Source organism: Vanellus vanellus (assembly GCF_965231255.1).
Source record: "Vanellus vanellus genome assembly, chromosome: 5".
In the NCBI taxonomy this organism is placed as follows: domain Eukaryota; kingdom Metazoa; phylum Chordata; class Aves; order Charadriiformes; family Charadriidae; genus Vanellus; species Vanellus vanellus.
The window spans coordinates 35,453,216-35,741,573 of NC_138910.1; the positions used below are offsets into that span (position 1 = coordinate 35,453,216).

Here is a 288,358-nt window from a genome sequence, read left to right on the forward strand (position 1 = left end):
CAAACTGATTTCATGTTCCAGGTCTGATCCTGAGCCCCCATCAGGCTGTAATGATGCTTGCCCACTCGTTCCCTTTTTTCTCTGTCAGGAAGCAATCAGCCCACACAAAGCGGGGACCCTGACAGGCCACTGCTGCAAAAAGCAGTGTCATTACCCGAACAAAACAAAACCAAACGGGACTACAGCCATCAGTACCAATGTGGCAAGAGGCAGGATTTAAATTCATCCTGTTCTGCTGCTCAACAGACCCTACAGATCACTGGCCTTTGACTGATGCCCGGAAGGCACAAGTTCATTGGAAACACCATGTGCTGGTTCACCAGGTAAACTGAGGCAGAGTCGGCAGCTCAACTACTACAGTGTCCTTTTCACTCAAGACAAGATTTCCCGACATCAGCCTGTATGCAAAAATGTTTATATGATCCAAAGGAAATCTTTGCTTTCCCTCCAGACCCCCTAATGTTTTTAGTCTCTGGATGCTACAGGGGAGTGCACCCAGCATTTCCTATCTGCTGGCTGTCCCCTGGCTGCAAGGGACACCTGCACCCTCCTGCCCAGCTGTGACAGTTCACAGATGTTGCTCCGTCACCATCAATGCGCTGAAGAAAACAGCATGCAGAAGACAGCATGATGTTGCAGCCCACAATTTCTTCCTGCAAGAAAATGGACTTGAGAAACCTGACAAATCAATCGCAGGCAGGAACATTAATAGGTATCGCAACAGCAGTAAAAGCAGTCTTAAAGAACTAAAACACTTCCTCTGTCTCTACACCTTTCCTTTTGCTTTGGCCAATGCTCTGAATTCCTTTTCCTCCCACAGTCCTACTGAACAAATCAGTGTTTTCAAACTGAAACGGTTTATAATCTGGGGGTTTTGAATTAACTAATGTTTCTCAGATCTTAGCTACCAAGCCAGAACTATTATTTGAAAGCCTTGTGCAACTTTTCTTTAATTTCTGTAGGCATTGAACATTATGCATGCATACCAGATTCCTTGAGTAGTTAACGACAAACAGCTCAGGTAAATTACAAAAGTAAAATGCAGCATTACAGGGTATATTTGTACTAGGACTGCAGGAATGTTTGCGTTCAACATCAGCTAAATGGGAATGGCTCTTTAGCAACACCAGATTACGACAGAGTTGTATGCCAGTGACTGCAATTTAGATGACGGAAGATTTGCCCAGCAGAATTCCATAGGAGGAACGAATGCTCCACTGGTTTCTGCTACCAGATGCCATGCATCTAGCTAAAGATTGGTCAATTCTCAAGAAAGAAACAGAACACTTAAAGTATTGCTGAACAAACAGCTGTAACCACGTGAAGCAACATCATGTTTACGTAGTTTAACAACGGAGGCTTAACTGCAGTTTAGAAAAACTGACTGTAATAATTAGACTTCATTAGGACATGTACAAAATGTTCGCTGGGACATGATCTCCTATTGGCATAAAGAGTGGCTGAAGCTTTCTTCATTAACAGGACTCACGGCCTTTATAAATGCAGAGCGGAGAGGCTTGATTGTTGCTGCTGGAGGTTTTTCACATTTCACGGAATCACAGAATCACGGAGTTTCAGAGTTGGAAGGGACCTCTAGAGATCATCTAGTCCAACTCCCCTGCTAAAGCAGGATTGCCCAGAGCACATTACTCAGCACTGCATCCAGGCGGGTCTTGAAAATCTCCAGAGAAGGGGACTCCACAACCTCCCTGGGCAGCCTGTGCCAGTGCTCTGTCACCCTCACCGTAAAGAAGTGTTTCCGTGTATTTGAACGGAACTTCCTGTGTTCTAACTTGTGCCCATTCCCCCTCGTCCTGTCACTGGGAACCATTGAAAAGAGCCTGGCTCTGTCCTCCTTCAACCCACCCTTTAGATACTTGTACGCCATAATAAGGTCTCCCCTCAGCCTTCTCTTCTCCAGGCTAAAGAGTCCCAGCTCTCTCAGCCTTTCCTCATAAGGGAGATGCTCCAAGCCCTTAATCATCTTAGCTGCCCTTCGCTGGACTCGTTCCATCAGTTCCCTGTCCCTCTTGAACTGGGGAGCCCAAAACTGGACACAGTATTCCAGTTGTGGCCTCACCAGTGCAGAGTAGAGGGGGAGAATGGCCTCCTTCGACCTACTGGCCACACTCTTACCTATGCAGCCCAGGATTCCATTGGCCTTTTTGGCAACAAGGGCACATTGCTGGGCCATGGATAATTTACTGTCTACCACTACCCCCAGATCCTTCTCCTCAGAGCTACTTCCCAGCAGGTCCACCCCTAACCTGTACTGGTGCCTAGCATTCTTCCTCCCCAGGTGTAGGACCTTGCACTTGCTTTTGTTGAACCTCATTAGGTTCTTCTCTGCCCAGCTCTCCAGCCTGTCCAGGTCATGCTGGATGGCAGCACGGCCCTCTGGGGCATCAGCCACCCCACCCAGTTTGGTATCAACAGCAAACTTGCTGAGGATACGCTCTGTCCCCTCATCCAGGTCATTAATGAATATATTGAACAAAATTGGACCCAGTATTGACCCCTGGGACACCACTGGTTACAGGCCTCCAACTAGACTCTGTGCTGCTGATCACAACCCTCTGAGTTCTATCACACAGGCTGTATTTGTTTGGGGTATTGTCAGCATTTTTTGGTGGGTTTTTTATTTTTACATCAGCTTGGTCACAATCTGCGCTAAACAAGAATTAGTTGTAATCAATCCCCCCAAAGTGAAAGAGATGCCTCTCTCGTGCCACTGTTCATATCCTTTGTCATGAGACCATGCACCACACTCGTATCACGTAAAAGGTGCACAGTACCTCACCACAAAACCAAAATAACCTGAGCCATGTAGGCAGAAGATACGGTTTTGCACTCCTTCTCTTCCCTAATAAAAGACTAATTCATGTGCCTGGGGGAAGGAATGAGGGGCTGTGTTTGCATTTCTCTAAGGCTACTTTCCGTTACTTTTGCATTCTAGTTTGAATAACATTAGCATGCACATTACCTGCTGTAAGAGACCGTGGGGTATATCTATTCTACTATTTCTACTTTAAATTCCCAGCAGTACAGGTTTTCAAATTACTTCTAATAATTATTTTGCAACCACAACAAAATAATTGCCACCAGTAATAGCACTCAGGGGTTGATCTATTTCCTAAGCCAACTTGCAGCCTCACTTTAACTCATCTGGGTCAGTCATACTAGTCATGCTAGGTTTTGGGAAAAACATTTGGTCCTCCAAAATTGGTAAGGCACTCTTCTTTACCACCTGCTAAAATACAGTCTTAAAATAATCAAAAGATACTTGGTGCTCCATTTTTACCCTGCAAAAGTTCCTTTGCATTTTGGATTATATTGACAGCTCTCAAAGATTATAGGTGAGGAGCAGCCTTTTCCATAAACAGTTATTCCGGAGTTATTCTGCTGTTTGTTTGGGGGGGGGGGGGGGGGGGTGTTAATTTTTTTTTTTTTAATTACTCCTGTTTGACAGGGAGAATACCTTGGACATTTTCAACACATAATGCATATGGAAATAGGTCTTCCCTAACAAGGCTGTTTGCAGTCCAAAATTCTGGTTAAATTCCCACTGACTTCAGCAGAAACAGGATCCATGGCCGTTTCTTACATTCAGGTTTTTCTTAGTCATTGTCTAACCACAGAGTTTTATAATCATTCCAGGTCCACATCTACAGAAAGGGATGAAATATTCAGGAATAAAGGGAGTCTCTTTTTGCATATACCTTGCTAAGATCCTCTTGAATCTTTTTCAAAATAAGGAGCAAAATGTGACTGCAGAACCAAAAGTCAGCAAAGGTCCTGCCTTCTTCCCCTAAACCAAAGACTAGTTTTCAGATTGACAGTGTTCTTCGAACAAGATGATTTTTTTTTTGAAGTTGTCAGTACAGAGCACGAACACAAAGAAAGCACCCTCATTCTTTAAAAAAAAAAAAAAAAAAAATCCACGAAATCTAGCTTTTACTACTGGATCACTGAACTCCACTAAGTAGAGAGTGCCCTTTTAAACTGATTATCTCCATCTTTCAAGCTGCCGCTTAAAGTTTTCTGCCAATTTTCTGGGATTCTACCCAATCCAAAGGTTATGTTTGCATAGCTGTTGCAGAACAGGGGCATGAAACCCAAGGCAGCACTTATTTGTTTGTGGAGATCTTCTTTCTTTGTTGTATGTGACAAACCAGTAGCTTGCTACCACACCAGAACTTGTGTTCAAAAGATCCTCCGATAGCGCATCCTCACAAAAATACTACTTAGAAACAACCAGCCCTCACAAAGTCAAAACATTTCTTTCAACTGAGGTTTCACTCCTTTGGGAACAATCCAGCAATCAATTGTAATCTAGACCTTTCATTCATACTTCTATTATAATAGTTTTTACTTTCCCCTCCACACAAGTGTGCGGGCAGAGCAAGTCTTGCATTCCTCCAGTCAGCACACAAGCCAAGCCACACATCCCTAATGCAGGCAAAAGAAATTTGCTCATGGTGGGGCAACTGGAGTAAATACCAATCTGCATCATGTCAGTAAGGTGGGTATTAAGAGATGTCTTAATAGTAGAGGGTTAAAATACCAGAGCACACGCTAATCTTCTCCTCAAATACTTGGGTGCGTTGCCTGTTAAGCAGTCAGTGATAAGCCTTGAAGATATGCAGAATATGAAACAACAGAACAGGTAACGCCACAGCTTCGCTCAGCTGCCAACAGCAGAAGGAAAAGCAGCCACAGAAAGTCATCACAGCAGTCACTGAACCACTTAAAACTGGGCACAGACAAACACAAAGCTAATCAGGACCTTCAGGAAATCCAGATCCCTGAAGAGGCGTTGGTGCCCCTATCTACCCACCACCAAACTACCCACAATAACTGAGCATACACGTAACTCCTAGAGCAGCTGAGAGACACTGTCGCACTCACAGTTACCCACAGAACAAGGTCCAGATTTCCAGGTACCCATATTCTTCTCCAAACAGTAGAAGTCTGGGTAAAGCTAAAATTTGCATGGCTGAAAGCACTGTGTATTTCCACACCATTCACTGTCCTTTTCCATTTAAAACAAAAGGAAAAGAAGTCACCTGAACACCACCCCAGAGATCTTATTCTTGCCCGTTGCAATTTCTCCCTCCTGGAAACCTCACCCGATGGGCTCCTTGTAATATTTGTAAATAATATTTGGAATGGTTTTAACCTAGTATTTTATAAAAATAAGACAAATCATGCTAGCTGTACACGTCTTGGTCTATGTATCTACTCTCTCATACATGCCTAATGTTGAATCTCATTCAAAGGACAGAGGAGTAAAGGACAACAGAATAGCTATTTTTCCACATGCTTGTAAAAGCAGGCAGGAGAGGAGATCTGAGCACAAGCGTCTCATCAGAGACATAAGCTGCAAGGAGAACAAACACCTTATTAAGTACCACAGAGCCACTGTAGAAGAACGGCCTCGCAAAATTCCCTAGCCGCAGAAAAGTTTCAAATGGAAATTATTGCTGCTTTGCAAGTCAATCCATCGAAAGAGAAAAACCTGCGGGAAGTCAGACTCAATTAGTCCCATTTCTCCCAGGACTAGCTGCCAAGGTAACAGAACAGTGCAAGGTTTCACCCTACAATTTGCCATCACTGTCTATTCTGCACATCAATTTCTCTTCAGCAAAACACTGCTATTTTTAATGAAAAGCAGGAGGTAGAGGGGGGGAAGGGGAGAAAATAAAAACATTTTGATGCTAGTGTTTCAGGAAGAGGAAGCAGTAGTTGCCCAAATCCAAGTTAAAAAGCATCTATTTAAAGGCAGAGGAGGCTAAGATAAATTCTGTGTACTGTTAGACATGTTTGCTTGTCTCAAGTGTTGAACAATATCCAATTTTGTCATTTTCACTCTTTCACTCAGTTTCAATAGGACACTTGAAATCACAAAATAAAAGTCAGTAATTTTTAAATCAAGGTATCTCCAGCTATTCCTGTGTATCTCTTGATCAGAGATCTCTCAGACAATGGGAGAAGTTCAAGAAGCTGTATTTCAACACTGAGTAATCGCTCTTGTCTAGATGTCCATGAAGTTAGAAGCCAGCAGACAGCGTTGTTATTAACATTTAGCATGACAAACAAAGGCATTGTCAAATGAAATGTAGCATTTTGCAAATTTAGAGGGACACCTTCCTAAAATATCAATAGAAAGCACCTCCTTTCAGCAGAAAGAAAACAGCCGGTCTCACGGATACCCACAGGTACTGAGTTTTCCCTCGCTTTCTTTCAGCAAGAACTATCAACTGGCAGTTTTGGGAAGCAGAAAGATCTATTCACGCGGGATACATGGAAGCTTCCCCTGTGGCAGAAATCTGTTATAATGTCTGAGGAGTTCCAGCTCTACCCTTGTTTGCCAAAAGATTTTCCAGAGTTTCTCCCAGAGTGAACTTTGTTTTAACACAGCGTTGCACTCTTTGATCACTGAAGGTAATCTCCAGAGCCCTTTTAACTCCCGCAGCCTGACAGTCTGTGAACTGAACAATGGCAAGAGCAGCTATATCTGTTCTGCACGTTTGAGACCAGTGCCAAAACCACTGTATCATACAACCATGACTGCTATACTGCACTACTCCAGAGTGTCATTTTTCATCCTTCTAATGTTTCATGAGAGCTAGTTCCTACAGCAGGCCTAATTTCTAGCCCAAATTTATTCATGGTTACTTAATATCCACTTTTTGCTTGGGCTAATACTATAGGGTGGGGTTTGGTTTTGGTTTTTTTTTTTTTGGTTGTTGTTTTAAATTTAAATGTGTTTTCTTCCCCCCAGAAAAATATTTAGAGAGGATCTTCTCATGGTCCTCATTCTGAATAGAGCATAGCCAGGATCATTAAGTTTCTTCTCAGCAGCTTCTCCATCCCCCAACCAGCCTTTTTCTGCTCCCACTCCTATTCGAGTCCATCTTTGCTGAGCAGGGTTAACCAAGGCTGTAAAGAGGATGCCTGGTACGTTGTGGCAATGATATTTCCTCTCCACATTTAGGAATATTCCTTCCAAGAGAGGGGGATTCAGTTTCACCATCTTCACTACTCTGTTTCCTTCTCAGAAGTTTCACCTGGAATCAGCGCTTCCCTGGCTTCCCCTGCATAACTAAGCTTGACTTCTCCATCAGCCACAGACCTACTCTCACAGGTAAAAAACAGGAAGGGTCTCCAGACACTTAGTAACCAACTGGTAACTGGTTTAGCTGTAAGGTTTAACTTGTTTAGCTCATAGGTTTAACTACTCCCCAAAATTACCTGCCTCTCTACCCCTATCATCTTCCTTCTCACCTCTCTCCAAGCCTCTCTTGATGAGAAGGGATTGCAGCTGGTATTCCTGTCGCAAGTTAGACATCACAGGTACTCCATCTTTCATATCTGAGCACAAACCTCACTAGAAAAAGCTTTTTTACTCCGCCCTCGAACAAGAAGCTCTAGCAAAGCTACTTGGTGGATGGTTAACTGGTCCCCGGAGTCCCAGAAAAACTGGCACCTCTTCATCTCTCAGCCAGCGTCACCAGTGGCTCTGTTAAGCTGCTTATTTGCTTCCACAGAGAAACAATGCAGAAGATTAATACCAACTTCACTCCCTTCAACAGGTCTCCTAAAAGCAGAACTAACTCATTACAGCGCCATCCAAAGACTCCTTACGCAATAAGGGCTTTAAGGATACCTCTTTGATCTAAAAAGACACCATTAACTTTCCTACAAATTGTTTTAACACAAAGGCATTAAAATACAGAGAGTAGGTGCCACTTCCTTTGCTTGTGCTTTACCAAGACATAGAATTCAACATTCAGTAGTTTCCTTGTTTCATTTCTGAGGTGGAGGTTTTTCAAAGGTCAGTGGAAAAGTTAAAGCACAGTATCAGGACATTACATATGCTCTACTGTGCACAAAAAATGGTTACCTTAAGGTCAAGCCTTTACAAAGATATTCAAACACCAGTGTGCTTTTGCAGACACAAGGAAGAACAGACTCCACAACGAAAATGCATATAAAAGAGTAGAAACATTTCAGGATGTGACTGCTCTGTACCTGGTTTTATTTCCATTTTAAGAAGTCCTGCAGTTTAAGTTATTCTTATTTCTATTTCAAAGTACCCCAGTAGCATTTTAGAGCACAAAAACTATGAAAATTATGGAAAGTTACAGAAAAAGGAGCAGAGAGAGAAAAGCAAGAGAGCTCACATACAGAGCATATTTGTGGGCCCAGGAAACTTGTACCAATTCTGACCAGGCTGTGGTCACAAACTTTTAAAAACTGCTTTCTGCTGACAGTAGGGAAATATGAGTCTCTCCTTGTTGCCTGTATTTAGAAAATAAAAAAATCTACAGCAAGCAATTCTGATAGCACAGTACCCACCAACCCTCCTGTTACTCAGCACCTATTCCTCATTATTACATCCTCTTTTTCTCCTTCCTATACGCTCTTTCTTTCTTCCTGCCATCTTTGTTTTTCATGGTCTTCTTTCTCAACAGCGTAAGGATTTCTGCCAATATAAGACCCTCACAAGGGCTGCTGCCTCTACAAGACAGGGAGAACAAGGGAAAGTTTATGAACATAACAAAGCAGTTCAGAAGCAGCACTGCACTAAGTCAGGGACAAAGCAATTACCTAAAGCCCGAGATACACCCACCCCCCACCCCTGCAAAGGAGAAAATCTTTGTGACAGTAAATGCTTCTCACCCTCACTCCTTAGGACTCTGGATATTTGGATTCCTTATCTTGGGCCCCTGGCTTGTTTGCTGAAACGTTAAGTCTGGCTGCTTAGGCTAGAGGCTACCTCTTGATTGCTTTCATCCCAAAGGCTCAAGCATTAGTGTGTGCGTACATGAGCGTGCACATGTTTTCCACTGGAGCAAAAGGATGCTGCTCTTGCCTCTGGCATCCATTATTCCTACTATACTGCCTGCACCAAGTGATTCCCCAGCCAGTTCGCATCTGAGAAGGGACTTCATGAGTTGTCTTCATCTCTGAAACCCTATTTTGAAACTTCAGTCTCTCTCATTGAAACACTTTCATCGCCAGAGTGACTTTGCTAGCGGAATTAAGAAATGGACACATTTTTACTTGTTGATAACATATAGGAAATTTCCCAGTAACAAGGAGTTAGAAGAGACAAGAAAATTAAGTGTCTGCGTGGTTTTCTCCAAAAGCTATGCCACTAGCTCTTCACATGCAAAAAGACAATTTGGATGGTTCTAGCCCTGCGGCTGCATGATACATTAGTCTAAAACCTTGAGTCTGGAGGCAACTCCAAAGACTCTACAGTTACTTAAACAAAAGTAAGCAAAAGGTGAGATAAACTGCTTGGTTCTACAAGTTTCTTCAAACACAGAGCAAAGGATCCAAAATGGCAAGAATTACTGAAAATGGCCATGCATACCACAAAAGCACACTCCAGCTCTATTGAGAGAAGAACCAGTCACAGGCCAGGCTTGTCCCTGAGGGTCTAGTCACACATTTCACAGTTACCCACCTCCCAGATACAGGGTACGATTACCACAAGCATGATATGCCAGTGGCTTCAGGAGGATGGGGGACAGGCACCAGAGGTAAGTAAAGAAGTAGAGGCCACTTGGTTAGAGAAAAAACAGCTTGGCAGGAAAACAAAGGCAAAAATGATGAAGAAGTGTGGAAAAGAGTTATTGTCCCTACTGAGGTATGGAAGCTGGGAAGCCCAGAGAGAGTTACAGAAAGACTTCCTTTATTTGCTCGGTGAGCAGAGGTACTTCTATTCAAAGGGAGAAACACGTACTATACTACTTCCGTGCCTTTTTATATATGTGAAAGCACAGGGAAAGGTTTTGAGGACTTCACCTTTCTCTTCCCCCATCACTCTCCCCCAAGATGAGGCTTAAATCCAACAGCAAAAAAAAAAGAGGAGATCCTGGTCTCCACACTCGGTTCAGACACCATAATCTGGAGTCATAAAAACCAAAAGACCAGTTTTCACAATCTGCAAGCAGAGCACAATTGTAAAGGGTGAATGTTTTGAAACTAATGCTTAAACCCACCAGGAAAGACTGACAAAAAGACCCCAGCTGCAGTTCCAGTAGTCTCTTTAATAGCTACTTCACAGCATATGACAAAGAGTTTGCAACCCTTTCCATCAGCACACCTTTACTTTAACTTTTTTTTTTTTTTTTTCATTCTAGGAACTGCAAAACAAATTCTTTACTGTTTCTTTACAACAAAGCATGCCTTGATGTTAGTTTATACATCAGAAATCAAGCTCTGGTTTCCTTCTTTTTGGAGGATACAAATGGAGAGGTTACATAAGGGTGTAATAGGAGCTGTTACTTCCTTTCCCAGTTGAAGAGAAAAAGCTGTGGATCAGGTTTCAGACTTAAGGGCTGGTCATCACTATTGCAGCCTCCCTAAATTTTTTGCCAGTAGTCCCCCAACAAACATGAGAAGCTACTTTGATACCTTTTATTTCAAAGTAAGAAGGCTCTGAGAATTTAAAAGACTAAGTACATAGCTATTGGGGGGGGGGGGAAATCCTTTATTTTTCCCTTTCATGAAACTCAGGAAATTCCCTAAGCTTGACGCATTCAATCACTCAAGTCACCGTTTTCCATTTCAGTTTGTTCTTCATTAGCACAATAAAAAGGATGAATGAAATATAAGTTAAGATTTATAGGATGATCTGGCGCGTGAGCTGCACTAAATAAGCTTAGCACATCGACAGCATGCTTAACTTTGGTGGGTATGTTAGCATTTGTCCCAGCCCTGACCATGTAGGGCAAGCAAAAGGAGGAAACACAGTGTCCAGATTGGCCTGCATGAGCACTAAGCTGTTCTCCAAGCCATCCCACTTGTGCTTTCTTCACCTTCCTCTCCGATTCCCAAGCCACTACTATTACTGCTGCTGAAGGAAGATGAGATCAGACTCCAACACGAGGAATTTCTGTTCCCACAGAGCTCAGAGAAACCGGATGATCTCAGAGGATCATGTGAAGAAAGTCCATGACACTTCCATGAGGCAGAGTATCTTCAGTACATTGCCAGCAGTTTCTTAAGAGTGCACAGTGGGAAAAATTAATGGCTTTGCTTATGTTTCCAATTTCTCTCTCCCACTTCCTCCTTTCATTTGCCAAACTTTTATTTTCCCTTCCCCCAGAAGCACTAGTAGGCTTGCAATGTACGTTTGCCCTTTTAAAGGGAATTATACATCAAGCCTTGCACATTTGAAAGGGCTAATGCACATAGCTAAATTAAACTACTGTCCCCTGGCATCGTCTGCTCAAAGAGTTCCTCCCCCCAGATGTGATTTAACAAGGTCTCTTACAAAAAAAAAAAGGAAAGAAAAAAAGGTAAGTTTCTGTGATCTAAGATGCTTTCATGAGTTCCTTCACCTTCACCTTGTGGAGTACTCAATCTGTTTGCGGTACCCATATGGGGCCAGAAGCTTTTAAGACGTCCATCAAATATGCCACCAAACACACACAGGCATTTTCAGAAACATCTTCTTTCCTAAGGACAGGGGGAACTTGTGGTAACCTAATATGCCAGTAATTGCTACGTAATGGTAAACACCGACATGAGCAGTTACCACTGTATGTTACTCTGGGAGTAATGAGAACGCTACAGCTATTACACCTTCACACAGAATCAAGCCAGAGGCAGCATGTTGCATTAAGCACTAAATTACAGACATTCTTAAAGTTAGGCCTGGGACAACTGGAAATAAAAACACATGAAGACAAGAATGTCGTTACCTTTAATATGTTTAAAAGCGGCCAAGCACTAAACTCTACTTTAACAGATGGGTCGCACTATTTCTGTTCCCTAACACTGCGCGCTTTTGGGGAAAGCCTTGTTTTTGACACAGGGCTTGACAAAGTGATGATTCATCCAGGGAAGGATGGGCAGCTTGTTGCCAGCCTTAATTCACAATTAACAATAGGACAGACGGATATGGAAAACTCATGATTCAACATAAAAATTGCAGAGTCAGCCATTTTACCTGACCTTTACATTTTCCAGTGCTAATTTCTAATATCTGGATCTATTTGAAACAGTTTCTCCAACATACATTTTAAGAGTAGTTAGCTTTTATTTCATTACTGTTACATTTGTCCTTTAGGACAGGTGTCCCGATTAAATACACAGTGACTGCCTTAATCACAACGTCTGAAATTGCAAAGGTTTAAATTAATCGAAAAAGCAAATAGCGTGCATGTGTACGGATGCACGAGCACATAGGTACCGCAGGCGAGACAAGCGGGCGCTACACCTACACACTTTGTGACGGTACCACCAGCCCCGCTCCCTGCAGGCCCTGCTAGGATGGCCATTGTTTTGCGCGGGGGGGAATCTGGCCCCTCCGAGGAACAAAGGGATGCCCTTCCCAAAACACAGCGGCAGCAGATGTCCTACACAGAATCCCGACTGCCTCGGCCTCTGTAGGCTCAGACAGACGGTCCTTAGTTGGGAGGCTACACCAAGTCATCCCCTCGGGCAAGCTCTTTGGGACAACGACCCTGCCCTGGAAAGCCCTTCCTCAAGTCTCTTCTCCAAAAGTTACCGACGGCAGAATTCATCATCCTGCTCCAAGTTACCGACACTCTTCCCACGGTCCTCCCCTCTCCCCATACCCGAGCCCGCTCTTTTGAATTAAGCGAAGCCACGCACACACGGGAATTATTTTAGACAAGAAGAAACAGATGCCACCGTCTCTTTCCAAAAAAAGCACGACCGTCCCTGCGTGTGTGCACACCAGCATTCATGCCTAAATTTAAGCTGCCTAAAGCCCACAACCATCCACCAGATGCTAACGAATGCCACAAAGCCCGTAAATCGTCCCAAAGCCGCAGTTTTGCCCCGGGTAAAGGACGCCCGGGAGGCGCCGGGGTTGTCGTGCTCGGTCCCCGGCACCGCCGCCCGTTCCTCGCAAAGGACCCGGCGCCGAGCCCCCCCTTTACACCGACCCTCTACAGCACCGGCCCCGACCCCATCATCGCCGCGGGGGGCCGCGGCGGGTCCCGTCCTGTCCCGTCGGGCTGCCCGTGCCCGGAGCCCCGCCGGGGCACAGGGCTCCGCTCCCCGCCGCCCCGGGTCCCGCACAACAAAGGGGTCCCCGGTACCGGCCGTGCGGGCAGGGGGAGAGTGGGGGGGGGGGGATCCCGGGAGCAGCCGTACCTCTGCCGCCGAAGGGCGCTGCCCCGCCGTCCCGCGGCAGCCCGACGCCTCCCGCCCCGAGCCGACGGCGGACGCTGCCCTGCCGAAACCGCGGCGGAGCGGAGCGGAGCGGGGCTCAGCCCCAGCCCCGGCCCCGGCCCCAGCCCCTCCCCGCCCGCGAGGGGCGGAGGCGCCGCCGCCCGCCGGCCCCCGGCAGAGCCCGCCCGCCCGCCCCGGCCTCGCAGCGCCGCCCGGCGGGCGCCGCTCCCCGCGACGGGGGCTGCCCGGCCCGGCCCGGTCTGCCCCCGGGCTCCGCCGCCGCGGTCTGGCTCCACTGCATCCACCTCACCCCACCCCGCCCCGTGCTACGGGAGGTCCCCCGGCGACCCCCCAAGGGATGAGCAACGGCCGGTGCTGCAAGCCGGAGTCCTCCTCACCTGGTCTCCCCTGGGTTCTGCAAAGGGGGTGAGTGCGTGGGGGGGTGGGGTGTGTTTCACCATCCTGTTTGCTGTGACTTGTATGCGTCAAACCTGTAAAGCATCTACAGTTCTCCAGTTATACCCTGTATAGTTCACCGTTACCCTTCAAAAACTAACCAGAAACTGACCTCTTTTGAGCATGAAACCCAACATCCCCGACTAGATTTCTGCAATAATGTTTTCAGCACCTCCTCAAAACACACCAGCATTTTAAATGTAAGCACCTGAAAGTATTTACAGCAGGCTTTGACATAAGGTATCTTATCTGCCCAATCCTGCCCCTAGTAAGTGCATGAGCCACCAACAACGTAGGGCGACCACCCCATTGTGTGAAAAGAAAAAGAAAAAACCCTAAGGGCTCTGTTAATAGTGTGCCTGGGCCATTCCCTGGCCTGAAACTAGGTCTGAGGGAAAATAAGCAGACATTTCTCCCCACCCCCATAAAAACTCCCCAATGCACAGACGAGACAGGGGAGGATTTAGGTCTATATATTACACTTACACACTTCCTGGCAAAATACCCTGCTTGAAAAGTTTCACTACATGTGCTTTTTCCTAAAAAAGCAATTATCACATTATCTTTTTGGTTTTTTTTTTCATGACTGCAAGTAGACTTTTGCCGAGCTGGGTTAGTTTTTAAACAGCAATAGGCTTCAATTCAACAACAAGCTAACCCTCCGTTTCACAGATAACAGTGAAGAGGACTTGAACTGCAGACACACAACCAAAACTCTTCCGTATGTGGAAGAAATCCATCTTACATCTCCAGCTTCAATATGATCAGAACCAAGAAATAAAGATGCAAAATGCGTTTTAAAAGCCTTTCTCATTAAAACATTTCGGTTACTTCAAAGTCACTACTATATTTTCAGCTACAGATGCTATTCCTTGGTAGTCCTGTGTGTAGAAAGAGATTGTATTCTCACGCAGTCTTCCAAATCTGTAACTATATAAATGCTAGAGACAGCTTTCGGGTGAATTTGAGGAACCAGAGCCCTGCAGCCCTACTAATTCATAGACTAATCACTATTTTATTATCTGTAGATTTTCTGAGCAGATGCTCAGCTCCTAAGATTTGTTTTGCCCTTAAGTTTTTCTATCTGTAAAAATAATGACTGCTGTCACCAGAAGTGGTCAAAACTCTTTCAACAAAATATTTTTCCCACTGAAAAATTGAAGGCTCAGTCAAAACTCGGTTCTATGGAAACAGTGACAGTTCTGATGCAGGTATTGCCAGGAAGATAATTAAGGTTTGGGGTGGTCTGAAAGAGACACAGGCAAGAACCATTCCCGAGCAGCACCATGACTCCATCTTTTCGCCCGGTTCTCCAGGTGCTTTGCTCATGACTCAGCTTGCTGTTCTGGGATGCAGTTATTGCATTCTTTCCCAATTAATGAAGAAAAAAAAAAAAAAAGAAAAAGTAATTTCCTTTTACTCCAAATCTAAATGGAAACTAAATTCAAGTTTTTGTAAGGAAAGCAGTTACCATCCAGCCAACACTATTTATCGACAACGCACCCAGAACAGTAAGTAACATCACAAGACAACAACTACAAACATTTCACAGAGAAAGTATCTATTTCAACTTTACACATTAAAATTATTGCAAGTCATTACATTGGCATGAAAATACAAAATTTTCTACCTCAGAGGTTAAAATTCTCCATTTCACCCAAAGAGAAGCATCAACACAGGAAAAAAAAAACAGTGTAGCTTTCCTGCCATGGTCCTACCACTGTGCTTCAAAAGGGTTAACGGTGGCTACTTCTCAGACGCCCTCTTCATGCCCATTTCATGCTTAGATTCCTGTAAATAAGAATGTCCATCTGTAACAGGTGGTGATATTTGGTAGCATTTATAACACAGATAATATTAAGCATCCTCGCAACGCTGCTGTGTCCTGTGGGAAATGTACCAAAACTATCCAGTTTTCCCCTCGTCTTCCAGCACTCCATTCCCGATCTGTGTGAAAGAAGATATCTCATTACCCATCCTTATTCTGAGGCAATTTTCTATTCTCACTTTTTATGTGTTAGCATGCTATCGCTATATCTTAAACTCTTTGCTTTGCCCTGGCTTAATAAGAAACATTGGTCCTAAAATGTGTGTTGTTTCCCTAAAGCAAGTTAGTGCAATACGAAGGGTATCAACTCGATCTAGAATTACTTTTTTCCTCTTTACTACATCTACTGGACTACCATAATTACCACTGACACAATCTGTAGTAAATGAAAAAAATCTAAAATAAACTAAAAGACATGCATGGTCACAGATGATCAGGCAGATACCAAGAATTCTTTTCTTTAAGAAACGGCTCATTTCTTAAAGCCAAATGGTATATCCTGGCCCATAAAAGAGATCAGGGATAATCAGTATTCAACACACATTCAGGTCTCTTTTGAACATTAGATATAACCTAGAGGATATTTAAGGGGAATTTCCAACTACTGAATCATTAAATATGCTCTTTAGCATGCACACATGATTCTAAAAGGGCACAGGCAGAGGCTTCATTTGGCATCAGCCTGCAGCAATTTCAAAGAGAAAACGGGAATGTGGCTGCATCCCTGTTTTGCAGGTCCTGAATCACAGACTCACCAGAAGCTGTGGCAGACATCCATGTACATCAGAGCAGTTTAGGAGCTGCTTATTTACAGATGACCCTGTTCTTTTTTTTTTTTTTTTTCCTTTTCTTTTTTTGGATGTTTCCACAGGGTGGATGATAGTTTCTTGATTACAGCCTTAAGGCTTACAGCTTCATAGGCCAAGCAAGTCAGATACAAAACCAAGTGTAAAACCAGCTGTTGCTAAGATTGCAAGGGCAAAACTGGAGATTCAGGGACCCATTTTGACTGACAAAGCATGAATCAAACACACAACAGTCCTGAAATTTGCCTATGACAATCCCTGGCAATTTGAAGAGCACTAGTTAATGGCTAGAAGCACTTCCTAGCCAACCTTGCCGAGAAGAGAAGGCAAAGAATAGCTGAACCAGCCACTTCAGAGAACAAAACCAGAACTACTGTGAACCATAATTTGTACCGCCTGTCAGGATTTGCAGCAAGGCAGGATAGTAATCTAGCCTGAGTTGCGTTCACGGCTCTAGGGTGAGGTTTGTTCACTAGAAATACAGAAATATCCGACATAATTAGATAAAATTGGATGGGAGGTAGAAGTGTTCTCAAATGCATTTCGTTGCTTAGACCATACATTTAAATACCATAATTAACAAATCAGTACTTAAGACAGATGTTATTATTTATAACTTAAAATTAGCTGTTTTTTTTTTTTAAAAAAAAAGAAGAGAAAAACCAATCCTTGCTTTTCTTAATCTTTCTTTCAGACACTAAGGATAGTTACTGATTGACGTGATTTATTATTTCATATTTGTTTGGATATACAATTCACATATATGGAGAGATTAACTATGTGAGATCAAATTATTCCTACTCATAAATGAGGAAGTTCAGTCAGCAAGGATAACTCAACCAAAACCAAACACAGTAATTCCTTGACAGAGCTGAAAACACAATTCAGATGTCCACATTGCTAATCTCGTGCTTAGCCACAAGACCAAGCTTAGCCATTTTTCCTATACACAGTGAGAAAATTCTGCACACTCATAAAATGTTGCAGGTATACTGCTGTTCTAAACCAGTGGGACTGAGTGCATAGCAGAAGTTTTGGGAATATACCCTACAGTAGTTATAATACTTTTCCACTTCAAGCAAAAAAACCCCAGTACTCATAAGACAACAACAGGAAATCTTGCTCTAAGACCGAGCACAGGGATTTAACAATAACAGTCTCTGGCTTCTTTGTCATGGAAAATGGCCACAGGTTTGAGCTCTGTCTGCACACAAGCGTATGATTCAACAAACAAGCTGCCAGTGGTCCAGAGAATTCCTGTTTTGCGGCTGGAAAACCAGAAAGCAAAGACCGTACATGAATGCAGCTCATCCTTCACCCACTTGTGGCAAATTAAATTGCATGCAAGTTAGAACAAACGAGCAGTGGCTCTGTACAGCCACATACTGGAATGCTCCTCAGGTGCTTTGGAAAGCATCAGTACTGAGACAGCTCATGTGCCTTCTCCAACTGTGGATCTTATACAGGATTTGTATTCCCATCTGTCAAAACACTGTCAAGTCTTCATTTTGCCATAATGTCTCTTCATTTTGCCAAATAGGGACTTTCCCTTTTTGTCCAAAGGCAGCAATATGCCTTCAATTAGCATGGTATTTTTCTCCTCTGCAGCAAAGACCTGCATAAGACAGCCCGAGGGTCTAGACTTAGAATTCAAGAGAAGACGTCACCCCAGGGGAGATTTCACCCTGTGTGTTGGCATTAATCACAGGCCAGGACCTGAGAGACAGCATTCTTTTTTTTTTTTTTTTTCTGGCTAATTCAGGCTTGAAATCAGTTTGGTACCTGACACAAGCTACCAAAGTCCCCAAACCAAACTTACGTTTCATGCTAACAGTCTTGTGATAGCCAAGAAACCCCCAGTATGGAGGTGTCTCAGCCTCCACCTCATGCTACCACACACCATGCTCTACCTAGCAGCTGAGTGCTCCCTAGAGACATCAACATATTCGGGGCTGTCAAAAGGCACATCTGGAAAAGTTCCCCCTGTCAATACTAACACTGGTGAGATCTTTAAATTAGCATGACCAAGTTACAATGGGGACATGTTAGAAGTTTTGTGTCCACAGTTCTTTCCTTTGAAAACACATTTAAAAACTGACTGGGTATAAATCTGGGATCAGCTGGTTCAATTTAATGGAATTTCCCCAGAAATGGATTTAGGTGTCCTCTTCAGCAGCCAGCAGGGAGGAAGGATGGAAAATAACTCCCAGAGAATTCAACACTGGCAGACTCTGCAGCTCTGTCATCGTACAAGGGCACATCCCCAGTCTCAGCCAGTGGCCTCAGCAGCTGGAGCCAGTTGCCACCAGGCAGAATGAACGTCCATTAGGTTCATCTGTTCTGAAGGGCTGAGCACCTCCCTGTTACATGCTTGGGTGATTATTTTCTGGTTTCTCTTGGTAAGTACCTGGGATGCAGTGCACAGAAAAATGGACCAGGGAGGCAGGTACTACACTGCCTGATAGATAGCTGCTGGATCAGCACACTGAGGCATGAAACCAGGAGTCCCCAAACAAGTTTTCTTCTCTTCCTGTTTTTTAAACAAACCATAGACAACTTTCCCTGCTAACGTGCCTTAGTAACTCCCAGTATGGATTCCTCAGTCAAATTACCCAAACGTCACTGCTTTTCAGTTCAAGAGTAAGTACATCCATTAAAATTAAGAAAAAAACACAGGGAAAAAAAAAAAAAAAGAAAATTAAAAACTTAAGAAAGCTATGAGAACCTTATGAACTGTTACCCCGTAATTCAGCAAACGTGGAATGTATTTCAAGAGCTTAAGGAAGAATTTGCTCAGAGGTAACACTTGCAATTTCAGACTTCCTAAATAATATTCCCACACACACTCAAAGGATGGTATTGTTGATGTTACAGAACAGGAGGAAGTCCCATTTTTCCTATTATAACAAATTAATCTTTCCTCCCTCTGAAAAAGAAACTTTTTGGAGATATGGCTGCATGTATCCCTTCACAAACACCCCCTCAAGAAAATCATAAAAAGCATAATTAAGGGAGGGAAAGGTCCTCAGTTATCAAGGACTCTGCTTAGAAGGAAAACCTCTATTTTTATTAAAGATATTGGACTACGACTATTCTTGCAAACAAAATTACCCAACACAAAAGGGTATATTCAAACATTTTCAGAATAAAACCAACTATATTACAATAATAAATCCCACATGTCACATATTGAGGCTTAACAAGTTGCTGCAGACTGGGAATGACCATTCCTGTGTTGCAGTACGAAAAGACGTGAAATTTCTACAATATATTTATCAAGACTTCTAATGAGATTTATGCTTTATTTTTTTTTTCCAATATTTAAAACTGGTCTGCAATTTACACTAGAATTTGAAAAATGACAGCCTACTTCTTACAAAAGTAACTGACAGAAGATGTTGTTAGAAAAGGAGTTGCACTTAAGTCAACAGAAGTTTAAAAGAGAATGACCTGGGTTTTTAACAGGAGACTGAAATCTTAGCAAAGACCTTAAAAAATGTCTCATCACAAATACTAATACTAAACAGTGTACATGTAGTCACATATGAAGTAGTTATTTTTCGTATATTTCTTTAATTATGTATGATTCTCTCATCTTTGTGATTTCATTAAAGAGGAGTTTAAACGGGAACTGACTATGTAAGTTTTAGGCTGTGGACTCAAAACCTTTTTGGCTCCAAGCAAAAGTACAGACAGATGGACAATTCATCCAAGCTCTTTGCTGGCTATCCACCAGTCTACAAATGGTAGCAACAATGAAAGCAGTATAAATAATAAAGAGAAGTGCATGGAAAAATCTATGGTTAAAGAACTTAGAAATAAGATATTTCTGGAAGTTCCCTCTTAATAATTTTGTAAGCCTGAGAGCCTTCCACTTCCCCAGCTAGCTAAAGAAAAGAGATCAACTCATCTAGGGCACATAAGGACAATTTTTTTTTCCAACTTAATTGCAATAAAAGCCTGTGGAAGGTAACCCAACTGGGATGGATGTGACCGTGCGTGCCAGACAGACATTGCCAGCACCAGAGTTCTTCCTATGTTCCCCAAATGTTAACTACTCACTGGAGATTATGCACGTTTTATATGCAGGGAAATAGAAATTTCTTTGTTCTCCAGATTCATTTCAACATAGTGAACTCTTTAGGAGTGCAAATTTTTGCCAACAAGAAGCAAATTAATAACATATGTGTATAGTGTGTTTCTGCTTCCGTCATAGGTGAATGCATAAGAGATGCTATTTGCAACCTTCTTGAAGCAAGGAACTTCAATCCAGTCCCAGCTACCCCAACGCGAGCCAACTGCAATTCTACTGTAAGAAGCGAGGCAACAGTGATGTAACTTAGGTCTCAGCCAAACTTTTAACTCTGTCCAAATAGAAACAGAGCAAACACATCAATGCAACTTCCCTCTGCGTTGCCCTATTAACTCCTCATCAGTGCAGTTACTCAAGCTATTCCACTACCTGTTTAAACCCAATAATACACTTTATTAGATGTCACCAGATTAATCACTAGTCTGTCAAAATGTAACTTACACGAACACTTCCAGCATTCACTGATTGTGTATGATTTAGCTATTCTCAGTGATTATTATTCTGTGTAATATATAGATTTTCATTTTTATACAAACAAAATGTACACATTATAATCAAATTCTATATATTTATGGTGTTTGGTCCTATGTGTGTGTTGTCCTATAATATGTATTTCAAACCATTTGATTTCATAGATCTCATCAATAGATGGTCACAGTATGTCTTTTCTTCAAAATATCCACTTTGTTATTTCATATTCACTCATTAAGAAACACTCTTATTGTGCAAGTAATAAACCATCCTTACCTCCAATACTGGTTTAACTAAAAAAGGCCCTGCTACTTTTTGAAGGACTGCAGCCAGTGAAGTACATAAATCATGTTCCTGTTTAAGTACTATTCCTAAATGCGTGCTTATTTGAAGCAGAAGAGCTGGGCTGAACCAGGCTTTGAACACTGAAGATACACTCTGTAAAATCTGTAATAACTGCTTAACAAAGATCACTATTTGTGTTCCTCAAACAGAAGCAGAAGCTTGGGGCTGACCATCCCTCGAGACCTGGGTATTGTGCCCACTTCCAACATGGGGTACAAAAAAAAAGAGAGAAGGACATAAATTAAAACCCTGTGCCAAGCCATTCTGAGGGTATTACCCAGCAGACCACAAGTCTGAAGTTCACATTTCACGTGCATAAAGAGATATTTCCAACTGACACTTACTAAACAAGCAGACTGGCTACTTGCTTTAGGCGGCCCTGAACAAATATTAATTGAAACCATCTGTAGGACACGTTATCTCTGAAGTAACTAAAGATGTTCAGTTGACTTTGGACTAAATTACCCAACAGCTTCCACACAGAAAAAGCACACTCATGAAAGAAAGTGATTTACTGTTTTAATATAACACACAACTAGAAAGGGCTCAGACATGACCCTGTGGTTTCTATGATTATTCTCTTTAGGAAAACACAACTGCAAGAGAGAAAATAGCTAGAAAGCTGCTGTTTCATCTGTATAACTTGTCTGTGAGCTCTGAAGCACCTGTTTAAGGGATGAATTACTGTTCTTGCCTTAAAAAATTAATGAGAGAGGGGGTCCTGAGAGAAAGAGATCAAAAAGGAAACTTTCCTCCAGCACATGACCCATCCCAGGAGCCAGTGATAGTCAGAGGCATTATACTTAATAGACCACAAGGATTGTTCCTGCCATACATCTTATAAATACTGGGAAACAGATGAGGTGTCTGCCCCTCTTCTCCATCTCATTTGCTTCTTACACCTATACAAAAAGAATGAGAAGAGTCCAGATTGGCCGAAGTTTCTCGCTGTACCGCCTCTTATATCTAGCAGTTACCTCAGCAGGGACAATGCCGGAAAAACTATCAATAGGATGCACGACGAGGGTTACTGTACCGTAGCTTACGGGGAACCATTCTGTGTAATGGTTTAACATCATACTAAGCATGCTGTCAAAGTCAACGTTGTGTCATCAAGGCCACAAAACTGAGCAGGCTGTTGAAACACAGGACAACAAGCAATGTAAAAAGGCAAGGGAGAGGCAGATACTGAGAATACGTATGTTATTCAAGCCCTTGAAAAGAACACTCATGGCGAGGGATTTTCCGTGATCCGATGAAAGGACAGATAATACACGTTTGCAAGAATTAGGACTGGTAACTTTATCAAGATAGCATACCAGAAAAGATGGAAAACTCTCCAAAAGGCTGGATTCTTTATTGCAAACAAAGCCAGTAGACTTCAAGTAAAACTACGTAGGCTATAATGAATGTTTTTGACTGTAGGGAGAAAAATTAATGGCTTAAGTCCAGAAACTGTCTCTGCCTACATCCAGAACTAGGTCTGTAGGAGATCCTTATTCAGCATGTTTCCTACAGAAGGCATTAATTTACATCTTCTTTTTTAAGGAATAGATAACTTTCTCCATGTGAGAAATTTCAGCAGACACAGGCTCAGAGGAATGAATGAGCTCTGCAGAGACCACTGCACATTTCAAACACACATTCACCAAATGTTGCCACTTTGAGATTTCAAAGCTCGTGAGGAAAATGCATTGTTTTGGGGGTTTTTCTCAGAGCAGAAACTAGGATAACAACCCTGATTGGTCTGCAGTTGCTCACCTCCTGACAGTGCAGTTTGAGGGGCGTGAGGCCTTAATCAAGCTCAGATGTAAGGAAGGATTTCCTTTAAAGGCTATCAATGTTAATGAACAACTCGGTCTTGTCTAAACATCCAGACTGTGATATGGGCAAATATCTGAGTTTATCATGTCCTCAGCCTTTTGAACAGCCAGATTTTATTTGCTAAGCATGGGTCATGCCAAAAGGAATAAGCTTATCCTGAGTGGCGGTGGTTGGACTTGAAGTCTGGACTTTAGATAGCAAAACGTTCAGGATTGATGCAATTTTGCCTCAGCCACCTATGCCGAGTTTTGGGCTGCCCTTGTAAACCCAGGGACTAAAGGAAACTGTCCTGGAGCCATACTGGAAAACAGGAAGGCACATTCTCACTCTAAAAGGCTTTACTTTGTGTTTGTGCATCTAAAAGCTAAAAAGAGATGCTGAATCTTCGTGCCAAAGGTAATAATACAAACACAACTGCATGTACTAGCGTTAGCTACGGCTTTGCTATTCCTTGCGCATGTTAGGAGCGGAGGATTCCAAATTAAAAGCCATACTGAAAGCCAGAAACTAAATATCACATCAGTTTTAAAAACAAACCCTTCAGAAAACTAGTCTCTTCACCTCATTTATGAAGTGAACTTATATAGGTTCATTTTATCCTTTGATTAGTTTTTTATTGTTTTTTGATTATGCCAGTAGTCTGCAATATTGTTGCAAAATCCATACAGGTGTTTAATTTAAAATAAAAAGGCTTTTGTGCAATTTTTTTAATCATGAAACCGTTTCTACTAATATTAGATTTTTATGAACCCTTTTGAACTTACACTTTTTGTATATAGTGGTTCTGATCATACACTAAAATATCTCCTGTGAAATTAGAATAGCTCTGCACAATTATTAATCTACTAAAATAAGGCTTTTCAAATGCTTACTCACTGATCCGTTCTGGGTACTGTTGCACAACAGCTTCTCATGAATTTATTAATCATGGACATATCACTGTTGAAACATTCAATATGTTACATTGGGGCTTCCCACTCCTTCCCTCAGGGTAGACTCCTTTCTTATTGCTCTGGCTCAGTCAGCATCTGTATTATTGACTTTTTCAGTAATCCTGCAGTTTTATCTTTGAAGTTTTTGAAGGAAAAAGTTGCAACAGAAAGATGTGCGTAGAAAGGTGTATGAAATACCAATTAATGCGTTCAGCCCCCTGCAGAACCAAGTTCTATCCTCTGCAAGCAAGATTCAGCTAATTAAGCAGCAAGTGCATTCTTACTTGCCAGCAATATTCATTTAGTCCTCTACATCCTTTCCAATTGGAGCGCAACAAGAGTTGCAGATACTTCTGCAGCCTCTTACCCTTCTCACTTTTTCAGCCCTCGCTGCAACTAAACTTTTAGGAAATTTAGTGAAATTCATATTCATCAAATAAACTCTTTTCTGAAAATCATGGTGGAGCTTTGCAGGTATCAGGTGCTTGATGCTGCAGCTGCATTAACACTTCCTCAGGAAAGTCTGGTTTTGTTCCAAAGCTCTAAGCTCTTATCTGCCACCACTCCAAATACAACACATCATGAAGCTCAGATTCAAAGTTATTTACTTTGATGTGATGGAAATGTCATTGTCAACATAATCATCCCTTGTCCACTTACGTGGGTATTTTAAAACAGACACCTATTTCAGGGAATTTTGTTTAGAATAATTTTATCTCTGTACTTAAGGAAAAGCATATAGCAAGACAAACTTCCTGAAGCCCAAGCACAGAGTAGGATTGTGCCACTGCTTCCCACATGGTTAAATTCACCACCACGCTGATCTCTAACACGAGAACACCCAATTATGACTTAAATAGCAATTTTTTCCTTTAGGAGACACACAGCTTGTCTGTCCTCATTATCAGAACACTACGACGCAGCTCAGGAAACTGCTCCCCTCAGCTTATATTTTCCTAAAGGATCCACAGAAACGTAAGCTGAATAAGAGAAAGGAAAAGAGAAACAGTCTGCCCCTAGATGCCAGCGGACCTTTTAAACTTAGGGGAATACCTACCAGCTACAGCAGCTGCAACCCATGGATAAGACCCCCAGAACCACCTCTGCTATGGCCAATGGCATAGTGATGGCAGAACAGAGTTTAACAAAGACCACTGCATGAGCTGAAGTCATGCTTTGGTCTTCACTGCAGGCATTCCCTTAGAGTTGGTGGCTTACGGCATAACCACTCATTTAATTTGATATTAAGCAATTTTTAATTTTAACTAGGGGGACCATGCATACCTATAATCTTGCCTTAAAAAAAAAGAAGCTAATCACTCATCTTAGACATCACATTTTTTCAATTGGCACTTAAAGACTAAACAAAAAAGAGAAATCCTGCTCATCTGCTTGTGCCCTTCCATTATCTGCATTAAGAAATCTTGAGAAGTATCTCCTTTCCCCACGCCTCCCTGTCCTTGTTAACCAGTTAACTATAGCCGATTTCAAACAAAACCGCAATCTATGGTAACTCATTTGCACAAGGGATGTGTTAAATATTGTTTTATTCTCCTCCTTCAGTGTACTCTTCCTAAAAAAAAGAAAGCAGTACATATTCCAGCTCCCTAGGATGCCAAACATAGACTTCTCCTGAGCAAACAGAATAAGTTATTCAGCATAATAACTATAAAGACGAGAATAAGATTACAAGAAAACATCCTCTTCAGCTGTAAACACTAGCTGCAAGGCTTAATGTTCACCACCATAACATTTTTGTGCTGGGCCTATTCTGATCCCTTCTCTTCTCATTGCTAAAGCAAAGCAGATTTTTTTTTCCATTATTATGGAACTCCTATGTACCATTTTTGCAGAGAGGAAGAGACATGAGTTGATAAATGAGTCTGAAAGCCAATCAAAACTAACACTGGATCATATGTCTCTTGTGTTAAGGTTTGACACACACCCCTCAAAAAAAAAAGAAAAAAAAATCAGAAGTTAATAGCCTGGGGAGTTTCTGCTTTGGCAGAACTAGAGTATGGCAGTAGCCAAACACATTGCTACTGGCATTCAATCTTGGAAATTTTAAGCCAGCAAAATCATAGCTTGCTTCAGTATAATTAAAACAGATGCTCAAAGGGGGGACTGTAAGGCTAAGTGAAGCAATTATACAAAATGTGTTTTAATAATAAAAATGTTTTGAGCAATCAGGAGAGGGGGAAAATGGTATTTCTATGCTTTGAAACTAAATAAGGAAAGCTGAAAAAAAAAAGTATGCCTAGTACTAATTAGATGAGAATTCTCCCCCATGCCCTAAAACAGTCAATTTGGACTAGAGCTATGTATTAAATCTTGTATTCTATATGTCTTAATTTTGCAAGCTAAGCATCTTTTGCAAACGTACAAAGAATTTACAAAGAATTGTAAGCCATCAACAAAGGTCTGCCTAAATGCATGTATTGCCATTTTCTCTAGAACACTGTTAGATGTTTGGATGTCATTGCTCAGATGGGCAAACTTAAATCTACGTGAAAAATGTCCATAGTGTTATCCACTATATGTGCTTCACTGTGGCTGCTTTATCTTGATTGTGGTGGTAAAAAAAGCCATTAACCAATTTAATGATTGGTTAAGGATAGCTCATGTCTAAAACCATTAGGGTCATTCTCAGCTATTCTTGTCAAGCTCCATACGGTCTCTATGGGAAACAATAATAACTTTATAAGAAAACATGAGTTTCTGTCCAACTTGTTCAGTTTCTAATGCAGTTTGGACATGTCTGTTCATTCTGCTATTTTGAAGTCACTCTCCTAATTTTTTAACGACTTTATAAAGCTTTGAACAGAGCTATTGTCTCCTGGATAGAACACTATGTCTGATTTCTTTATTAAATACTCCTTATGACTCCCTCCAGCAGTACAGAGGACCTTCAAGGAACAGAATGAAACTCAGCCTGACTAAGGTCCATTGAATGAAGTAAAGGGGTCTCATTAAAAAGGGAGAAGTTGGGCTCCCTAGCATTTAAAGAAAAAAAGTGAGCTGCAAGCCATATGCACTGATTCTATTTTCTTCATGGACGGCAGTGATCCATATGGTGACATTTTACCTATGAATTCTGTATTTGTTAGCAATATTAATTAATAGTGTCATGGTTTGGGCCGGACTGGCCATTGAAATGAACGACAGATGCTCTCCCCCACTTCTAGTCTTGTGTTCCAAATTGGTGCATACTGTTGTCCTCGAAATGGATTTGTGGCAGGGAAGTTACAAGAATCCCTGACTTCCAAGACTTTGGCATTGGTAATTTTGTGGCAGAATGAGGGTAATTCAGACCACAGCATTTTTAGAATCACACTATGTAAGTCCCTGTGGATAAGATAGAGGTATGGCATACAAGATACAGGACAAAAGAAACCCTTTTTATTAAGCCTACAACATGGTTCCTGCACTCCTCAAGATCAATGGTAAAAGAAGCTTCCTACAGCCTCTCCTTAGAGAAATCTGAGGGGGATCATAAATCAGGTTAATATGTTAAGGTTGTTAAAGGAATGAATAGAAGTATTAACTTATTTCAGATACAGAATATTCTAAATTGCTTCACTGAAACACTTCCAGTTGCTGCAGACTGAGCCCTGCTCTGCTAGTCACAGAACCCAGAGGCATCAAAAACTGCTCATGGGCAAGACCGTCCTCTGCTGTACAACTCCAGACATTTTTTACATCACTGTTTCAGTGTACTGAGCAGTCTGGTTTCTAGATGTTACACAGAATAACCGTTCCACATGCTAAGAGATTTCCTACATGTCACAGGCAGATCTAATTTGTCTTCTTACCGTAACTTTGAATAAACATATGATTATTTTATTGTGATGTTTTCTGTTGAATGTATTTATAGGAAAATATCACTTATTTTATCACTAATTGGGAATGAATGTGAATCTAGCAAGTATCTTATATGCATTGTAAAATGACGTTTTTGAGTGGCTTCAGTTTTTCAGAAGGGTAGAAGACACATTAGTCCAGAAGGCAAAGTATTGGTCTTGTGATCAGATTTAAGATATCAGTTCTCTATTTGCCAAAATTATTTTCATTAGCCTCATCATGCATCTTATACAGTATAACAATACAATATAGAAAATAAAAACAGCATTCATTCATGAGGTAATTTTTCACATGCATAGAAAAACTATACTTGGCAATATAGAGTAGCACTACCCAGTCTGGAAATCTGGTAGTCAGGCTACCTCTAGTGATCTCATGGTTCTGCTATGATTCATGAATATAGAAATCCATTAAAATGCTTTCATTAATCCCTGATGCTTTTACTGTATGCAAAAGGCATGCAGCTTAAATACCGAATTATACAATAGGCTTTAACCTTCTGCCATGACTCCCTCCTGAGTCTCATTGGCTTAGGTAGGGAAACGAAGGATGAATTTGAACTATGTCAATGAAAAATTTCAAGACAAGTTAGGGCAAAATGTTTTGCAAGACATGACTGTCATGGCTGTCACATTTGAGTGAATAAAAGATATTCTGAAGGCCACGGTTCATCACCTTTTTATATGAATGGGAAAGCATTCAGCTTTACCTTGCTGAAAATAGGCTGTGCAACCCCCATACAAACTGGCACAGACAGGAGCTGAGGAACAAAAATAAAAAGAAGTATGTTAGGGGAGGGCAACAGTTTCTTTTATTAAAATCAAGCAATTTGTCTGTATTTCCCCCCCAACAGTTATGGATGCTCATTTATGTGCAATGTTACATGATTGCTTTTGTTGTTGTTGCTCTGAAAACAGTAACCTTGTAAATATTAGGTTCTATTCCATGTGTTTTCATTAAGCTAGCAGTTAACAAAAACAGAAAAGAAAAAGAAAAAAAAATCACACAAGCAGACAACAGAGGTACACAGTAGCTCATCAGCTCTATATTCCCGCTGAAAAGCAGCGATCGCTGTCCTGCATAGCTGCTTCTAGAGCTGTTGGAACTGGGTCCACTCACAGGAATCAAGAGAAACAATAAAATGTGGCCTTTTAAACATGAAACACTTGTGTGAACTTAAGGATATGGTTTTCCACCTCCTACATTCTTTTGGCTGCCTCCTTCCAAGTGGCAGTAATCAGGCAACTGCAAATACAGGTAAACTATAGAGCCGGCCCCAGCTGGTGGCCAACGGCCGCCATTTCCAGGCTGTTGGAAACATTTAGTTGCTTCTAGCTCTCTGCCACCTCAAAATTATTCACTCTTACCTGATGAAGTGCTTCGTGGGCTTACCCAAAGGTCTCAAAAATACCCAGGAGCCGCTGGGGGGGAACAGTTGTCCATCAACATGAGCACGTAGGAAATCTGCCGAACTGTGATAGCTGGGGTGGCTGCTGTGGGCTCACCAGGGCTGGGCCATGCCACCACCGACAAAGAGCCACGCAGCCCGGTTAGACACCTCGTCCTTTCTGCAGCTCTGCCGCCACAGAGAGACAACTCCCGCAGCTGCTGTTGTGACAAACCCTCACAGAGAGGGGTCACGCGAGGCTTTCACCTCAGCAGAAACCATGGAGGCCGGCATCAGCGCCGGGTCTCAGCTGCTGGGCCCTCAGCCCCGCACAAGCAACATTTCTGCCCCAAGCTGTTAGCTGAGGTAAACACCTCTGCTTTGTCTCCACTGTGATCCCAAATAACTGGGTTCAGTTAGCTACGGGGTTTCACAGGGAAGTATCTCCACCAAAAAGTACTCCTTGCTTCCCTGGCAAACACATTGCCTCGGATGCCCAACCCCACCATCTTGATCAAGTAATTTAGTTACTGACACCTAGAAAACAATTGGCATGTCAACCTTTCAAAGTTCACCACAGTAACTTTAAATTAATCAGATCAAGGGGAAAAAAGGCATGCTTGCAAGATTCTTTCAAACCCAGATTGGCACCTGCCATCTTGTTCTCTCCAGCACTGCCAAAAGTTTTTCCAAGCCCTACTGAACCTTTAAAGCAGCACAATCACAACAGCAAGTCCTGTAGCATTCAGCGACAAATGTTTTCCAGAACAAAAGCAACACACACCTATAAGTTTAAAAACCAAACAAGAAAATAATTTTTCAGGTCTTCTTTTGTAATATAAAATCAAAACGTTTATATTTTTCTTGTTTTCTTTCTTTTTTTTTTTTGGATAAGTTTTAAATTTACTGCTATGCTGGAAATACATTGAGGGGGATTCATTCTTCTTGTTCAGATTTGAAAGATTAAATCTTCAATTATTAAATTGTATCCACAGCCATTGACTTGCTGTGCAGTCTATTTTTGAAAGTATGTGAAAGATTAGTGTAACCAGAATACCTGGAATAAGAACATTTAGCAAAACTCTGCCATGTAGAAATCTGAAATTAGCATTTGAGATGAAAACTGTGGAAATCTGTGATATCAATTTACAGTTAATCCCAGGCTTGCTCTCAGGGGAGGCTCAGGTCAGTTTTAATGGCCTTTAACAGCTGCACACGCACAACCCTTTCCTCCTCAAACCACCACGCAAAACACAAATGTTGTTTCCATCTATGGGGATGATCCAAATTCTTACTAAAAAGATTTGATGCCTGCTTTGCATTCAAAATTACATGTTAATTTGCAAAAGGAAGCATATCACAAGTTTGTCTTTAACAGAAAAATGAGTGGGGTGGGAGGGGGCTATTTCAAGCTGGGAGTGATGCATTTCTCTAGAGCCACCAGTGGGTCCCTTTGAGGTCCTGCTAAAATCCTGGTGCCCGTATTCCAGTGGATTTGAACTCTGCAGACTACTCAGCAGAATAGAAGGAAGAACCATAAACCTCTCCAAATCATCACTCTCCGCTTCAGGAAGCTCCTCCAGGAACTTCAAGAACTTCCTCCAGAAACCATACATAGGCAGGGTAGTAAAACAAGGGCCCTTCACACAGGTCACTGTCTCCTCTGAGGGTCTCTTCTAAACGTCTCAACATGCTTATAAAATTCAGTGATTTCTGTGAGAAGACTCTCAGCATGCACTTTTCAGTATCTCTTTCCTCAAAAAATTCTGCATGGCTAAGCCCACTTGGGCCCACCTCTTGCCTCATTGTGCAAGAGCCCACATTTTCAGCATCTGTTCCTAGCTAAAAAGTCTAGTAGAGGTTGCCCTCAGTGAATGATGTCTGATGATGTCTTTTAGAATCTCATTCTGAAAATTACACCCCAGGTAAGGCTTTACTGTTGTAGCTTGACCTACTAGCTCCAGGCTACAAGGACCTGACATAATATTCTAAAACCAAACACAAGTTACCTCATTGTAAAAACTCCTTTAACCTAAATAACGTACTACCTCAAAACTCACTCCACAGACCTGACTAAGCTGAGACATGAAGAGACATGAAATAAAACAAGTGCTAATAAAATTATATGACCCCTTGAGAATAAGCTTTATTTCAGTGGGAATTTCTACATCATGTAAGCCGAGGCATGGGAGAATTCACGCACACCAGCAGCCAGCTGAGATGGCCCATGATGATTGATCAGTTTTGAAGCAAGTATTACAACACTAGCAGGCAGCAGCAAAGCATCAGCACAGCAAGAGTTAAGAGCATGTGCTGTGCTTCACTGGTGGGAATAGTTTGGGAAGCAGAAATAGTAGGAGTAGGATCCTTTACAATGACTTCAGTTTTTATTAACATATTTTTACAGGATATCCCAGTTAAGCCAGACAGCTTGTTTACAATAGGGCCCTGTCCAAGGACAGCTTAAAACTATTATACAGAACATACAGAAGGACAATACAGTCCCAGTACAAGCTACCAGCAGGCAGTAAATCATGTCAAAGCCTCATGTTACACCTGATTAACTCCTTGGCTCCAGTACCACAACCTATTCCAAGAATGCTTGCTTCAGTGTAGTTAAGAGTTGTCAGAGAATTTATGTCATCTGATGGCAAGTTACATAAAATAGTGCCCCAGTGTATCATTTAAGAAGCATTACTTGGGTTGAGCTACAAGAGTGTGTGCTTCACACCTGCAGTATCCTCTGGTGCTATGTATTCCTTAAAAATGGACTCCATTTAGATGTCTCATTTACTAGGAGAAATCATATCACCTCTGTCCCAACAGGTTTACAACTCTATCTGAATTACGCTTCATCAAACACATCCAAAATTTTGTCACTCATGAGTCAGTCCATCCTCAACATGGCCACTGCAATTAAATTAAATTTCCCACAAAATTATTCTTGATTCTGCAAAATGGCTTAAAACCAGATATCCTTGTAAAATCAAAAAACTTACATTTTTCACTAAACATATGAGCCTGCGAGTACATCAAACAGTGAAATGTTTATACCACCTGAACACAAAGGAAACCTTGTTTCTGTGGAGCTCAACATCAACCCAGGCCACTAAAGAGGCAAATTTCAGAAGCATCCTAAGGTCCATAGATTGCATGCCTGTCACACACACAAGACACTATGAAAACCAAGCAATAATCCTTATGAAGTCTGTGTTTATCCAGCTGTCAATCAGCAAGCCGTATGGCATTAACTGCGATGCCATGCATCTTGATCAAGAGTTAGAAAGTCCTGCAAGCCAGCAAAAGCGTTTAATTGTAAAAGACATTAGTTCTGATTCTGTATGTGCAGCTTTTTCCAGAGCTGTGCAAGAACTTAGCAGAAATCTGGAGGTCCATTTTAGCAGAAACACCTTCTACATACACACACGAGCAAATCCAACATTTCTACGGGGTTCTTCACACTTGGCCAGCAGAAGGCTTATTTATATTCTTTTACAAGACAAACTGATCACCACCTCTTTTTAAAGAACAGTCTCGTAATTACTATCTCTTTCCTTAGTCAAGGCAAGTGGTACTTCAGCTTTACCCTTGATTTCATAAACTGGTGAGCTGGTTTGTACTTCAAGTCTCTGCAGGGACCACGAACCCAGTAAAGAGGACAATTCCTTGCACTGAGCATGTTGCAACATACATGGTGAGCTGAGCACTTGAATTCTTCCTCTGGCTTATTAACTGAGGCAATTTCTTATTTTAACAATTATATTGCAGAACACAGCAAAACATTTCCTTCTAAAATTGAACAAGGAGCTTAATTAAAATAAGAACAAGTCTTCTAAAAATAACAGCAGAGCAGCAGAGCATACATCTCCGGACTGCAAACCTATTTATCATTTTTTCTGCTCAGTCATAACAGCATTTCCACAGCTATCAGAAGAAGAACTCTTAACAAACAGAAAGCCTGATATTCAATCACTTCTCCCTGGCAGAAGATGACAAAAAGTCTTTCTGGTTTTAATATGGAGTAAAACCCAAACTAAATACTAAGGCAATGGCAAAACAGATAAGCAAAATCTTTTAGAAATCCAAATATGGAAATGCAGATCATCCACAAGCTGTAGTGGCATTTAAGGCAGAAGAGAGCACCTGAATGGTACCACTGTGGTGGCCTTTAGGCACAAGCACCTGTGGAATTGAGAGGCAAGAAAGAAACCAGCACACGTTCCTTAGCAAGGTGTGAAGTGAGACATGAGCACCAAGCACCGGAGAACAGCAATTTGAAATGGAACAGCATACAACAGCATCAGTGGGGGGAGCTTTCAGGTAAGCGGTTAACGCTGGGAATAAACGTTTGTGGATGGGTTAGCTGAGGCCAGCTTTTCAGAGGACTTCTCTCTCTGAACCCTGAGCGGCACAGGGCTTATCTCACAGACGGCACAGCTTCAAGGGACAGTAATTCTGGCAGGACCATCTTTAAGGCCGCCACGTTTTTGGATTTAAAGCTCGCAGCTGCTTAGCTGGGGAAGGAAGAAGAGTGGGTGGAAGGGAAGCAGCCCAGCTATCCCTGCACTCAGTAGCTGTGAGAGTCAGCAAGGCTGAACACAAGTGCTCACAGGGTTCAGCAAATTGTTCTCCATGTGATGTGACCAAAGATGCACTGCCATGACAGGAGCCACTGGGCACAGCATACCAGTTCAGATGCAACGTACAGGATCTTCTCTGGGGCTGGAAGTCATGCTGACTGCTCAGCAGAAAGAGAAGTCACCCTGCAGAGGGACAGCTAGGTCTGGGAGGGTGGTCACCGATTGCCACTGCCATTTAGCTGCCATTTGCAGAGGCCTTGCGGAGTGTCTTGAGCCGCTTTGATCCTTGCAGATTTGAGCTGGACATTTTAATCAGCTCTGGTTTGGAAAATACAAAATTAGTAAATTTGCTTTTACCCAGCTTGTTAATCTCCAGGCGGTTTTATTTAATGGCAAGAAAAATCGGAGGTTCAGTCTCAACTAAAGTTTCAGTGAGTTCAGCACTTCAAAGTTCAAGGTGTAACTGAAAATCTGTGACTAAAGCTAGTTGTGTTTGCTGCCTTGCTCAATTACCCGCAAATGCATAAGTGGAAGCAGTGGTATCTGCCTAAACAGACCCGGTGACTAAGTGCAGATATTACTTATACGTGATTTTCTTTCCCCGGTCTTGCAAGTCTTCACCCAGAGCATCAAATACCAGAGCCATGATGTGTTAACACCACCTTTCCTGTTGAGCTGTGCTCTACCATTCCACACCAGGTTTCCAAGAAGTTGTGCGCCTCTGGCAATTCAGCCTGCTAGAGGCTCTCGTAAGGCAAAAAATGAACGGAAACTGCTGTATTCCTTTCAAAGAGATCCATGCAATTTTGAAGTTGATTTTCAAAAATATCCTCAATATTCCCAGGGGAATTAAACTAACAATGTGGATTGCTGCCTGAAATCATTATTCAGATAGCTCAGGGCATTTCGTGTTGTGACGAAAGCAAAGAAACAAGAAAAAGAGATTAGCAGGCTTCACAGAAATAACATGGTTTAGTAAATCCAGCACTTCTCCTTCTGCAACAGAAAGTTTGACATCACCTAGATTTATAAATATATTACTCCACATACTGGTTTTCCCAATTTGGTAGTCCCTGATGATTAAGTTCAATATTATACAGGAAACATGACTATAGAAGAGGGCGAGCTACTACTCTCATTTAGACAAACCTGCAGATTTGCGATGTTATCATTATTTCACTGCACAGCTTTGTAAGAAGTGATTTTACTGCAAATAAGACGACCTTGTCACAAAGAGGCATGGTACATTCAAGTGCAGTACTGAAAGACAATTAAAGTTTTGCTTTACCAGTGTATCAGGCTAGATCAACTCTTGCTGAGGAGTAACACAGACATAGGAAATGGACTTCAGGATGTCTCAAAGGCAGAGAGTTAGGAGCTGAACTGTCTAAATACATAGCAAGCCTCAAAATCCTGACAAGCTTTCTCTTATTTAACTTCAACACATTTTAAGGGGAACTCAGGCGCAATTTGTAAGTAAGCATAGTTTGATGAAGCCCTGAAAAATAAGCCTTTGCTTTTTAAAATATTTTATTTAAATTAAATATTCATGCTGTTAAACAATATAGTGGCAAGTTTTAACATGTGCTCTGAAATGGTATTTTACTACCTTCAAATAACCAGCAGGATGAGATATCAGAGACATCAGTCCTGACCGTGTTATACTTCCATTGAAACTACACCTACAGTATTTCAGCATTACAACAATTTGCACTTGCATCATCTTTTCCCTTATTAAAAAAAAACAACACAACTTGACTAGTGTTTCTACAAGCAATTATTGCTTAATTAAAATGATATATCCAAACAGATTTATGCTACACCCTGTTTTGTCATGAAAGTACTTAATTCGAGGCGATGAGACTATGTGGGTGTCTGCTCATGATTCTGAATTCCTGTTTAAATGTATGTTCCAAAGATACTTTCCATGTAGTCAAGGTCAATGGGGAGGAAGCAGGAAAAACTAAATTGTTAAAAGTTCACAGAAGGATTAAGAAAGTCATGTAGAATAAAAGAGTTTGTTTCAATGCTAATCTCAGCAGGATTCAAATCCACATTTTTTGTACGTTTTAGTTTTTTAAGGCTTGAAATCTTGGAAACCATGAGACACAATCACAGAGTAGAAACTATAGTGTGAACACTAAAACAATAATATAAGTAATCTGGAAAGTTTTCCCCTATTTAATAAAATGCCTGTAAACATTTCTAGTACTAAACCTGCCAAATTGCATTTAATAGTCACTTGGTGTGATCTCACCATTATTTCCTTGGTTTGTTACATATCATACCCCTACACATAGAATCATAGAATCATAGAATCATAGAATCAGTGAGGTTGGAAGGGACCTTTAAGATCATCAAGTCCAACCATTAACCTACCCTGATAAAAACACCACCACTCCTAAACCATGTCCCTAAGCATCTCATCTACCCTTTTCTTAAACACCTCCAGGGATGGTGAATCCACCACCTCTCTGGGCAGCTTATTCCAATGTTTAATAACCCTTTCAGTGAAAAAATGCTTCCTAACATCTAATCTAAACCTGCCCTGACATAACTTGAACCCATTTCCTCTTGTCCTATCACTTGTCGCCAGGGAGAAGAGGTCAGCTCCCATCTCTCTAAAACCTCCTTTCAGGTAGTTGTAGAGGGCGATAAGGTCTCCCCTCAGCCTCCTCTTCTCCAGGCTAAACAACCCCAGATCCCTCAGTCGTTCCTCATAAGGTTTGTCCTCCAGACCCTTCACCAGCTTTGTAGCCCTTCTCTGGACACGCTCCAACACCTCAATGTCCTTCTTGTAGTGAGGGGCCCAAAACTGAACACAGTACTCGAGGTGAGGCCTCACCAGTGCCGAGTACAGGGGGATGATTACACATGAATTTCAACAGAAACACTGACTGGGATCCATGGGTCATGGTACCCCAATACCAAGTTGCACAGCCCCCAAAATAAGAGTAACAACAAAACAAAGAAGCAAAGAACAAGTTGACAGATAATGACTAAGGTGACCTTTAACATGACCCATACTATACTTGAAAATCCTTATATATCTATATCATGATGACTTTAATAACACCTTCTGCTTAAAAAAAAAGTTCAATAAGTCAGTTCTAATTATACCACAAGCCCCATTAACACAAATAACGGCTGTGCCATCACAATAGCATTCTTGTGCAAAAAGAACAACTTTACAAGCAGGACAACATGCTTGCCAGACGGATATAGCATTTTACAGATGGGGAAACAGAGGCACTGAAAGCCAGACATGTTACCCTAGGGGGCTTTGCCTCAAAGTTTGTCAGAGAGGCAGCTGAGCAACATGACCACTGCTTCCAATGCTGATCATTACTCTGGTGTCACCTTTTATTCCACCTTCTACATTTCTACTGCTCATTCAACTGCACACCTGTTTATCTTTAAATAATAAGCACTTTGGGTGACAGATGCGTGTAACATTTAGCAAAATTAAGTCAGGGCCTCTAATCACCATCACTACACACACAGAGTGGTAACCTTCCTAAGCCTGGCTATAAGCTGGATGGGAAGGAATGATTGCAAGAGGGAACTTTTATTGTGATAATGCTCATTCCATATTAATCTGATACTTCTATTTTGCATAAATAATGCACAACCTCACCACTCTGAAGCATCTGTGTGGTCATCATCATGCTTTACTTTCCTCCAGGGCAAACGTGCATATCTATTAGAGATTAAGATATAAACACTAAAAAAGAAGGAACATAAAGGAACCATAATTAGAAAAAAATCTCATTGAAGACAATACCAAAATAGTAAAGCAGATACCAGAACAAATGAAACATTTTACTACAGTGAAGAAACGCCTGCTGCTGTGATCTGGCAGATACTGCGACATACACAAATCTGAATGTTGATGGAAGACCAAACGGGCTTTACAATTTGAATCTGAACTTTGCTCCGGGACTTCTTGAAGTGCCTTTTCCAACGAGCACTCTCTTTAGCCTATTTTCCATATTCAGAAATAATATGATCCAGGGAACTACAGGCCTGTCAGTCTGACCTCAGTGCTGGGGGAGGTTATAGAACAGATCATCCTGAGTGCCATCACACGGCACATACAGGACAACCAGGCAATCAGGCACAGGCAGCATGGGTTTATGAAAGGCAGGTCCTGCTTGACTAACCTGATCTCCTTCTATGACAAGGTGACCTGCTTAGTGGATGAGGGAAAGGCTGTGGATGTTGTCTACCTGGACTATGGTAAGGCTTTTGACACAGTTTCTCATGGCATTCTCTTGGAGAAAATGGCTGTTCATGGCTTGGATGGGCATAGGCTTCACTGGGTGAAAAACAGACTAGATGGCCGGGCCCAAAGAGTTGTGGTGAATGGAGTTAAATCCAGTTGGCGGCCGGTCACAAGTGGTTTTCCCCAGGGCTCAGTATTGGGGCCAGTTCTGTTTAATATCTTTATCGGTGATCTGGACGAGGGGATCAAGTGCACCCTCAGTAAGTTTGAAGATGACACCAAGTTGGGCAGGAGTGTTGATCTGCTTGAGGGTAGGAGGGCTCTACAGAGGGATCTTGATGGGCTGAAGCCAACGGTATGAGGTTCAGCAAGGCCAAGTGCCGGGTCCTGCACTTGGGTCACGACAACCCCATGCAGCACTACGGGCTTGGGGAAGAGTGGTTGGAAAGCTGCCGGGCGGAAAGGACCTGGGGGTACTGGTAGACAACCAGCTGAATATGAGCCAGCAGTGTGCCCAGGTGGCTGAGGCCAACAGCATCCTGGCATGTATTAGAAATAGTGTGGTGAGCAGGACTAGGGAAGCATTCGTCCCCCTGTACTCAGCACTGGTGAGGCTGCACCTTGAGTACTGCGTTCAGTTTTGGACCCCTCACTACAAGAAAGACATCGAGGTGCTGGAACGTGTTGAGAGAGTGGCAACGAAGCTGGTGAAGGGTCTAGAGCACAAGTCTTATGAGGAGTGGATGAGGAAACTGGGGTTGTTTAGCCTGGAGAAAAGGAGGCTGAGGGGAGACCTTATCCTTCTCTACAACTACCTGAATAGAGGTTGTAGAGAAGTGGGGGTTGGTCTCTTTTCCCAAGTAATAGGCAATAGGACAAGAGGAAATGGCCTCAAATTGTGCCAGGGGAGGTTTATATTGGATATTAGGAAAAGTTTCTTCACCAAAAGGCTTATCAAACATTGGAACAGGCTGCCCAGGGAAGTGGTTGAGTTGCCATCCCTGGGCAATGTAGACAGTCTCTTTGAACCATAACGATTCTATGATTTACAACTCATGGAAGAAAATACCGATTGCATGTTTTAATGGATAACAGCTCCTTGGCTAGTCTGAATGTCAGTGTGAGACATAACTTGCTTTCCAATATACTGGAATTAAACACACCTCATAACACCTGTTACTTTGGCTTAGCTTCAAGAGGTTTGCCACATCCCACCCAGCCAGCAGACTAATAAGTCAAGTCAATATTTAGGCCAGTAAAGGTAGCTATGGGAGCAAGATCTGGTCTGCAAACAAACTATATCAGTCGGATCCAGAGGAGGGCCACAAAGACGATCAGGGGGCTGGAGAACCTCTCCTGTGAAGACAGGCTGAGAGAGTTGGGGTTGTTCAGCCTGGAGAAGAGAAGACTTTGGGGACACCTTATGGCAGCCTTTCAGTATCTGAAGTGGGCCTACAGGAAAGATAGGGAGGGACTCTTTATCAGGGAATGAAGTGATAGGACAGGGGGTAATGGTTTTAAACTGAAAGAGGGTAGCTTTAGATTAGATATTAGGAAGACATTCTTTACTGTGAGGGTGGTGAGATAGCAGAAGAGGTTGTCCAGAGAAGCTGCGGATGCCCCATCCCTGGAAGTGTTCAAGGCCAGGATGGATGGGGCTTTGAGCAACCTGGTCTAGTGGGAGGTGTCCCTGCCCATGGCGGGGGGTGTCAGAACTAGATGATCTTTAAGGTCCCTTCCAACCCAAGCCATTCTATGATACTATATCCTACCAGTATTGTCTTTCTGTAACATGAGGTAGAGCCTAATGTTATGTACGGTCTTCCTCAAAAGGATCTTTTTGAATATCAATGCAGTCCTTTTAGTCCTAATTTCGGTAATTTCATCAGGATATCTCTTTATAGTCTTCTCGCTAATTACTCACTACCTAGCACAACATTAGTTTTTGGTAAAGAAAGGCACTTGGAAAACAGTCTTCGCCTTGGTGAACTCAGGCAATATAACCATATTGCTTGAAAACAAATGCATTCAGGCAACTCAAATGTGGCCACCTATGAGTCACCACACAACTCCTACATCAGCACACAACCTCCTGTCTTTTGAGAACCTCATTAAACCTATCAACACTTGTATTTCCTCAGACTGATGAAACAGGAAAGGCTTCGAGACAGCAGTAGGCCTTGCTATCCCCTAGCTATAGTCTGCTGCATTTTGGAATCCCCTTCATAGTTGTTTCCCCTCTTAATGCTAATGGATATGGCACAAAGACCACAGATTCCTGCATTTATTCAGAATTATGATCCTCTAAGAAAAAAATATGCAGCTCACAAAGCAATGTAAAGATACTTATTCTCAGCAGAACTGCAAAACAATAAATCTTCAAATAAGAAAAATAGTCTGATTTTAAAAAAAGACCTACTTTAATTACTGTGTGGTTTGCTCAGTTTTCTTCTGAAGACGCCTAACATATGGTATGATTTACACAACACTGGTAGTGAGCTCAAGACAAGATTCAAATCTAGCTGCAGAAGTATGCAAAATTTAACACCACGCATCAAGATCGTTCTTCTCATCAACTGAGTATGGCCTTTTAAGTTTGCATATATAGCTAATTCCTATTGCTAAATATTCCTTTAATACTAAGAAATGTATTTTTATATTTTCACATGTATGGCTTGTAGGCAAAGCTGATGACATAGGAGCTGCCAAGGGGCGGAGATCACTTACTTCCTCAGACAGGGCAGTCCTCTCCTTCCAGATGTGCACTTACACTCCTGGCTCCAACAATCTCAAGGAAAAAAAAAAAAAAAAAAGAAGTTTGTGTACAAGGAAATGGCACTTTACAAGATGTAGCCTTCAAATTACACAGCGTACAGACTCCAGCTGTACCTGCCTCCCTTAAGTGTTTTGGGGCAGGTCCCTTCCAAGGTGTCCCCTGGGCTCAGCCCCCCCCCAGGCTGTACCAGTCATCAAGCCATTGCACAGCTGCCTCTCCCAGCAAAGGGGAGGCACACAAGCAGGTTGGGCGAAACCCCCCAGCTGTCCATTTTCTTTCTAGGGCTTCAAGGAAAGATTGCAAACCAGGCCATATACTAGGAAATACTACAATCTTTAACAATATCCCACCTTTTAGCAGTGCTCAGTGCCCTGCACCCCCCAGCTCTGTGACTGCTGTGCATTCAGATACAGCATTATGTTATTTCCTTCCCAGTAAAAGCACTTTAAAAACCAAGAACATATGGTTTGTAAAACAAAGTTAAAAAAAAAACAAAATACCACAAGAGATATTAGCATCATTTTAACTGAGAACCTCTTGCTCAGTTCTCATGAGTTCAGAGAACTCAGTGGTTTCTTTTTTGACAAAAGATAATGTTAGCGGTGTGGGTTATCTGCACCGCCGCAGCTATTGGGGCAGCACTTCTTGGTCTCTGGGTCACAAGTAGGTCATAAACCTTCAAGCAGCAGTTTGCAAAACAACCTATACACAAAGTAAGATTTTTTAGTAAGATATGCTTACATTCCTAGGTATTGAAAGAACTAAACAAAACCAGCACTGGAAAAATTATAATTGTTCAAAAGCTTTGCCTCATTTTTCTGAGTGTAATTGATAACTACTGTGGCAGCAATCCACAATGGCTTTGTGATTCATTTTTTCCCCCAAAGAAGTTAGGCAATGCTCAGATTTTTTTCCAATAAGTTTAGGAGGCCATATGAATAAAAAAACCTTGAAAAACACTGATCTAGATAGCCTCACGATAAATCTAAGAGTCGCAGATTCTCACCAGGCAGATGCTGGTGATCCTAAACTAGAGGAGAGAAGAGGAAAACTGGGATCAGAAATTTCCACCCATGTTGGTTTTAGGATCAATGATACAAACTGTACAAAGAGGAACTCTTTATTCTGTCTTCAAAGTATTGAAAATACATATAATTAAATATTAGAAATGATAAATGAATCAAAGAACACTAGAAAAAAAAAGTTATTTATGGCTTGTATTTTAAAAGAGTACCTTCATAGCACCTTCCGTTTTTGTATTTTGGCAACATTTATATTACTAGACAATTAGCACAAAAGAGAAAAAGCCCTTGTTTAACTCTTGTTCACCAGCGTGAGTCTAACACAAGACTACTTGCTAGGATGCTCCCCCAGCACACAAAAGTCTGACAAGGACAGAGTCAGAAACACCCAAGTAGTTCTTTACTGCGACCCATCCACCCAGCTTGGCCAAGTGCACAGAACAGCAACAACACAGCAGTTTGTTGTCTAACACAAGGCAGCATACCAAAGCAAACCTTAGCCTCATTTTTAATTAAAGACAAGATGCTAAATGCATTTAAAATGAAATCTGGGTGGCATTTAGGAGCCAAGCCGAGGAACACAATCCTCAGAAATGCTGCCCAGTCTTTTACACACCTAGAATTTGTGGGTGTCTGAGTGATGCCACTGAAGTCGTGCCTCCCATACCCAGGTTTGTTCAACAGCTTACTGCCCACTTCAGCCCTAACCCAGTTCTAACTCAGAACTCTCCAATTTGGCAAGAGCCTCAGCGCGCTCTAACCCAGAGCACAAGCTCAAACAACACATGACATGCACCGGTCTCAGGGAGGAATTCCTGCTGCAAACATTGCCCTCCCCTTCAAAACCATGCCCTGTTTTTCAAATAAATCAGTAAGTCAGTGTTTAAGGCATTCACCAGGACTCAAAGACAATAAGTCCATAACAGGCATGGGATCGCTATCCTCCTTGTGATATCCAACAATACAATTATGGTCAACCGTACAACTGCTTTGGATTTGTTGATATCTTATGGCCTAGCTGAGGAAAAAAGCTGACATTATTTCTGAAGATATGTGCTTTGTTATACAAATAATATAAAAAGATAAGGAGTTTCAGAGAACAACATAAATCAAGAAGTTCCTTTGGTACCATCAGAGTTAAAACCTGTAACTTTAATATACAATATTTAAAGTATTATCAAGCAGAGATAATCAAACTTCGGTTTAATTGCTCCCTTTGTGAAAAGACTTTATTAAATTAATTAACCAAGTTATCTTCTCAGAGCACAACCCATTACTAATTCTAAAATTATTGATCTTTTCATTTGGAAGTCATTGTTCGGCATCAAACTGGGTTTTGCAATTAGCATATACTAGCAAGCTTAATAAAACTCAAGGACTCCTCTAAGGACTTAAGAGACTGCAAAATGAAAATATTCCTAAGTATGCTCAGAAATTACCATTATGCATAGTCATCTTGATCCCAGGTAAAGAAGGCAGTAGGAATTTAAGTAACTATTGACAGCACAAATCCCAAGTGAGCTTACTACGAAAAAATTTTCTTTTTCTCTTGTCCAGCCGACATTCACTTACATACTAATCAAGTTGCATCACCAAGAATCTCCATTCTGCCCTCCAAGCTGTACCTCGCAGGACCATATATACAAAACCACAGCATTCCCCAAATCACACTGATTTTGTATTCCTTTCTCACACTCTACTTTGGAAACCACTCATCACAAAGTCCTCAGCTTCTGTGCAAACATAAAGTGATCATTACCAATTGACAGGGAAACTGTTGTATAAAATAAGAAAAAAACTTCCTGAGCGCCCACAGATTACACATAGTGAAAAAATCTATTAAAATATCACTACTAGCATTCCTAACAACTTACATAACTAGAAACAAAAAAGGATACCTGACTCTAAAGTAAACTTAAATTCGCATGATGTCATTTACGAAGTGGAAGGATTAAAGCAATCAAATATATCAAGCAATGAAAATTGCTGAAAAACTAGTTACCAGAGGAGAAATACAAGGCAAAGCAGATTTACAATGATATTCCACATATGCAATTTTTCATTATCATAGGATGTTTCATTTACACTACAAGGTAATTAATACAAGGCCCCCAGAGTTCCTCTCTTCCTTGCTCTTCTAAACTGCTTTCTTTATCCTCACTTCTTTCCAAGCTTCCTCCATTTCTCCACACGTCCCTTCCATAAACAATTACAGATTGGCATCCAGGTGGAATTGAGGCCTTTCAGATAGCTTCTTCCTACCTTAATTTTGTCAGTGTCTAAGTTTGCATGGTGACTGTAGGACCCCAAGTGGCATAGGCCTTAACTTCTACAAGAGAGATGCACAGGATTCTTTTTCCTTAGAGGGGTAGCTCCTTCCCAGAAAACACTCACCAGAATATCCAAATCTTTCCTCTTGAGAGCCAATACCTACAAGCTTTCTCAGGACATGCATTAAATCACCCAGTGCAAAATCGCAAATATGATATCAAGAGGTAAAATGGTAAATAAGGCATGCATCAAAACAACATACCTGTTGTTCAAAGATAACAATAAAAGAAGAGAACTCCTGATGTCTCAGCTTGACAGAAGAACTTCTCACTTTGATCCTTCTTTTAACCAGTGCAGAAGATCTTCTCCCCAGCAGTAGGGATGGGCATGCACCCCCCCAGTCAAGGCTGAAGAGGTCTGGACACAGGCACAAGCCGCAGCGAAAAGCCTCAGGAGAGGAGTCCCCTACCGACAGGGCACTCGTTCTGACCTGCTCCTGCATTGCTGAGTGGTCACTCTACCTGCACCTGCCAAAAAAACAAAGCTAGAGACTGCGGTATCAAAAGGCTATACTGGCACGAAAGCAGAGACCTGAGCCCAATTCAGTGGGAGAAAACATTTTTTATAATTCCTGATTTCTCATTTTTCTGTATATGGCAAGTTAATTACTTTTTTTTCTAGCTGATATAATCTTAAATTTGGGTGAGATATGTATCTTTACTTTGTATGGATGTATACATCTGCACATATGGTTCATTCCCCGCTGGAAGGAGAGAAACAGTAAGTTTTTCAGCAATCGAGAACAACCAAACAGCCAAATAACCCCACCTTTTCTAAGCATAACAATCATTCTTTTAGCTACACACAAACACAGAGCTAAGAGTTCTTTCCAGTATTCATAAACAGCTTGTTACAACATGTAACTTCAGAACAACATTGCCATTCCTGTCTTTTTCTCCGAAATAGAGGACAGTAAGGGATGTGACCTGCACACACAACTGCTGATTTATGCTGTGCTGACTAGGAGGAACTACACTGTCAGCAAGACAATTTCTCATGATTACAGTGTTTACTAGTCTCCCTGAGACCAGAAGTCCATGTTCTGAATGTAAGAAGAAAAGCTATGAACAGTTCAGATACAAGACATAATGCATGTATAGCATGTACAAGCTAAATGTCTCCTTTACGGAAAAGATAGATGACACATACTCTAATTAAAGGTTAGTCAAGGAGTATAATGACTAGAGGCCAAACATAAGAGATGGTAATCTTGATTACAGGGAGGTCAGACAGCTTAAAGTAATAAATTGGCTCAGTGTTCCTAGAAACAACTTTGTGAACTTTTGATGAGAAGATTACCATGTCCTGAATTCCTTCTCCATCACATGAGACTTTTTCTTCCTTTTCAATAGCCCATGCAATTTAGACACTTGCTTCTTATTCTCCTGCTTTGACCAGTGCTGAAACACTGGTGAAGTGGAATGAAGTGTTACAGAGTGAAGATTAACCTTGACCTGCCAAACTCAACAGTGGCTTGAACCTTTCCAGGCCTGTGCCTGCCTGTACTTTCCAGGGCTGCAACCCTGACCATACTACTGTGACTCAGTGCAGCTGAAGAAACTCCTTCTCCTCCATGGGCGGCTCTGGGCTCTTTACTTCTTCGCCCCCAACTTCGCAAGCATCGTTTCAGCCTGTCCTGCCTTGCCAGTGTGCCTCACCAAACTCCTCCCACCAAGTGTGAGCCACAACTCCTTGCCGCCCATGCAGCTGCCTCCTTCACACCCTCCTCATGTGTTAGCGCAGCAGTAATCACTGCATGCCTCAAGCCATCTCCTCCAGGATCCTATATCATGTAGCTCTCCTCCAGAGCTTCCCTGAACTGACCTAGACTATCTCTTTCTTCTCATTTCAGTTCTGTTCCACAGCAGCTTCCCTCATGTCTCCAAGCATCATCACATCCTTTATAGTGTGCTAGCACACCCCACTGACCCTTCTTCCAAGAGCATAGAGCTAAGCCATCCTTCAGCCTCAGAAGGGAACCTGTTAACCCTCACCACCCTGACAGCATACTCTGCTGCTCCACACTCTCCTCTCTCCCACCTGTACTCCTCAAACAGCTTCCCCCACTCAGGCTGCTTTATCTTCCCATGCACACCTCAGGCCTTTTTGTGATCAGCTATACCTCAGCCCATTTGACTATCCAACTCTAATGCCCTAGGACCACAAACCTCTTTATTCCCCTCCTCCATATAAAGTGCACTTCCCTTCCGCAGTCTCCAGTGAGCTTCTGTAAAGCCCCAGGATTCCCCCTGATTTACTGTAATTCCTCAACCGACCCCACTCATTTTCCTGCACGCCTTGCTGTGAGGATCACACCCCTGTTCTACTGCCTCCACAGCTCATATCCAGCATCCTGCACCCCCAACAGCTGGTTCCACAGCTGCTCTCCATCCCAGCAATTGACCTGCCTTCACTGCCATACCTGCCAGAAAGTGGGGGGAGGAAGGAGGGAAAAAGGGAATAGCAACCATCTTCCCAGAAACTGATCTCTGAACCTCAGATGCAGAATGACCTCTTACTACCCTAGGTTCTGGGAATGACACCTAACTGAGCTTTTGGCTCATGGCCTCTTGAAGCAAGCCTGAATAGATATTTGCATCAGATAGTATCATCTTAATAGCAACCACTCCACCATATAGCTTCCTTTCTAGGTTAAGTGGAGAAACAGCAAGCAAAAAGGGGATTGGAAACATGTTACTGTCTTATTTTATTGGGATGGTATGAACTACCTGTTTTCTTATCATTACAGATAGCAGTTATGTAAGGATGCTCAGAGAATAAGTACTTAATCTAAAAAGAAAAAGAAATAGTTATCAATATTTATTTGAAGGCTAAAGAAAAAAGTACAGTGCAATAGTTCCCCCTACTGACAGCACAAAATCAAATTACTAATCAATGTTATTTCCTGGGTGGTCCTCAAATTACTAATTCAATATCCCAATGTGGTACCTACACAAGCTTACCTGTACACGGTAAACCATGTGAAAGTCAGCTGCCTTAGAAAACAATGAATATTCGCCAAATGGTAGGGAACAAAATTTAACAAAACTCCCGTTGATCCCTAAGATTATTTATACAAAATGACAGTATGCAGTCCTATGGAAAGATTATAAAATGTGTGTGAGCATATGTATTCTGAATGAAACACCAGGATATCCATCAGCAAAAACAGAAATGTAAGTGAAGTGCAGCTTCATATGCTTGTTGAAATCTGAAGGACAGATGGTAGGTCTGAGCAGAGGCTTGCCAAACTCTGAACGCATTTGGGGACTGACCTCTTCGGACACAGATCAAGTCTGACATTCAGCCTGGTCCCTAGTTCCCCAAAAAAGGCAGTGAAAATATTGTCATTCTGCTCTCATGTCAGCTCTTTTGAGCCAGTGGCAGCCGAGTTAAATCAGAACCAAGAACAGTCAGCCTCTTACAGAACTCAAAATGCAATTTGGGACTAGATGTACGTCTGGTCATGAACAGCAACAGAAGCATTCCTCCAGCCTCATACACCTGGCTTTCGTTTCTGGGTTGTAAAGCTAACATGATTTTGCACTCTGGTCATTTAGCAAGAAAATAAAAGGCTGAAGAAAATCCTCTAGTACATTATACCCTCATCTCACTTGGGAAAGGTAATGATCAAATATGCAATTATATGATGTAAAAGAATAACATAAATAAATAGTCTACTGAAATATGTACTGCACTATGCAATTCTATAAATCAGGATTTTGCAGACTTCTGTTATGATCCTGGCTCTCTACACAAATTCACCTGAAAAATTTCTAAATGCTATTAAAGATAATGCAGAATCTCATCTCAAGCACGTGTACAGTGAATATGATGTCTATCCAGCCGATATTCAGACACAGGTCAACTGTGGACACCTGATCTTCTAGAAGTTGCCTAAGTGTCAAAGCTTCTTACCTCACTTTCCGTTTTACCTCTGCTCTATCTGGAAAATATAACTACACGTCAATAGGGACACACACACCTCCCTCTTAACTGCATCTCCAGCACCCGGCTTTTTCACTTGAACAAGGTTTCATGCTCCTCCCAGCACACAGAGAGTGTAATGCCCTTTGGTTGGCTCCCTGGCAGGTTCTGTGAGCATGCCTCTTACTCCAGTTTTGCACAGTCTGGTGTAGAAAGGCCTTGCTCGTGACTGGGATTCCTGGTAAGACAAAATACGACAAACAAAACAATAGTCACTCAAAAGGATCCTCTTTAGGGCAGATTGCAGCTGCTTTGCGTCACATCAGAGCCACGATCCTACCACTCAAGCTCTGTGCTGAGGTAAAATGGATTCGAAACAGTCATAATGTAGCATTTTCCACTCACTTTGGTTTAACAGTGTTGCACCTGCTATTGCAGAGATCCTCACTCCACTAATATACCTCTTTAGGGAAAAATATTTGGAGCATGTCGCTGTTGCCATAACCCTTGCTTGTAAGAATGCTGTTTACAGACACGATGTTAACTCCTTAGGACGGGGATGAAATCTTTTATCTTGGAGAGAAGCTCCTGCATCCCAGGTACTACCTGAAATGAGGAGTGCTGTGGGAAGCCACCACACGTATCGTTTTCACGTTCTATTGCCAAACTCCCGGAAGGGCTGTTCTTTGCCTTTTAACTGGTGTGGGGAAGCTGGTGGCTCCATGCCCCTCAGTGGAGCAGCAGAAGCCTGGCTGCCTGGGGGGCGCGATGGCCCGCAGCGCGGCCGGCCCCAGCCCTCTGCCCAGGTTCGGGCCCCACAGTACGAACTGGAAAGATTTTAATGTTTTTTAAGTCTTCCTGAAGACAAATAAACTCCTCCCTCCTTTGAACTTTTCCTAGGTGATTGCCATGACTTCTGCTTCTCTCATACCTGCGCCCCGCAAACTTCACACAACTGGACTGAGACAGCAGGGGGGTCCGATGTTGTTGGTTTTTTTTTTTTTTTTGGAGGGGGGTAGGAGGGTGTTAAGCACTGGGCGCAAACCCGCATCCCTCGGAGGTCGGCTGACGCACAGGAAGGCGGCCGGCAGCAGGGCCGGGGCTGGGGGCGGGGGCGGCATAAAGCGCGGGGCGGCGGCGGCGGGGAGCGGGCAGGAGGCAGCCGCCGGGCAGGAGGGAGCCGCCGCCGGCAGCAGGGCGCCGCCGGGACCCGCTGGCGCAGGCAAGTGGGGCGCCCCGGGGGAGGGGAAGCGGGGGGACAGAGGGCTCTCGCAGGGGACAGGCGCTGACAGAAAGCGAAGCTGTTCCCAGCCGGAGGGACGGGAGAAAGTTCACGTCGAGTGTAGAGGGTGCCCTTAGATGGAGGCTCACAGAGAAAACCAGTAGCGTTTCAGCCAGCACTTGGCCACATGAAAAAAAGCGGGGCGTCGAGCAGCTGCGCTATCAATACCGCAATTGACTGCATCGCAATGCCGGCTGCGACGTGTCACCCCTTTCTGCCAGCTGCCTTCAGGGGCGATCCAGAACAAACTACAACTGTCTGAGCTTTTTAACTTGTCGTGCGACTCCTTTCGTGCAAAGGGGAAACGGATGCCGGGACGGATAGTACCGAGCGTGTTACCAAAAAATGCCATTTACAAACTGTACCCATGTGCCTTGCAAGCGTTTATGCATGTGAGCATCCCTGCGTGTTATGTGCAGCCCCTAAGGGGGTTGCAGCCTGGACAAAATCTTGCTTTTTTTTTTTTTTTCTTTAGACAATAATAATATTAAGTCTTCTTACTAATCTTTTTAGGATATCATAATCACCAGAATTCACCAGAAACTGAAATTAGAAGTCCCACTGAAAGTGAACAGGCTTAAACATCTTAATTTTTTTTATTTTCTGAGTGAGTTATTAATGCATCATCCTGTGGTTCATTGTATGTATCTCAAGAAATAAGGTCTGTGATTCTTTCTAACTTTCGGTATAGCAACAAAGACAGTGAAACACTACTATGCATTACTTCTCATCAATTTAAAGAAACAAAGTAAATGTTCAGGCAATATTTTTTCCTCTCTGAATGGAAGGAACGAAGAGGAGGGAAATGTCACTGGGCACATTTCCACTGACGTTACACAGTGTCCTTCATACCACACACACAATCATCCCATCCAGCCATTGTTAAGGAGAAACTAAAACCTGTCACTTTTACTTTTGCATGAGTAAGTACTCAGGACTCCGTTACACCTTGAGATTCTTCATCATTTTTTTTTTCCCCTCTGACTTAAGAAAACGCAAAATGAAAGGCCACAGCATTAAAAATATGATGTATTCTGTACTTCAAACTGTTGACATTCTGAAACTATGATTCAGAATTGGAAATAGAAAAGCTGTTTATAAAATGGTTAACTTTCTATAAAAACGTCATTTTTTTTCTATAAAAACATCCATTTCTATAAAAATGTCAATTCTTTTTTTCAGGAATTTTTTTTATTAAAAATGTGTTAGTCCATGACTGGATACTGTGTAGTTTGTTAACACGAACAAACATCCCAATGAAAGTGAAGACAACCTCTAGTATGGGATCAGGGTGTGGGCAGAGCCCACCTGAGGACCAAGATCCCAGGGCATAGGCCCTGGGGCATCCCTCTTTCCTAATCAGCAGAGATGGCCCGTTCTCAGCCTTACCACTGACTTTTTATCTGCATGCTACACATCGAATTACAGTCTGTCGCAGCCTGCCCTGAGGCAATGTTTTATCTTTAGACTTTCCTGCACTAAAATAATCCCAATGAAAATGGTGTTTTCACCAGTGGGATTAATGATGATGTGGTGCAACACTAGAGTGCAGGTGTCAGAAAGGTAATGTTCTCCTAAGTGGAGAGACAGAGTCGCTGAGGCATCTTATGTGGAGAGCCTGGCTCACTCCAAACAATCTCTTCAGTCCATGAAGAAGAGCAGGTATTCGGAGACAATTCAGCCAACCCAAAATCTGGAACCACTAAGCTTCTAACGCCAGTATCCCAGTAAACAGCCAAAACTTCACTTGGAAAGTTGTTTCAGTAAGAATTTCAGAGCCTGTCATTGAGTGATCCTACTCTTCCTTGTCTTTTAGTTTTCATATGACTTTATGCTTTCCAAGTTTTTTTTCTTTTTGTAACATCAAATCTCAGAATTCTATGGCAATTAAAAATGGAAAGGATGTACTAGATAAATAATTCAGGTTGTAAAACAAGCAGTACTCTCCAAACAGAAGAGATGAGACTCTAGGAACAGCACAATAACATACAACCATCAGTGGCTTTAGGTAAAAATGGAGTGGTATGAATTCACCAAGAGCAGCAAATTCATTGCTGTTTACTATTCTTTCATAAGAATAGTTTCACCTGGATTTGCAGAGTACAATCCTAAGATACTTCTCTTGAAAAAGAGGCCATGTAAATCTCCCTGATTTGGGGATTGGACTAGATGATCTCCAGAGGTCTCTTCCAACCCTGACCATTCTGTGATAAGCATTATACAGTACCCCAAAACATTTGCATTAAGGAAGGAAATTGGCAGAGGTGCTCATTCAAGTGGAAGAGCTAAGACTTTCACTTTTCTCCCCTTTAACTGACTTCAGCCAAGTACCATCTGTTTTGAAAGACAGAGAATAAGCAGGAATATTAAAGTGTATAACAAAAAAGAACTACAATGAAAATTAGGGGCTTATACACTCTGGGTTATTAATTCATATCCACCTTTCAATAGCAAATATGTTTAATCTTTTCTTTTGCAGTATGTCCCAATGGAGTCAAGTTCAACAACTGGAAATAAAGTTTTTGGAGCAGGTAGACCAGTTCTATGACGATAACTTCCCCATGGAAATCCGCCATCTACTAGCACAATGGATAGAAAGCCAAGATTGGTAGGATTAAATTTATTCCTTCTCGTATGATTTCAGTCATGAGCAACTCTTTCATTATCTGGCAGATTTTAGGGTGCTCATTTGTGAACTGTGCAGGCACCTGCACTCTAAGAGTAGTATTCCACTAGTTATGGATTTAGCCTGTTGAACTGTCAAAGTTTAAATTTAGGGAATGCCTGAAGATGAGGTTTCATTTGAACTTATTCCTAAACAAAATCCGATACAAATGCTCTAGCAAACTAATGGTATTACACATTTTCCATAGGGAAAAAAAAAGGCAAGTTAGTTTTCAATGGAAATGTTATACATTTACCTCTTGCAACATAAAATTAGTCACTTGTCCAAAACTGCAGTTAAAGCCGGATATATAATTTTGGGGAACAAGCCAGCTATTTTGCAGGAACTGTTCTTTAGAAGATGAATTTATGCACAAATTTGGATTGAATTCACTGGATAGTTATCCTAAGAAAATTCAGTACTAAATGCAAAAAAAAAAGTTTATATTAGTCATACCAGGAAAAGACATCTCAATTTTTCAAGCTAAATCCACAAGACTGTTGAAGGACTACTGGAAAAAAAAAAAAATCTGCTAAGGAATATAATTTTTCCTTACAGTTTATAGCTCAGTGTTTATGGGGCTGTAGGAACACGGGAAACGTTAAAATCTCCTTTTCACCAGATTTAGCAGGCATATCTCAAACAGGCATCTGCTATTTGGAGGGCATGGAGAGAATATCCCAAGGACAAGGGTGCCATGCCATCCAAAGTCTATCTTCCTCTATTTTGCTCGCTAATGGTATTGCGCTTCATGTACCAAGCTGTTCCATGAACAGCAGAACCAGCAAAGCCTGGTTTTGTGTGTGTTTGTGTCTTTTGTCCCCTATATACCCTTCACCAGTAGCTTCAGAGTCTTCCTGTATCCCCAAATAGTTTGGCCGGGCGAAGGCTCATCTGGTGCCTGGTGTGAAGATATATATCTGCTGACTGGCCATCTGGCTGTTGCCTCCTGGAGCAAGTTATTACTGCCATTTTCCTCAGTGGAGGCACTAATTTGGATTCCTCTGCTTTACCAACCTGCCAGTTTTCTGTGAAATTTGTAAGAACATACTATCTTTTGGCCTTCGAGCCCACTGTCAACGTTGTCTGAAACTGGGCAGCAAATTCAGAAATTATATCTGTGTGACTGACAGAGTGAGAGGGACAGTATGTGTAAGCCTCGTTCCCTCTGGAAAGTGGGCTAAAAATATTTAAATATTCACTGGGCCAGAGACTAGAAAACCCTGGTTGTCTCCCTTCTGGCTGACTCCATAGCCTGTGCTAAGAACATCCTCACCCTGTCTTTATAGCTGCATATCTACGTGAATATATATAAAAGGGTTGTAAAATCCATTATTCATAGACCTCTAACTGTATGCAAGTCACCATATATTTAAAGCCTTTTTTTGCTGCCTGGATTTCTGAATGGGCTATAATCTTCTGTGCAGATAGATTGACGCTTCTTACGACATTTTAAACATGCGTGCTTCTCATTCATCGATTCTTTAGGGAGGCTGCATCCAACAACGAAGCAATGGCAACAATCCTTTTACAGAATTTGCTAATACAAGTGGATGAACAGCTGGACCGGGTTTCACAGGAGAAGAATCTTCTCTTGATACACAACCTGAAAAGAATCAGGAAGCTGCTGCAGGTGGGTCGTTACTTCAGATAGCAAATTACGTATTCTTACGGGTTTCTAAAGGTAGTGCCCAACCTCTATTGAACGCAGTTTGTTCCTGTGCACAGCTCAGAGCTGTCCTGATTGCTATAGACTCCAGGTACAGGAAGACCAAGCCTTCAACAAGAGAATTCAAAATAGTAATTCCACTGTCTGTTACTTTGTGGAACAGTAATTTACATTTTAATGCGCACTGCTCAGATACAAGTGCTGTGACTTCTTAGCTCTGTGTATACCTGTGTTTCACCGAGCTCTTAAAAAATATGACTGTATAGTGCTTATGGATGTTCATATTTGTTACAAATATAATTACCACCTTTCAGACACACGGAATAAAAATGCGGTTTTGGGGCTTAAGGCAGCACTCTGAAAAAGGAACCCCTGTAAATCGTTAGCATGTTTGCTATTTTATGCTTAGCTGGGATTATTTGTTATGAGTGTCTTAAAGGATTTTCCGTTAGGCTTCTGCAAAATGATGTTTATTTTGATTGGCTGAATGTTTCTCTAATGATTGTTTATCTAAGGCAAGGATTCTCAGAGTTCCGCTTCATTAGTCACCTACTTCCTGACATCTATCTATCTTCTGCATAAAACAGATAGGCATCTGAGTTTAATGAAAGTTTGGGGTTTTTTCTCTTCTTTGATGGTGTTTTCCATAAGTACTTAAATGACAATTATATTGCTTGCAAAACATTTTCTTTATTTGATATATAAATATACTCATCTGGAAAATCTTAGCATGACCTTGCCAAATATTTTGTTGTCTTTATGGCTGTGTGTCTTTCTCTTCTTTATCCCTAATAGTGGCCTCTTAAAAAAGTGACAATATTTTCATCGCTACCACTTTTTCTTCCGGTATTATGCAAGCAGTCTCATGTAACTTAAAAACAAAAAAAATTGCGTTTTGTTTCTTTTCTAGTTTGTGTAGCAACACTGTCCAATAATTTCAATACTGCTCAAACGCCAGATTTACTTAACTGCTTTTGGAGTTAACTGCAGAAAGGTTAATACTGTTATTTCTCTCAGAGGCTTGGCACCCTTTATGACAATAAGGCTGAGACACAGCTGTGTTACCTTCGTAAAGGTATTCTCACACAGCAGCATGTACCTGGAAAGAGCATCTCAGGGCACTGAAACAAGCAGTTGCATTGGTGTATTCCTGGCTTAAAAGATTGTGCGTTTATGATTATACCATCACAGTGGGCATATGCAGAAGGAACTGGTATATATTTACATACAGGCGCTGCAAAACTGAAGTCTGTCACTGTTCCTTCTTCCCTTCGCACCATTTCTTTTATTCTAAAATTTCTAACGAGACTTGAAGTGGCAGCTCTGTGTGCTCTGTGAAATTTGGCGTACCAAGACAAGTAATCAGGCCTTGGGCACACACACACGAGTTTACAGTGTGAACACGGCCAGAATGAAAGCCATTTCCTTTAAGTCCTGGAGTGTTTGGAAGTTATATTAGGATGCGCTTCCCGAAGAACGCAAAGCAAAGGAGGCTTATTCCAGAAAAGCAAGAGAAGGGGAGTCTTAAGGGATTCCTGATTAAGTGGTTTCTCAAGGTAGCAAGGATCTGAGTCATGATTCCAGAACAAGCCAAAACACTCATGCGTCCTCATTACAGCCGTACAGCTAGGTTACGGTCACCATATACTATTTACAGCAGCAGCAGAGCCAGCACCAGAGCCGGTCTTTTCCTTCTCTAGATAAAGCAGCAGTAAAGGTCCATGCGGAGTAGCCTAACCCATCATTTCACTTGATTGCTGCCTCTGCAAAGAAATGCTGCACAAGCTGCGACGTGCACCAACTTAAAAAGGATCTCAGTCTTGAGCTTTGCAATAAAATGTTTCCAGCTGAGCAAAAAACCACAACAGCTCTTTCCACCACTAAAAATGTTGGCCTTTCTCCACTATATCAAGACAGCAGATAACCTGTATTTAGATAAAAAGCTACTTGTTCAGTTTCAAAATACACATGTGAACTACCAGATACTGACCAGCACTTTCACTATTACAGCTTTTCTTGATTTCTTCTGACCTTTAGCACCCACAGTCTATTCTGATATCCAAAATAATTTCTATAGGCTGGAGTAGGACCACATTCTTGCAAGGGTGTTTTTTTATTATTATTTTGGATAAGGCAAATAACTTAAACCATGTCTGAAGAAATCTGTGACACAGGTATTTTGGATTTTTGTGTAAAACATTGTTACAACTCTAATTTTTAGAACATAGATGATTAATGCATTTTCAGCCAAAGTATGCTCTGCATGTTCTATAGAGCTGCACAGGCAGTCTCCTGAACTTCAGCTATTAAATTTATTTCTTTATTGGTTAGGTAAGTACCTCAGGGAAAAAGTGCTATAGTGGTTGTAATCAGCTGACATCCTATCCTTGTTATTAACTGCCAAGTATTATTAATGGACTGTGAACTGTATGTGATGGTGATGCATAGTATGGACAGTATCTGCTGTAATGTCCTTAAATTTGAATATGCGAATTTTGTAATTATGGGTCTAATTTTTTTAATGTATCACTGACTGAATTTTATATGAGAAGTTTGGCATTCAGTTTTTGGCTCACCACCCACAGCTGGATGCACTTGCAGACACCTAACTCTTGCAATCTGAGCTAGTTTGTGACAGTTTTGTGAGACACCACCAGGAAAGGGTAATTAATGTACACAGTACAGTGCCATGGTCCCTTTTGTCCCAACAGACCACCTAGGGATGGGGAGACTGGAAGGGTACGCTGTAAAACTAGCAAGGTTTTTTTCACCGACTTTGATGGAGGAAAGCCTGGGTTCCTAAATAGGCGAGGAAGCTGCATTTGTAAACATCCTTTCATTTCTAGTGACTCTGCGAACAGTGCTGGTGTGATTTTTCTCTGAAGGTTAGTTACCACAAGCCCACCTTTATCTCCGCTTTGGTCTCTAGCACAAATACTTTGAAATTTCACAGTTCACTCCTCTTCCTTCCCCTCTATACTATACACGCAGATGTACAGACACATGTGCAGCCTGCACACACACACACAAAGCTGGTCAACCTCAATACGTGATCCCAGTGCAATGTTTGCTCATTATTTTGAGCCAAACTGTGTTACAACATTAAGTAATACTCATCCAACTAGATAAGGCTGGAAACCAGCATTTATCACTAAATATACAGAGCAGTATGTTCAGCTATGGTATAGTTTCCCAAATACTATGACAATAGCAATAATAAAATAATTAAAATCAGAGAACACACAAAAGCCATTCAAAAGCAATCTCTAGTTCTTGACATAAGGCGAAATGAGGGACTAATGTTTAATTAGAAATACAACTAGATTGTTAATGAAGAGCTGCTTTAGAAGAGGAAGCAATGCACACTTTACCAATGGCTTGTGCAGCTGTTTGCTAGACAGCAAAGGACTTGTTAGGATCAAGATTCCTGGTGCTGTTACTGAATCTAGAGAGAATTACACGTATGAGTTACCAGCACCACACCCAAGCACACCTTATCTGAAAGATCTCCCTGGGATTCATTTTTTGTTATAAAATGGAGAAAATGTTCTATTCTGAGCTTCACCTGAAATATCGTTACATAAACTTCCAATACCTAAAGGGGGCCTACAGGAGAGCTGGGGAAGGACCTTTTACTAGGGCATGTAGTGGTAGGATGAGGGCGAATGGCTTCAAACTGGAAGAGGGCAGGTTTAGATTAAACATTAGGAAGAAATTTTTCACTTTAAGGGTGGTAAGGCACTGGAACAAGTTGTCCGGAGAAGTTGTTGAGGCCCCATCCCTGGAGGTGTTCAAGGCCAGGCTGGACGTGGCCTTGGGCAACCTGGTCTAGTAAGAGGTGTCCCTACCTATGGCAGGGGGGTTGGAACTCGATGATCTTCAAGGTCCTTTCCAACCTAAACCATTCTATGATTCTATGAAACGTCTTAGTTGCTCCATGAAAATAACGATGGAAGTAGTGGAATAAGCGCGAACTTGCCTGCCTCATACTTGCAACACAAAGCTTTGGGCAATCTTAGGCATTGTGAAGGGCAAAGAGTAGAAGTCTTAGCAGGAAAATGGGTTTGCCCAGCATCTTTGTTTTAGGTGACAGGGACCATCCCTAGTCTCTCACCATTAGAGAAATAACTATGGAACGTGGCATTTCTGCTCAGACTGCTGACATTTCCAAAATTATCTTGAGGCAAAAAGAAACACTGACCAGGAAACGCGTGATTTGACAGTTATAAGCATTTGGAAAAGTGCTGAGAAACTTAGCTAAGCAGCTGAGGTTACTGCTAGCTCTCAGTAATTTGCTTCTCTATCTATTTCTTGCTTTCATTGAAACACCACTTCTTGACATTAATCTGGTATAAATGCACATATTATATTAAAATCAGGGTCAGCATTTTAGGTTAAAATCCTTCATATTTACTACTTACATTATTATTACTTCTCTAGTCAGTAAATTGGATTCATTTTTATAGCAGAACAGCCTTTTGTTGCTTTGCTCTTCGGTGGGAGACAGTACAGCACAGTCACAGCACAGTCACTTGCTATCCATCTTCCTATGGAACTCCTGCTCCACCCAGCAGTGGTTCTGGGAAGGGATAAGGAGAGAAAGTGTTTGGAGGCAGTGAAGGAAAGAGGGGGAGAAACTACATCTATGGTTCTTTCTCCTGCTTAAAACCTAGATGGAGAAAAGCGAAGCAGATTAGTCAAAAGGAGATGGTTTGTGCTGTTGCCATGACAACAAAACATAAAGGGCAGATGTTAAGCTCAGAAGAGCTGCCTAGCACTTCTAGGAACTAAACTGCAGATGCCAACAGTCTACACGACCTTAGCCCATGAGCAATTACATCTTAGTTTTCAGAAGGAATGTTTTTAAATGAAAGCATACCTGTCCCCGGAGTAAGCTCCTGTGCAATACCTGTGTAGGTTTAGTACACAAAGATGACTGGTGAAATATAGAGACGCTCCTGTAAGACAGGCACTGTCTGTGTCCCTGACTCACATTCCAAAATCTTTGGTTAAGGGAGAGCAGCCGGGCTGCAGTGCACCAGGGGAGCCAAGGCAGGGGAGGCTTGGAGTAGCCTGGCAATCACAGGTGGCCACCATACCCCAGTGTCCCACCACTCCATTTAGGAACAGTGCTGGCAGGCTGTGGGTTTTTGAGTAATCCAGTGATGTTCATCTCGGGGACATTCTTCCCTCCCACTCCAAGCTGGAAGTTTGGAGCACTCAGCAGGTACCCGCTAGACGAGGTGTAGCTCCGTGGGATGCAGCCTGGCCCATGCGTGGACTCAGGTGAGCTCCCAGGATCTGAAGAGCTGCTGTCTGTGCTGTGTGACAACTGCATCAGGAAAAAGCAGAAATTCCTGGAATGGTCCTACTCATAATCGGAGCTCTCATTTATGCTCTAGTCTCAAGATAACTTTTGAAAGCAATCCCTTCTCATTAGTGGCAACATGCGTCTGTGTCACATCACTGTTTACAGTATGCAGGGGAAAATCTGATTACATAAATCTTCCATTATAAAAGAGAAATAAGAGATTTCAGGAATAATAAGAAGGGCTGCTCTGCTCGTTTACCATTGAAGCCTGAGTTAATGAGTATACTGTGTGCTCTGGGGAACAATTTGCTGTAAATTATGTATATTCATGATATTCATTTAATACTCACAGCAGGTTCTCAGGTATTGGTGAACGTTACCCACTCACCAGCCCTGCTAGAGCCTAAGATGAGGGGAGAGAGGGCAACAGGGATTCTGCCAAACGAGCAGGTCTGCGTGCATGCCACTAACACCTTGGGGTGTGCTTACAAAGGGAGAGGGTCGGGCAGAATCACCAGATTTGCTGATTCACACCAAGCAGCTATATCAAAGCGAGCTTTGGGAAGCACTATAGTCATGCTGTGGAGGTGAGAAATAATACTTCAGTTATATTTCTTTCTCCTCCACAGCCTTACTTTTTTATGGAAAGATCTGGAATAGCACCTGAAAGTATCTTCTGTCATCTTAATCAACATATATTAACATTATGACACTTCTTTCCCTATAAAATTCACCCTGTTTTTAAGTAGTACAAACAAATAGCATCTTACTTTACACAATGCTACTTAAAACAGTATCACAGTAGTGCATTCCTGATTCTGTTTCGGGATCTTGGTTATACTGCCCAGCTTGTTTCCATCTGTGATGAGAACAGAACATCTTTGTACTTCTCCAGGTAGAACTAAAATGAACATATACAGGTTTTTTTAGGTGAGATGACTTTTTATGCCAGTCACTGTAACAGAAAGGTACATGCATGAGGCATCCTATGATTATTTATTTCAGTACATCAAAGCAAATGGACAAAATAGTATTAGATCTGAAATAGGATGTTCCAGTCAGTAGTTAACAAACAATTCTAATAAACACTGAGCTGAGAAACAGTTGTGAAGAATGGAAACATAGCCATTGATGTTTAAGTTGCAGTTTCCTGTTAAAGCTTACAACAGGGTGAGAATGGAACAAACTAGAGAAAGTTTCTAATAGACCACAGAAGATCCATTTCAAAGTGTTATTTACATGTATTTAGCGCTCATGTAACCTGCCAGATCAACAAAGCAACAAATTATAGTAGGAAATGTGTTTTGAAACAGTGTGTCCTGCTGTCTAATACAACTGAGACTGATTTTTCATATTAGCATCTTGCCCCAGTGAGCTTTCCAGTTCAACCAGTAAAGCTTTTTACAAAAAATGTTGGCGTAGAAATGGGAAACCCCACACAGAAGTCTGTACGCTAAAGCAGCTAGCTCTCTGCTGTTAGCCATCGCAGGCTGGCGACTGCACGTCAGCGAATAGAGATTTTTTAAAAATTATCGATACAAGACCGAAAAAAGGTTACTTATTAGAAGTCAGACATTTTTTAGTTCCTAGTCATTACTTAAAGAACGCAACTCTAACAGTTTATAAATGTTTCAGTTTGGTTTTGTAGAATGAATAACTTACAAACAGAAGTAGAAATACAAGCAAACACACCAAACAACCTCTTGTGGCCTTTGTTCATTCTGGAGTATTAAGGGCCCAGTTGCAGTCAAACATGTGCCCAAGAGATTGGTCAGTAATACTCAGGTCTTTGTGTCCAGAAGATGGAGGGGGAGAGTCCCCCTCTCTGCTGTTTTACCCTTTTTCATAGGGAACGCTGTACTTTTATTTATTCTGAAATAAATCTCATTTGGAGAAGGATTTGAATAAGAAGCATCACTACATTATTCATCCCCCCTGGCAGCACATGATGATCTACAGACATATGTTTTCTGTAGCTGTATCTCACCCTACCTGCTTAGAAACCTGCAGTTTCTATAGACCGTTCCTTGACTGGTTTTAGTGTCTGCTGGGAGGGACTCAGCAGTGGAATTTGGGGACAAACTGGGGGATGGAAAAAAAGATCTCTGTCTTCACTGTTCATTCACTGTGCTTTTACAGCTTTGTCTATTGCAATTTGGTCACAGGTGTCCTAAAAAAAAAAGTACAATCTTTTGGAAGTTATGCATTATACGATACGAGAAAAGCAGAACTACAGCACAAGACCTATGTATTAGGACTTCCCACACATCATAGGAGTTGTCTAAAACAATAAGGTTGCCTTTATGTTCTTCTCATGTGTTTTGAGAGGGGGAAGGGGAAATCTAAAAATAAAATCTAACAAGAACAGTCTAAATAGATAGTGTCACCGGTACTTCCTCTTAAAGACCTAGATAAAACAGAGCCACCTTTCTAGTAGATAAAGATTTTTTAGTAAGAATCCGACCTTTTTAAATACAGGCTTTCCAAAACTTCCCAAGCACTTTGCCTATATTGGGGGAACACAAGGATCTACGCTTTCTATGTATTCTAGTACTGTCTTCATCTTCCTGGATGCATAAACAAAGGTAGAAAACAAATCAAGGCAAAGTGTTGTTTGTCATATTTGAAGGTGAAAACGGGAAATAAGTCTGTATGATTATGCCTTCCCACCCACACATTTCTTTGAGATACACAACTATACCAAAGTGTGGGGTTTTTTTCCTTCAAAAATAAAATAATAGACAAAAGGGATTTTTCCTCCCTGTTTTTTAATTACATGAAAGATGAGGTATCTGCTTGTCTAGAAAGATGCTGAGTATCAGGCTTAGTGAAATAAGTATATCACAAGTGAGCAACAGGGAAGGAAATGTACTTTTGCTTGACTTTGTAATCCTGTTTCCTATCTCTCCGTGTTCCACCTCCCTTCCATCAGCTTCTTTAAGTATTCATTCAACTTCAACAAATACATCAACAGTCATCCTAGTTAATGGTTCCATGCCTCCAAGTAATGCTCTTATTGTATACAATTAAAAGGCTTAAGCATGGTTTTTCTAGCAGGAAAAAAAAGAAAAAATATAGCTGATGCTTTTTGATAGTTTAATTTTTAAATAAAAAAGAAAAAGAAAGAAAAAGAGAAAAGCGGGGAAAAAACAATCGAATTCTGAAGCACTTCTTCAGAATTAGAAAGTACTAAAACCTACTCAAGTCCTTTTTTAGGTCACCTTGAAGACCAGGAGATAACCAGGTAAACCCCTGACTGACTTTCTAAAGGTTGCACAGCACATCCTTCTACATTACAAGTGGAGACCAACAGTCACTAATACCTAATCCTCTGCTTTAATCACTGAAAACAGCATCAGGATACTCAAGTAATGCATATATAGTATTCATTTATAGATGTGTGCAGTATATAGAGACCTTTGACCTTTCAAAGAAAGCTGGCCAATATTACTGTGATTGGGAGTAATCCACTTTGTGATGGAGCTGCCCATAGGGAAATAAGCTAAATTTTGGAAAATTAAAAAAATGGGAAGAAGAGTAAGAGGAGGAGTCTCTGGTCTAGATTTCTTCATTCATCTCAGGAAAATCAGTAAATTTCAGGTACTAAAACTGACGGTTGGTGTTCTGTTTAAAAGCACAAGTATTTTAAAGTGTCATAATATGTATTTTAAAGTTTCTCCATGATCTTACAACTTACAGAATCAAATTTTGCATTTCCCCAGCCACCATTTCATACATCTTAACATATACCAAATAGCTCAAGCTGTTTTAAAATTTGGCTAAAGGGTCTAAACGCTCCACACAATAATGTATAATTTTTTTTTTTTTTTTTCAGAAATGCCTCTTTGTTTTCCTTTGTGATCTAGTAAGATACTATCACAACAGATGTCTCTGGAGTAGAGAGAGTGCATGCTGGGCAGTGGTAGGAAGGTTTTCTCCTGAGGAAATGTCATCAGCATTCAAAAAAATTTTCACTTGTTCAGAATGAAAGTTTAATTTCCCCTGTTTACTTAAATTTAGCATCATGCTGGTAGTTATTGACAAGAAGCCAGTCCAAGTAAGATCATTTGTTGTTTGTTGTAAATCATGATATAGAAGACCTCATCAAAATGGAAGAAAGGAGAGAGAAAATTTCTAAGAACGACAGTATTACAGTAATATTAGCAGATAAGACTAATGTTTCCATTTGAAACTTCAGATGAAAAGTGAATCCTCAGTTTCTCTTTGCTGGTATTTATCAAAAGACAATTATAAGTTTTCTGTAGCAATATCTAAACTTACTAATACAATTTTGTATAACTACAGAATCCACACACCTCCTCCTTTCCTGGCTGCCAATGCTCATTACACACTAAGTTAGGATTCCCCCATCTCCAGCCTTTTTTTTGGTTAAATTTCCTTTATTTTCCAACTTATACTACTCTTCCAATGATAGGAAATGGTTTTCGATTAGTCATTCAGAAGCTAAGGTCATCTCGAGCAAATTCTGCCCTCAACCGAAGACAAAATGGAAGTGCAGAACAGCAAGAGTTGGCAGTAAACAGATAATAAGGGAATACTGAGTGGCGTGTTCTGAAGTGTAATTAACTCTGAGAAGTGTAAAACATGGGGAGAAAAAAAATCCATGTTATTATTTTGACGGAGTCAAACACATTGCTCATTGTGACTTTTAGTAATTATTGTTACTTAATAAGTTCCAACTATTGAGATATTTAATATTACAACTTGTTTACTATTTATCAATTTATTATTGCTGAGTTGCAATCCATCTACTAGGTAACTGCAGCAGAGGCTCTCGATATAGGATATATTGTACAAATATAGCTGCTTGAGAGAGAGAGAGCTCAAGACCGACAGAAGGGGATGCCCGCTCAGGCTGCGGCACACAGCTCAGCTCCGTGCCAGCTGCCCGGCGCTCACAACATCTGTCTGTCGCAAAGGCAAGGCCCGTTCCGAGCCTGACATCGCAAGCGTTCCGACTCCAGATCCACCATGATTCCAGCTTTTGCCTGAGGAGCTGCTGCTCCAGGAGGGCCGGTGGCAGTTCTCTGTCTACCTGCTTGGTGTCTCCTCAAAGGGAATCAAGTTGAACAAACACCAGACAGGCACAAGTACGGAATCACTACAGGCACATCTTATTACTTGAGCTTTATGAATTAGAGAAGAAAGAAAGAAGAAAAAAAGTGAATTTCCATTTCATCTCTTGATTCAGGTGGTTTTCTCTTAATGAAACAAAGACAAAGAGAGAGAGAGAAAGAGTTTTAAAAAGTTTTGCATATGAATAGTATCTAGAAATGTTAGGAAAGTCCCTAATACCTGGCAATTTTTGTGGGGGATTTTAAAACATCCCACTGTCAGAAGGTTTTTTTTTTTTTAAGTCCCTCTTCTACACAAATGCATTTTCCAGCTCCAGGAGAGGATTTCTTTTTATTTCTTCTTGACTTTGTTTAATAGCTTTTGTTTGACTCCTCCTTGTCACAGGGCAAAGGCAACGGCGACCATCAGCCCTCAGAGTACTCAAATGCTGTTGGGCAGTGGTAAGCCGGGACTAAGCACCCCTCACGCTTTGGAGCTTCAGCCAGCAGACTGCAGATACCAACGTGTGGTAGGGTTCTCATATACTGACCATCTACGTGGAAAGTGGGACCCTGTTTTACTAGCAAAAAAAAAAAATACAACAGCAACAAGCAGAAATTAACAGACATTAACTGGGAAATTAATACGCCCATCAGTGGATTTACACCAGTCAGATTTCTCACTACAGCTTTCATCCCAAGCCTTATTAAAAACAAGACTTTTTTTTCCCTCTAATCAAGGCGCAGATAGATGAGACGGACTTAGCGATACAACAGACTGCAGCTGAAACCAGGCGGGCTTGTTGTCCCCTTGCCCAGCCAACCTCTCCTGACCTCACTTGTGCTAGTCCTTAACAACAAATTCATCCTGTGCTGAGCAGTTGCAGCCCACTGAGGAGCAGGAAGCCCGTTCAGCAAAAAAACCCAAGTGGTTTCCATCCCAGTTAGCAATCTGGATTGGCTCACTAAGGAGTTAGACAGGCACTGGACTGGCACGAGACCAGGGCTTGCGCTGCACAGCCATGAGCATCGCCGTTCTTTGCAGCAATTAATTTGCTCTGGCTGTTGCTGTTGGGCCCTACCGTTACCTTATTTCTTCATGAAGTTCCACTTCATCTTTTGCAGGAAGATCATAGCCATTTCCCACGTTCCCGTATTCCCTTCCCAAAGTTACATCCTGATGCTACTCAGAGACAGGTTGGGAATATGCTCGATAAAGGGGACTACGGCTATATTCCTGGACCTGAAGTTCAGGTCTGTGCTGAAGGAAGTCTGCAGCGAGAACATGGTTACTACCCTAATAGCCAAGGGCATCAGAAGCTGGCAGGGAGAGACAAGTCACGGCAGATCTTTTGCCCTATCATTTGACTCAGAAATCAGCAGCATACCCTTAATCGCAAATCCCTCCTCACTGCCCAGCAAGGAGCAGGCAGGGCGGGAGCGCTCAGTGTTTCACCTGAGACATCAGATGTCCTGGGGTAGAATTACTCTCCACTTCTTTTTTTCCAGAGAAACTCCTAAAATCACAGTGTAGTTCATAACTCCCATTCCTCAGGGTAATCTGTATCAACAGATAATTGCTGGAGTAAAGCACCACCCTGAACTGCTTTTTAAAGAGATCAAAGGAGGTACGGCACTGGAACTACTTTGGGTGTGCACTGGTTGCACTGTGGGGCATGTACTTTATTTATCCTGAGAAGACTTCAGAAACCCTAGAAACGTTAGAAAGCTTAGTTTCGTTGCCAACAATGCCATGGCAGTCAAAGCTTCTCTAGAAAGGAAAACATTTTGTACATCAGTAATTTAGTTTTAAGAGTCCTGTGTCTTTCACCTTAGTCTCTACCTGGAACCAGAGTATAACGAACAGCACGGTATTTAATACCGAGCAGCTCAAATCAAGTGTCCATTATTAAAATTGCCATTTTAAATATAATGTTTCTTTACCTTGGAATTGAAGTAAAAACATATTATGAAAACGAATCTTTCAGATTACTTAAATTTCACGCAACAGCACCCAGGAGATGGTTCAGTTTTGTCTGTCTGGTAAAAAGTGTTACAAATATATGTTCACTGTCATAGTAATAGTTGGAATATAGAAGCAGGTGTGTTCACATTTCTATCACGTGTTCACACCTTTGGTTCTAATACAACAATTGGTATGAGATATCAAAGGAAAATGCAGCATCACTTTAAGTATGTATAAACTTATTGTGCCACATTCAGAGAAAGCAAGAATAAATGAAGTTCTGAGTGGCCACAAAATATGATGAGAATAAAAACTAATCAGGAAGAGGGGAAAATAGAACAAGTACAAAAGTAGAAACCATACAGAAGAAGAAATGAACTGGATAAATTATAATGAATGGATGAAAACTGTATGAGCACTGAATAAAGGGCATCTGAATGAACGATACATCAATACCAAATAAAAGGCGTGAATGATATTGAGAAACACTGAACAAATACATCACCATGAAAGACGCTGCTTGACAGTACTCAATCATTCCAATTCGATAAATACACCACAAACCAATATTTGTTTAAATTGTGCCTGGTCCTCAGACACACACCAGCAATTCTGCGCCTTACTTATGGTGGTGTAAAAATAGAGACATTTTTTTGTTCTTTGGCTTGGGACAAGAATTGCATCTTTCATCTTGGGCACGTTATTTGTTGAAGGAGAAAACTTGTCCATAGACATTAAAATTTAAGTCGTCTACTTTTTGCTGAGGAGGCTTTTCTGCTTGCATCGTTACCGTATTGATATGCTTACAATTTTTTGTTGGCAGAAGTGCTACATGTTAACAGCAACACCCTATTGAAAATGGAAGACGTGATAAAATCATGCACAGAATAGGCTGACAGGAAAGCCCTTTCAAAACAGCTGTGTTAGCAGTGGAGCAATGTGATCTTCAAATGATGTACAATCGCGGAGTTGTATCTTTATAATCTCTGTACAACATCGTTAAGAATATTTTATGACAATGGCCCTAACTGATGCTGCACTGCGAGGCTGAACCAGCACTAACAAAGGTCGAGAACAGTAGGGCAGTCTTTTCCACCTACACCAAACTGTAGCTCATAGGCACTGAAACACATTGTTTGCGATTTCCAGAGGGACACCCCGAATTCCGAAATTTTAAAAGCCCTATTTACTTGTGCTTGCAGGGCAAATATCACGGCAATCCCATGCATATAGCAGTAATCATCTCAAACTGTTTAAGAGAAGAAAGAAGAATATTGGCTGCAGCTAGCATGCCTGTACAGGTAATGAATTACATTTCATTAATCTGCTCCATGTTAATCTGCTCACGTGCTTTTTGGACCAAATCCTGTCCTTTCATTCCACTAGAGTGATTTGGGTGCACTAGGGGTTGCCAAATGTTGCCCTTTAAACTCATGTTTATACTTCACTAATGGCTGTACTGCTACAAACATTGCTGTGAGTGACTTCTGTGTCACAGCTAATCTTCAAAGACTTAATCTGTGGGAAAGGCTTTAAAGAGATTATTCTTTGCAAAACAGATGTGTATATTTTAAATTATGCAATACATTAAGTCATATTAATTATGCAATGCAAAAGACATTCTATCTGATACGTTACAAGGCATTGATAGATTTTATGTTTGAAAAAACTTTAAAATTACATATAAAACCTATTTTGGGGAAATTGTTACATGGTTAAAACCCGGATAGAATTTTTAAGTCAAATGCGTTCTTTTTAGTCACCTGTGGATATAATATGTTTCAGTTTCTTTAATTTACTAGATGTTTATAGTTGGCAGTATACCCACACCCTTTCGCCTTTTGGATTTCAAAGTTAAGCCAGCATGTTTTTCAAACCTGTGCAACTAAACTGAACAGATTTGTCCGTTTACACCAGGCTCCAGCTGGTTGAAGACCAGCTTCTGAATTCCCCCTCTATGCTAGACCTTGCGGTACAGTTACTATCACTCGTTATTATTACTCATCCACCCATTATCTGTTCAATGTGTTGCAGGGGCCACTGGAAAAGTCTCTGCAGAACTCTGTGGTTTCAGAACGACAACGAAATGTAGAACACAAAGTGTCAGCCATCAAGAACAGCGCTCAGGTACGGTTTTGGTCCTGTTTGCTGTTTATGCAGCCGTGATTTTCATACAGACATACCTGAACTACCTTTAAGCTGGGTAGTGCAAATACTTTTGCTAACAAGCTGTGCCAACCATTTTCCATTATTCTGAGGACCTCAGCCCAGACTAACTATTCAGGACATACCTGGACGCTCAGGTTTTTACAGCTGCTCTGGGTTCAGCGTGAGAGCTACCGATTTTAAAGCTATCACACTCATCCCTATGTGAGTTGCAGGCAGACCACCAGAGTACAGTAAGAACATACCTACGGTCTTCTAAACAGATGTGAGGTTGAGTAAATGTATTTCCGCAACTTCACCTCTTTTAGTTGGGTCAGCAGTAGAGAGCCTTCGTGACCTCTGGGTCACATACCAAGATCTTTGTAAAGCTGAAGGCTCAGTGACATAATGACATGTTTTGGAGACATCAGGGGAGAAGAACATTGGGAGCTGGTGGTAACAATTCTTCAGGAGCTTCCCATACCATTGGCAGGGCAGAGCTGGGTTGAGCCAAACCTATAGCTATGTCCCATAGAGACCTTGAAAGCTCAGTCAGAGAATACATGCCTGTTCAGTTCAAGGCAGGATAAGGATTCAGATTACCTACAGCCTTTTTACTATCCAAGCCCCACTTTCAGCTTTGCAGCAGTCTCTATGTAAAAGTTACATTTGAAATACCTGTCCATACGCTGTCCAAGAGCAACACTTGAGGTATACTGGAAAGATGTCCTAGTAGCATTCTCTCATCAATGTCTCCCTACGTGGGGAAGAAGGGTTAGAGAGAGACCCTTAAAAGGATAAAGTTAGCTTTAGAAGAATGTGATGCTAGATCTTTATCTATGTATAAAGTTATAAGATAAGAGTTGCAGAGCAGAAGCAGACAAAGCTGCAACTCAGCAGCCTACCATGCTGCTCCTGCTTCGGGTGCAGGGAAGCGTAGCCATCCCTGAAAGACCAGTGAAAATGAGAACAATTTTGAGATACAAGGGGTTTTTTTAGCAGGTAATGAAGTTGAACACAGAAATCAGCCAGCTCCTTGTGTAGGTAATTTCATACCTTACACATATAATTTAAAAGTTTAGCCTCCAAAATAAAGAGGAAACTAAAATGGCTAATTCTGTGCGTCCTAATTTAGCAAGCAAGTTTTTGTATTTGCACAGACACAGACACTGTGCACATCCCAGGAAACTAAAAAGGATTGTTTATGAGTAGTTGGCAGAATCAAGGCTTCCTATACACAGCACAGAAACAGACTGTCAAAGTGAAACAGATGATTTCCTACAGTTACACTTTCCTTCTTGTGATGTGTCTTTTTTTGAATTATCATTGTTTGGTTACTAGAAAACACCTTCTAAACTTTTTGCAGTATATATGAAAACAAATCCTTGCAAAAAGCCAAAGCAGCAAAAATATTTCATTTCTTTACCCAAATTCTTAAGTAATTCTCTAAATAAAGTCTCTGAGCTCTGCTCCTCTCTCTGGATCCACCCTTCTTGGCTTTGCACACCCCATTCCAATTTCCATTGAAGTCAATGCAAAATTACCCATTCGCACTGCTTTCAAGTTCCAAGAAGAGAGTTATATTATTGGCATAATAATTTCAATTTCGCTCAGGCTAAATGTAAGCATTCCTAATTTCCACTATGTCATTGAACTAGTAAACAAGAAGTGGTTAAGCTGTATCAATGGTGGGAGAGCGGATAATAGTTGGCTTTCTGAACAAGTGAAATAAATCTGTAGTTATAAATGTACACGTGTAATTCTATTTAGTTAGTAAACCAGAGTTCCCAGAACTGCTTAGGGATATTCAAGTGATCAGGAAAGGAAATACTACATTATGCATTTTTCCATTACAAAACAAATTCCTTTTTATGTCACTCTAAACACCCAAATCTCCTTTCATCTCCTTTTCCCTGGGAAAGATGACTGACCAAGATGTCAAATACTTGGAAGACTTGCAAGAAGAATTTGACTTCAGGTATAAAACAATACAAAGCTTAGGTAAGAGTTTTTATATTTTCTAGATTCTCTAGGAAATGGCTGATTCTGCAGCTACACCCCAGTATCAGGGGGTTTTGTGCGTTACCCAGATAATATATGTAAACACAAAAAATGGATTTTTAGTTTATGTAAAATGATAGTCTTGGAACATAATGACTCTGTGGGGGTTAAGAGGGTAAACAGGACCTCGTTGAGCAAGTATAGTTATTTTCTATAGATAATCTGCATAATAGCATGAAAAGTAGTAATTTTAAAGAACCTGTTTTTCAATTTCCTCACCTTTGACATGGCCCTTCCTTGGCAGGCTGTGGAAGAGCCTCTTATTCCCCCAGACTAGAGTTGTGCAAAACTGATTTTTCAGCCTCTAACTTGGCTTTCTGTTCTTTTTTTGACCACAGTGGTGATAACTACCTGGTAAGCACTCTGAATGCATGTTTGACCAGCCTATGGTGGTTGAGATCTGCACACGGCAACAGTCCTTGCATGATATTTTTTCAGAAAAGAAACAGGTCCCCTTGTGTCTGCTCGGATATCTTCATATTATCTCCCTTTGAACATACGAAGATGTTGGGCTTGAAACGTCCCAGTTCTTACACACATCAATCCTGTATGTTTAAGGCTGGATGTGGCCAGGCAGAGATGAAGTTGCCATGGTTTAATGTATTGTTAGTCATCAGGCCAGTCATAATTATTGACCATGCAGATGACTGAAGCCTGCCCCACTTGCAAAATAAAACATGCTTACATAAATTACTTTCAGGGTTTAAAATTTCACCGTGTCAACAAATGCTCTGCACCAGCACAGCCCGCTTGCAGTGCCGTACGCTGTGCTGCGCTGACAGTCAGTTGCTTCTCTGACCCTATTCAAGCATCTACCCTAACGCAATGGGAAGATGTCAATCCAGAGCTTAGCAGAGACACAGTGGGCACCAATTTCTTTTTTGAAGGTGGTATGAAAGATGCAAGAAGAGCAAAAGGTGGGGGAAAGTGAGGGTGGGGGAAAGAGCTGCACGTGAAAGAGCGTGGGGCAAGCTTGGGGAAGCTTGAAACTAATGCATGCTCCAGAGAAGGAAAAAAGTTACGGAGAGGGGGAAATACCCAGTGATCGGTACTCCTGGCTGCCAAAATCCCCACGGCGATGAACACACTATCTCCGTTTCAAATGCCTGACCTCCATTCTCTCAGTCAGACGCGTGATTCGCATCAAGTCCAAAGAGCTTTAGTCTAACTGCTGACACCAGGAGCGTAGTGCACAGATCAACCATTGATCCAAACCAGATGTACATAATACACATGAGTATGCACACAAATAAGAAATTTATAGATTTCTAGGTATCATCCATGTTTTCTACTTTTTCCGGTTTCACATACACATCTAAAGAGTGGATTCATAAAACCTTATCTTAAACTTGTACTAAAGTTAGTCTGTTCAAATGAAATGCACTATTACATAATGTACAGATATCTGCAGTTCATTTTTTCACTAGTTCATGCTGCAGTCTGGTCGTGGTTTTTTCCCTTCCTCCCCGTATAAACACGCACACGCACCCACGCACACATTTATACTGATTCTTTTTTTTCATTCCCCTGCAGAGCAGAGCGACAAAAACAGCGCCCTCATTAAACAGGAAATGTTGGCATTGCAGGCGATGCTCAATACTTTAGATTACAAGAGAAAGGTTAGTGACATGTTTTGTCATTTGTGGTTCGTTTGCTTTCTCCCCTTATTCCCACATCGAACACTCAAATGTGTATGCGTGGCTTTTTAAATTCTCCTCTCAGAAGAACAGACAAATAACAGGAGTTACACATTGACAAAAGGGTTTGGGTGGGTGCAGGTGATTTTGACAAGCATTTTGACAAGAAATTGGCAATTAAGTAACAGCTCAATCAAGGATATGGCTCTGCACACCTTAGAATCATAGAACAGTTTAGATCGGAAGGGACCTTAAAGAACATCGAGTTCCAACCCCCCTGCCATGGGAAGGGACACCTCCCACTAGACCAGGTTGCTCAAAGCCCCATCCAACCTGGCCTTAAACACCTCCAGGGATGGGGCCTCCACAACTTCTCTGGGAAACGTGTTCCAGTGCCTCGCCACCCTCACAGTGAAAAATTTCTTCCTAATATCTAATCTAGATCTACCCTCTTCCAGTTTGAAGCCATTATCCCTTGTCCTATCACTACATGCCCTTGTAAAAAGTCAGAAGGCGGGTGAGGGCATCACTTCACAGGACCTTTTAGGTACTGTGCTAAACAGATAACTTAGATGGCAATATATACCTTTTAAAGTAAGCAAAAAGTATTCAAAGTCAATGTAATCGAATCACTGCAAGAAAATTCACAGAACAAAAAAAAAACAAAGCAAAACAACAACCCATCAATGGCACCTTGCTCTGTTCAGTGACCAAGACTTGCGAATACGACAAATATTCCCTGACCACTTCTTTGATGGCACAGAACACAGTACATGTAGGCATTAGTTTTGAGTCCATGTGCTTTTTACAGCTAAAAGTGAGCAAGCAAAAAAACCAGAGCACTGAGTATGATACAAAACAAAACTTGTAAATGTCAACTTCTTAGAGGCTTTATGCCCACAAAAAAATGCAACAATCCTCCTTCCCACCCCCAAACCCAAAAGTTTTACTGAGGAAGAGCTCATAGAGATTCAGGATTAATTTCAAGCACAATGGGTGAAGAATCCAGTCACCTCTGAATTAAAGAGACTACAGCTAAGGGGCTAAACTCGGTTACTTTCAAAGTAATTGAAAGAAAAGTAATCAGCACTTTTATGGTAATTGCTGAATTTTGTGGCTGTTCCCTGTGGTCAGTTTGTGACACCTTTCCTATTTTACAGGAAGTACTCAGTAAAATAGGGCGTGTGATTCATGAAATCGATATGCTTATGAGCAACATGCTGACTGAAGAGCTGCTGGACTGGAAGAGACGGCAGCAGATTGCCTGCATTGGGGGTCCTCTCCATGGTGGGCTTGATCAGCTCCAGAACTGGTAAACTTGCCCTTGAGCTTGTGTTTCCACTGAAAACCACAGGAAGTCTGCTGCACATGAAACAATCTTTCCTTTAGATCAGTTACCTTGCAACAGCAGCAAATTCATTAGCAGCTAAGCAAGCAAATAGAAAAAATACAGTTTGGTTTGGTGTACAACATTTGCTGTTCAGAATTAATAACGTTACAGTGAACTGCTGAGCCTGAGCCGTGGCAGTCGATCATTTTTTGGTCTGACAGTTGTTCCACATACATGATACATACCCTCTTGGGAGTTTTGCTTGAGTAAGAACCGTGCTGACTGAGTTTCTCACTGAGGACAGGGGGAGTTTCGTCTAGGCAGGAGCTGTGTAGACACTTTATGCTTTTGACTCACTGGGTACATCACCCCTCCAGACTTCAAACTATACAGGAACTGAATGGCAGTAGTCTCTGAGCAGTCTCTGTGGTGGTAACTTTAAAGGTGATTGCAAATTTAAAAAAAAAAAAAAAAAAAAAAAAGAGCATTATATTTAAAAAGCTAAGGCAGCCAGAGAATGTCAATGTCCTGCTCATTTCTCTCCCATCAAACTTGTCTTCTGGAGAAGGTGGAGTAAGAAGAAAAAAGGAAGGAGCTTTTTAGTTTTGAAGAAACAATTTTGCCTTTTTTTCTGTGGTTTTTCCACTTAAGTATTTTTTTTTCCAGTAAAGATGCTAAAAATAGCTAAAGGATGTGATTTTATACACATGTACCCTTTTAAACTGTTAGCAAATGTGTTTGGATTTGATTTTCCTTATTGTTTTTACATTTCTGAGAAATTCACTTCCTCAGTCTTCGTAACTTTTTCATTTTATATAAATATTATCCTTTTAAAAAGTACATTTTGCAAAACCGCTAAACTGTAGGGAAGAAATAAAATTGGCACAAGTGCCCTGCGTGTAAAACGTCAGAACTGTGCATATATTTCTTCTAAATTATCATAGACAGCGTTGAATTGCTGCTGATGAGGCCTGTTGCGAAAATATTTCTCTTTGAAAATAAAGTAGGATGTTTTGCCTGATATACTTATATACTCCTGTAAGCAAAAGATGAATGGACACGAGTTTGGATAAAGCTAGAAACCACCAATTGGTACCAATTCTGATTTCCCTAAGCAAGAACTACAGTAGCCATTACGTTCTGAGCAGCCGTTTACATGAAAGACTGCAAACTAATCTTTTGTCTTGCTGTATAGTTTTACGCTGTTGGCAGAGAGTCTTTTTCAAGTTAGAAGGCAACTAGAAAAACTGGATGAACTGTTGACCAGGCTGACTTACGATGGGGACCCTATCCCAGTGCAAAGACCTCAGCTGCTGGAAAAAGTCAACTTTCTGCTCTACAATCTTTTCCGGAAGTGCGTAAGCCACTGTCAATGCATATAACATTATCTGAACTGACACAAATTTACTGGCAACAATGAGACAATATTGTTAAGAAGAAAAACAAAGAAATTTTAAAAAGGTTGAGTCTCTGAAGATCTTAAAGACCAAGTTTCCAATATTAAAAGCACGTCCAGCTGTCACCAAAATTCCTAGAAGCTGAAGGTGCCATTCACCTTCTTGTGTGTAGTAGTTAAGGGTTTGTGGTCAAGTTCTGACTCTAGGAGAACACACAAAATCCACTTATTGCAGTAGGAGTCACGTACATACTGCTGAGAAAAGGTTATGGTTTGGGCATTTTGTTTGTTTATTTGTTTTGGTTTTTTAAGTAAAGCGGCAGGTGCTAATTTCTTCCTTGTCTTTCCTCTTCCAACCAAGATATTCTATTAATATATAAAATATTGTCATCATTCCTCTTGCCTTTCGTACTGGCTATACAAGAAATGTACCACAAGTGACTATCTGAAAGCAAAACATGGTCAATTGTGGTTTTTTGTAAAAAATGAAGAGATAAAATGATTGTTTAATTTCACTGGAGCCAGGCTCAGTGTATTTTCATACTCTGTTTTATGTTTCTGATAAGTGTCTTGGTCTTCCAGGCTTTTATCAGCCTGATATTTTAGGATTATGGAATTTGTTTTGGTTTGATTTTTAATGTATTCCAAATATCTGTTTCTTATGGGAACAATTCAACTGTAAGTTAGAGCAATGGATCATTCTGAGAACTGAGAGTTGGAATACATACCTCCCACTTCAGCACCTGTACAGAAATAAGTCTCTAAGAGATACCAGCACTTTTTTTTGCCCCCCTAATACAGCTGTTTGTTTATGCATATTCCTGACAATCTATTTGTTTTGCTTCTTTTCACACAGTTCATTCGTGGTTGAGAGGCAGCCCTGCATGCCAACACATCCCCAGAGGCCAATGGTTCTCAAAACGTTAATACAGTTCACTGTTAAATTAAGGTAAGGAAAGGAAATCCGATATAAACTCCTTCATTTGCGTACTGCGTTTTATCCTGGGAGAATCTAAACAGCAAAGCAGACCAACTTGTGTTAGAGATCCTTTTGTCTCCAGGGACACTTTCTGGAATGGGGATAGAAAGGCCACAGAATGTGTCACTCACAATAAGCAGCAATAATACTCAGAGCCACTTTGGCACACAGGAAAGAGAAATGGCTGCGTTTTGGGGGGCTCTGGTGAATCAATGACAAGGCATTTCTCTCCCACTAGCTCCCTGCCTGACTTTGTGAAAAGAGCAAAGATTGGAGAGGAACTCTCATCTCAGTTCCATCTCACAGCAAAAAGAATGCATGGAGGGTTGGGGTGTGTGAAAAGGGTACATGAAGGAAAGCACACATACCTCTATGGTCCAGTCACAGTTTATGGAAATCCATCTCTTAATTATTACTTCTTTGTTGTCTCTCTAGCCATTCCTCAAACACATACAAAGTTTTCCACATACTTGCAGGGCAGGTGGGACACCTGCCACTGGAACAGCCCAACTCCTTCTGAGTATACACCCCTCTAAATCATGATACAATCCCAGATGCCTAATCTGTTTTCAGATTATAATCGTTTCAAATAATTTACCACGGAGCTACTGGTTTCTAATGTTTTCAGATGAGAAATTTATTCTGTTAATAGTCACTTCTACATTTTCTTTTTTGAAGGTTGCTAATTAAATTGCCAGAGCTGAACTACCAGATCAGAGTGAAAGCCACTATTGACAAGTAAGAAACTTTAAAGTGAAGGTATTCTCTCTCCTCCTACAGAGACAACACAGGTTTTTCAATTGCTACCCTCTCTGATTAAGAAGTTGCACTAAAAAGGAAAAGAGAAAACAAAACAAAACAGTTAAAATATTAGGGTAATGCTTTTCTTTTTTTAACGTGGAAGATTTATTTGTCTTTTTAAAAAAGACCTGCTATGTATAATTGATATTTTCAAATTGGAGGCAAGAAGTCCATTTGAAGTTTTTTTCGAGACTTGGATAAAATTCATCAGTCTGAAATAGTAGCATCAGACAAAAACTTTAAGTCAAAGTGTATTGCATTTATGGGACAGTTAGCTTTGAAATACCACTTATCTCTGCTTACATTAATAGGCCCGGTACCTTTAATGTGTTCAAGTAGTACATGAAGCTTGTGCTTGAAAAGCTAGTGCTGTAACTATGGCATCTTACAGAGTTTTAACCCTACCTTAAATGAATTCTGCTACATAAACGCCTCCTTTCTAAGGTGTTTGGTTCTCCTTTGTGTTTCCATTATTTCTTAGACCGGTCCCAAATGAACAGGATCCCCTGCTTCTTCGGTTGATTATAATTTCCCAAGCAAAAATCATCTCAGAGCCTATCTATACTAAGTTTGTGAAAACAGCGTTAATGCCGCTTGGGGTATTTCTATCTGAGTTGATACTTCTTCTCTCCGCAAGGTGTATTATTATGAGCAATACCTAGTAATGTAGAGCAAGCTTAGTTACAGAGAGGTCAGGGCACCCCAGCATGATAAAACATGGGGCAGAAGACTTGCTGTCAAGGTACGATATCAAAATCAGCAAAGGTGATCCAGGTCCTCACCGCCCACCATCCCCAGCCACAGGCACCAGCTGCCTCCCTTCTTCCAGCTCTTGTGCTTCTGCAGGCCCCTAAAAAACACCTTGACCACACGGACGTAGATGTTGGCCCAAAAGAAGGAAGGAAAACACTCGGTGAGGAAGGAGCAGGAGAGAAGCCAGGACTGTTTCTCTCAAAAGCTGTGTACTCTCTGATTTGCTGCGGTGCGCATGTTTTCCCAGTACACCATGAGCTATCTACACAGGCTTGCCACTTCTTGCATTGTCCCAGAACACAGCCATGCTAGCAATTAGATATTTGAATACCCACATATTGTTCTAATGACAGGAAAACAGCTAGGTAAAATATATGGCTTGCATCTGGCCAGATGCAAAAGCCTAACTGGCCAGGACAAATCTCAGTTCTTTAGTTTAAAAATGGCAGTTGTATTGGCAATACGAATTAACTTTGACAAGGCAAAAACTCTACTGTCTTAAGATATGTTTCTCAGTACAGGTTATGGCTTACACATTTACTGACACACAATGTTTCCTCCCCCCCCGCCCCCTCTTCTATTTTAGGAATGTTTCAACTGTAAGGTAAGCAAATAAAATATCGTATTTCTTAAATTATCCAATACAGCATTATTTGAGTACGTAAGTGTGATGTCCTCCATAGTAATCGTAGATTCGTTCTGTGTGGAACACACGTGAAAGCAATGAACATGGATGAATCCGCAAATGGAAGCCTGTCAGTAGAATTTCGACATTTGGTAAGTTTGCCTTTTTCCTGTCATGTACCTCCAGTAAAGAAATAAATGATTCTTCAAAAAATATGCAGGGAGAACTGTATTACTGTCAAGTCTACACTCATTTTCTTTTTCGTTATACAGAAAGTTTACTCCAAGAACCAGTTTATCCCATTCCATACTTTATCCATTCTGTAAAATAAGACTATATATTTTCACAGAAATAACGCAGCAAATCCTAATTAATGCCAGAAAAGACTAATCATGGTGAATTACACAGCTTCTCAGAAACTGAGTTTTGTTAAAAAGACCAAACAAACAAACAAACAAACAAAAAAAAACCAAAACAAAACCACACCACCATTGTGTCTAGGGGAAATACATGATTGAATGCTTCAGATCTGGTTGAAATTAATGCCTGCGATAACTGTCTTTTGAGAGACTATAGTAACTTCTCTGCTATCCCAGTGAGTCACGCTTTCTGACTAGACTCCCTCACCTGTGGTATTTTTTTTGGCTTAACCACAGATGCAGTGCATCAGTGCTGGTTTGCAAAAGGAAATGGAGATTGACACTCTTTAGTGCTTTTTTGTATTATATACTTCACAGGCACCCTAATTAATGCTTTGTTACAGTAACTTGGTTTCTTCAAAGATTCTTTAAAAATATCAAAAGACTATTGACTGAATAGACTTTTCAAGGCATAGTGTCAGAGCCTTCATTTCAGTGTATTGGTAAATAAAACCTTATACTAAGAACATCATGGTTACAAATTATGTTCTTTATACGTACTTCTGTCTATAGTTTCTTTGGCATATAAATATTGTTTTGCTTTATACAGCAACCCAAAGAAATGAAATCAAGTGCTGGAAGCAAAGGAAATGAGGTTTGTGCATTTATTTTACATGTTATTTTTGATTACTCTCACAAGTATTTCAGATTGGATTTTACTTAAATCAAGGAGCAACCATAATTTGTTAGATTTTGAAATATATATTATCCTTATATTAAGTATAGGACCCAATTATCCTATGATAGTATAATGAGAACTTTTCAGAACTACTCATAGAAGTTTTAATTACATGCCTTAAATTTGTATATTAAAAAAGTTACAACAGAAGGTAGGAAGAAATAATCTGAATGTATGCAATTCCTCTTTAAGGCTGCCTTTTTGGTCATTTACATTTTGTAAAATAAATAAGCTTTTTGAGGTTTTTGTTGAAACAATTTTTCCTATAGGAACAGCTCTTTAAATATATATTCTGTTGGCCAAGTTTACAGCGGAGGTAAGGGTATAATTACATTTGCATCAAAGAAGTTTGCTTGCCTCAACCAGGACCAAAAGTGTGCTTAGTTTACCAATACTCATCCGAATCCGGTCGTAGGTTCCCCTCTTGTGGTGACACTGGACTATGACATGGTAGCCCTAACAAACCAGCAGGTACTTCACAGTCCCAGATTTCAGAGACGTGCACATACCGCCTGGCACGTAAAGTGAAAAGGTACTGCAAGTGCTTGCTTCCTAGCAGAGGAGCTTAAAATCCATACATTCTTGCTTTGCAGAGAATAGAAATCAGAAGTATTAACATCGGCGCTAATCCACACCTAGAACACCATGCCTCTAGGTTCACCTGTATTGAAAGGCGCTCCTTCCATTCTTGTGTTACCTTCCAGCACCCCTCATCATAGGATGGTTTATGTTGGAAGGGACCTTAAAGATCATCTGGTTCCAACCCCCCTGCCATGGGCAGGGACACCTCCCACTAGACCAGGTTTCTCAAAGCCCCATCCAGCCTGGCCTTGAACACCTCCAGGGGTGGGGCATCCACAACTTCTCCAGACAACCTCTTCCAGTTTCTCACCACGCTCACAGTAAAGAATTTCTTCCTGATCTCTAGTCTAAATCTGCCTTGTTTCAGTTTAAAACTGTTACCCCTCATCCTATTGCTCCACTCCCTGATAAAGAGTCCCTCCCCAGCTTTGCTGTAGGCCCCCTTTAGGTACTGGAACTCTGCTATAAGGTCTCCCTGGAGTCTTCTCTTCTCCAGGCTGAACAATCCCAACTCTCTCAACCTGTCTTCACAGGAGAGGTGCTCCAGCCCTCTCATCATCTTCATGGCCCTCTTTCAGACTTGCTCCAACAGGTCCATGTCTGTCTTATGTTGGAGCCCCAGAGCTGGATGCAGTACTCCAGGTGGGGTCTCATGCGAGCGGACATCCAGACCACCAGTGCTTCTTCCCCTGCCCAACTCCTCACCATCTGCACAGCTATACCCTACATCCTTCTCAGCTCTGGCTTCCTACAAACTGTGACTCCCCCGAGTGTCCTGGTGTTCTCAGACAAAATCAGAGTCACAGGCAAGAAAGTTACTGCCTTCATTCATTCACCTTCTGCATCACTGGCAGGAGGGGAGAGGAGAACTGCCCCAGCAGGGGAGAAGGCAGGATGTCCTAATCCAGCAACTGGAGGCAGTAGGCAGGGAGGGGAAAGCCACAAGTACACACAAACTCTAGGGTGGGCATGGACCATCACCGTTAATTTAGCATTGCTATTTAACAACAAAAATCTACAGATAAATCTCTGGCTGAAGCAAGAGTCAGAAGCTTGCAGCCAATGATAGAGCCTCTGCCAACGCTACCAGAACAATTAGTGTCTCCCAAGGTAACTGAAGTCATAAGATGCTTCTATGAATGCCACCTACTTACCTAGGAAGTGAAATAGCCTATACTGGTTTAAGGTATCTCTGTACCAGTGTAACTTTTTTGCACAGTAGAAGCCTTGAAGGTAAAGTTGTATTGGCAAGTTTAAAAATAAATAAATAAATAAATAAATAAAAATAAAAATCACTGGTATCACAGCCCAAATAGATGTAGTTATAAAAGCACAAAAGTTCTTGCAAGTAGTCTCTAAGTACAAAGCAAAGGTGTGATCAGCATGGAGAATTTTAACCAAAAACCTAAAGCAGAATGTGCTTGTGCACACTTCACACGGAGTTTCTGAACGGAATAACTTGCAACCTGATTAGCAAGACTGAAACTCAAGGCTCGCCTCCCGGTTGCTTTGCTACTCACAAAGTCATTTGCATCAAGACAAGCAAATGCAAAAATAGAGCTGGAAAAATGTTGGTGCTCTACTTTTGGCAGCATTTTACTCCCACTATCACACATTGTGCCTTTAGAACTATATAAAACATAGGGCTGTGGAGAATTAGGACAGCTGAACTGTGACATAGTTCACTGCTAACCGATTTCCTCAAACAGAGCTCTCCTTGGTCAAATCACAGTCTGCGAAGTGATTATTAGCATGAACAAGTTTGGTTTGTTTTTTGGTTTTTTTTTTTTTTTTTTTTTTATTAACAGCAACTGTAATTATTTAAAAACTTGGTTTGTTATAGGATGTTCAGTAAGCTGAGAGTGTAGTTGTTAAGTATGTTAAGTACGACTTACCTCATAAAAACAAAAAAGTGGAAGTTCTCTGTATTTGAGATTTTTCTTTTCATGTAGATATGCCTTTTTGCCTAGATGATTTTTCCTTGGGAAAATGTTAAGTTTTTGCAAAATCATAATGGGGGTAGGGGGGTGGGAGAAGAGGATTTTCACTAACCATTTTCAACTTTGTGTCAGCAATACAGGTTGAGCTGGATTCATTCTACCTGTATTAAAATATTTGAGCTCTGAGTTCATTTGATGGATGTGTATTTCATATAAAAGCCTAAGCTGGATTTTCCCTTTGCAAGGCAGATTTATTATTGAGATGCCCGAGGATCTCCTGTGGTCTCAACCCCTCATTTATAGAGTATTTTTTCTTGCAGTGGCCTGTACGTGTCCTGGAGGAGGTGCTCCATGGGACAGATAAGGCCACGAGGCAATTTCCCAAGGAATCATTTTATTTTACATTGACTGAAAGCAGAGTATTTCAGTAAATGGAAGCATTTTGATTTGGGAATTTTTATTTTGCTTCTTTTTTTAAAAAGCCTCATAAAATAAATATGTGACGGGGAGGGGAAAAACAACAACAACAAACCAGGAAAAGGACAAACAGATTTTTATACTTTGACTTCTGGGGATGGAAATGTATTTCAAAAGATCTGTTTCCCAAGGGGCAGAGATTTGGATCTTTACAGAGCTATGCTGCTTTGTAATCAAAACAAAATGCTTGTACTACAAACTTTAATCAACTATGACAATCAGATTTTCTTTTTTTTTTTTTCCCATCCAAGAAAAGCCTGTTTTTTTTAATACCAGATTCAGTTTGGATTAACGATTTAGGCCTCTACTCCTTCAACTAGTACCATCTAAGTATACTTACAACAAACCCGTGTTCCTGGATGAGGGTCTACTTGTCATTAAAGCTGTTGTTTCTAGTTTGTCTCTCCTTGAAGTTTAACATCTCTGTTTAAGTTGGAATTGCCAATCAGTAAAGAAATTTTAGGAAAAGTAAAGTTGGAGACAATCTTTATCAGACAAAAAAACTATCCTGTTAACTTTCTGCGTGCAAATCTGTGTTTAAAAGCAAAAATTAAAAGTTTAAAAGTACCACTTTAACAATGTCAAGGGGTTTTTTTAGATTCATCAGAAAAAAAAAACAACAGACTTCTGGACTAATTTCATGTCAAAGTTGAACAAATTATTCCCTTCACTTTCCTTCTTTTCTTGTTATACTTATATATTTGATATGTGTTTTCTTTCCAAGTTGTGTAATCTCAGCAGTTGGATCACTAAAACAGTGTTAAATGCCAACTGTGCATTCACAGTTTTATAACCTACTTACTCCCTCAGGGCCCTCACATGGTGACTGAGGAACTGCACTCCATCAGCTTTGAAACACAGGTCTGCCTGTATGGATTGACTATAAATTTGGAAGTGAGTATTCCAGCCAGATTTTCTGGGGCAAGAATAAAAAGCATTTTCCAGCAGTTTATAGAACCACCACCACGTTGGGCCAGACCACCGGTCCGTCTATCCTAGATGCTCTCTTCAGCAGTAACCATAAACAGACGCAAGATTTCCAGAACTTCTGGACAGAAGCGTACGCTTGGGGAAGGAAGAAGGGGCTGAAAAAACAGAGTATAACACAGCGCTAACACTTTCCTCGGGAGCATTTACGTACCACATTCATTCTTTCCACCAGACCAGCTCTTTGCCTGTGGTGATGATTTCCAACGTGAGCCAACTACCCAATGCGTGGGCTTCTATTATTTGGTACAATCTGTCAACCAACGATCCTCAGGTAGGTCTTCAGTACACAGGTACTGACTTTCTGCATTTTCACATTTCTATTATTTGGTTACCAAATGTATTAATTAGAAAAAGGCTGCGTTCCCCTCTTAAGCTAGCCTTATTTTCTTCACATATGCTGTTATCAACATCATACTTCAATGTTTTTCACTTTATCTTGTGTTCCCTGCCCAGATCTAAAACCATATGCATGCTCAGCGTTCCTTTTTGTAGGCTAAATTAGTAGTTCTTAAACTAAGGAAACACGATAGCCCTTCTCTGCAACTTTTCTAGTTTTAACTTGTCTTTTTTGGATGCAGTTGACCAAAACTGTACATGGTGCAAAATAATTCTTTTAGTACAATTCAAAACCGTCAAAGTAGGCGTATAGGTGAGGCCGTAACATACTTAAGTGCTGCTTTCCCTCATGCATTTTATAGGAGCTAGTGCTTTCTATGGAGAAGACTGTAACTGTCAAGTAGCACCTTCTAGTGGCTCTGTGAGCAAAAGCAGAATCATTCTTTCTCAGGTTCCAGCTGGCTCAGCACGTATTTTAGATTCAGTCACTGTTACTGTATTTGCAGGCTGTAGAATAGTGCTGTCAATAGCTTGTGGTCGGGGATCACGTAGATGTTCAGAGGAGAGAAAGGGTAAGATAGTTTACCATGGAGCGCGCCTAAGAATGGCAGCAGGCCAGCTGACCAGCAGCCTGGGCTTCGTTATCACTCTGTGACATTCCAGAGAGCCTTCTGCACAGTCTGCAGTGTGTTCATTACTAGTACAGTCCAGAAACCAGACGAAAAACTAAGAGGAGCCAAACGATTCAACAACATACGGCTATAAGAGTGTGTAAAGGTTTGGGATTTCCACGCACCACACATTATAGTGAGAGTATCTACATTCACTGGATACACCTCAAGCATATTTTCGCTGTCTTAACATACGATACTATGAGAAGCATAGCAAGGTATTTTATCATCCAAGATGCACACACAGACTCTTGCTCCTTCTAGGAGTCCTCCCCTCTTCCCTCCCCTTACAACTCTGCCCAGGTACCCAAGTGGCCTTGCCAGATGGCTGCAGGTGGGAGGGCCAGCACTCATTTACCCCAATGTATCCCCCATACACACCTCATTTTTAACACTTCTGGATTCTGCTGGAGTACTTGCAGCCTTCTTTTACAGCCAGTAGTGTATTTCATGGTTGCTAACTGTCTAAACAAAGCACTAATTCTGTTGCAGAATTTGTCTTTCTTCAACAATCCCCCCGCTGCCACTTTAAGTCAGCTCTTAGAAGTACTGAGCTGGCAATTTTCATCGTATGTCGGTCGGGGACTCAATTCTGAGCAGCTCAACATGCTGGCAGAGAAACTTATGGGTAAGACTGTAGAAATATACAGACTTTATTTGCTTTTGGGCTCTTGTATTTGATAGTCTCAGGTAATGACTTTAAGCATGACCTCCACTTCCAGAGCTGACCTCAAAAATGCCACAATGACATGTTTTTCTTTAAAAAAAAGCACACGTCAGCTTATTCTTACCACAAAGCGATTCAACTTCTGAACTTCCAGGCTGCTAAACTGAAGAAAGAGGGCATCAGAGTCACAATGAACCGTGATGTTTTTTTGTTTCCTTAGCAAGTAATTATCTCATGCATCTGCAATCAAAAGGAAGTCTTTTTGCTTGCTTTAGGGGTTTGGTTTGGGTTTTGTTTCGGGTTTTGTTTCAAGTATCTGTCCTTGTGGGTCGGTTTAGTTCTGGGACCCATCCTTCATGGTGACAGCGTAGCAAAGAGGCGCTGTAACTTCAACAAGATGAACACACGGATCGCACTGTCCCCGAGAAGTGAGAGGTCTTAGGGAAAGCCGGCAGAAGAAAAGAAAGCCTTATCTGTTTCTGGGGAAGAAACAGTTATAAAACATATTGCGAGCTGAAAGAAACTCCGAGCTGAGGGTGTAACGATACCTCTACTGTCGGGCAAGAACAAAAGCATTTGTCAAAGGCTGGGGGGAATTTTTACTTTTATTGCTTTCAAAGCTGGGAAGCGAAGACTGGTTCCCCTGGATAACAGTCACTTTTCTGATGGTTTATTGGAGATTTCTTGCTTAGTGGAGTTAAGAGGTGCCACTGTAAATAAGCAAGAATCATAAGAAAGAAAAAATAAATTGTCTTAAAATATGTATGCTCAAGATTGAGGGAAGGCCAAGAGAAGTAACACTCGGGTTAAAAACTGAAAGTGAGCATACAGTGCTGCAGAAAGTCCCAGACTACTTTAGGCAAATATTCTTGAAACTACCATTATCAGCTGCTTCAAAAGGATACAGAAAAACTGATCTACAGCCACTTAGCATGCTCCTCTTGATCCCTCTCCAAGTCTGGATGTACTGTACTCCCCCCCAACTATACAGATATCAAGCTATATCCATTTCAAAACTTCAGAAAAATAGGCTCACCATGTTTTGTTTTGCTTTGTTTTCTCTCAGGACAACAAGTCAGTTACAATGATTATCAACTATCCTGGGCAAAGTTCTGCAAGGTATGGTTCCAGAAGTAAAACTAGACCCTTGGTTCTCTTCACACCCACACGCGTGCCTAACTCTGTCTCTCTGATGCTACTGATAAGATTCCCACTTGACATATGTGGGATTTGTAGCCCAGCACAATCACATTCACTGTAAAAATTTAAATAGGACAATAATATTTCCAGAATTTCAAAGTTTCGGCTAAGAGATCTACTTAGTTACATTGCTACAGAGATCAGAAACTGTCATTATAGTGTGCCCTATATATTTCTCTAAACGATCAATAGGTTGTGGTATCAAAGCATACAATACATTTTTCATAAAGCATACAGTAAATTTTTTCATATGCTCAGTTGCGACCTAAATTATTTCAAGTTGGTCAACATATTCAGTAACTTTGATGAGGAACGGAAAAGTTATTGAGAAGGAAGGTTAAACCCATTTTATTCATATTAACTACATTATTTAAACACGTATAGAACCTTGGAAGGAAATTCAACTTTCTCATCATCATTTTTCTTAAAATGTAATTTCATAACCAAGAAGAAACAGTAAATGTGAAAATGTGAAAACTTGAAAAGTGAGGCGCTTCCTGTGCATACCTTAAAAATCAATTGGTGTTATGTCAGGCTGAAAGAGAAACATTACTCAAAACAACAGTTCAAATTTGTCATTCTCACTTGAACAAACTAGATTATTCTTAAGAAACTGACATAGCTGTGTCATATGGATATTGGGTAAAAACACAATTCTCTTCTTGTGTGTGTTGTTTTTGTTTGTGTTTTGTGTTGTGTTTTGGGTGGTTTTTTTTTAACCATTAGGAACATTTGCCTGGAAAGTCTTTTACCTTTTGGGTTTGGCTTGAAGCCATCCTGGACTTGATTAAAAAACACATTCTTCCTCTTTGGATTGATGGGTGAGCAATAAGGAAGTACCTGTACATTGATCTCTCTCTGCTTTGTCTTTTTTCTTTACTAATCTCAGTTTTAGCTATACAGAAGAAAATGTGCAAAGAGTTTAATACTTCTGTCTCTCTCTTCCCATTTATAATTTTTAGAAATTTTTGCCAAAAGAGAACACCATTAAATCTCTTAGAAATGCAGGTTTAGATGTGTTTATCAGTTCTGGCAGTCTACAGTCAAGTATTGTGATAAATTTCATCATGCTTCATAGTACTTTGAGCACAATGCCATACTCCACATGTAACTCACATGAAGCTTTTTTCATAATTTCAAGACCTTATAAAGCTTTTGTAACCAGGCTTTGAACACCTATATATAAAGTTTGGCCAGATGCATTGCACAGATTGAAGTCTGAATTTTTTTCCAAAAGCAAACCCATGATTTCCTGTTACACTTCAGGTACATAATGGGATTTGTAAGCAAAGAGAAGGAACGAATTTTGCTCAAAGACAAGACACCAGGAACATTTTTATTAAGATTTAGTGAAAGCAATCTGGGTGGAATTACCTTTACTTGGGTGGATCAATTAGAAAATGGTAAGTGTAATTTCAAAATAATAACATAAACCTCAAACTCTGCAATACACCTGTAACACACAGTTTCTTTGGTTTCAAAGTAAAATTCATGTGTATCATGTCTTAGTATGGTTTTGGGCAAGAAACAAGTATTGTATTTACCAAAACACAAATCAAAACTCTGAAAGTCTACCTCGCAGTTCTTTATATTAACTATAAGAGGTCATGAGGAGGTGTACCTGCTTACTGCAGGCTTTAAATTTGTTTCAACGTGTGCAGAAAGTATAACTTGAAAGATACTAACTCTGGTATGAACAGATAAAACCCACACCAGTGGAAACTACAAAAAGGCCACAAATATGTTCCAACTGCAGATGCTGATCTACGAGTTACCAGCAGCTACGGTGCCTTTGTATTTTTACAGGAGACGTAACGTTTCATTCGGTGGAACCCTATAACAAAGGTCGCTTATCTGCACTGCCTTTTGCCGATATACTGCGTGATTACAAAGTTATTATGGCAGACAACGTTCCTGAAAACCCCCTGAAGTATCTGTATCCAGACATTCCCAAAGATAAGGCCTTTGGCAAACACTACAGCTGTCAGCCAAACGAAGGTTGGGTTCCATTTCTCTATTTACCCTTTCTGCAAAGCAGCTGCAAAGTCAAGAGGCAATTTGAGGAATGGGGGAGGAGGATGAAGGGAACAGATTAAAATGCCTCCTTTAATCGGCATCTTCAAGAGAACTGTTTTAATGCGTGTCTATCACTTAGACAGCTTCATTTTGTAAATATACCCCTAGTCTTAGAGGTTACCTTATAGGCAATGACAACAATATCTAAAAGAAGCCAAGAAATAGAAAGGGTAAACAGAATTAAAAAAAAAAAAAGGGGGGGGGAAGGGGATTTTTTCCCTGACAGATGCGTTACAAAATTCAGTGCTCGAGTGTTCAGAGATGAAACTGAAAAGTCATCCTGCTTATTGGCTTCATAATTGTGTTACACTGTAGCATGCTGTCTCTTTAATTTCAAGGAAATTGTGTATTTTTCAAACAGCTTTATTCCAGCGGTATAACCCCTGGCAGCTGCACTGGAAAAATATGAAAAGGCTAGACAAGAATGGCTCCAAATATGTTCAGGCCCATGCTCGTTCTTGTCCAAGTTAGAAGTCAGGCCATTTTTAGATCAAACTCGCTCTCTTCTCAAAAAAAGCCCTCAAAGCCTTGATTTTGTTAAGAGATAATACACACTCTTCTGGGCTTTCAGTATAAAAGGTTACTATTCCATTTGAATTCAAATTCCTACACTACTGAAAAATATTTGGAGGCTACAAATGTTTTTCCTCTTCATTTTAATTCAGTGGACTTTTGCCTAATGCACCAATCCTCTAAAAATATCTATGTATGTGCTTAATTTCATGCAAAAGACATTGCTGAAGCTGTATCTGTAGAGATAGAGCTCTAGACAAGCATTTGCAGAACTGAAATCTAGAGGCTCAGAAGTACCAAACTTGTAGAGTTACAGTATATTTGTTTTTGAAGCTCTAACGAGATCTCTTTCATCAGTTGCTGCATTATATTCTGAGATAGCAATTCATATCAAGGGAGCACAGTCAATTAAGTGACTAAGATCTGAACTCAAAGACTAATCTCAGGAACTCCTCTCATTTTTATGGCTGCTTATTTAAACGTAAACAGGGACATTTCTTTTTTAACATATTATGGCCTGCAGCACTTAGAGCAGATAATCAATTTCAAATAAATAATAAAATTACTAGGCAATATTTAATTTCTCTAATATTGATTTTTAGTCTCAAAGCCCTCAGATGGAGGAGGCAAAGGTTATGTTCCTTCTGTATTTATCCCAGTCTCCAAAATGTAAGTATCCTTAACAGATGTATTAAACTTCAAATGTTATTTTTATTAAATCTACATACTGTTTCAAAGTTTTTCCCTGCCTCCCTTCCCCTGTTCAAATAGTTTGGGATAGCAACACATCACATGTTTTTATTTGGCCAAGGACTGCTAAAGACGAGAAAGGGAAGTAAAGAACTTTACTTCTACAGTGATTTTCCCATCCAAGTGGCAAAACATTTGTAAAAATTGAATGCAGACTTTACAGTACTCTGATCTACTTATCTTTCACTGTCTCCTTTTACTCTCCAGCAGCTGATATTACGGCGTCAGGTTTATCCCCTCTTCCCTTGGTCCCACCTCCTGCATTTTTAAACGTATACCAGGTTGTTGGCATGTTCTTCCCACCTCCTGCATTTTTAAATGTATACCGGGTTGTTGGCATGTTCTTCCAGGGCCACCAGCAAGCACGAGTACAGGCTTAACTAACTTAGTAAGCACTCACCATACTCCAGTGCTACGCATCAAGTTAGAGGAATTTAAGTTGCTTTTAAGATCATTTTTGTGTTTTTTGTTTTTGTTTTTGTTTTTTTTTTAAGCTTAAATGATTCTACAGATCCACATTCTCCATCAGATCTTCTTCCAATGTCTCCAAGCGTTTATGCTGTGCTGAGAGAACACCTGAGTCCCACAGTGATCGAAACTGCTGTATGTTGCAAACTTTTCCATTCATGTTAATACTAAGCAAATGGGACAAGTACAACACAGATGTTGGTTATAAAAAGGCTGCTTTGAAAAAATTAGAGCTCTTTCATCACTTGCTGTATTACATTCTGAAACGATGGTGCAGACATTTCCTATTCTAAATGGGACAGGATGCTGCAAGCATACTTGGAAGCACCACGTTATATGAAATTGTCTGGCACGCTGGCCAATGAACCATGAATGACATAATTCAAAGACCCCAGACCTGTTGCACAAACGAAGCCTTTACACTGACAAATACATCATGATTACACTAAGTCTGTAGATAGCACAAAGGCCTTAACTTGCTCAGGGAAGCTGCACAAGGAATGTAAAAATTTCTTATTCAGCAAACTTGCACAACTTTTCAGTGCTATACATTTCTACATGAGATACCAAAGTGAGAAATTAAAAGTCGACTAAAACCTTCAATGATTTATGATCTTAAAATGGTTATCTATATAAAAGCCTGTCAACTCCCCTTCAAATACCTCTCTGTAAACACTCCTCCTCATCCCAAACCAGAATAAAACTAAACTAGAATCCTGACTGTCAATGACTGGAAGCACAGTTAAATTATATTGTTCTTTAACATACACCAAGCTGAAGATCTGTACATAAGCAAAATATCTTTTTTGCTTCTTCACCCTTTTCTCTGATAGTGCTCATTACAAACTAGTTCTTCAGCTAAAATCAAAGGAATAGCCCAAATGGAAGTTTGGCATTAAAACCTACCACACCCAATCCGAGACATGTCCCCACTCATTTGTTGTTTGATTAATATGTATAAAAACATTTCTGACCTTTTCAACTGCGTTTGTGAACTACACATGCATTTGCATTTCCCAAAGTTTCAGCAGTGAAAAAAATAGTTGGCTTCACTTTTGTTTATCATTGGGCTCCAAATGTTTTTGGTTTCTTTTCGCATGCACAGTAATTCTCAAACCACCTCTATCCAGAGCTTCCAAACCAGCTGTGACCATTGTGATATTTGGGGGTCATAACCATACAAAAAGAATGTGTTTGGTGATGAACTGGGAGAGTGAACTACAATCATGTTATGGTTTTTAAGGGTACTAGAGAAGTGATTCAGTGCTGCTAGATATAGGTGGATTTCTGGAGGCTCTTGCTAGAAGTGTTTTCAAGTTCTGCTAGAAATTGGGGGTGAAAATAGTTTGGGAAGATTTTTAAGGAATTTCTTCCTTCCTTTTTTCCATTCTATTTACCTTGCTAAATGGAAATGAGGAAAATACAGAGCTTTTTTTTTCTTTATTGTCCCAAATTCACACAACAATCTACCCTAGTGAACAGCTGGCTAAGTTTAGAAAGCAGACAATCTGCATTATTAAAGCAACACGCTTTTTCTCCACGAGACACCAATAAAAAAGCATTGCACGAGATGCAGAGAACAAGAGTGAAATCTGCAGCAGGATAAAATACTCTACAACTAGGTAACTCAGTCTTGGCAAGACATACTTTCTGCAGTCTTGCTGAATTCCCTTCTATTTCCCCCCTCTCCAGATTCCTCTACCCATCAGGAAAACAAGACTCCAGTAAGAACCCTGCTATACATATCCATAGGCTGCAAGAACCACAAGAGTTCATATCAAAATATATTATCATTTTCATTGCAACTGTTTCACACACAATGTTTTCTAATGAGCATTCCTATATTTTGTAAAGAACTATTAACAGGATCCTCAGATTCTTACCAGTTTGTGTTACATTGTTAAAACGACACTGCAGTTACCTTGAGCCAGAGGTTTCAGCTGCAGTTATTTCGGAATGAACAGCAGTAACTGCCGTAAGACTAATCTTTTCCTTATTTTCCTCCTTTTCCTCTAGCTGAGTTCTCCTTACTCAACTGACTGAAGCTCGCGTACTGGACAAATTAGTAAGCGTGTGAACACTGGATGGGTTAAGGATGCCGTAAACGTTTTGTTCATCATCTTTGTAAATCAGCATTTCCTGGAAACCATTATGATGTTATTCTTGGGCCTCTTTCTGTTATCAATACCATGTAAATGAGGATTCTCCTCCCTAGGAATTACAAACAGCCTCCTGCAAGTCAGAATTGCTGCCCCCACTGATAAAAGGCAAAATCCTTTCTAGCTTGGAGGTTGTTTGACTTCAGTGGGGTCTAGCAGGGATGAATTTTACTTGCAGAATTAACGTCCATAGAATTTTTGTAAACAGGAGACCATAAGAACGAAATGCTTTGCTTCTGAAAACAGCATATAAAGATAACTAAAGACATTAATGTATTTGGGAAAATTAGGATTTATTATGTTAAACAGTTTCTGTTTAATCATCATCATCAATACCATTGGTTTAGCTTCTATTTCAAAGTGAAGATTTTCATCCCTCTGAGTTCAAATGTGCCACAGGTGTCCAGGGTTTGCTTGTTTTCCAAACATGAACTACCTTCAGCGTAGATTTTTATCTGCCACCACAGCAGAAGTTGTGGAAGGAAAGGCAGCAAAGGCTGGGAAGAAAAGGGAATTCCAGAAAGGAAATGGACACAAAATTTGTGGTGTCAAAAAGGCTGTCTCCATTTAGGCACCAGAAGAGCGGGTTAGTAAAACTTCCCCATCACACAAAATAGTTGCAGAAGTAAATGTATTTGTGCGTGAAACACTTGGATACTACAGTGAGTATTATCAGAAAGCCTACAAAGAAGAAATCCTGATCTGACAGCGTTTGGATACTATCTGGTAAATGCTGACTGGGAAGCACAGTTTTAAAAAAATAGTTACTGAAGAGCTGCAGCATTTGTTGACCACTGGGCAATTTGTGCTACATGACAGAATATTACATGCCTGTCAGAGACTCATTTAATAAGCAGAATAACTAGTTTTTGTATAAATCATAAATTGCCTTATAAAAATACTTTTTTTTTCTTTCAGGCACTGTTTAGTGCTGGGTTTGGGTTGCTTGGTTTTGTTGTTGGCTTTTTTTTTTCTCTATCCCTAAAATCCCTGTTAACAGGCAAATAAACAGGCAATTCCAAGGCCACTGTATTTCATGTATGCAGACTCATTCAAGATTTAATTCTTGTCTGCAGAATACGTGGTTAAAACATGCAAAGTTCTTGAAATATATACAAACACTTGAACATTTGCAACTTACAGTCTTCTTGCGTAGATACAAATGAGACATCTGAGATGAAAACACAACTTCCTTGAATTAGTAGGACCTGGATTTTACTTTCATTTCTCCTTTTTTACTCACGTCTCTCACCCATACTATTGACGTTAGTTGAAAGCAAGTGAATGGAAACAGAGTAATGAGATTTTTGTGATACATGGGAGTAGATTTTAAATGAATGAACACAACTCTGTTCATTAATCTGAGTGATTTAAAGCAAGCTGCAGATAAGAAGTCATTTTCTCTCGGAAAGCATCATGTATAAATAATTTTCCTAAACAACAAGAGCAATCGTGTATATAGTTTGGTAACATCTGTAATTTATACGACCGGCATGAATAAAAACAGATTTTGGCTTAAAGTTGGATACTTGGACTTCTGTGGAATTTTTTCAAGATACACAAAAAGAAGGCAAGACTGTATTTTATTGTATCTCAAGTCTGAACTGCAAGCAGTAATGCAGAATTCTAAAGCGGCAAACATCACATCAGCTACTGCATGCCTTTTCAATCTAACCTGTTCTCACAATCTTAATGCAAACAAGATGGGGGGTACCCTATACTTTTGACCATCTAAACCTCATGAAAAGTACCATAAAAAAGGTCCAGACGTGGCATGTGAAACAATCTTCTGTCTCCTTCCTGCCTGCTCTCCGTGCAATGCAACTCTTAAAGACTCTGAAGCCTTGGCTTCAACACAACATATTTTCTGTTACTGAATAGCATTGTGGATCAGGTTTTGGCATTACAGTTTCTACTATTGTTTTCAAACAGATTTTGCAAGGTTTAACATTTAATTGAAAGGCATATGACTTTAAATCAGTTTACTGTTTTAAAGGAACACTGGAGTCTTTTTCTGTAAGATAAAAATATGCAGCCCAAGCCTCCTTCCATGAAAAAAAGTGAGAATTTTGACCTTATGCCACTATGAGTAAGAACAGGGTTCTCTAGTAAAATTATAAGGGCAGGTGGAGAAGAGAAAACCACACTGAAAGGGATGCCTCAAATACTGCCAGCAGCAGCAAAACACCTGCTTTTAAGTACTTTACTAACTGTGTTTGTGCTTTCACTGTGTTTTGCAGCAGCAAAGTCAAAAATAACAGGAAAAAAAAATCACAATTGTTATGTGCTTTGTGTCTTGCACATTGCTGTAATGATTCTAACTAAAAAAGGCGGAAACTGTCAGTTATCTTCTACTATAGCTTTTATTTATAGCCACGTTTATATTCACTGCTCGGTAGCATTTCATGCTACAAAGTTTACCAAACAGACCTTCTATGCACTTGTTTCTTCCATGGACTAAGAATCGTCTCCTCCATCTAAGGAGAGGGGGGAATAAAAAGGATACTAAAGAGGATCCAAGTATCCTCGAGACCTGCACCAATGACTGGACTTCAATTCTTCCGGTCTTTGTTGACACTTCATACATGAGAGAAGAACAAACAAGACTATGCGTGTCCAAGTAGCAGTAACAGCATCCTAGCAAATAAGACTATGGAACGATGACACAAAGGAAAAGGAAACCTCTTTATCAAAAGATACTCAGTGGGAAGAAAATTCTCAACAGACAAAACGCCAGGAACAATTAAAATACTCAGCTGCCTGCAGTTTATAAGCATTCTTAAAGTTTCTGTAACTTTGATGGAAGAAGAACTGGGCAACAGTTCACTAACAACTGCAACTGTGTTTGTACAACCCCCTATGACACGTGCATGCTTTTCTCCCACACATGCAACGCTGACAGCTGAGAGCACAGCCATTTTCAGACTTCTATTCACCTGCCATTGCTCTCCAGACCCAGCCTGTCCCTACGCCGGCCGAGTATTTCACCAACAGGAGTTGAAAACCGAGAGATTTTCTTACTGCAACGATGAAAAGCAGGCTGCTTTCTATGGCTTACAGTTGAGAACTACTTTTAACCCTCATAAATCGCGACGATGAGGAAAAGAAGCCGCCGCTGCCGAGGCAGGGAGAGCCGGGCCAGGCGGGGCGGTTAGCGCCGCCATGCCAGAGGGACCGAGTGACAGCGTGACAGCTACCGCCCGGAGCCCCCAAGCAGGCCCAGTCGCCGCTGCGGCCGACTGCTCCGCTGACAGACAGGGTACCCTGCAGCGGCTGTCGCCGGGCGTGCAGCCAGCCTGGGGGGAAGGTGAGGCGGGGCCAGGCCGCGGCAGCTTTCACTTTCGCCTTCCCCTCAGTCGGTCCTTTCTGGTTCTCCGCCGCCTTTCCCCGAAGTCACGTGGCGCGGCTGTTCCCGGCCCGGCGCTCCCCCTCCCGCCGCCGCGCCTGCGCATTACGGGCCGCCCAGGCCGCGGAGGGCTTCCTGAGGGAGCCGCAGCCGCTGCGAGGCGCGTCGCTGGAAAAGGCTCACCAGAGCCTCACCCGAGAGGTGAGGGCGGCTGGCTTCGAAGCCAAAGCTATCGCTTCCCTCAGGCTAGCCCCACGCTGGCTAGCTTGCCGTCCGGAGGTCGCCCCTCGGCTTTTACGCTTCAGTGTCTTTCCTCCTGGGGCAGCGGGAGTCGCCTCCTAACGGTCTTCATTCCTGACAGGGTCACACACACACCCCCCCCCCCGCCCCCTTCCCTGCGGGGACACCAGAACGGCACCACCGGCCTCCCGGGCAGCGGCAGCCCATCCTTCTCCTTCACCTGTTACACCAGCTCACACATCCTACTTCTCAAAACAGTTTTTAAGCACCTTCCCGACAGCCGCACACCCTCTCACAGTCTTCTCGCACTGCCCGGCTGCTTGGGAAAGCCCCAAGCCGGCAGAGAGCAAGGCCCGTCCGCGGGGATGGCGCTCGCCCTATTTCTGCTTCGCCTGTTGTTGGGTAGCCTCGTCTTAACAGGTGCAACCTCTCTCGACCTTATACGTGCGGTGCTTCTGCCTGCAAGCCCGGCGCAGTGATGAGGGGCCGGTCGGGCACCGGGGGTGGCCGGCGGCGGAGGGGGGAAAGCTCCACGCCGGGAACACCCGGCCTTCCCCTTCGCCGATGAAAGGAAAGGGCTATGGGCGGAGCAGCCCGGCGCCGCCGTGCGCCCATTGGCCCGAGGCCGCGGAAGCTGGGCTCTGATTGGCCCTGCGGCCAGCCCTCCCTCACCCCCGGCTCCTCGGCGCTGCGGGTATTTCTCGGCGGCGGCGGCGGTTGCGGCGCGGAATCGGAGCGTAGCCTCGACTCACGCGTAAGTGCGGGCGGCGCGGGGGCTAACGGTCGCCAACGGCCGCGGCGAGAAAGGGGGCTGGGACGGGGAGGGGAAACATGGGGGAGCGCTGTCCGAGCCGCGGTGGCGGGACGGGACGGGACGGGACGGTTGTTCCCCGCCCTTTGCTCCCGGGCTGCCGTTGGGCGGCCGCCACCCGGGAAGCCGGGAATAACAGGACGAATGGAGTTGTTAGGAGGCGGCGGGGTTGAATGTCGGAGCTTAGCCGTGGAAGGCAGCCTCGGGCGCGGGTGTTACCCGCGGGTGTTACCGAGGCGCACAGGCCCGTAGATAAAGCCCCTTTTCGCCAGAGGTGGCTGTAGGCTGCGGTCCTGGTGCCCGTACCCAGGGGACAGCAGAACAGCAAATGGGGCTTTCCATCCTGGACCACCTCAGCTTGTCAGTTTGTCAATGACAGACATGAACCCTGTATTGGTCTTTCTAGCAACTTCTCAGCAACAAGGTGCTGACTTTCCACTTTTTCGGTGTTCCCCGTTTGCTATCCCCAAGGATCGCGTTTTCCGCGTTATTGTAGCTGTTTGGATGGGTTTCTGCCACCGCTCCTAAGTCCTTTCTCAGTCTGGTTGCTGTAAGACACAGGAGGATTGGAGTACGTCTTAATTTAAACACTAGGGGAAAAAAAAATACCCAGACCAACTTCTTGCATTAAGACAAGTTATTCCAACTATCCTCACCAATGTCATGTTTAACTGTTTGCCTTGGTGCCTCTGCAGCACGCTGACATGCTGTGTTACCTGTAATCTGAATCCCATGCACATCAAAATCCTCAAAGCCTCTCACTTTAAACATAATAGCACGTTTAACTTGCACTCACTTCTTCCGCATAGGATATGCCACTCAGTAGCTGAGGGAACTGGCATACAAACACCAAGTGCCAAGAACAAGATAGTCCTTCACCCCAATGCTGTCCTGTTCCTTGGATAGGTCCTATCACCCTTTCTTAAAAGCTGCAGATATGAGTGGACTTGAATCTTACCATCTGTGTTCTCAGCCTGGACTGTTCCTTAGACATATCTTTACATCCCGTTTCCACTAGAAGACTAACCTGCAGCCCACTGACAAGACAAAGACAGGTCTGCAGCCAGACACCGTCTGTCAGAACATACAGCCACTCTGTCATAGAAATGTTATTGTACAACATGGCTTCTCACAGTCATATTAGTTCATTTTAAGTAACCTGTGTCTGCTGCAGACATTATTTAATTTAGCCCAAAAATTTGATCATGGGAACCAAAGCACATAGTAGAAAAAACAGCTCTCCAATACTTCTCCACTTAAAGCAACTTGAGATCTAGTCTACTTTCAGAGCACCTGAAGTGAGCCCCTAGAGGTTTCTTTGATTTTCTACCTCTTGGTAATGGTGAGTATATCTGCACCAACAAAAGGTGAAACTCCATACACAGGATCTCAATCCCACAGAGTACAGGTATCAAACACACAGGTCCTCGTTCCTGTATTCCTACTAAGCAAGAGAGCAGTAACACTATTAGTACCCTAAATGCTGTGAAAAGGGATTCAAAGGGAAAAAAATGCAAGTTTTCATAGTAAAGGGTGATTTAGCTTTGAGTTATTTTTCATGAAGTAGTGCACTGTCTTAATTTGCAATTTTTGAAATTTTTCTTTTCAAAATCTTTAATTATTAGCTTTCTAAAAGTGTTACAGCTGAAAAGAAAATGGTTTTGTTCACTGGAAACACTTTTCCTTCCTACTCCGCCAATTTTGCCATTGTTCATGAAAACTTCAAATGAGTTGCTTTTCACCAGTTCAGTCCAAATACTGCTTAAACATTTACACTGATTTATTTTCCCCCTTCTTCTCAGGATGACTCAGTGGTATCAGCTACAGCAACTTGATTCCAAGTTTTTGGAACAAGTTCACCAGCTATACGATGACAGCTTTCCTATGGAAATCAGGCAGTACCTGGCACAGTGGCTGGAAAACCAAGATTGGTAAGCATAGAAATAGGCCTTCAGGTTGCGTGATAAGCAAGTGTTCTCATACGTGCAGTTACAGGCAGCAGCAGGAGGGAAGCAAGCTGCTAGGTGAACCTTTGCTGGTAGGATGCTTCAGTAGCAGTGTGAGTGCTATAGCCTGTGTTCCTGCCCTTCAGGGCTTTCTAGAGGGGCCTAATACCTAAAGTAACAAGTGTACCATCTCATATTTCCCTTGATTGGTCTGTAACAAAAGCAGCTGTTTTAAGGTCAATCATTTACTACCTTGGCAGCTCAGTCTCTCACTGTTCACAGACTTTGAACTTTTGCAAAGATTTCTGTGGAGCATCTTTTTAGGAGAGTAATACAACATGCACATGCATCAGGTTCACTTTTAGTTTCTTGATGTGCATGGAATGAGTAAATGAAGTTGCACAAAACATGGCAAGAATAATAGAGAAAAGCAACATTTCTGTATCAAGGAAAGTAAAGTCAAAGTTCAGAGAATGAAACTGGCTTATGTTTGAAGGTAATTCTTACTGTTGCATATACTACAGCTGGAGTTGGGGATTAAAACTAAAGTACTACTTTATGAATTTCTTCAATGCTGTATTGAAAGTGTATTTAACACAAGCATGCCTTAAATTATTCTAGGGAACATGCAGCCAACAACGTATCTTTTGCTACGGTGTTATTCCATGACCTGCTGTCACAGCTCGATGATCAATTTAGTAGATTCTTGATAGAAAACAACTTTTTGCTGCAACACAACATAAGGAAAAGCAAACGCAACCTTCAGGTATGCTTGGGGTATATGCCTATACATTTGCTTGAATTGCTTCAGTAGTGCAACTGGATGCCTCTAAGCAGACTACCCTGCTATGAGAGATTTTTCCACAGAGAATGTGTGAGAATCACGATTTAAAAGTCAGAATTCAAGTGTGGCTCTATTTTTGTTTTAAATGGCTACAGTTAGAAAGTTAAAGTTTTGTTACCAGCACAGTTAGAGTTTCTGAGAACTCTAGGAAAAAAAGAAAGTTGCTGTTGGTAAGGTGTTTTCTGCATGTATTTGAAGTGCTTTCTCGAACGTAGTTTCGCTTACCCCACCCCTTCCCCAGCTGGTTTCCTCAGTGTCAGAATAAGCAGAAAAGACACAGGGGAAGAAATCCTTCCCATGTAACTGCAGAACTACAGTTAACAGCAAAGGACTTGCCATTAGACAGCAGTCCTGTGCATTGTATTCTACTGACAAAGAAAAGGGCTAAAGCAATTGGTAGCGAGTGGCAGTGCAGAACATGTGCTTAGTGGACTCAATGACTTTCATTAGTCAGTTCTCCCCTTCTCCCTGTAGGGCTCTATGCCAGAGGATCTTCCATAGAGTCACCTTCTCCACAGCCTGTTGTCCACACACCTAGCTTCAAGTCAGCAACTAGGGGAGTGTTTTCCGTAGAGAGGAGAACATGACTGGGCTGTACTTACCCGACAGTAACTATAGATCAGCAATGAAAGATCAGTCAAGAAGGCTGGCACAGCTCAGTGACCCCCAGGGCAGCACCATCCTGGGTGGAGCAGGGTAGTACTCCTTCCAGAGCCCGTTTCAACTTTGTATGCGTGTGAAACAATAACACTGCATTTGTATCCAGCCTTGACTGTGTGTTCATAAGAGCCAGCTAACATATCTACTTTACATCACTAAGCAAGAGCTGTACCTGTCAAACTACAACAACCACCCTTCAAGACCAGCAGCTATACTTCAAAGGTGTGGGAAGGTGACTCTTGAGACAAGATGAGCTCTCCCTAGGACTGTAGGGTAGTATCTCGCTTCCCCCAGTAATGTCTCTGACCTTTTCCTGTTGCTCTGTGCTGAATCCCCTCTCTTTATACACTAATGAACTAAAATAGAAACTCATTCTTGGACATGGTTACAGCTGTCACCGCTCCCTGTAGTCTTGGAGTATGTTATGACCAATGTGTGCCCCGAGGTTCACACACAGTTGCCCACTAGTCTTTTTGCCAATTGGTTTACTGAAGGACAAGAAATTATGGGTATGAACTTTAACAATAGACTGTCTCTAATGCCAGGATAACTTCCAAGAAGACCCAATACACATGGCAATGATCATCTACAACTGTCTGAAAGAAGAGAGAAAAATACTGAACAGTGCCCAGTTGTCAAATCAGGTAACAGTCTTGGAATCTCCTCCAGTTGTATTTACCCTTTACTGTTATTTGGGACAGAGTGAGTGGAAGAAGAATGAAAGAGGAAACAGGCTGTCCTCTCTCTGTCCCACAAAATGTTTCTTAAAGACAGAAGAGCGAACACTGATATGTACCAGCTGGACGATGTGGCTTGCTTGTGCTGTATGAAGCATTTGGAGGGGAAATGGCCAGGAAATAATTTTTATTCCTTGAGTGATGTAAAAGCTACGCTTTTTTTTTTTTTAATGCTTCTGTAATACAGCCTGATGTGCTCATCAGATTTTTATTACAATTTAATAATTAGTGCTTGCCTTATTTCTCCAGCAAGACTTAAGCTTTTTTTCTTCTGCATTTTACTCCTGAATTTACTCTGTATTAAGCAGCTGAACATTGGTGCTTCTCTGGACTGCGTCTCTGGGAAAATGATGCATCATTCTCCTTCCCAGTTATTTCTGGTTTTGTTTCTTTAATGAAGCCTATTTCTTTCCTTTGGATCATAGGTAAAGCTGGATTCTTCTCCTTCCTCATCTGTTCCCTAACTTCATTTTTTTGTTTTTTTCTTTTGCAAGGAGAACTCTTTTGCAATAAAAAAAATTCTGCAGTTGGGAAAGGCATGCAAACTATATAGCTAGATGTAATCTACTTATGTAGCAATAAAGCGATGACTGACCAGGCATGGGTTCTGATACTTAAATACTTCCCTTTAGGGCAAGTTTTTGAGTGTGTGTTGGTAGAGTGGGAAGAGCACTCAGGCATAGGCTTTCAACGAGTGGCCTAATGCAACTGTGTCCAAAAAAGCTCTTCTAAAAATGTGACTCTGGCAGAGCCCTTGTAGCTGCAGTACAGCTGTTCAGTTTATGTTCTGGCACATGATATAAAGCACTCGCAACTGCCTTTCCAGCATGCAATATATTTGGGTCATGCATCACCACACACACACCCACCCCCCCCAGGCATTTTTAATCCTCCCTTGTTTCTTGTAGATTCACCTGAACTTGATTTTATATTATAAAACCTTAGTATGATTTCTCAGAGCAAGCCATGCTTCATCAGGCTGTTTGTCAACAAAAGCCATTAACTTACATTAATGAAAAAAGTATTTGCTGTCATGGGTCACTGGTTTAACTTCTGTTGTTGTTCTGCTTGCTTCCTTCAGATGGAAGTGGGGAGCATACAGAACACTATGATTGGAATGCTGGACAAACAGAAGGAGCTTGATGCAAAAGTTAAGGCTGTGAAAAACAGTGTTATAGTAAGTATAGCATAACTATTTAAAGTAGCATTTGTTGATTCGCAGATGTTGAAAACCTTTCAGTACGTAAGACTTTCTAAAATGACAAACAAAAATAAGGTAAGGGTTTGGTTTTCAAGTCTATAAACACTGATTGTCTGAAAACGGGAAGTAATTATTTGTCAGTAGCACCATAAGAAAGACTGGGAATTGACTGGTTTAGCAAGATCATATTTCTTGTGCCTAAATTTTAGCAACAAAAACATTTTACCCATCCGAAATACTAGCAACCAAGGAAAAATTCTTAAGAAATCATGTACTGACTGATTAGTTGTTAACTAGAAGGTAGATTTTAATTTAGCATATAGATGTTTATTATCTTAACAAATACTGTTATGACAGAAAGCTTTTCTCCAAGCAATACCTAAAAATGTGAAAGTTCATTTAAAATGCTGTGTGCCGTTTCAGGTTTTTCCACTGTAGCCTAGGTTCTCCTAAACTCTGTGAATTTACATGGCTAGACAGTGAGGGCTTTCTCCATATTTTATAATGAATGGATTTTAGTTAGCTTAGAAGAGGGAGGGAGAGGAGTGAATAGAAGGTGATTAAGTCTAGGGGTGTTTCCTGTTAGGGAGTTCCAGGAGAAGGCATTGCTACAGAGCTGGATTTCATTTCTGTAACAGGCTGGTACCAGGCAGTTGCTAATCAGAAGTAGTCTTGCATTACATGAAAGTATTCAATAACTGCAGCTGCCTTCATTTGTGCTTTATAGGATGTGGAGCAAGACATTAAGACATTAGAGGATATGCAAGATGAATATGACTTTAAATGTAAAACCTTGCAGAATAGAGGTGAGTAATTTATCAAGGACATACCCTATTGCATCTAGTTTGTAAGAGTAAACACTGCTGTCATGTCAGGAAACTAAAGCTAATGATATGCAGGCAAACATACTGTTAATGTCCCTCCTTTATTAATTCTGCTTTGATAATGTCCCTCCTTCATTAGTTCTGCTTTAGTCTAAAACCTAAATTCCTGAAAATGCATTCTCTGCATCCATCTCTTCTTACAAGTGAGAGAGATGCTCTGTTAACAGTGTTCCTTTGTCCTTTACATCCCTTTGCTACTAGAAATGGCAAACCCTATAGACTCTGTGACTGTTGAAACATACACCTAAATAGTTAAGTTTAGGCTTCTCTTTCCCATCTTGTATTTCACAAATGCCTTCCTGCTTTGTAGGCCCTAGTGTATTGAGGGAAGCACATGCAGCTGTAGTCCACACTGGTTTCCTTACATAGATCTGTCTCTCTTTTTGACTACTTTGTTCTAGTTAAGGCTTCAGTGTCCAACATAATTTGGTAGTTGACTGTCCCTCAGAAGAAGGGCATGTTCAGAAGATATTAAGGGGAGCACTGAGCCACAATCTTGCTCTTTGTACCTGGGGGCAGGTAGTGCTTCCATGAGGCAGATGGGAACCTCTGACTTCAGGTCAGTAGGCAGTAGAGGTAGTAGCTAGGGCAACTATGTAGGATCTGTCAGCCTGGGCTACCCTCAGGAGGCTGTAAACATCCTCCCTTCAAGTAACAGTTGACTTGTGTTGCTAGGTTAAGCAATATGAACGATTCGTGTTTGAAGTCAGCATGAGAACAGTGTGTATCTTTACACAATATTATCATTATTTCAAATCAGGTTCTTGCTCTAAAAAGCAAGCAAACTCACGTCTCAATTATTTCACTGCGATAGTGGCTTTTCCTTACATTAGTGCTTTAAGTGTAGACTCCCTCCTTTCCAGAAGGGGGAAAAGAGAAATCAAAAAAAACTTAGGAGGCAGTAAATATTTCCTCCCTTAAGCTTTAAAGATATACTTCACTTGACATTAGCTAGGCAGGTCTCCTCTTCCCCACAGTGTTTCCCCCACCTAAGCTTCAGCACTTCTTCAGCCTCACCTTCACAATTTGGCCTTACTTTACAGAGCATGAGTCCAATGGTGTGTCGCAGGAGGAGTATAAGAAAGAACAGATGAATCTCAAGAAGATGTTTTTATCGCTTGACCTTAAGAGAAAGGTAGCACTCAAGTTTTCCTCCAGAAGGCAACAGCACTTCATTTTGAACACATTTTCATTGGATTGACATAAATTATATAAAAAACACTTTTCTAATACTGTCAGCTGAACTAAGATTTCATTCTTTCAATCCTGACTGAAAATTTAGAGTCTCCATAAGCAATTTTATTTCTCTTCTAGCAAGCTTTATCAAACCCTGCCAGGTAAAGCTAAAAGAACAACAAAAGGGAAAAGGTGTCATATCAATAGTCATGTTCTTGAGGAAAAAACTGATTACAAAATTGGCAGTGGTATTAGAGTTAGATGTGCTCACTTTTGTTGCAGTGCTCACATCTACAGCAAGCACTGGGTGATCCCAGGTATACACTTGGGACATAAATGGATGTGAGAAAGTAGGTCTTCAGAATTCAGCGATGCTGAATATGCTTTGTTTCTCCACTTAATCTAGCAAGTACTCCAGCTAAAAAGAAGCAGGTGTTTTTAACATCCTCTGTTGACAGAAACTATTACTTTGAGGTCCTTGCAGAGTTTTGCAAGACAGATAGCATTACCTAACACAGTACTTAGAGTTTTCCTGTATGAAGTATTTTTAATAAACAAGGGAATTTAATATTCTCTATAGGAAGTGGTGAACAAGATAGTACAGCTGCTGAACACCACAGAGCACACACAGAGCGCTCTTATTAATGAGGAGCTGGTGGAGTGGAAACACAGGCAACAGACTGCATGCATTGGTGGCCCACCCAACGCCTGCCTTGACCAGCTGCAGAACTGGTATGTCTCTAGTCAAGGACTGCACTGGACAGGAATCACGGAATTTTCAGAGTTGGAAGGGACCTCTAGAGATCATCTAGTCCAACTCCCCTGCTAAAGCAGGATTGCCCAGAGCACATTACTCAGGACTGCATCCAGGCGGGTCTTGAAAATCTCCAGAGAAGGGGACTCCACAACCTCCCTGGGCAGCCTGTGCCAGTGCTCTGTCACCCTCACCGTAAAGAAGTGTTTCCGTGTATTTGAACGGAACTTCCTGTGTTCTAACTTGTGCCCGCTTCAGGAACTTGAAGTGTATCATGAAGGAACACCAGATCTGTGAAATATACGCATTATTTATATTACACATTTTCATTCTGTCACAGCATAACTACATTTCATTGATTTTATTACCTCACCACATTTCCAATGAGCAAAAAATGTTCTCTGTGCTCTGCCTAGTCCTTAGGGACAGTCACCTGGCTGGTGTCTCAGCATTATTACAATACAAAAAGCCACTAAAAGTAATAAGACTGTGTAATTGTAGGTTCACCGTTGTTGCTGAAAGTCTACAGCAAGTTCGTCAGCAGCTCAAAAAGCTTGAGGAACTGGAACAGAAGTTTACCTATGACCCTGATCCCATCACAAAAAATAAACAAGTTCTGCAGGACCGAACATACAGTCTTTTCAAACAACTCATCCAGAGGTAACAGACAAGAAGGGTCTTTATGTTTGCATGAGTAAATGGATGGAGAGCACCTTCCCTTCTCTTCCCCAATATTTCCTGCACGCTAACTTTGCATTTTCTGAGGTTTACTCAAGTTTATTACAGACATGAAACTAAATGACCAGTTTTGAGATTTACCCTACCGCGGGTTTCCACAGGTTTAGGCCCATGGAAAGGGTTTGTGATCAGTCACCATTTAAGTTAGCAGCTACATTGTAACTCTGCTATGGTATGCATTGATTCCAGAATCAAACTCTTAGTCCTAGTAGCACCAAGCTACGCCCAAGATAAACAAACACTAGATTGTCCAACCCTTTGTATCTGGATGCATCCTCTTTGTCTCCAGCATAGGGAGGCCAGCCATATCGCTGTACCATCTCTATGACACGAGTTACTGTAGCTGGTAGTTGCCCCACATAAGGTTAGTCCCATTCCATAAACATACAGTAGACAAAAATTAATGCTGCAGAAGACTTGAATATAGCAGATAAGAGCAGAGGCTTAGATACAGTACGTAAAACCCTGTTATGGGGGGCTAGAACCCAGGTTTCCAGAGTCCCATTCAGATGCTTTGACCACTAATCTTCAATTGGAAAAACACAGGTACTGCTTTTCAATGAAGCAAAGGCAACGAGGAAGAGCTGTAGAAGTCCAGCTGCTGTTTAGTTACCTTGCCCATGAGTATAGTGGAAGGAAAAGTCTCCATGCTGCCCTAGGACTTGGCAAGAGTACTTCAGAATTTATGTCTACACAGTACAGTGCTACGCAAAAGGTGCCCGAGACAGCAACAGTTTGGAGTGCGTCAGAACAGGTTAGCCTCAGGAGTTTGCTTTTTGGGGTTAGCTAGCCCTTATGAAATACCCAGCTAGCTTATCTAGTTCTTGGGCATGTGTTTTACATAGCACTGTCTCACAGCAGTATAACCATAAGGATTTAGCGAGCGCTGGAAATGGCAAACGAAGCAACACTCCTCACTTGGATTATGCTAGTTACATCACAGTGTTTACATGCTGTTTGATTTCAGGGAAGTTTGAGGTAGCACGCTCCCTTCTCAAGCCATCAATGTATTTAGGAAAAGCCAACCCTTATGAAATCACTTCCTACTTGCAATATTTCTAGCCCCATTGATACAAGCAAAAGAAACAGACACACAGACCTCCCTGTAGATTGAAACTGAATGAATGAAGTGTATAGTACTACTGGTAAATCACCATTCTTTTAAAGTTCACTTCTTATGTAATTTCTTATTCCTTAAAGACAACATTGATTTATCAAAGTGCCTTTAATCTGTTTTTTCCATAGCTCCTTTGTGGTAGAGAGGCAGCCTTGCATGCCAACACATCCTCAGAGGCCCTTAGTCCTGAAGACAGGAGTACAGTTTACTGTAAAGCTGAGGTATGTTTTCCCTTTCCCCCTTCTTGTTTTGTGTTAAGCCTTTAATGTCATTGGCTTCCTACAGCTGGGAGAATTGCCCATCTGAGACTGTAGGCACAGAAGTGCCATGTTGCAGGGGGATATCTTCTAGCAAAGTTTAACTTGCTTTCACCTTTTACCCTTTACCAGAAGTGGGGGCTATTGAGTGTATAAGAAACACAACCAAACAGCAGAAGACACATGCAGAACACCTAGTCATGCAAAAGAATAACTAATTTGCCCATCTAGTTTCCTCTCTAAATGCTATCTTGTATGGAGCAAGCTTGGAGCCTGTACTTGGCCCTGAGTTGTGCAGCTTAAATACATCTGTGATAAGCAATACAATAGAAGAGAAACTGTCTTTTGCAACTGCAGTCATTTGAAAAAAATTTCTCTTTCCAGATTGCTGGTGAAATTACAGGAATTGAACTACAACTTGAAAGTGAAAGTTTTATTTGATAAGTACGTGGCATTTTTCTCATCCCTGTGTATGTTAATGGTAAGCAGTCCCCGTGTTCAGAAATCCAAAAGGCAGTCATATTTTAAGTGTTGAGTCAGCCAGGAGCAGGCTGGTTCTCCACGGCAGCAGGTACATCCTCCCTTTTTCTTACCCATGGCCCTTGCTCTAAATCTCTGTCTGCCATTGGAGACACATCACAAAGTACAGACTGCCTCAGCTTCTTGCCACCAGCTCCACTTGGGTGCACAGAGGAGAGCTCACTACTGATAAATCAGTCTAGGCACAGAGCAGCACTTGAACAGCATGTGAACTGCTAAACCACTTCTCTGTTGTGGGTGTTTCACTTGGGCTAGCACTAGATGAAAGTGTAGAATTGAATGCCACTGTTTCCAGTCACATAATTCAGTCATGTCTTTAAAATACCTTGCTTTCTGGGTAGCGTCTAGTGAGGAATCTAGCTATCCTAAAGCTGTCTTTGAATTAGCAGTATAAGCAGTCTACCTTTAACATGTGACACGTTCTCAGTTAGTGAAAAAACTTACACCAATCTAAGCAGACCACTACCAGTCTTTTGGAAGCAAGTTCATCTTTTTATAAGCACCACAGTTCAGACTTACTTTAAGGGCAGGGAAAGAAATGTAACAGGCTCTCCAAAATAACAACTGTAGCTGTGCTTTTAAGAAAGCAGGTGGGGTTTTGTCTTCCCATTCAATCTTTAGGGGGCATTCTGTTCACTTAAGCAGCTCTGGAGTTCAGAAACTTGCATGGAATGGAAAAAATGAAAAGAAGTTCTTATGCGGATGCGGAAGCTGAGGCTTTGAGAAGTACACCAGATATAAAGCAACTCAGTAAAATCTCAAGTGGTGGGAAAACAGATTCAAGTAATGCAGCAATTTATTCAACAAGTTGTATGATTTGAAAGCAGATTTAGAATGATGGTGCTATATAATCTTTTTCTCAGAGCAAGTGTTAAAACCTTTGTAGTGAAAGAAAGGACTTTCTTTGATTATAAAGCCCCCATAGCAAAATTTAAGCCTCAGTAAAAGACAGCCTCTGTAGCACTATTTATTTTGACTGCTTGAACCAATTGCCTCCTTGTCCTGTCCTCTTCTGCATAAAAAATTTCACAGAAACATTTTAGTAGTTCTCTATCAGCTAGTAAAACAAACACACGTATTCTCTCTGTGGCAGAATCTTTAAGAGATTTTTATTTTGTCTTTTTTTTTTTTCTTTTTTGACAGAGATGTAAGTGAGAAGAACTCAGTCAAAGGGTATGTGTCATTACAATTTGTTATATTAATGTGGGGTTCTTTCAATGAATTTGAGACTCAATTCTTTTCTCTCTATCTTTGTGAAGGTTCAGGAAATTTAATATTTTGGGTACAAACACAAAAGTAATGAACATGGAAGAATCTACTAATGGAAGTCTAGCAGCAGAATTCAGGCACTTGGTAGGGGATTTTTTTTCCTTTTATTGACACATCTACTTAATTGTGTGGGTAGAGGGTGTGGTAGGAAGGAGACAAACTGCTTTTGTTACTGAAGTCATGGTTTAGTTTTGTACAAGAGGAACTGTGATCATCTCTCCTTTTTCTTTGTTCTTCCCTTTTTGAAGTCTTTGTCTTATTTCAGTTGAAATGCCACTGCTTTTGTCACTGAAATATGGCTAGAAATGCAAACAAGAGTATTTGCTGCCATACAGTTTGTGTTGCAACGAGTTCTTTGGAAGAAGAAGAAAAAGAAGCCTAGAAATGCTGGTCTAGGCCTTTCAGAGGAAGGCCCGTAGCTTGGAGTAGTTTAAAGAGCTTTGAGTCAGGAAGATGAAAGTTGTCTAGGAATGGGCAGCCACAAGAAATTCAGTGCCTTCAACAGACTATACAACACTTTTGATGTGCAGATTGTGAGATAAATCAGACTGGTTCCATCATTACAACAGGAAAGGAAAAATGCAAGTCCTGAACCAGTGAACATGGAAGTCTCCCTTCCTCCTTTCATTGTCCAGAACAGACACTGGAGTTTATTGTCCAATTCAGAGGGGTGCTTTGACAAACCAGTATTTCATCTGATCCTTCCTGATTTCACATGGCTTCTGTTCTTATAAGGCCTCTTACCTAAAGGCATTACATCATAATGGTGCAATATCTATTTTCACAGATGAATAGTTTATAAAAGAGCAGTAGTTATCTACAGTTTAATCCTTTGGCTTCCAGAGCTTACAACAAAATAGAATCGGACACTAGTGCAGCAAGTTTGTATACAGTTGAGCAACTAGAGCATGTAGAGCATTTCCATCCTTTACTACTTTCATTTGTGGCTGAGGTAAACAAGTGACTGGTCTTTTTGTTTGTTTGCAGCAACTGAAAGAACAGAAAAATGCAGGAAGCAGAACAAATGAGGTAAGCAGCACTAACCCTGTGTGTAAAGCTTTTGCATAATACTAAAGAGGCATTCAGGCATTTTAAGGCAATGCTCCAGTCAGCCCCACCAAGAAACACACAGGATGACAGATCAATTTGAGAGGAGTTCAGTGTTTCTAGGAAGTAATCCATGTGGGAGGTATCTACAAGTGAGAACTACTGCCAGAACGGTGTCCCTCTGGACTGTCCCTTGCTGGCATCTAGCTTTAACAGGACTTTCTAGCAAGGACAGATTTTTTCAATGGCTTCTAGGTAGGAGCCAAAATAAAAAAAAAAAAAAAAAAAAAAAAAAAAAGGGTGCATAGAGAGTACCGGTTCTAACAGGCAATTTCAGGAAGTTAGCATTGCCACTTGACTTTGACCAGCAAACTGTTTCTGAGGTCTAAAGCAAGTAACCTTGGGCAGAAAAGGTTTTTCCCCCCCATGATAAATCCCCTTACCTTCCCCCCAGGTAATTTTCAGTGCCTGAAAGGTTTTTTTGTTGTTTTGGGTTTGTTTGTTTTGTTTTTTTTTTTTTTTTTTTAAAGGGTCCTCTCATTGTAACAGAAGAACTTCACTCTCTGAGTTTTGAGACGCAGCTGTGTCAGCCTGGCTTGGTAATAGACCTAGAGGTATGTCTTAGATGAAACAGATGGACTTAAATTCCTGTATGTCACTCATGCTGACAATCTAAACTTACTTTATTTATTTTTTAATTATTAGGGTATTGAGCTTTCAGTTATTTCAAAATATATGAATGACACTTTACAACATCTCTGTATAAACACGTACACCGACAATGCTGTCAAATCTCTGGATAAGAGTAGATGCGCTTTGCAAAGTGTCTGATAACCAACCCTGTGGTTTAAGCTCTCTAGGTATCAGTTTCCATTTATTTCAGAAGCAATATGCTATCAACTCTACCATTCTATCAGTGCTATCATAACTGACACTAAATGAAAGTCTTTATTGTACTTCATCATACTGACATTTTCTCCCCTACATACAAACTTCAAGTGAAAGAGTTAAGACCATGCAAGCAGGGAATTACAATGGAAATGGGCTTGTGGGTAATCTAGAAGAGGTCTGCAGCAGTAGTACAAGATAGTCTGACATGTTTGCTTTCGTGTCCCTTTCAGACCACATCCCTTCCCATCGTTGTGATCTCAAACGTGAGCCAGCTTCCAAGTGGATGGGCTTCTATCTTATGGTTCAATATGCTGTCTACTGATCCCAAGGTATTTGCAAAGAAAAAAAAATTCTATCAGAAATACTATGTGTAATTTTCAAGAATTGTCTGTATAGAAGTTGCGGCTGCATTTTTTCCAGGCAGATGACTCTTAATGGCTTTGACATGTAGACAGAGAAGCATAGTGACTTACTTTCCCTATCCTAAACAGGGCAATGTTTGAAACCCACATAAGGGCAGTAGACATTATATTCAGTATATACAGTACACAGTGAAAAGCCAAATAAACGTTCAAGAATTCAAATACAGTGCACTTGAGCGATCTAGGAATTCTACCCACTGGGAGAAGACATGTCCAAAGCAGAGTCCCAGAATTGCTTTTCCTGGTAAAGAGTGCCTGTCAAAATAGCAGCCTGCTTTTGCAGACTTCTCTCAAGCTGACACCCATGCTTAAATCTGTGTTTTGTTTTGGCAATACACTTTTGTAAATTCAAATGGCATTGAGAAATTAATGTTTATTAACCATAGATGATATTTTTCCCTTTCATTCTAGAACCTATCCTTCTTTCTGAATCCACCTTATGCAAAGTGGTCTAAACTTTCTGAGGTTCTGAGTTGGCAGTTTTCTTCTGTAACAAAGAGAGGACTCAATGCGGATCAGCTGAGCATGCTGGGAGAGAAGCTACTTGGTATGGTCTACTTCCATCACAGATGGCCTGTTTGAATCAAAGCTAACTCTACATGTTTTCTGCAATCTATTTTAAGTTTTCATTTCCTCTCACACCTTTTCCCCTCATAAAATATCACTTTATAGCAATTAAGTGTTTTTCAGTTTTCAATATGACAGAGTTTATAAGTGAAGGTCAGGTCGCAAAAAAAATGTGCAGTTCTAACTTAGGAGTTCTCTGCATTAGGGCAGTGCAGATTACTCCTGCCTTTTGAAGAGCTGCTGAAGTAATGCATGTGTTTAGTCAGTCTTTGAAGTAGCTGTTTCTTTGCATTTGTTTTGTTTTGTTTTTAACTCTATCTCCATTAATTTCATGCATGCCCCCAACTACTGTGAGAGTTTACATAAACACAGTTGCAATATCAAAGTGCAAACACTATGAAACTATTACAGGATCTCAAATTGAGTATCTCCTGGATGAGAATCCTTAGTAAAAGCCTTATCAGCCATGAGTTTTGTTTCCAAACACCTTGTCAGTTTGCCTGATAGAGAGGGCACTTGACACTGCATAGTAGACTCTAGATAAAAAGACTGTTAATTCAGTATATTCCACTAACATTAAGTTTCAGGAAGCATTTCTATTTAAAGGGATTTGACATTAGTGGGTCTAGGTCGTAAGTACAGCATTCCAGCCTCTAATTCCCTTCCTCTAATTTCCCCCAAGACATAAGATCTGACAAAAAAACTTTACCGATTTAGTAGGTTACTTTTCAGAATTCTGCAAGGAGAGTAATTTAGTTTTATTAGCCATCATGAAGACAAAGCGACCGGTGACATTTCTGTGGTCAACTTGCATTTCAGAACTTCAGAGATTTTTGTCAAGCTCTGGTAACAGAAGAGATGCTATTTAAATCTTATCTCTGCAGCTAGAAGTATTTCACTACTGAAAATAATCCAGGCAGTTGAATACTATATATTCAGGATTCCTTAGTACAAGGGGACACAGAATCCGATAGGGTGCCAGGATACAACTTACCTGCTGTTTGTGATGTGAAAGTTGACAGAGTCTTGGTCTCCAACACTACCAGCATCAGAAACAAGCCCCCTAACCCAATTTATTTTTAGATGAGAGGGGGGAAAAGCAGCATATTTCTGACTATTGAAATCCATAGCATGATCTGTAATGGAAAGAATTTGGCTCTGAATGCAGCCAGGGTCTGCAAAGCTCTAGCTACTGTAGTCACAGCATAATATTTTCTTTGTGGTTTGGATGTCATTATGAAACACTTGACATAAAAACAAGGCGGGGGAAATGATTGCAACAGGAGTGAGATGAGTCTGGGGCAGACCTAGGAGTCAAGAGTTTCTGGGGCAAAATCTTACAAGACACCAGAATTGAGACAGGAAAGTGGTTACTCTCAGAAAGATACTGTAGGGTCTGCTGAGTTCCTACAGAAAAGCTTACAGGTTGCAGTTCTGTTGTTTTGGTGGAAAAGACGCATGCAAGATTTCAATCTCCTTCCTGGAAGGATTTTGAAACTGGCAAGTGTTAGGTGTAGCACAGCATAGAAAGTGTCAGAATGAATTTGTTCCTATTACACAAGGCCTGTTTAAATACATTTGGTCATTCTGATGCAGTGAACTTCTCCAGAGGGGAACTTTGCAAGCATTCCCTGCACTAGCCATGAAAATACAGTAGCCTTCTATATCTTTTCTTTTTCAGTCCAACAGTTCAGAGTTGTAAATAAGAACTCAGAACTTGGTGCTCTTAAGTACTTTCTTTTCAGCCTTACTAAGTAACTTATGGAACGTGACTGAAGTCAATTTATTCTGTTCAGGGCCAACAAGCGGAGGATCTCAAGATGGCCTTATTCCTTGGACAAGATTCTGCAAGGTACGAACACAGTTTAAAAATTGAGATGGAAGAGGAATTTTGTCTTGCTTTGTTGTGTTTTTTTGGGGGGGGTTTGCTTTTGTTTGTTCCCCCCCTCACCCCCATGGTGCTTTCTTTTTCATTAGATTAATGAAATTAATTAAATTAATCTAATTATTCTAGAGCTTACATGGTTGTGGGAGGTTTTGGTGGTGAGGTTAAAGCAGGAGGAAAAAGGGCTTGCAATCTCAAAATCATCTAGTCCTCACTATTACTTTGAGACATGTAAACAGTATAGAAAAATGCATCTTTCAAACACAGCTTCTTCATTATTATTAGCGCAGTTGCTATTAATAGAATAGTTCTCCATTTTAACTATTACAGAAAACATCAAAAAAACCCAGCAAGATGAGCAATTCTCTGTCATAGTGAAGGACATTTCCCAGACCAGGGGCAACTGGATTAGGGTGAGGATTAACATGGGGTGGCTAAGAGGGTCAGCATGATGGCAGAAAGCCACATGAGATTTCATAACTCTGGCTGCAGCAAGACAAGAGGACTTTTCAGATTTTCTTTGGCTTTAGACCCTATACTGGTGTGTAGATAAGCAGAAAATGACAACAGGCAGGAGCAGACTCCAGGGAAGGAGCAAAGCTCTGGTGACCTAAAAGCATTCAAGTTCATTAATATGGCTGTCTCATGAAGAATTGAAACCTGAGTCTGAACAGAAAGTGTCTTTTAGGTGTTCTGCTAGGCAGCCTGGTTGAAGGCCCCATGGGATGGTTTGGATGTCCAAGAGCTCCAATAAGGACGGTGCCCAGGCAGGAACCAGAGCCTTTTCTCTGCTCTTAGACTGGTGTCACTGCATGATGTGAAGGATCACATGTTTGTGGGTACTGTAGGCTCAGGCAGGCGTTTCTCTCACACTGCCTCTTGCCTTAGGATTCAGTACACACTTTGTTCCCAATAGTTTCTGTTCTTCTGGAATAGAGAAACAGAAAGGGGAAAAAAAAAAATAAGATAATTGGGGAGGGTGGAAAAGAATAAAGAAGGGAAAAAAATGCAAGAACGAGTAGATGCTGGCAGGATTGAAAGCTTGCTTCCTCTCGGCTTAACAAAACTCATGTTTCATTATCCCTGTTCTCCCCCCTCCCACTGCTGCCTTTCCATATTTTGAATTTCAGGAAAATATAAATGATAAAAATTTCCCCTTTTGGCTGTGGATTGAGGGAATCCTGGAGCTTATTAAGAAACACCTCCTGTGTCTCTGGAATGATGGGTAAGACTCAAGTGAAGTTAACAGAAACACGATCATTGCCTCAGACCACTCATTTAGGGTAGTAGTTGCATCCTCAGGTTGTGGTGGTGTTTGTGCAGATACTTTGGATCCAATAAAGTGGAACTTGCAACCAGCAAAATCCAAGGCAAATGAATTCTAATAGTGAGGAAGCCTCTAACGAGGCAACGGCTTAAAGCAAAACAGTCAGGTGACCAAGCTCTCCCATTTAAGTCACAGACCTGGGCTTAAATGTTAGTTTGGGGTCTTTTTTTGCCTCTGCTCTCACTGCAAGTACGTTCTTTCCACACCCTGGAACAGACGCTCTTTTGTGTTTGACAGGGAAGACTGAAGTACAACAAAGTGTAAGTCATAAAGTGATCGTCCATCTTAAAAAAAATTGTGAGCGTCCTGTAGGTGGCAGCAGCCAGACTCTGAACTCGGTGTCTGCAATACGAGTCCAGAAAGTAGCATTTACTGATTTTAATAGAGTGTTGTTAAGTAGTAAGACTCTGCCATATGGGAAACCAGTTCCATCTGCCCTTTAATACTGGGTTAGTAAACTTTTGATTCCGGTATTGCAAATTTCAGAAGTAATTGCTGCCAGAAACAGGTTTAGCCAAGGTCCCAATGCTGCGTTTTAGGTTTAGCCACATTACGAAACCCTGTCAATATCACACTCCTAGTAGGGCATTCTAGTAATCCCACAAGTTTTCAGGATCGCTCCGTGTTGCTACATTCAGCAGCAGGCTTCAAATTATTACCCCCTCGCTCCAGAGGAGTTCTGTCAAAGCCCTTTACGGTACAAGCCTTGTTTCACTGCCTAAAACCTACATATTTCTTAGCTAAGTAGAGTCCAGTGCAGCTGGAACTTCTGCCACCGTTATTGAAGCAGAGTTGCAGTTCTGTCCTATGTGGTGTTCTGCCTCCATATGGCTGTGTGCCTACAGGACTGGTTTTGCATGTGGCTTTGATAGCATACAGCCTTCAGTAGCACTACTCATTGCTCTCACTTATGAGAGCAATCCCCTGTTTAGGGTTTAACAGAAAGAAGAGGTGCAAGTTAAATCCTGACTGTAATCAAAACCAGAGATTTAGTACTATTACTTTTTCCTCTCTCAGCTGACTTTGTTGGACAGTCACAGACCTTTGTTTTCTAGAAAGGAAAAAAGAAAAAATGAAGGGAAAACTCTTGACAACTGCAAATATACTTGAGTGTGAAAGAGACAAATCTATAGTGTTGATTAGGATAAAAACTTCCCTTGTATACAAAAGAATAAGTATTATAGCCTCAAGAACACTTGCCTTTCTTCATACTTGAGGGATGGGAAGGCAAAAGACTTTCACTATACACAGTACATTTACTACCAAACACATTTGTTACCCAAAGTGTACCATTTAAAAAAAGAAAACAAACAAACCCACAAAACAGAACCCCAAAACAGGACAGCTTACAGCACCTGAAGTTCTAAGCAAAACAATGATTATTTAGTAGGTTTTGTGCAAAAAGCACTTTCCCCGACTTAATGCACAGAAGGACAGCACTAATAATACTCAAAACTTCATTGACGAGGTATTTGGAGGAATAAGAAGCACCACAAAGAAATTCTGACCTTTTAAAAAAAGCAGTTGGGGTTCGACCAGGGTTATGCCCTAGTGCTGGCCTGTACAACTCCCTCCCCAGTACCTGTTCAGACCAATCCATTATAATCACCACATTGGCCACCTTGCCTACACAATGACATTTGCTGAGCATATTGAATCTGGGGAGTTGAAATCATACAGGCTTTAACAGCTCATCTAGAAAACGCACACAAGGAAAAAAGCAAACCCCACACCTATGTGGATGCAATCTGGTACCTGGCAAACTTTGTTTCATCAGCCAAAGAGAAGAAACAACTCTTCCTTAGTATACTTTTAAAATTAAAACCACGAGCTGGGATCTGACCATATTGCACACATACAACTTTACCTTTGCGTTCGCAGCCCAGCTTTGACAGCAAAAGACAATCTCTTTTATTCTGAGCACCAAAAAAAGTTTGTATAAGGCATCAGGCAAAAGTAAGAGTGCTGAGGGAAGCTGTGATGATTCATGGCTTCCACAGGGCAGCTCCAGCCTGTCTGCTGCTGCTGACTTTCCAGCTGTTCACAGGACAAAGCCTTCTGCAAGGGTTTTACAAGTACTTCAGCTCTTTTAAGTGACAAGAGATTTTTAGTTTTCCTAGCTAGCCCAGCACAGCTTAGATTTTATGTTTAAGAGTAAACTCAACTTTTTCTTTCCAACATTACAGCTGCATCATGGGTTTCATCAGTAAAGAGAGAGAACGTGCTTTGTTGAAGGACCAGAGTCCAGGAACATTTTTACTAAGATTCAGTGAAAGCAGCAGAGAGGGAGCAATCACGTTTACTTGGGTAGAAGGATCTCAGAACGGTAAGTCAGTAACAGAGAAGGTCTTTGTCTTCAAAATATAAGCTTATATCAGAACAAGATGTCTTTATGCTTTTCTCTTTCACACTGAGAACCAACACAATACACCACCCTAGCAGTTCCCACCCTTACAAGCAATAGGCCACAAGCAATAGCAGACACACACCTTACTTGGCATAGCTCATAAGCCACATGGTGGATTGTTCAAGGTTTCAGCTAGGACTAGTAACACTTCCCAGGTACTGCTTCTGGCCTGGAAGGTTGTTGAGGACAAACTGCCTAGGCTGTCTCCCCTGCCTCCTTAGGTTCTCTCTTACCAAGACACCTTTAGTACATAAACACCTGCACATCCCTCCAAACCCACATCACCTTCCCCATCAGATTTCCCTCCCAGGAAGAGTTCACTACAGCCACACTCGGCCATCTCTACTATTGTTCTCTCCCACTACTTCACCTCATGTGCTACACTCCTTTCCCAAACAGCTTTCTTTAACTCATGGTCCTAACACATTTGTTCCATCCTTCCCACATTCTTCCCAGATAAACCACATAGTCACTTACTTCATTTTTCTAGCAGTTCTCCGTATTCCCATTTCCAGAAGAAGGGCAGATGAAGAGCTTGGTTCTTCAGTTAGCTGAGCTACTCTCTCACCACCTTTCAAGAAAGCCCAGAGGCTTAAAAGCTGCAAAGAGATATAACCTCCCCTGTGTCCAATCAGGGTTCTTCCCTTCTCATACTACTTAAATCAACCCCACCTGCCAGGATGCTGCAGCTGTTTACTCTTCACTTGGATGAGCCCAAGACCTACAACAGCAGGAAGAGAAACTGCTGAATGCACTTGAATTACTTGTTTCCCTTTGCTGTCTTCGTACCTAAGCCATCCAAAAAATTGAGCAAAGAAGGGTGATAGTATTGTGAGCATTTAGGGAGGCTTTATCTGTATCTATGATTCATAAGAGAATAGGCAATATAGTTTGCCTAATAGGCAATATAGTTTGAATGACATCATTTGGAAGAAGGTTGTAAAGGTAGCACAACGTAAATTAGTTAATGAAATACTGCACTTAATTTCTATGGAGAGGTCACCCCAGTCACTCTGAATACAAAATACACCAATCACTGTATGCTATTCCCCTATATGTCTTCCTACCCCACAAAGCAATTGTGCTCCCTTTGACAATCATTAAATGTTTACCTGCAGCACAGTAGGTGTCATTTAGGTACGCCTTTTGCTCGTGTGACCTCTGAATTTGTGGAAGCGGATGCACCTTTGCTGGGCGGTTTTAGAAAAAGCTTTGAAACCACCTTTAAGAGTCGCTGCTTCTCTCATTTGCAGAGCCCCAGTTCCATTCGGTAGAACCATACACCAAGAAGGAGCTCTCTGCTGTTACTTTCCCTGATATCATTCGCAACTACAAAGTGATGGCAGCTGAAAACATTCCTGAAAATCCACTGAGATTTCTGTACCCAAACATACCCAAAGACAATGCCTTTGGCAAGTACTACTCCAGGCCTAAGGAGGGTGAGTATGCTATAGATGGCTCATACAGCATAAGTGTGATGTTTGTTCTTGAGATACTTGGGCATTGTATAATTTCTGTGGCATGGAAGGACAGAGTAGCAGTTGGACTGAGTGTCTTTGCAGCCTTAACCAATGCTTGAGCGTTGCTCAGCTGAAAGATGAGACAGGCACCAAAGTTTTAGTAGGTTAAGAAAATGTCTGTTTTTAAAGAGGCACAACATGAGATGTAGTCAGATCACAAACTGGAAACATAATTGTTGCTGGCCCTCTAATTCAGCTTTCATGTCTGCCTGTGAGATGTTTCAGAGGTGTAAGTTCCCACTAACAGCTGGAACCGTGACTCATATTACACTATTACAGAGGACTGATGCTGGTTGTACGGGCCTGGCAGCATGTGTTGGTACAGCTACATCAAAATTAAGGGGAGGTTTTGTTCCTCATTTTTGGTAGGGGAAAAGCAAAAAACCAAAATCTGACTAAAAAATGGAATGGATTAACCATAGTGCTGTAAAATGCATGAGAGAGAGACTTGTGTATTCTCTGGGTCACAGGCTTTACTTTTGACACAATAAAGGTGGCAATGTGAGGTAAACTTAGTAAAAAAACAAGCCTTTTCTTTTTTTCTCTCCTTGAAGCACCAGAACCTATGGATTTGGATGGCCCCAAGGGAAATGGCTACATCAAGACTGAGTTAATCTCTGTATCTGAAGTGTAAGTTTCCACAGAAATGCTGGGTTTCTAGGAAGTGATAATTTTTTAGCTGTAGTTCATGTGTCTTCACAATATTTAAGGCGTAGGTGCTCCTGTCAGATCTTTACCCTCTTTCTCCTTGAGGATGTGATCACACCACATTTATAAAATGCTGTGTTTGAAATACTATTTTTAGGTAAAAGCCCTAGAAACTTGCAGGTAGCTGTTCTGGCAAATAATTCCTTGAAAAGCAAGTTCATAAAGACTTGTTGGTCTTCGATTAGAATGTAGATCGCTGACTAGGCCCAGTTTTCATTTAAAGCTGTGCTGGCTTTTTGCAAAGTGTGGTGTATTTCTCACAGGCTAGGTCTTCTTCACAGGAGAGCTCATTAGTGACCCTTCTGGACTCAGGGCCAGACATGGTAGCCCAGCTGTGCCTCACTTCTTTAGTGAAGGTTTGTCCCTGTTCTTCTCCTTCATTTAGCCACCCTTCCAGGCTCCAGTCTCCAGAAAACCTGCTCCCCATGTCTCCTGAAGAGTTTGACGAGGTGTCTCGGATGGTAGGCCCAGCAGAGATTGATACTGTGGTACGTATAGCAAACCAGACTTTCATGAGAGGGTTGAACTTCTTTTTTCCATTTTCTCCCCTTCAAACATCTATCAGACACGTGAGAGAAGCTAGCACTTCAGAACGCCTCTCTTCAAACGCATAGGAAAAGCTGGGAATCCAGAGTTAGACTCGGATCGCTATCACTTGTTCTTCCCACTTGTTTGTGGGGAAGAGGGGTGAAGAACAGGAGCGCAAAGTTTCCAGTGTGTATTTTGCAGGGGGAGGGGAGACAGGAAGGGAGGAAGGAGTAATGCTGTAGTCCTTGCTGCAGCGTCTGGGTGGGGAGGGAAGCTAGAGCAGATAAGCAGCTTGGAAGCGTTGCCCTGCTGATGCCTGTGAGGTACTGCCTGTTAACTGAGCAGTGTCGTCCTGTTGGGGCGTACTTCAGAAGTCCAAATTAAAGCATGGCTTTTTGTTTTCTTTGTGGTAATTTGATCCTGAGAGGTGAATCTGGTGCTATTTGGGGAGGACCTGATTGTGCTCTGTGGTTAGCAAAGACTAGAGTATTAGGGCTTTACCTGGCTTATTTAATTGACATGTACTTTTCTTGTTGCAGATGTGTTCAGCATATTCAACTTAAAGGTTGAGCTTTTTACAGCATCATTAACAAAGCCGATTAGCTTATGCATCCTGCTCTGCAGTCAATGACTTGGTGACATGCTCCACTTCAATTCTTTGGTTTCTCAACTCGAAGATCCAGTAGCAATTCTTAACTAATGGGAACATAAAGAGCAGTCTGAGTAGCCTCCTCGCGTGCAACTTTTTTTGTTTAGAAATTCTTTGTTTAAGAATTTGCAGTTAGCGAGATACCGTGCCAGAGTGGAGGAAGAGAGGAGGATAGGAATAAGAGGGCCTCAGCAAGAGTGATGGGAGAAACGTGCATTTTTTGTTTAAGGGAATTAATTAAATTTAAAACAGTTGGCTGTAAATAGAAGGCTTCAAAGGAAAACTCGTTCTTCTGCAGAGGTTCCGCCCAGAAAGCTTGCACCTTCTGCTTAACTACTTCTTAAGAACTTTCACAGCTTTGAATTTTCCTCTGCATCACAGACAGAAGAGAAACACTGCAGGTGTATGCCACACAGAATCCACGTGCTGCTGAAGCATGTCCTGGTTTTATCTTTTCTAAGGGCATGGCATACTGAGAGAACATAAGCCAAAAACGTTCGCTGCATTTCATTTCTGCTTGTTTCTTAAGGCAAGGTCTTCTTGTGTAGAATGTTTAGCACAACCTTTCTCATGAAGAGCATTTCTTAGGACATTGTCTTAAAGCTGCATTGGCACATGCTGAGCTTGCAAATCAACATGTACAATCAAGACTAAAGCATCTACAGTCTGCAGTCAGGCTGTCTAGCAGCAGTCCCAGGCAAAACAAGAACCTATTCCTAAAGAGTACAAAAGGGTTGGAGTATGTTTTTACTCACGGTGCTTAATCTAGTAAGGTGAGGATCTGGGCACTCGTATCTTTTACAATAATATATGCCCCATTTAGGTTATAACAGGTGGAAAGGAACTTAATTCTCTCATGCACTATGAATCAGGGCATTTATTTAACTGTTGATTTGAATAGCTAGAAGGCCCCACTGGGCAATCCCCTCACAGGTATTGCAGAGCTACTTCTCTACCATTCAGAAATGCTCGATCAATCAGCTGCTACATAGAAAATAAATGATGGGTTTAATTTAGTGTGCGGTGCCCCCTGCAAAAGCCAGAGAGAAAGAAAATTTAAAGGACCTAAAGCACACAACGTATGTATTTAAATGGAAAGCATTGCTAAACTGACTTTATTTTTGGTACCCTGGGTTACTGAGGTTAACAGTGCTACAGAATATCACAACTGGTGACTTTATGTTTTTATCTTATAAGTAGTTGAATGTGTATCTTTATTGTGATACAAAAATCAAGTATGTTTCTTGAGCTATACCTTGTACTCATGTTCTGTATGCAGCAGTTTCTTTTTATTATTTTTCTACTTCACCAGGGTGAAATTTTCTTGTAAGATTTAAAGCAATGGCCTTATTCATGGCTTTGTCTTTACATGGGCGATAGTTCTAAAAGCAATGTGTTTTTCCCTGACGGAATATTCTTTTGCCATTTTAAATAAATGGAACTGCCATTTGATGCTTTTGTCCTTTCTCTTGTGTTTTTGCTACTTCTATTATAATGATGTCTGCCAATAGTTTAGTGTAGATCTCATTTTAAACTTGTTTGTGCAACTAAACCATTACAGCTCTGAGGCCTAAGGCAGTAGAGATGCTTTTAATTCACTGCATTGTTGCAGGTCAGTCTGCATTACAAAGTACTTGGAAGGTGGCTGCTAGATTAATTTTTTTTTTTTTTTAATTATTGCTTATATCACATCGTTGTTTTTTTTTTTTTTTCCTTCCCTGACCGAACTTCAGTAAACTCAACTTGAATTTCTAATTGGAGTTGATCAGTAGGATAACTGATCTATAGCTAAACTTTGTGAGCTCTCAAGCTGGCCCACTGCTGCACCCTTTTTCTCTGGGGCTATTAAGTAGCACGATCCTCTGCCTCACATTTGTCAGGCTTTTATATTAAGTACACAGCCAGAAGAATAATAAAAAGAAAGAAATGGTTGGCAAGATGAAGGATAGCAGGAGTGAGGAGTAGGCAAGAGAAATCTAGAGCTGTCGAGGGCACATGGCCAATCCAATCCACTGAAGAATCCCAGCTTTAGTAAAAAGGAACCAGTGAGAGGGCAGAGCTCTAAAACTATAGGGTTTAAAAAAAAAAAAAAAGAGCAAAGCTGGACCAGATAAAAAGTCATTCTGATTTCTTGTAAGCTTTGCACAACAGAAATGACCAGAGTACGTTTTCCCGGACAGCCTGAAGGCCTATTTCAACAGCAGTTACACAGATAACCAGTAAAAACCACCTTCATCATCATCATCTTGGTATTTCCATTTATTATGCTGTAAAAAGCAACACTATCTGGATTTTATTTCTTAAAATAAATAACTTTCATTTTCAGAACCAGTACAGCTCAAGTTTAGATTCATTCATGGGAAACTGCTAGAAATACATTCATCACTGTCTGTTCCCCACAATATAGAATCTAAAAGTCAAGATCAGCCCAGTCAGTTACAATGACCAGAAGTACACTGCCAATAAGTATAGTCACTGATAGTCCAGCTCTGAAGCAAAAAAAAATCTGGTACAATACATTTTGTTCACAAAGAGAGGCTAATTAATGCTAAGACTATCACAATATTTCTGAGTACAAAGCATTAAGTTAGCTTAATGATTTTAGGTTGTGATACAGAAGAAACAAATATGACATAAAAACAAAGGTGTGGGGGAATCCTCTTTGGAGCATAAGGAAGTCAGCATTTGATAAGATAACCAAAAGCTATTTACGGTAAAATCTACATGTCAGTGTCATGAATGATAAACAGCCAAACCAATGTACTGCATATATTTATATTTATAAATAACGCCATGTCTAAATAGCTGCATCGCTGAATTGGACATTACAAAATAATGCGTCTTCCCACAGTGAGAAAATACTAAAACTAACCAGCAAAAATGCACTGAAGCTAAGACCGGCTAAAAGCACTCAGTATGTTTCAGGAAAGCGTTAAGTTTAGGGACAGCCATGATCTTTAGTGTTAACTCACTTAAAATGCCTTCTTTTGGTTCTTTGTATATATGTCGATTATATTATATACTTATCTTTTAAAAATGCCAGTTTGAGCAATGCAAATTTCAGTTAAGTAAAGCTAAATCAGGTATTTTTCTGAGAAGCTAAAGGACATGTTTTAATAGGGGGAAAAAATATGGAAGAAGTCAGATTAGCACTAAGGTACAGAATACTAAACCGGAATCCATCTGAAAAATATTCCCCTACACTAAAGCTGACAGATCTGTTGCCAGAGAAAACATCTTGGAATTTAGTTCAGGGTGCTGCAGGGAAGGTCTTGTGCTACTCGGTGACCAGCGTGGCTCAGTAAAGAGCCAGAGGCCATTTTTATTTAGTTCTTGATTAGAACTAAGGTGGCTGTGACACAGGACGTGAAAAGAACAAGTTAAAAGCCTTCAGAAAAATAGCTGATCTTTAGAAAAAAAGACGGGGGAGGAGGGGGGAAGCTGCTTAAGAACAGTAAGATTCTTTAGGAAAAGTGTTTGATAACCACACCAGGCAGCTTCAAAATGGGATTTCAGGGCTTTAGACTTTCAGACTCTTCCAAGATTTCACCATCGTGAAGACAGTCACTGCTTGTGATGAGTATCAAGCACTTTTCCATGTGGTTTGTCCTCCCTACAGGGAGGCAGTATGGCATATTGACAAGAGACTGTACAGGAACTCAAGAGGATTTATTCACAACTATACTGACCTGCTGGGTCACTCTGGAGAAGTTACTTCTCCCTACATCTTAGTGTACCCATTTGCAAATGGAGGATAATGTGGTTCATATCATTTTTATAAAGTGCTTGGGCTGTTCTAGAAAGAATTTGGACACTATTTCAGAAGGACTTTGGTGCCTAAACAGAAAACGTGAACTTTGAGATCTACTAATGACTTGTACACTATGTGCTAGGATAAAAATAGCCGTATACGCGATTCTCAAGCACAATCTCCTTTTCCATGTGCTAAACGATTCTTGCCTAAAATTCTTGTGCGAAAATTCTTGCCTATGTCCAACAACTGTGTCATTTTGTGAATATCGAACTCAACTTTAAGCAACTGCTCACTTCCGAGGTTTTATGCCACAGTACCGGCAGAAGCAGTTGCACACGGGATAGGGAACTGTCGTAACATTGTACTTCCGCAAGCGACAAATATCTGCATCTACATTTCCCACGACGGGGCACGTGCCGAGCTGGCTCCGGTGGCAAGACAATAAATGCCACCGTTCACCCACAAAAGGCATCACCTACTTGTGCTCCTGATGCTGAAGTCCTGTTCTACACCAGCGAAATCCCACTGATGCAGTATCCTGCTCCCTGGTTGATGGTAGTGCAAGAAAAGAACATACCCAAAAATCTGGCTTATCTCCTGCTCTGCTCGTGCTTTGATTGGCTCCATGCTCCTTAAAGCTGTTTTCACTCCGTCCGTGTTCCTTATTACAAGCCTCAATTAAGTCAGATTTACATGTAATATTTGGTTTAGTACTTTGCCTTTCACATACTCCCATTCCCCTGGCTGGTTCCTGGTGCAACCGCCAAGAACGCCACGTGTGAGCCCACGAGGGGGTTTTTGCAGCTTGTCAAGGCTTGCTGTAGTGCAAATATACCCGCGAGGAACACGACTGCATAGAGTGGAAGCACCCGCTTTCCCCAGCGACGGGGAAGTACTTTAGCAGCTGAACATGGAGAGAGAAGAGGGAGGGGAGACAAAGGGAACCAAAAGAAACGCTTCCAAAACAAAAACAAAAAAACCCACTAAACAGTGTTCGATGTTACAAGTCACATTCCCCTATGCCATTTGGTCAAACAAACCTTAAAACAAATTCCCTGACAAGACTATCTCTAAGAAGAAGCCTAGACCATTGACAACTGTCACTCTTTTGATATTTGTATTATGTAAACAAGGTTGTGTGGAATTTTTTTTTTTATTATTATTATTTTTTCCCCAAAGGTAAGTACGGTTCTTTACTTAACACACCCAGCCTAAATCTACATCAGCATCCTCAGCTTTTGAAAAACCTCACTGACGCTCATACCTGACAGTACTCTGGCTCATCTCGGCCATACTGGAAACAGAGGGCTATAGAAACAAAAACTCAGCAGAAAAATTCCTGACCACAGACTAGAGTTCACATAGAACACAAAAATAAATTAAGTAGTGCACAGTAAAGCCAACAACAGCTAAATATTTTTATACATCAATTATATGCAGCATGAGGTAATATTGCTCACATTATGGAGGGAGATTCTTAGTTGGTTTTTGTTTCTTTTGAGAGAGATTGGATTTGTCCTGTGCGTATAGAAACTCCTGTAACATAACACTGAAGTAACAGAGACTTCTGTAAAATATATACCACTATCAGATAGAAACACACACGCTCTTCATTACTTATGTATACCACAATTAAATAGATAAGTGATTTGATTCTTAGGATCTAGCTGAAGATGATTATAGTAAGCCATCCAGATTTTTATGAACCGTTCGGTTCTCCTTTCCGTTGTTGGAATCCTCTGATGGCGTGTATTGGACCTGATACTCTTGAAGAATTTTAAATACATCGTGGTGTCCAAAATGTAAAGCTTCATCCATAGGAGTGTTATTCCACCTACAAGAAGCAGCACAGTTATTTCTAAGATCAGCACGCAAGCACAGAGCCAAAAGCACCAAGACCCTAGTTCTTTACAAACTGTGCTAATCATTCAGCACACAGACCACACCAAGTTCAGTAACCGTGAAAATACTTCGTAAGCTGAGCATAACCTGTTAAATAATTATTTTAATGGTTCACCATTTTTTATTCCTCCTTGCTCTGCAGAACCTACAGAGAACCAGCAGGACCCTGTTCCCGCTGCTTCAAGTGTACTGGCTCAAAGCATTCCCTCTTATTCCATAGAGAACCTCTCCTCACAGGGGTTACAGAGATGCCGTTACAGCACCTCTCCTCCAAACTGGCAATAAAACCACTCACCGGTCTTTGGGGAAAGGATTCACTTTGCATGCTTCCAGTAGAAATTTAACAACGTCCACATGTCCTAAGAGAAAAGCAGGATTGTGAGTGTACATATTTTTATATATATATATATATATATATATATATGTATATACATATAGACATAATTTTCAAAAGCAGGTATGCACATATATAAAGTGGAGATAATGTAAAGAAAACTGACCCCACTCCATTAACAGGTACACACAACGTACGAGGAGACATTACCTTCCGCAGCTGCTACATGCAGGGCTGTCCGTGAGTCATAGTCTCTTTGTTCCATATCCATTCCTGACAGAGCAAATCTAAAAAATAAAAAAAACCAAAAAAACAAAAAAACAAAACCCAAACCAACAGAGAAGTCTTACAGAATTAAAACACATTACAGAACTAGCACTGAACAATACCGCTATGCTAAAATGATGAAACATCTGCTGCAAGAGGATATAAATGGTATCGAGAGCATATCGTACTGTCAGTTATAACAAAAGGGGCCCTTACGGCTTTGGCTCTAAAAATAAGGTAGGGGCTTAATTTTCCTTTCTGATCTCTAGTTGTTATAAAGAAAAATAAAACAAAAATGCCTTTGCAGGGTTTGTAACAGCCAACATATCCAATTTAAAACCTAACAGGGACAATCTACGTCATCTAAGGCAAAGTAAATTTCTGCCAGCCGAGGAAACCCAGGAAGGGCTCCTGAGTCTGAAAATCCTGAACAGCATTACAGTATTAGGGAGTTTTTCCACCATGCTGCAGCGCTCCGGGACAGCAAAGCTCAACTATACACATTTTTCCAGCCACTAACTATATTCAGGTATATTCTAGCCACATTAATATGTTTATTTAGTCTGTTATTACTTTATACGTGGCCAGATTCTACTCTGGATTCCGAAAGCTAAGCTAGATTTCCTAACCTCCAACAACAGCGTGCGTTTTCCAGCCTGATTTTTTTTGTGGCAGTTTCAGAGTTGAATGATAAAGCAGGCTAGAGTACAGTTAGGGATTCTGCCACCACTATTAAAACAACTGGTTAAGGAAGCTTACTCCAGTACAACCCAAAGAAAGGGAAAACAATGGGATTTCAGGATAGTGTGAGGGTACCGTTTTGATAGTTAAGGTTTGGGGTTTTTTGTTTGTTTGTTGAGTGAACATGTTCTATCTCCAGTGCAGCTTGGACGCCCCCAACATGGACACAGTGTACATTCCTAAGTACACAGCAACAGCAGGTACCACATAAGCAGCTTTCCTATCCCCAACCCCACACCAATTTTTACCTTCGGAGTGCAGACACGTCCCCTGTGTAAGCAGCGAACAGCAGATTTATCACAGACTTCACCTACAGAGAGAGATGAAGGCCAGTTTATTTAGCTTCTTTCCTCAAAAAGAAAACAAAGGGAAAACACAGAAGAGCCCAGCGTGGCCAGTTGGTCCAGTGCTTACGAGTCTGTTAATTTTATCCCCTTCCCTGGCCACATTTTGCAGTATAAATGTAAAACACTGGAAGAATTTGTTCCAGCTTCCTTTGCTACCAGTACTTGTACATCTGTCTTTCCAACGCTGAAGTCATAAGAACAGTAAAAGAATCATAATATGCACATTTCTACTCTATGTGGTTAAAAAAAAAAAAAAAAAAAAAAAGCTTGCTGTATAGACAAACTCTCTCTTTGACTGCCCAGTGATGATACTGAGTATTGAATTACAAAGACAGCATCACTTTGTACAATTCACAAACCATAAACACCTCACTAAGAGAAACTCATTCTGGAAAACAAAGATTTCTTCTCCCCTCCTGCCCTCAGAGGAGACTCCTAATACTCAGAGAAATCCACGATGGCAGAAGAGAGGAAATGGTAACGGTTTTGCTTCGTATCACAGATTTTCCTTGCATACATCTAATACAGAGGCTTTCTTCAAAGAAACAATTTTAAGCAATTCTATCACATAATGAAGCACTACAAGACAAGCACGGTTTTGAGGCAGACAAAAGTAGGATCTTTTTAGCTCAAACAACGTAAGTAAAGTCTCAGGCAAGTAGTGCTTTTCTCAGCTGTATTAATGAGTAAGAAACCATAGTGTTAGGCTACCAGCTTCATCCCATGCACATTTTTAACACATCCTGACTATAACAACTCTAAAAATTTTAACAAAAGCCAAAAATGACCAGATAGATGGGTTTAGGCATCCCACCTCAGCTTCTTTCATAACTGACATGGCCACTTCTAGGCACCATTTCACAGCATTTTCCAGTAAACTTTAAATGCTGTGTTGCTTTTTAAGTCGAGTCTACAAATTTCTGTCCTTGCTACCAGCCAAGTAACAGAGACAAAGGAGAAAACTGATGCTGCACTGACCTTCCACACCAAGGAGGAGAAACAAAGAAGTCACCGCCCACAAGCAAGTCTCCCACAGATTTCTGCAAAAACACTGGCATATTTTCACAGGGCCACAGATGAGCCAACATCTGCGCCTCTTATAAACCAAAGTAGTGGAATTGCTTGGGTTTTTTTTGTTTGTTTTGTTTTTTTTGAGTTTTGTTGTTTTTTTTTTTTTTTTTTTTTTTTTTTTTACACCTCAAATATGCTCTGACGCAAAGAGAGACCGAAGCAAAAGGAGACAGCGCCAGGATGGAAACAGAGCCACGCTCCTTACTCCACTATCCACGAACTCCTTTTTGGTTTGCACTAGGAGGCTCGTGAGGAGCCTTGCACAGCAACTGCGAGACCTGCTTGGCAGGACCTGCAGGTCTCCACCCCTCCTCAGGAGACTCAGTATCCCCCAAGGCTGCTTCTAAACCCTGCTGGCTCTGAAGGCTCCCCAGGGCTCTCCCAGCACCCAGCCCAAAGCACCTGGGGCAAACCTGATGTCATTTCCCAGACTCTCCTCACAAGGACTACAGAGGATAGACCTGAAGGAATTCTGGTCCTCCCATGAAGATTTCACACACACACACACACACCCCCCCCTCCAGGAGCTTTAAACAAAAAAAAAACAAACACACAAAACAGAGACCAAGAACCCTACAGCTCGTCACTGTGGGCTTCGCTCTGGATGGGGAGCCAGCCAGCCCTGGCTGAGCCCACCCACCCCTACAACCTTTCGTCTCCTCCCCAAGGTTTCCCCTGCCCAGGACAGCTGGGACGGTTCCTTCCCGTGGTCCTGTTGCGAGCATCCCACAGGGATGCCGCGTCTCATCGTTTCCGGAGGTGTCAGGGATGCAGAGACTTTTGTATGACCAAGGCCAGTTAAGGGCAGCAGACACCCAAAAGCACCCTCACTAGGCTTCCAAGAGAAAACATCCCAGTCACACAAAAATATTAAAGCCTCCTAAAAGGACGTACGTCTTTTATAGACACTGGGCTGCAGGCTGTATTTAAACGCGGGCATGAAAGGGGAATTTAGTTTGGTAATCTCTAAATGTCATCAAGATGATTCAGGGGTTTTCCTTGCTGCGAGAGCAGTACCGCCGGAGCCCTGCAGGCAGACATTCCAGGTCCTGCAGGTGCCCAATACTCTCCCCCGTCCAGGATCTAGGATCAACAAAGGACATTCTGCCTTTAGCAAAAACCGTTTCAGAGGTAACTGATCCTTTTTGGCTGGGCTTCTTTATGTTTCTGGGAAATGCAAATGTGTATTAAAATAATAAAATAAAAAATAACGCGCTTTTCTTTCTTACAAACAATAACTTTCCAAGGGCAGCTGGGGCCAAGAATCCCTCTGGATTCAGCTGAACATTTTGCTAAGAAGCCATTTTCAATTTCTATAATGATGTGTCAAAATGTAATTTGGAGATTCCCAAGGCTTTCTAACACAATAACTGAGGCTGTGTCTCTCAGCAATCTGGGAGAGGTTAAGGCTGCTCCTTTAAGATGTAAAATCTAAGGTCACATTATTGTAAAACTGAACTTCTTGACAGATCAAAACAAAAAGAAATTTAAGTCCAGACAAAAAGAAAAAAAAAAAAAAAAAACGACCCTGCCTCTTTAGTTCAGAAGAAGGAAATTTGAGAGGCAATACGACTGGTCTCTGTACAACAGTAAAGGTAATGGGATACACAAAGCAGGTGAAAAATAAATTTAGCAGGACAATCATTAGCAGAATAATTACCCCAAAACTGCTTAGGAATGAACTCAAACTGGAAAAAAGCAGAGTGTAGTCGTCACAGCTGAAACAACATCCCCTAGCTGAAACCTGCCTTCATTTCAAGTGAGACTTTAATGATTTTATGGAAGAATTAGGTTGGATTTGCTAGCAATGAAACACACCTCGACTCTGTAACTTCACCCTACTCTATCAGCAGCCAGGCCAAAAATTTAACATATTTTATAAGGTGTGAAAAGGCAGCCATAAACAACAAAGATGGGCATAAAAAGTGAATTCAAGAATAAAACTTAAAAATCTGCAAACAGAAAATACATTTTTAATTCAAAGAAAGAATATACAGTTTCCATGAGCATCTTCTGGAACATTCCTTAGTTTTCAAGAGACTATCAATCCAAGTAGCATATATATTTAATCATTATGTAAGAGGTTATCACTTACATTGAGAAAAAGTGAAAATGTGAAAATAACTTGCTGCCAGAAGCTTTGTATCTGCACAAAAATCTCACTTAGGCAGCCATAAAAATCAAGCACAACCAAGGCTTCAAAAATGCAGGTAAAAATTCTCTCCCCCCAAACTCACAGCTTACTAGCCTGAAATAACAGGTCCGTTGCAAAACTCAAGAGCCAAAGAAACTCTGAAGTGGGCGCAGCAAACATAGTTGTGGGGATTTTAACCGTAGGTGAGAAAAAAAAAATAAAATAGTGAAGACGACAGATGAGCTGTATCCACTCAAACTAAGTAGGGCACAAGGGACAAGGCAACTAATTTGAGTGTTTAGAGACTGTCATTGAGTTCCTCACAGAGTGATTCATTATCTTCTGTACACCACATTCAGTACTCGTGTCTCTGTTGACTGCACTGATGAACACAATTTTTCCCCTCATCTTCAGAAACAGGAATAGAAAGTTTACCTTCAACCCGACAGCCATGAATTACCTTTTTCTACTGCACAGAATTCCTTAACTATGAGAATTTAATAAAAGGAGAAGGGACGGAGTCCCTTCGCTATATATGAGTTGGATCAAACATGACCATACAGCTATACAGCAGTACCAAACTCAAAGAGAAGACCGTTCCATCTTTTGTCAAATGGGAGACTATACCTGCATCCACCATACCAGAGGAACCCAACAGCCCTCTCGTCATCATGCCAGAAACACCAAGCGCCATTCATTTAGCTATGATGAAACCTTCTTTGTCCACAAACACTTTTCCCCTGAGTGCTGGATAGAACCCTTGTTATCCAGGTGGTGAAACCTGCAAGGAAAGGTTCCTCAGGAATATTTGTCACCCAACATTACAGATCAGAAGTCCCAGACCACACACCTTGTATTTTCACTTTCAGGTTAGCAGGTGTTAAGAGGTCTCAGACTCAGCTGGATGAAGCTATGATCAACTCAGCCTAGTGCTGGCAATGGTCCTGCTTCATGTTGGAGGTGGCCACGACCTCCCGAGGTCCTTTCCAACTAACCGTTCTGCAAGTCTGTGGGTAAGAACGTGAGCAGCACAAGAAAGAAAAATCAAGACCATTGTTGCCAAAGAACTACACGGAGGTCAAGTTAAAGGAAGGAAACACTCGAAGTTTAGAGCAGCAGGAAGTCACGCGGCTGCAGCAGATGTTTCAGATAAACACAAGGGGCCAGAAGGAAAAAACACCAACCCAAAACCCCAAAAGCGCAAACCGAGTGAGATATGGCATCGAAAGTTACACAGGAAAACTGAGCGTTAAAGTGACTCCTAGTCCAAAGCTTTCATACTGCAGTTATTTAAAATACCTCCTAAGCCTGACTGTGCCAAAAGTTTCGAAGAAGTCTCCTTCAAGCAGCAGGAGTCAGACGTGGAGCCAACCGCACACGAATGGAGGAAGCCCAGCAAAACACAAGGGCTGCCTCAGCGTTTCAGGGCGCTTGTGCCCAGCGCACAGCACGTACGCTGCAGTCCCCCATTTCTCTGTAACGCACATTGTCCAAGTACTTTGGTAAGACACGATAGGTTTGGGGTTTTTTCCATTTCTCAGCGTACCGACCTGAAAAATCTAATGAAAAAAAAACGAGTTTAACTTCAGTATTAATGTGCTGAAGTTACTTATCGCAAACGAAATTTCAACACATCTAATTGATCTGAAAGGTTTGACTGGCATGTGGGAACAGCCTTGGTGGAGTATTTGTAACAAAACAGTCGAGCTGCACACCCAAACCCAGCCCACACGAGACTTATTTAAATAGTCTTAGCCTCATAATGGTTAACAGCAAATCCCCACACGAGACCGAGATGAGAATCACTTCTCTTAACACAGACTAGTTTAGGGGATGTTTTTTTTGTTTGTTTGTTTTTTTAATGTAGAAGAACAGCACGTGTATCCCTGCCTAGTTCTAACGCTATCAACAGAAGATCTCTCCAAACGCTTCACAGAGAGCAAGCTGCTCTCCCTACGGGCACTAAGATGAGAAACTGAGGCCCAGAGACGGAAATGAACTGCTACAGTCTCGTGGCGATGGCAGAGGGACCCGGCACCTTCTGCCCACCGCCTCACACGCTTCAGCGTTATTATAAAGCAACCAAACCTCAAGCAGGAACCAAACCCAAGCAGCTGGCCGTACCAGGCCCATCCTCTGTACGGGCCCGCGTGTCCCCGTCACCACGGGGCTGTCTGTCCTGCCCCGCTATGGCTGCAATGACACCAGCACAGCGGGATGAGCCTCTGCGCCGGACTCCGCTTGGGTCGGGAGAAAAAAAAGCCAGACAGCTGTGTGCGCAAAGAAAAACAAATCCTTTAGAAAAAAAAAAAATTAATTTAGCTCAGAGCTGGATTAATTCCATGAGAGGCTCTTAGCTAAAAAGGTCGCTGAATCTGGATTTTAATTTCCTACTGTGTCCTGCTTCCTGAGAGCATCCCCCTCCACCCCCCCATTTTTTTTTGAAACATTACAGAATTTACAATCTAAAAAAAAAAATAAAATATTACTTCCAACTTTACTGTTTCTCCAGGTGGCTGAGGAATTCAGTCAAGCCCAAGAGTTTAAAATGGTGCCGCTAAAGGCAATACAAACAAGGATAAACAAACAACCCCCCCTCATCTTTCCAATGCTCTTTACATGACATTTAGGGACAAAGCCACTGGTTAGCCTTCAAAAAGGATGTTCAAAATATTGGGGATGAAAAAAGGTTGTTTGAAAGCATATTGTTTCTCAAGAACTTTGACATATCAGAACTTTGCTATGCACCAGACCCACAGTGCTGACAGGAGACTTTCAAATACCACGAGGGGGGGGAGGGGAACGAGATGGCAGAGGTAGTTGAGAAAAAAAGGCCACCACTCTCTTCTCTCATTCCTCATGTTTTGCGCTTAAAATGGGACGCAACGTTTCCCTTTGGGAACCCTGCCCTCCTGGCCAACTGGCTTGAAGAATGAAGTTTTAAACATTCCCCTGAGCAGCACAGGGGTGTGGAGGTACATTGGGGCACAAACGTCAGCTCGTGCAGCTCAGGACTTCCCTAATGAGAAGCAGCTGTCACACCGAGCCCGAGCCCTGACGCACCGGCATCTCAGAGCAGGTCCCAGATAAGCGAGACTTGGTGCATGACACCCCACCACCCACTTGTCTCCAGACAAACGCTCCCAGCTGTAGGAGAGCTGCCCTGAAATGGGACTAAAGCTCTGCAGCTCTTCACCAGTATAGAATGCACCAGAGCAAGGAGACCAGCTTCTCTAGAAGCATCTCTGAGGCACAGTTCTCCACACCACTAAAACCGCCTAACACTGCAGCACAGTTAATCTGCATTTATGACACCTTGGCTGTCTTCCTTCGGCACCTGCACCGCCAAACGGAGGATGACGCAGTGCAGTTTCCCTATTTATAAAAAAAAAAAAAAAAAATTAAAATCTGACAGACGTTATTTCCAAACTGCAGATCCTGGCAACACCTTGCTACAAGCAGGAGAAAGACGAGAACGCAAAGCACTCGGTGACTTCTCTTTCTCACCGCTCTGAAGGCCACCCCTGCCTGGCAGCTGGGGACGCAGGAGCAGAGGTCCCGCTTGCCAAGAGATGGTGCCTGCCCCGGCACCCCTCACCGCAGGCACTGGGCTTTCGCACCCATTGTTAACAGCACACAGCGTCGCTAAGCCGGCTCAGCGCTGGATTAACGCCGAAACGCAAAAAATAGATTTTTAAGCTGTCTAAGGTGAGCGTTTCTCTAGCGAACGAGGATTAACATTTCATATGGGGAAGAGAACGACTACTGTAAAGTCCTCCTATTCTCCCGACCTCTGCAAACAATCACGTACGGACACGTAACGCAGAAGCAAAGAGTTTACATACGCCAAGAGGGACTGCACAAGGTCATAAAAGCTCCAAAATCAACATAAGTTTGACTTCACAGTACTGCTGTTATGCTACGTTTCCTAAAGCAAAATCATTCTTCCCATTCTCCAGAAAAATTACAGATTTCTAGATGCTCATTTTATCAGTGGAAAAAAACATCCTGAAAACTAAAAGATACCAATATAAATTCTGAAACAGTAGTGGTGACCTTAAAAAAAAAAAAAAAAAAAACAAAACAAAACAAAAACAAACAACAGGAAACCCACAGAATACAACAAACCACCCACATCCCCCAAAACCCGAATCTAGAACTCAAATTAAATGATTCAGACGTCCAGCTTTTACACACTGAACTGATAATTCACCTATGCCGAAGCACAGACTATGGATGACTTTCTCCTTGCATGCAAGGTCACAAAATTCAGAAAAAAACTGCCCAAAATTACTTTTGAAGCTTCAACTCCGAAGTTAAACCTAGAATACACGTAGCCCCTAAAAGGACAAAAATAAACCAGAGACAAATTTCAGAGAGGAACGCATATGCCTGTACATTCCGACACTATACAGGACTGACTATTTTTAAAATTGGCCATTTTTAGATTTACATTTAATTTGCAATAAACTGGAATCTGCTCTCCAGGGCCCACTGACAAGGCTTGTGTGGGAAAAAAAAAAAAAAAACAAAACCAAAAACAAACAACCAAAGCCCACTGTTCAAGTCTAAAAGAGAGCCACAGGTTTTCTTAAAAATACCATTCCTCAATATGAAATTAAGCTGTATTTTGCAAGGAAAGAAATCTCAATTGAAATTTAGCATTTTTTGCAACTGAGCTTCTGCTTTGTTTCCCCTGAATTAAAGTGAAAGTTACTACCTAAGGGTAAGTAAAACATTTACTTTTAAGAGTAAAAACTGAGACTGAACCGTAAACAAATATCCAACCAAAACAATATGGGTTTGTCAAAAGCACTGAAGTATTACTCCATCCTCCCACTGGAGTTTCTTACAGCTTTTACTGCTACTTTTCAGGCTGGCACAAAGAGATGTCTGTAACATCCAGCATATTTGAAGGACCGAGACTGGTATTTAGATGTCCATAGTGCCAGCGCTGGAGAAGTGCCCATGGAACACCCCTCACGCAGAGATGTCCAAGCACAGCCAAGCGTTACCTCCACTCCACAGCTGAGATGGGAACGTCCATCCGTACTTCTCCATGTGTCCCCACTCCAGTGTAAGCAGCCCGCCAGGATACAACACCCAAACTAAGCACTGCTTTATTCCCCCGGTTTCAGCCCAGTTTAGGTGGGTGGCCAGAGCTCCTGGGGCTGGCTCTGAAGCAGTCTCGGAGCTCACCTAGCGAGGATCTGCCCCCTGAGAATTTCTAGGGACGGACAGTCCATGAAGGCACTAAGCAAGCTTTGGATTAAGCCACAAAATTAGCTTATTCTACAGAAAACTAACAGGTAAGTAAGAAAACACAATTTCTCAAAATACCTTAGTGAAGCATGCAAAAATAAGTCTTTTGGCTCGACCAAGAGCAATGAACAGACCACACCTACCTCGACAGCAACCTAACGTCAGCTGCCTCCGACAGAGCCTCTTGCCGCCATCCTACACGAACACAAGGCTCACAGAAGTTTAGAAAGTTAGAATTCCTTGGGAAATTCCTTGTTCCCATTATACTATAGATAATTAGACGGCATGTGAATAACTTAATGGATATGCTTACACACATTAATGACAAATAAATACTTGAAAATACAAACAAGGCTAGCTTTTCCATATAACTTTCATTTCTTCTTCAGGACTTCCCTCCCCAGCTCTTTAGCCTATTTTCTGCACTACTGATCCTTGTCTCCTCATGTAATTCGAAGACAGCGCAAAAATAACTCCAGAATCTGCAAATATTTACTCTTCCGTGTTTTGAAACTAACACAGGAAATAAGAGTTTTGTCACTTTTTTTTTTTTTAATCCCATCCATTTTCTAAAAAAATACACCAGCTCTCATTTCTTTTCCTCTAGATGGTGCAAGCTCCTCATTACAGCCGGAGACGGAGGATGATACCACCTCCTTTAGTTTTACGAGCTGCGGGTGCAGCATTTATTTTTGGAGTCAGGGCTGCAACAGTAACTTTCAAAGCTGCTACCACCGAGTTTATTTTTTGGAGTCTCCCCAGTGGAATTAACTTGAAATGCCGCTTGGGCAGCCACGATTCACACAGTTTTCAACCAACAGCACAAGCCAACAGGCTCATAACACGCTTATTTATTGCTCGGTAACCGCCTTACAGTTCTCATCAGCCATGTTCAGACACAATTCCTGCATATACTTGAAAGCTGCTTCTCCCATGAGTTATGTCTAGACTGCAGCCACACAAGAGCCTGTGTTCTCACGTATACATATCCAAAGCAGCTTTAAAGCTTTAAACCAACTGTACTGCGGTAGCTGAAAAAAAAAAAAAAAAACAAAAAACAAAAAACAAAAACTCAGGGCAAGCCAGCAAACCAGTTAGGTATTTACCCGGATTGGCAGAGGAGCTTCTCAGCCTCCCCTTGGCCATATCAGGTGGCAATACAGTACCGACAGCTTTCAGTCTGCAGTCACTTTGGTGAGTTAAATGCATTTATGACCGCAACAAAGACCCGTTCCAGTGCTCTGTAACCTATGTACAGACCCTTACTGCACCTGGATAGTTGAGATGATTACACAGAAACACAAGGAATGCGTTATTTTAGGTATCGCTACTGCTTATTCATGAGTTTGTACTTTATTTAACGTGGTACAAACATGCTGGACAATTTTCTATGTTAAAAGGGTTTTTTTGACCTTTAAATTACTGATCTGACTACAGATCAGGATGGCAGCAGTCAGCAGCTGCTAAAAGGAGCTGGATATGCCATGAGAAATGATTTGCTGCTCAATTAGCAGTCCAGCAGTAAGCATATGCCAGGGAATCGCAAGGGCAGCCCCCCAAGGGCTAGCACGGCGGCTACTGCCTCTCACCTCTGCATCAGAAGGCACTTCGGACCCACATGGAAGGAAGGTGGGAAAAGTTACGAGACAGGTGTGACTATTTGCTAACAAACAGATCAATTCAGCAGAAAGAGTTATGCAAACCTGAACGGTTTGGTTTGGTTTCTTTTCAATTGTATAATCAAGCTGGTCAAAATCCTGGTACGCTTTTAAATGTCCTCTTTTCACAATTCAACTTTTTAAATTGTTTCAAATCCAAATCAAATCTTTTGAAAGAAAGACAGTCATTTCTTCTTCTGACTTTGCACATTTTTAAATTGGCAGGCGGACACTGAGCTTGTAGCACTGACATAGAAACAAGCTTATACTGCTAGCTCCGTCTTAGCACCTACCACAGAAGCTGTGTATGTAGCTGAACATAAGAATCATTTAATTAAACCAAATATATATATTGAAGGTTTCTCAACACCGGGGGGGAGGAATAAAAATAATCATAAACCCCTTCCTCCATGCTGAGAATAACTGTCAGTCTCCTTTACTGGATAATGCATAGGCTAAAGTTGCAAAAGGAAGAGGGCAGTCTTCCCAGAGGTGAAGGCTGAGCAGAGAGATGGTTTCTTTCCCTCCCCCTCCTTGTCTACTAGTTTCAAATGGATTTCCACCATCCACACTTCCTTCAGATTCAAACCTTTTAGAGATAGGTCAAAAAGTCTGAAGTACTAGACTATGCCTCCCTGAAATTGTAAGTAATTAGTGTATAAATTTTGCATTTTACAGTAAACTGACTTTCTTTGCCCATCTCTGCCCAAAGCCCTTTTTTCATCAGAATACTTCAAAATAATCTAGGTATTTAAAAACATCTAAAAATGATACTTGCTACAAGGTAGCACAATACCATAACTGTCTGTCCATCTTTTCTGCTCTGTTAACATACTATTTTGCATGAAATTTTAGAAGCCAAGCAAGGACACAGGAAGCAGTAATTGGGAGAAGGTTACCTTTTCTTCTGATCCCATTTGCAGCTACGAAAGATGGACTAAACCAGAATTCGCCTCTTCCAATCCCAACCTCTTGCTCATAAGCTGATCATCAAGTAGACAGACCATTCTGAGAATAGTCTGTCTCACTGGTATTCCTCAAAACAACATCTCTCTACCTGTGAAAAGGCTAACTCATCTTAAATACTAACAGGCAGGAGGTGTAAGATCTTCAAGGAGTTAAAAAAAGAAAATCCTTTAACGCATATGGAGAAAAGAATAAGAGTCAAGATAGGACTGAGCTCAGTTCTACAACTAATTCAGCCATTGCACATGCTCAGAGATTACGGAATGTCATCCTTCTAATTTTTAAATGATCAATGAGATTTAACACCTTGTAAATGAAATTTAAAATACTATGTATTTCCAATACATTTGTGAATCCATAAGTAATAGTCTATTTCATCTTAAGTTTGGTTTTGCTCAAGTGTCTGAAAGACAGTAACAGCAGCACTGGTTGAACTGTCCATGAAGACGGCAAACTATGAAAGCATAAACTTTATTTCACAAAAACAAACACTGAATTTGCAATGACTTATTATTTACAGTTCTTGCTATTGAATAATTTTGATTGTTTAAGATAAGACTATTTAATTTAAATTAAGAGTTAAATAATTAAACAAAATGTTCACTAGATTAAGTGAAACATCTACTTACCTTCAGTAACTGAGATTCTTTCAGAAAGACCATGCTCATCTATTCCACTCCTGAGATGCGTAAACCCCACAGGGTGAGCTGAGGCTGTTTTGGCCAACCATCACACTCCCACCACTGCCTCCCCCCAATGGAAGCAGATGAATCAATCCTTCACCAATACTGATTCTAGAACTTGAGCTCCAGATGTGGAGAGTGGGTCACAAACCGAAGTTTAGCTGAATCCCTGCGTACAAGCCTCTCCCCCCAAACCAGGGCATTCAAACTCATTTTTATCTAGAAAATAGTACGTAGTATCATAAGAATGTCCAGGGTGCATGGACGGGGCAGTTTCTCCTTTCCTGTACCATCATTAGGGGCAGTGGGTGCTCAGCATGACAGTGGGAAAAGTTGTGGGAGGAACAGCACAGGATTGGTTGTGTCTTTCCCCTTCTAGCAGATAAAATCGCCATTAAAGATGAACTAGTTTTCAAGGGGTACACAGAAAAAAGAGCATGTAAGTCACAGCTCAAGATTCAGAGCCATCGACTCCATCAGTATGAGATTACAAGATCCCAGGAACAGGAACTTCTCTAATTGGAAGACAATTCCTGCAAAAAGACTTCAAGATGCCCTTATACACAACTACGGTACTCAATATTAAGAACAGGTACTAGGATGGACAGAGACAATATTGTTCTGTCATAGATACCCCTGAACAACTCACAGATGACCCTAAACTCTTTCAATACAGGAGGCCTTTCTTCAGCAACTAATGCTGAAGCTTCATGGGGGTTTAGATGATGATGGTGATGTAGTGACTAGACAGCTTCCCTCCCTACACATATGCACACTTGGATAAATCGACGAGTCTGGTAGAAGAGTAGCTAATCTCAAGTGCTACTCACTGACAATTATTTACAGATGTTTTATGCTTTGCTTCACACCTATGACCTTTGTTTTGGAGATGATTATGTTGATTTCAAAAGGTAATGCTGGGAAGGAGAGAAACTTCAGTACCAAAACTGCCTTGACCAGATTACAATGAGCATGGTTATGCTCGGTTCCACCTGCTGTTTCTGATTTCTTCTCCTATCAATGAACTAACACACTTCTTACTTTTGGAGACAACAGAATGAGGCATATTACAGACAAAACTCCAAAAATGAGAAGTAAAAAAATTCATCATCTTTCTAAAGTTGGTTGATTCCACATACCGACAGGGTCTTTAAAAAAATAACACCACCTTTCATGGACATTTGTAAACTCATAAATCATAACAGCAAACAGAAATTTTTGAAGGCCTAATAGGAAAACTAAATTAGAGTAACTATAACGAATCAGGCAATTCCAGAGAACCATGACTTAACAAAGGGGAGTAACAGAAAAATCCGACCTGGCTCCCGTCCTGATGACAAAATGTTACTGCTGTGTTGTTTGCCATGAGTGGAATGACAAAGTAATAGTAGGTAGACAAATTATTCCAACAAAAAGTTTGAGAGATCAAGGGAAACTCTTAAGGCATAAAGACTTTCACCCTTCAAGTCAGAAGATGAAGACTAGGCAAACTTTAAGTTTTAGGTGTTACACATTTGCCACCAGTATTTTGAATGGAAATACTTGGAAATCTTGCTGCCATGCCCAAACTGTCAAAGTTATGTGGAGAAAAATGAATGACCATCTCAAAGGCTTTATCTTCCTCTGTTGTATTAACGTTTTTGAGCACTTCTTAGCAGCAATGAAATAATGTTTTGCCTGGAAATTATGACTGGAAATTAAAAAATGGTAAAAGAGTAGTTCTTGCAGAAAATTACTGCAGGAATCTTAGGGTTGTCATCATCATCTCATGATATGGATTTTGCTATTACTGCTCAGTCCTTTCACAGACTAAACCCTGCAGACATTTCTGCAACAAAAAGCATACAGAATATCTACAGAAATCTTAACAAGCAGAATGCACACTGACCAGTTGACCCTGGATGCAGGGGAAAAAAAAAAAAAAAAACAAACCCACAACAAAAAACAAGAGCCTTTGAAGTAGTGGATACAGACATTACTAACACTGCAAGATTTGGGACCAAAGGACTGGGATCAACGATAGTCACACAAATAAAGCAGAATGCTGATGGATGCTTTAGTGGTGCTAGCCATATTAAGCAGACAGGACAAAAGAACGTCTGCCTTTTCAAGGACCTATTGACCACTACTGATATCCAGACAACTGAGTAATACTCCCGCTTTCCGCTTTCCCAGTAGAGTAACTCTCCCACTTTCCAGGTTGTGGGTACTTCGCAATGGGTGGATGACAGTTTACTCTTAACCACAGGACTCAGAGCGGGAATTATTCCCAAAATAAAGGAGGATGTTCTCAAAAGATATTTACTGAAACTTTACAAGCAAGAGACTGACTACACCCTACAGGCTGAAAGCAGAAATCTTACCAGAAATTTGCACTCTACTCCTGTTGGAAGGATTGTTTCTAAACTATTAGGAACAAGTTTCTAGAAACTTTCTTCTAGTTTTCAGACTTATTCAGTACCTACTTTTCTTCCATTGGAAATATTTATTAGCTTAAACAGACCTTCCACCTCCATGGTTTTATCTCCAAACCCTGGGAACAGTCATATCAAAGGCTGATGAGGAATATATACAGTGCAAAATATACTCAGCTGTTTTAGCCTCTTCTCCTGTGACTGCTTCTCCATTTCCTCAGTCATAATTCGTAATCCTTTTCTGCAAAGGCATGGGCGGGGACTTGTTTAAACACGTTTGATCAGAACAGTCTATTCAGAGACCAAGATTACATTTTAATTAGTTGTCTTGAAACAATTACAGGTTGGAGAAGTTTAAAAGACAAGGCCTTTAAATAAAGTGTGAAATGCACTTACCAAACAGAAAGCCAAACCTACAGATATAACCAAAACCAGGTCACCAGTCCAAAAAAATTGATATTGAATGAGTAATTCCTGAACAAACAATAAAGTTGCCTGCCTCAAGGAAAAAGCTGGACTAGCAAATGACATCAACAGGAAGCAAGCAACATTATCTCTTCCTATCACTCCACTTGTGTCCTCAGTTCATTGTTTTGATAATAAATGCTCTGATCACAAGAGGTCCTAACACTAACATGCCGTCCCTCAGCAAATAACATGCTTCCATGTTTGCATTTAGCCTGTTATGCTTTAATAGAAAAATAAATGGAAACACAGACTTTAAAAATCCCTAAATCACTTTATTTTCAGTTATATAATTAAAAAAAAAAAAACACACACAACATTAGGATCCAGTAGGAAAATACAGCAGGAGGTGAAAATGTTACTGCTGATCAAAAGCCATTTGATCACTACACCACTTCTAAGACTCCCTAAAGGCCAACAAATTTCCACGTGATGGTAAGCTCATCACGTACAGTGAAAAGACAGGAGTCGCCATCACAAGCTGGAAAGGGAAAATTTCCACTGAAGGTCAGAAAAAAATTCTTCACAATGGAAGTGGTAAAGCACTGGGACAGGTTACCCAGTGAAGTTACAGAAAGCACACCAGCAAAGTACCTGAGCAACATTATCTAACTGTTGTTAGGTCCTGCTTTGAGCAGGAGGTTGAACTAGATGATCTCCAGAGATCCCTTCCAAGCTCTAAGACCTCATGGTTTCACTCTTAGGTTGCTTACAGTCGCTAGAGTCTCCTGCACTTCATACAAATGGGTTATGATAATCGCAGCCAGCTATGTAAAATTGACCTGATTTAAGAAGAGCTACAATATGAAGATAAATTCCCAATTTACAGTATGCACAAGAATTCTGTAACAAAAAATTCTGTATACCAGCTGCTTGGCAACTCAAGTGAAAAGCCTAATTAACAATAGCACTTAGCTATTAAAGAACATTCCAAAGAAAGTAACAGATATTTGTTGACTGCATTATCAAAACGATTGCTTCAAGTTTTCAGAACAGTCAACAATGTAAAAATAAGAATGAAATTCAAGCAATTTCTCTCAAAAATCATGATGCCAAACAGATTAACAGAAGTGCAAATGGGGGGTGGGGCTGGGGGGGTATGTTGGACTGTATTCCAAGTCTGACCAACAAGTAATGAAATTAATGTACACTGACCTCTAACAGGACCAGCATTACCAACTGCCCATAATCCACTAAATAATAGTGCTACTTAACCAGAAGATCTGCTGTAACGGATCAGATAAAGGCATCAGAAGAAAACTGGAAAGAAGACAGCTTTTGCCTTTCGCAAACACAACTGGTGTCACGAAAGTATGTGGACAACATTACAGAAGGCACCAGCTATGTACCAGTTAGGTCAAAATCAGAGCAAAGCAGCAGCTAAAGCGGGAAGCTTTACCTTAGAACAGATATGCTCCTCCACATGCCCACTGCATAAATGAAATACATGCAAGTAAGGCTGGCTGGGACATTTTCGAGGGCAGAAAAGCATTCTAAAATTCTTTCCTTTCCCCTTGTCCTTCCTTCAACCCTGTTTCCTCATCAGCCTCAGTGCCGAGGTGCCAAAGTCTATTATTCTCACCCTTACTATAGGTCATGCATCCAGGTCAGTTTCCTTACCTAAATTAAATTCTGTTTAAACTACTTAAACTGGTGCAAACAAACAAACTAAAAAAAAAAAAAAAAAAAAACCCCAAACAAAAACAAACCACACAGCTTGCCACCCCCACACTTCTGTCAGCCTAATCTATTTAGTTAAACTGCAGCTTCAGATGTAAGCATTGCATAAGGCCTGCTACGCGTAGAAGACACGCACGCGCATTTTCAGAAGTAACAACGATCTACAGAGCTGTGCCACTCTTAGTATTTAAAAGTTTTTGCGGGACTTAAGTGTTCAAGTGACATGGAAAGTCTGCATAAAGCAGTATTAGACGTGAATAATAAAATTAACTTCTACTTGCATGAAAACCAAAAGGAAACAGCGCACACTTGATTCAAAGTAGGTAGTTTAATTATTTAGGCTGCAACAAACTATCCAACATACCAGGACATAAACTCCTGAAGGAAAAATGGGGCTGTGCATGACCCATCCTTTACAAGCATGTCTTTACGCACACTACTTAGTCATGCATTTTCTAGATAGGACAATAAGTGTGGAACAGACAAGATACTAGCACGATAAAAAAAAATAAATAATTAAGTTTTAGTTAGTTTTCTACCTGAGTTAAAGCCTCTTGCCATTCCTGCAACTATAGACATTTGTGACATTCAAATTCCCGGAAGAGACCCTGCACTGGAGATAAATTATTAGGTGCATTCAGCCATCCCAATAAGAACTCTGCTGAAAAAGGCCTATTCTTCATTCACTGGAATAACTGCTTCTGAACTCCCACCAGAAAACTACAGAAATAGTTAAACAAAGTTAAAAAAACAAAATAGTAAAATCCTACAAACAATGTTTAGGGTACTAAAACTAAAACATTATATATAAACTATGAAGCCTGTAATCAACTACTTTGCTCACAGCTAACTACTGCGCATCAATGACATGTATGTATCAAGACCAAGAGAAATAAGAACAATGAAAAAACAACATACTCTAACCCCCCTCCCACCCACCCTCTTCTGACTCCATTGCCTTTCTATTCATCTACCCACCCACTGGTCTTCTGGCACAAATGCACAATGTAAACCAAAAATAAAAGACCCAAAATAATTCTACAGCAAATTACCCATGGTTCTCTCTTCTACGACTATTCTACCTTTCCTCATCTTCATGACTTTTAGACAATAAACTCTTTTGATATGTGATATGCGTAATGAACACACAGCTAATTTTAAAAACATAGTACAAGTAACAGCAGCTTATAAACCAACCTACAGAAAAGCTAAATTCATAATTATGGCCATCCTCAGTATGGGCGCATCTCTAGTGATATAATCTTGCTTCAGAATCATCACATTATAAATACATCTAACTATTTAGTATCTCAACTAAATTTTCACAGGAAAAAAAGTAAGCCTGTGAAAAAGGGCAAACGCTTTGCCAGGCACCCAGATTCAACTAACTGTTGTTCAGACCCCACTAATCCATGGATGTAGGGTTTGGACCACCTTCCTTGCTTATAGGTGAGTCATTACAAGCTGTATTTTTCACTTTGTAATGCTCAGGATCAACAGTTACTACCCTTGCACTGGTACCATTAACCACATATTTTCCAAGTGACTGAATTAGTATCTTCAAAACCACACAAATACACAGAGATGTTAATAATCTACTGCACCATAACATTTTTATTAGAGAAGTCACTGTGAGAAAGTTTTGCTACTTTGATTTTTGCTTTCAACTTTCTAAGATAACAGTTCAAAGAGAAAAATAATTAGATTATTGTACAAAATGTTTAAGGAATCATAGGAAGGTTGTCAAAGACTGGTTTGACTAAATCTGCTTATTCCACCTACTCTTCCAGAACTTTATCTTTTTTAGAATGGAGCGCTTGCTATCTCACTTCAGTCTCAAAAATGTGTTTGAACAAATCTGTTCTCCATTGAGAGAAAAAAAAAAATACAATAAAAATCAGCTTAAAATAAATTTATTAAACAATACAAAAATAAGCATGCTGGAAATCAAGATACATAAATAACATACAATGCAAATGAAAAATGGAAAACGAGACAGGTAACTTAACAACTGAGCCAAAAAGTACAACACAAATGCTAAAATAAAATTTTAAAAAGCATTTACATTTCTAATGAAATGTTAATGATGCTGACAAAGAAAAACAAACAAACAGCTAAAATGCTTGAATATCAAGAATTGCTATTACTGTAGCACAGGTGAACACTAAAACCGTTGCAGACTTCGAACATTCAATGACTAGCCTCTACCACCGCATTCTTTCAGACCCCCTCACCAAACGCAATGCAGGCATGGATAAGTCGTCGTGGCAGATCTAACTATGGTCCCAGCTGCCTGTGTATCCTGTCATGAACAGGAGCCATCTGCAGATGTGGCAGGCCACAACAAGAAACTGTCGAGTGTAGGCGAGTTACAAAATAATTGGTCCAAAGGAATCTCCTCCTGACCCCTCCTAACTAGAGGCTGGCTTAAATTCTGAGACAGGCTTCAAAAGCATATATTACAGAACTGTAATATATATTATCTAAAGTAAAGATTGTGTAAGCTGTACCCTAAATATTCTTATTACGCATGTTAATGATTTAGTAGTTTCCTTTAATTTCATATTTCCCATGCAGGACTTGGCTCTACCATAAGTTTTGTATGTAATTGACAAACATAAATACAGTAAAGACTTTTGTTTTCAAGTTGAAACCCAGATGGAACAATTTTCCATCTTTAACCCCATTTTTAGAATTAGCTTCAGATGGTACTAAAAATCAGATAATAACGTGTATAGAATTAGACCAAGCAAATCCTGCATCATACATTTTCCTTTTTAAATTAAAATCAGTAATTTAACCAGCAACATGTCGTCACTGTAAATACTTTTCATTAGCAGCACAGACACATTACATTCCCTCTTGCAACTGAGGGCATTTCACGTAAAGACATGTAGTTTTGCAGGATCTGAATACTTGTTATGTCTCTGTAACTACTAGTTTACTGTAAAATCCTCAAACAGGTGAGAGGTTTTCATAATTCAAGACTTTGCCTTTACTTATTTTACTTTATTTTTAAGAGAAGCACTGACGAAACTAACCTTACAATCAGCGGTAAGATTATAAAACTGCTATTTTTCAGCAATTTATGACTGACACTTATTACTGACATCTGCACCAGATTTACCTCTTCATCCCAGTAGGACTTCAAATTCACTGAAAACTGATGTTCTGTATTGTTTTGCTTAAACATTTTAATCCTCGGCTTCAAAGACAGGAAGCCCATCCTTTTACAATACGCTGCTAGATGACAATTATCCAGGGTTTAGTCAGAGCTGATTTCAAATGTTTATGCAAAACTAACAATACCTAAACAGAGTAATTAAGAACAGGTTGCTTACTCGGAGAACAGCAGCTTTGCTTTACGCATTTTCCTTAATTCGCAAACATCCAGATGGGACAAAAAGGGGCAGGAAAAACCTAACTCTCCCCTTATGCAAAATTCATGTATGAATGCATTTTGGAGTTTCAGATAAACTAAAAGGAGCGGGATTGGGAGAGGAAGCAGGGAGAAGGGTAGAGGTGTTGCTAAGGAATTAGCTGTCATTGTCTCTTAAAATACTCAACCAGATAATACCATTTTTCATTACCTGGACAAGTTTTCAATAGTTTTATAAACATAACTCTGCATGATGCGTACCGGGGTGGGATATATCGAGCTATCTGCAAGCTTTTAAAGGGGAAAACTTTATAAAAATAGAAAATAATTTTCTAAGTTTTTTAGCATCATTAAGAATCTAATAGCTACAAGTATCAAGAATTCAGCAAGTCTGCCCTCTGTCCAGCATTGCCTACTGAGCCTATTCAAAGCTTACATATACCATTTCAAGATACACTCTCCTCCAGACACTCAAAATTATCCAATTATGCAGATGAACAGATGCGGTTGCCTGTAGAAGAATGCAAGTCCTGTTTCTTAGCAAGCTGACAGAGGTGCAATCTCACTATCATTTTAAAAAGTAGCAATTAATGATCACTTTTAGAAAAAACTTGCTAATGTGTAAGTAAATGAAACCTCTGATCTCATATATGAACATGCACACACATGAAGTTGAAAAATAAGTTAATTGTAAACAGTTTTAATAATATCGACCTATCTCCTTTACTCCGAATATATTTTCTGCTTACTACTTGGTTGGTTACCACTCCAAAACTAAGATTGCTGACATTCCTCTCGAGGGTGGAGCACAGCATTATTAGTAAGGCAGCCTTCTGAGTCATAACTACCAGCTGGCAGTAGAAGCAGCTAGCAAGATACTCAAAATAGTTTGGTCAGAAATCTTTCTGCTGCATTAGTTGACTTGCAGACAAGGCAGGTTTTCTTCCCCCGCCTTCTCCCAGTCCTCCCCAGCCATTTTTGCTCTTTTTATTAAAATGTTAGCATTAATGATTATTAAAGGTCTGATCAAAAATTATATATATAATCTTCACTAGCATGGCATATCCAAAGGATCCATTTCTGTTCAAAACAATTTGAAAGCTCGTATTAAAAAAAAAAAAAGAGGATGCAGTAATAACATGACTCAGAACCTATCTCCACTTAGTATACAGTTATTTAGAAATTAATGAATTTGCTGTGTTTTGCTGACACTACTTTATATTTTAATCAAATTCTTCTATCTTTACATGCTGACCCTGATCAGAGGGCACATCGTAAGTTCTTGCTTAGCTCTAAAGTTAATTTACTTGAAATTCTCAGATATAAACAAAAATAAACAGATATACACAAAAGTGGTATATCTTTGAAAACATTCAGATTTACCTTTTGCTTTTTTTAATGTAAATGTGTTTTAAGTTACTACAGATGTCAGTTAACAGGTTTGGGTTTTGTTGTTTGCATGTGCTTTCCCCTCCCCCTTGAACTTTGACAGTCTTTTTGGTATAGCATACAGAATTAATACAAAATGTATATATAAATGAAACACCAGGCAAACAATACTCAAATCAAAGTTAAATCTAGAGATGCTTGAGGGTTTTTAAAATGAAGAATTTAATAAAACTAGAACCCATTCGTCTAGTTTTGCTCTCCCCGACCTTCCATTCTATACACTACGGTTCTGGAGATGTCCTCGTTTGATTCAGGTGACACTTTTTTCCATACTGTTTCTTTTAAAGCAAGTTCTTGCTGGAGATTCTCATAGTCCATTGGTCCAAAGGAATGCTAGTTGTTCAAGCAACATACATTATTTATTAGTGTATTTGAAGGAAAAAAATCCATACTTGCAGTCAATGCTAACAGACTCAAGTTTTTCACTTCTTCACATAAACTGTTATTTTCTCTTTTCCAGTTAAAAAATTCAAATTCCAAATTGGATATTTTTTTAGATGTATACATGCAAATAGAAGCACTTTAAAAATCATTCTACTGTTTCTTCTCCTATTGAAATCTTCATGCCTTAGTTAAAACCGTAATCGTAATAAAAGCAAAGAGGTTTTCCATATCTCAAGCACCCTCACACTTCTACCTTGTGTACATGTAGCTGGAGTGGATTCAGTTCATTCCCAGAGATTGCTGATACCACTTCCTTAGTAACAGGCACTTGTCTACAACAATATAATACCTGAGTTCACTGCCTGTCCAACTCTCAGCAAGTCATGTGGTCTCAGAGATATCGCGGTGAAAAAAAATGCTAAACATACATCTCCTGCATTGCAGCACAGAACAAAAAGGCTAAGCCCACCAGCTGGTCAAATCTTTATTAAAAGGCAACCAGAACAGTAAAGCTCCTTGCAACTTTTATCAGATACCACATACTTACTCTAGTAAGGGAGATGAACTGCATGAAACGGAGTTACAGATCTAATATGAAATTTTACTGTACAAAACCCCGTGATAGCGTGGTCCACCCAGGTAAGTGTCCACTAATAATGTAAACTAGTTTATCTGAAAGCTTTGATGCAATACATGTCATTGAGCAGTTTTGCATTTAGAGAAGAACTTTCCATATTTTTTCTGATGTCTACAAGCAATACTCACTAAACACACATATCAACTTACCCGCTGATCACCACCTTCTCTGCGAGGATCAAGCTTTTTTGCAAAGTGTCTCAAATTATCGTAGTTATGGAAATTGCACAAAGAAACCAGATCCTGAAAATATTTACAGAGCATGCATTATTATTTGTATATGAAAGTCAAATAATATAATACTATAGTATATAGTCTATAATCAATATAATAATACTACCACTTATGTTTTACATCATACCCTAGTAACTTAAACCAGTCATACAAGAAGCTTATTTAATAATTTAGTACCAATGTCAGTAAGGTCTTTTGAACTTAACACAATAATACGATTAAGTTCTAGTAACACCTTTAAACTCCTTTTTAAAGTAGTACCAAACAGGTAGCAATCTGCAAAATGTTTATTTTAATATATTTCTACTCCAGCTGTATTAAACACTTGAGGAACACGAAGAATAGTCTGGGCTAGTCTAGTACATAAAACTTTAAAATTCAATCAGAAGGATAAAACAAGAAAACGTGTGACATAATTGACTTTAATTCGGTTTGAATTACAGCATCAAATGTTTAAGTAACAGAACTTTGCTATGCTGTTATATTTTTACAAGTGAATGTTACATCATTACTTGTATGCCGTGATGATCTATCAGTTTTTAGGCCTCATTGTAACACACAATAAATGCACTAAATCCCTCACCTGCCTACTGTTCTATGATTTTATATTTAAATTATGAAGACAAAACTACTTCATATGAAATATCTTAAAAGTATTTAAACTAGAATTAGTAACTTCTTTGGACTCGTAATTTGCAGCTGTACAGTAATATTTCATGAGAATCTTTTTCTTTTATTGTAACAAAATAAGAGTTGCATTTCCGCTGTTTTGAAAATTGTTTCCTTTATGACTGAAGAGGAAAAGTAGTCTATAAATAAAGCTCTACAGCTCCTAACACAGCACACAGAACAGCTCCTTTATTACTTCATGAAGCGCTCCTTTTCAAAGCTTTCCTACAATAAATTTCTCCAGTGCATTATATTTTCTAAATGCTCGCTGAATTTCTATGTTAATTATTACTAAAATGCAAACATCTCTTATTCGTCTTTCACGCTTGGATCAGATGAATCTTGCTATGTATGGAAGAGTAATGAATCTCTTTAATTCAGTTAGATCTCAGCTATACTAACTGGTAACTGAAACTCAATAAACATGAGCTGCCAAAGGAAAAAAAAAAAAAAAAAAAACCACTAAAACCCCAAAACACTAAAGGCAGTGCTGCTTACGTGACAAAAGTGAATTCCTTTAACACTGTTCCCCATCTTGTCCAAAGGAGGTGACCAGCACATCAAGCCCATGACATTAGGAACAACCAGAAGAATCCCACCAGCAACTCCAGATTTTGCAGGAAGACCAACCTGCAGAATAATTAGAGAATTACTGTCCTCTGCACACATTCTTCATTATTTTACCACAATGTGCTAGCATTTACTTAAGAGTATTATGCAGAATTTATGAAATGTAGCTCTGGAAAGTAATTTAAGCTGGGAAAGCATTGTTACTTAGCTCTATTTATATAGACAATAACCTAAAGCACAGTTTGTGGCAATCCGAAGTAAAGTTATTTGCTCTCAGTAACACAGTAAGAAAGATAATTCAAATCTATTATAAAAAAGCAATCATTACTAAGCAGTAGGACATAAGCGTATCTGTCATGAACAGTATGCAACAAAGGAGCAGTACAGAGCTGTATACATTAAAAAACTTTGACTGGAAAACGTGAAAAACAAAACCCCAAGAAAACAGAACAGTCTATCCATAAAGCCACACAATAACCTACTTATTTACAATCTGGATAAAGACATTGCTTTTTTCCAATAGGAACTAACACATCACATATTCCCATAGCTTAGTAAGCAATAACTTTTAGGTCACACAAAGTATCATAATCAATTTTACACAGATGCAATGAGGAAAAACTAAAAGCACTCAAAACAAAATGCGCTAAACACAAATACGATGTAGTACATCTTGAAATACTTAGGTATAAGAAATGTACTGCTGGAAAATACAAGGATGGCGCATATGCTGTTTACAGCAGCCACTTTTACAACACATGAGAACAATTCATGAAACAGCCTGAGTCAATGATGAAAAAGCAACCGTTTGCAAAGGCCTCCTGCTATCCTTTACTCCCACATAGCAGGATTTCTTCAGTTATGCTGTTTCCAGTTACATCTGCATCAATCACTTGTTTCTCTCATGAACAGCCTCTCTTAAAGGACAGTATTTAGGTTTCCACATTTGGGTATCCTTTTCACATTAAGTGGCAGAGAATAGTAAGTACTACAAGGTACAGCGTACTAGCTGGGCCATGAACTCTAGGCGAGATTTTCAATTTCTAAACAATTCATGTAACACCCCCTCCCTTATCCCAGAAGCAAGCCAGCCCTGGAGCATGGAAAACAATAGCACTGACTAATCTTCATGGTTAGCTATAATTAATATCTGAAAACTACTTACATGGAAGGCAAACTGCCCAGAGAAGTCATACATGCCACAGGAATGCATTAAACTCAAGGTATTACGGACTGCTTCAGGACTCAGTACTCTTTCACCAGTGATTGGGCAAAAGCCACCATTAGCCAGAGTTGCTGCCATCACACTTGCCGACTCACATGTTACTTCTATTGAGCAAAGCTTATGAAAAAGAAATTGAGATTATAAGAACTGATACTTCTAGCACAATAAGGCCAACTATGGCACGGTCAACAATATGTCTCTACAGAAATAACATTTCACAAAATAAACTGTAGCATAGCATTTGTTACAGGTGATGCTCATAGCATCAACTAATATGGATCTGAATCTTTCTACTATAAAGATCCCAGCAACAGTGTTTGTAAGCCCTCTTAATAGTTTGGAATAGTATTTTACATGGGTTAGTGTCTTCGCTTGATTCCTCCCCCCACCCCCCATATGTTCCTTTGAGAGGAAGAGGTCTGGAAAACAATCTCAGTATTTTGCATCTGCTTAAATGGCAAAGCCACAGAACGACTGTTTTTTTTTCAATTTGAGTTTGTTTTGTGTGGCTTTTTTTTAAGCCTTAGAAGACTACACATATCTATTAAAAGTACATTTTAAAGCTGCAAACTCTAGCACATGCAAGTTTTAACGCCAGCACTTCCTGCTGATGCAGCCTTATTTCACTTTTCTCTCATATATGCTTTTTGATATATTAATGATATGACCACATGATAAGTTTCTCCCAGGATCCCTGCTTCAGTACAAACTATACATACTTTGGTGACACATCAGGAAATGTGATATGATGCCATCACCTGATGCTGCCTCATTTCTGCAGAAACCAAAAGATAAGCTGGTTTCAACCTGAAGCTGAAATGCTACTCCGAAAAGTAAACAGACTAGTACTCGTATTCTTGCTTTTGCCAAACAGTCATTACATGATACTTCATGAAGTTACCTAAGCCAAGTTTGCATGAGTAGTTACTACCTGGAATTCTTATTTTCCGGGTGCCAAACTCAATACATCCTAGTCCAATCAACTGGAGTTGCAAATCAAGAGATTGTCAGAGACGCATCTAAAATGGCAACTGTGTTTTAAACATATGAAGTATTACATAATATCACCTACTTTGAAAAAAGTGTTTCTAGGTTCTCAGTTTAAGCACCTGCACTTTGTATCTCAGTTCTCTAAAATGAGAATAATCCATCCTCACTTTACAGAGATAATAGGAAAGTAAGTTTATTCCTGTTCAGAAAGTTCCCATTTACACAAGGGAGGAAGGAGCATTACAGAAAGCCCAAAGAGAAGAAATAACTAGCCTTTTAAGTAGAACCTGTTGGAATACTGTTGGAAAGTAAGTGCTGTACAGTGAGATTAAAAGAAAACAGCTTGTGTATGAGCTGCCCTCTTTCTGAGTATGGAGTGAAAAGGGGATTTTGCAAGGGGAAAAAAAAAAAAAAAAAAAAAAGAATGACACGCAGTCATGAAATTAGAAATCATAATGCACAAAAGTGAGGCCAAATTAAAACACATCAGAAAAGTTAGTTTTGGCATTTCTTGATTTATGAACAGCTTTGCACTCAGAAGCGTAGCAGGACTTGAGGCAATGGTGTAGGAAGCATTTAAAAAGCATGTTTAAACAGTAAATTCAAATAAGTTATCAGTTTTGTTCTGTAATAACAGAAGTTCAGAGTAGACTATTAACTCGTATCTTGTTTCCAACTCAACAAGAGGTCAGCTAAGGCTAGTCACATATACCTTACTTCATAAACAGTCATTCCATTTAAAGATTAGAGCAGGTGCACCTCAATAAAAAAAAAATTACAGATAAAATTTGCGTTTTAAAAAATATTGTTTATAATTTGCATAAGTAAAAGCACCTCTCATGAATCAAAAACAGATTCATTTTGAGAACTAAACTCTGGACTTCTTTTTAAACTATTCCACATGGACTGAATCAGTAACACAAGTTGAACCACCTCTTGAGAACTACATGCAGCAGAGCCGAGTTGTGAATGTTTTAACATTAGGAAACCCTTACTGAGGAAATACCTCACACTTGCCAAGTTCTCATTTTGTGACAGTTGCAAACAACTTGCTGAAAGTGAAAAAGAAAAAAAAAATGGGGGAGGGGAAAATATGTACGACTAGATTTTTGGTTTTACTCATAGGCATTGAATTAAAAAAAAAAAAGAGGTATTCATATTATTTAATTTATAACACTACCCTTGAGCTTACAATAGAGCATGCATATGCAGTTTTAGTTACACACAGAGTTTGAAGTACTTCACAGTACAATAAAGAGCAGCAACCCAAAGAAGCAGAAATATTTTGTCAAACTCACTGAAGTACTACAAGACATTTTAAGCTTCTAACTACTAGTGTTTTAAAGACTACTGCTAGTTCACATTAGCAATAAAAACACCTAAACAAAAGCAAATCTGAATACATCAAAAGTACATCATTCATTTCCGAACAGAGTTTAACAGAAGCTGACAAGTTTAACTATAAACCATTAAAGCCTTCATATCTATGAACAAATCAGCTTCTACTGCTTATAATAGTAATTCTAAGTCTATAATGAGTCTCAATTTTAAAGTCAGTTACCTGAAAATAGAAGTCTAATATAGCAACCATATCCGTGCCTTCAGGAAAGCACTGAGGAAGAAAAAGAAAGAGAGTCTTTAAAAGAAATATTTAAAACAGAAAATCATAATTTTACCTAGAGAGCCATAAATTAAGCTATATTCTTGTCAGCATATTAAGCATGAGGCAGATTTAAAATTAAATACTTATTTAAATGTAACAAGTAGAAATATTAAATTATGTCGGATTTAAAAATAACACAGTGCAGTGAGGTATTCAAGTATTTTTCACTACAGCTTTCAACATCTTTAAATCAGCAAATTGCAAACTGCATCTAGGAGTTTTATAAAGTCACCTGTACAGCATAGATTATGCATCATATGACAAATAAATTATCAGGGCTATGATAGAGAAAAAAACTACAGCTGTTCTATTAGAATGACACAAGTATCACACTTTCAAGATGACAGCATTTTGAGTAACAGTATGAAAACATACAGTATTAGAATAATTTATGCCACACTGTACATAAAATAAATTAAAAATCTTCAGACTGAAAAAAACCTCCACTATACAGTACTCAAATTACAATAAACAAAAGAGATTAACCTTTTTTTCTTTCAAGTAATAGCCGATTGCAAAGTTTCTATCTCCGCTCTCTCTTTCAGACTGGAACCTTTAAATAATAAAAAAAAAAATTAAAAAAAGAGTCAAGACAATACATCAAACTCGAAAAAACGCTAAACTCCAGAGATGCCTAATGTAATTAAGTACAACTGCATGTAAAGGATATGTTACTTGTGAACACAAACATTCTACTAATAGGACAGAAGTCGCCATAGAAGCACCCCCCAGTATACCCAGTTGAAGAGAATTAGTTTCAACATCCAAATACACACAGTACTTGTTACCCACACATACATAAGCTGACTTAGAGAGAAGACAAAGCAGTGCAAGATCCTACTCTTAGAAGCATTTCTAAAAAGGCCATAGTGGAATGAAATATCCCACAAGGAGCTGTAGTGAAAGGGTCGTTTACTGCCAACGCTGACCAAACTAGAGAGGAATCCGAGGATGAAGTTGCAGGCCAAACAGCGACCAGAATGATGGCTGCACTGTTTATCGTGATGATTAATTTCAGGATGAAACCTAAAGGAGGAGTCTGCATGCATAGAAGGGTAGGTAATTCTCACATGTCTGCTTCCTTCCATGGTAAAACACTTTTACATTAACAAAGCTCAGGAAAAACACCAGTTATCTCATTCGGCTTCTCTGCGCGCATGTGCCAATTAGCAACCTGAAAGCAACTCTGCTATATTTATATATATATTATATTTATATATATGTATTTATATATTTATATCTCTTTATGATTTTCCCGGTGCTGCCTCAAAAAGCTCTCAAGATTTGGAGAGTTGTTTTAAAAAAGAATTTAAATATGCAAAATAAAAAAGCATCAAGAGTCCCAACTGTATAAAGTATGCTTTCTAAACATTTGACATGCAGCCATCAACATCTAGAGTTTAGTTTTTAATATGAATGCCGGGAAGATAAGAGTTGCACTTACAACTCTCACTGCCATAGCACCAACAGAGCACTAAGACAGAATAATGAAATTTCAGAGGTAACTAACACTTCTGTGTGAGATTTCGCCACACTGATGTCAGAGACATGCACAACTTTAGTCCTTGTATATTTTAAGCCAAAGACACCCTCTAATACTAGGGATAAAATGATGGTTTCAGTGTAAATAACTAAACTTTGCCATAAGCTCAATATGCTAACTATAATTTTCCATCTAACTTCATTAAGTAAATAAAAATACTTACGTAGCATTACTGAATCCAACATACTCATTACCAGCCATTTTATTCATGAATTGCATCACCTGTTAGAGACAGAGAGGAGGGGGGGAAAGCATGCTAACATTTTCAGACATTAAAAAGCTATAATCGATAAACTTTCAATCCAGCCTTACCCTAAATCTTGTAACATGATTTTACAAATGCAATCCAAATCACTAGATGTTTAAACAACCAAGCACAGATAAAAAGACAAAACATTTGAAATTACTGAAATTTTACTTGCAATTTCAAGACTTTACCACTGAATTTAGTTAAAAAAAGAATGTTATAACATTAACTTACGTAGTCAAATTTTTCTGCGTTATTTGCTCCTTGCTGCAAGAAAAGAAAAAATAATTTACAAACATTGTTAACATAAGGCAGACATTAGTTCACTTAACAGTATTAGGATTTTTAATGCATATAACTAAGTTATGAGGCTAACTACGAATAAGGTACTACAATCATTTCATATATTAATGAAAAAATTAAAGTGTTAGATAAGTAAATCTTTAATTATCATTTAAATTAAATAATCCTTTAAGAATCTTATCAAACACCTGTATGTTGGAAATGAATTTAAACAGAAAAAGGTATGCTTTATTTTAAGCGCTTTCTATTCAACTTTACGTGTTTAACATAAGTAAATGTAGTAGTTAAAGCAAAAAATACAAAAGTAACTACAATCAGGATAATTATAATGAAAACACTAACTTTTTATAGATTAGTAACCCAAAAGTATTCTTATATTACCAACAGAGCTGAGCATAGGAAAGTTCAGGCTACTGAAGTTAAAGTACTTCCACGGCTAGCGCCCATACTAAGAATTTAGATTGAAGACTTAAAGTGTTACCCCTTACTATGAAAATAATTGCATTTAATCAAAAATATCTGATTTGATTAATCTGATTAATGTCCTACCTATTAAAAATTAAACAGTTAAAAACTAGAATTTTGCATCATAGAGTACATCATTGTGCGCACAATGTAAGGGAAAAAATCTAAATCCAATTTAATAATGATGCTAGTGAAACTTAATTCTTAGGATTGGTTGGTTGGTTTGTTTCAGGGAGGAGAAGGGGTGTTATTTGGGGGCTCCCCCCACCCCTGTTTAAGAACTTTCCCAAATTTAGTAGCTGCCAGTTAAAGATGTATTAATTCTTTACAGGTCTGACAGGCGACCTTTCACAAATTCCTGTAGCAAGACATTGAAAGGGGCGGGAGGTAAAAAATAGCACATGGTCAACTGAGGGGAGTTATTAATTTTTTTGAAGTAGCCAAGTAGAAATTTTTGAGGAAGTTTAAAAAACAATGGCATCACATACACAAGTGGAAACAATGCATCTGGCGAATATATTTTTTATAAATAATTTTAGTATTACAGATACTCTATCTAGATAACAAAACTCCATTTAACATAACTCAAACAAATCAAGACACTACCTGCACTATGTTTAGCATGGGAACGGGGAAGGAAGTGGAAAAAACTTAAGTTTTATATCAACCAGTATTTTACTTAATGAAATGCGTAAAGCCAGTCTCATTTCCCACTCTGTATGTGGATTAGGGTGTTGCAGATAATCTTTGAAGCCCATGCATCAGCTCATCTACAAGAGGATGCGCAGTCATACACGTACGATCACTAGCTGAAAGGAACACCACACTGTTTTGTCAAAATTATGCACCAGTGGTTACCTTATGCTTAAAGGCTAATAACCTCACTCCTAAAGGCAATAATATCTAGCTAATTTGCAGTAAGATAAAAAAATTCATGATACATTTCATCAAAATGTTCCTGTATAATATACCAGAACACAAGTCTTAAAAATTTAACTCCAAATCTGTTCAATGAAAAATAATTAAAAGAAGAAATTACCAACTTCATTGAACTGTTGCAGTTGTCAAAATATTCCATAGATCCTAATGCTGTAAAATATGTAACAACATTTAAACCACAAAAACCTTTTCAACCTTTCAAATGCACAATGAACATCTTTTTCTGGGAAAGTGGGTCAGCATTAGTTATGGGATGCTGTATTGATAATTGTATGGTTAGACATGTATAATAAATTGAAACAAGTTCTTTTGTTAAAAAAAGAAAGAGGGAGAAAGGGATCATGCTTTCTGCAAAAATGTAAATACATTATACTTTTTTTTGCCCAGTTAAAAAAAAAAAAAAAAATTCCTAGTCCTTCAACAAAAGCCTGGCTTTACTAGCAGCATATAAAATCGGTGGGCAAAAGACTCAATGCAAAATTTTCCACATCAACTTGTTATAAAAAAAGGTTTCTTTTTAAAATTTACATCTAGTCTCGTATTTTGGGAAGGAAATCTGTGTACTAACTCAGATGATGCACTTTCAGTCTTTGATGTTCCACACACTTGTGTAGCTACTTTATATCAAAACACAAAAACATTGTTACTGAAATTAGAGTGCTCATATACCTAAAATATTTACCTAAGTAATCATATGACCAAGACCTCAGTATGGATTTAACATAACATGTAACTAAAACAAAAAACTTTGCTTCCGTACACAAGACAGCAACTAAAAACCCCAACATATTAGTTTCCCTTTTTCAGCAGCTGACAGAGGTATGCTGCTCCTCCTAAAAAGCTGAAGAGACACAGAGGCAACACACATTCTATGAGTAAAATCCAATTGCAAATACAAAATCCTAACATTAAGAATACTGAGCAACTTTTCCATAATAATTTAAACAAACAGACAACAAAACTTCTGTTCTTGCACAAGCACTTCTTATTTTTGGCTTGATTGTATAAGCTTATGAGGTTGGGGCACTGCAACATTTTCCTTAAAAAGCACTTTCATTTAAGTTCAGATGCAATTCATCTCTCTAGGACATAAAAGGAAACGTTCCATGCACTAACTCCACAAACACTTAGCACATTTACTGGAACATATGTTCATATACACACTTACTGTATACATGCTTGTGTGTATACACATATGAAAAAACACTTCTAAATGAATACAAAATGAAACTGAAAATGTTGAGATTGAAGCAGTTTGATAGGCAGAAAATTCAAACTTGCAGAGACAGCTCGATACAATTTTGTAAACACTTAAAACCACAAAGGACACTATGGCTGTCAATCGTCAATTTGAATTTTTTGACTGTGTCAGGTTTCAGTGATCTTCCCTTTTTTTTTTTTTTTATATAACAGGGTACTTTTATTATTTTTATTTCTACTAGGAAAAATATAAGCAGTTGCATAGGTTGCATGCCTACAGGTACGTAGAAAAGAAGAGACCCATGGATACTTACCAGAGCTTGCAACAACAAAATTAGGCAGTATTTATTAGAAAAGTAGTTAATATTCACCACTTTTCATTGATCAACATTCAGTGTTTATACAATTAGGCCACATAAGCTCTTACCATGTGTCTCTTGTCAAAATAATTTTTCAATTTTAAATCTAAGCCAAGTTAATACCAACATCTGGATCATGAGAAGTTTATAATCTTCTAACAATAGAAGATGATTTAAAAATTAATTTCTGGATTTTTAAGCTAAATTTATAACCTAACTCTATACTGTGATGAAAACAACAACAAAAAAAATCATAACACTATGTCAGAGTACAAGGAAACATTTTTTACATTTGTGCATTTTACATTGACTATTAATGTCTTTATTTTAGCTTTCTGTACTTACACACTTTTAAAATGTTATTTGTTAATCTGGGCCTGTTCTGTGAGAACTGGTGTCTTGATTGCTTAGCGTGCCATTTTCCGCTCTGAAATACTTGAGAGCACACTGTCACGGACAGTATTTGACCCACTAAGACCAATAATATTACTATTTCAAATACATGTAAGAATTAATTCTGTGTCCTTCATGTATTAAATACTTGCATATGTGACCACTGAATACACATCATTTCAAGTATCACTCCTACATGTTCTGTGGCAAATAACATTCAATACATTTGAGTTACAATAAAAAGCAAGTGCAGGATAACGTGAGCATACGTTCTATCCAAAATAAGTTACTACAACAAAATTAATAACCCAGGAAGAGAGGAAACTTCACCAAAATAAAGACACGTATCTGGCAGAGAAGATCACAAAGTCGACACATGTTTTAAAGTGGTACATATGTACATTTACACATCAGTCTAACAGGATGGATAACTGGAGTGAGTAGCATAGAGCAATTAAGCTAAACCTGTACTATTTATTGTAACTACATTGTCAAATAAACCATGCATTTTCCCACCCCTCAAGTATTAGACCATAACTGTATATGTTTCCTCATTAACTGTACCCTGACAGCAAACAGGCCCTTTGCACAGCTGGACAGGTTTTACCACCACTGTTCGCCTCATTTATTCTTATGGCTTATCAGCATATTGAGAAAGCTCTGAAGTATATCAGATACACCTCTATGTTTTGTACAGAAAAAGAAAAGCTTTCACTGAATTCAGTTTTTTTCAGGGTCAGTAAGATCAGCATTTTCATCTTCTCACACACTTAAGTTTTTTGCAAAGGCTACGAATATTGCTATACCCCCCCAATATATTTAAATGCTTCCCATGTTAATTCATTAGCATAGAATACCTCCCTTCACTGAGCATTCAAGTCTATCGTCACTGTCCGTGTAAGACCGTGCATGTGGCTGTCAGCACTTACAGGATTTATATTCACTGTATTTGTCCAGACCTTTGCCGTTACACTAGGAAAGCTTTTATCTACAGATGGAATCTTGAAGCATACAATAAAAACGACTTTAGATTAATCCCTTGTCCTCTGGTGATTCTTTCCATGGCCACCTTCCACCTTCTATACTGTGGACCCTTCCTCTTCATCTCATTTGCACCGCTAATGCACCACCCTCCCCAGTAATTAAAGATACATGGAAGTGGGCAATTACTGACACAACCACTGATATTCCTGGAGTTGATAAACCTTAAACTCAATTCTCAGAGTGTAAGAAAAAAAGCAACAGATCAAAGCATTCAAATCTATCCATACTACAGGCAATAAAGACTTTTCCCAGTCAACGTGATGTACAGAAAGCTGTGTGCTTAGAGCACCGAATCTGTACTAAATCTGTACAGGAGCTGAATCATCTTCTTTCAAGCACCTGTATTTCCTTGGAGACATTGAAGAATTCACCATTTTATCTCATATCACTTTTCCATAAACTCCTGTAATTGCCACTACAATTTTCTTTTAATAACAATTATTTAAAAATTGTTCTAACTATGCAATTTATATAACTAGTAATAAAGGCAAATGACTGCACAATTACAAACAAGGGTCCTTAGGGTTTTTTTAAAATTTTATTTCATTAAAACTGGCCCACAGGATGTCCTTTTGCTAAAGCATTTTTAATGTAGATACATGCTTTAAATTGCTGGAACAGTCTGTGGAGTGTAACGCAAGTACAATTAGAACAGAGCTGTTAAGGCACCAAAATGTAAACACATCGTAGTTCCAAGCACATGATAGTAGGAGAATTATTTAAGCTGGTAAAAGTATGATATAGTCATGCTTAAGTAAGCCAAGCAAACATACAACTTAACATGCACATATGCTTTATTATTTATTCTTATGAATAGCAAGGACTAAACATAACATTACAGTTTAAGTCTATGCTCTGTTCCAAGGTGTGTATACCAAATTCTTAAAGCAGTCAGAACTGGGTATGTGATGCTAAGAACCCTTTTTTTCCCCCTAAAATGTTAACATATTACATATTCTGACAAAAAGATTACTCCAAGCGTCATCTCTTATCCACAAGTAATCATAATTTATGTCAGATTCTAAGGGAGTCATGTGCAAGATCATGTACACTAACAATTACTAAATTCAGTACAACGTACGTAAATTTTGAAATACTTATATCAATTTCTCATAAAGTGATAAAATAATGAAAAATCAAAAGGAGGTAAAAGCATTCTTAACACTGAAATATAGCAACAAGCTCTCCATAGCTATCAACATGCTATCATCAGATAAATGTCATACATGGTGACTTCAACCATGTTTAATATTCCCTTAATTTTCTTGGACTCTAGGAGCCACACATAGTCTTTAAGATATACAAGTAACACCTTAAACAGAATGAACGCAGAGGAACTGAAGGCAAAAACATGGGTTAATGAAGCCACCTTTTCCAGAACAGAGTCTTAATTAGATCAAATATTAATGTGAATTACTTAAGTCACTAAATAGTTAGCAGGAATATTAAGTTCCAGATTGTAAAGAAGTTAGTTATTTCACAAAGAAACACAACTATTAAGAAACTTTGTATCTATGACCCTCTATGTAATTTTCTTCAGAATATGTTTAGTTTGGTTAGTTATTCAAATGATAAATGGTATCTTAGTGGAAGCAGTACATAAAATAATCTACATTTTAATCACACTGAAAACAAATAATGGAGTGTGATAAGTATGATATGCGTCCATTAGACGTGCAGTTACCACATGCAAAAATGTCAGTGTAATGCAATACTTTTCATAAGAACATTACAGCAAAAAAAAAAAAAAAAAAAAACCCAGCAAAAACAATCCCCCAACCTTCTAACAAATACCACAGTTGCATGCAGTAAACAAATCCATATTATCCATATTATCTACTTAGAAGTACACCATTTATCAAGAACTACGTGCCTTCCGCGAGAGGCACATGCTTGTGTTTTGCCTTATGACCAGTAGGGCATGTTGTAGTAGGACTAACATTTTGACAGTTCAGACAAATGTGTTAAGTCAGATTTTAAAATTCACTATTATCCAAGTGAATTTCAATGTTCAGTCAACCTTTAAAAAAATATTAAATGTGAATAAATTTACCTGTCATACTTAAGGCCATTTTCTTTCACCTACAGCTATTAAAGATAAATGTCTTTAAGCAGGAGTTCTTACACCTTCTTTAAATATAAAATAACAGAAAATCATGATCTAGTAATTTTAAAATCAACAATTTGGAAATAGGAGGTAGGAAACACACTGTAGCTAATGGACTTTGAAACATAACCAAGACAAAGGCTGTAAACAAGATTTTTAGACCTCTGAAGTAACAGTATTAAGTTTTCTACTTCACAACTCCAGGGGATGACATGTTCCCCACAATTCTAAGCAAGTACCCTCAAAAAAACAAAAAGGTTTTTTGTATCAGTGGCTACCAAAAAAAGGCAGAAAATACAAGTGAAATATCTGGCAAACATTAGCATTACATGGAATTTACGCCATTTACAACTTCAAGATATGTATATAGCCATTCTAAGGAAAAATAAAATACAGCTTTCCAAAAGTTGCAAGATCATGGACTAAAGACATTAAGTCATTAATCAGCTATGTTTTACTCTGCAAAATATGGGTAGCTGTTTCCAAACACACTTATTCAAGAAAGAAAGCACATTTAACACTCCAACAGTAACTATGTAACATAGAAGTTAAACATAATTTAGTTGTACAGTATGTTAATAGTGGACAAATTCAGTATTAAGACTGACGTGTGAATACAGTGGCATTGCTCCTGTACAAATTATAGTATCTTCATTTCTTCTGCACAGCAAGAAATACTCTTGTAACTTTATGCTATGTAAGAGCATTAGACATTCAGAAACATATTTCTGAGTGCTATAAAGTACATTCCTGAGGACATACTCTCAGTGCTTAACAAGTATGAGGCAACTCTCTCAAGAGAATATCAAGCGTTGTGCAGTTAAAGAAGGAAATTAAATGAAAGTAAACACACTACGGAAAGAGAGTCTTTCAGCTGAACTGTTACTTTTAAAAAATTGCTAGTCTGACATTGCATTTGTTTGGAAGTGTTACTATTTCCCAAACATCAGAGCTTGTCTACCTGCTAATGAGTAAACTACCATCAGATATTGCACATGAAATGAAAAGAGTTCATAATCCGTACAAGATACTTTTTTCTACGTTCTATTGAAATAGTCCGAGAGAAACTAAAAATGAACTTTTTACCTTGATTAAAGACGTGATCACAATTGCTCCAGCATTCACCATAGGGTTATGAGGCCTGTCTGTGAAATAAAGTTTTCAATTACAAATATATCCCAAGGCACAATTGTCAAACAAAACCAGTCAAGTGTTTAAGTGAAAAATGATAAATATTAATGTATGACTTAAAGCTATGATTATACAATATAGTCCTAAATTAAAAATACTGCATGCAATCCAACATTAATTTTTTATAATTATGAGCAAAGTATTTTACAGCTTAGAACAACTCATCCTAACACTACTTAACAGTCCAGTAAATTAATCAGTTTGACATCATTTCTTTTCACGAACATCTTCAGTCCTCTCCAGTGTTCTAAGTTTTGATCAATGCAACATTTGCCAGTGGAACAACCCCTAAGGGACTTTCCAAATTTTCTCCAAGTTACCAAGTTTGAGTGATTTTAAGTCTTTAAACAAGTCCTTTAAAATAAAAGAGAATTTGAGTTCTTGAATTTCCTTGTTGCTGTACATGAATATAAAATTCTTTTTAAAAATAAGAGGTTTCTAGTCACAGCTGCTGAGATACAAATAACAATTTGCTCATCCTCACTAGAATTTAACTTACTTTATAATATACCTGCTACTCAACTTTTTATCACTAATCTCCATATTAAAAATATTTTTGCATTCCCAGTCATTCTTGGCTGCTCATGTGAATGAATCACCTTTTTTTTTCCTTTCTCCAAAAAAAAAAAAAAAAAAAAAAAGAAAAATACAGCTTTCCTTATCAGCTGTCTACTTTTCCCCAAATACAAGTCCTCATTCATCAACAACTACCTCCTCCAGTTTTGATTGTTGTTTGTTTGTTGTTTTTTTTTCTTTTTTTAACTAACATTTTTGCTGTGCCTTCTAACTAGGATGTTGAATTTTGAGGGCTCTGGTGTCTGAAAACATCAACCAATTCTCAATACGTTAATATTGTGACAGGTTTGAGTTGTTTTTATTTGCTGTTACTTTATCTCCAAATTCAGAAAAACACTAATTTTAAAAAAACATACAAAGTGTTTAATATTTTTATATACAAGACACACACTTCAAGGAACTTTGGAGATTAGTCTGATATTCACAGTACATACACACACATATATTTCCCCATAAAAATTACACTGGTTGTGGTCAGTGGAACTTAGCTATCTATGACTACCAGATAATCTCCAAAAACCAATCATCTTGAGTTCCTTTTAGTATTTTTCACAAAGTCAATATTAAAAAGGAACTTAAAAAAAAAAATCAAGTTATTCTATTAGTGAAAAGGTGAGACCAATACCTTCTGTCTAAAAATTAAAGCTCCCCTAGAATACAAACTTAGTGTCTATATACTATTTTTAGTTTTTAGTGCCATTCCTTATCACAGAATCACAGAATTTTCAGAGTTGGAAGGGACCTCTAGAGATCATCTCATCATCTTATCTCTCTGCAAGACTCATTACTTGTTTTCATTTCATCTGATTGTACTCAAGACACACCTATATCGATTGTCCTGTTCTACTTGTGTCAATAATGCAAGTAACCTGGGTCAAATATATTTAATTTTGATTAAAACACGAGTCTATGTGGCAAAAATGTAGCATTTCCATAGCTTCATAACTCTGTCTCCCGGTGGGAACCAAAAACCTGAACACAAGTCAAATGACTATTCACAGCATCACAACCTGCTGGTCAGAAAGGACATCTGGAGGTCATCTCCTCCACCCTCCCACTCCGAGTAAGTCTATTGTCTTTATCTTGGCAACTCTTGAAAACCTTCAAACATGGCAAATCCTCTACCCCTCTAGACAACCTGTTCCTCCTAGGTGATAAGTGTAGCCTGACATCCAACCTGCAACTCCCAAGCCACTGGCCCTTGTTACATCATCTGCCACTACCAAGAACAGTTATACAAATCTTCGTCTTTGCAATCACTCGTTAAGAGCTTTAAGTGGCTCCCAGGGGAGCCCCTAACCTCCCCTTTCAGCTGCTCCTTGGGAGTTATGTGCCCTGGCTGCCATAGCACCTTGGCAACCCTCCACTGGAGCCCCTTCCAGTTTTTCAGTATTCTCCTTGAACTCCAGACACATAGTCAAACACAACACTGGCCTCATGCATGATGAGAACACACTGTGACCCTCATTTCTTGCTCTAGCTACGCTTCGCTTTTTTCCAGCTTCCTCTCATCAATATCAGGTATCATTCCAGTCTATAAACACATCAACGACTTAATCATATACAACCCATTCTAAAAGTATTTTTATAAATGTCTTGCTCTTGATTCTTCTACACCTCTCTATGGTTGCACTCTGCCACACAGTATAAAGCAAAACAAAAAAAAATCATTCCCAAACCCCACATCACATGTATATTTCAATAAAAAGGATGTGCAATGTTTATTTAGCATTCAGCAACTCAAAAGCTTATCAATGTGGTAAATCCACACAACAGAATATACTCTCAGAAATTCTAGTGCATCTCATTTCTTTGAAGATGTCACCATTTACCTTCAATGTCACAAGGCATTCTTGGTTACCTTTTTCTCTACTCTGAAGATTCCTCTCTGACTGCTTAATATCTCAAACTACATGTACCAGTTCTGGTCACTTTACAACCAACACACCACCATGTGGTGACCTCACATAAAGAATGGGAAGAACCTTCTGATGAAAGGAGATATGGACTTCACTGAATGTGCTTCTGAAATAAAGTTGTGTTTTGTTCCCTCCTTGACAAGTCAGGCACAGCAGTCTGGCTTACCACACACTAACAAAAGCTCTTCTTTGAGGGTCTCTCCTACTGCTGCCTAACACCAGAACATCACAGAACTGAGTAGGACACCTTCCATTAATCCACTGCTGCCTCTTCTAAGCAGAATAAACCCTAGTAGGGTATCCAGGTCCCAGGAAAGCAATTTACACTATTACCTGGATAGCACCAGATAATGCTATCCACACGCTTCCCATACATAGATATCTGTAATTTACAGATAACCTGCCTATCTTTCCACAATAGCTACAGGCTTCTTGAGAGGTGGTTGACACTCCAAGCCCGTCCGTGTTTAAGAGGCATTTGGACAATGACCTTAATAATATACTTTAATTTTTAGTCAGCCCTGAAGTGGTCAGGCAGCTAGACTAGATGATTGTTGTAGGTCCTTTCCAACTGAACTATTTTATTCTATTCTACAGTGAAGAACCTCTCCACTGACTTAAGACACACTGGTCCTTTTTAAGGGCCAAGATGCCTAATAGAATCTTACATTCTGAAAGATTCCAGCTAATTTCAGAGATGTCTCCCATTCCCATCAATAATACTTCCATTCCCAGAAATTTTTTCACCTCTTAGGGATGTACAGGTTCTGACACTACATTAATTTTTAAGGCAAGTCATACATAAATCTCCTTCTAAAGCAGCAGCAACTACAGATTTACCTCACAGCGGATGCCATCAGCAAGGGGATTCCACATTGTACAATGACAAGGAACAAAGATTGATACTATAATTGCAAGTTTGCCAAAGAGGTGAACGAAGTCATCTATTAATCTTTAGAAACAGGTATCAAACTCTGCAAAGCTAACTGACACACATCACTAAAAACAAAAACACACGTACATTCTCTATACATAATCAAATAATAAAGGCAATGACCTGCCCAGACTGGCAAAAAAATAATCTTAAACACAGCTTCTCTGAAAGTCTCTTATATTGCTGTATTATCTTATACTTCAGAGTAAATTCCTGGTTTTATCCTTAATGAAAAGCACAACTCACAATAACACTTCAACTTCAACTGGGGTGCCCTGATTAAGTCTAGCACTGATTCAATGATTTGCTTCTTGCATAAACAACCCACCTAACAGCCTCTGAATAATAAATATATGCTTCTCCGATACAGTGCTCTGTTTTTTTCTGTGGGAAGGAGATACTTGTCTAGAATAGCCTTTTACATAGAGAACTGCAATGCATTTAACAGGTATATCTGAAGTCAAAATAGAAGAAAATATAATTTATTTAGGTACCTAAAAATCTCTCCATTGGACATCACTATTGAACAGTGAAAAAATATGTATGTTTCGTAATACCTCAAAACTGCTTGACAATTAGCACAATTGCTCCAGCAACCTGTCATGCAATTACGCCATATGCAAACTAGACCTCTCCCCTAACAAGCTCAAATTACACTGCTTTTCCTCTGCCAGTTCTGACTTTTTTGACCCATCATTGGCCCTAGACCTTTCTTGTATGACTGGCATGCAGTCTTTGAGCACAGAAAGTAGAGGTTGCCACACATACACAATACAGACTTTTTAATACACAGAACAGTTCATCACGGCAAGCTCTTTCTGAAAGGACACCAAAATGTGTTTCTCCAATACAAAAACTTAAAGAATTCCACCTTTAGTTAACAAAATCCTTCAGCAGAGTAACAGTTTCCCAGCAATCCCTCAATTCAGTTACAATGCAACATTTATTACTGGACTAATTCTACATATAGTTATCATCAAGAGATGGTCCCATGTATGGATAAGAAATACTAACTGTCCATACATGTGTTGTCAGCCATGTTGCATCATGAACTCAACAAGCATGAAAGAAACCTGCAAACAGCTCGATGACCATAAGAGTTATTCCTGACGATGCTTATTTCATATACATTTTACTATGTAAAATTCCTGATCTACTTCAATCAACTAGAATAATCTGCTTTTAATTAACATGAGAATTACTTTAGTCCTCTAGAAACCAGAATTGTTTGATGGGCTGTATGTTCCCTTTGATAAAGAAAGTTTTAGAATTGGATATTCACAAGACTGCAGAACTTTCCAAATTTCCATTCCACAGATTTTACTGAAAACATACAAGATTCTTAAGTAACACTTTTTTGATATAAGTTGGCACTTTTAGCTATGATTTAAAATTGTCTTGCAATAGTCTCCATTCTTTCCAGCTTGAATATCAATACTAGCAAACAAAGAAATGAAAGAACACTCTGTTTTAGTATTCTTTAATGTAGTACCTATAAAAAAAAAACTTCAGATGCACGTCTAACCAGTTTTCAAATACCTGCATATCACTTCATAAAATCCTGATTACAAGCATGAAATTCAACTACATCGGAATAATTAGAAAGCCAATATATTAAATATCTATATTATATACATTTTCAAGTCTGATCTTCAAAGTAGTTATGTTCAAATTGCCAAATACTCTGCATATCCAAACTTCACACATCAATTTAAAGCTACAAGTAAAGCATAATCCTTTCTTCCCTCTAACAGAAACTCAGTTTCCCTTTCTCTCCCTATAACTGAAATGTTCCTTTTTATTAGACTTCTACCTTCTGTTTTAGTCCATCATTTAAGGACTGTATAGAGAAAAGGCTGTTTGGGTTAGTTCTAACACATTTTTATCATGTCAGTTATAAGTATGTGCTTGTGTGGCCGTTAAAAATTAAAATTTCTATCATGTAAATTAGTCCTGTCTATTAATTTCATGCACGCTGGTCAAATTTTCAGTAATAGCAATTCTCTTATTGCATAACAGTCTCATAAACATCTTAAAGTCTAACAAATAAATAAAATACAATAAATTAAATACAATAAAAGACAACAGCCTAACAATTCATCATCTCATACTTCAATTCTAAAAGTAGCAATAAAAAAAAGAAAATAGCTATTATACTTTACGTCATTTCATTAAAAATTAAAACACACCTATATTGATCCAAAGGAAAAAACGGACAATTTTCAGCACCATCAAAACTTTTTTATATGAAAGCTTTCTTAGGACATGAAAGGCAGTCGTCTTCACTGTACAACACTGTATTTGGAAAAACTAGGAAAGCAAAAACAAGACGGCAAAGCTTGCCAAAATGCTTAATTCCCTCTTGGAGATATATACTCGTTAGTATCTCATTACCACTTACTAATATAAAAGAAAACATATATTGTCAAGATCCATTTTTTTTTGTAAGTATGGAAAGATGATTTTAAGGTACGTGCTAAATATAATTATGTATGATTTCTATATTAATAAATAGATACCCAAGTCAGAATTCAATATAGTCCTTGACAAAAATATCATCTGAGCCTTATGCTGTTAATTAAATATTAATTGCAATACCATGGCAACAGAAACATTGTCTGTTCTCTTACTGAGAAGGATCCACTAGAAGAAACATTTGTGTTTCAGAGATAATATCCAGTATTTCCTCCAAGGCTACATGAGTCATCCTTCTCAGATTCTTGACATAGTGTTTTTAAAAATAACATTTTCATGCTTGAGAATTAATATAATATGAAAAAGAAATAATCTACATAAGTACTGCACGAGAAATTCTTGCTAAAGCACTCCTGCCACATGAAACAAAACAAAACAAAAAAAAAAAAAAAAAAAAGAAACATTTTTTCAAATCAGTAGCCAAATACAGTTTAGAATAATCTCTGGGAAGATGTGTTCCATTTTCACCCTCTGGAAACTAGCCAGCGCTGGTCTTTGGCACCAGCACCTGCTTCTCAGAGGGCTGAGAAGGGAAGTGATATACGTGTTTCTTAAAATCAATTTAACATCTTTGATTCTTTCACCATCATTTTACAGAAGGCATGATTAAGGAACACTTGCTACCAACTCAACTAAATAAATATACATTTCAAATACTGGCATTATCAAAATTCTTTATTTTTTTCCTACAGCTGGAAGCTAGCAAATAGAACAGAATTAATAAAGCATCTTTTACTAGCATTCTAAATTAGGCAACAGTGAGTGACAAAGGATAAGCCTACCTTGCTGATGTCAAAAAATTTTGGGATTCTGCCTAATTATAAGACTTAAGAGGATACAGTGAAATGAAAAGACTGAAAAAAAGTGTAGCTTGTTTCGTAATTTTCTAAAATTGAGTATTTGCATTATTAAGTATTATATAAATCTCTTACCATCTTCATTCAGGAACAATTTGTTGAATCTTAATCCACTAGGCTCTTTACCAACATATCTATGCACATACTCTGTGCCAAGATCGTTAACAGCAATAGCATATTTCAAAGGCTTTACACAGGACTGAAGACAAAATGGAACTTTGGTATCGCCAACAGAATGCCTGTGAAAAATACAGATGAAGAGGTTTGAAATTTCCCGTTTGCCAAGCTGTGGCAAGTAGAGTGTTAAATGCTTCATTTATTCTTGAACCTACTAGGACTATTAACAAAAACACTCCAAAAAACAAAAGCAGATTATTATTAAGTCTCATTTTGAAGAACAGAACAAAAAGATGTAAGGGTTTTAACAATTGCCTCCATAAGCTAAGCATAAGAAAATCACTTGCTGGTGATTACTGCAGATGTAACAAAATAAAAGCAAGTTCAGAAACTGGTTCTGTACCAGAGCAAGAAAAAAAAAAAAAAAAAAAAAAAAATCACCTTAGAGCTCTGTTATCATATCCTACTCAATTGCAAACCACGTACTCACCAGGGTATGACCCAAATATAGCCACTATAGACATTTATGTCTGTATGAACAAAGATGAGGTCCAATTCAGTTTTGGAATTCGAGGGCAATAATTAAGTAGCTGTATTTACATTCCCTTTGATAATGGCATAGGTATTTTGTAACAATTATTAAATGCTATCCTTTGGAAGGTTTACTTTCAACATCTAAGTCAGACTGCATTGAAGAATGACTCATACCAGCAGCATATGCCCCATCTAGAGACAAAGGCTCCAAGCAACAACTTGTCTAATGGCAAATTCAGAAGTGTATTTGCTTCTTTTCTTTGCAGAAAACGTGAGAAGGTTTCAGAGAAACTCACAAAACCATTTTGGCATTCTAAAAATCAACATTACACAACATGAAACCTTCTAAAAACTAACATTATCAAAGTTTTCACATTATAATATACATCTTATAACATCCAAAAAAAAGCAAAATGCTAATTTAAAATATTAAAAAAGGAGAACATTTTTACTTTTAAAGCTCATTTACTATGAATAAACTATAATCCAGACACTTAAGCAGGGAGCTGAACAATACTTCAACTCACTTGTACAGCTCTTCCTCTAGAGTTTATAAAGCATATGGCTAGTCAGAAACAAATATACAGATCATAGCAGACCACATTGAAACGTTCCCCAACACACAGTTACCATAAGCAAGTCTGATGCTCTCTCAAGAATGCCCCATTCACTTGGGACACACCAGATATCTTAAAATTATGGTACTCAGAATATGCAGTATGAACACATCAAACTGCAGCAGAGCAGAGACGTGCAAGCTGGTGAGTATCTCACACTGTCTAGCCCCAAAGGCAGGCACAGAATTCACCTTGCTTCTCAGCTAGACAGTGAGAGATACTCTCTTACTTTTGGGCTCATAACTGTCTCTGCTACACTGAGTAAAAATAAAATCACTCTAGATACAACTAAGACCTATATAAATCATTACAGGAGAAAGTTTAACAAACCTGAAAACCAAAATCATGTTAAGTTCTGTCCAGTTTCCACATCTTCAATTTCTTTTTAAAGAATATGGATCTGAATTTTCTCAGTGATGTATAGTGATCATGTAATAACGCTACAGTAAGAATATTAAAATGTAGAAAAGGAACTAACTGTTAAGTACATCATGACTAACAGAAAAAGTAATGTAGCTCAAGGCATGGGTAATATTAGCAAAGCTCTTCAACTTCCAGTGATTAATAATATGTAAGTGCCATTTCTATCCTGTCCTTTGGTAATCACTGCAATTACCCACAGCTTCATTACTGTGTTTGGATCACAAACAGTATAATCTAGCTTCAAATACAGTATTTACAAATACTATTTAAACAATATTTTATAATAATAGCAAAATAATTCTGCTTCAACAGAGAAGTTGAAAGAAAGTTAAGATAGATGACCAAGTGGCTTTCACTTCTTAAACAACTCCAGTGAAGCTTTTCCTTTATTAAACCATGAGATATCATGAAGTGCTGTATATCACAGAATCACAGAATATCTCAAGTTGGAAGGGACCCATAAGGATCACCATGTCCAACTCCCTGCTCCTTGCAATATCTCAGATATTTTAAATAATTTAAATAATAAGGCTAAAAGTTAGAATATACCTCTGTCCATCCACTGTGCAAAGTGACACACCCCACAAATCGGGGCTGAACTTGGCCAGTTGTGGAATATAGTCAGCAACCTATCACAATGTGAAATAAAAACAGAGACATTACAACATCCAAAATATTTAACCATAAGTTAACATATTTTAATTAAAATAAATGCCAATGGAAAGGATACACAAGTTACAACTGAATTATTCCACCAATAATCACCTAGTATACCTAAAATTTCATTACAAATTATTATATTCACTAGATCATTATCAAATAAAATATTTTTGCAATGAAAGTACAGCACATTCTAAGAGGAATTTCTGTTCCATGTTACAGCATGTTTAGCCTTTTCAAATCATATAAAATTTTAGACTGTAATAAAGTTTGGGGGTTTTCAATTAATTTACTGAAGATAAGCACTAGAATAAACTTTAATTACTAACTTAGATATGGTGTTGACAACTATTTCTGTCACACAACCCAGCCAGTTATGTAGAGTAGCATAATTCTTTTATAGGCTAAATTTAGTCTGACAAATTATATAGCAGTTTTATAGTTTATATAAAATACAGAACAATGATATTTTCTCTATACCTCAAATTGCAAAAGATCATTAGAGATAAGGAGCTTTATTTCTAACACAGTTTACAAGTTGCAGACGTAATTGAGCTTCCAAAATTATTTTATCATCAACTTATCAGTTTAACATTTTGCTAAAAATGTTAAGAAAAATCTACGTAACAAGTCTACTTAACAAATATATTTGGTTAATATCAAGAAATCTATAGAAGTTTGAAGCTGAATCTACAAACAGGTTACCTTTCCTCCAGATTGTTTTTTAGCACTTTCATATAATTCATCAATATGTGAAGTAAACGACATAAAATCTGGAATGACAAACTTCCTTCTGAAAGCTTGAGTAAGCAACACAATATTACTTTGTACACACCTGCAAAGAGTTAAAAAAAAAATAATTATTAGTACTTTGACAAACTACTACTGTCAAAAAGCTTACCTATGCTATTTAAATATGGACCATCAGTCCCTTGAAGTTATATGCCTACAAGAACAGATCTTTACTAAAAAGACTTTTCAATTTTCCATTCCATAATTTAAAAAAAAAAAAATTAAATTTTTTTCATTGCATTTGCTTTTATGCCTTTTTATTTGAAGTCCATATGTGAAGTTTCAACTGTAAGGCTGTACTGCCAGGTACTATCAACTTGCCTCCAAGTAGCAGCTAAGCTTGGAAAAGGGATCTAAGCCACCCATTTCTTAGGATCAAGACATGTGACAGCCATCTAACCCAGCCCTTGTCCAAAGAAGGGCTAATTTCAAAGTTAGATTGGACTTCTGAGGTTCAAAGTTGACTTTTCTCTTTCCAACTGGCTTCACCATGAACTGAACATGACAACTGCCAACAGACCAAACTGGCATTAGAGTCCACTCCAATAAGAACATAACCCTGTGGCAGTACTCAATAACATCTTCTGAACTAAACGAAAGTTAACAGTGAGCAGTACTGCAAGTCTCTTGCTTTAAACTATCACCAGTTAAGGAATCTTTGCTGCCTTTTAACCCACAATTCATTATCACCCACACCCTCTGAACATCAGCCCATCTGGTACATTTAGAAAACTGATAAGGTAAAAAGGAAAGGACTTATCTAGGAGAAACAGAAGGGAAGGATCAAAATACAAGCAGAGACATGCTGCTCAAACTGGTGTGCCTGTGGGTAAGGGCTGAGTAGGAGCAGGCGTGGGAACTGGGAGCCATTATCACCACGACAGTTGAAATATGACCTGATAAAGGGTAGTAGGAGCCCTATCCCAGTGCAAGGAAGAGAAAGGGAGGTTTAACACCAAGCAATTTCGTTAACGCCGTCATACTATGCAGAAACAAACTTCTTAATTCAGATAAATGGGAAGTTAAGAACACTTAGGCCCATATTACAAATGAGCACTTATCCTTCCAATGAAGGCTTATTCAGCAAGGTAAAAAATTAATTTTTAGATAAATACTTTCACTTGGAATAGATACTTCCAATAATCCTATTATTAAAAGTCATTATAAGTTCATAAATGTAGTTGCATGAAGACCAGTGAACAGACAGAATTATCTTCCCTTTGAATCCCCTTCTCCTCTTCTAAAGCTTCAGTCTGAACTCCTTTGTACTTAAGAAACTTCATCCCAAATTCAGCTGACAACCATTTCAAATGCTGGAAGGCACTACTCTCCAAGAGTGAAACAGTAGAGAAGCTTCCGTTGTACAAACTGGCATGTTAAGAACCGCTCTGTCTGTAACAAGCTGCTTTGAGAGCCTGCATTAAAATAGCAATTGAGTTGGTTTTGTTGTAATTTGTCATGCTTATCCACTCCTTTTTTTTACATATGCAAAAAATCCTGTTCGTTTTTGTTCCCAGCAGCCTCCAATTATAGTTACCTACTCCAGGTGTAACACCTTTTCAAAAGTAATTAATAGCAGTTAATGGTAGTTACATGTGCTGAAGGAAAAATATTACACATACACACTAAGTTTAACCTTCAGATACACTTCTACATTGTCTGAATCACCTGGACAGCATTAAGAACTCTTGTAAGAAAAAAAAAAAAAGTTCATCTAAACCTATTAGAACAACTCAAGAAAATGAAGTGTGGAAAACAAGAAGGCAGTATGCACTGAAATACAACCCTCTGATACCACATTATGTTTCTGAAACAGGAAGGGCATTTATACACTTACCAATTCACACCAAGTCTAGGATTCAATAATTCAATCATTTTAAGCTCAAGATCGAAACTCACTGCAGAACTAGCTATGCTGGTTAAGGACATTACCTAATTCTGCAAGAAGTTATTGTTCCCAGACTTCTGCCGAGGTCAGTGTCTGAGTATTTACCCTGGTACTCCTTAACCCAGGCAAATCATATGAATTCACAGACATTAAATATGGGAGTTCAATGAATCTAGATGGGTGTTTGGAACAAATACTGCATGGACAGAATGACAGGGGTCTCAGTAAGCTCCAGTTAATGGGGCAGTAATATTTTCAGTCAACAGAGGACACAGCCTCTAGTATTCTGCAACTGGCATCTCCTCCCCACCGGAGTTTCTAACTGGTTTATGTTCCAGGTAATCCTTTGGAGACAAACGGTCTGAAGCTCAGGAGAAGTGAAACGGTAGGAAAAGACCACAGGAAGGAATTTAGGTAAATAAATATATTGATACATAAAAATTTCTACAGTCAAATTTTACTAACATAGCCCTTATCCCACACACACTTTAACAGTGTTCAAAATCAGTATACTAAAAACCTCATACCACAAATTCTTCCATTTCTCGAGACTTTATAGTCTCACCCTAAAAAATTCTGTCTTGCTAAATCCCAATGCAAGCACTTCTTCCCCCATTTGAAAACACATATTTTCAAACTATAAAACTTCAGTGAAAGTAACCACTTCCGGGGTTTTTTGCAAACTGAATCTTTGGTCTCTAGCATAAAGTTAGGATCACTTTGTTTCCAAGTTGTTTCCCAACAACTTGTTACACTTATCTGTTCTTTTTCAAGTTCTGGCTCGGCTTGCTGATTATTGCTTTCCTACACAAAGTAGACATCTGCTAAACACAGTGTCTGAACTCCCACCAATTCTGAAGAACACCTTTTTTCCTGCTTGAAAAGCTATGGTATAAGCATTACAGAAAGGAATGCGAAACTCCATTTCGAACTAGCAAGACTAGCTCTGTAGAAGTGTTCAATATGTTTAGACATTTTAGGAAAAAAAAGGTGATGTTATTTTGACAAATGAGGCATTAATATTATAACATAGCAGAAGTCCTCCACATGTTCTGTCAAAAGCTTTCTAGTTACTCAAACAGGATGAAAACATTTATTAACACCTGGGTTGAGCATATCTAAAATGAAAGTTTTCCTCAGTATTTGCTACATAGAAGACAGAGCAGCACAGCCACTTGGAAGCAAATAGATAACCCCATCTGAGATCCAGCAACAGGAGGTCAGGTTTGTGCTTAGAATATAACACACCCAGATCGCTACCTCAGAAGAGATTTGGCTAGCAAGACCACAGTTCTAGGTCAATAAAGCAGGACATACAGCACCTTGTGACAAAGGCTAAGTCTACAAAGCCAAGTAAGTTATTCTGAAAAAGAATTGAGTTTAAACCTCAGAGCCATAACTGTTAGTCAGTAGCTATCGTCTCATTCAAGTTCACACCGTATTCAAAATAACTCAATCCCAATTTCCTCATGCCTTTCCTTCCGCCCCCGCCAAAATATTGTTAGTTAAGAAATAGGGCTTTTTGCAAGTCTTCTATTTTTCTGTTAGCAACGAGCTGTGAGTTAAAGGAAAAGCTAAGAGGGGTAGGAGGATTTCTTACAAAGACTATTAGAAATTTTTCTACAAATTAGCTACCATGTCATAGAAACAGATCTAAGAAGTAGGATATGGCAAAATGTGCACACTTCATGAAGAAGATTAGCACATACAATCTTCCATATTTGTTAAGTTGCCTAAGTTTCATCTAACAATAGTTAGATAGCACTACTATAAAGTAGTAGCTACCTTATTAAGTAGTACCATAGCTAGGGTTCAAAAAAAAGAAAAAGAAAAGAAGAAAATTCACATAGCAAGCTAATTCACATGCTGCGCTGCTTTCAGTAAGCAGGCTGTTCTCAGTGAGGTATCATTCATGCTACAAAAACCACGTGTTATGTTATATAGATGCAACATGAGCAGCTAATTCAAGAAATTTGTCAAGCGCTCTCTGAAACGTACACCAGTGAAGCCTTCAAGGAGGTGAAAGATTAAAAACCCGAGTTGTTCTGCCTGTAACATGGAGATTTTTTCCAAATTTTTATTTAAGTGAAGAGCACTGTAAAGCCAAAAATCTTCAAAATAAAGCAATTTTAGTCAAATTGGAGTCTAATGTTTAGAACCACTAAAAAGGTGTTGAAATTTCTATTGCAAAGACAGATGGTACAGATGCACAAGCTAAAATATTTTACAGGTAATTTCTACTGGACTCAATTGGTCTAGTCAATCTTATACTTTCACTACTCCATGTCACTTATCCTTGATGCTTTATTATTTGTTCTAGCATCTTTGGATTCAAATTCAACTGGAGAATTACTCAACTGACTTTTAAGTTTAAGGAACTGAAGCTTCAAAGTCCTCAGGTAAGTACAACTGAGTAGAAACATTATTGTATTTCACACCTTAAACACCTGGAGAAGAACAAAAAATACAGGAACCTTGTACAAGTCTCTACACAGCAAATGCAGTATGCCTAAGAGGAACAGATAACTGCAGTTTGGGGGGGGGGGGGGGGGAGAGTTCATTTATAAAAGAGATTAACACCTGATGCTGCAAAGGAAAACCTGCTATGTGAAGAGAGATTCACCTCTCCACCCCCTGTATAGTCCTTCTGTTCAAAACTCTTCCTACACAAGCAACCACGTAAGCTTTCCAAAAATTATCATAGTAACAAACAGTCTAACACAGAGGACCAAATCCTAGAGACATGACGTAAAATATCGGCATTACAATCTTCAGCCCTCTAATTAGCAATCACTTGTCCTTTTTTAAATATAGAGCCCTTGCCTAAAACAAAATTCATAGTTTACTATTACAAACAAGCCTTCTAGAATACATGTAACACATAACAGCAAAAGCATTCCATTTCCAATCCAACCCTACATCCAGGAAGGTTTCTGACTCAGAGTTTCTACCGTGCTGACAAATAACCAGTGAAGGCCTAGTCTTGAACTTAAATACAAGAATAAAGTTAGTCCATGTTGAACGTTTAAGAAGTATCCTACGTTTGATTAAGGAGTTGACTGGTTTGTTGTTTTGTCACACACGCACACTTATTTTTTTCCTCAATGTACTTCCAAAAATGTTTATATATATTTTAAAATGACATATATATTTTGTTTATATCTATATAAAATATGTAAATATGTAATCATATACTGTATACTATATATTTTATATACTTATGTGTATGTGATATATATGCAATTATATATCTAAACACACCACACCTTTTTTTATACACCTACACATGCATATTTTAAATTGTAACAAAAAGGAAATAGCACTCAACAGTACTAGCTCACAAATTCAAAAAATGCTCAGAACAACAAAAATGTACCAATTTTTACAAAAGTATATTCTTAATATCTAAAACTTGATTCTTTTATGATGTCATGTACCCTGTAAATGGAATAAAAATATAGACTCGAAAATAGTCTACAAATTTCATTTCAAGACTTAAGAGCCTCTAAAATATCAATCTTCTGGCAGACAAAGACTGTAAGTAGGGGAGCAAAAGAGTGAGCTTGGAATGAACTGAAGACAACCTGAACAGTGCTTATATTGTTCAGCTAACTGACCACAGACTTTTCTTAAAAAAAAGTATCACTAAAATATGGTACATAAATCTTTTCCAAAACAGACCAAAGCAGTGTCTACGGTCCTAACTGCTCTCACATCTACATATCTTGAAATTTAACTTCACTCCATTTTTCATTAACTTCAGATTAAGAACTGATGATGTAGCAAGAAAGATGTTTTATGTATTCATACTAAATACTCTGTGCTGCCTCAAGTAATTTATTTGGCATCTGACCGAGAGTTGCAATATAGGGTCACCTACATATGCAAACAACACTGATACATTAAACTCTCGTGGAGATCACACAATCCGTCTGCTGCATGAAACCAGAAAACAAACTCATCTGAAAATAACATCAGTAGGAGTGAGTGTTTGACTCCCTTTCCAATTACACATTGATTTGTATACCTTATGTCTCTCCTAACACAGCAGTCAGTAACATACAGACAACATTATTTCAGAATTATACAGTTACATTATTGACAGAAAGTTTACTTTTTAAAAAGGTCTTTGTCCAGCATAACACCATCTGAAGTTGTTTGAAGGGTCAGTCTTAACATATCCATGCACTCTTTCAATCGGGGATCAGATGTACGTAATCCTGTAGATTTGAGTGCCTATTACAATAAAACAATAATTACTAAAATGAAAAAATATGCTATTACAATCAAGTTCTCTACTGCTCGGTCTCATTTATCAAGATGAGAGACATCTGCCACTGCATTATCAACAGAGACATTTCGACACCTCATTGATCCTTTTGCCATTTCCTTCTGCCATTTTGGCTGCATCTGATGTCAAAGGATTAACATAATTTGAAATCCACAGTGGTCCAAATACATTTTACACAAGTGCAAATACTCCCCAGCACTGCCACAGACACAAATGCTTTCAAGCATACTCTTTTGCACAGCAAAGAAGTGAGTAATACTAGTACACTCATTCCCTTACTTAATGACAGAAACAATGCTGGGACAGGGAATAATATATTTACATTCCTTCCTGCAGCTAGCCATGTATAACAGAAATTCTTTGCTCTGTATTTGTGCATTAAGAATGTTAAGAAAACTTTGTAGTAGTTAGCTTTCATACAGCACTCCGAAACAGTAAACTTACAGTTATGAATTTGTGAACTGGTATTTTTTCTTGTCCTTCTGCAATAGTATAGAAAAGTAGATCTTCTAAGCTAGGAAGGAGACCTTGTTTCACTTTACTGGGAAAAAAAAAAGAAAGAAAGAAAATACATACAGAGATTAGTTTAGTGCATATTTTTATTTATACACATTTTTCATTATTCACAAGGAAACACGTTTTCACTAGCAATGTAACTGCTACCATTAATTTCAAAGAACGCTTTTACCAGTGAACACAAAGCTTAATTCAGCTTTAAGCAGGAAAAAATGGTACTGTTAAAAGTAGCATACATACACTTTACAACAGCAAACATTTTTAACTGCAACAGCCATGTTTTTACTGACATACATTTATTGCTAAGATTATATTTAGAATTTTTTTTGAGCAGATTCATCACATTTCCTTCAATGTTACAGAGGATAGACACATTACTCGCATAGAGGATAAAGTATTAATAAGAGTCAAAGACCTACATGCCTCATAATAAAGGTGTAAGGGAAGATTGACCCAATGGTTCCACAGACAAGAGAAAGTAAAGAGATGATGAACGTGTATAATTTCCTGCAAAATAGTCCTGGTTTTAGGAACTCCTAGAAGGATTCCTAAAGCCCTTGTCCTTCTAGAAGCTTATGGAAGCCACAACAGTGACAGGGAAAGCAAGCAAAGTCATTTGCAGCACAGAACAGTAACCTGAACCAGCTCAGGCACCAGAAGCAGTAACTCTCATCATGCATGCTTAGCAGAGTAAGTTAACGTGCAGTGTCGATACATCTTTAATGGTCACTATGTTTATCAGTGTAAATACACTGGCTCTCTGAGCATTCCATGTGTTAATTATTTTATTCTGAGAAATGCTTCCTGTATGCCTGCATTTTTTTGTAACTTACATTTCTATTTTAAGTGAAATGTGTAGGAAACCTACACGATTAAGCATCAAGAATCCTTCCAAGGAGAAAGCTGTAATATTGACAGTTTTCCCTCAAAGTCTTCAAAAGTTCTCTAAAAGTTTAACCTCAGCATTTCACCTTTCCTTGATATTCCAAAGCACCCTGCAGCAAGCAGGAGCACAAGTCTGTACTCAATTCTTTACGCTTCCCTGTAAGTATGGCATCGTAGCATACAGCTGGAATGTACGCTTCCAAACTGCTAGAGGCAGTGAGAGCAAAGGGCTTCAGATCAATTCTTTTAGTCCCCTGAAGTGCTTCGGTTTGTTTCTAGACCAAGTCAGTTTAGAGAAAGCCAATAGTCTGATCTTTAACAAGCAAAAATAAGTAAAAAGAAAACAAAACAGTTCTCGTAGACATAAATTAACACACAGAGTATGCAGTCTTACATTATTTTAGCCATCAATTTTGAAGCTCAATCTTATAATCTAATACCACTGGCAATACTTTGTTACTATACTGTAATATATAGAAGTTATTGCCTGAAAGTAGAATGCTCAGTGGCAATTTATCTATTTTTATACATGTATGCACAAAAAGCAGGTCTAAATTCTAGTCATGAAAGTTTTCATAAGGTTAGTAACTCTTTGAATATCAGCACTCATGGTTATAACTATGAAAATAAAATACTACAATTAAGCACAGACCCTAGGTAGGTCAATGCAATCTTACAGACTGACAATCTCCCCTCCTCTCGCAATACTAGCTTAGTCTAGCTCAACAACAGGTCAGATTTATGATTATTTTTAATAAAAATCTGATTATATCCAAATAACCTTTCAAATTTAAGGCAACCTTTAGATTGCACTCGCCTTCCTCCTAACTAGCAGTGAAAACCAGTAGTAAAAATCTCACTTCTCATTTTCCAATTTATTTAAAACACTGTACTTACATACTAAGAACAGAAGACAGCTTTGTAAGCCAACAGAACTTTCCTTGTCTTCCAGTCTGGATTTTTATTTTTTTTTTAAATGATGCTGGCTGACTAATATACAGACAGGCAGGCAATTCAACCAAGACAAACACTTGCAACTACCTCAAGCAAATTACTGAACACCCTTTTTCCTAAAGAAAATTCCAGTCTGCCACACAGCACATTGCACTTTCAATCTTTTGAGAACAGTTATGTCCCGTCAAGCCAACAGAACCAAAACTACTAACGTAACAAAAGCTTCATCCTGCATCTGTATCCTAACCCTGCAGCTATGGACTTTGTTTTTTAAAGCTATGCCGAGTTACATAGTCTACACCCCTACATCTTCCCCATTTACACAGAGCATGTAACTAAGCTCCCTAAAGTGCCAAGATTTCATGTTTTAAGGAATGTCTCTGCTACAAAGCTTGTTACTGGATTGCTGGAGGTCTGACGAGGAAACTTCTGTATTTTACTTCGACAAAACAAGCCAGCAAATGCATTGAGAAATTTTAACTGATAACTTATTTAATTACAAGATTCTGAGCTCCTACTCAGAATTTTACAGCTGTTCAAAATCTGGAATTTCTATATGGAAGGGTGCAGAAAAAAACTTCAGACATTTGACCAGGATTTTTCAGAGATTAAAATCTTATGAAAAGGCAGATAGAGAGATGTGCACCTTTCGCAGCATAAATTCTCTCTTGACATAGCTTCCACATCTTTCACATCTGCTGCTGTTCAATATTGGGTCAGTCAGCCTAATTTAACAATGGATCTGCGCTGACTGCCAAAGCGAAGAGGATGGCATTCAGTATATTTACAGAAAATTGCTCTTTGTCAAATAGTCCATCTTTTGATAAAGTTTATCAGCTAAATAGAGGTGAAAAGGCTTGCTCTGCAGTTTATCGGGTCAGTGATGTCAGTAACTAATGTTTGCTTAACCTAAAAGCTATGTTTTGGCACCGTGAGCACACTTAGCAAGATAGTGCTGTTCAGCACACAGCGTAAAGAGCTGTTTTTCAAGTCAGGCAACTTGCAATTTCCACAGTTGAATTAAAGTGGAAATTCCAGTTTATTCCATTTCATAAAGAATTACTTTTGACACTTATTTCCCTCCTTTAAAAAAAATAAAAATAAAAATCAAGCACCAGACTGTTACACTAATAGACTTCTTCAGTGGTACTCCAACCTGTGGGCTAGAAAACTGGCAGATGCTCCACACTGCTCTTTAAATATAAAGAGAATGCAGGAATTCCAAGCACAAGGACTTTGCGGTCCATACCATTCCTTCCTTCAGCTCTTCCTTTAGCATCAGTACAATGCTTATACCAGATTCCACAGAGGACTTCGTATTAACAAAAACTGAATTACAATTTCTACAATATAAAAGAGATTAAATTTCAAATACAGTGAAACATTCGTACTTTGTACTTCAGGATGTAACTGGCAAAATCCAGAACAGGATTTATAGAACAACAAAAGATATAGATACCACTAATAATATTTAAAGGCTCATTATTAACCATAAGACATCAGTCAAAAATCTGAGGTCACAACTGTCACAATAAACGGTCCCTCAGGGGTCTGTATTAGGACCAGTACTGTTCAATACCTTCATCAATGACATAGACAGTGAGATCGAGTGCACCCTCAGCAAGTTTGCAGAGGACACCAAGCCGAGTGGTGCTGTTGACATGCCTCAGGGACAGGGGGCCATCCAGAGGCACTTGGACAGGCTGGAGAAGTGGGCCTGTGTGAACCTCATGAGGTTCAACAAGGCCAAGCACAGGGTCCTGCACCTGGGTAGCAGCAATCCCCGGTATCAATACAGGCTAGGTGATGAAGAGATTGAGAGCAGCCCTGAGGAGGAGGACTTGGGGGTACTGGTGGATGAAAAGCTGGACACAAGCTGGCAATGTGCGCTCACAGCCCAGAAGGCCAACCGCATCCTGGGCTGCATCAAAAGAAGCAAGTCCAGCAGGTCGAGGGAGGTGATCCTGCCCCTCTACTCTGCTCTCATGAGACCCCACCTGGAGCACTGTGTCCAGCTCTGGAGTCCTCCACACAGGAAAGACATGGACCTGTTGGAGCAGGTCCAGAAGAGGGCCACAAAGATGATCAGAGGTCTGGAGCGCCTCTCCTATGAGGACAGGCTGAGAGAGTTGGGGTTGTTCAGCCTGGAGAAGGCAAGGATCTGGGGAGACCTTATAGAGGCCTTTCAGTGCTTAAAGGGGGCCTACAAGAAAGATGGGGACAAACTTTTTAGCAGGGCATGTTGTGATAAGACAAGGGGCCATGGTTTTAAACTAAAAGAAGGAAGATTTAGACCAGATGTAAGGAAGAAATTCTTTACAGTGAGGGTGGTGAGGCACTGAAACAGGTTGCCCAGAGAGGTGGCAGATGCGCCATCCCTGGAAACTTTCAACGTCAGGTTGGATGGGCCTCTGAGCAACCTGACCTAGTTAAACATGTCCTTGCTCACTGCAGGGGAGGTTGGACCAGGTGACCTCTATAGGTCCCTTCCAACCCAAACTATTCTACAATTCTATGAAAGCTGCAAGGGCTGCAACCCGCAGTTGGTAGTCACTCTTATCTAAAACTGGCATCTTGAAGAAGTTGTCACCTTACTACAGATAACAGATCTCCATCTAAAAGACTCAAACACCTGTCAAGTCACTAAATAACTACTTTCTCTCCACTTGCATTCTAATTCTCATTAGCAGCGGTGGGCAACCATTTACCTGAGAACTTACCAAGATTCAGACAAAACTACATATTTACAAACAGACCAATGATGGACATGTTTTAGTAGATGAAAAAGTGTTTCTAGTTAAAACAAGAATTGTTGTTTCAAAACCTTAGCCTCAAAGGAAGTTATGAAAGGTCTAACAAAAGTGCACTTGTAATAGTTTCTTGCATCTGCAAGTATTATATCCACACTCTGACAGGAGTTAACAGGGAGACAAACCGCTGCCTGGTTAGTACACAGTTATTCCTCTGGAATCTGGCCTGGATGCAAAAGCAAAATGAATTTTAAAAGGTATCTTCAGAATTCATCCCTGTCCTTAAAAAGGAGTGCTACTACTCTCTTCTCATTTTAAGGAAAAAAAAATTAGCAAAATGGTTAGCGAAAGTGTTTTATTATATTCCATATACTAGTACCCATCACTATTGCCACTTAGCTATACTTTAAAAATCAAGGTTGCTCACATTTTGCTCCCTCTTCTCACCTTAATCAAGGCCTCTGTAATTTAGAAATAGCTTATACTAAGATAAACTATGTTCAAGCCTACTAATGTCCAGCATAATATATAAGAAGAACAATAATATATAAGAACAATGCACACTTATACAGAAAGCAGAAGTAAGCACTATTAAATATTATACAAGTTTATAATTTAGGACTGTACTGGTTTATTGTGTTTTAGGTATTTAAGCATGAACACAGACATAACTGCATTTTAATCCACAGCCTTCGTCAATCAAAATTGCCAGTTTAAGCTCAAATATTTTTCTTCTCCAAAATATATTAAGTTTCAGGTGGATACACAGAGTGAAGGCTAGATAGCAAGGATAAGGAGATGGTGGAAGATGTTTAGGAAGAAAAAATACACAAGGGGATCCAGTTATGCAATGGGATACTAGTTATTTCATCAGCCACAAGACCTCATAATTTATTTCCTCTATGCTGAATCAAACTGTTCTAAATTTCTGTACAGTCCTTGCACAAAACACTTTAGGTTTTCACTTGCAACTCCTACTCTCTGTACATGAGGAACATTAAGCAAGCAAACAAACAAGAAAACCTTAGTGCTGTCTTTTGACACCATAGGTTATTCCAGCATCCTAGAAAGATGACCTTAACAACCAAATGGAAAAAAATAATCCCCCAAAACAAACAAACAAAAGAAAGCATAAAAAGGACTATTGTCTTTCCAGTTGGGTCCACAAATCATCTGCCAAACACAAGTCAAATGTTATATGCTGCATATACTGCTAGACGGCAAAGTGCTGGAATCAGCAGAACACACAGACTACACTGACTTTGCCCAGTTGTCAATTTAGTCCAGTAATCTGTCTTTTTAAGAACTTCACTTTTCTTCCGAATCCTACACTCTGTCTTAATATCACAAAGATTTCCACATGTAATGTACCATCTACAAATGCTTAAGGAAGATTTTCATAATTCTGCATTAAGAAAAATCAGAATGAAAGTGTCCAGCAGCCTGGCTAATGTGCCACCAGGAATTCCTGCACAGCCTGAACCGAAAAAAAAACTGTTTCCAGCTTTTTCCTTGTTCATAGCTGTATGCTGTATGTTTTATATAATTATTCCTTGTTCATTTTGCAGTAAAGCTCAAAGAACAAGCACCTGACTTTCAAATACATCCTTTTGTCAAAAGCCAAAAGTGATTATAAGCGTATAACTGGTTTGTGACTACATAGCTTTACCAGATGTATTAGAAATCATAGCATTTCCTGCATTGATGCTAGCTTTAGGAAGCTGTTATGAAAACTCAGTTTAAGAAAATGCTACCTCTTTAATAAATCACCTTTTTAGCATCTTCAAAAACCGCTCACAGTCAACACACTGTTATTTAATGGTACTGTCTGTATTTCTCACTGAAAACAGAAGTACAACCTTTATAAACCACACCTACTTGAGCCACAGCTGAAAATTTTGTTCCAAAACATTTTATGTAGAGAGCTAATTCAAAGAAGAGACTTCATATATGTTAAACAATGGTATAAATATAATGAAAATACACATGATCGTGTATTATATTGTGTATGTATATACATGTGTGTATATATATAACCTGATATGCACACATTTTAAGGCATTTGGCAGCAGAAATGATAAGCGATGCCTTTAAAGACTATACCCCATTGGAACAAAAAGCTTGAAGGAAGCTGAGCAGCTAAGACATTCCCCACCTGCCATGTCAGAGTTCAAGCTAACAAAAACAAACCCAAAAATACAACTCAAAAGCAGAACTATTAACAAGCTAAAGGCTGAAGCCTTCCCAACTGGTCTTGTGGAATCTTTTCCAGACTACCTCTTAGCATTAGGCTAACAGAGACTTTGCTCAGTGTTAAAACAAGGCCTTATTTCCTCTGTCTTTTGCCTTTTCATCTAGGTAATAAGCATAGCAAAGCCTGGGAAAACTGCTTGGGTTTAGATTTTAATTATGCCGCCCCATAAACAGTGCAAAGATGACACACAGGCTGCCTACAGAAAAGCCAAGCGACGTGTTCCAAACACACAGAAAGGAGATGAGTCTTCATAGGGCTCGCAGTTAAGCTGTCAAACTTCTTGTCAAAGGCTATCAGTGATAGCAAGTGTACTACGGTTCAAACAAGCAATGGGCAAACTCTAAGGCAGAGAGGTGGGAAATGAACAAGACTTTTCCAAGACTTGCATGATGCTGAGGACTAACACAGCAGAATGCTAAGGAGAATAATCAATCCATTTACTTCATCATTATACTCTATCCAAGGTATTCACTACTGGACATTACCAGCGACACAAACTGGAGCCGATACATTTGTCCCTGAACAGTTTTCTTAAGAATTTTTCAGGTTCTAAGTGGAGGAATATTAACTTCATGAACATATAACAGTCTTATCATTCTATTACCTGCATGTACCTTTGGCACTTAGGGACAAATTGGGACCTCTTGGCACAGGGCTGCGTTCTGCAGCACCTATGAAGGTGAACATTGGTACACACCACTCATGGGTGGCAATATCTGTCCCTAACTGCCCTAGATATAGGCGTGTAAAAGATAGCACTGCAACACTTCCAAGGCAGAACTACACACCACGTACAGCGCCTTTAATAATTAATGTAAGATGACACAGCTTTCACTTCTCTTGGAAAATATTTTATGCGAGTGGCAGCGCTAGAATAAAACCACACTAATGCACGCTGCCTCCTCTGAGCCGAAGCACAAGATAACCCCACACACATCCCCGCACACAGCCGTACGTGGGAGGGACCCCATGCTCAAGGCGTGGACGGGACCCCACGCAGCGGCGAGGGAAGCCCCGAGAGGCACCCACACTCCCCCCCCACGACGGCTCTGCGCTTCCTTCCCCCTTTCAAACCCGCCTTTCACCACCCGCCGGACCGCGCAGCCCCGCACCACGGCCCCCCGACCACCCACCCGTGGGTAGGCGGCAGCCGGGCCCGCACCGCAGCGCACAGGCGCGGCCGTGACAGACCCCAGCCCGCCGCCCAGCGGGGCCCCCTCGACCCTCCGCGCCGCTCAGCCCTCGCACCTGCCGGAGAAGCGAACCCGGCAGCCCCCGCGCCCCACCCGGGGCGGCCCGGCCCGGCCCCCTTCCGCAGGCACCACGCGTGCGAGAGGGCAGGCGGCGCTCACACCGCGCCTCCGCATCCCCCGCCGCCCGGCCCGGCCCGGCCCGGCCCCGCCGCCACCCGCGCCCCGGCACGCCCCCGCCACCTCCCTCGCACTCACTTCTCCCCCCCGCCGCCGCCTCCGGTCAGCTCCTTGCCGCCGCTGTGGTTATTGTTGTGGCCGCTGTCGGCGGGGGGCTCGCCGGGGGTCGCCGGCGGCGCCTGCGCCCCCTTCCCCGGCTCCTCCAAGGCTCCCTCCGAGCGAGTGCACAGACCCCGCGCCGAAGGCGGCGGTGGCGGCAGCCCCGGGCCGCGGCGGGAAGCGGGCGGGCTCACGCCGAAGGCGGCCAGCGGCGGCGGGAGGCGCCTGGGGCCGGCGCCGGGACCCGGGCCGCCGCCGCCGGCCGCCCCCGGCGGGCCGAGCAGCAGCAATTCCCGCAGCAGCGCCGAGCGCCAGAACCGCATCATGCTGCGCCACTTCCCTCCGCCGACTGCCCCAGCCGGCGGCCTGCGGCGCCGATCGCGCCCCGCCGCGCCCGCCCCCGCGCACCCGATTGGCGGGCGGCCGCGTAACTGTCAGGCATGCGGCGTGCTCATTGGCCCGCAGGGACGCCACTCCCGGCCGGGCCACGCCCACGGCGCGGGACCAGCCGCCCGCGGGCCGCTGGCGTCTCGGCGCGCGAGGCCGGCGGCGCAGCGGGGGTTGGTGGTGAAGAGGGGGTGGCAGGGGCGGACAAGGACGCGGGGCCCGGTACCGGCCGCGGCCAGGGGGGGCGCGAGCAGAGCGGAGCAGCGCCCCCCGTCGGCGGATCCGCCACAGGGCCGGGCGGCGGCGCGCTGAGGGGAGGGGCGGCGCGTAGCGGGCCGGGGCCGCCGTCCGCACCGCGGCCTCCCCGCCCTTCCCGCCGCCTCCATTTTCTGTCGGCCCCGGCTGCTGAGGTGGCGGGGGGGGGGGGGGAGGAGGGGAGAGTTTGAGTCACCGCCGCCGTGCCGGCAGCGCGGGAGGTCCCGGGCCGTGGGGAAGGGGCGCGGGGCGAGGCCGGCACCTGCGGGGCGGCGCCGGGAGCTCCCGGGTGTCCCCGCGGGCCCCGGCGCGGCATGAAACCGCTCCCGGCGGCGCTTCCCTCCCCTGCGGGGTTAGGAAACGGGTTGGGCTGCGGCGGTGTCGGGTTTGGGTTGCCATAGATACGGGGGATTTTTTTTATTTTATTTTTTTTTTTTAATTTTATCTATCAAGCGGGCCAGAGGGGCGGGCGGCGGGTGCAGCCGGTCACCGGTGGGGGCCGGAGCGGGATGTTCCCGCCTCGCAGCCATCGGGCACCGCGGGGAAGGCCTCGGAAGGCAAAAGCGTGTTAGAAAACGGTCTTAAGCGGGAAGAGTGGTTCCCAAACGCTTTGGGCCAGGCCCTTCTGTCAGTGCCTGGGCCCACTAATGGGTTTCCATGTGCTTGCAATAAAAATACAATAGCGGAGCTCACTGCCAGAACTTGCTGTGGAGGCCAAAGTGTACAACTTTTTAAAAAAAAAAAAAAAAAAAAACCAAAACAAAACAAAAAAAAAAACCCACCAAACAGAAAAGGAGCAAAACACCTGGACACCTACATGAACTGGGTGCGGCTGTTCTTCATGTCCACATCATCAAACATTTAATCAGCGTGAAAATTTTGCTAGTGCGCACCTACTGGTCTCAGTTTGGAAACCACCGACCCGTAGTAATGCAATGCCAAAGGGGGAAGAGGAGCAGAAAAATAAGCGTAGGGCTTCAGCGCAAGGTATAAATGTTACTCCTTACATGTACTTAAGCTTCTGTCACGGCATCTCAACATGCTGCTTGCCAGGATACAGCACCTTGGAAGTCACGGATTTCACAGTTACTTGATGAAAATCTTCACTCATATAACCAATTGCTAAATTTGTCCTAGATGAGTACAAATCTATATTAGTCAATTGTATCCATTATGGGTAACAGTAGAAGAAGAGATCTCTTGTCCTACTTCATCAGTGATGCCAACATGGAACCCAGTGTTTAAATTGCCACTAGGATTCTCATTTCGGGAATCATAATTTTCTGAGCAAAAATGTAAATACTTCTGGAGTTCTCCATCTATTACTGCTAAATTTCGTAGTGAACAATTTCCCCGTGCATTGAGGTTTATTTCTTTTGGTACGTTTATTACATTTGGGGGAGAAAGGTATAGTTCTGAGTTAAAATGATCTTGCTGCACACTTCATTGGAAATGTTTTCCTCTGAAGATACCGATATTTTATTTTCCACCACCCCCCAGATTGAGCATTTCAGTTGTCTAGGCATAGTAAATTGCACTTAAAGAAGCATGTAAAACACAGAGGAGTTTTTGTTACCTGTTTTCCATGCACTCTGAGTTTGAGATAATCACTACAAATAGGCATTGAGAGTAGCCTTTGCTTATACTTACACCGCAGCACAAATGCCCACAGGAGTTCCTTCTGCTAATAAATTGTCAAAACAGCCATGAGAGTTTTGGGAAGCAGATTTAAAGATAGCTGATAATCTACGCCTATAAAATGAGCCTCAGCGCACCAGTGGTTTTCCTTCCCACTGAACATGGGAACTTGAAATATCAGTGTGGGATGTGTAATCCCGGCCTACAGTTACTTCACGTACAAAAATGCAAAGTACCTACAGTTCTCACATACTTATTACATTACCTAGTCTGTTTCCTGGAACTGATTCTGGGTTTCCATTTGCTGAGTCTTTTTGGCAAGCCAGTATCTGCCTCTTTTTATCCTGCCACCCAATAATAATATTTCTCATTTTTTAAGTTACACTATATAAATGTAAAGTCTCTCAAGCACCTTTTCCATTCTCTCTACAGGGGCTACTGCTGTAAAAGCAGAGACAGCGAGCACACTTCCAGTATGTGCATTTGGTCACTAATTGAACACACGGTTCTGCAGACACTTACAAGATTCCCTGCTGATTTTTAGCGCCAAGGTGATATTTTTGGTGTGACAGCTGCGCTCTTTCACAAGCCAGCTGTTTAGCAACTGACCTGGTTCAAAAACTTGTCTAATTCATCTCTATACTGTAGGGGGGGGAAGAAGAGGAAGAATGCAAAATGGAATGATCCGTATCTTTCCTTTTAGCGCTCTGGTTTCTGTTCAGAACATTGCAAGTAAGGTTGTGGGAAGGAAAAGAAAAAAAAATACTACATTAACAAAAATACATGCCTCTCATGACAGTACCCAGTGTTACACATTCTTGACCCTACACAAACTCTAATCTCACGCATTTCCTTTTTTTATTACTTCATATGCTATTGCCTTATTCCTTTATTTAAGCTTGTAGTATCACCCTTACATCAAGTAATCTCCCAACATAAGTATTCTTCAATAAAGCTTTTCTTAAAACTCACTTCAAGAAATTAATCCTCAGCTTCTCTCCCTGAAATTTCCCTTGTGTGTGTTTTTAGCTCCTCAGGGCAGAAAAGGCAAGTTGCTCTGTGCGTGGAACTACAAAGACGGAGCTCAGGAACAATGCAAAATGATAAATATAGTTTCAGATTCACAAAGTTCAAGGGCAATAGTGACTCATTCCCTATTCTGAGAACTTTTGCTGCATAGTTCAGGCCATCACTCCCCACTCCCACTATGACTAAGCTGAAGAAGTTTCACCCAGTTTCCTCTCCCAAAGGCACAGGTAAGGTATACTAGAGAGCCTTAAAGATGGATTTATTTTTTTTTTTACTTTTAAAATAAACTGTAAAAAATGTAGTAAAGATAATATAGAAATACATCTGTTTGCTTGTGAAAAGTGTTATACATTAAACCGACTCTGATTTTTGTTTTGACCCAGGTGTTAGACTGGGCTTTCCCATACCTCAAAGAAATCCCCTTTAGACTTGCCTCTTGAACAGAGCGGTATTACTCCTCTCTTTGGAGATAGAAGACAGGCCATCTGCTCTGCCATTCTGTGTTTCACACGCTATCCCAAGAGAAACAGAAAATTACAAAAATGGTTTCCAACATAGTGCAAAGATATTTGAAATTAAAATTCCCTACAGCTTTTATTTTGAGTTGGTTACATAACCAGCAGTAACCGTAACCCAACGATTCTCTTTTTAATTTCCACAATTATACATGTACTTTTGTAAGATAAAAATGATGAGAATTTAAGACAACATGGTTCTTCTGTAAAGAAAAAAAAAAGCAAATTTTAAAAATAGGCATTATTTTTTCAGTATTTCCCTTAAGCTGTATTGTAGCAAAACATTCCCAGCATATGCCTCTAAAAATAACCCATATTTCAGAAGTTTTTCTTTCTAAAAGGGGCGTAGCAGCCTTAATCCTCTAGGAGAAAGGGCTCTGAAAAGCAGGTGGAAAGAGGTCTTCCCAGTTCAAGCACATGCACTGATAACAGCTTTCAGGAAGGTTAAATCCTCCCATCAGATCGGCCAGGCAGATCTCAGATAAGCAGCAGAAATTAAGGATTATCTTGACTACGACATGAACTGTTTACTTTGCTATTTTAAATGGTTATGTTGGCTCCATTTCATTTGTTGCTCGGTAATGTTTTCCAAAAGGGGACTGAGGACCAGACACTGCAATCTTGACTGCAATATTCCTACCGATTCTAACAGCGGTTTCTAAAAATAATTTTTTCTTTTGTGAGGCTAACTTGCTGCACGTTTGGGTAACATTTTGATATCGAGTCAAACGAAAGCTGCTCAGTCACAAGAAACATTCCCTGTTGGATTGTACAGAGGCTACGAAACAGCTTCCTTTGAGCACAGAAGCGTAACTAGTAAATAAAATTACTATTTAATCTAAGAAAATGAAATTTAAAATGTTTAGGCATAATAGCTCAGATATCCAACGAGGAGGAAAATATTCAGAGGAATAATTTACCTGGAAGGTAATACTTGAGGGAGTGACCTCAAGTGACAAGCAACAGCAAAAATTCAAAATCATCTTCCCCATGTAGTGCACCAATGAGATCGTGGCTTATTTCTCATCACTCTCATTCCAGGCAAATAGGGGCAGTGAGGAATCAATCCAAAGGAAAGCAACAAAAATACTTGGAGGATTTGCTGAGACTGACATGAAGAGAGACTACAAGGGCCTGGGACATTCCTAGCGTGATTAAGAGACGATACATGATGTTTTCTAGCGTATATGACAGAGCAAACAAATAATAGAAGTAGGTTTATTGAGGATGAGCTGTGAAGACTGGCACAATTTTTTTCCCATTACTTTCATCTTCACCAGTGAGACAGAACCATGGTTTCTCTCATGCATGTTATCAGTTATCAGTTATAGCACTTTTCAGATACAAAATTGTTTATGCATCAGAACATTCATCTTCAGAAGCCAACAGCTTACCTACAAGAGAAGCATCCCCTGCTGCATCCAGAACACTGCACGTTATTTGTGCTATAATATACCTAAATCATAGCGTTACAAAACCCATGCGTTCTACCCACAATCATATTTAATGCTTAATTCTGATGACACCTACCAAGCTGCAGTCCAGGTCTTGATACTACAGCAGCCCAGGGAGTGGGAGCAAACTTGGATCTTCCGTTCCTGCTCCCGATCCCCAAGTATTAGCCTTGGTAACCTCAAGCTAGCAAATAGAAAGAAGCGACAACATCATCTGGCTGCTCCATTGTATCCCAGATGCCTGCGCTGAGCGTGCATGAGAGACGCTGGGAGCAGAAGAACAGGCTGCTCAGGTGAGTCCATGAGCTCACACGTAGCTGCTTTTGAGAATGGACATGCAAAATTGCTGCCTGCATTTAAGCAAAGGTCAGAGCACTTACGCTGACCACAAGCTGGCTCCGCACATACAAAACAATGTGGTGCTCAGTGATCGCTGGCTGACTGGTAACATCTGCGTGTGCCACCCCATCCCTGAAGTGATGGAGATGACAGTGTGCTGCAGCTACACCTCATCCCAAGTTGGTTGCTTTCAGCTCTGAATTCCAGCACTTTACAAAAAGGCACTTGGAGAGATGTAATCTTTGAGGCGAAAACACAAGTGCATCCCATTTAACGTTCTCATGCAGAAAAAAAACCTTCTCTCACGCATCTGTTTTTGCCCTTTCATGAATTGAGGTTGGAATTACTTGTGGCTGTGTAGAAGCTTAAGCTTACAAGGACACCCAGGTTACCCACCCTGGAGGAAAACAAAACAAAACAAGGTAAAATCAAGCAAGCAAACCACGTAATCAGATTGTAATGGAAACTGTCTCACCATAAGTGCTAATCCAAATATCTTAAAAGTGTCCAACCTCCAGAAGACTGCTCTGGAGTAGATAAAAACCATGCTGAGTGCAGAGAATAATGCTAGCACCAACAAAACCTTAACACTTTTGAAATGACAAACTAATCAGCAAAAATACATGTTTCTTTCTGCCCTGATATTTTTGCCACCTTCTTATTTCGGTTTCCAGGCTGAGAGGAGAGGAATGGACGCTTCACATGATTTAGGGCTCAGCCTTCCTTTGCGACCACCATGAGTTGCAAGTCTCCTTGCAAGTTGCTAGACCGTTTAAGTCTCCTGTTGACTTAAAAACAAAGTCCCATAAAGACTAATGGGAAAATATCCAATGTTTTTTAATTCTTGAAGAATGTAACCTTGAAGGAAGATCCCCCCCCCCCCCCCCATCTAATTCCCTCTTTATAAACACCTACCTTTCTCAAGGAGGTGAAAGGAAGGAGGCAAGGAAGCATAGCAAAGCAGATACTGGTATCAGTGGGCGAGCTGATGTGTTGCTGGTGACTACGGACACACTACCAGCAGCGCTTCCAGTAGCACACAATGTACCATCGGACTCCAAGGGTATTTAATATTTAGACAAGGACTTTTGAACAATCCCACAACAGTAGGCCAGTGGGGACTGAAGATTTGCAAAACTGAATGCAAAGATTAAAAAAAAAAAAAAGGAGCAATCAAGGTCGTAAATTAAGATGGATTAAACATTTATTTTTGCCACTAACTAGTTTAGTGCTTAAATGTGTGTATGTTCATCCTAATTTCCAAGATGACAAACATTCAAAATTCTCGTGATGTATTTTTGGTGCATTTGAAACATTTGTGAAAGCACAAGATATGTGTTTCTTTAGAGTTAACTGCCATCACAGAACACCTTCACATCATCTTTAACGGCTCCATAATGCTCCATCTTTTCAGTCAGAGATTGAAAAGCCCTCACTGAAGTGAGTTGTTAATGGAAAAAAAAAACCCACACAATAACAGAATCTCTACTTTTTAAATAGTATTTTTAGCCCTTAGCATAGTTTCCATAGCAGTATTAGACCCAATTATGTGGGCTTCTGCCTTGACTGACTTGGTAGTGCTGTTGAAATTTGGAACGTTTCTAACATTACGTGATCACTGGGTCAAAGTCACTCATTCCCACGCACATGCCGTGGCTCGTCACCCCCTCAGTTGTTCCGAGACAACTATTGAATTGGGTCACGCTGTAAACTACGTAAGCAGAACAACCCAGGTTAAAAATTGATGAGTGATAATTCTCCTTTCTGAGAAAGAGGAGTTTCACAGAGCAAATTTGTGAAACGTCTTGAGGAGCTTTGACTTAGACCTGCCACAGGATGGCTCAAAGCAAGAGCAGTAGCCAAGAAGTTTCGATAACTTTGTTTCTCTCTGTATTCTTGGCCTTGTACCACAGGAAAGGGATGTTGTCAGACAACAGATTTCACAGCTTTCCTGTCACAGGCAATTTTTAAATGATGACCAAGTGCTTGGATATTTTGAATATTTAGATAAAGTTTCTCCTGGTTGCTTGATCAACAAACAGGGCTTCGGGCAATTAGATATCCTTATAACAAAGCATGAAGCCAAACCAATTGTCTGTCTGGATAATATGGTTATATTGATTTTCGGAGGAAATATAAGCAGTTCTGGAATTACTATAACATCCCTTATTCTGTCACATACTTGCACACAAAGTAACCTTGTAATATCCTACAGTAATCACCCAAAAGATCATGGGCCTAATTTGAGAACAAATCTAGTACAGCTTACCAGTAGTCCATTTTATATGATTTTTAACTTGGTTTTGGTCTTCTCTTTGCTGTGTTAGACTAAACTCTCATTATACACTTGAGGATTGGTTCTGCTAAAACAAAGTCTGAGCAATGAGACCAGAACCAGGCTGCGTTAGGGAGGATGTTTTGGGCTAAAAGGACTTCAAGATAAAAAATGAAAAATTAACTATGTTGAGTATTTGGGGCCAGAAGGCATGCAAAACAGACACATGTAGTTATTCCCATATCTACAGTTAAGAAAACATCACCCAGCCACCTTTCTGTTTCCTCCTCAGTTTTGACTTACTGCATCATATCTGCAGCAGAATTACAAACTCTGAAGATAGGGCATGTGTTTTCCTATTTGTCATGTTTAATCAAGAAGTTACGTTTGTTTTATTTCTTGGACTTTCGTTCTGTGTATTCTGATGCAGTTCTTTTATTCAGTTTCTCTCACCTTGTACATTTCTCCAAGATTTTCCTCTGGTTATCTGCCTTCTAAGTTGTATCTCTTTGTCTTTTGATTGATGTACTTTAATAGAGAAAGCATAATCTAAAAAAAAAAAAATAGTTTAAATAGTGACTCATTGTGTTCTGCTTTACCCATTAGTTACATTGTTTGATATGTCAACATATTTTATTAATATTAAAGGTGAAATTCAGGGTTGATAAAGCACAAGCAGTAGAATGTATTCCCTCTTTACACAGTAGTATGATTGAAGATAAAGGTAATAACTGCTCAGCGTGGCTTACTTAATCTACCTTGGTGCAAAGCCAAATAAATTTTACCCTTCGAAATAAAAAGTAATTCTTAAACTACCAGTAGTTGTTAATGATTACTAGAACTGGAAAGAATCAATCAAAATCCACATGCTAGTGAGTAACAATCTTGTACAAACATCCTGAATATGGAGATTATACCCTTTATTTTAACAGCTAACAAGGAAAAGGTTAATTTACATCTCAATCCTAATTTGTATAACAAGAACTATTAACTTCATAAGTTAATGAACTGATACACCTGCCAGCTCAGTACAATGACCCTGTCCTTAAGGAAAAGCTGAGGGATGTGTGCGGTGGAACGCTGCTGATCGTTTCCCAAGGATTTAGCCCGGTTTTGGATGCCCGGTGCAGCCCAGCCGAATGGCATTCAGCTCTGCTCAGGATTACCATCAGCTTAAGTGATTGTTTGGAAAAATCACGAGGAACGGTGCTCTTCCCGCATAGTAGTTCTAAAAAAAGATTGCTAGCGGGTTTTTTTGCATTCCTGAATAGATTGCACACAATTGGCTCCAATGCCATCTTTGAAACATTACAGGGAAGAGAAAAAGAATGAGCACCTTTAATAGTGCTACAGCTGTGCTTTCTTGCCTGCCTGTTTCTGTCCCCTGTAAACTTCTAATGTTCAGGCAACATTTGTTGGCAAGTTACATCTTAAAAATTGGAAGAGCATCGCACACATGAGATGAAGGGTAGAAGCAGTGTAGTCACCAGATGGCTGTCACCCAGACGGACAGTCGTTAAGCCCGTTGAGTACTGCTGAAACTCTACATTGGGAGTTTTGTGCTCCAAAAAAGCAGCAGCAGCAGCAGAGCAGCCTGGCTTCAGCTTGCCCATAGCAGGACAAAGCTAGTTTCTCTGTACCTCCGTTACCTACTGGTCTTCCGAGTTCAAGGGCATGGGTAATAGGCAGCTGTGCCCTGGAAGTTACAGGTGCAACCTTTGAATACATATTTCAGAGTTCACGTATAAAGTCAGCCTGCTTATTCCAGCTGGAACTTGAACTGCTTAACCTTCAACTCTCAGAGGCTTTCAGATCAGAGCTGCAAATGGATGCAGAAGATTATTTCCAAAGAGTCTGGCAGCCTGTTACACATTATCTCGAGGCAGAGGGATGAGAGGGCGCACCGACTCAAGCAGAAGGGGATGTTCTAGGAAACAGGCAGTCCACTGGGTCACAGCTTGTGTGTGCAAAGGTCCGGGCAAGTCTGCTAAAAGGCCACGCGATGCCCAGAAAGAGACGTCATTTGTATAAATGTCTTCCTCAAAGGTGTCAAGAAGCTGTAGGAGATGCTAGGCTCCCACTGAAGACAGTTAGGAGAGCTATGGGCTTGAAAACTTAGAATTGGGCTGCACGAGAATAAAATTATTTTTAACTACTTCACTTTTCCTGCCAAAGAGTTACATGCTTTTTTTGCCATGTAATAATAGAGTGAAGAGATGAGAAAAGCAATGAGGAATGATGTTACTGGTAACCATGAGGTACGTAGTATTTTTAACAAAGCTAATTACTTTTGGTTTTATGCAAAAAAGCTATGATCTGTGTTCCATAAGTGATCCTATAGAGATGAACTATGTCATAGTCTACTGAAAAAAAAATAATCCAGAACTCTAAGTGCTTACACAGAAGAGTGGCCATTTAAAGAGGTATTTTCTACTAAGCAGAAAATCTGTTTACTCTCGCTGTTGTGAACCTTTTAATTTTTTACTTATATTAGTGCAGCAGATTGAACTTGCCTTTGCATGGGAAAGGCTTCTTTCTGTAGCATTTTATGCATCCCCAGTGGAATTGGCTACAACACAGGTACATTTTAGTGGCACCGTCAATCTGTTCAGCTTTTGTGTGACATGAGGCAGCACACGGGAGCTCTGCTCCTGGCACAGACACAGCCGTCGATGTTCTGCGCGATGCCTCAAATATTGGGGAAGACGGGCTTTCGGAGCTGGGGCTGGTGTTGTGAGCAAGTAGGAGCAGAAATTGTTCAGCAAATAGCCAAACACAGAGGCAAGCTTATTGTTTTTATAATTGTCTTTCAGAGCTAAACCTCGCTTAAAGCAACTGTTCTGAGAAAAAAAAAAAAAACCCAGACACACCCCCCCCCCCCCAAAAAAACCCCACCTTTTCTGCCATAAGGAAGTCTATCTTTCATGAAACCCAGAGGAGCAGATGTTACTGTGTTCCCAAGCAAGTAAAATGTGGAAGGAAATGAACACCATTATCCAGGAAATGGAAATGATTGGAAGCAGCTGTAAGCTGGAGCCCGCTGGCTCTCCCTGGCTCTTGCTCATCCCTGCAAAGCGGGGCTTCGGTGTCCCTTTAATTCATTTTACACTTTCAGGGACGCCCCCACGAAGGCTGGCTGCTAGCATACTCAAAGATTAGTTTAGGGAAAGCGCAGATGCTGTCCTAATCCCGTGTGGAAGCCGTGATCGAGCGCAAACCCGGTGTTACACAACAGGGTCCCTTCTCTGACTCAGTGGAAAGGATTTCCTGGATGCCCACGGCGGTGCTGGGTCGAACACAAGGGAGGATACGCCAGCGAGGAGGAGCGCGGCTCAGTCAGTCACACCACGGGCATGACCTATCGCAGAGCTTGAAATAAGAGTTACTGGCACGTTTCCACGCTTCTGGGCAGCCTTCCTGCACACAGGACCGACACGCTCATAGCGAACCCATGCAGCTATTTGGCTCTATACCCCAAGGATTAAAACAGACCCGTGTGTGGCTTCCCCTCCTCTTTGTCAGGTGCACACAGCCAGAGACCATTATACCTGCGCCTGGCTCCTCCTCACCCACAAACACGTCCTTCCCAGCTGCTGCCAGAAAAGAGCGCCGCCGTCGCTCTCACCTCGCAGCCATCTTCTGCAGCCTGGCCGACGGCCGTCAGCACTTCCAAGGAGCTGAAGATAAATGAAGCAGGGGCTTTCAGCAACCCGATAGCGCCGCAACTGCACAAAGCAAGCTTTCCCAGCCCCAGTAAAGGTGCGTGATAAAAGAGGCTACAATACTATAGCCGTAGCAACACAAACGTAATGTCTTGCATCTGGAAAGCGCTTGCAATAATACGGATGGTGTAACTAACCACCTGCATTTTTGGGTATGCTAAATCATCCCGACAGCTCTCATACAGGGCAAGTGGAAGAGATCCTTTTTTTGTTCATCTGGAGGTGAACATTTTCCCCCCACGTGTTTATTTCAATACTCAAGCCCTGCTGAGAGGGCTCCCAGTGGTCAAGTGCTTCATCAGCTGTTTTGGGACATGCAGGCGGCATCCGCCATGGCATTGAAAAGACTGCACGACCATAACAAAGAAAGCACGAGTTGTCTTGAGCAAGCTCATCCATGCTCTCCAACTGGCTCTGAGCCCCAGCTCAGAAGGTCACATAGCTGACATATCATCCTGTGAGTCATCCCCTGATACTGCGTGTGTCCGGCATAACTCATGTGGTTTGGCAGCATCAAGGGAGGTCCCTTCTCCTTTTTTGCTGCAGAGTCAATGTTGCCCTATAGAACATACAAGATGGTAAAGCCATATGTATGGCAACTTGACCATCTTGCTAGTTGTCATCACTTTGTAGAGTGGCAGCACCAGATAAGATTTATACCACAAACGTTACTTGCAAAGGTGTCTAGATGGAGAAGTATGTGTCAACACAGCCAAAATACACCTACCTACACCAAAAATAAAGGTTTACAGCCCAGGTCAACTAACTGACCTACACTCTCTGAGTTCCCTGCTTAAATACCAGAATGCGTAAAGATCTTAGCCAGACTTAAACAACAGACATATTCACGAAACACTAAGATAGATACGTGGTCTATGCAGCACTGTGGAGTCAGGCCCATCAGGTAATACAACTTTCACTCCTGGTCTGCACCATTACACCCTCTGAATCTACTCCTTAACCAGACAGTCAAACCACTGGAGCCATGACTGGCAGCCTGACAGCACAACGATATTGCTGAGTGTTACTCCATCCGATGGGTGCCCAGTGAAAGCCACCATTCTCCCTCAAAACCACCATTTCTGCTCAGGCTGGCAGGTAGAAGAGCTAAAGCCACAGCCTGCAGCAGCTGGCGGGAGTCAGCTGGGAAAGGAGGCACTGAAGATGCACATAGAAGGGATGGGGTACATTAATGAGAGAGAGGCAGAAAGCTCGGATGCAGTAGTTCTCCTGGCAGGACATGGAGCAAAGGGGTTTGTGAGCAAGGGAAGAAGAAATCAACAACAACAAAAAGAAAACATATGAGTACATGTGAAAATTATAGTCCTTAGACTAAATTCAGGCCTGAGCCCCCTGTATTTTGGCTAAACTTAAATGTGAAAAAAAACCAAACACGTACACCAGATAGAAGGCACGGTGTTTAAGGAGCAAGGACACGGAACAGACAGATGAAAGAAGCAGAAGCGAGGCAAGACCGGAGTGCCCCTGGCTTGTCAGGTGTGACTCCATCCCTTCCAGACAGGCACTGCCAGTTAACCTGGAGGAACAAATGCCACATCTGAAAGGAAAACTGCCTCGACAGACTGTGCAACAGCACCCAGCATGTAATTTATTAACGTAATTACAGCAAAGGGATTATGTTAATAGGCAGGTAGCTATAATGAGAATACAGTGACACAGATCATGCACAGTACACCATTCCGGGATGGGAAAAAAAAATATAAAAAAGAATGGCCGTGGTGGTTGAGCAGTCTGTTGACCATACAGACAGATGCTTAAGATGGGTGCTCAAAAACAATTTTTATGTTTTTTTTTTTCCCACAAAGAGCAGAGCAAACAATAGTCTTACATTTTTTTGTGTGTCAGGGTAAGGTGCTGGTTTCCCACAGCATTAGCTTCTAATGATCACCAGCTCAAGAACAGCTGGGATTTTTCTTCTGCCAGGAAAGAAAATACATCATACATCTCAACTTCTAGCTAAAAGCCATCATCCTGTAACGCTGGATAAAGTGCTGCAAAATGCCAAGGCTGCCTCATACCATTGCAGAGGTTACGCATGCCTATGAAGGCTGTGCTAAGCCAAGAGAGTTGCTCAGCCATGAGGCTGCTGGATGTACTGCTCAGTACGCGCCGCACTGAATCTGGTTGGTTTTGAGGCCTGTTGCAGGAGCGGTGCTACCAGCAGGACCTCAGCAGTTGCTTTTGACCATCCTCGCTATCAGCTCAGTGCTGTAGCGGGTTCAGTGGCTGCCCGGGCCCCGCCACAAGCAGCAGCAGTGCTACCTGCTAAGTGCTTTCCAGGTGTTTAGAGACCACCACGCTGAGGAGCTCACAGCCTGAAGCATTTAGCAGCTCTGGTGGAGGCCAGAGGCACATTGGCTGTTGTTTTTCACCAGCAACACAGGTAGTAGATCACGGCCCACACAGCCGTGACACTCGGGAACACAGCACAAGCGGCCACCACCATCACCCTGGCAGACACTGATGTTTGAAACAGCAGGACTTGAGTGGAAAATCAGCCCGGATGAGCTTGTGAGTCAAAGGCAAGTCATACTGCATGCCTGAAACAAGACATCTGTATGACTATGTCCACTCCAAAAAAGGTATGTTACGCATTTAGGGATAGATGCCAAGTGAAGAAGAGTGGTTAGGAAAAGCACACACAAAAAAACCCCAGAAGTTGGAAAAAAGATGCTCAAGAATACTCTTCTTGATGCTATAATACTTAGAATGATAGAGTAGTTAGAGTTGGAAGGGACCTTATAGTCCATTGAGTTCCAACCCCACTGCCATGGGCAGGGACACCTCCCACTAGACCAGGTTGCTCAGAGCCCCATCCATCCTGGCCTTGAACGCTTCCAGGGATGGAGCTTCCACAACTTCTCCAGACAACCTCTTCCAGCATCTCACCACCCTCACAGTAAAGAATTTCTTCCTAATATCTAATCTAAATCTACCCTCTTCCAGTTTAAAACCATTACCTCTCATCCTATCACTACGTGCCCTGATAAAGAGTCCCTCTTCAGCTTTCTTGTAGGCCCCCTTCAGATACTGGAAGGCTGCTATAAGGTCTCCCTGGAGTCTTCTCTTCTCTGGGCTGAACAACCCCAACTCTCTCAGACTGTCTTCATAGGAGAGGTGCTCCAGCCCTCTGATCATCTTTGTGGCCCTCTTCCAGACTCACTCTGGAACTCACATGGACTCACATGAGGTCCATGTCCTTCTTATGTTGGAGGCTCCAGACCTGAACACAGTGCTCCAGGTGGGGTCTAATGAGAGCAGAGTAGAGCGGCAGAACCTGCCTTGACCTGCTGGCCACACTTCTTTTGATGCAGCCCAGGACTCGTTTGGCTTTCTGGGCTGTGAGCACACCTTGCTGGCTCATGTTGAGCTTCTCATCAACCAACACCCCCAAGTCCACCTCCTCAGGGCTGCTCTCAATCCATTCTCCACCCAGTCTGTAGTTGTGCTTGGGATTGCTCCAAAGCAAGAGCTTTCAAGAAGCAAAGCCGAGGGTTTTAAGCGAGGCTGATACAAGAGAGCTTATATCCTGTTTTCCAAATTTTGTGCTAAAGTTACTCATTAGCAGTTCACGTTCAGACACAGGGGCATTCGGGACAGGAATGTATGTTTGTTTTTATTTTCTCAGAAGCATGTAGGTTACATCTGAGGATGATAAATTATTAACTCCAGCCTGAGATGGAAGTGTACAGGTTTAACTTTCCTGAGGGACAGGTACCTCATTGTGTTTCTAGATCTGACAGGTTCTGATGTGATTTGCTGCCACACAGGAGGTTAAAAACTGGCCCACAGCGAAGCAGTCCCAGTGGGAGAAAGGACACTACACTAAGTACTAATGGGGATAAGAAAGGGATTGATTTAATTTAAATTCAAATTTTTACAGTGTTAAGAGAAACAATGTTGTGAAAAAGGATTTATTATTCCTAATTATTCCTAGGGCTTAGGTTTCGCTAAAACGTGTTAAGATTTGCTGGTAAGGTGCAATCTTCCTGCACCCACGCTCAGTGGGTGATGTTTTAGACCTCTACAGAGGCACTTACGTATGTACCTATTTAGTGTCGGGAAATGTCCTTGCACTTCTGAAGACTGCTCTTGAAGTGTAACTTTAAGCTCACTCATCAGACTTAGTTGCACTCTTGGATACCAGACGTTTCTGCACAAATAAAGTTTTTCCACACACAGCGGCATATATATACATTTACCATTTTATACTCTCAATCCTTTAGTGATGAGAGCTGTAGATTCCATTTAGTAACGCCAGCTTTTTATCATTACCCCCTAAAAATTATCCCAGCTTTATGGCTATGTGACAGAGAAACCTCACCCATACCTCGTAATGGCAGCAGCAGGAGGTGGTACATGAGCACTCTCACAAGCAGGTTTCACACGTTACACGACCACTTGCCTTCAAGGTGTATTCTGGAGTTGAACCTGCTCCCCTAAAAGTGATAACCAAGTTCAGAACATCTCTGACAATCTGCATTAAACACCTTCCTCAGCGGTGCCTCTCCCCTTCAGGGAGCATCCATTTAACTCCAAAGCAGGGGGGGGGGATCAAGCTGAATTCCCAAAGGATCGGGAGGTCTCTGCCCTGTGCTGTGGTCTCCAAAGTTAGGCTCAACACCAGGTAAGATCAGGTGAAGCTCTTCTGTTGGATGACAGTCCACGCACGGCAAGCTGGCGGTGGTTTCTCAGTTTTGGCCCCTCTTTTCTAAAACGAGCAAGGGAACTTCCCCACATCTGCTCGTTTGCAAATTCAGTTTCTGTCTGACAGCACATTTCACTGGCCTACGATTGCGGCACTGGAGGAAGCATGACCAGAGCCGGGGGCTGGAGCAGTGCCAGGATGCTCTGCTTTGCGAGACTGCCTTATGTACAAAGACGACCTTATACTCTCCCGCCAAGGCTGCGTTTCATCCCGCCCCATCCCAGCGAGCCCTCCGCAACCGCTGCCTTGCGGCTGAGACCCCAAAACCCAGGGCAGTCATGTAGCTGCGTGGCAGACATGAGCAGATCTATTTGAATTGATTATACTGCAAACCAAACTGGTGCTGTCGATGTCTATTTACACTAAGGTTTCAGGAACATTTCATAACCCCTTTTAATTAAAAAATGTATTCCCTTTGTTGCTGAGGCAGCAGTCTTTGCTGTCTCTCTAGCACCACGTTAACTCAGGAAGGGACCTGTGGCACAACGAGAGGACCAGTCAGCCCTATTTCCCCCCCCCTCGAAACCTGTGGGCTGCTCAGGCACGCCTGCAGATGGATGAGGCTCCTAGGGACCACAGCATAAGTGATCTGCCCTAGGAGTCATAAAGGACAGCTCGGACTCGGGGACGGGGTGGCAACCAGGAGCTGAAGCCAGGAACATTTCCTAAACCGGAGGAAGGAGCTCTCTCCAGTCAGCTGAAAGTGCTGGGTACTCCAGAAGGTGTTTATAGCTTCCAGCTGAGGAAAAGTCAGCTGAAGTTCCAGTCTGCCATAGAGACTTTCTTCACTAGCTCCTACAACGGAGGCTCCTGTTCAGGCAAACTTATAGATGTTCCTTCAGCAGGAAGCCGGTGGCCTCCTTCGCGCCGAAGTCTTGCAAAGCTATTTGAAGAAGTGTTGTTTTCCTGGCCATCCCTGCAGCCTCCTTTCTGACACATCACCACATCGCTTTATGGATTTCTCTGCCGAGGAGAGGCTGGCCGGAGAACTGCGCTTTCTGGCAGTTCCCTTATAAGGCAAAGCTCCGGGCTCAGCTGGGTTTAGCTATTCCCTTAGATTTTAGTCTTCATTGCAAAATTAGACCTGCGCTCTGGTGTCCATTGTACCAGTATCAAATTGGAAAGATGAGAACAGAATTCCTCTTTTTTTTTCCCTTTGCTAAATGCCGACTGACTTCACCATTTGGAAAAAAAATAAAACCACCCATCCCCCCTTCCCTCCCTCCCGACAAAAAAAAAAAAAAAAACCAGCCCAGAGAGATTGTAATGCTTGTACAATTGGCTTTGCCCACCAACAATAGCCTGTAAACTCTTCAGCACTTGTCTCTTTATCACATGTTCATATAGTGCTTAACTCTAAAGAGCTCTGCCCCTCATCCCTGATCCCTGGGCATGACAGTCATCCAAGCATTACAGAAAACAGGGAAAACCTCATCAAACAATGCCCTGCGATGACTTGAATTACCAGGAGACTGGGCTGGGCCCTTTACTCATCCCTCCCAGGAGCCCTCTCACAAAGGGTACCAGAGAATGGGTAATAGCACACCCACCAGCCCAACTAACTCCCTTTTGAGCCTTTAGCCAAAAACAACTACTGTCACAAATCCAGGGACTGCAAAGCAATTTGAAGATGACAAGTGCTTCAGTTACTGCAGCTGCAATACCAGGAAGCAAAAGGAAGGGACAGAAGAATATTCAGACAGGTGATACATATATATTTATGCTACACTCAAGTTGGAAGCCAGGTTTAAACTCCACCGTGTTTGTGCCTGAACTGATAAGGCCCAGCCCAAATTTCTTGATTCCTAAATTTTCAATGGAGCTGCAGAGATGTAAGTTTGTACTTAATCCTGCACAGGATTGTGATGCACTAGTTAAAGTTATTCTGTGTCAACCATCCTAACCCATAAAGTCTTAACAATTAACACCTCACTGCTGCGTAAAGTGGATTAAACATTTGCCTAAAAAAAAAAAAAAAGTGCTTTTCTTAAAGAAAACCTGTTGCCCAGATCCAGTTTCAGGCACAGATTCAATGAACTATTGAAGCAAGGTAACAGAGAAGATGACAATCTGCGGCAGACAGGGCAGACTGAGGATAGCAAGCCAGTAGCCAAGAGTATCTTTACCCTTCGGCCTTCTCTGCCTAAGCAACGGCAGTTACTTTGGGATAGCAAACTGACAGAATTTATCATTTATTTGTAAATGATTAGCAATATCCCTATTGATTTTTCTATAGGCCTGCGATTGGTCTGCTTTTAAAGGCTGACAACTCGAGCTACGAACACACGTCACCCTGCTCTGCAAGGCAATTGAAGGGAGTCATTGTGCTCTCCTTAGCTTGGAGATGACTCATTTCCAAAGTTGAAATGCCATTCGTTATGTGGTGGTTTCTCAAACCTCAAGAGCATAATGTCATGAGGAGAAGAAAAAAAAAAAAAAAGAAAAAAAAAAAAAAAAGAGTCATGTTAGCTGAAGGGACAAGCTGAAATTGGTTGCCTTGCAGCTGCTGCTCGCTTTATTTGTTCCCTGTCTGGTGGAACACCATCTCACTAAGTGGCAGTTCCTTTTCGAAGGGACACTGATGAGACCTTTGCAAAACCAGTGTGTAACAGACTCTCCCTCCAGAGCCCTGTGGTCTCTTTTCCTCCCCAGCAAAATATCTGCTCAGCGAGGAGGCCCCACCGTCCACGCGTGGTTGGAAGAGGAGGCCTGTCTCCATGCGCTCTGGCAGCAGCGGGACGTGAGCCCTGCTGAATGAGTGCCTGGACATGTGCAGAGTCAATGGGGGATTTACCGCTCCACCCAAAATTAATCTCATAATAATCAAAGGTATTTGTGCATCAGCATGCACTTCACTGTAGATAACGAGCAGGGCTACTGTGTTGCAGGAAGGTTGTCTGTCAGGAAGGGCCTGTCGGATCTCCCACTGCTTTCGTGGGTTATCATCCAAATACTATTGCAGAAATCGGAACGAAGGCCAGGACGTCATGAAGGCTACTGGAGGACAACAAAAATATTTTTGACTGGTAGGTTTGTAGTGCGAGGAGAAGAGTTGTGGTGCGCTTATTTTTTGTTTACTTCCCTGAGTAGTACCACCACGCATACCACAGTGACGGCTTAATCCAAAATAACATTGTTTTGGAGTGCGTGAGAGAAGGAGGAGGAGAACTGAGAGAGAACCACACTGTAAAAACAGTGCAAACTGGATATGCAGAAACGCGAGATGTTTTTGTTTCTCCTACAAAGTCATTAAGCAAAACAAAATAAAACCTGTTGCAACTAAATTCATCTTGTTCTGAGCCAATCTCCCTATTTCCTCCTGCGCCTGCCGTATCCAAGCTACTTCTCCATTTAACGGCACGAGGCACAGCCCTTCCCTACTGTAACAGCAAAATCAGCCCAGGCTTTTCACCGCATTTCACGAAGTTTGAGAACTGGCACATTATCAGGCGTGGCCACTGACAGAGACCTTCCCTCATGAAAAACAAACAAATAAACCAACCAAAAGAAAAAAAAAAAAAAAACAAACAACAAAACAAACAACCCTCAACCATAGAAAAATGTAAGACCCCCAGCATTTTCCTCATGCCACTGTCGTTAATTATGCAAGCAATAACATTACTGCGCAAACATCCCAACTATATCAGGCACTTCCTCGCTGCCCTTCCCCTGAATGGCTGTTTGCTCTGCAAGTCCTCCAGGGCAAAGATCTGCCTTCCAAGGCTTTGAAGTGCCTAAGCACACTGCTGGCACCATATAAAAGTATCGTAAAATATACACAGGCATATATCTGCATAGATTATTATTATTAAGGGTGTTGCTATATTTGTTGGTTGTTTTACTGTGCAGCAGCTATCTTGCTCTGATTTATGATAAGCTCATTATCGGTTTATACAAATGCAAAGGTAATCTAGCAAATGCAAGCGATTAATAATTTCCCCGACAAATATAATCCGCGAGAAGTAAGATAGAAAGTGCGTCATTTTACAGGACGGGTTTAGGAAAGCAATTAGAACTGATGAGAAAAGCTGTCCAGAAGCACAACCTAGAGGTGTAAACTGATACTGCACTTCAGGCTGCAGGGCTCAGACTGAGTTTATGGAAAATCAGTTTCTCCATGAAAGTAAAGCCCCCCTCACAGGATAAAAATGGGTTACAGATGCGAAGGGGATATGAATTTTGTGGTTCCCGGGGCGTAGCATCCAAATGTACCCTTGCAAGAGAGGAGGTTTGCCACTTACCCTTTCCGGGGAAGGAGCTGAAAGAGGATTTCCAAACCAGTTGTAAAGATGAGCACAGGACACTGAGAAAAAGGGTGGACGAAAACTGAATCATCATACTAACGATGATTTTTCCTTGAAGCTCTTTTCCAATGAGAGTGAGTTAGGCACCATAATTTGTAATATCACCTTCTTCTCAAACAAGTCAAGAAAACTTGGAGTCCCCGTAAGCATTATTTACACTAGGTTTAAAGAGGATAAATGGCAAAAGGAAACATGGCTTACCTCCAGGTGATGCTCCCGGTCTTCAGGGAGCTTCCCAAGTAGCTCTGCATGCAGCCTGCTCACACTGCTGGCTACCCCTTCCACCTCCATCCCCTTTCCCGTGCTGATTTCACAGGGAAAAGCCCAAACTCCATATTCCTGCATCACTTCTATTACCAGGCAACACCAAGAACCCAATAGCTTCCTCCAGTCCTACCAGCATAGCCAGGGCCAGCAAGCTCAGGCATAACTCCATCAAGCTACTACAGCCAGCAAACCTGAGGGCTGTCGGGCACCCACCTATCGCAGGCAGGGCTATGCTGGTACCAGCTTGCTGTGGTTATCCAAATCACGGGTGGGGGAAGAAGAGGAGAGAGCCTGGCAGGTGCTAATGCTCAGACAGCTGTGCTCCCAGCTGTGCTCCCTGGGGTCATACACCAGAAAAGAGGGGTCTTTTCAGTTCGCTCCTGGCCAGGTAGCTGTCTCTCCAGCAGTCTTGAGTCCCAAATATAAGCAAACTGCAGTATGTGTCTCAAAAAAGTCAGGTGTTCAGCCACTCCAGAGGTAATGAACAAGGGTGTCTGTTCTGACATCTCTGAAAAAGCCTGATTTTCAGCCGCATAGCAATTTTTCAAAATTGACTCCACTTGAGAGGTTTCAAATGGGATGGCCAACAATCGCTTACGACTCTTCAAAATATCAGCCTTAATATTTGCCCTGTGAAGGCCAGATACAATTTGAAGCCACTTACTGCTCCCAGGTAATTCAGTCATGCTGTTAACAGCAGCAGGCCTGCGAGCGGAAATCGACTGGAATAACTATTTCCAAATCACTGCAGACATTTTATTTGGGGATAAAGGGAGCATTATTTCCTTGACTCTTTTTTTCGTTCTTTTTTTTTTTTTTTTTTTTTTTTTTTTTTGGGTGGAAAGTCATATGGAGGCAATCATCACACGGGCATCTGGGAGAGATTCCAGAGCAGAATCAAAGAACAGGGTTTTTTTCTCTGTTGCTATTCCAGTAATTTTCTTCATGTGGAAAAATCCCAACAACAGTCGAGCTCGCAGTGTTGCTTACCTCTCTTAGGGCATGGAGAGGTGTCACATACAACCTACTTTAGGTCTTAGATCTTAGCTGTTTCAGCTACACGCATTATAAAGTCATTCTGGTTGGCACACAGATCTGGTAAGGACTTCCAAAAGCTTTGGGATCTGCTGTTGGAGTCTTCCCAATCAGGAAACCTACCTTACTTCTGCAAATCCCTCCTTAGCAGCTCACGCATCACCGCTCAGAAATGAAAACCAAGAGACACATACCATGGAAAAAAAGTTAATGTAGATTATAAAGAGACAGGAAAGCTGCCTTTTTATGAAGCATATATATTTCCTTTGCACTCTCCCTACAAACCAGCAGGGTGTGCCTGAGTTCCAGCTTTCTTACACATACCCATCTCATTTTTTGCCTTGAATGATGCAAATTCTCCTCTTTCTGCATCATATCTTTCTTCAGTCAAAAGAAAAAAAAAAAAAAGAGGCTATGCACCCAATTAAATTAACAAAAAATGATCATCCCCGCTGACACTACACCGTCTTTCTGTAGTTTCTCACTAAGAGTACAACTAAACTTCAGCAATCGGTAAAATGAGCCAAAAGCCAAGAAAGGGAAATCAGCCCTGGTTTTCTAATGAGTGTAAAATACTCTCAGGACTCCTCTTTACGCTGCCTGCTCTTAGGCGGATCAGCTTGGCAGCCTTCCCACCCGGACCTCTAAAACTAGATTTCCTGGGAAGGCAAACGAGGGCACCGCAGCTCCTTCTTCGGCCCCGTCCCTCCAGACCCTGCTTAGCACCACTAAATTTAGTGAGTTCTGGGGCTCACGGGGTTGAGAAGGGACTGTGCCTCAGTGAAGCGCCCCATCCGTGGCACAGTCAAAGCCGCTTCCAAGAACTGGATGCAAACGCTGAATAGCAGCACGTGGAAAGCTAAATCTACGCAGAATAATACTTCTATAGTATCGGGCAATTTAGTTTACTGCCAAGCGAGACATATAAGGAATTGAGCTGTGCAAAAAGACAGGAGAAATAGCATTTTAAGCCCTTTAAAAGCACTTTGTGCTGCTAAAAGGAACACCTCATTTTTCCCTGCCGCTGCACGTTGCGACATTGTGCACATCACTCTGTGAATTCACCTCCACTGACCCAAAAGAGTTACAGCTGGCATTTGATCTAATTTTGACACTAATGCAAAAAAGCTGTCCTGGATCACTAGCGAGTACCATCTGCTCTTTGCAACTGAAATGCCATCAATTCACACACCAGGGCCAGGAGCTTCAAAAATAGCTAGTCTAAAGCGAGATGCCTCGATCCATATTTTGGCACCTGCCTGACTTGCAGGGAGAGCTGAGCGTGCTGCAGTTCCCGTTAACCTGAACCTGAATTCGGTGTCCCCTGCCATTGCAGCCTTGGTGGTGTCCTCTGGGTTTCTCCAGCCTGGGGACTAGCAGAAAAGGATTGGTTTGTACTAAATGCTGATTTAGCAGTCTCCCAGGTGAGTGATATTGTCCAGAGCATCCAGACAACCAAAGTTTGAAGTAACCAGATTGCTACTGACATTCCAATTCATAAGCCTGAACTACCTTTTAGCTCAGTTGTTACTTTAAAAAAAAAAAAAAAATGAAGTTAGAATGGTAATTTTCACCTTACAGAAATAATAAAGGACAAACTCCAGTTTTAGTGTTTACAAGGTGGAAAACTATTTTCGGAAGCAATGGGAATGCTATGCTAAATTTGCAGCTACAGTCCATTGCACCCTATTTACAAAAGGGCCTTTCAGAAATGTCCTTGTTCCTACCACACATATACCATTTTCATCTGGAAAGAACCAGAGAAATGCAGTCTCATGTCCACCGTGTAGGTCCAGGAAGACATTTCTGTACCAGTGGAGATCCAGCATTTATACAATGCAGCATAAAAATCCTGAAAGCTGTAAAAGATGTTTTCGCTGTATTAGTGACTATCATTTTGATGTAAAACCCACTTTAATGAATACCTGACAACTAAACCTTTTAAAGGAATGATTTCACTTGACATGAATGCATTCAACTACTGTTTGTTGAACGATATTCTTCTTAAACAGCCATCCAAAGAATATAGCGACACTGTAAATCAAGGGTTTGCAACCTTTGCAGCGCTCAGGACCACGTTTGAAAGCTGTCAGTGCACTCAAGGCGATATTGGATTTAGGAATAAGCTTAGGAGGATTTGCCTAAGCAGAGAGAGGCCTTCAGCAAGTCGGTATTTGCAATGTAGCCGGAGAGCAATCCTCGCCACAAACTTTATCGAGTACTGTACACAAAATATTTCTTTCCAGCCAGCATATCTTTTTTATTTTTTTCCCCCATTGGACACGTACTGATATAAAACCAGCCTCCGTGGGCCAGGTGCTCACCGCTTTCAGGTCAGGCCTGGCAGGCTGTAATTCCTGCTCAGCTCCAGCCTCGCCTCTCCAGCTGGAGCAGAAAACCGGCGTGTAAATATGCCTTGCCGCTCCGCTGCCCTTCCAGGCTCTGCAAAACGCCGTTCAAGCACACTTTGACTGAGCAGGTTCCCTCCTGCGCCCGAGCGGTTCACCAGATTTTTGCCGGGACCCACGGAGGTTAGCAAGCTTGCAGTCACTGGGGTTTCTCCGCGCTCCTACTCTCCATCACTACTGCCTTCCTCCTGCAAACGCAGCAGGCGGTTAAGGTAACACGGAGGGCGGAGGTTGCACAAAACTGGTAACATCTTTGCAGCAAAACGATACAGCGTCAAATAAAATCTGGTGATGTTCAAGAGCTCTGTTTTGGTGTGAATATATGGTCACCTTTCTTTATGGTAAAGGCATTAAGCTACCTTGCATTGGTTCACATTCAGAGCAGTTTCTGTTGCCACTGAAATAATTCGAAGTTTTATTAGTTTAGGGGTGGGGTTTTTTTGAAAGCTCATTTTCTGCAGAATCAAAGAAATCTCACATCTAGAGAGATACGTCCTGTACACATAAGTGCCTTAGACAAGTACTTTCCAACCTGCCAAAATGAGTCAGAGTACTGAGAATACCAACTCGGAGCACCAAGAAACCCCATACAGGCAAGCGGTAAGAGATGCACGCTATTTGGAACAATAAAAAGCCACAAAGCAGCTCGTGTTTCTAAAGGGCAGCCATGCCTTCTTTTTACCAGCAGGTGTCATATGGAAATAAGATGTCGTCTCAGTTGACACTGCATCCCCTGCCCCAACAATCCCCTGCGTTTTTGCCCCCAACAAACCTGTCCCCAGTTCAAGATGTCTGGAGTACACGGTCCTGACGAGGGGATAGATGGAGTTATCTTCCAGCTGGACAAGGACTATGATCATTCACAGATGGGCTACATCCCACATAGGGGACCTGGGTAGCATTTCAGAAGCCACCTCTCACGAGGCAGTTCCCTAACGGGACAGACCACCCTTCTTTCCCATATGACTAACTACCGATATAGGGCAAAGATACCTGACAACTGACACTTAGCTGCTTCGTTAGGAGCATTAACATTGCCTTACAGATGCCTTGTAATTTTTTTTTTCCAGGAAATATTGCTATTTTGTGCCACTTCAGCCTGCATTGCTCTTTGCATCGGGTGCCAGGGTGTCCCGCTGTACAGCCCAGCGTAAAAACACAGATGGGGGATTTTAGCAGGACATGAGAGAGTGAGGGTTTAAGCGGTGGAAGCGCTGAGATTCCCAAAGCCTCCCTTTCCAAGATGTGAGTTGTGAATGGTGAGCAAAAAAAAATACAGGCAAATAATGATTTCTCATCTCATGGCAATTTCTAAGCTTCAGGTAAACACTATCTAGGTAATTTTTTAGAACACTTCAACAGCTGCTCTCATTCAATAGTATCCCATGGAACCCAAATCTCTTCTCGATCAGCCTACCAGGAACACTGTGGGCCTCAGCATAGTTGCACAGCAGCTATTCTAATCCCCACCACTTTCAGAGCACCATCTCCTTGAAGGAAACCTTCATGGGGGTGTGCTAGGAACTCACCCAAACCTGTACCACCATGTGCACTGCAGACCCCGCTGCTCCCGAGAACTTTGCACAGGGGGCCTGAGAAAGGTGTCCCTGGATGCACCAAGGGCTGGGGCACCTCGGTGACAGCCACGCCATGGGACCTCAGCTCTGCGGGGGAAACCTTCTATCGGACAGCAGCACCAAGATGAAGGGAGCTCAGCCCTGGGTAAGTGCCTTCAGCTCTGCTGGGCCACTGGTAAGAGGGAGTGACAACCCTTGCTTTGCCTGAGAGGAGAGACCTGAGCTTTAGTTCATTGATACCCAGAAAGAGAGTTCCCACTACCTGTGGGAATTCTCCACGTAAGCAGCCACTGGACCAAAGTTTCATCTGCTGAGCAGCTAGGAGTGAGGCAAATCAAGATAAATATGACTGTATTAAATATAAACATTGATAACTACAGTTCATAAAGTCAGGCATTTTCTTGAATTATGCCATGATATCTTGCTTTGGAGATAGGTTTTGCTTCTAACTTTGCTGCCAGGAAAGTGGGCATTCTTTCCAGAATCCATACAGCCTTAGATTTTGTTCCCCTCCTGGAATAAATATAAAGGGGAGGATAGATGCTTCATAGAAATCAATTTTCAAGAGCCCTCTGAAAGTGTAGGAGTGTGAATGTCTGACATTCCCCTGCATAGCTTCAAGCATCCTTAGGCCCCTCTACTGCTTACAGGCTTCATCAGCCAATGCTAACCTGAAATACCTTGAAATAGAAATGATTCATTCGTAAGAATTGGTGGCTAGCGTTTCTTTCATCAACCTGCTTTGAGCAAGAAAAGAGACTTTTCAATAAAATAAAAAAAGACCAAGAAAAGCATGAATTTACTGAAATTAAATGCACTGACAAAGCTTTAAAACTTAAGAATAAGATAATAGGGGGATCAACACACTCGCTATGGCTGGGGGGAAGGAAGACAAGATAAAAAGGAGATTTTAATTTCTGGCCAACGCTGTACTCATTGGTCATAGGATTTGTTTTCCTTTCGCTATCTTCACTAGACTTGGCGAACACTTCACCTGGACTTCCCAAGCATTTTCATTGCTGGTTCATAACACCTCTTCCTCACTGCTGAACCGTTCTGCTGGAGTAGCGGTGCTGGGTTGGGCATGCCCCAGCACTTGCTTCAACTCAGGTTTGGGTTGCCAGCCCTCCCATGGCCATCACCTCCTCTGCTCTGTGTGAGGCCAGCCTGGCAGGAGCTGGTCCTTCACTCTGCGCTTCCACTAGAAGACTCCTTTTGCTCCCTCCCTCTGCTCCATTTGGCGGGCAGGTGACCAGTGCAGACCTCAGGAAAGCAAAACACAGGAGATTTGTGCTTCACTGGTTTGGAGCAAGCAAACAGCCCAGTTTGAGCAGCACAGTCAGCACAGAAACTCACGTGGCCCTAGCGCTGCTCTGCAGCACAGGGACTGAAATGACCCACACTCTTTTTTGCTGGAAAAGAAGCAAGCTCACAACTGAAGTCATCATCTTGGGATGGAGATGCTGTCAGGGATGGATCCCCGCTCCAGGCATTGTGGTATTTTCCAGGCACAGGGGAGAGGAGCAGACAAAAAACACACATGCAAAAGCACGGCTGCATCATTGACATCATCTCACCTTCCATCTACTTCCCCACCAACTGTTTCCAGTGCTCCCTTTCCAGCCCTCATTCATCCTGGGACCAGCAGCTCCAGGAGGCTCATGGAAGGGAATGTGTCCTCGTGCAAGTCCACTGCAGCAGCTACAAGCAGCAAGCAAAAACGCAACTGTTCCCATCTTCCTTTCCAGAGGATAAAGGAGTTTGATACCCCAACATCTACCAATGTTAAAGTAGGGAGAAAATAAGAAACTTGTTTAAATAAACAGATTCACTCTGTAAATGCTGTATGTGGTCAAATCAGGTCTCATAAGGCGTGTGGAGCTGCTCCTCAGGTGGTACAAAGGATATCAGTCAAGGATATTTGCTCAGCGATAAGAGCCCTGAGGAGTGAAAGCCAAGCCCTGTGACAGAGCAGAGATAAAAGCGATTGGAACTGAAAAAAAGAGAAGGAGGAAAAAGGAAAAATCAGAAGAAAATTAAACGTCATCTTTTTCAAACGCATATTAATGGATATTGAATGGAGGCTAATGTTACACTGAAAAGCAAACCAGATTTTGCCTTGAAGCTGCCACTTAGGCTGTACTCTGACATATTTTTGCAGTGACTGACTGTTTCCCTGTGCTTTTTTCATCAAATGCAGCACCACCAGTGAAGGCCCCGCCATTTACCCCTTCAAGGAGCCCTGAGGATACCTCTCCGCTCGCTAGGAGGGCGAGGGGGCAGGAGGGGAGGTGGAGGATGGGTCCACGGGGCTGGGGCAGCTCAGGTGCCCTTTGCTTCAAAGCCAGAGCAGCAGGGCAGGCGGTGGGACTGGCGGACGCTGGTAAGGTGTTGCACCAGCTGAGCTCAGCTCCGCTCTGGTCATCCTTATTAATCGCAGCTGGAAAGGCACCAGGAGCAGCATGGTTGTGTTTTACTCCTCAAATTTCTCTTTTCTTGCAGAAAGACCAGACTACAAGCACAGGGATCGTAATGCTCTTCTTACCAGTCTTTCCTGGCCAAAGCCCAAACTGCCAGAAACGGGGAACTGGGTGCTACATATAAAATGGCTTACCCCCGCCTCCCTTACAGGAGTGGAACTGTTATCATTAAAAATCTTTTTTTTTTTTTTTTTTGGTATACTTACATGAAAAAAACCTTGTTATTCTTATGATTTTAGCCATATGTGTCAGAGCTTCTCTTGTCTTGGCCAAGCTTATCCTATCGCAGCCAGTTTGCTCCCACAGTTGCTTGGGTACAAGTGCAGCAAAGCCCCTGTGCATTAAACACATTTACAGACTGTTAGCTGCACTGACCTCTTCACACACTCAGCATTTGCTGCGAGCCCAGGGCAGCCCCAGACAAATTGCTTGGCTGTGTCAGAGCTCTGCTGGGGCAGGGATGGTGTCTGGTGGGAACGAATTAGCCCCCAGCATCCATGGTGTATCATAGAATGGTTTAGGTCAGAAGGGACCTTAAAGATCATCTAGTTCCAACCCCACTGCTGCGGGCAGGGACACCTCCTACTAGACCAAATTACTCAAAGCTCCACCCAACCTGGCCTTGAACACCTCCAGGGATGGTGCCTCAACAACCTCTCTGGGCAACCTGTTCCAGTGCCTCGCCACCCTCTCAGTGAAAAATTTCTTCCTGATACCTATTCTAAATCTACCCTCTTCCAGTTTGAAGCCATTATCCCTCGTCCTATCACTACATGCCCTTGTAAAAAGTCCCTTTCCAGTTTTCTTGTAGGTGCCCTTCAGGTACTGCAGGGCTCCTATAAGGTCTCCCCAGAGCCTTCTCTTCTCCGGGCTGAACAACCCCAACTCTCTCAGACTGTCTTCATAGGAGAGGTCCTCCAGCCCTCTGATCATCTTCGTGGCCCTCCTCCAGAATCACTCCAACAGGTCCATGTCCCCCTTATGTTGGGGGCCCCAGAGTTGGACGCTGTACTCACAAGAGTGGAGTAGAGGGGTAGAATCACCTCCCTCAACATGCTGGCCATGCTTCTTTTGATGCAGCCGAGGATACAGTTGGCTTTCTGGGCTGTGAGCGCACCTTGCTGGCTCATGTTGAGCTTCTCATCAACCAACACCCTCTAGTCTTTCTCCTCAGGGCTGCTCTCAATCGATTCTCCACCCAGTCTGTATTTGTGCTTGGGAGCACAAACCGGAGCACAGGTTATTTTTTCATCCCTACTTCCTGTTGTGGGCAGAGACATTGAAAGGAACAGACAAGCTCAGTCTGTTAATACGTGGCTCCAAGGCTGCTGTCACTGCCATAATTTTGGGTTTTTCAACAATGGAATGGCCTATGCGGCACCAGGCCTGCTGGCAGCAGATGGGGGTTGGCTCACTCAAACAGGGAGAAGGGGTTTTGCCCCAAAATTAGCAGGGCTTATTAACAAGGCTTTAAACTAGATTTGATGGGGGAAGAGGGTATTATCAGGTTTGCCCAAGACCAACCAAGGCATGTTGTACCAAGGACAGAGGAACTGGGTGCCGGTGAGGGCCTGCAGCCATTTGCTCCAATACGTGCTGGCTACACGACAACATGCTCAAAGACTTACATAGAAAAGCCAGGAGCTCCTGGACCAACAGGAGCCAATGGGGAGGCACCGTTAATACACAGCATAGGAATGCTGCCTGGAGAGCAGCTCAAAATAATTACAGCTGCTCCAGCCAAGTCAGCCTCAATGAAGACATGGCTGAAGTGCCTCTATGCAAACGCACGGAGCATGGGGAACAAACAGGAGGAGCTAGAGATGTGTGCATGCCTCCAAGGCTACAATCTCATTGGCATTGTAGAAACTTGATGGGATGACTCCTATGCCTGAAGTGTTGCCATGGAGGGCTACAGGCTCTTCAGGAGAGACAGGCAAGGGAAACGAGGAGGTGGTGTTGCCTTATATGTCAAGGAGCAGCTGGAATGCATGGAGCTCAGCTTAGGGATGGATAAAGAGCAAACTGAGAGCCTATGGGTCAGGATTAAAGAGAAATCGGGAGCAGGGGACATTACAGTGGGGGTCTGCTACAGGCCACCTGACCAAGAAGACTGAGTGGATGAAGCCCTCTATAGACAGATAGGGGCAGCACCATGTTCACAGACCCTGGTTCTCATGGGTGACTTCAACCACCCCGACATCTGTTGGAAGGGTAACACAGCCAGGCATAGGCAATCCAGGAGGTTCTTGGATTGCATTGAGGACAACTTCCTTCTCCAAGTGGCTGAGGAGCCAACGAGGAGAGGAGCTATGCTGGAACTTGTTCTTACCAACAAGAAGGGGCTGGTAGACAGTGTCAAACTCAAGGGTAACCTGGGCTGTAGTGACCATGACATGGTCGAGTTTGAGATCCTCAAGGCAGCGAGGAAGGTGCGCAGCAGGCTGACCACCCTTGACTTTGGGAGAGCTGACTTTGGCCTCTTGAAGAATCTGCTTGGTGCGGTGCCATGGGATGAAGTGCTGGAGGGAAGGGGGGTCCAAGAAAGTTGGTTAATATTCAAGGACCACCTCCTCTAAGCTCAGGAACAATGCATCCCTACAAAGAGGAAGGCAGGCAGAAAAGCCAGGAGGCCTGCGTGGATGAACAAGGAGCTCCTGGACATGACCAAAAGGAAAAAGGAGGTCTATAGGGAGTGGAAACAGGGGCGGGTAGCCTGGGAGGTATACAGAGGAATAGTTCGAGCAGCCAGGGATGGGGTTAGACAAGCTAAAGCCCAGATAGAACTAAGTCTGGCCAGGGACATTAAGACAAACAAAAAATCCTTCTTTATGTATGTCAGCGAGAAAAGAAAGACTAGGGAAAATGTGGGCCCTCTCTGGAAGGAAAGGCAAGAACTGGTTACCCGAGACAGAGACAGAGCTGAGGTACTCAATGACTTTTTTGCCTCAGTCTTCACTGGCAAGGACAAAAGATGCAGCCACACTACCCTTGATGCAGAATGCAAAGACAAGGATTGGGAAAATGGAGAACCGCCCACTGTAGGCAAAGATCAAGTACGAGACGACCTGAGGAATCTGAAGGTGCACAAGTCCATGGGACCCGATGAGATACATCTGTAGGTCCTGAGGGAGCTAGCGAATGAGGTTGCTAAGCCACTAGCCATCATATTTGAGAAGTCGTGGTGGTCTGGCGAGGTTCCTGGTGACTGGGAAAGGGGAAACATAACCCCTGTTTTCAAAAAGGGAAACAAGGAAGACCCAGGGAACTACAGGGCAGTCAGTCTCACCTCTGTGCCTGGCAAGATCATGGAGAAGATCCTCCTGGAAACTCTGCTGACGCACATAGAAAACAAGGAGGTGATTGGTGACAGCCAGCATGGCTTCACCAAGGGCAAGTCATGCCTGGCAAATTTGGTGGCCTTCTACGAAGGGGTTGCAGTGGCAGTGGACAAGGGAAGATCAACTGATGTCATCTACTTGGATTTGTGCAAAGCGCTTAACACTGTCCCACACGATATCCTGGTCTCCAAATTGAAGAGACATGGATTTGACAAATGGACCACTCAGTGGATAAAGAACTGGCTGGATGGTCGCACTCAAAGAGTTGTGGTCAACAGGTCGATGTCCAAGTGGAGAGCAGTGATGAGTGGCGTTCCTCAGGGGTCCGTACTGGGACCTCTACTGTTCAACGTCTTTGTCAGAGACATGGACAGTGGGGTCGAGTGCACCCTCAGCAAGTTTGCCGATGATACCAAGCTGTTTGGTGAGGTAGACACGCTGGGGGGGAGGGATGCCATCCAGAGGGACCTGGACAGGCTGGAGAGGTGGGCCCAAGCCAACCTCATGCAGTTCAACAAGGCCAAGTGCAAGGTCCTACATCTGCGTCAGGGCAATCTCAAGCACAAATACAGGCTCAGCGGGGAATGGCTGGAGAGCAGCCCTGAGGAGAAGGACCTGGGGGTGCTGACTGACAAGAAGCTCAACATGAGCCAGCAGTGTGCGATCGCAGCCCAGAAGGCCAACCATATCCTGGGCTGCATGAAAAGAAGTGTGGCCAGCAGGTCACAGGAGGTGATTCTGCCCCTCTACTCCATTCTCGTGAGACCCCACCTGGAGTACTGCATCCAGCTCTGGAGTCCCCAACATAAGAAGGACATGGACCTGCTGGAGCGTGTCCAGAGGAGAGCCACGAGGATGATCCGAGGGCTAGAGCACCTCTCCTATGAGGAGAGGCTGAAAGAGCTGGGGCTGTTCAGCCTGGAGAAGAGAAGGCTCTGGGGAGATCTTATTGTGGCCTTCCAGTACCTGAAGGGGGCCTACAGGAGAGCTGGGGAAGGACTTTTTACTAGGGCATGTAGCAATAGGACAAGGGGGAATGGCTTCAAACTGGAAGAGGGCATGTTCAGATTGAACATTAGGAAGACGTTTTTCACTTTGAGGGTGGTAAGGCACTGGAACAGGTTGCCCAGAGAAGTTGTTGAGGCCCCATCCCTGGAGGTGTTCAAGGCCAGGCTGGATGTGGCCTTGGGCAACCTGGTCTAGTGGGAGGTGTCCCTGCCTATGGCAGGGGGGTTGGAACTCAATGATCTTCAAGGTCCTTTCCAACCTAAACCATTCTGATTCTATGATTGCTGTGACCCAGGTACAGGACCTAGCACTTGGCCTGGTTCAACTTCATGAGGTTGGCATGGGCCCACCTCTCAAGCCTGTCTAGGTCCCCCTGGATGGCATCCCTACATTCCAACATATCACCCATCCTGTTTCTTCCCTTCTTTATCTCAGTGTAAGGCCTTGCACCTGAGAAAGCATAATCCAGGAGTGCAGCACAGGCTGGGATCTACCTGGCTGGGGAGCTGCTCTGCGGAAAGGCACCTGGGGGTCCTGGTAGACAACAAGCTCAATACGAGTGAACAGCAATAATGAAAGCCCACAGGATGCTGGGTTGTATCACCAACAGAGAGAAAGAAGTCATTATCCCACTCTTGTCAGGCCACACCTGGAATACTGTATTCAGTTTTGGTCCACACCATACAAAAAAGATCTGGACAGGCTAGACAGGGTCCAGAGAAGGGCCACCAAGATGATCAAAGGACTGGGAAGCCTGCCATAGGAGGAAAGGCTGAGAGAACTGGGTTTGCTCAGCCTTGAGAAAAGAAGGCTTAGGGGAGACCTTATCACCACGTTCCAGTATTTACAGGGTGGCTACAAAGAAGATGGAGACTCCCTTTTTACAAGGAGTCACATGGAAAAGATGAGGGGTAATGGGTACAAGTTACTCCAGGGGAGATTCCGACTAAACACAAGAGGAAAATGTTTCACAATGAGAACAGTCAGCCATTGGAGTAATCTCCCCAGGGCAGTGGTGGATTCCCCAGCATTGGGCACTTTCAAGATTCAGCTGGACAGGGTGCTGGGCCACCCTGTCTAGACCACGCCTTTGCCAAGAAAGGTTGTACCAGATGATCCTTGAAGTCCCTTCCAACCTGGTATTCTATGATTCTATGATATGATAAAAAAAGGAAAAAAAGACAGATGCAGGGAGTGGAGAAGCAACAAAGAGCAGCGTGCGAAGGCGTGCAGGAGGGTGAGTCAGTGTGAGCAGGCCGGGGCGAGGGCTGTGCGTGGGATGGGGGGAACGGGGACGCGACGGGCACGGCACGGCACCGGCACAGCCCGGCGGGTCAGGGCGGCTGCCTGCCAGCACAGCTGGCTGGGCAACACACCCCGGCGAGCTCTCGCTCAGGGTCCTTGCAAAACACATCTTCAGTTGCCGCTAAAGGGGGGAAAAAAAAGTATTATAATAATAATAATAAAATTTGATTTTACACAAAACTCGAAAGCAGAAAATGCTGCCGGTTAAAGGCTCCAAGCTCCATCCTGCATCCCAGACCTCAGGCAGTTTTGCGGTCATCTCAACCTGGTTTTAAATCTGCACCGCTTCTCCCATGAGATGCAAACCCCTCCTGCTCGAATGCATGACCACCACCCTGGCTCGGGGGAGAGCCCCCAGGCAGGAGAGGACTAAGAACGCCCAGCCCTCAGCCCCCTTGAAATAGCTTTCCAGATTGAGCGATCATTGTAATTAAAATGGAGTCAAGTGTCATGGCAGAGCAGCAGCTAAATTGCAGGTCTGAGAGGTGGGGAAAGGCACACATCTGACTGCCTGACAATCAAAGGTGGCGAATGAAACTCTGAGCTCTGATACACTGTAATTGCACCCAAATCTGAGAACAGACAGGAATAGAAATTTGCCTCCAAAAAAAAAAAAAAAAAATCATATTGCAATTTAATTTTTCTCCCTTTCTAATCCATAGTTTGAAATATGAGTATTTTAATTTACAACGGGCAATACCTCTGTAGGCCAGAGATTGTTGAAAAAGAGAAGGGAAAATAAAAAGCTATGTAATAAGTAAACCTGGGCTATCTCCAGTAACTTATATTCCATGAAATTGCTTGCAGGTAATGTCCCAAGAATTGCAGCGAGTAAGGTGAGCAGCAGAGTTTCAGCTCACCTCCGTATGGCTCCTCACCCCCATGCAGGATGTCCATCACCCAGCCTGAAAGTCTCCCAACTCATCACCGGGCGTCTGCCCTTCCTGCTGGCAGGGATAACCAGCTCTAAAGGTACCAGACTGGGCAGTCGTTTCAGCGTGACCTTGTTTAGCTACAAAAAGCAAATTGTTGCACCCAGGACTTCTCTAGAAACCAAGCGAGATTTGGGCACAGGAGCTGGTGGTGGCCGTGTCGGTGGTGGCCGTGCACAGCTCTAAGGACACTCGGCAGAGGACAGTGTTGCACACATGCGCTGGGAAACGCCGCAACTGCGTGGGCAGTGTATGCTACAGGGGACACATTTAGAAGCACTTATACTGACACTTTTAAAAATACATTAATTTTACACATCTACTACTTCGAGAAAGTTTTTTTTTTTTTAATTATTCAAAATAACACTCTTTCTCCCTACTAAAATGTGCTCTGTGTAGCAATCAGAGTGAAGAGCAATACTTTGGTCCCTCGTCTGTACAGAACATCTCAAAAAAAAAAAAAAAAATCAATAAATTATAAAACCTTCCTTCCACAGCCATCTGCTCATAGAAGGAAATCCCCACTATACATGTCTCCTTGCAGGGCCAGCTAGGGGGGTGCGGGGCGGTAACAGATATTTACCAAGCGATATCTTCAAAAGGATCCACTGAAGTTCTTTATTAAAATACCACTAATAGACACGCACAGTTTCCACCAGAAGCGAAGAGGTTCTCTGAAGCACACAGGTAATCCAGAAGTGGCAGATCTGTGCAGTCTGGCAACGTGCAGGAACCCACTTCTAGGACCTGGGAGGACTTCTCTTCTGGGAGCTGTGTTTCGGCACACAACATGCTTGTGGCTCGTGAGATGACTGAGCCATTTGCCCTTGATGGCAGCAAACCTAATTACAATTCATCGTTAAATGCGGCAGGAAAATACATAGGGAAATACTTCCCTCCTATCTCACTTTTACAGAATGGCAAAGCTGGCCTTGGAGGATGACTTCTTTAATTCCCCCCCCCCCGAAAAGCCCAACACATAAAAATTACTAAGAGATTTGAGTAAATTGATACTATCAATTAAATCAGCAGCACTGTTGCGTGGAAATGAAGTTTAAACATCAAAAGCAGAGGCGTCAGTCCAAAGCAGGTACCTGGTACCACTGATCTCTCTCCGAGGTCACACGTGGAGATTTAGCTGGTTAAGCAGGTTTGTGGCCACAAGATTTGCGTTTTCATTGTCACTCATTGAGTGAGGGCTTTATTGATTTATTTATTATAATCAGATTTCTCTCACGTGCCTAAACCACGACACTCGTGCCATGCAGACTTGTCAAATCTGATTGGCAGGGCATGAAATAGCAATCCCTAAAAATAGCAGCGAGGAAGAGCGTCTCGCTCCACTTCACCCCCCCTCAAGAGCTCCCATATGGGGCTGCGGAGAGGTGGGGTCCCGCGGGGATGGAGTTGGCAAGCTGGTGTAATACAGGCGCTATTGCCATCACGGGGACACCAAGACCAATAACAAAAGGAGACGAATCCAGGTCCCTTGGAGGCAGTTAATTGCGAGTGGTTTGCATTCACTGTAAGGGCAGAGGTACAGCCCAGGAGAGGGCTTTCTGGACTGGAGTAGTAGGGTCATGCCACGAGTGGGATCCAGTACCAGCCTTTAGAAGCGATAGCGATGGGCACCATAAAAAAAAAATCCCCACCGACTTTAGCTTTTCTGTGAGCTCTGGGCACGATCCTAGTCCCACAGAAGTGTGTGGGTGTTTTGCAACTATTCCCAGTAAATGTAGATCTGTTCTCCTCTCCTTGTTCCCTTTCCCAGCCCTGCTTGGCATCCCTTCCTCCCCTCGGCGCTCCTTCCCTGCCAGGAGTTTGCTGGCGTCGGCGCCTGCGGCCCCGGGCAGGGCTTTACCACCCCGTCCCGTGCCCTCCTTGGGGTGTGCAGGGCAGCTGGAAATCAGCCAGTTTCCAGCAAGCAGCCGCCCAACTCGCCTCCCACATCAGCGGGGATAACTGGCTCCTGGAGCGGAGCATCCGATGGGAAACGCCCGCCGGCCCCCGAGCTGCCGGGAAGGAGCTATTTGGGAAGTGCTGCGTTTGCAACCTGCACCTTTAAATCCATTTTACTATTGCAGTCATTTTGCTAACTACTTAATTGCAGCCATCTATCTGCGTCTGTCTCGGTCCGACACCCACAGATGCAGCCGCCCACGCAGCCACCCACGCCGGCCCACGCTCTGACTCATGCTCCAAGCCGTTGTCAAAAAAACCCCGCTCCCTGCCGAACGCAAACGCGCTCTTCAAACGTGTGCTGCTACTTTGATCTATTTCCATAGATTCCTGTGAGTCATCTGATCCGTCTCTGATCTAAACCCAGTAGACTAGAGCCTACATGTATGTTGTTTTGCATGAATTTGACTTGCGCGGGGAGCTGACCCTGCTGTAACGCACAGGCATGCGAGAGCAAAAAAATTCCTGGGAACTTCCTCCAGGAGCGAATGGCTTACTTATCCAAAAAGAAGAGTAATTATTTCCTATTTAAAAGTCCTATTGTGCTCTAAAAAAAAAGAAAAAAAGAAAAAAAGAAAAAAGAAATACATATGTATATACAGCAGGGATAACATTATTCTGAGATATTAGGTCACAGCAATGCTCAGAAACCCTTTCCATCAAATCCCCTTGCAGTGCTTTACCACGCAGCCTTTTTCCCACCCCTACCAGCTCGATACCCTCTCCCTCACTTTGCAGATGGTGACACGGTGGTGCCAAACCTTAACGTGCCCATTTCAGCAGGAGCGGGAGCCAGCCTGCCACTAGCAGCACAGCTTAATTAAGGCAGGGGGGGGTGATCAGTGCCGGGCATCTCGGGGGCTGTGCGATTTGGCTGCTGTCACGGAGGAAGGCAGTAATGACACCCAGGCTACCACCGAGATGCCACGCTTGTCAAAGATTTCACAGCTACTACCCGGCAGATTTGTGGTCCCCCATTATCCCGAATCTGGGTGCTCCAGGGGTACTCTAAATCCTCTTTAGCGGGTTTTTTTGCCTGGTGATCTATCCACACGTAGCACTTGTGGGTGAATCCACGAAAGCCATCGAGGAACACTTCTAAGCCTGCGATGCCTTCAAGCCATGACATGGTTTGGGGGAGGATGCTGTTGTGGGGTAAGTGCGGATACTCAGGGGATGCTCGTTCCCACCTGGGAGCTGTTTGCCAGGTCACGCCAGCCTGTGCCCCCTGCCCTTCTCCTCCCAGCAGGCAGGACCGCAGGCCCTGCCTGCACTTGACCTTGCAGACGTACCCTCTGCCCTCATCCGCCTGCGAATATTGCTGCTAAATCCCCCGTTATTACTCTCGTTGCCACAGCCTCTGCGCACGGCGGGCAGGCAGGATCCCTTCCCGAAGGCTTCGCAGGCATGTAGCAGATGGTGCCTGTCACTAAAAGCAAATAAATGCTTTGGTGCCCTGATTTATCTGCACAAATACCACCTGAATTATTGAGGACAGGGGGCCCAGTTAGAAACGCCTTTCTTAGTGGCTTTGCACTCGATGGCAATAAGCACCAAGCACACAGAGTTCACGCTTTTACAGAGTGTATGTTATTTCACTATCGATAGCTTATTTAGATTTGCACAGATGCATTGGAAAAATAATTAAAAAAAAAAAAAAAAAGAGAGAAGCCAGATGGGTTTCATGAAGTTGTCACAAGGATCATTCCAAGACATGCCTAAAATGCTAAATATTAAGGAAAAAAATAAAGATGGGAAACTTGGAGCCTACACCTGAGCTTCCTGAAAGTCAGTGGCAAAGCTCCCGTTGTCTCCCTGTGAGAACAGGGCTGCAGGCATGCAATTAGAGGAGGGAAACCCAGGGCCAAATTGCTTCCTTTTGCTCCCTGGGTATAAATCCAGATTAACTCTCTTCTGCATAGCAGATTAGTAACTGAAAGCCGAATCTTGCTGCTAGATTCCAGGCTTCCCAGTGGTTGAGGCTTGGGCTCACCCTTTTGTTTTCTCCATCCATCCATCCATCCATCCATCCATCCATCCATCCATCCATCTTCCTAATGGGTCTCAGCATTGCCATCACGCCTGGCACTGGCAGGGTGGGGGGATACCCCTACAGATCCGTCTCCCCCTGCATAACACAGCCCAGTGTTAAAAGAGCTCTGGGAGGCAGAGTTTTTTTTAAACAAAGTCAGCGGGGGGCTCATCTCGGTTCTCCCCGGCAGCCAGCAAGAGGGGTAGCATCGTATCTCCCAGCCATGCATCATGGCAAGCACCGCGTGGTGCGTCACGGGGAACGCTCTGCCGGGGTGGAGCGGGATGGTTATTATTTTAAACTTCTCGGACTAGCTAAGCATGAATTTCAATCAGATAATTTGTTGCGGGAATAACATCTGCATGGGGCGGGTGACTGCAAAATACAGCTGTGCCTTAATCCTGGACACTCCAAAAAGTGCCAAAAATAGGCTGAGCGGCCCGGGGAGCACGGCAGGGCTCAGCAGGCGGGGGTAACGCCCCACCAGGCGTTTTTTCCAGGAAACATGTAATTATGTAGCACTTCAGTACTGAACAACCCCTTCTCCCTTTTTTCCCCTGCTTGTTTTTGTTCATTTTCTTTCGTTTTGTTTTTGTTTGTTTTCAGGAGAACTGGGGGAGGAGGAAGAGAAAGGGATAGAAAAAACATTGCGTGATTTGATTTCAATTGCATTGCACTTTCCCTGTGCTTTTTTATGCTCGATGGGAGCAATGCGTGCAAGTCGGAGAGAACAGCACATTTCACCAGCCTGAAAAATACTGCTTTGGGCCTAACCCAAATTTTTCACCAGCTTCACTGGAGGTTGAATCGAGTCTTTTGAATAGCCAGAGCTGCAATCTGTGGTACCAGAGGTTTTAAGGAAAAGATATTGTATGGCAACTTGAGTCTCAACAGTTTCAAATATTTTTAGCGCATCGATGGCCATCAGCACGGCTGAGCATTGCTCAGAAAGCATCACACTGCCCTTGCCGGTCCCTTGCAGCGCTTCCAAGCAGGAAGCGGTAAAGCAGTCAAGGCTCAAGAGGGAGACTTTTTGTCTTCCAGGTCTATAAGTGATATGCAATATATTAGTAGAATTGAAAAGAATCATAAAAACACATGGAAACTGCCCATTTTCCCCTCTCACTCCTAACACATCAGCTCTAAATGGTACACCCCGGAGGAGCTGCAGTTAAAAACATGGTTGTTTGTTCAATTATTTCCATACGCATCTTATTTATTTAAGATCAAGACAAATACTAGTCGCACGCCTGCTCTGCCGGCATTAATCATCTCCCGCATCCTGGGCTGCCGGGGATGCGGGAGGTGGAAGGAACGTGACAGCCGCGCTCGTGGGCGGGCGAGTGGGTGGGTGGGTGGGTGGGCGCGGAGGTGGGTGTTTGCCTGCTGGAGCAGAGGTTTGTGGCAAGCCAGCAAGAACATTAAAATTCAGAGCCTTCCCAGGGTCTTGCACAACATTCCCTGTTTATTTTATATATTTTTTTTAAATATATTTTCTCTGCAAATTTTATTTGCGATCAAGACACATATTGTTGGGGTTTGGGGCTGAACCTCTCTTGGGATGGGATGAGTTACTTGTTTCTCGTTGGTGGAGGCTCACACATCTGTGAGCCTATTTTCAGGCTCGCCTCTGCGCCACGGCTGTAGCATCTTGGCACTTGACTGCTCTCACCACCAGCCCTCCCTCTCCATTCAGAGCCGCTGAAAGCGCCTTGGCCACGTCTGAACGGGGGAGCATTTGTTCCCACTCGCTACGGCACAGGGAGAAAGCTGTATGTCAAAAATCCAGTCGGTGTAGCCTTTACCAACACGGGTGCGTAAGCGCGGGCACGGCTGGCACCACTCGCAGCGGGAATTAAATCACTCCGGAGAAGTAAAAATATACTTGTTGGGAGGCATCACACCATAAGAGCCATGGCACGGCTCGGCAGAGGGGAGGCAGCCCACAGGCACCCGACGCAGGGATGAGGGTTACGATGGTTTTCCCTCCACCGCCATCTCTCTGTGTTCCCCCAGCCACTGACTCTTACACCAGCCCAAACCCCTTCCTGAACATTTATTTAACTTGAGAACGGACAATTTCACTTTGAATGTGGTCCTAGTCTATTTAATTAGCATTTATTAATGCAATTTCTAAACAAACGAAGGCATCCAGAAAGGTTTCTGCACTGACACTAGTAAACCTGATTACAGTAAGCCTGATTAAACACCTCAATTAATTTGTGCATAACCACACCTAAGAGTTGGTCCTTTAGATGAAACCCCAGTGGCAGTAGACACCTTATGGAGTATTCCATCTCTTAATATCTGAATGCTGGTTCTTATCTATCTTAGAATCATAGAATCCTTTAGGTTGGAAAAGAATCTCAAGATCATGGAGTCCAACTGTTAACCTGACACTGCCAAGTCCACTATTAAACCATGTCCCTGAGCACCACGTATCTTCTTGCTTCCCACCTAGTTACAACAGTGAGGAAACCCGTCGCATCTCCTATAGATGCAATACATGACCCAGCTGCGCCCACAATGTGGCATTTTTGCTTGCACAGCAGAACCACTCCCCTCGTTGGGTACCCTCTGCCACAAACAGAGGCTGAATTGGTATTACCGGACTGCTGGCGCGAAGATCAGCCTTGCACAGGACAAGCTGACAACAGGCAAAGCTCACACAAGCAGCAACGCAAAAGCCAGTCTCACCCACCTTTATCTTCTGCTAACGACTGCCAGGAACAACAAGGCAGGCTTTAACCTCACCAAAGCCTTAGTGGTGTGACAGCATCCATCCTCTTGCATCCTTCCTTCTCCATCCTTCCCAAAGAAAGTCCTCAACAAGAAAACAGGCTGCAACATGGCAACTGCTTAAATATGCTTTTGCCTTCTTTTCAGAAGAGAAATTTTACCAAAGACCCTGATGTAGGAACCCAAGGAGGGACAGGCTGCATCTCGCTCTGCCCAGAGGAAATGTAATCAGCAAAGCCCTTGGAGAACAGGGGCCAGCTGCTGTTCCTCTCCCAGCTGTGCCACCACCACCACTTTGGTTTCAGCTGAGGAGCTAAATGTAGAAAGAAAGGGTAAAAAATGAATGTATTTGGTTCTGTTCACCAAACAATGAAAGGGTGGTGTGGGTATGGCAAATGGGAATCCAAGGTGATCCACAGAGCAAAAAGGGCCTTGTGCCTTTTCTTTCTTCTTTGAAATGTGTATAAAGAATAGCTTTAAAGGACAGTTCTTCTGCTTTCTATTTAACAATGGAAAGAAAAATATGAACTCGGTGTTTCTGCCCTCAACCACAAAGACTGCAAATTTATTTTGAGAGAAAGCAAAATGGCATCTCAGAGCCTAACACATTCAAGACTCCAAGTGCTCCAAAAATAAACCCGAGCATCACAAGGCAGGCAGCGCCGTGAGCAGGCTCTGCGCGGGGATCGCCTGCCCCTGTCAGAGCAGATTTCGTGAGGCTTTATAGCAAAGTCGTCTGGTGAGGACTGTGCTGTCTAATCCGCAAAGCACACCTGATATTGTAGGAAGAAATCTTGGATGCACTCAATATTCACACTGTCAGGCTGGGGCTCCATACAGCATCGGGAGCCCCTTTCTAAAGAGCTTAAGAAAAAGTGAGTGACTTGGGAAAGAAAGGGAAAAAAAAAAAGGGGAATAAAACACAGGATGACACTTACATAGATGTAACGGCTAACAAACGGCTTGCTTGCTACCTGTAGAAACACGCCTTTTGAAAAATACTGGATCAGCTGTCTCCCAGTATTGGAGGTTCTACTGGACGGCTCGTTCTTACACCAAGCATGAGGTAAACAGGGTCCCTGTGGCGGAAAATTGGTGGTTTTTTTCTCGAACAATGAAAATAGATAATATCTGGAATTAATATTCAAAGTCAATAGAATGCTATATTAGGCTGTAGAATACGTGTTGGGTTTCCTGAGTAAATCAGCGTTTACACAATGCGAACGAAGGGGGGAAATTCTCTAAACACCACTGAGGAACCAGCTCATTGGAAAAGCCCCGTTTTACAAAGTTAATTTGTCATTATCAAGTTAGTCTTGATAGAAGCTCTTTGATGTGATTCCTGCACTCCTGGAAGTTACCATCATTTTACAGTGACTGGCTGCCTACCGGCCCCAGGTGCGATGTATCGTAGTAGACAGCCCCAGCAAAGACCTGCCGCTCCTCCGCGAAGCATCAGAGCATCCCACTCCCTCCTCCTCCTCACAGCCTGGTCGTTGGCACGACATCCCTACCCCTGCCAAAAATACAGAGGCGAGGACCCCCACTGCATCCTGGTACGATGCCGAACCACAGAGCCCCCTGACCCTCACAGTTCACTCCCTTCGCATTTCTGAGGGAAAGGAGGACATTTTTGGGATGCAGAGTTTGGCTCCAGTGGAGCTGCTGGCTCATGAGCCAGGCGGTCTTTACTGCAGGGTCTCCTCTGCATTTTCTCTTTTGAAATAGATTTGTGTAGAAATGATGATGCTATTCTTATGGGTAGATGTTAATAGCAATAGCTAGACAAGCAGCGTAATTTCAGATGCTGTGTTAAGGCTCTATCCCACAAACATCTATGCTCCTGAGTAGGGTGAATAAATATGCATATGTCTCTGTGGGATCACTCCCCTGACTTGTTTTTTATCCTAAACCCTGGTGAAATAAAATGTACTGTCACCTCCACTGCAACAATATTTAGGCTTTGTGGAAAAACGACGATAAATCTTTACATTCAGTGGAATGGCTCGGGAGGGGGGATGGGTTATTCATCATCCCCTGGCCCTGGGCACAGCCTCTGCTCCTGGTCCCACCATGGTGAGGAGCCCAGTGGTCCTCAGCCTCTGGCTGGCCGTACCAAAAACACCAGGCTCTGCACGGGCACCCAGGGCTGCCGCTTTCCCTGCTCCGCTTTTCACCTGAGCTTTTCTATTTGGGAACGTTGTACACTCATTAATTACTACTCTGAGCACCGTGATGGATTGGGATTTAGGCTTTGGCGGGGGAGAAACAGCGGTTCGGTGCGATCCAGCTTTCGTGATGTCTGCATCTCTTCCCCCCTCGCTCTGGTGGAAAACAACAGCAGCGATGAGCGGGGGCACAGCATCGCCCGCTGCCTACTCCCACTCACTTCGGGAAGAAAACAGCCTGCTCTCGGTTCCTCCTCGCTCGTGTCAGCTTCCAGCAGCACAACAGGCTCCTGGCGAGGTAGAGAAGTTGGGTAAGCTGAGCAGATACACCTCTATATACGTGAGGAGGTCGCAGCTTAAACAGCCTATTGATTCCTTTTCCAAGGACGGGTGTTATAGGAGTGCCTGAAGGCGTTGCAAAGCATCGTAGTTGCTGGATAAAGTTCACCTGTGAGGAGTAACTGGCAGTGAGCAGAGACACCAAGCAAAGAGTCAACGTCGCTTATTTGCTATTTATTTCTCTGGATTTCCACAATACTATGGTGGCGCCCATCCAAAAAAACTCTGGGCTTGGCGCCATTATTTAGAGCACACACATCCAAAGTTATCCAACCCCCCCCTGCAGCCTCACCCCCAGCAACACCCAGCTGCGAGCTTTGAGGAGGGGGGAAACAAAGGGAAAAAAAAATGAGACAGAAGCAAGAAGCAATCCCGGTGCCTGAGGTCCCTCTGGGCCATCACACCCTTCTCTGGGAAGACCAGGACCTCCCCATAGCGCCCAACTCCTCAGGTTCTCTCCATCCGCAAGCGGCCGCCGAGACGGGACACGAGGCAGACCCCAAACCTCGGCGTCAGCTGACGGCACCGCCACGGCCTTACCCCGTGGCTGCACTTAGCTAAGAACATCCTCACGTCCCTGCAGGTCACAGGGATGCAGGTGGCAATGCCGCAAATGAGGATTTTAAAATCCTGGTTTCTGAGCAGTTAAACCAGGATGAGAGACCGTCTGCAAGCCGAGGGAGAGCTTTTTCTCGAGCCAGGAAAGGGAATGGTGCCTCTTAATATAGCAAGGAGAGTAATATAAAAAGAGTTTTCCCTATCTCCCACCTCCCATTCCTCCTACAGACTGACTTATTTTAGTGCCTGGCTACACCCCGGCATGCAGAAAACCATTAGGGTTGCCAAACGCCTGTTTCAGGAGACAATTTACATACACAAAATAATTACGGTTTTATTCACTGCTCCTCACTGGAGCACCTGAGGCGAAGACTGGCCAGAAACCCCGCTGACAGCTCCTGAAGTTTCAGCTAACTTCATCGCCTGGTTGGGAGCAGACTGTGGCTTTTGACTCCTTCCCCAAATCTCGGGAAGCTTCTCCGGTCCTGGCTCTGCCTCCGAGCGTGCCAGCGGGTTGGCTGCAGGACCGGGATGCTGCAGGGCATGGGGAAGGGCCGCGGCAGGTCCATGCCTACCTGGCAGGGGACAAGAGGGGACATTCAATGGGTGGTGCCTACACAACACTACGGCTGTCGGCAAGCTGGAGCCTTTGAGTTTGGAGAGAGGAAAGCGAGACCCCAGCTCCAGCGGGATAAGGGAACCTCCCCTCCTATACCAGCTTTCTTCAGCATGGAGAGACACCAGTCAAAGCCATAAATGAAGACCAAAGGGTCATAAATTGAGACCACAGAGGATGTTTGCATGCAGTTTTGGAAAAAGACTGAGCAAGTCAGTCTCTCTTGAGAAGAAACCCTGCAGCTTCCCCACTTTTTCATGGACACCAGCATCCCCCTCCCAGTCCCAGCCAAGCGGAGCTCTTATGTTGTCCCCTCAGACAAGGCTCATCTGCAAGAGCATCTCTGTATCCCAGGCAGCTGCGCACCAAGGACTCCAAGCCAATGAGAGCCGTTTCTTAATTTTTGGCCAAACCAAGTATTTTCCGTTACGAGGGCACTCACAACAGAATTCAGTTGTTGATGAAACTTGCGTATTGATGAAAACTGCCTCTTTATAAATGAACGATTCCCCATTAAAAAATATAATTCTTATGTTATGGAGTTTCCTTCTAATAAAATTATTTTTACCTATTAAATTACATGTCAGAAGTAGTTATTGTATCATGTCATATTATGACAAGAATAATAGTTGAAATATTCTCATTTTATTTTCCATTACAATCACAAAGAGCAGCTGTTATCTGGTACTATTTGAGACATCTTTTCTTTGTTCTAGATCAAAGTGGCTCCTGTTTGTCCCCTAGCAAAGCTGTCAAACCATTTCGTTACAGAAAGAACAAGAGACACTTTGATCTAGAAACAAAGGCAAGGCAGCTTAATCATTATCAAGCCCAAAACACTCTTAATTAAAAAATAAAAATTGTTGAAGCTCTTATGTCATACTATGATGTGTCAGTAATTGTAAGACACGTAATGCGCTGCCTTCCCAGGGATGACATGACGTGTTGGAATGGCAAAACATCCCTATGCACTAACCGCATCTTGAGATACCCAAACAAATTTTCCTCAAAGTTCTAAAAAAATAGATTTTTCCAAAATTCCAATTTATGGAAAACTGAAAATATCTAGGTTTGTTCTGATTCAGCAGCTATAGATTATTTTCCTTTGTGACATTTCATCAGAATCCTGAAATATGATAAGCTTTATACCTCTATCACTTACTGGTTTTCCAAAACATCATCTTCAATTTACTTCTGCGAAAGCCTAATATATTTAGCAAATTCACAGGAATTTGCTGAATTCTTTCTGAACCAGCAGATCTCCATGGGAAAAAAAAAAAAAGTAGATTTATTGAATCCAGCATATGGATTTTGAAGGCACGTATCAGTTTCATCAAGAAGGTCTGAGGACAAATAACCTAAGACTTTTCCTTAAATTTATGATAAATTCATAGATTAAACTATCAAAATAAAATACAAATATTGTGATAAAAATATCAAAATGAAGTCTTTTGATATGAATTGCATAAAATAAAGTTGTAAGAAGGTCAAAAGACATTTCAGAATCCTTAATTTTTAGATTGCAAGATTACAAACTTAGGGATGAAGTCATATTCCCTTGTACTTCTCATCAGCTTTCCTGGCCATCTCTTTTGCTGAATAGGGAAAAGAGAAGCTCCATCATCTCCACTGTGCAGAAAGGCTTCCTCGCTGGAGGTTGCAGCGGCAGCAGGAGAGGTGGGAAGGACCACAGGTTTGTGTTTTCTTCTGGACAACAAAGTTCCTTGAGAAACCTCATCTCCTGCCCCTGTACTGCAGCCCGTCTCTGCTTTGCCTTTTGATTGCCACCCCTCAGCCTTGATCATTGCTTTTATTTATGCAAACTTAAAGCCATGTATTTTAAGGGACTGTTTCAGCAGATGCAAAGCACAACAGCTGGATATTAATGCAACTTGGCATCGCAACGATTTGGGGCTTGGTTTTTTTTCTTTAATTAACGCTCTACCATATTACAACAAGGAAACAATTTCTCTTCTTTTATTACCATCCTAACCCTGAGCCAAGTATTAAATAAGATGTAATTTAATTAGTTCTTATATTCTCCTCTCTTGCAGGATTATTCAATAACACGAGGTCCTTACCCAGCTCCCTTTCTCGCAGGCAGATAAAAATCCTGCTGATGGTGGTGGGAACACATCAAACACCTAATTTACATGCAAGACATGTTACTGGGTTATGAAAAGTAGAGATATTTTCAACCAGTCCTGTGGTTCACCTTTTGCTCTGCCGCACTTTCACAAGCTGCTCTGTTCTACATGCTCTTCTGCAGTAAGTGGGGACGTCGCACGCGTCAGACCCTGTGCTCAGCACTGCGGGTCGCTCCTGAAAAATTAAAGCTTCAAGCTGTAGGTTCAAGGTTTATATGCTATGCCCCCTTATCCTGTGGGTATCACTCTTCTCCCTCATCTCCAGCTTTTCTCTGCAGAGTAGATAAGCCAGTTTTCCTTACCCTTGTGTTTTGGAGGATGAATTGGTGGTCCTAGGAAATGCCTCCAGTCTCCTCTTTAAGCACATTTCTGCTGGGATGTTTGGCATTTGTCTGGCGTTTTCAGATCCACTGAGAGTTTGCATCCAGAAGACATCCTCTCCATTCATTTATAAGATGGCCAACTAGGACCCTGCCAAAAGCCTTGCTGAAGGCAAGGACTATGGCATCTGTTGCATCCCCACTTTTCAGCTTGGCTGCTGTGGCCGAGCAGAGCTACGCTCAGTCTATCGAGGCGAGGCTTCTACCAGGATTTGAAGACATGGAGTCACCACTGCGTGTGCCCAAGGTAGAAACCGACCGAGTGGGACCTCCATGGATGGGGCTGCCAGCACAGAGCTCCTGGAGGGACATGAGCCATGTGAAGATGGGTTGGAGCAGGAGCAAGCCCGAGTCTCATCCCAAGCAGGAACAGCTGTGAAACGCCAGCTGTGCCTCCAACACAGCCTCAAATGGTCCCTGGTGCTCGCTCTGGGTGGCAAGCAGTAACAGCAACTGTGAAAGATGCTGCTGAAGAGTTTGACACTGCTGACGTTTTGGCACTGCTAACCATGGCTCGTTACCTTGATCCGTCCCCTGAGTGACCAGGAGCAGCAACACTGGGCACTGGGCAGCCCAGGCCGGACCTGGCTTGAGAAACCTTGAAGATGTTTTTGCTTTGGAGTGGGCGTCTCATCCTTTTGAGGCAGCAATAAATAACCTAAATGTTGCAATTAGTCACTTGAAGTCAATGGACATTGACAGCCGCAGCCCGGATGGAGCACGGAAAGTGACGCCTTTGCAAGGAGCCCTTGGGAAGGGGAGGCACAGTGTCATGTCACACAGATCATCCTTGGGGACTAAGAAAGTGTGCCCTAAGCTTATTAGCTAGGCAGTGCCTGCTCCACGAAATACACGCTTCTAGCCAAAAATGGAGAGCATCACCCTGGAGCAGCATATTAGAGCAAAACCCCAGAGCCTCGGGACACGTGCACCCAACAGGACGAGCAGTACCCGGCTCTGAAGGTTTTCTTCCATCCAAAGCAGGAAAACCCATAGGCTGACTCAGGCTGCTCTGCTGTGAGTCACATCCACCGATATCACGACACTCCTGCCAGCAGCATTGCCTGAGTGGGGGCTAAACCCTGCCCGCTGCTGACCGCCCTCCACGCCCGGGGCCGGCTCTGCCCTCGGCATCCAAATCACCCGCACCTCCGAGCACACCGCCTGCGGCAAAACCCATAGTGATGCTCCAAAAGTAGAGCAAGGAGAAGTTCTGGCCAGAAGCTGTATTCTGGAGGAGACGTTGAACGGCAGCAGCTCTGTGAGGGGAAGGCAGAGATTGATGGGAAGAGCGAGGAGGGGGGAAAAGCCTGGGCAGGAGTGGGCGTCTGGTCCAGGTACTGGTGACAGCATGCCGGGAGGCTTTCGAGTCTGTGAAAAGCACTCTATGAAAGAAAAAAAAACAAACACATTCGAGCAGCGAGGTGAAAGGTCTGGAAAAAGCGGTGAGCGAGGGGGAAGGAGGAGGAGGAAACGTGGGCACATAAGTAGGTGGTGCCACATAGCAAGTTTCTGATGTAGCCAGGAAAGGCATCCAGAGCTCCTGATTCCCAGTCCCACGCCTTCACTGGGAGACCATCTGTCCTCTCCCAGAGGGAAGGAGCCCCTGGGTCAGGCGAGAGCGCTTTCCTCATCCCGTGAAAAATAGCAGGCGGCGCCGAGTCTCGGCACGGCACCGTTTCTCAGGGTTCCTGCTCCAGCAGCTCTGCTCCAAGCTGGGGCTGTGCCTGCTGGTACCCATTCCATGGGAGAGGAGCATGCCTCCTCTGGGACCTGCCATACTTACCTGCATCCTAAAATGGTGGCTCAGGAGATGCTTTAAAAGCATCAGATGATAGCTCTGATTTTTTTTTTTAACCAGTGCCCAGCCATAACTAATCCAATTCCTCCCTCTGGACCATTTTTAAGAGGGATTTGGATTGGGCTTTTGTCTGATGAAAGGTTGCCTTTCAGGAAAAGGCAACCCCAAATTCTGTTGAAGACAGACTGTAGAGCAAAGCAACAAACCAACCAAAACAGTTTGGTGGTGGGTCTCTTCTTTTTTTTTTCCCCCTCCAGCCTTAATGCGAAGGAAAAACATTACAGTTCTGAATAGCAATTCTTTTTCGTGGTATCATTTGTGGTTGCAAGAGCAGGCACAACATTCTCCTGTTTCCCGAAGCCCTGACGCTCGGGCACCCCTGGAGGAGGACTCACAAGCAGTGCTGGGAATGCCTTTGGGCTTGTCTGTGCTGCTCCGCTGCAGCAAGGGCACGTCCCCACTGCACTGACTTCATCCCCTGGAGCTGCCAACACCCTGCGCATCACCTGCCCTCGCCCTGCCTGCGCTCGCCACAGCGGGGGCTGGTGCCCTGAGCCACGGGGGTGACCTCCAGCAGCTCCGGAGCAGGGAGGACATGGTCCAGACAGGTTCTTCGGGAGGTTGCCAACCTACTGGCATGATCAAAGGGAAGCACGCTGGTGGCCCGGGTGTCTCCCATCATGCTGACCACATTGCCCAGCATGATCCAGGAGACTTCTCATCTCGAGCTTTAAAAAGCAACGAGCTGTAGGGGATGCCTGCGTGGATGTGGGAGGACTGGATGCACACAGCTTCTCATCATCATCTGCCTCTAGGTATATGAGGTTAACTGTTCAAGATCAGGAGACTGAAATATTGCTCGACAGTTCTGAAAATCAAGGTACAGCTCGTCCACAAAGAACAAGGCATCTCCAGTAGGTAGTTTAGCAGCACCTCGTGGGGTTGGGAGCCGGGTAAGCAGCAGCAGGTAACACATCCTACCTCTTCCCCAACGTGGTTGCAGAACTGCCCAGAAGCCTTTGCCAACAACGCACATTTCAAAGGGCTTTGCAAATACCACAGCCCGTGAGGAGCAAAGTATCTTCACAGTCGTGTAACAAAGAGGCTGTGTAGCTGGGTTGGTGGTGGTGGAGGGCAGCTGTGCCCGGCCTCGCTGCCAGCCTGGGGCGGGCCACAAGGGACCTGCCTCCCCCGGTGTCCCCAGCCAGCAGCGCGCTCCGCCGGGGTGCACAGGGCTGCCAGCGGCTGCCAGCACAGCCGTGGTGAGGAGCAAACCAGATCAGTCTCTTTCCATCCCATGGGAATGCAAACTTTTGACATCGCTCAAGAGGCCCTGTCAGCGTAAGCCCTGCATTTACATGTCTCTGCTTTCTCCCTGTGAAACGGGGGTGCCAATTTTGCTGCGCTACCAGTAATAAATTTTTAATGCCACGTATTCAGGATCCCTTGTTTGCCCCGTAGAAAGTTTCTCTTCATGCATCAGACTCGGAGAACAAAGCACGGGCTGTTTAGCCGCAGGATTTAACCACCTGTTGTAATACTTCGTTGATCTAATCTTTCGTTTTAATTAAAAGCCTTTCAGTTTGGTTTGCAGTTTTTTTTTTTTTTCCTCCCTGCACCAAACGCAGGCCTGCCACCTGCTTCGCCGGCTCCGTCTCGGCTGTGGAGTTCACATCAAACCTCTTTGATTTCCCCCAAATGCATGGAAATGGCTAGGAAAAAACCCAAAGCCACCCCAACAAGCATCCACCTGGAGACCCATCACCACCCAGCCAGTGCTCGGTACAGTGAAGGGTGTGAAATTAAATGGCCCCAGGTAAGTGGGGAGCCAGCGAGGAGATTCGCACGGTGTCTGCTCACCTTCAAGGCTGCTCATCTCTTGTTGAGGGAAGAAATAAACAGCCTTTGGGAAATGAGGTGGGACCCCGCTCTGTGGGCACCCAGGGGATTGTTTCGGACGCCAAGGGAAAGTGGTTTGCATGAGGATGAGATTTAAAGTTGGTTTCAAGCACTGATATGAATTCTTCTCCATCTCGTAATTACAACATCTACAGTTACATCAGACGTCTCCTGCAATGGATGCATACTTTAAAATGGCCACTTTGAATACCGCTCCAACTTTTTCCTCTACAAATTTAAATAAAACCCAGACTCCATCAGCCAGCAGAAGTACTTTTTAGCCCTTTGAGTAGGTCACTCCAGAAGAGGAAAATCAGCAAGCAGAAAAACAAGTTTTCAGAAGTTGCAAAGAAGAGAAAAATCCAGCTGCAGAGACACCACCCCTGCTGAAGCCATGCACCGGTCCTGCCTTCCCAGCCACCCATGGCCGCTCCTCCGCCAGAAGATACGATCCGCTCTCCCTCCCAATTACAATTCATTGTTCCTATCAAGCTTTTAAAGCTTTTCTTATCTTCCCGAGAGGTGCAGTGATAACCCTTTAAAACTGGCCACATGCTGAACTCACCGCAATCATTTGAAAGCCCTGTACTGACGCTATTTCTGGCATTTCACCTTTCAACGCTAGCAATACAGCAGGGAATCCTACGTGGCCCCAACCAGCCCTACGAAGTCACCTTCATTCAGCTAACGTGGCCACCACCACCTGTGAGAAAGAAAAGCCAAAATATTATCTAAGATGACTGCAGCAAGGCTTTGGGCGTACCAGGTGGCTGCGGTTATCCATGCCTTTCTCCCTGCTTTGACAAGAAGCATATATTAAAAGCCAAGACACCTTTGGTGCCATCACCATCCTCTGAATCCAACGTTCTCCTCCGCTTCCCTGAAGGCGGGCTGCTGCTGAGAGCTGGTGGGTCCGGCCGGCGAGGCAGCTGGGGCGCAGCGAGCGGAGACGGCTGCTCCGTGCCGTACCGCGCTGTGCCGCCGAGACCTGTCAGGATGTGTCACAACAGGCGGCGTGTCGTGCCTCACCGCTTCGTCGAGCAATAAGCAAAAAAAAAAAAAAAAAAAAAAAAAAAAGAAGGAAAAAAAAAAAAGATTCAGATCTAATATGTGAGTGGGCCGGTATGTGCAAAAGAGATGAACATGAAGTAAAACATGCTGGATGCTACAGTAATAAGCGGGCGCACGCGGGAGAGGCTGGAAGCGAGCCAGGGAGGGGAGATACGAGAGGGATGCTGCTGAGCTCAGCCCGTGCGTGGCGGCGAGGCAGAACCTCCTGAATGAGCGCAAGGAGGATCCCGAAGCTGCCGACACTGCTCCGACGAAACCAGCGGGAGCCCCTGGCCACATCCCCGCCCTGCCCCGGGCCAGGACTGGGACCCCTCTCAGGCTCCTGATATTTCTGTATGAAGGGGGCACCAGCTGACACTTCTTTTTACAGCACAGCGATGCTGAAACTAAGGGCCCCTCAGGCAGCAATTTCGTGTCCCTGCAAATCCCCTTTTGGGGACAAGCGGGAGGAGGGCTGAGGTCGCAGGCAGGACCCCCCTGCCGAGCAGCATCCCGGTGCCTGCGCCCCCATCCCTGCCCGTCGCAGGCGGCGGTGGGAGGAAGGGCTGTCTTCCTGAGATGCCGTGGGTGTTCGACACGGCCCCTTCTCAGCAGTCAAACACACACGTTTATGAAGCGCAAACTTTTAATGGCATATGGATGAGTCATTACGGGGTTTCAAAACGCGTAGATATGGTCACATCCTAATTCGGTGTGTCACTGATGAGCTAGCCTCAAGCTGTGGGGTTACTCGGCTCCGCAGAAACCTCGGAAATTCCTGCCCAACCTTGTGATGAAAAAACTAATTTGCATTTGTGTCACTGCACGCAAAGAGTTAATCTTTTTCTCTTCTTTTTTAAATTTTGGCACTGGATTTCAATGGAGGCTTATGTGCAGTTTTACAACCCAGTGCTGCTATGTTTTGCACCTCCAATTTACAACCGAGTAATAAGTAAACACAAGATTTATTTGCTACATAGGATTTTCCAAGGTGATTAAATAATTTTTGAAATAGCTCTGAGAACGAAGCTGTCTAAAATCCCCAGGGCAATAGGAAATTAACTGCATACACAGGCGCTCTAAAGATATAGGAGGAATTCAAATTTACTGAGAAGTAATATAAAATATTTAAGAAAGCAAACAAAATTGAGTAAGAACCTTGCAATGTAAATTAAATCTACCCAAACCAGCCGCGACTGCCTTCGCTGCAGCGGCTCCTCTGGGGGACTCCACATGTGGACCGGGCTCTGCACGGGCCCTGCTCTAAGAGCAGCCGTCACAGATGATGCACATCGCAGAACGAACATGCTTTAAAGACCTCAGAATATTTTGTTAAATGGGCAAAAGCATTCATCAAGCTTTTCAGCATCTCCAACCGCAGCTCCCCTCCCCCCAAAAGCAGTATCCTTTATGGACTCACCCAAAGACCAGGGAGGCAGGAGCATCCCAGATTGGGCTGGGAAGGGTGGTTTTGGGGTGAGCAGTTGTCCGGGGCACCACCTGATGACCCAAGCACTCGGCAGTAGCCTACATTAGGGCTTCCCAAGCTTTTCCATAGCCGGAGCCACCTCCACCGCCTCCCTCAGCCCTGGGGCTGAGATGCCAACTGGAGCTGCCAGCTTATACAGGGATGGGCAGCCAGCCTCGACCCACCTCCTCGGGTGGGAACTGCAGCCCAAAACCATGTGAGAAGGGGACTTGCCCTTGATGAAGGCTACAGGTGGAAGCAATGGGGCAGGGCGAGCAGCCCTGCCTGGGGGCCTTCCCTGGGCACAGGCAGGGGGAACGCAGAGCCAGGGGAGGAAGGGCTCTGGAAAGCCATCCCTCCTGAGCAGCTCGAGGAAATTCATATTTCATGTTCTGCTCCTTCTCTGCCCACGGAGTTCTTTCTCGTGGTGGTGCGTAGGTGTATGTGAGGGATTTATCCTTTCCCCACTGAATCACTGCAGCACAACATCTTTTCAACCCTTCTGTACAGCAGAAGAGCCTCATGGCATTTCTCCTCATTTTCCTGCTCAAGGAGACAGCCAGCGAGCTCCACAGCATGACCCCTCCTAGCTCTGGGGAAGACACACCTGGGGGAGAAGACAACCCTCCCCTCCTGCCAGCTGGCACCCCAAAAACCGCAGCCCAGCCTGCCTGCGGCTAGTGTGATAGTACTAAGGGTGCTGCTGATTTTTCAGCTGGAAAATCTTTCCATGCTCAAGGGAAGGAGCAGAGCGAGCTGCCCTGAGCTTGGTGTGCTCTCCCCACCACCTCAGGAGGCCACATCCAAGCCAAAGCGCTAGCAAATCCCAATTACTGCAGTAACAAGCATTTGTGTTTGTAGGGGCCGCTGGAAGACATTTCCTCACCATGTCTGAAACTGGTGTTTGTGTGCGAGTTTTCTTATTTCAAAAAGAAAACATGGAGGAAATGAGTTCTGCAGCTGTTGTCACGGGCAAAGCCATCTCCAGGAGTGAAGGCATGGCCACGAGCGGATGCTTTCCCTGCTGACCCTTATATAAATTGCTTATTTAGAAAAAGACACAGGAGCTTTAGGCAGGTAGCCAGCAATAAAAGCGTAAATGACATTGAGGGGTTTTTGGCTGCATTGAGAAACAGGCACCTCCTGAAATTTCAAATTAACATTAATGACCCTTCTCTAATAGTTGTTTAACCCAACAGCGCTTTCCAATTCACAGCGTTAAGCTTCATTGCACCTCCATGAGACGCTGAATCTGGTGGGCCCAACGCAAGGCTGTAGGCCCCGGTAGGACTATGCCTGTCCACCACCGCTGTGTTTTTATTGAACTTCACTCAGTCACTTCTTGACCCAGATCAAGTTAAAAAAAAAAAAAAAAAAAGTTTTCCAGTTATATTTGTGGGCAGTCTGGAAGATCAATAAGTAACTTGTGTCATATCCTGTCCCATCCTCACACCTTCAAGCCAACAGTGCCCAGCTCCTTCTTTCCTCCTCCCGTTTCCTCTCCCAGAAGAGGGCAAGATTACACTGGGAGTGCAGACAAAATCCAGCAAACATTAAGGCATTGGCTCTGATCTCCCACATTTAACGTCCTCCGGGCTGGGAGAAGGCAGGGGGGTTGCACCCTACTCTGACCCCATAAGGCTGAGTGGATTCTCCCCTCTGGTTTCAACCTCACCTGATTTTATGCCACCTCAGCAACCTGGATGGTTCAGAAGGTTTTTGGTAAGGTATCCCCCAGCTCCTCTCCGATATTTTTGCTCCCTGGGTTGTTTCTCTTTGTTTTTTATACCCCATCTCCCATTCAGCTTCTGTCCTCCGGTGAAACGTTAGCAGTTGACTATGGAGATACGGGCCACCCTTTAGAAAGCAAGTTGAAACACGGTGGATCACAAAGACAACTGCTGAGGGCAGCCACATGGCTGGGCAGCGGTGCTTCATCTCCCGAATTCCAAAAGACTTCCCAAAGACCACTTGTAATGCCCTACTATCACCTCCCAGCAGACCTGCTTTGTTTTGCATTTGCACCAATAGAAGCACGCACAAAAGCAGGAGCGCAGGAGATGGAGGGGGCATTAAATAAGACTGCCGTGCTACAGACCCTGCCTGGGTTTTCGTTCCTCCCTCTTTGCTTTGGCCCACTAAATCCCCGCAGGCTGCGCACATAACAAGGCCACCCATAAACGAGGATTCAACCACAAGAGCAGGAAAAAGCTTCCTCCAGTGAGAGCTGCAGTTCAAGCTACTCCCTCCTCCCCATCCTCAGAAAATTAACATCTGCTTTTAGAAAACACAAATGGAGGGGAAAAAAAAAAAAAAAAAAAAAGAAGGAAAAACCCTGGGGAAACTAAAGAGTTCTCACGGTGAATTTTATTTTGTAAGCAACAATATAAACATGTGAATAAGAACAGGCATCATTCGCAGGGCTGGCCTTTGATCCAGAGTACCTGAATCTAGCAACCCTTCAAGAGCAGATGAGGGCAAGCCTTCGCCTGCGACTCCAGAGGCTCACCAAGTTGCAGTCCAAGACCTTTGTCATGGAAAGACCAATGCTTGAATATTTGCTATTACCAAATGTATGTGCAATCTCGGAATGTTCCTCCCACCCCTCCCCCCCCAGGTAAAAAAGAAAAAATAATCATACAGCTGCAAACCAGTAAAAAAAAATTGCTTCCAGCTTATTGAAACTGAAATGGCCTGTTGGACTATAAACTGAAATATCATTCTAGAGATAACCAACTGGTTGTGACACAAAGTACTGTATTTACAACTCAAAAATATAACTGTTATATACTTTAATTTATAGCAAATTTAATACATTAGTGTTTACAAAATAAATTCTGGACTCAACTGAAACAGCGTGCTGCTTAGCAAGTTCTTTTTCCTTCCTCTCACTTTAATCGCAGAGACCAGCAAGCTTAAGAGCTTCTTCTGTGATCCACGCACAACTTTTGATCATGCCAGATGTTGAAAAAAAAAAAACAAAAACCAAAACCCAGAACATTTCCTGCACCTCTAAAAGTCTTGTTGCTTGGTACCTTCTATCACTCAAGCTGTACAGTTCAAACCTTAAGCTGTCCTTTGACAAGTTCCATACACGTCTCATGAAAGCTACTCAGATACTAACCAGGGCACTGGCTAACGTTACAAACTGAAGAAATATCTTATCCGTATTACTAGCTCACACAACAGGAAAGAGGAAATATAACTACACATTCAATCTCTTATTTCTAACAGCAAAGCTGCGAACTCCATTGCTTAAAGTAAGATACTTCAGTAAGTGAAACAGTACCATACAGTTCAAGAAACATTTTTTTAAAAAACAAACATTTTAATAGTATAAAAAGTTGTTTACTGGTGTTTCTACTATAAAGCTTTGTTCCACAAATCAAAAGTGATAAAATAATTAGATATGTTTACAGTGATAAGAGACTGCAGTGTAGACATTTCAGCTCACATTTTGCTGATCGTTTCAGTACAACATAGACTGTGACTGAATCGTTAATACACATCTATGACACAGAGCAAACTGCAGACATGAAGTGCACACCTGAATATGGAAGTTTACCCACTGGCACGGTAACTTACTTTCTTCAGCCCTCCCTTTCCCCTCCAGAACATGATGTAGGCAAAAACTGTATTCAGAAACCAAGGCATATAACTATTTTGACTGCAGGAAAGCAACTCTTATTGAGGGAGCTGCGCAGAGGAAAAATGGATGCACACAAACACACCATGGTAAACTCCAAAGTTATATGCCGACTATTTCTCCTTAGATAAAATGACATCTGCAAAAGTGAAAATGTACAAAAAATAAACACTGTCAAATAAATAAAGAATACAGATGTTAATTAATCACATACATAAAGAAACGTATTGGCATACTGTATGCAGTATACGGTATATTCATAGAATCATGTGGGCTGGACAGCACTTAATAAGGAGTCACATGCTAAAGACGTAACTCCTTTTTTCTCTCCTCCAAAAGATCTTATGGTTTCTGGATATCAAGTGCAACCTTTTACACTGATGCATAAATCCTGCATCATATTTCATCTTTGTCACACCTAGGATGCTTTTTTGTTTGTTTGTTTGTTTGTTTAAAGATCCACAGAGAAGTCCAAAAAAGTTGTAATGGTCTGAATCACAATTTTTGCAGCCCTGTCCATGCTACTTGGTCTCTTGGGTTTCCTACCAAATGAGTTTTCAGTAATTGTACAGTATACAAAACCATAGTTTTTCCCACCGGAATGGCAGCCACTCATATGGACTCTTCCATACTCTAACTGGCATTTTCTACACTCCCGAACTGTAGGTAGGTAGGTAGGTAGGTATTACGCTGTAAGTGTGTTACACAAAGGCTGCTGAAATCGTTGAAAGTGATGTAACGATAGTTAAGTGTCAATACGTCCGCTATAATACAGAATCAGGGTCTAGGTCTATCAAATGCTATATCCACATAACATTTTAAACCATTAAATATTTTATGCATTTTTCTTTTTTCTACAAATATTGTTGCAAACTTGCTGTTAATTGTGTCACGAGGTTCGCATTCCTAATTCTCCAAGGATTTTTAATTCAAATGTTTAACAACCATATGTACGCTAGGTACGCTTAAAGTAGACACTGAAACTTCAAGTAAAATGAACTGTAGCCACATCTACTGGACTCAATACACGTCCCGACATCTAGATTTACTTTGATAAGTTATACAAATACATAATACATTCTTAAATAATGAAGACCCACAATATTAATTTGTGAATCTTCCCACGTTATAAAACCACTTTTACAGGAATGTTTATCCACCTGTATTACTGTTTTAGTTTGCAGTGTCTCTTGCTTTCCTGTTTCCACAGATTACTGTACCAGTTCTTAGGCTTTGGCTATTGAAATCTCTTATTTGAATGAGGCAACACTGGTTATTAAGGCTGGTTTTTTTCTCTTGTGAAGTTTCATTCTTTACTATGACACCGTTTTCCAGAGCAGAATGACTATCTTGTGTCTTCAGGTTCTGTTTTTATGACCTTCCTTTCTATGTTGTTAAAAGCCGAATGAGGAAAATCCTTTAAAATACCAAGGCCTTCTGCATTAAGAAAAGAAAGAAAGAAAGAAAGAGAAAAAGAAAAGATGTTAGAAATAGTGCTTGGAAACAAATATATTCTGTTCTTAATTCAAGAAAGAGATCCATGAGCCATATGAATACTACCAGTTGAAGCAATAAATTCTGCCTCCTCCTACTGGGCTTGAACCCAGCTGGGTTACAACTACCTCAGTTATATTGCAGTGATGACAGAGTAATCACCACAGATTTACTTCAATTCACTCTGGGAGCATGGCTTAGCGGAGATGCACTCTTCACTTGCATTTTGAAAGGGAACCAGTAAAAAATCCCCAACTAGAAATTTCACTGAGTGAATTATCACTGGGACAAACTGCAAAAAAGGAGAGCTAAGACTGCAATATACCGAAGTGGAAGATGCAAGATTCTGCCCCGTCTTCAAAACAACTATTTTCGCATCTTTTCTTTCAAATAACCTCTTTCCCATTGCATCTTCCAAACTCAGGTGGAATTTTACTATTATTCCTAAAGTTGCGAGAGTCTCAAGAATTCCTGGCTTCATCTCAGTGCGCCAAGTATTAAAGCGAAACCACCCATATAGATTTCACAAAGGATTCTTGCTGTCTTCTATCAAACTCAGAATGAGTTTCTCCCGATGCCGGAGGTAAATGACAAGTTTGCCAGTGAGCAGAAGCCAGTGAATGGGAAACCCAGTTCAAAAGACTGATTTGTTCACAGTACAGAAAAAGTTCTAGGTCCTTATAAACCAGAATAAAAAGTCTTTTTATAAGAAGTCTGACTCCTTTATACAGAGCGAAGCCAGGTTATAACCAAACTGCATTACAATGACAGCAACATAAATATTTAACAGCAGTAGTTCAGGTCAATACCGTGCTCTCGGAGGACAGACACATGCCACAGCTTGCTTATCGAAACCTAGTTACTGCATCCTCTAAGCTTTTCCCAAATAATATTTGATCTGACTCTGGATTAGCAAGTACCATTCCTCGAACTTTTGTCCAAAGCCTTGATTAAAAGGTTACACACGAAGCATGCCAGGCTGAGCTACTACCTTCTTCGCTCAAAGACATCCTGTATTAGTAAGGGCATCACAGGCTTTGTAAGAAATGGTGGGTAATTTACAAGGGACAGCACTAACCCGAGGACTGGGACTTTGCCTCACCACTGGGGTAAAGCCGGATCAAATCACTGCACAGAGGTTTTCCAACATGCTGCTCTCCATCAAGTGAAATGTGTTGCAACTGTCTACTTGGCAGATTTGACATTCGAAGATTCAGCGGTCTTTCACCTAGAAGTTGTTCACAGTGAACATTGATGCATTAAAAGCAAAGCAGTATTAAGAAACAGGTAGAGACTTAAAGACATACTAATTCTATCAGCAAAAGTGCATCCTAAATTCCAGCTGCTCAGGGAAGATTTCTAGCAAAACAAGACTTATGTAAATATTCTGCTTTGCAGACTATTCCACAGGCACTCCTAAAAAGGGACACTCAGCCATAAAAAAAAAACACACACACACCACACCAGAACTCTCTTATTCTGCTCAAAAAACCCTTTGAGATCCTAAAAATTCCCGCTTCCACTGCACAATGGATCAACGGTATAAACAAACTTGCACTATCAAGAAGAGTTGGATCCACACACCTAATTCTTCCTGCATACTTGTGTACTGCATTGCTTGACACAAATGATTCATTGCTACACACAAATGAAAACCTATGTTTTAACACTTACTTATATCAATTCCCTTAATTTTTTCCTCTACTGCTTCTGATCCCCCCTCCTTAAAACAAACTAGCTCTTAAAAAACAGATACAAAAACTTCTGGCTATATTTGTTGTGTTTGTAAAATTTGTCTCATTTCACAACAGTAAAAAAAAGAAAACCAACAGAAACAAAACAAACACTCCTAAAATTAATTCAAGGAAAGGAATAGCTAGCTGGTAAATCAAAGAGATAACCACAAAACTGTAAGCTTTTTGAAAAATAACAAGCTACTAAGAACATCATTAGAATCTGCTTAGTTCTAAGTAATTTACATAGCCAGCTCCTCAGGTTTTGTTCCTAGACTGCACAAACAGGTAAACAAAAAGGGCTACCAACTACATTATCTGCTTTACTTTCAATTGCCACTAAGCAAGAACCCAAATGAAATGCAACAATCTGCCCTATTTTCAAAACTTAGGATAAAGTTAGAGCCAAGTTCTGCCCTCAATAACAGTAGTGCACCCTACCTTCCTCCCTCCCCACATTATCCATAGGGAAAGCAGTTTGCCCAGATGCATCAGAGTAACAGAGCAGGATCTGACTGTACATCTGATTGCATTATTTAGACTGTAAGCACTTCAGGGCAGAGATCTTGTCTTGTCCATTCAGTGTTCTGTGTTCTACACTAGATAAATAACACCACTGACAAAGGTTGCATAATATCAAATGCATTTGCTAGCAGCAACACCATGCCTGGAAGCTACCATACCTTGTCCATCAGCATTATCTAATGACATGCCATTGGGGCTGTGCTCTTCTGAGTTTTGCCTGTAACACCCTGTGGAAAGACGTCTCTCTAATGCAGCCTGGTTGCAAAGAAACTCCATCTGTTTTGCCATCACCTTTTCCGACTGCAAATAAAGCAAAAAAATTTCTCTCTATATACATACATATAGCGAGTCAAAACACAGGGAAAAAAACAATATCAAATCAAAAAGACTAACAGCCTAGATATAGGTCTTTGTTGACTCATATGTACAGATGTGTGCTTTACAGTTTCTTCAAAACTATCAAGCAAACAAAATATTTTTGCACCCATAAAGATTTTCATACTGTACATCTGAGTCACTCAAGAATACTTAAAATGCAAGCTGCTGTAGTTCATCCATGCAGAAATGCAACATTAAATTCCGTTCTTCAAAAACACACCAAAAGCACTTTCTGCACTTTAGGACTGCAGGTTACGTGAAGAGAATCTCAAGAAAAGCAAAAAATAATGTCTTAATTATCCAGTTAGCTCTGTTCAAATACATGCCTTCACAAAATATTCCAAGAGCAATGGCAACATCTGCTAAAAACTTATGCCAAGATTTCACCAGACATCTTGGAATCTTTATTTTAGGAAACAGCACTGCACAAGCTTAAAAATCTGCCATTCTGAAAGTGTAGGATGACAGTATGTTTGTGGGGGATAAAGGTGTGAAATGTCTGTCTAGAAGAAGAACAAGACCTATACACCTCTAGAGAGTGAAACTAAACAATGCAGTGCAACGTGGGAGGAAATGGCGTCTGAATGTTTGTCATTGACTTTAATGCCAAGAGAATTCTAACTTTCAATATAATCTTGTTCTTGAGAATGTAAATAAGCATCTTGCAAAACTAAAAAGAAAATCACAAGTCAAGAAAGTTGATTTAGAAAAGCCACAATGAACATAAGAACAAAAAGTGTACAAAATTGAAATCTGCAATTGATAGGAAAAAAATCATTTCTCTTTCCGGTAATGCCGTAATTGTTTTAACTGGTACAGAGGCCTATTAATTGCAGAGCACTTAACTTTTCTTGGGAGAGGATGAAAGCCCTGACTTCCCACGGAAGTCTGCTTACTCAGCTTAGTTCAACAATTTACAAATGAGTGCAAAACAGACCAGCAAAGTCTGAGCTTCTCCAGCATAGTGATGACCCTGACAGCAGGGTAACGACACGACCAATACTTACTCTAGCTTAGAGCTCATCAGGTTCTGCAGAACAACACTAATAGCTCAAGCTTGGTCTTGTGAGGTAGGTAAAAAAAGAAACTAATTTCAAATAGTTTACTTTCAACTGTACTTTAACTTTGCTACTCAGTCATTCCTGTTACAACTTTTGAACTGTAGAATGATTTTCAAAAAGCATAAAACATTTCCCACTCATGCCATCTTCGTTGTTTAATTGGGATAAACCCAGAATTCTAAACTGCAATGATGCTTCTGATCACCACAGAAAAACCTGTAGAGTTGCAGATACATTTAAGCTTAAAATAAATCTCTAGTCCATTGTTATATAGCAGTGACCAATGAAAACTTTAAAGCATACACGAGATGAAAACAAGCTTGCAAAAATCAAGTTCATTTAATCATTATGTGACATCAGAACATGTAGTATAATTGCTTTTTGATGTGTCACAATGAACAGACTTGTATGACTGTACACTACTTCGCAATAGAAGGTAAAAGACACGGTAATACATTTAGTCTCAGAAAACAGAAGCGTAATGTAATCTTACATGAAAATTCAGTGATTAGTTTTGCTCAAGTCAGCTATACGAAATAAACTTATTGCAACTTAGCCTAAAATCCCTCCTTGGCAACAACCGGCAGGGACACATGAGTATTTTGCCTCAGGGCCGGGATACACTACAGAAAAGACAAAGAAAGAATCGGAAACCTGTCTTCATTTACCAAAAGCTTTCTGGATACTTGAAAACACTGCAGTTCCACCAGGCTAGATGTTATTTAGAAAGGCAATTTATCCTCTTGGATCCAGAGGTTCACTACTTCCTAAATATACTGGCCTTTCTTCCTACAAGAAACGTCAGAACTGAGGACTCCAAGATCGCCTACTCTATTCCTCAGTAGACTCAGTAACTTGAACTTTCCATTTATAGCTAATCACGCAAGTAACACAGCACATACTGTACCAATAGTATCCTACTTGCTCTTGACAGGCAATCACGTATTTTCAAGCCTACTACACTAGATCTTAGATCCTTGGAACTATCAAGGGTAAAGCTGTAGCACTGTGTCAGAACAGTTTCAGAAGGTAAACCCAAATTAGGGAGTGATGCAATCACAGCTAAGCTAGGTAGCCTTTGAAAATTGACAGTAATTACTTCAGTCATCAAAACAATACATCAAAATCAATGTACAAAGACATGGCCTGTATTATTCGCAGTGTAGTGTAGTTGGTTTACCTGGGAATTAAGAGCTGTTGAGTCTTCACTCTTTCCTTTAGCCAAAGCAAGTGGCATTTTGTCTTGCTGATAGAGAGTCTGGACTGTGTCCTGGAAATCAGGATAACCATCCTATTGAGCATAAGAAGAAACCAAACACCAAGAGGGACATATTATTGATTTTTGTTCACCCTCTCTGTATACTCAAAAGAAAAAAACCACAACACATTCCTGAACTGCTGTGAAAATTCTGGACGGCAATTTACATGTTCGTGCTATCCAATTTACGTGTTTGTGCTATCCACTTCATTTAAGTTTGTGCATAAAATACATACAGCCCCTCTACTACAATTGCTATATACCTAAAATGGCATACACAGACAATCATATCTCATCTCTCAGTTTCAGGTGAATTCAGACTACTGTTGTCACTGACATTAAACTAGTTTACATTCAGCTATGCCAGGCTGATTTAGGCCTGTGGTTTCTGTCACTCAAGACATATAGCAGCTTTGGAGATTCCTAAGAAATCAAGTTTATATGTAGTCAAGAATACGGCACAGCAGCTGGATATACTAACCTTGAGAAACTGAGCAAAGCCTACTGAAAATCAATGTATTTCACACTGTACCTATACTAGTATCACAAAATGAAATATCACCATTTTAAAAGTAGGGTAGCAAAGACTTTATATACTATGGAAAAACATGATTCAATAAGTCTTTCAGTCTTAAATGCTTATGACATGCAAATCTCTTTTGCAGCTTGCATATGTACCAATAAAGCAAATAAAGTTCCTGTGAAAGCCTGCCAGATTCCATTAAAATAAATTAATCATCGAAGCAAAGGTTGAAGATGAGAAATTTATCCTGCTTGGCATTCTAAAACGAAAGCTCATGTAAAACAGAGGAACATCCAGAAATGTTTACAAAAGCACAGTACAGGTGACACTGTTAAAATGTGAGAGGAAGCTCAAGATCTTAAGACAGTCCCCAAACCTGAAAACAGTCACATCTGTCACTGAGGATCCGTAGACCCAGGTACCAAAAGTATGCCAAACTAGGTATATTTTCCTTGTGGATTCTAGAAGCACATGCATGTAAATAACATTTTTTTTTTACAATAGCTGGACAAATGGGTTACAGCCCAAGAACAAGAAAAGTGATCTCTCAGAAAAACCACAGGGGAAGGACTACAAGGTCCATGCCGTTGGCAGGCTGCCCGCTGACCTGCAGAGGGGTGGTCAGACCCACATCAGGTGCCCAGACCCTCAGTGCAGTGTAATGCCAATAAAGCTATTCTTTATGCCAAGGGGAAAAAAAAATATCTGTCTGAACACTGCATATTGCTTTTATCCACCCAACATACTCCCTCAGGGAAAAAATAAACATGATAGGTATGCAAAATTTCATAACCGGGTAAACTGCCACAAAACCTCATCCTCTAGAAACAAAGGCTTTACAGCACACTTCCATGAGCACTGGCCATTTTCATAGTTAGACCTGAATTTGTCTGGGAGAGGAGAACAATTATGTGTAGGAAGATGAGAAACTGAATACACAAAAACCTATAACTCAGGATTCTATTTTTGCAACAAATCAGGTAACATGGCTCTTATAACCTATCTGTGATCATTTGCCAATACAAAACCAAAGGCTGTTTCCTAAAAGCGAGGCTGGCTGCCCGTCACTGCCTCCTGCTGTGACTGCCACCCATCAGTCACGCAGATAACTCTTGGATGACCTCAGTTCTGCATCACCTTCCCAGAGCCCTCCCCCACCACTGGCTGTTCTCCTCCCCGCTGCCCCGTGGGTAAGGGCTGAGGAGGAGCAGGCTGGGCCAGGCATGACCTGCTCTGCACCAGGTTTCCCTGGCAGTTCCTTCTCCCTCGGCGGTCAGGAGGGCCTGCTGCATGCAGCACAGCATTTTTGTTTCGCTGTGCTGCCGCTCAGTTGTTTTTCAAGTGGCTTCATGCAGCAGATGTTCTCAGTCCCACATGTGCTTTTTCGCTCCCCCTAATGACATTTTTCCTATGCAAACAGAAGCTTCTACTGCTTTTGCTGGTTTTGTGCAAAAACACAAATCCTACATTTCGACTGGTTTTCTTTTCAGCCTTCTCAGCAATGGCGGAGGTGGGCCTTTTCTCTCCTCTCCCTCCACCCGTACCGGCACCAAGGGAAGATGATTCCTCGCAGCCTCTGCTCAGGTCTTCCTGCCTGTGCCCCCCGACTCCCGCTGAGCTTTGTCAAACTTGCTTTTGCAAGCTCTACCCACCCCTCTCGTTCAACTGAACGGAGACGCTGACACACAGAACAATTCCTTTACACCACAGACAGCAAGAATATTTTCCAAACTCTCCTTCTTTGCTTTCTTGGTTGCTCGCACTGACTCTGAATGGGAACCTCCTCAACCCCAACGCAAAGCGGCAGCAGCGCTGAGCAGCCTCTCCCTCCACGACTTCTGATATACCTGTGACTTGTTTTGCTTTCTAAACTGGTACCACAACAGCTCATCGCTTAGAGCGATGCTGGTACTGAGTCACAGAAGATGACAAAATAAGGTGTGCCCCTGCCCCGCAACACCTATGCAGGAGAGATCCTTGCTCTGCAGGCAGATGCACTGTTTCCATCCCTGTTCGCCTGTCCTGCTCTTTGTCCAGAGCAGATTTAGGAATTACAACCCCTTTTTTATAAACTGCTTCCAAATCCCAATTCAATCCATTCCCTTTTTCACTCCCTCCACACCTTTAGTCTGTCATTTGCCTGGAATTCTTTCCCTTCTCCTCGCTACACTTCACTCCCACAGCTCGCCCACCCACTCTACGAATAAGAGGGGGAGAGCTCGCAGGGGAAGAGAAAGGCTTTTACAGGTAATTTGATGTAATTCATGGCATATTGTTTCTTTGTAATGCTTGCTTGTGTGAGTTTCATATTCCTGAAGAGGATAAATTTACAATGGTGGCTGTAACCCGGCAGTGTTGGAGCTTGCACACACAGCTCTGCTAGCTCTGCTCAAGGATGACCTTCAGAGTCTCTCTGGAGTCTTTTTTTTTTTTTTTTTAAGTGTTATTATATATCAGGAAATTAACTCATCTTTTTTTTTTTTAAGTAATCTTTTACACTATGCAAACAGGGTGTGAACTCTTTCCAAATTCAAGCACTAGTATTTCAGACCACGCTTTGCGGAGACATTAATGACTAAAGGGTAAAGGAATGGTGAATCAAAATACAGAGTTCAGCCTTAAAACAGAAAGGCAAAATGACCTTTTTAAAAAAAAAAAAAAAAGAAAGAAAAAAGACAGAGCTAGTTACAACAACAGAAAAATCACCCATGTTCAGATCCTCTGCATGATATTAGCATGACAGGGAGCCAATAGAGCCACAACGAAGCTTTACAACTTTAAAAAGAGGAAAAGGAATTCTTATCCAGAACAGAAGGAAAAATCTGCAGCATTTGCTACCATTTTCATTTTCTAAAAACAAACAAGAAAAAAACTCCCACAAAATCCCCAAACGTACTAAGAAAGGACTTTTTCTTTTTTGCAAGATTCAAGCCCCAAGAACCCAAAACACTACATGCAAGAGTGATCTACTTCGTAGTACTGCAGCTTTTTAAAATTTCTTTGAAGAAAAGTCCATGATTTACGGTGTACCTCAGAATTATAATGCACCAAAGTAACGGTTTACTCCTTAGAAGACTCCCAAATTTGTAAGGAAAAAAAGACATTTATTCTGATAACAACACTGGCCATTTCAAAATTAATAATGCTACACTATCAAATGAATTATTTCATTTAGCTATATTTTCAATTTCTTATTTTGGAAAAGGGTCATATTTCTGAAATAGTAATTTCTACAGTTAGGACATGAAATTTTCAAAAGCATTTTAAAATATGACTGGTAATTTCAGATAAAAAGAAAACCGAGTAAACATCCTTCCTCAGAATTACTGAACTAAAAAGTGCCTAGAGAAAGCAGGCCTTCCAGACTCTTAAGATCTCACCATGCAGAAAATAAAAGAATGCACATTCCCCCCTACGGCTGTCCAAATTTCCGGCTCTCCAAAAAAACCAAAAAGTTTCAGCCTGTATTTTTCTGGATTTTAATTTTAGTTTTTCTTTCAATGAAGATCCTGTAGGGAAAAAAAAGCGCCTCCCTTGCAGTGTGTCATTTTAGATACTTGCTCATCATCAATTATTACTGAATGAAGGAAAAACTTCCTAATGCTGAAATTTAACAGTCAGTGAAATACTATGTCAAGCAGAGGAGCGGCAGCTCCCCACCAGCTCTTATAAATTAGGCCCAGACTAGACAAAAGAGGGGAAACTCAAGCAACCATCCTGCAATGTGTTGGTCAAGGCAGATAACGGTGAAGGTGGTTAGTGTAGTTTTTCCCTGCTCCCTTTTTTTTGTGGATCGAAGAACAAGCACGGGTCAAAGCAAACCCTAAGACACGTAAATGACATTACTGACATCGCCAAAGCTACCAGCAAATCCTTAATGCAGTTTCATATTTTGTATTACATAAATTCATACTACAACTGTACATGGACTGATGGAACTTAATAAATAAATAAAAAAGATGAACTCTATACCTATTCAGAAGCGCCTTTTCAAAACTAACTGCTCTCACTGGGATTTGCCTCACAGGAAAAGTCTTTGTACAGGTAACAAAGTCTCGCGCTACTGAAAAGATGAAAGCCTTGCATCCGGTGCATCATTTATCACAGAATGAGTTACATATGAGAAATGCATTCCAGAATGTTGCTACTATCCTCTACAGTTAAAGAATATATCGCATACCCGTGTCACATACAAATCTAGCTAAGGCCTAGCTTACATACTAATGCACATTTAACCTACACCTTTTGGGGTAGACAGTACAATAAAAATACCCCACAACACTAAGTATGAATTAGGTACCCACATTAACAGTGTTTAAAATATAAATTAAAAAGGAAGATTTGCTATTCTTATGTGGCATATAGGTATACATACTTACAAATATTTTATTTTTATTAAAAGTGACTTTTTAAAAGGCCTCTAATATACTTTCCAGCAGTGGTAACTGAAGAAAAAGGTAAACTACACATATGTTGCTCCTGCACGCCTAACAAGAAACTCCCAGCATCTCCCTAAGCAACATCTTGTGCAGGTGCATACATTAGTCATGCACACATGAGCTTTTTACAGAAAAATAATTACAAAACCCCTGTAAATTAGTATCTACAGACACAGCCATTTGCATTGACAGATACAGCCTTTAGTTAGCTTTTGACTTTTCAATATGATCAGTTTTATAATTTATAGCATAGTCAGAGATGGCCGGTTGTCTTGGAATACCACGACACTGGTATTCCGCCATCAATCCTTATCCAGAACTCCGGATTCTGGACATGATCAAAAGCTGACTCAAGCAAACTAAGAAAACTCCACACCCCACGCTGACTTAAAAGCAGGAGGCCTTATGGGAAGACATCCTATAGCGCTTGAGCTTATTCCACTACAGGAAGTCAGTAAGTCCCATTCCTCCCCCTCCTACTCACTCAGAGTGCAAAACACCGAGAGTAACTTTACCATAAAGCAAATCCTACTCTTTTACCCCTGCTCCTACAGGTTTCTCCATTAAGCATTTACATTTACAGAGACAGTGGTGATGTTCTCCCCCTCTCTCACTCACACCCATCAACTGCCTGTCAAATGTGGGTTTTTTTGACAAATTTCCTTAAGACAGATCCCTTCAAAACAAAAGTGAATTTTAGCATGCATAGGTCAAAATACAGGAGTCACAATACTGTACCTCTATCTTGATTCTCTTTGGTGACAGCTCATCCCTTTCTCCACATTTTGATCTAGAAGAGAAGACACATACACTATCAGTGAGCAGCACATTACCCCCGACTATCAGAAATAATCATGAAAAACAGAGTCAAGGGGAAAAAAATAAATTAGGCAAGAACAAGTGAGATGCACAGAAAAAGCCTTCAATTCACTTGGACTTGGCAGTAAATGTCACTTAAGTATAGAGAAACACAAGGAGCTTGCCTTCTTTTCAAAAGTGTTAAGAGACTCACACACTTTTGTTCCTAACAGAAGGGAAAGCTACCTGAGCACAGAGAATTACAGGAATGCCTTTGGCATTGCCTACCCAGAATGGATGTATATTTACATTAATCGCTGTGGAAGAAAGGGGAGCAAAGGAAAACCATAAAAAGCTCCCAGAAGTGTAGGAAAGTGTATTTTGAAAGGATATTGCATTACACATCAAGGCGTTGACATTTAAAAACAATATACAGAAAGTATCAAGGCTTTCAATCCTATTTTTTAATTCTAATGTTTTAAATGTATTTAAAAGCTGTTAACCCTTTATTACTTCTTCATAAGGGCAGTTCATTTAACAGAACAGTAACAACTGAAATTAGAACTCAGCTTCAGTTCTTTTAGAGCAAGTTTGTAAGCCACTCCCTGTGACCTTATCTTTTTCATTCCCTAGAAACTAACAAGCCAAATCTGTATGTGGAAAAAAAATAACTGATACACGAAGCAGCTTTGGCTACTCTGCCTATTTACATTAACCTTGAAGTACACAAATGCCTCAAATACTTGAAATTGCCAGCCTCTCAGATGTCTCTCAACATGTACTATCACTGCAAAATCTGGAAAACTAGAGAGCAAATAAAAAGGTAATTCAAGACAGCTAAATCTTAGCAGTTTAAAAGCTTCACGACTTAAATAGCGTTTTCCTACCCTCCTCAGAAGAGCACTTTGCTAGCTAAAGAGCAAGAAGAAAACATCCCTAGTGCTTCAAAAGAAATGCTATCAGACTGATTAGTTCCCTGAAAGTAAAGGTCCTTTGAGTTAATTAAAACCTTACTTGGTGGTCCTGTAAGTATACTTGTATGTAACTTCTCGAGAGATTTGCCGAGCTAGTGCGAAGAGTTCATCTCTCCTGGTCAACAACGCGTTATCTTTTACACACAGCTGAGCGGCTGCTTCATTAACTGTTAGCTGGAAATTAAACACAAAAAACAGGGATTCATGATTTTGCATAGTTTCACCCATTGTGCTTGTAAAAGTACCTGTTCTTCTGAAACAATAAAAAATTTCAATGGCAACTAAAATCACCTATAATTGTATGCTAAACCCTGGAGGATTTCTTCAATTTATTTATACCCTTACCAAGCCAGGTAAGCCTCTCGAAAGAGAAAAGATGTAAGTGTAGTTGATGCATTTAATGTCCTTTAAAGTAAAACATTATTGTTAAGACTCTCTCAATGTGCGCTGCTTGTGCCTCTTACCAGCATTAATTAAATCTCAGTATAAAACAGTAGCTCTGAACGTTCACTGTTTGGCTTCCAAAGCCTAGTTTACAGGGAATACTATTTTTATAAACGCAATATGCCCAGGACTCAGTAAAAAAAAAAAAATAAAAAACTGACAGTGTGGGTACAGATGGCTTTCCCTGGTGAATACAGCATAAATTCTGTAGAAGGTGATGGTTTAAGAAACGATTAAACTTTTTTTAGCTGTTTCTCACCCTCATGTTTGTGAAGACTATCTTCAGACATGAATCAAATGTAACTTGTAACAAGGATGTTTTCCTGAGCCTGCGGGGACACATTTCTAGTGCCTCTGCTGCTGGCAATAGTTTCACAAAGAGGGGGAAAAAAAACCCACATTAAGTTAAGGCTCAAAATGGTTTCGCAATGCTCTTCAGAAGCCTATAGGAGGTGGTGATACTGTCATTAATTATACCAGTGTAACAATAGTGCTGTCTGAAATTGCTGTGGTCAACAATGTGGACAAACAACAAAATTATTAATGCAACAAGAGACACTGAAACTGAGGTGCTGGAAAGGATTCCCTGCTCCTTCCACCGTAATGAGGGGCTGAAGAGACATTTTCACTTCTTCCTCAGCTGAAGAACAGCCAGCACTTGTAATGAGGCGTAACAGCAAGAGGCCAACTGAATACTACAGGTATTTTTCCCAAATGCCCACAACTCTTCTACTATTTCTGGAAATTAAGCTGCTTCAAATGGGCTTGGCTTCTTGCAAACGAGCACAGCCTAAGCTTTGCTGCTACTGTCGACAATATGTTCTGTATCTGTCTCAGGCTAGTGAATATTACAAAGCAGCTAGGTTTTCCAGTCAGCATATTCATGATGGATTGAAATGTGCCATCCCCAAACCTTGATCTGGCAGTGCAAAGAACAGCCACATTTCAGCGCACAGGGTTATGCGGCTGAGGATGGGCAGGACTGGACACGTGTGACCTCAGACACCAAAAACACTGCTCATACAAGAAGTGCTTTTCATGGAAGAGGATGGAAGGCGAAGCTGAGGACAGACCAGCAAGTCTGTGGTTAAACGGTATCTCTTGGGAGAAGGCTAAGAAACTTGCTTCTTTAGACCGCTGTCTACCACGCTGCGGAACATTACTTGTGAATTAAATCACGGAGGCCAGCAACTCAAACAAAACACAGCACGCTCCATCCCTGAAGGACAGAAGCTGTTCTAAGATGTGAACAACACACAACCATGTCATCCTTCACCGCAGTGCTTGATGTCACCCAAATTAGAAAAAAATATATTTTACCTAATGCAACACTTGTTCTCCAGGGAGGTTGAAAAAAACAAAAACATGTATCAGAAGAGCTGAGATTCTCTTGGTGGCCTGTGCCCATGCAGTATTTCTAGTAAAATCTCACACAGAACTGCTATTCCTAATATTTCATAAGCACTTTTTCCTATGTTTAGCATAAAAGCATCCGATCCGAGTAGGGCATTTCCTGCAATACCTGAATGCTAATCAGAGCGCAAACATGTCTTTAACAGGCAAACTAGATACACTGCTTGATCCTTTAGTCTCTGTACAGGCAAAAAAAAAAAAATTAATCTCTCAGAGATCAGATGTACAAGGGTGGGAAGTTTAGGTTTAATCTGTAAAACATCTCTAGGTTACTATGTTCCTACAATACAATGTACTAAAATAACAAACTATTACCCCTTAGACTGGAACAATTGTTCTACAATGTCTATCTTTTCAGAAAAATCACAGGGGGTGGGGGGCAGGAAGACACAAAAAAAAGATTAACACAACACTGATAAAAAGAATTACCATCCAAAGCAGGCATTAAGTCCTGTAACAGGGATGGTTATTACTTTGCTGAGGATGAATAATATGGCTAATGCTTACAAAATGATTTGAAATGTTTTTTCTCCCTCAATAAAGTGTTGAAAGGTTGCAAAGAGCTGAAATGACTGAAAATGCTTTGGGTAGTTGTAGGCAAATGCTGTTTATCCTAATATATGAGAAAAGCCAAATGTTTGTTTGTTTGTTTTTCCTGGTTTCTTCTTTCAGGTCACATCCAGACATAGTGAATTGAAGTGCATCATGGCTTCCTGCTTTTTCAAGAGGCATAATACTAGACATAGAGAGCGTTGCATGCCTAAAAATAAAGATTCTGTTTGCTGGAAGCCTTAATGACATGGAGCAGCACATAACCACACAGGCTCTACGGAGAGGGATGGGTATGTTCCCATCTGATGGGGTTCATAGATTCCCCCACTAAAAAAAACACATAATTAAATACCAAGCCCTACTGTTTTGGTGAGTCAGCAAAAGAAAAGGAAAAGCCCAAGCTAGACAGAACTTATTACTTGCATTTCTTATTCCTGTTTCTCACACTACTAAGCAGGATTTTTTTCGGTTTTATAGGTACCTAGACAAGCACTGAAATATTAATACGCAAATTACAAATCTGACTCAAACATGCATGGGTCACCAAGTTCAAGGGCATGGCTTGTACTCATCCCTTCTCCAGTCCAACTTTAAACATAAAGCGCTCTCCGTGCTTGAAAAGCCGTGTAATACTGAGACAATGGGATGGATTAAGAACAGTATGTTTACTAATTTTGCAACGTCTTTGAAAGATTCTGCACCAGATTTTGTGCTAGATCAGTGCCCTATGCAGATAATCCTACCACTAGCATCCACTTCCAAACCAGTCCAGTGTCTACAGCTCTCACTGGCCTCTAATGGCTGCTCAAGCCCCCTGAGACACTCCAGGGTTTATACTGAAACAGAGAATATTCTCACTAATTCACCACCAAATAATTCCATCAAGTTTGAGTTAAATTTGCATGCAGCTCCACTCTGCTTGAGGAAATAGAACTACCCTGATCTTTACATTAAGAAGCTAACCCCTTACTTAAGTTTTTTAAATTCATAGTGAAGTTTATTCAGCTGTTCATTGCCAGCTGCAAGGAGAAACCTTGAACTGTGAGGCAGAATGACAGCCTTGGAATGTATTAGCGCGTGTAGAAACAGTGTCTCTGGACAAGCAGAAACTTACCTCCCTGGTTGTTTAAGGTCCTTCCTTCTGAGCAGCAAATTGTTTAAGCCATCAAAAACAAAAAATCCATTGAAGTCGAGTTTACAAAAGGCAAACTCTGGTTTAGCAGATTTTAAACAAAAAAACGGTGTCATTGCTACTATTTATATATTTTCTGCTTTAAAATGGAAACAGAGAGAAAACTGTTCAAGACAAAACTTTGTAAAATCCGGCCTCTTTAAGCAAACAGTAAACCAATTATGAGCAAATTCTTCTTGCTTGCATGTGTGCAGTTCCCATCAAGTTCAGCGAGGCCCCACATGCGTAAGTGAGGCATAAGTCAACCACATTCTCCTTTGATCTTGTGCCCTTAATCACAATAGCGATAGAAATATTTCCTAAAGCCAAACCATGCTCTCATTCCATTTTTAAACATGGTTTTAAAATGATGTTGTAAAGATCTGTAGTGCAGTACTAAAAAAAAATTAAGGCGGCAGAGCAGTTGTCCTTTCTTCCAGTTCTTTGCTATGCTACTCCTTCAAACTACCACCCTACTATTCACTCCTCCAGTTTCATAGAGCCACTCCTGAGCCTACCACACACCTGACACAAAAGCTGGCCCCAGCGCCCACCTCCCGTTACACCGCCGGACGCCAGGAAACTATCCTACGAGAAGTCTGCCCAGATTTCAGACTGTTTTCTGCAGTCGCTACCCCAGAGAGAGATTGCAAAAGTGCACAGCTGCACACGTTGTACACCTTGACTGCCTCCGTCCTCAGGTGGGGAGAACTCCCTTTCTCCAAATCCCGACTCTGCAGCAACGTACGCAGGGCATCTACACAATTAATCCTTTCAAAACCTGCCTCCATCTCATAGGCGACTTGTTCTGTTATGGGAGAGACTTCCACAAGGTCAGGGGAGTAAGACGAGATCTGTTCTTGCACACTGGATGAATTCATAGATTTCAAGTGTTCAACATAAAGCCACAAAGCACATAAGTGAAAGCTGCACAACTGAAACTGTGTGGTAGAAAGGCAGCTGACTACCGACAAGTTTCCTTGGAAGCGTCTCCCCAGTCTGTAGTAAAAGCCCTAGTGAAGTCAGTGCTTGGTGATGTGCGGTTGCTTTATAAATAAATATAAATACATAAACAAAAATGTAAAGAAATATGCCTTGTTTCCTTCTGCCCTTCTACTCAGAACCATAAAGAGAACCTAGTCTTATGCTATGGATCACACACCTACAAAACTTCTTGAAGCAAAAAAAGGCTAAAGCCAGTACAGTTTTTTTGGCACTCCTGTAATATAAACACTGCCTTTCCTTTTGGGAGCTAAGCCTTACATGCCAAATTTTAAATCCAACTGAAATTTTGCAATCACTGTTAACTGTGAAAATGCTGATGCAGCATTCATATCAACAGCGTTTTGGCACTGCTTTGAATTAATGTTTGTTCTCCTCTTGTACTGCACTTTGGCACTAGAGAACTATTCCCCACACAGACACACCTATTGTGTTACAACATATGTAGTGTGAGCCTCAAGAACGCCAGAAGAGAAGCAAAGGAGGCCCGCGTGGACATTTAAGGACACGAGGGAACAGATGCTATGCAGGTTTCAAAGGACAACCCTTCAAATTACAGCCACCCATCAATCCTGGAGACAGTCCTTTCCCTTCCTCACACAGTCTGCACTTCACTTGACCAGCTTCAGACCACTGTGCCCCAAAAAACCCACAGGTTGTGTAATTAAACTTCATCCCAACTCAAAACACAAAAAATACCACCCCACTGGGTTTAGAGACCTCATCAGCAGAATCCTTTTTACCTTGTGGGCAGGGTCACAAGGTGAGGGAAGACAGCAGAGGGCAGTAACCAAGCCAGGTGATCTTGTGACCAGAGACAAGCGATTTTAGTTACTCATCTTCCAAACAAACTGTCTGCTCTTAAAGTTGCAAGGGAATACCAAGACAGGACTGCTTAAAAAATGTGCTGAATGCCTAGAATCCAAGGGCCACGCTCAGCGCAATACTGGTTTACTATTTCAGCGCCAAACTGTTTAAACCCTCTGCCTGACAGGCCGCACCAGTGACTGAGCAGTCTGATGACGTGAAGCTGAAGTCATCTGTGCACACATACACACACCGCACCCAAGAAAGGGTACTTCTGCTGCACCCGAGATCTCTATCCCAGGGCAGGACTGCCTACGGCTCCTGTAAGACACACAACTCTTGTCACCCAGTGAGAACCACCCATACAAACAGTGTACCCTGTGAACAACATCTCATAAAAGGCGTAGAAATAGGGGAGGAAGCCCACTGTCGTTCAAGGTATTTTACCTCATGGAGGGTGAGATGCTTGCCATCCTTTCTTTTCGAGTCAAATCTGCCATATATTGCACTGTACTTCCTGATCTCCTCCTCTTTGTGAGGGTCCTCATCACTCATCTCAAAGATGTGACCAATCATCTTTGCCAGTTTCTTATTTGTTTTCAGTAACTCCTTGACTTCATTCGAGTCACTTTTGGGCAGGGAGGGAACCATACGTTCTACGCATTCAGCAACTGACAGAGCAGCGGCGGCATCCAGGGTCTCACTGTTTTCCTTTGGTGAAGCTGGAGAGCCAAGGTCAGCTGGGGAAAGACTGTGTTCACTCTCTGTGGTGTGGTGTCCTTGCCAGAGTCTCGGTTCACTGCCGCTCTGCAGCGATAAGTTCCCCACCACATCGGATTTGCTCGCGCCCACGCTTTGCACACACGTCGTGGCAGCACATTTCGGAATCTTCAGGTGAGGCTCTCTGGTGCTGCTGTTCCTTTCGTAACTGCTGCAGGATATCCCCAGCCACGCCGGAGACCCTTCCGGAAGCTTGTATATTGGAATGCTGCTGACCGGTAAGGAGGTGAGAGGCTGGTTAAAAAGACCAGGGTTTGTGACCCAGTCCCTCAAAGCCTTCTGCAGCCTTCGGACATGAAGCGGCTTGCTAGCCATGCCTACGAGAGCCATTATCTCCAAAAACTCCTCTTCACCTGCTTCACAGAGCTGCTGGACATCATCGCCACCCTGCTGAATAAAGGCATCGAAGTAGAATAAGAGATTTGCTTTTTGTAGTATTCGATACAGCTGCAATTCCCCAAGGGTTCTGGGTAGAGCTGACGCCATCACGGACGACAGAACCTGCAAACAGTAAAAACAGAGAGAAGATGAGCACCAGAACGCTGACATCCAGATGCATTCCCCCCCATCGCCCACCCTTCTGTAAGGCTGTCAACTCGGAGAACAGGATTTCTTTCTCTCATTATAAGAGCACGTCTGGGAATGAAAAAAGGGGCGATAGCTCTATTTTTTGACTAGTTAACTTAATGGAAACATTTGTGAAAAAACAAATCAGCAGATAGTTGTGATGCACCTACAAAAAAGATGATTCAAACATGAAGCCAGCTTGTTTTCAGCATTCCCACTTCATGTTTGTTCCCAAGAATGTCATTCAATATTGCTCACTGCTTCTACTTGACTCTCTTTTATATCTTCAGATCAAAATGATCACAAAACATTCCAAAGAATTACCGAATACTTGATCCCCTGAAGCTCATCAGTTTCGATTCTCCTTAATTCTCAAATAATTTCCCCTACAGCAGTGTGGAGGACTGTAAAAGGAAAGCAACGAAGAAAGTGCTTCACAGAACCCCAGAGGATTAATGAAGCTGGATCAGTAAAAGGCTGTTTCAGAACCAAGTACTTCTACAGTTTCCCCCATTTCACATAAAAAGGATCTAATGCCTCTGCTGATCTTAATTATGGCAGCAACACCTGCAGACAAAGCAAAAATACTGATGGATTCCAACATAGATAGCTCAGAAATATTATTTTTAATTCACCTGCCTGTTCCATTTGCCAACAGGCCTGCATGTCATTGATACTTAAGACATGAAATACCGTTCAGCAGTACAGCAATTGCGCTCTAAGGGCTCCCAACAGACAAATTGCAGCAGTATTCTACCCTTATGGCTGCAGAAAAAACATTTGCACAAGTTTCAACTTCATAAAACCCGTTATCCACAGTTAGCCCGCAAATAATAAACTCTTCAGAGAATTCTAAGATCTCTCACACACATACACCTCTTCACTCTACGATAGCTTTCATAACTACAAGCGGATAATTTCCAGTATTACTGTATTAAGCTAAACCACCAATCAATAAGGTCTAAAGCATGTAATTTATAGTTGGTTGGGAAAGTAACAGAACTAAAACATGGAGCTGGTCTGCTAACATTACCCTGGCTCTACAATCACGTTGTACTTTAAAAAACGTGCAGTTGAAACCTAGAAATCAGCACTTACAGAACAGTTTGCACGCACTGGGGGGAAATCTTAGTCACGTGCAATCCCCCTCCCCCCAAAACTCTGATGCAAGAATATATATGTATGCTTAGGGGCATTGGGAGACCGATAATCAGAAGTAAAACTAAGATAGAAGTTATTTTTACGAGATGCACTCTCGCATATTGTGTTTTTACAATATGCGCTTTATCTTCAGCGACTCAAAATAAATATACAGATGTAACAAATGGAACTCCTATTCAGGAGGCACCTGAAAGATCAGGCTTTTGCTACAAAACTTTGATTAAAACTCTACTAGAGAAAAATAAAATTAGGAGGCCAACAGAAACCTTACAAAAATGTATGTGGCAGCAACAGGATACCTACAAACAATCTCTTCAGGAAGAAAAGTCCTGGCAAAAAAAAATACCAAAAAAAAAAAAATAATACAAAAAAAACCCAAACCCACCAGCTGCATCATTCTTTGTACATTGGCATTTGTAAAACAGAATGGACAGCAATAGCCGTTTAGATCTGAGCAGCCACCTCAAGGAGCTGCTGGAAAGCTCAAGAGCTAATAAACTGCACGCTTTGGAACTTGGGGCAAAACTGGAAACGTATTTTAGAAATACAGTTTAGTTTTCAAAAATAATAGTTAATTGCAGAAAAACAATTAAGTACCATCTACACTCAAAAACATGGAAATGAGAAGGAAAATTAAGAAAATCACTTAAGGTAATCCTTTAAACAGTACATAATTCAGTATTTTAAAAATTGTCATTACTTCACAGAAGTTCTTAGAAAAATCCTCCCAGTCCATACAAAATTTGACAAGACAGACAAAACTAACAGCTTATGGTTTAGTGGCATCTCAGTAAACCGTTCCTACCCTCCCATTTCAAATGATGTTGACTTTCTACCATCAATACCACAAATTAACTTATATAACTGTTACAAGAATACCCGTTTGCTCTGAAAGTTATCCATCTTGGCACAAAATCTACATAAATCTACATAAATGGACTTTGTGCAGAGCGCTAAATTGAATCCTGGGAGGACGGTGGCAGTGAAATTACACACAGCCTAAGAGCTGCAGGCAAGGCATGGAGCTCATTTTTCCAGCCCACAGGCTGGAAGAGCAGCAACAGTCCACGAGCAGCCTTTACCTGGAGGCTTCTAATCAACAAATCTCCTCATGACAGATAAAACTGGATTAATATGTGCTATGGAGGCGTCAGTAGCGAGTCCGCAGTTCAGACTGCGTTGAGATTTGCATTTAAAGCAAGACTAAAACGCCTTTCTTTTGTACTTTAAAGACCAATTCTGTTTTCCAAATTTAGTACAGTAACTCCTGAGAGGGCCACGCAAATTTTCCGTTTAAGATTGCTATCAATTTCTGCAGAGAAGACATTTCCAAGCACTCCTCCTTTTGACCTCTTTTCTCCTCTCATTAAACTGAGTTCCTTCCGCACTCACCTCAACGACATCCCCAAGTATTTCTAAACTTTTACGAGGGGAAGGCTCCCTCCCCTTCCCAAGACAGCCTCACCACGCCACCAGCTACGTTGCTTTTCCAGACATTGCTGGTCCGCTTCTCTGGTTCATCTCAGCTCACAGCCTACAAAGCCAGGAAAGCAGGTAAGCTAGTCAGCCTGGAGAAGTGCGCCGAGGCTTAGGAGGAGGACAAGCAACAAAAGAGGTTTGCTAAGAAAGCAGCGCAGCACTGCCAGAACCAGAAGAGACCGTTAACCCGAAGGACACATGATACTGCTAGTGCTGCCTGGCTCTGCTTACCTATCTGGCTACGGCAAAGCCTGAGCACACCCACTCAAGTCTCAGCGCCACACATCTTTCAGATGACCTTTAAATTGCATCTAAGAGACGTAAAGTACTGTTTTCCACCACTGCTGTTCTCATTTCTTAGCGCAGCAGGGACCGTGCTTTTGGGGCAAAGGGTGAGCATGAGAAGAGGTTACGCAACAAGAAGACATGGGGCGAGCTCACAACCAGGAGACTTGTGGATGCTCCTCACCAGGGAGAGCACCTTGGGTAAAACCCTGGGGCACCGCGTGTGTTCCCCCTCTTCCACAGCCTGCTCAGTAAGTCTGAGGCTTTCTAACCTGTGATCCCAAACAAACCTGGTTCGGGAGTAACAGCCTGGTAATGTCCTCTGGCAAACCCTAAGAAGCTAACCAGAATGATCTGCTGCCTTAGGAGCAAGCAAGTAGGTCTTCTAAGGTATGGCCAACCGCAAACCCTTTTACGGCAAAAGGCGGGAATGTGAAGCTGGCACGGGAAGTTCTGCAGCAATAAATGAACACGGCGATGGCAGTTAAGATGCTACTGCTCCCCTTTCTTTGCTCACCATCCATACCAGTAAGGAGTGCGGGAACACATAGAGAAGAGTAGCTGTCTTTTACATTTTTCACATACAGAACAAACAAAGAAGTAAGGAAATTCCCCGTTAACAGACAAAAGCTGTTTAAAATATATGCAAGGCTGCATACTGTTATAGCCACAGAAGAACCAGGAAATCACAAGTTAGTTTTTCACTCAGCTTTTGCAACCTACAACCATGCATTCTCATTTTCCACATTACCTCATTCACATCCACAGCCTATCACCCCACACGCCATGCCCTCCTCTCTGAACGCTGGATGTCACCTTAACTGACCACAAACATAACTCCTAGGAAAAAGGAAAACAACAACCACAGAGACACCACAGAGCACTACTAAATATTTGTAAACAATCAGTGCAGGAATCACAACCTATTCCTGCAACCGGCTCCCTCTATCCAGACAATCCGCGGTAGCAGCAGCCCAGCTCAACATCTTTAAGCATGGGAAAACACCCATTTCTTCCCGTTCTGCCTGGTCCGAGTTCAGAGCTGCACATTTCCCGGAGGTGGCAGGAAGATACGCGGCTGCAGTAAGCAGGTGGTGGATGTGGGTGAAATATCAGGAGAAGGAAAACTCGGGAGTTGTGGGATGTAAGCACGGGGCAATGACTTTGCTCGCAGCTTTCCTGCTTTTTAAGGCTGCGCTAGAAGTAAGAGCAATTGAGCAACCCTAACTGATTTTTATTTCGGGTGAATTATATTTGAGCTGTCACCAATTAAATTAGGAATACGCACGAGGAGAAAGTGTGGAACATCACATTCCTGTATTTTCGGAAAAAGTGATTATTTCATAATATATCTTGATCACTTTGGGCGTTTTGAAAAGTCTCTGAAGACAAACCGGATTCGGATTTGAGAGCTGGCTGCTTTGCATATTCATTACATTTTTGCAGCGTTTCCAAAGGACTTTTAGCAGGAGAAGAAAATTACATGTAGCTGCAGAAGCGAGACTTAGCAAATTAAAAAAGTCTTGTCTAGCTCCGAGATGTGCCAAAATACAACCTATTAAGCGAGTTTCGCATTCAAATACAGATGCGTATCTCACCGCAACTAATAAGAAACTTGAAACGTGAAAAAAAAAAAAAAAAAAGAAAGAAACAAACAAAAAAAACCCCACCGCGTAAGGATTAAAAAAAAAAAAAAAAAGCCTCAATACTTCACGATTCCCACCCGCTCGGTGCGACCGCCCGGCCCGGCCCGGCCCGGGGAGAGTTACCTACCGCCCCGGCATGCCAGCCGGGACCCGGCGGCGGGCAGCCCCGGGCAGGCCACGGAGGGGACCCGACGTGAAGGAAACCCACCCAGTGGGCACCGGAGAGATGCGGGGGGGAGGCTGCGGTGCCAACACCGAGTTGGCAGCCGCCGAGCCCGCTGACAGGAACAGCCCCGAGCCGTGGCCCCGCACCCCTCGGGCAGGCGGCGGCCGCTTCTCTGTGACGGCTACACCGAGGGGGGCGGGTGGCCGGGCGGCGGACAGGCACGGCGGTCCCCCCCGGCCCGGCCCGGCCCGGCCCGGTCGGCGGCGCCTGGAACCAGCGGCCCCGGGCCCCCCGTCACGTCCCGCCAACGGCCGCGGGGCGGGAAGAGGAGGTGAACCACTGCGCGGGGGGGGAGAGGCCGCGGAGGGGCACGGCACTACAATGCCAGGCGAAGGGGGGGCGGCCGGTACCACAGCACCGCCCCCCCTCTCACCCCGGTACCCCCGCGCAGGGCCGGCAGCCCGCCGGCGGGGCGCCGCCCCCGCCCGTCCCGTCCCAGCCCGTCCGTCCCGCCCTACCGCCCCCGCCCCGCGGCCCCCCCGCGGCCGCAGACACGGCAGGGACGTTTCTGTACTTTCCGCCCACTACCCCGTCCGTGCCCCCCCCCGCGCCGGATTTCTCCTGGAATCACCCACGCACGACCCGCCCGCTCCTTCCGGCCGTCCCCGGCGGGGCCGGGGCCGGGGGCCGGGACCGGGCTGCCCCCCACCCCCATCCCGGCCGTCCCGCACATACTCTGCAGTAGGCTGCTGCCGCCGCCGCCGCCGCCGGCTGCCCGGGGCTTCCCTCGATGCCGTCCCGGCGCCGCAGACTCAGCCCCGCCGAAGTTCCTGCCAGCGCCCCCCCCGCCTGCGCGCCGCCGGCCCAGGCTCCTCCTTTCCCATCGACGGGGCGGGTGGGCGAGCCGGTCCCCGCCACCGCCTCGCTGCCGCCGGGGGGCCGCGCGGCCGCCCCGCGCAGCTTGCCTCGTCGCGGCCGCGCCTGCCGTGAGCGCGGAGGCCGACCAGGCGGGCGAGCGGGCGGGAGGGAGCGAGGAGGGAGGGAGCGGCCTGCGGCGCCCCCGCCCCCCCCGGGGCCCCGGCCCCGCCGCCGGCCCCCACCCCGCACACACACCGCCCCCTCCCGCCCGGTCACATGGGGAGATCCCGCGCGCGCTCCGCCGCCCGCCCACGCGCGGCCGCCGCGTGACGCAGCGCCTGGCGGGGGCCGCCCGCCGCGCGGGGGCGGCACCGACAGCGGCACCGGCAGCGCGCCTCGCCGCGGCCGGCCCGCACCGCGGCGGGGTCCGGCATAACCCACCCCCTCCACACCACCACCCCCCGCCGCCCCCCGGCCCGGACGGAGCGGGAGGCCCCGGTGGAAGCGGCGGATTCAAACTTTCCGCTCGCATCGACGGGAGCCGCCGCCTCCGCCGGGAGCGGGGGGGGGGGGGGGGGGGGGAGCGTGCGGAGGTGCGTCCCGGGCCAGGCCAGGCCGGTGTGTGACACCCCCGGCGGGGCCGACCGGCCGGGCCCAGTGTGGCCGGGCCCGGAGAACCGGGCGACTGGACGCGGGCCGGGGCTGGGCACAAGCCCCGGGACGGGGCGGGTTGGGGGGGAGTGACGGAGGTGGTGGTAAGGGGGGACGCGGCCACGGCAGAACTGGAGGGCCAAAGGCGTGCGGTGAGCCCCGCGCTGAATTAAACCCGTTGTGGCCAAAACGCGTGGTCGGTAAAATACGGATCCGGTGAAAAGGCGGGGTGAGGCTGCAGGCAGGAGCAGCGGGATCGGGCTGGCGTGGGCCCCGCCCCCAGGGCCGCCCTCCCCACGGGTGCCCCAGCGACACCCCGGGCCGGGCTCCGCAAGGAGGGTGGCATCTTCCGGGCGGCTACCACTTGGGATGAGTGTTGAGGGGACTGGCCAGGAGAAGACTCATCGGCCTGAGCCACCCATCACCCAGGGCTGCAGGACACCATACATCACCTCTGTGGGGCAAACAACGCCACCTTCGTCGTCATCATCATCATCCTTCTCCTCTTCCCTGTCCCACGTGCCCCAAACACTCCAGCCCTGGGAATCAGTCCAGTCGTTAATCAAGCACCACAGGTGCATGGGAAAGGGAGGCTCCGTGGCCGTCATTTGGTGTTTCCCACCTAATGGTCTTGAACGGCCCCACACCTGGAGAGCTGCCCACCCCTGCTCCCACGGGCCCTCCGAGTGCGGCCACGCGCCAGCTGTGCAGGAAGTGCTCCCCAAGGAGGAAGGACATCCTCACACTGGGCGAAGGATGGCGGTACGCGAGATGACGACAGGCACGACACAGCCTGCAAGATGCGTTTGGGTAGCACGGCAAGTGGTGGAACTCAAAATACGGAGCAGAAACAAAGTCGGTCTTCCTTCTTGCCCACCTTTCATTCTTCTGGGGTGTAGCAGTGACACCTGCTAATGGCGACAGCTTGGGGTACTTGAGGCGGTGATGTCAAGGATCCCCATCTACAGCTTTGTGAGCTAATTGCCGTTAGCTGTTCAATTACCCAGTGGTAGATTTTTCTTCTTTGTAAAAAACTTAAGAAGTGTCACGTGGCCGTGGGAAACTGAATTCTTGCTCCTCACGGGAGTCTTGGCGAGGCTCGGGTCAAAACTTGGTCCCTTTTTTTAAGACACCGGGTTTTCATGAGAAGTTCTTTTGTTAGGTTTTTAAGTGTGTGCAAAATACAGATGTACAAGAATCTGTACAAAATACCAAGGGTCAAATCAAGTGAGGAGAAATGATACCATGTATTTATTTAACTGATGGAGAGTTGATTAAAATATGAGGTTTTAATATCCTAAATCCTATTTAGTGCGGATAACAATAGAAAAAGGATGAGACAGGGAAATAAAGAGTAAGAGAAAAAAGCTCAATAAAATACGCTTGTCTTGTAAGCAACATCTGACTCTTCCCGTAGCCAGGAATACCTATGGCACAGGGTTTCCTTTTGGGTTTTGTTGCTTTCCAATCAATGCCGTGGGTAGGGGAAGGCTTCCCTGAGCGGGGACCGGCCAGCCGGGAAGCTGAGTCACCAACTGACTTGTTAGTGACCATTTCCAGATAAAATCGAATTGCTCTTTCCATTTTTTAAATAGAAGGCTACTGGCTTTGTAGCATCTTAGTAAGGAACCTATGGCAAATCACTGTTGCAGAAACTGCATAAATACATTTAAAAATTAACATATGATCTAGGAGCACAGTTTAAAAAAGTTTTCTGAAGATGCAGGATGGCATTCTGCAGGCAGGGAAATGCAAGCATCTTTATTTCATATCGTTTTTCTTTTGTGACACCTAAACTCTAAAAACTTGCATTCCTGCATGGGGTTGTTTTCCTATTTTTCAATTAGTCGTGACCGTCGAGATCGTCAGTAGGCCTAATGCAACGTGACGGTGCCATGCAGCCTCCCGTGGGGAAGGGTGCTGGACGGCGGCGTGGCAGGCGCTGGAGGGCTTGTCCAGCTGCACAGTGTCCCTCTGTCCGTCCCCTTGTGTCATCTGCCCCTCACCGCCGACATACACATGGCAGGGACGTGTGGGTGGCTGGCGGGAGCTGGGGGGCTCCGTCCACGTTGCATACCCCGACCGAGAAACAGGCACGCTCTTCCTGAGGCTGCAGGCAAATCAATGCTGCAAATCAGCAGTTGCCCAATCCTAAAATCATCCCGCCAGCGAAACTGCCGCTGTCTGTACAGGAGGGGTGTTGCCCGAGGGAAAAAACACCCATTGCCTGCAGAAACGGGCAGCGCCGGCACCTGGACCCCCCTCTGCAGAGCGGAGGCACCATCAGCCCGGCTTTTGCCTGAAACCAGAGTGACTGTGGTTGTCTCCTCGACTGTGGGGTGTGATCCAGTATCCCGAAGGAGCAGACGAGGAGGTAGAGGCAGCTTTTCTCCCTGGCACGCTGTGGTTCCCATGAGAAAACTCAATTGCGCATTGCCCAGCAAAACCACAAAAATGTTCACAGCGCTGCCTTCTCTCCTCCCACTCAAAATGTTTTTGCATACGCCTCTAGGCACTACAATCATGGTAATTAAAGCTGTAAAATATTATTAGAATCACACTTCTATAGACTTTTCGTCCTAGATGCTTTATATACCATGCATCCAGTGTGACAGAAATGCAGCCGCTCCTATGGGGAAAAGGAGTGGGGATGGGAAGATGAGAGATGGGAGATGGGAAGCCAGATTTTCCACTGGGAATGCTCGATGCAAACCCTTTCTCTTGCAAGAAGTTCCCAGGACACCTCCGAAGTCCACCCAGTGCGACCCTGTGCTGGGACTCAGGCAGAGACCCTGCACGCCTGGAACTGCGCGTGCCCATCCTAGAGAGACTCGCGGCGCTTCTTCGGGAAGCGTTCAAATGGATTTGCAGAGACGCTTACAGCACATCACTGTGATTCCGACAGCCGCCAGAGAGCGAGGCGCAACTCAGCCCCATCCTGGGCTACTGAATACATCAGGGTAGATGTAGGGGAGGGCTGAGTAGACTTGTAGCCCCCTCAGCGGTGCATCCTTAGACCAGGAACGGTGGCGTATGTGCTCCAGTCTGGCATCTGGCACTGGGGAAGAGGAATAGGACAAACGTGCTCTGCTGTCTCCCTTCACCAGTAGATCTGAGAACGCCGGGCAAAAAGCCAGAGGCAGCCGATGAGACAAATTGAGACTTCCCCAGCGAAAAGCAAGGAAGTGTTTTTACAGTATTTTTTAGCACTGTCCTATCATTAAGATGCAAATACTTTCCTGCCCAGGTACTGCTTCCGCTTACAACCCACAGAGGATGGTCCTTCTCCCAAACGTCCTGACATCTGGAGGTAAAAAGTCTCCTTCAGAAGATGTCTGCCCTGCACAGAATGGGAAGGGTGGGATGGAGAGAGTTCTGATCATTTTATAGCTGTTTTCATGCTTTTATATTTTGGTTTTGAGATGGTTGTAGCGTACTGAGAGTGGGTAGGTGAAAGCAAGAAGTTGTAACGCTAAGAAAGTAAATAAATCAGGTGGATCCAGTTATGGAGGGAGCAGAACTTCAGCTCAGAGGACAACCTCTATTTCAAACCTCCCGTCTTTCCTAAAATGCTTGCAAGCTAGGGGATAAATGCCAAATTTTAAGACCCTTACCTAGCAAGAGGACTATGTAGTCTGATCATCTTCATGACACAGGCCCTACAAAGTGCTGAAAAGCTGGTGACAAACACTGAATGTAATGCACAATGAGCACGCACACCCTTGCACCCAAATAAACCCACCCAGCCTTCTATACGTGCTTTGTCTACCACAGTGCTAAGGTACCTGAGTGGGTACTATTTACACACAGAAGAGAGAAAAAAAGCCTCTGCTTAAAATTCTGGCCACTTCCATGAAGTGATTTGGTTCCTCAAGACCTCCAAGGAATGAGAAAGGGGCTTATCCATGGCACGCACTGATTTCCAGGCAGACGCATTCTGCTGCTCCTCAGGGACTCCCTGTAGCCACTGCTGTTCAAGCAGTCCTGCCCCAGCGGGCTCTGGCAGAGCATGTTCCCTCTCCCTCGCATAAAAAATTTGCAAGGCTGAGCTGTGTGGGGCACGGGGAGGTAAAGCACAGGGTTAGAAAGGGGGAAGCGATAGAATGTGCTGTCCCCTCTACGGAGCTGGGAGCAGGGATTATCTCTGCAGAAGCGGCTCCTTCCTTCCCAGCTCAGCGCACAGACCTCGCTGGTACAGTCTGACTCCTCGATGTTCTGTCTGATTAAACACACACACACACAAAAAAAAAAAAAAAAAAAAAAGATTGGAATCGCACATGGCATGGGGACACTTTCATAATATACAGAAGAAATGTGCAGATGATCCGTTCTCTATTTCCTCAGACTCCCCAGATTGCAAGATTGACGAGGAATCTGGGGAGGGTACGAGTGCCACAGAATCAAAGGGAAAGAAAAAAAAAAATAAATCAGCAGTGAGCAATTATATTCAAGGAGGCAAGACGGCAAGTCAGACCCAGAGGCAGCTCCGAGGCTGCCAACACAGCAGCTGGTACAGCTCCCCGAGGAGCTCCACGCAGAACGTCTCCGTGGTCGGTCCTCAGCCTCTCCGACTGCCACCGGAGGAGCGGAGGGGTGGCAGAGGAGGAGGAGAGGAGCGCAGGGGCGTAGGTGCCGCCTCTCCCCCTCGCCCCAGTCTGCCTTCTCCGAGCAGGTCACAGCTGCTCGCTGGGGCACAACGCATGCGGGAGCACTGCTGAAAAAGCATGTTGAAACATATTTCTCAGGGAGGCTATTAATGCCTGTGAAGAAAACACTCAAAAGTGTTTGCTGTTAATGGAGAAGACAAAATCGCATTGCATAAACACGAATTTTACTAGTGGTCATTGAGGAGGCGGCAGGGTCTAGTGGCTGGACCATGTAGCTGGGGCCAGAGGTGGCCACGCTCCCCTTCTAGCTCTCCTTTGCTGACATCGGACAAGTTATTTCATCTTCCAGCACCTCGGTTTCCCCATCTTGAAATTAGGATAATGATTTGAGTGCTTCCTCAGTGAAGCAATTCCAGATCTGCTGAAGAAGAGTGCTGGGTCAGAGGCAAGGATTATCATTTAGCATCATAAATATTCATACCGTCGTGCAACGGGCAGGACTGGCTGAACAGACGACAGCACTTCTTAGAGACCATGCCCCAGAAAGTTTACAGTCTCCACAACACTATACCTATAAACTCATCCAACGCAACGCAGGACAAATATGGAGCGGGACGTATTTTTGGCAGCTACAATACCGGACTGAATGCGTGGTTGGGAAAAGAGTTTTGGAGCAGAGCGTGTGCTAGGTGCACGTAAATCAGAAAGTGGCTTCGCATGAAAAAGACATTTCCCCCCACACACAGAAAGCTGGGCAGGATGGGGTGGAGCGGAGCTTCCAGAAAAACAGACATTTCAACTTGACAGGAGGGTGAAAGCCAGGAGAACAGGGTCAGGGCTGAGTAGCAGAAGTAGTTATCTCATCAACGCTGCAAGTGATATCTTTCTATTGATTTTCAAATGAATAGATTTTATGGCCAGGAGCAACTGTATAAAGTGATCATAGCCTCACCTCTTGTACCCTGAAGATCAAAGAATTTCATCTAGTCATCTGAATTAGATTGATCCTACGTAAATAAAATAGTGCGCTAATTATAATCAGTTCGAGGATACAGATTCATCACAGACAAAGACCTCTGCAAGCATGCAGTTCATAAAACAAGACTTTGCTAAAACTTCTCATTTAGTCTTCATCAAAACAGGGACAAACCCGGAAATTACTCCATTTTAGAGCTGTGCCTGCGTGGTACTTTAGCCATGCCCGTTTCAGTCCTTTGGGAAACACAGGTCCTGCTGCTGTCCTGCCTTGAGGCAGAGACCCAAGCGATGCAGGCTTCTACAGCCAAAGGTGGGGAAGGGCTGGACAACGGGCAGTTGGTGGTCAAACTATCACCTGCTTGCCTGGCCACCATTGCCTGACACCACCACACCATTTTGTGCAAGGGCAACAAGGTACCAGCGCTCACTCCACTCTGGTGTCACCTAAGCACTTGGGAAGAGCTGGGCAAAACACGCGATGGCTGGGAAATGCGATGAAACACGGAGCCCTGGAGGAACCAAACATCTTCACAGGTTCAGTCTGTGTCTGACGAAGAGATTAATTTGAAAAGTACAGGGAGGAGGAGGAGGGGAAACTTCTGAGATGTCAAAATATACCATTTCAACATTTTCAAAATAGTAGAGCTGAACCTTTTGCTTTGAAATGGTCTGTTTCTGATTAAAAGCCCCTCCAAAACTTAAAAACAACAGCAACAACAACCAAAAAAAAATTGGGGAAAAATTACTTTTGAGACCTTAGTACACCAAGTATTAAATGGAATCGTCATCTTGCTCAGACTCACTACTTTGGTCAAATAAAAATAATTTCATTTCATTTTGTGTCATTCCTACAGACACAGGCACGGAAATAGTATTGTGGTTTGGGACACAATTTTACTTCTGTGCCTGTCAGCCATAAAACCAAAAAGACCATCCTTTGTCCAGTCTTACTGAAGATACATTGGGGGGGGGGGGGGGGGGGGTGGGGAAGTGAGAAAATACACTAACAAGCAGCAGAAAGGAATCTAAAACTGTGGGCATATCTAGCAGTAGGTTTGATAGGGCGAGGCTTGTATGAGACCTCTCTGGAGGAATGGGAAAGCATCAAAGGACTTGCGATCCTCCCCATGTCATCTCATTACCACCATCAGTGGCTACCGGTTGCCACCCCTCACACACCAGCCCTGGCCCTCATCCCAACCCTGAGCCCCCAGGCATCGCTGAAGCATTGCTCAGGTCCTTCCTTCAGGGCAAAACTAGTTTATTATTTAATTCTTGGTCTGTAAAAATAGCCGGAGCCGTCAGCAGGAAGGGATGGAGGGAGCCGGCAGCTCCGGCGTGAGCGACAGCGCGCGCGGCACCGCACCTCCAGAGTGGGAGTTTGGCTTCGCAGCCAGCCACTCAGATCTCATCAGTAGCCTGAGGGGGTTTTCAGTTTGTAACTTTAATCTTTTAATCTGGCTCCCTCCTCGTGTGCGTGGGCGAGGAGCACGCGGTGGTGGGTTAATCCTCCGACGCCTCTCCCTCGCTTGCTGCTCGCTGTGCAGTGGGCCCACGGTTAGGGGACAGGATGAAAACCAAGACTGTGAGGTGGCAATGGGCCAAAGGGACCAAGGAAAGGGCTTTCAGCAAATAAGGAGACACAGCACCCTAAATTTCCTGAAGACAAGGCAAGTCAGGGCCAGCAGAAGAGGCCTTAATTATGTGAAGGTGGAGACATGAGCACCAGGCAATAATTAAAATAAAATAATTGTGACCTGGCAATAAAAATACCTAACTGCAAATGGTGGCGTGTGCTCACAGTTGAGACCAGGATGGTCCTGCCTACACAGGTGGCCAGCAGTGCCCTGCAAAAACACACCACCCCCCCAAGAGCAACATCCCAAAGTGCTCACAGGAGACCCCGGCGTGTGCTCGCTCGGCACAAGCCTCTTACCACAAGGGTTTAAAGCCAGAGGGCAAAATCTTGACCTCGCAAAGATCAAGGAGTTATTCATTCACCACTTACTTTGCTGTGGTTAAGCACACATCTGAATCCACGATGAAGTCCTTTAAAAAAGCAAGCTGCCTTTCAAATCCGCTGTGCTCTTGCATCTCCTGAGCTCCTGGTGCCTTTATACGGACCCAAGTGCCTAAACGTGAGGTGCATGAATTTAAATACTTGGTACCTCAGTTTATCCATGTCTTAACGATGGCTGAAGGTTTTTCACATCACAATGTTTTGGGAAGCCAAGAGCTTGCAAAGAAGCCCAAAGCCCACAGGTGAAAGCCTGCGGGAGAGGGGAGTGATGATTATTCTCCAGGCCCTTTTTCCAAGTAAGGAGAAGGCTTCTGCGCCTTCCAGCTCCTCTCTTGGCAATGATCTGCGTGTAGGCAGTGGTCATAATCAGGAAGTGCCTCCTCCAATTTACAGCTGGTGGTACCACCTGTGCCTCTCCAATTCCAGCCAAAACAACCACCTCCTCAAACCCACTTGTAAGGAAGGGCAGAGGATCCAGCAATGACAACTCTGAGGGAAAAGCAAGATTTGGGTTTAAGTGCTGACATTTTCCCTAGATGTATACTGCTGTTTGTCAGTAGACTATTTTCTTCCTTCTTGTAAAAACAATTGCAGTGTCTGCTGAGAGGAGACCCTGCCATATCACAACAGCGAGCAACCGATAAGTGATAGGGCAGACATGGGACAACAAGAAAAGATTAAGAGGTTCAAATTTGCTGGGCCAACGGGGGGACCAACGTATGTGCCTGTGTGGCAGCTGGAATAGAATGAAGTGGAGTTGTTACTCATCACTTCAAGTCTGTCAAGGATTTTCTTTCTGGAAGGAAAACAGCCAGATAGCAACTGCTGGCAAGGCAGGGAACATTTCTGTGTAACGGAGATACAGCTGTACGTATGGGTGTATGTACATACACATACCTCATTGTTATTATCCTTTTGTCCCCAGTGCTGGGTTTTGCTTGCCAGGTCTTACCTGGCCTTTCACCTCGTCGTGGTTGAAGCCACCTCCCTACTCATGGAGCACCTCAAGAATCAGTTCTGGATTAGCAGTCATTGCTTTAATCTAATCCAGACCTTGAACAGAGCTCTTTCACTTTGGGAACTAGAAACCTGAGGCAATTTTAAATCACAGAAATTTGTAAGAATTACAACTCTGGTCAGCCAAAGCTAATACCAGAAAGGGAAGTGTTGCTGTTCCCATTGATATACCCAACAGCAGGGCTTCCCTGACTTTCACGGGTGAGATAGTCTGGACAAAAAGACTAGAGGCCACCACCTTATGAGCCCGCATTTATTCTGGATGGCTTAATTTTTCCAGATATATGTCGCTTGTGTGGCATATACTGTGTTCCTGCAGTGGTCCTACTGACAAAACTTACGTTGGCTTCTCTGGAGCGTGTAGGGCAGAGAGACATTGATTTTCAGATTTACTAAATGACTGCATTTCCAGTTAATCTGGAGCTGTGGGTGCCAAAACCTCAAGAGAGTCACTTACCCTCTTTGCAAATATCATTTCAGCCTTTCTAATGCCACTGGAAAAGTAATAACCTTTTCAGACAACTTAAGGGCACTCTAAAAGCTGTATACAACAAAAACAACAGGATCAGAATGAAAGCCTACAGTTTCTGATATCAGATAAAACACTCCCTTTCATCGGCATTTTCTCCTTTACATTAGCTATTTCTTTTTACCCGCTTTCCACAGCTTCAAAAGTTATTTTTGAATGACCTGTTTGCTGCAGATTTCCTGAAGAGCCCCAACCATCTACTCATCTTTGAGAAAGTACCTTGCTGTTGCCTCGTCCTATAATGACTTGCATATGAACCTAAAGTGGGCAGGTTCTCATCTTCCATTTAGATTTTTTTTTAATGGATGATGAAAGCAGAAACCTTTCAGCCGTACAGCTCCGTAAAGCTTTTGATCTGCAGCGTTGCCAGTCCAGTGCCATGGTGACAAGCCAGCACAGGGAAAATCCACTGCACCATAACCAAGAAACGTGCACTTTGCATTTCAGAGTGCTCTTCACGTGGTAAAACATCTGTCCAAAGGTATAAAGCAGGCATCTCACTGTCTTTTAAGGCAGTCCTGCCACAATGCCTACAAGCCACTCTCTTTGGGAAAGAGCAATGTATTTTTTTTTCTGCTAAACTCTGTGGTTTTCCATCAAACTGATCCCCACCATCTGTACCTGCCACTATCTGCACAGCATACTCCTGTCTCCTAAAACTGGGGTTGCCTCGTCAACAGGATCCAGCACAACGGGGTTCAGACCTACACTTGGGATATCCTGCTGCTACTGACGCACACACAAACCACAACTTTTCTTCCTCTGATCCACAAAGACTGGTCACCTCATGTCCGTGTGTCAAGGCAAACCCCTTGGAGACAGCTGGAAGCTCACATCACAGCATCACTGGCTCCGACAGCTGCAACCAGTCTCGTGGCTACCTCCACTGGATCTCGAGTAAGGAGTCCCACCATTTTCTTCTTCTCGCTGCTTCCTTGAGGTAGAGCAGCAAAATTGGTCTTCTACTGCTACAGGTGGTTGTGCCTCAGAAGGCACCAGTGACAGCTGGATGAACTGGAACAAAGACTCGCCTTGTGATCTGTCAGAAAGCAACTGGTGGTCAACACAGACATGTGAGACATAGGCTTTAGCAACAAACAGACAAAACCAAAGCCTGCGGCTCGCTTTCCTCTGTGCAAGTCTGACGTCAGTGAGGAAGGTCACACACAGGCATTGAACACAACTGAAATACATGCAGAACCTCTTCCAAGGGGTTTGCTAAGAAGCAAAGCAGAAAAGACACAGTCACCTTTGACTAATATGTGGATAGCTGCAAGGTTCACTCCAATAATCGCTGTACGGGCCTTTTTGTTTTCAAAATTAGCTGCCAGCTTTTCAAAGACAGAACAGTATATGATCTTCTTAAGGTGCTGAGCCATCTCAAGGTGATGAGTACTAGCAGGGCTGAGAGCTTCATCTCTTACCTAACATTTCCTGTAACGAAACCCTGTTTTGAGGTGCTTTGATCTTGCTAAACTTTAATAATTTGGATTAAAATTTTCCATGTCAGTCATTTACCTTGAGTTGATTTTTTAAAAATCAATACAGCTTTGTGTCTGTTTTCAGAAGTCTTACTTCAGCATCTTCACTATACAAGACACCACAATCGCTCACTAGACCCCTGCAGGAGCAGAGGTAAGCACGTCTGGTGTTACTCCACAAGAAACAGAGTGCTAGAGATGTTACATGATAGGTGTTTTGACAACAGATTTTTTTTTTTTTTTTTTGTGGGAAAGAGCAAAATTGCTCATTCCATAAGCCTTTTCTATATTGAGACTTATTTTTAGCATTGGCAAGACCTAGCTCATGAAGTTAACATACACAAAAGATATTTTACAATAAATTAGTATCTCAGTTCATTGCAACGTGTGGAATTTTGCAACCACCCGAAAGCAGGACACGTTTAATTTTACATGGAAGGATGTTTCAGGGTTGTCAGTGACCTTTCACGTGTACCGCTAAAGGGAGTATCAGATGGCAGATCCTACACAGTGGTGGCGGCGAATAAGGAAGATGCTGACTGCCCAAAGGTTGCTGCTAACCGTCTCCCCTTACATTGCACAAGGAAGTAGATTAGGCTCTACATCAACCGCTGCAAGATGCTGGAAGAGGACCCTGTCAGCCACGCTTGGTAAGCACTGCTTTCTCCCCACCATGTAGCTGAGGACCAGGGGTTGGGGTTTCCTGCTGTCCATCGTAAGGCTGGTGGCAATGATCTAGCTCTGAGGGATGTCACTGAAAACATTGTGCACAGTTCTAATTTATGGTGATCTGGGTTTCCTCCCTTCCCCCCCCATTTTTTTTTTTTTTCTGCAGCAGGAAATTGTTAGAAGATGAAGTGACTGTGGGAAAGAAAAAACGTGTGAAAATGGGAACCTGAAGAAAGTAGCAAGGAGAAGTCATTAGAAATCTATTTAATAGCAAGAACGTTTCAGGTTTGTTGAGAAGCAGAATTATTCCTCTCTGTGCCGCAAGCAAAGTAGCTGAACTGCGCTATTTTCCCTCAGCTAGAAACCAGTTTAATCATACAGATTTCAACCATGTAAGCAATGAAAAATAATTGTTTCCCCTCAATTATTTCACCAAGTACTGGCAAAAAGTGCGCATGTTTTTTCCTGTTATTTAAATTTACTTTTATTTGTGCCGAAAGTAATTTCTGACCTCCAATACATGCTCCAAAAATGGTGACTGAAATAGAAAGTGAGACTTCCCCTCTGATTATGGTTTATGGTCACCTAAGACCCGCTGCCTAATGCTTTCCTTCAATTCCTTCTTGGTCTTTAGACATTTCTGGCCAACAAAGAACACAACATCTGAGAAGTCTGACCACAGCGTTTCAGGGAAAAGAAACTGAAAGGAGAAGGATTTCCACAATTACGGGGGCATAAGAATATGGGGGAAAAAAAAAGTCGAAAGGCCAGCCCAGCACTTACCCACAGATCCCAGCAGTAGTTCCAGGCAGGATTTATTCTAGTAATAAAAATACCTAGGGGATACAGGTATCCTAACACTACAAAAGTAGCAGCACCGGTAGAGCAGAGTATAGGACACAGTGTTACCTCCTACCTGCCTGCCCGGATCGGTCCGGGCTCAGAGCAGGTTCTGTGGGATCCCAAATGGGCAATTTTGTTAGCAGAAGACTTGGGAGCAGATGAAAGCTTGGGTCCACCATCCCCCAACATACCTGCCAGAGAAGTTGAGCTGGTCTAGGGTGGGGAAATTAACTGTGCGAGATAAAGGAGTGGTATTAAAATCTCCGTTTGCCTGGAGCAATAAAGAAACCAAGAGAAGGAATAGCGACTCTCCAAGGGATACAGCTGCATGCCACTCCTTTCTGAGGGTGAGCTGCGGTACTTCGCTCTTACCTCTTGAATTCATGCCCAGGGAATTATAAACTAGAAGAAAAACTAGGGGGGTTTATTTATTTATTATTACCAACCCATCACACAGCATTCTTCATCTGTGGTCTAATAGCTCTTTTGCCATTTGTAACTTCTGTGATTTCAACCAGAGGGAAAAATGTGATAGGATTCTGCATGACTCACAAGTCTTGTGAAATACTTAAAAATGGCTCAGCTTTCAGGCTTTTTAACCAGATTGAAGCAGAGTAAAAACCTGAATTCTGTAAAATGGCCTGGACACTGAGCTTCTGTAAAGTATACTTTGTGCTTTTTAATGGTGATTTTCCTCTGAACATACAAACTGTTTTGGAAAATTTGGCAAATATCTACCTGATTAAGCCCACAAAGGTGTGTTTCTACATTCTTGGGTACATTCTTACATACCTGCACAGAGCTTCAGGCTTTTTTCTTTTTTTTTTTTTTTTCTTTTTTTTTTTTTTTTTTTTTAAAATCAAGGCCAAATTTTCAATCAGCAAAGTAGATCTGCAGATCTAGGTTTACTAAGCCAACAAGAAATATTACCTGAAGCGTGCATACACGGTTCCTCTGCTCTCAGCTGAGCCCCAATCTCAGTTTCTGGGGCCAGACTCAGCTGGCATGAATCTGTGTAGGGCCACCAGAAATCTTATTGCCAGAGATGCCTCATCTTCATTTTTAGTACGCAATTGCCATATGGATTTTCCCTTTGACTTAGCTTTGATCTACTTGCGTCCTTTCTCCCGCTCCCTTACCTCATTAGCACTTATGACAGAAAGGCTGGTAATTGCCAGGACCTCCTCGATGAAAGGCAGACTAAGCAGAGCCGCCAGCTCCTCCTGCCTTTCTATACACATTTTTGCAGCACAGATATTCTATATCTGTTGCAACAACGATGCTCTGTGCATCCCAGGCACCGAGCCCATTTTCTGTTCGCTTCCTAAGATGGCAGAGCCCACTACGCCTTCTCAAGTTTGTGTCCTCTTCTTTGATCTTTCCATCCATCCATCCCTCTGGTCACAGGAGCACGACTTTTGAGCTTTCTAGTTTTCAAACGCCTTCATTGTTCACTGCATTGCCAACCTCAGCCAAGGGCTCAGCAGCTTCCCCTTGGACAGAGAGGCATTGTAAGGAGGGGGTGGACTAAAGAGATGGCAAGAAAGAGCAGAGCCATGTCCCTGGAGATTGTCCTTCACTGCAATTTTGAATCAGAAAACCTGCGACAGACACACAGAGTAATAGGTTACAGGCTCCAGAAATGGTGGCATGTGAAAATCCTGACCTTTCCCATGGTGGGGAGAATTGTTGCGCTGCTCTGCCGAGTAACTCCTCTACAAGGCTTACTAATAATAACAATTAGTATTAATAATAATGGGTTACAGAACAAATTTTGGGTTCTGACTATCATTCAGCAGGGAATGAAACATATCACAACTGTCTCTTTTAGAAGTGCTGGGAAAGCTTGTCATAGTTAAGAATGAAAGTATTAGGCAGATGTGACATTTAATATCTCAACTGCCAACAGACAGGAAATTGCATTGTTAAATTGCACTGTTACCCAAGTTAATATAAAAAAAATAATAATTTCAAGTTTAATAGGGTGCACTAGGGTCCAGCTTCATCCCTAGCGCTGCACTGTTTGCTGAAGCCCCTGACATCTGACGGCAGTTGCTGTACCACGGCGTCCCTTCGGTGGCAGCCCCGTGGCTGGGAACGTGAGCAGGCTTCACGCAGGGTTCCTGTACGACTGCATCAAACATGCTGCAAGTTTATAGGCCAGACTATACAGGATGACAAACCAAACGAAACCCAAGAAACTTTCCAAACCAAATTAAAGTCGTCTCTTTTTTTTTTTTTTTTTTTTTCCACACACCCCCCCTTGAGTCTTGTCTCTGAAATGTCTCGCTGCGTTTGCTTCAACCTTTCAGCGCTGAAAAGGCTGCAGCACAACAGTAGTGAGCTGCAGATGGATGGACTTAGTTCTGGCAGAGCTGGATGGAGCAGGAAGGAAGTTAATGGGGAAAAAGTTTCACGTTTCAGTAGACAGAGACAAGCATTTCTCTATAATAAGACAACAGGATTTGACAGAATTTCTTGTGTTTTAAGCTTTGCATGCCTTTCTCAATAAAAGGCTGAGCTCCCTTTCTCCTTCCAACACGGTGC

At 42.1% G+C, this 288,358-nt stretch overlaps 4 protein-coding genes and 1 long non-coding RNA gene across 6 annotated transcripts; 2 read left to right on the plus strand and 3 right to left on the minus strand.

The window, feature by feature from the left end:
- Positions 1-48,243: 48,243 nt before the first annotated feature.
- Positions 48,244-117,247, minus strand: LOC309671882. Its single transcript, XR_014269200.1, has 3 exons — positions 117,194-117,247; positions 58,066-58,223; positions 48,244-48,266 (listed from the first exon to the last, which is right to left on the minus strand). It is a non-coding gene; the product is annotated as an uncharacterized lncRNA (long non-coding RNA).
- STAT4 (signal transducer and activator of transcription 4) lies at positions 51,791-91,542 on the plus strand (the record flags this gene model as incomplete). 2 transcript variants are annotated; one of them, XM_082483195.1, is made up of 23 exons in its annotated part: positions 51,791-51,918; positions 53,464-53,608; positions 67,199-67,297; positions 68,031-68,123; positions 70,064-70,142; positions 71,736-71,821; positions 73,000-73,151; positions 74,365-74,523; positions 75,422-75,514; positions 76,223-76,282; positions 77,685-77,702; positions 77,782-77,875; positions 78,693-78,737; positions 82,631-82,714; positions 82,983-83,081; positions 84,310-84,445; positions 85,551-85,603; positions 86,411-86,505; positions 86,951-87,087; positions 87,491-87,682; positions 88,876-88,942; positions 89,518-89,626; positions 91,508-91,542. In XM_082483195.1, 23 exons carry the CDS (start codon positions 51,791-51,793, stop codon positions 91,532-91,534), a joined length of 2,250 nt encoding a protein of 749 aa, XP_082339321.1. In that variant the 3' UTR covers positions 91,535-91,542. The 2 variants fall into 2 exon arrangements, with proteins under 2 accessions (XP_082339321.1, XP_082339320.1); XM_082483194.1 differs by lacking the exon at positions 91,508-91,542 and having other exon boundaries at positions 89,518-89,671.
- Positions 95,952-121,573, plus strand: STAT1 (signal transducer and activator of transcription 1). The gene is made up of 24 exons (XM_082483193.1): positions 95,952-95,990; positions 97,850-97,978; positions 98,615-98,759; positions 100,043-100,141; positions 101,316-101,411; positions 102,163-102,241; positions 103,363-103,454; positions 104,076-104,227; positions 104,751-104,909; positions 106,233-106,325; positions 106,746-106,805; positions 108,045-108,074; positions 108,161-108,254; positions 109,158-109,199; positions 109,748-109,831; positions 110,339-110,437; positions 110,942-111,077; positions 112,894-112,949; positions 114,113-114,207; positions 116,496-116,635; positions 117,970-118,155; positions 118,791-118,866; positions 119,330-119,432; positions 120,012-121,573. The coding sequence occupies exons 2-24, from the start codon at positions 97,851-97,853 to the stop codon at positions 120,033-120,035; spliced, it is 2,268 nt and encodes a 755-aa protein (XP_082339319.1). The 5' UTR covers positions 95,952-95,990; position 97,850; the 3' UTR covers positions 120,036-121,573.
- Positions 121,574-125,200: 3,627 nt separating this feature from the next.
- On the minus strand, positions 125,201-190,041 carry GLS (glutaminase). Its single transcript, XM_082483412.1, has 18 exons — positions 189,680-190,041; positions 181,317-181,413; positions 180,696-180,817; positions 174,607-174,736; positions 173,791-173,870; positions 171,626-171,789; positions 164,685-164,743; positions 157,023-157,055; positions 156,705-156,763; positions 155,485-155,551; positions 154,897-154,947; positions 152,286-152,462; positions 151,049-151,180; positions 149,798-149,890; positions 127,368-127,429; positions 126,322-126,398; positions 126,073-126,136; positions 125,201-125,709 (listed from the first exon to the last, which is right to left on the minus strand). The coding sequence occupies exons 1-18, from the start codon at positions 190,024-190,026 to the stop codon at positions 125,553-125,555; spliced, it is 1,971 nt and encodes a 656-aa protein (XP_082339538.1). The 5' UTR covers positions 190,027-190,041; the 3' UTR covers positions 125,201-125,552.
- A 56,437-nt stretch (positions 190,042-246,478) lies between these two features.
- On the minus strand, positions 246,479-273,026 carry NAB1 (NGFI-A binding protein 1). The gene is made up of 8 exons (XM_082483911.1): positions 272,894-273,026; positions 266,522-267,355; positions 260,726-260,859; positions 259,652-259,703; positions 253,874-253,984; positions 251,413-251,554; positions 250,075-250,224; positions 246,479-248,939 (listed from the first exon to the last, which is right to left on the minus strand). The coding sequence occupies exons 2-8, from the start codon at positions 267,338-267,340 to the stop codon at positions 248,848-248,850; spliced, it is 1,500 nt and encodes a 499-aa protein (XP_082340037.1). The 5' UTR covers positions 267,341-267,355; positions 272,894-273,026; the 3' UTR covers positions 246,479-248,847.
- Positions 273,027-288,358: the final 15,332 nt, after the last annotated feature.

Excerpts from the sequence above, each read along its gene's own strand:
- STAT1 (XM_082483193.1), top strand. The coding sequence starts at position 97,851 with ATGACTCAGTGGTATCAGCTACAGCAACTTGATTCCAAGTTTTTGGAA. Across the intron at positions 106,326-106,745 it reads CAGTTTACTGTAAAGCTGAG|ATTGCTGGTGAAATTACAGG; the intron begins GTATGTTTTCCC and ends TTCTCTTTCCAG. Across the intron at positions 109,832-110,338 it reads GCTTGGTAATAGACCTAGAG|ACCACATCCCTTCCCATCGT; the intron begins GTATGTCTTAGA and ends TGTCCCTTTCAG.
- GLS (XM_082483412.1), bottom strand. The coding sequence starts at position 190,026 with ATGATGCGGTTCTGGCGCTCGGCGCTGCTGCGGGAATTGCTGCTGCTC. Across the intron at positions 174,737-180,695 it reads GACAAAGACCTTTTTAAAAA|GTGTGTACAAAGTAATATTG; the intron begins GTAAACTTTCTG and ends AACTCTTTGCAG. Across the intron at positions 152,463-154,896 it reads TATTAGACTTCTATTTTCAG|CTTTGCTCAATAGAAGTAAC; the intron begins GTAACTGACTTT and ends CTTTTTCATAAG.
- NAB1 (XM_082483911.1), bottom strand. The coding sequence starts at position 267,340 with ATGGCGTCAGCTCTACCCAGAACCCTTGGGGAATTGCAGCTGTATCGA. Across the intron at positions 259,704-260,725 it reads TATACTTACAGGACCACCAA|ATCAAAATGTGGAGAAAGGG; the intron begins GTAAGGTTTTAA and ends CTTCTCTTCTAG. Across the intron at positions 250,225-251,412 it reads AGATAATGCTGATGGACAAG|GTGAAAGACCGCTGAATCTT; the intron begins GTATGGTAGCTT and ends AACAACTTCTAG.